The sequence below is a fragment of the Anopheles nili genome, chromosome 2, assembly GCF_943737925.1.
Source record: "Anopheles nili chromosome 2, idAnoNiliSN_F5_01, whole genome shotgun sequence".
NCBI lineage: Eukaryota > Metazoa > Arthropoda > Insecta > Diptera > Culicidae > Anopheles > Anopheles nili.
The window spans coordinates 44,880,791-45,118,007 of record NC_071291.1 but is presented as its reverse complement, the minus strand read 5'-3'; the positions used below and the strand labels follow the sequence as shown (position 1 = coordinate 45,118,007).

General features: G+C 47.6%; 2 protein-coding genes across 2 annotated transcripts; one reads left to right on the top strand and one right to left on the bottom strand.

The window, feature by feature from the left end:
- The first annotated feature begins 50,938 nt into the window (after positions 1-50,938).
- On the top strand, positions 50,939-222,764 carry LOC128722005 (cytoplasmic polyadenylation element-binding protein 4-like). The gene is made up of 10 exons (XM_053815815.1): positions 50,939-52,990; positions 85,292-85,397; positions 140,465-140,515; positions 156,137-156,166; positions 213,680-213,877; positions 219,267-219,379; positions 221,835-222,045; positions 222,149-222,234; positions 222,318-222,524; positions 222,648-222,764. The coding sequence occupies exons 1-10, from the start codon at positions 50,939-50,941 to the stop codon at positions 222,762-222,764; spliced, it is 3,171 nt and encodes a 1,056-aa protein (XP_053671790.1).
- An 11,372-nt stretch (positions 222,765-234,136) lies between these two features.
- LOC128720299 (protein asunder) lies at positions 234,137-236,428 on the bottom strand. Its single transcript, XM_053813961.1, has one exon. It carries the CDS (start codon positions 236,426-236,428, stop codon positions 234,260-234,262), a length of 2,169 nt encoding a protein of 722 aa, XP_053669936.1. The 3' UTR covers positions 234,137-234,259.
- Positions 236,429-237,217: the final 789 nt, after the last annotated feature.

Below are 237,217 nucleotides of genomic sequence, written 5' to 3'. Positions count from 1 at the left end.
TTCGGGTTGCGGCGTAAGCGTTCAGTGCGGCGTGTGCTTTTTTTTTTCTTCTCCTCCCGATTCCCGGCGGCAAAAGGATGCGTCCGAGAAGGGAAGGGCGCAGAAAATGGCGCCGGTCGTGGCGTAAGGGTAAGGGGTGATTTTTTTTTTCGCGCCAGAGTGCGAAGGGAAATCACGGCTTGGTTGCGTGAAAAATTTATTGCGATTTCAGAAGTAAATTGGAAAAGCAATCGTGCGAATAAATTACGCTATCAAAGGGAAAATAGACAACCAACCCGCCAGCCCGGCCTCAGCAGTAACTGGATGCGTCGTGCGTGTGCATCCAAATTCGGTGCTTTCCCATTGCTTTTGGTTTTGTTGTTGTTGTTGTTGGGGGTGGGAGGCGGACGAGCTAACGGGACGTTGGAGAAAGGAGGCGCACGAGTAAGCCGTATATGCTGCAGATGAACGGCGGTTATAACGGGTGTAATAAGCTTGTGGACCCGGTGGACAGGGCAATTGTTGCCGGAAACGTGAGTTTGATTTCGCGCTTTGGACCCACGGTGTGAAATACACGTGTTTGTTAGATTTATGCTTGTGATCGGAGCGCTGGGGGAAAATATCAACACCACGGAAGTTTGGAGCTGTTTATTTGTGTGCCGTAAAGAAAAAAGTGTTGTTCGGGTGTGTTTTGTTTTCATTTGTATCATGTTCGCTTGTTAGACGGGTGAGTTTTTTTTTCTAAGATTATGAGATTAACCTACCATTGCGAATGTGCCCACTGAAAGACTCACTGAAACCGGATAAACGGTGTTTGTGGGTCAACATTCAGAAAACAACGGACAGGTGGAAAACTAAAGCACCATTCTGAGAGCTTCCATTTACAGAAGCAACGTTTCCGCTTCTTCCCAAAAACCATGCGCCCAGCGTTCTGATTTCGATGTCTAATGACCAATGACTCCCCCCTACACCCGGGCCGGAAATCAATTCCACCACCCACTGATTGTTTTGCGCCTCATTTGTCGCTTTTGCAGAGGGTGGGGTGAATTTAATCTGCCAAAGCGACACTAAACGACGCAAAAGGTGGGCAGATATGTGGGCGAATGTGGCTCGAAGTCGAATCGCTGGCGTGCGTCCGAAAATAGCCCACCATTCCAACCGATCGGCGATCGATCCGGCCGGAACCGTAGCGGGAGACGGAACACATCCGGAACACTCGGCGAGAAGAGCCACGGGGAAATTTGTGCCTCCGATTGAAGATGTTTATGGTGCTTGCAGGCGGCGCAACGCTGGCTGCGCTGGTTGGTGCCTGGGAACCGCATTCGCATGCAGAACGGTATTGCATCATCATCCAGATGGCTCGTCCGTCCGCTCGGTGGATCCGGTGGGTAGCGTTGTTCTTTAATGATATTTTAATTGCCTTCATTTCACACGGGACTGCTGCTGCGCTGCCGAGAAATCCGATGGCAATCAGCGCGAGGGCGCTTCTTTTGCGCTAGTTCGTTCGCTTCGTTCCTGCTTTCTGCTTCTACCATCGGCCCTCTGAGCCTGGAGGTGGGAAATTTGCGTAGCAAAGAAAAGCCCCGCGAGAGTAAAGGGGCGCTCGTCGGCGCTGGGCAGATCGTTCCGACCCGACGGTGAATGATGAGCAACCGCCGAGCATTCGCGCCGGACGGCGGTACGAGGAGCTGATGAAGTCAGGGCGACGGTGCAGAGATGTTGAAGAAATTGGCAGGATAACTTATCGCTACCAATTGAATGGAAAACTGGGGCCAAGGGTATAGGACGGGTGTGGGAGCGATCAATCGGGCAGCGAAGAGAATAACGAATGGGTTGGCTAATTTTCATCCGAGCTAGAAGTTAATTGAGTTAATTGATTGAAATAAGAAATAGCGGTAAGAGAAACGTGATTGAGCGTGCTCGGTGTTGGTACGGTCGAATGGATACGGCGAGGAAAGTCGAAGAAAAAAAAAAGAAGCTACCAATAGGGGGTGAATGTTACGTGCACGAAATGAAATTTGAAAGAACTGAATCATTAAAAAATTTGCATACACTATGCGCATGGGGGGGGGGGGGGGAAATGGAAACTTATCGGGTGGGGGGTGGAAAAAAAAAGACACGCCACCAAAACGAACACGCTCAAATGTGGGCTTGTTTTTCGTACACTCAGAGCGAGCGCTTTCGGTAGAGAAATGCAGCAGGTTTTTTTGTTCTGCCCTCTGCTAGTAAGGCATTGATAAAAATACATTGGATTTGCACACTATCGCTATCTCTCTTTTTTTTTACCTCTCCGTTTTCATTCACGCCACACGAAACGCTCGGGTGCTCTGCATAATGCAGCGCTTGGTTAAATTAAATTATTTATTTCCCAAACATGCTACCGCTGTCAATGAGATAGTGAAACGGCGAATGTGTTTTAGTGCCCGATGGTGCACACGAAAAGCGAAGCGTGTGAAGATAAAAAAAATTCACTCACACACACCCACACACACACCTACACACGCACGCACACATGTACAGCAGCAACGAGTGAAGAGAGTTTTCCCCGCACGGTCAAACATTCGGGCTTGTTGGGTGGACAGGACGACGGCGAAGGTGGTTGGGCAAATTTATGTCAAATTTATGAACAAAACGCTGTTCATATTTGCTGTCCGCATTCGAGAAAGAAAAGCGCCACTCATTTGAAAATGAAGCGAACTCGTTTCGAAGCATTTGCAAACATTTGCATTCGGCAGTTGGGTGGAAAAGAAGAACGGAAGCTGCAAGCAGGATCCAGCCATTGCACGCGCGTTGGCGGTTGGAGTGCATTTGGAGCAGCTGGACCGTTCGTTATTATCCTACCTAGGGCCCAGAGCACGCCCGGGCTAGCAAAAACCGAAAATGGGCATTTTATCCGCGTTTGCGTTTTTCTCCCGTTTGCAGAAGTAGTTTTATGGGAAGGTTTTGCTTACCTTGTTTTTTGTTTCTTTCTTTTCTTTGGTGCGTCTCTTCCAGCTTTCCGATCTCTCGCTGGTTGCGATGGTGAAATTAATTTCGCCCATCTTAGTAGGCACTTTAAACGGTGCGCGCTTATCGGTGTTTGAACGAACGTGCGTTTAAAGCTTACGGTTGAGCGCTTGTGAGAAGACGTGGTGTAAAAAACCAAGAACTGGGAACTGTTCTAGCGGTTGGTGCGCTTTCGCTTATTGCCAATTCCGTCGAAAACTCCGTCGAACGTGCAGCTGCACACAAAAGCGGTGTGTAAGAACAAGAAAAGTGGTGCCCCCAAAACCAAACTCGCTACGTGCGTCCGGTTGGTGCTGGCGGACGAACGGGGGCACGGATAAACAGCAGCCACACCGAATGAGAATGAATTGGAATTGTTCAAATATTAACCGAACATTTGCCCGTCGCGTCCCTAACCGCGACCAAAGGATGCACTCGCACCCGCACCATCTACGGTGGTGCCATCTAACTGTTGCGCCCCTCGTGTTCGATCTTGCGAGTACGAAATGTTATTACGCCACCGCCTCATTTTTTTTTCTCTCTCTCCCACGTGCGGTACATTTGCATAAAGTGGTGCAACATTTCTTGTGCAGCAAGACACGAGACACGCAAGCTCGAGTTCGCGCCACAACACGGAGAGGGCTTGGCGTGGAAAACTCGCTTCAAGCACCTCGACCAGTGGAAGATCTATTTTGAATGTATTTGGTGTAGTGCAAACTCTGGTCCGACTGGGGCCGATTGTGTTGGAAAGAATGCAGTCCCGGGCTCGAGAAAAGGACGCTCCCATCGGTCGGCGAGGATAATGAAACCGAACGGAAAGTGGTGATAAAAATGGGGGCACTCGCTTGAGTTTTCTAGCTTCATTTAGCGTTTTCATTTCCAGATTTTATACGTTTTCCAGTCCCGCCCCCGCCCCCCCAGGTCGGGTCGTCCGTTTACTCCACCTGCTAACTGCGAGCGCTATTTATGGCGGAAGTGCCGGCATTGAAACGAAACGGTACTTCTGCCCTCCGTCGGTTCCGTCTTTCCTTCGCAGCGCCATGTTTATCATTTGTTTTTATTCGGCATTTTTCACGCGCCCGCCTGACGGAGAAAATACTCGCGGCGTAGTACTCTCGCCCCCAGAACCGTTGCCCGGGGTGGCTCTTTATCGTGCTGCCAGCGTGACTTGGGGTGGGTTTTTCACCGTTTTTCCGCCCAGCCGCAATGCCAATGGTGGAAATGACACCGACGTTTTTGCGACGCGTTCGCCCCGATCATCAACATCTATTCACCATTGTCATCATCGTTAGTTGGTGGTATCGAGTTTTCGACCTGACTATTGTCAGCCGGTTCGATGAAGGCGAGCAACGCTCCTTTGTAGAACGGTTTTTCCCGGCTTCTTGGGTGCTTTGTTTCGCCAAAATGTGCTTCCCGCAGGCACGTGGTGTAGCGCCAAGCGGACAGATAAGAAACTCACAGCGGTTCCTTGGTCAGCGACACCGAGCGACCCGCACCAAAGGCGGAATGGGTAAATTCACTTTTGAGTGGAAAATTATGACAACTGAGAAAGCAGCTCCAGCAGCACCAGCTCCAGCAGCTGCTCGAGACTAGCTGTTTGCTTCTCCTATCGCCTTGCAGCCAGCCACTCGAGGCGAGACTCAGTTGCTGTCCATTGCCACTGCTGGTGGTGGAGTTTTCGGTGGTAAACCGACAATATGATGACTGTGGCACATGCAAATATGTGCCTATTGGTGAGCGTTGGCGGAAAGCGTTGGCGAACAGGGCCAGGGGTTGTTCCAGCAAATTAATTTTCATAATTTCATTTTATGCGAACAGTCTGCCCGGTTGATTATGCCCCGGTTCCCGGGTTCAAACGGGGGTCCTCGTCGAGGTGCCATGAATGCAAAAATAACTGCCCGAGATACAAGAATGGATAATGCAAGTGGCAGCTTTCCTTTTAGGTTCGGAGTCTGTGGCAAGGGCGCATTCACGTCACCCGCATGCTGGGTGGGCATGGAGGGCGTGCCACATCATTTTTATGCTCTCTTGGTCAAAGTGCACTTGCCGTGCACGACTTTCGCACGGCCAAATGAAGGGTATTTTCGATCCACGGGTGCTCGATCTTCATACCTGCCAGGAGCGTTCGGACCCTTTGACCGGATTCACCGTGACCACCAGCTTGAACTGGCCATTTATCGTGGTCCTCGTGCTTTCTGCATCTTAGCGTGAAGTGATGCTGGTGCAAGGTGCGCAATGTAAAGGTCGTGATGGGGTCGTTGATTTGAGCTGGTGGTTTTTTGTGCACTGAAAAATGGTGCCTGTAGCTCATTACACGCTTATTGACCACGCTGGACCTGTACGGTTGGTTTATAGTTGGTGCTTAACGTAACAGATGACTGGGTGAATGTAAAAATATTGGTAATAGTTTTCTTTCTTTAAAAAAAAAACCTCACCTAATGTTGTGAAATGAAAATAATTCGTAAAAGAGGTCAACCCCTGAATCTTAGAAACTAAACGGCACTGAGCAATTTGCCCATATTTCAAAACTGTGTCACAGTGCTTAGATATTTTGAATACATGAGGCATGCTTTTCGGCAGCGATGACCATAAATAGCTCTGCTCAAGATGGGATGGCAGTGGAGATTACTCGCGTACGTGTAAGCCACGTGAAATTAATTAATTTTCAAACTCTCTTTCAATGGCTGAAAATGGAGCCGGTGCTTGAAAGAGGTGTCGATTTGCACACTTCGGCAAATGATCATTTACATCGTTCGAGTGGAACGGCCTGAAGTAACGATTTCAAAGCGACTCGCAATGCTTTCACGCGGGGCAAAAGCACGCGTGCTGGGAAGGCGCCGGGAGCGTTAAAATTAATTAATCAATGTAAATGCACGTTCGAAAAAGCACCCAAGTGCTTCGGTGCTTCGACCACCGTGTAAGACGATATCAGCTTTACATCGTGCTCGCCTGCGGGCAATCATGCTTGTTCGTGGCCACCGGAAGATAAAACGCTAGTCGTTGCGTCCCGGTTCGAACGGGACGTGTCCCGGATGGGAAAAAATGAGTCATCGTAAAGCGGTGAATTTGATTGATTATCGAAAATGAGAATCTATCTTCAGCGGGTGCCAGCGTACGGTCGGTAGAGAGCCACCGGAAGGGTAGGTCATTTTCCGAGTCCCTTCGTGGCCATTTCCGACCCTTTCCCGTGCAGGCCCTCCACCCGTTGGTATGGGGATAATTTTTCACTTAAACACTCATTTCGGTGTCATGAGAATTGGAAGCCTTAGGAAGCTGGCATCCCTCGAGAGCACCCTGTTGGATGCTGGGAAGCCTCGGTGATGAGCTGGAGCGATGGGAAAACACGCTCACACCGATTGGAATGGGTGGTTAGGCATCATCAGCGATTAAATCGCGCCGAAAGGCGGCATCAACCATCGATTAGTGATCGATGAGCCATCGTTTTGGCCACCCGGGGATCGCTGTCGTCTCGCATCAGGCAGCCTCCCGTCATTGTAGCTTCAGATGGGTCGCTTCTTCTGTCGCTTCCTGTGTGCGAGTGTAGTTGTGTGATGGTTAGTGTGTGTTTGTGTTTGTTTTTAATTTCCACTGTCGGGCGATATTTAGAGGCTATGCAGCGGTCGTCGGATGAGGTCAAGATTAATTGGTTTGCAGCAAGCGGAAGTATGATAAATTGATAGTTGTTTCAAACGCAGATTCCGAGTTCTTGTGGCATTTGTTAATTTGTCCTTAATCGAGCGTGGCACGGATCCGGCAGTGATTGAAGCAACACCACCCCACTGCTGATGGTACAGGGCCTACCAAATTCATCAATTTGCTCCGTCATTCGATTTGTTAGCGGGTGTAACATAACGATGCGTAGTGGTGTTGTACGCGATTTATTACCACAGCGGATGAAACACATTTGTCTTTTCGGGGACGGATTCAAGCGAATGATTTTTATGCACATTTCATTTTGTTTGCTGTCAAAATGAGCTTTGTTTTTATTTTGGGCACGTAATATGTAGAATTCGTTTTTTAACTTACTTAGCACTGGGGTGATACATTGATGTGTCCTAAATTAAAAAAAAGGATCTAGTTCTTTTAAATGGAGCATGCATTACATGAGCATACATACTTAAAATGAACTATGAATTTTTTCGCTGCGTGAAATCATCATCTATACCTTTGGGATAAAAAGGGGTATTAAAATAAAAAAAAGTTACTGTTGAAAATAATCAGTTTTCGAAACATGTTTTATCTCTGTTATGCTAGTGTTTAACGACACACCAACGAGAGTTACTTCGATAGAGCATACTTACCATGAAAAATTCAATGCCTTTAATGAAAATATAACATATAATCAAGAAAATAAAAAAAGATCAAATGTTTTAAAACAATTCAGTAGCTGTAGTTAATTTGAATGTTTTGGTAAAATTGTGATCGGTTTTGCTATATCGGCATAGTAAGAAATTGTAAAAGCGTTGAGACATTTAAAATGCTGACAGATAAGAAAAAAACTATTGAGGGTTTTCATTAGTTTGCTGTAGTTAAGGATTGGAATGTAATGGTTAGCATAATCATGTAGTCAAAAATTGTAATGTAAACGAATTAACTTCATGTCACGCTTTATTATCTGCATATATTTTATTGTATTTGAAAACTACCAGGCGTCTCCATTATAATGGAGTCGCCCAGTACTTTCATCATTGGTGCAATTTGACACGTATTTTATTTGAATTTTATTTGTGTTAGAAAACTACCAGGCGTCTCCATTACAATGGAGCCACCCGGTACTTTCATCAATGGTGCAATTTGACACGTTAATACAGAGTACAAACTGTTCACATTTGAAAAGAAACATCAGGAAATTAAAAAATTAAATCTCAGTTAAAATTTATAGCGATGTATAGTTATTATGAGATTATTCGATGGATGGCGTAAAAGATTGAAAAACCTTGTCGTTGGTCGATGGAAACCAACAAAACGCCAACAGGTACATCGTTTTCACCGAGTAAACCACAGAAGTGAGCATAAGAATCACCTCAATTTGCGCCTTACAATGCTCGTTCAGCAGCACCTTTTTTGATGAAAATGTCAACCGATTATCAACGTGTATTTAATAATGCAAAAGAAATAGAAGTATGGTAGAGCTCTGTGAGGAGTGGGGGGGTGGAAGCGTTAGTGTGCAACATAAACACACGATAGTATCTGGATAGAATCTCGACTGAGCCTCCCCGTACGCAGGAATGACTATCCAGGTGCGTGAAATTCAAAGTCATATGAAACGTTAGCTTAGCAAAGCAAGGTAGGCCTTGACCGTACACCGGTTGTCGAGCCATTTAAGAAGAAGAGGAAGAACAAGAATAGCTCTTTGGAACCTTGCATATTAGATTGATCATAAGTGCGAGTCTTTCGTATAAATACTTCATAGTTTCCGTTTGTTTAGGCATTCGAAAAGCATTGGATTAGTCGATCTTGTATACCTTTTCAAATCATCTAAAGCAGGGGTCTCCAAACTTTGTTTGATGTTTGGCCGCTTTGAGTGGAATAGCCGCAGCTGAGGGCCAATCATCTGCAAAAATAATATTGGATTGCATGTGGATGGGGGACGGAGAGGGTTGGGTTGGCGGCGCATGTTTGAGAAAAAAATTAAATTTTTAAACAATTAACGCGCAAACTATGTAGCTATTTCGTTTTGGCTAATAGAGCGTATATGTTTCACTACCTCAAAACAGGTGAGTGATGACAAAGACTTTAGTTGAAAACTTCTCTGAACTGAAATCACTCTTTATGCATTGTACAATGTATGAGTCAAGAGATTAGGAAGAGGTCCCAGAAACAATGTGTGTTTTGCTGAAAATTTTTACTGTTGTTAACAAAATCATGGTTAGAAATCAAAGCTTTGCGAGACCATTGATTTAAAGGATACTGAAAGTCATGGCCTCCTTATTGAAGAACACGATTTGAATTTTGCATTTTGAGCTCTTGGCTTTCTCAACAGCTATAAAACCAACCTTTTTTCTATAAGAAGAGCTCCACTTTAAAAAAATGTTTTCTCGCAATATTTATATTTATACTAATACATGGTAAATAAAGACACTAAATTAGTATTTTTAACGATGAAAATAAGCATAATAATTTTATTTTAGTGTGAAACAATGCATAATGTCTCTTAACAGAAAACGGAAAACACACAATCAAATAGTGGAGTCATTTCAGCTCCACCAAATTTTAATAGGATTGTGAACTAGAGCATGAAAACACCTGACCCAACAAAGTTTTTGTCAAAAAAGAAGTTATTTTTAAGTCCGCTGACATCATGCAATTCACTAACTGACCGTGTTTCCTCGAAGCTCTTGAACTTCATTGAGTGGTGGAGCATGCTTAAGGGAAAAAGAGAAAAGCTGGGAACAGATTTACATGGAATTTGTTCTTGGATGTGCATGCGAACGCCGGAGTGGGAGTAATCTTAACTTGCGTTAGTTGTCGCCCACGATGCACCTCTTGATTTATCGCTCAGCGAACTGGTCACCAACTGGTGGCATGCAAGTGAGGCAACAAACTTACAAAGTCACTGCAGTAAAGCGTGGAGGGAAATTTAATTTTCATAATGGAAAATGGTTGTATGGTGACTATTCTCTTTTTTTTATACTCCAGGTTTCAACCATTCAGCTTGCCCTCTCAGCAGAAGACAGTGCTCATTTTGCTCCCTCGTAATCACTGCTTTATTTTACGCCTTATCCTTGCAACGTAAGCGTTGTTCCTGGTTCTCGCAAGCACTTTAGCAGGATGGAGTGGCTGTTACGTGCATTAGAGGTGGATGTTAAAGTCTCACTGGTGAAATCAAGCAAATCTGGATTGTGAAGAGAAAACACGAGTACTTTCAAAATTTAAAAATCACAAATCACAAATATTTTGAAAACAAACACCTTAATTAGATCAATGTTTAATTATTGTAATTTTTTAATACAAAACCGGACTTAGTACGAGTAACGTATTAAAACAAATTTGAGCTAGCCTTTCTCAAACTGGTTTCTTGAATTTTTATCTGTTTGGGTTTAGTTCTTAAATTAGTATCATTATGCAATTTACTATTGTAATATGGTAGTAGAGGTATTTGTATTTCAGAATTTAATTTTTAAATATTTGGGTATTAAACAATTTGAGCTCAACTATTAAGATACTTTTTTATGTTTAGCAGTACATGTTATAACTAATTGAATAAAACCCATTGTTCTTTGAATTTCAATGATATCGTACATGGTTTAATAAAAACACATTCACAGAATTTCTTCTGAAAAGTAGATATTTTTGAAATATTTTCAACATTTTTAGATCGTTCCATTACAGATAAAGATAACTGATAACAAGAACGGAAGCCTATAATTCAAGAGTGCAGATTAATATTTGTAAAAGAGATGTGCTGTTCCGTAAACGGCTAGTGGCATTAAGGATTCTTCTGTTGGGTTACCCACAATTACCTCCACCTGGTTTTGCAGAGCCCAAAGGATCGGCGGCTGGAACGGTCCGGTTTGAATCGTTTTACTAGCAACCGTTTACCCTCGCCGGTTTTTATTTTCGGTGGGATATTTTGCAAGCCTTCCATTTTTGTTTTCCATCCGTGCTCGAATCCATTAGCTACTCTCAGAAGATAGTGGCGCGGATTGGAAGATTGAATTAAAATTCAAACGTCTTAAGCCTAACGATTATTGGATGTCTTTGACCGGAGGACGGTTCGTCCTGCCGGCAGTCGTTATAGGCTGGTGGGACGGAGCAAAAAAAAAAAAAACGAAGCGTGAAAGCATCGGTTCCGGCTATGGACGGCCGTTCAGTTTAGTGACCGTAAAAAAAACGAGTTAAGCGATTGGCCAGTTGTGCCGTCGTTTAGCGAACGCTTCCGGTTACAAGGCAAACCAGAATGACGTCTTATGGGTTTCGGTGCCGCATTTAACCCCAAAGGGTGTTTCACTTTCCCAATCGGAGCACCGTTACTGACAATCGCGGGTAAACCTTGAACCAAGCCCGGGACGTGTAAGATAACGCTGCAAGTAGAGGAGCGTTAAACGATGTCAAAAGCGTATCTCACTAAAATGGTATTGCGCGTTAAAACAAGTTTTATTGGGTTCGCGCCTTGTCGCAATATTAACCATGTCAAATTCGTAGAAATTGGCATTGATTGTTGTGGTGGGTTCCCATGAATTGCGCTGAAGGTTGGCACGGTCTACAAAAACCTTTCACATTAAATTGGTGTCTTATCGCGTAAAAGTCTTTAACGGTTATTAGCTCGAGAAAGTTACGATGTACACGTGCGGTGGTTTCGAATTCAGCTGATTGTGAGACAATAGAGAAGTGAAGGCGTCGAGGGCTGGCGATATGTAAAGTTTTAAACGGGATTACTCTTGATGGCAGAAGCATCGATCGATCGGTTTTGCATCGATGATTAAATCGGAATGAATAATAAATGTTATTATTTGTTGAAGTAATTTGAAAAAATGTTAATTGAATTTTAATGCTCTCAGGTGGATTTTGGATGGTGTTTATTATCAGAAATACGTTAGAGATGTGCAAAATTGGTGTAATCCATAAATCCATCACTATCGAATGCAGTATTAATGAGCATGATAACACTTTTTTACATCACACGTGAATGTATCACATTCGTTAGCGTTGACGTTGTTAATTATAACATAGTGTATTTTAAATTTTTATGAAAATTTTTATCAAAAGACTCTATCGATTATGTACTTTATGTGAACAGGTATAATAAATGTTGTAAAACAGTTTTTGAGTCTTTGCTTCTATGGTTTTCTGAAATATTGAACCGTTGCTTGAATTTGTGCGAAAAGATTCATATTAAGCTTCATATGTATCGGACAAAAAAAGAAGAAATTTGCGCTATTGTTGGCAACAATCCGATTAGAATCCTCCAAACTATCCCTCGGAAAAATCCATATTCGAAGATCTTGCTAAATACGCATGCCGAATAGCAGGAATTGTAGGATTTTGATTCTTTCTTTCGTAATATATTCTCAACCGGTCACGAGCGGTGGAAGCAAAGAAAACACGTATCGGCAATAAATATGCACCGAAGACCATAGTGGACATCATATTTTGGTAATGTGATCTTTTTCGGTTTCCACCCCATTTAAGGCTGGATTGGTTGGGATGTCCGGTAAGCAAAAAAAAAAAAGAATAAAGAAATGATCGTCTAGCTTGCGTGCGTTTCTAGGACAAACGATTCTGTGGATATTATGGTTTCTTTATGGTAAATAACGGATATAGAACCCTGCCTAGAGCACCTTGGAATCTGTCTATTGGGAGATGAGCGGTTTATGTTGGATTCGGAGTTCGTTCTACAAGGGGGGTTTTTGCTTGCTTTTTGCTTCGCCTGGAAATTGATGACAAAATAAGCTTAAGATCGGGTGGGGCGCATAGGAAAGAGCCTACCTTCGGAGGTAAATAAAGTGGGATTAATCATGGGGTTTGAGCGGCTTCTTTAAACGACTTCAACCGAGGGTAGTGGGATTATGGAAATTGATTTTGACTCGGAATATATGTGGTTCATGAGGATGAAGAATTTTGTGTGGGAGTCAGAATCATTGAAGCACGCATTCAATGGGGTTCGAAATGTGATAGGATTAATAACAAGTCTTTGATGCCTTGGTGTGAACAAAATCAACAATTGCGAAGGCTCTGATTTCAAGCGAATTTTTATCCATGACATTGCCATTTTACGTAGTTTGTCGCGAACGTCGTTCTTAAAGCAAAATGCTTTGGCAAAATCCTGTCCGTTAATGTTAAGTTTATATTCCTGGTTTATTTTTGAATAATTGGATGAAATTTAATGCTCAAAAAAATTAACAAGCACAATGCACTTCTATTGCGCGAGTCTTGCGAGTTGTTGTACATTAACAATTCATGATTGTAGCATAAATTGAAAGACTTTTCCTGCGGCTGTGCATGTTCGGTGCTGTACGATAATCCGTTATTAAGCTCAACGGACTTATGTCGATGTTTGCTGTCTTCAAAGCTACATATTTTTTTATAATCCTTCGGAGGTTCACAACAGCCGCGTGTAATTCACAGAAATTAATTTATTCGCTACAGTGCTAAAGCAGCTGATAGTGCTACCTGTTTTCCATAAAGATTAACAGGATTACATCTGAAAGTGTGGCAGATTGAGAACCTTTTCTGTACGACTCAACTCAGCGAAAGCTTCTGCGTGTGTGGGTGTGTGTGTGTGTGTGCCACGATATGATCATCGTCTTATGGCGGTTGGATACAACTAGCCAGGTTATGTTTAATTTTCCCACACACCCACACACAAGGTTGGCTCATTTCGAACGTGCCGATGAAATGGCATCGTCTGTCTGGTTACGGTGCTAACCGAGCCTGGGTGGTTGTTTTGAGAGATGGTTCTTGCCACAACAAAGGAGCGAGTCGAATTAGCGCTGGTTGTCGGTAGTTTTTGAGCTTAATTCTGTTATCCATGGTTAAGAGGAAGATTTAAAGACAGCCTTTCATTAGCATCTTGTGCGATCGAGCCGAGTTGCTTATGGAAGCCGGCAAGCCGTAAGGCGACCAGACAATGAGGTAGGTTATTAGTTGAGAGCAAACGCCAACAGTACACGCCTTATTATACTATTATCGTGTGAAAGAACATCAGAGTGACTGCGATCAAAAGAACAACGAAATTTTCGAGCGAGAGTGCGAACCATAATTGTTTTCCTAACAATCGTCGACGTTGTTATTCTGCCTTCCTTCGAATGCTACGCAAAAATGCATTCAAGACGGTTGTGCTTACGGTGTGCTTTTTGCAATGAACGTTACGCAGAAGTTCTCGAATCTGCTTACGCGAAAAAACACATTTAACTTTGATGTTGCATCGTGTAATGATGTGAAAGAATGAGGAATAAACGAGCGATAAGATCAACTGCGATGTCACTTTGATGAAGAACGTTCGCCGCATCCACTGAATGCATTATTGTTCCCCGGCACAGTGGGACAGTTTTCATGGCATCCTTTGCAGCTCGTTGAGAAGAATAATAATAAAATTTCATTTCATTGTGCTATTGAGTTAAGATGACAAAAGGCTCCCACAGCTGCTTAGCGTAGCTAAAAGCAGCATTTTAAAATGTTAAACCATTCAAAAGCCTCCAGAGAACAAACTATTATCAAACCAGCTTAGACCAGACGGCTAGCAGAGGTTACGAGTTTTGCGTTACGTTTTGTTTTCTCGAATGTTTCTAATTACCATTGAGCGACCAAATCGCGCTGTCATTGTTTTATTGGCATTTTTTGGAGTGTAAAATTACGACACTTTTCTCTCTCTCTCTCTCTCTCTCTCTCTCGCTTCAACAATGGTTTCCCATTCGCAGCGCGCGCAGCGTTAATGCTGCCCAAGAGATACGATTACCCTGGGGGCAGGCTGAAAGTTACGAGAAACACACGGAACAGAACGGCAAATGGCAATGGAAATTGAGCGAACGAGAGCAGCCGAGAGGCTGGCTGGCAGGACACTTGAGAACTAACAGCACGACCAGAAGTGGAGAATTAGAGGGCCAAAGGTCCGCTGTGGCAGATAAAGACACTCCGAGCGAGCATAAATCAGAGCATAAAAGCCAAAGCCCGGTAACGGCAGCATTCGAAGCTGCCCATTTGCAGCTGTAACGCTGCGAGCCGCTTGTTTTTCCTCGGGCCGAGCTTTTCCGACCAGCCCGTCCATTCCCGTACCGGGTTGGGCCAAAAGAGCTTGGGCTGATTAAAAATCTTCCTTCCGTCCGGAATGAGGATGTTTCACCCACCACCACCGGAAACTTAAGCCGGTTTTATGATCGAGCCCAGTGCCGCCAGAGTTCATCGTTGTGAGCCCAGTTTTAATGAATTCGTAATTGATATGAGACTTAACTCGTGCATGAATGATGATTAACAACTCTTTCACCTTTTGCAAGCGGTGGAAACCGCGTGGCAACATCATTCAGCAAATAGTGTGCGTCACCCGGGACCCGGGACTCGGGACCTGGGAAGACGTTCGGCTCGTTCTCGTCCGTTCGACTTCACATCTGCAAATGGATTTTGCTTAATTTCGTGCCACTACAGCCGGTTGAGCCGGCTCAAACGTCAGCCAACGGCAAGCACCGTCAGCTAGTGATTTAATATTTCATTAAACCGACACCGTAGCGTAAACCCGGTTTGGCACCGTTACACTGGCGAGAAGGTGGAAGAGCAACGCCCAACAATTACCTCCCCCCTGGTAAGGCGATAAGGAAATCGGCGCTAGCTGGAAGGTGCAAAAAGGTCACGGTGCGCTCCGTGTGCGGAAGGAAGTAAAATGTTTATTTTAATTAATCTGTATGCAAAGATAAAGCATACACGCTTCCTGCCGTCGAAACGGTGGTGGGTTTCGAGCTTTTGGCTCAACCATCATCGGACGGTCGGGCTTCGCCGGATTCCCACCAATGATCGGTGTTTGATGTTCCTGGCCACCGTGCCACCGTTGGTCCAGCATCACACTGCCAGTCTCGTTGCTCCTAGCTTTCCGGTGCTTGTAATGAAGGATCCACCGAAGGGGCTTGCTTTCGGGCACCGGGGTAACTATTGCCACTTACTCGAGGTTCGTTCTACGTCGCACGAGGCTTCGAGATCAGCAAGGGTTTCCGGTGCCGGCGGGCTGAAGATGTTTTGTTATGCAAATTATCAAGTGGTTTGAATTCAACTATACAAAACATATACCGCCAATTCCCATGCAAGAATGTAGCCTGCCTGCTCGCTGCCAAGAAGAGAGGCCATTTCCAGTGGCAGAACGATTGTCTTTTGGGTTCGTCCTTCCGGTGGTTTGGACGCTGCCCACCCAGGACACACCGATGGATCATGACGGCTTGCCTAAGCCGGCCTGGGTTTTGGGAAGTATAAGTTTTGAATTATTTAGCGACAGCGAAGCACTCCACAAGAGTCCCTCCAGGGGGACTGAAGGATGCGCTTTTTGATAGCAGCAGTCAAATTTGCATTCAAAACAGCCCGGGCTCGTAATGGCCCGCTGCCCTGCAATCTCGCAGCGTGATAGCAGATTAAAGGTCACGAGTGAGCGGGTTTGAATGGGTGATTTGACCGGTGGCGAGTATCTGTGCTGCTGATCCGGCCATTGAGCATCGCGTTTGAAAGCGTTTGAATTTGTTCGCTACCCGCGATCTGGCGGGTTAATTTCACATGCGACTAATGGTAATTATTATTGAATTGCGTTGACCAACAGATTATTGGTTAATGGGTTTGCTTATCGCGAACCGCGAACGCTAGCGCGAGTGGGAACAATAGTAAGTGTCGATTGGTGTAATGTTTATCACTTTTGTGAACTAATTTAATTACGCCAAGTCGCACTGTGGTGCGTTTTTCTATCGAGATGGCGCACGGCGACGCATAATAATGAGGTAAATGATATTTTAATTGTGTGAAAATAAAACGAGCCTAATTGAAATGGCACTTGCCATCAGGGGGCAGGTTTTGGCAGCGTGTTAGATAATGACCGATGTGTCATATTTATTAACTAATCGTATTTACTTCCAAAATGGGCCCATGTTAATTGCACTGCTTGCAGAGCTACTACACTTCGCTGTTTTTGGGTAAATGTTCCAACACACTTAGTGCTCGATTTAGTGCCCGTTTTTATATGGGCGTTTTATATATTACCTTACTCTTCTGAAAATCACTTTTTTTTAATTCTTTATTTAGGAACTATATTTTAATCTAATGTACAATTACCAACACAGTTTCTTAAGGATATTTTACATTAAATGACATACCATTTAAGTGTTTGCAAACTTATTCTTCCGTCAGTATTAGAGAAATATCATTTATGAAACATTTCATCAGTGGAATGGTACCTTAGAAAATAAAGCGATTATCTTTATTTACAAACCATCGGAAGCGGTGGGGTTGAAATGGAATAAAAACGCCCCATATGACGTTTGAAAAATAAAAAAGACAGTTTTCGCTTCAACCACCTGCTTGCTCGTTATTATAAATATATATGTATTTGATGCCAGCTGCCTCTCAGGCAACTGAATGTTCGCTTTTCTAACACTTTTTAGAGTTGTACAGCACACAAGGGTAGCCTAAATCCCGCACACCATCCACAATATTCTACCAATCATGTGCCCGCGTTGGTGAATGGGAAATTTGCCGCAAATAAATAGTGCGCCACTGTGGCACGCACCGAGAGCGATTTCTAATCGGCTTTCGGTACAGTTTTGCAGTAACTTTTCATCGGTGATACGATCGGTCGTTTACTGGCGGCTGTGAATGATGACAAAAAACGGTCATATCGAAATAACTCATGATCACCGATTATATATCACGCTTCCAATCATCGATAATCCTCGGGGCAGTAACAGCGCACGGTGCCTGCTTGAGGCAATTAATGTAAGCTTTATTTATGAAATGAAATGCCCCATCTCCGCCCCAAAAAAAAGAGGGAGGGAAATGGTACCACCCGGCGGCATACTCGAAACCTGGACACCGAGAGGTTATTGGTTGGTAATAAATTCGCGTGAGTTCGTGTGGTGAAATATAATTACTTTACTTTATCGTACCGAACGGCGTGCAGTACTGCCAAAACGATACAACATGCTTATTTTCCGTCGCTGCGCCGTAATTGCCACGGGGCAGAACCGAGCGGCAAAAGTCAACCGGCGCGCTGCGAGTGCCAGTTGCATCGTTTCTCATTACGATCGGAATGCGGCATTGCATTGCGAGATGCAATTCTGGGCGCGCAGCAGAAAGAAGCATAAATTTCTTCGCCGAAAGTATCCGAAAGTTCTCAAGAAGAATGTTAAACTAAATGAGGCGAACGCGCTGGCTCAGCATCCGGCAGGCTTCTTTTCACGTTTGTTTCGTCGCCCCTTTTCGCTAATGTGCTTGCGTCTTGGTGCTTGGTCAGTATCGCACCATGTGTTTCGCACAGGTTTGCTGATAGTTTTCCGGGCACGCAATTGGGGCGTAGTGTTTTCTTTTTGTGTGTGTCGTTTATTGCAAACTATCAATTTTACAAAAAAAAAACCAAAGCCGGGCGCCTGGTGGAGGTGGTGTTCGATGGAAACGGTGCTACAAAACCCCTATTGATCACGGAAGTCACGGTGCATCGACAACCGTTGCGTGCAGCTGCACTGGGTTGCATCGGAGAACGCAGGCGGCGTAGGCGAAAACAAAAAAAAAAAACAAATATCGGAATAATAACGGTCCGAATGTTTGGGCAGTGTGTAACGAGAGCAAAAGCACAGGAAAGAGAAAACATCCACGAAAAAGCCCATACAACAGATAATCGAACGGTGCTCCAATGCGCAAGATGGAGTGGGTGGGCAAAGGAGCAAAAAAAAAACAAGAAAAAAACGCTGCAAAATTCATCCGCGAAAATCCAATAACGTGGATTTGCGCGCGTCCCTAATCGAGGCGGTTTAGTTTTGATGCTAAGCCGCGTGGGGTTGCATATCGTGCGTTTTTATCGCTTTTCGATGAGAGGCGCGGGAAAAAATTCCCCTTCGAAAAATGATAGAAACCAGCGGCTTTTTTTTCGCTTTCGTGGCCGTTTTGGATGCGTGCGTTCCATGCGTATGCAACGTAACGGAGAGGATGGGCTGATAAAAACGGGCGGGTTCATAAAAATGTTTGATTCATTTTCAGATTGCATCAATCGCCATCATCGCGCCGTACCAGACCGGGCGTTGTTTTCCCCGGCCACGGCGTTCGAGTGCGTTTTATCCACTTCGCTCCCACAAAACGCATCGAAATGCAACTGTAACGAGATCGAAATAGTGGGAGGGAGGATGCGATATGGTCGGGCTAAATGGTGGGAAAATTGCCAACCGAAAAACGGGCGCCGAACTGTAAACGTCCGCCCGCCAGCTCTAGCGGTATCGTCAAAATCGCATTTAGAGCTAGTCAATTTTTTTACGCCCCACAATCATCATAAATTTGCCTTTAGTTGGCTGAGCACGCGGAGGTCCTTTTGCGTTTGTTTTTGCGGGTGCCGTGCGCAAGTTTCCATATTTTCGCGGGTGTGTGTGTGTCTTTTTGTTGTTGCGGTTGTTGCTGTTAGTCTTCCTGCGCATTCCGTTCGATATCGTTCGTCCTCGGGTCGGGGGAAGTTTCCCGGGAGAACCTCCAGGTCTTAGCGAAATGGGGCAGATTGTACGAGTCGCACCGCCGAGACGTCTAATCGAGCGTGAGTGTGTTGTGTGGAAAAAGATCTTTACGAGAAAAAGAAAACCCCAACCCCCAATGCAACATAGTTTCTGCTTGTTCTGGTTCTGATGTTTTTTTTTCCACCATTTTCCACGCATCGTACGAACGGCAACAGAGTGTTCAGATCAATACCAACGCAACCTTTCTTTTGCGAGCTGGGACGCGGGAATGGTTTTCTTTTCGTGCTAACTTCTCGCCAAGTTCCACTTTCGGTGACCATCCGGGTGCCATCGCTGCAGATCGCACAGCTTGGTGCATTTTAACCAGCACAAATACCACACCCACAGCTACCGAATGGCAAATAATTTGCACGAAAACCTCAGTAAGCGACCTCGCAACCCGGACCGAGATGCATTTGCAAACATTTATTTTACAATTTTTAGCATCCCCACCCCGTCACAGTGTGGGTGGGATGTTTGCTCATTCAGCCCGCTTGTTTCGGATGCAGCGCGTGGTCTCAGCGTCGTTTTTGAACGTATTTGCCGTTTGTCGAAGTTTTCAGCAAACACACACACACACACGGGTTTGCAGGATCGCTCGAAGGATCGTGGTGCCAGTTTTCCCATTTTCTAATGAAACTGAATGCGGTGCTCGAATGAGAGAGGAAGCACCAAACCCGGTTGGTTGGATTATTTTTGGCTTGAAGTGAGCAGCAGTGGGTGGGTTTTGGGTGGCAGAATCTTATCGCACTTCGAAGGCACATTCGGGGAGCGTTGGTGTTCAACGGGGACAGGAGAGTAGCGAGTTGGAACCTCAAAAGCCATAAAGTTGGAAAATGCTGCGCGTAGGATGTTGATGTTGCTCGGTTGAATTTGATGTATTCATTCGCAAGCGTTAGGTGTGTGGGATGTTTGGATTGAAATTTATGCCCTGGTAAGGTGCCCTAAGTACGTGGTTTTTTGTTCTTGGGTCATTTTAATTATCAAATATGTGTGAATAATGCATCTTTGAGCTTGAGATTTTATTTTTGGGGCGTGATTTAGATAATGATGTAATTTTTTTATATCCTGTGTATAGATGTGCCTTGAGCATAAGTCTGCGATAATTTCTTTCATAACACAGCTTTCCTTCATCGCTAGTAAAAAGCAATCGTTGAGGTCAATAATCAATACGCTGTAGTCTAGTTTTGCTCAGGTTTTATTCTTCTTTTTCGCATTTTTGCAAATTTATTCCAAATCCGTTTCTTCGTGGCTTTTGACATCTTCCATAGCACACGAACCATCAAGCGCAAGCATTTTTATGCACCCAAGCACCATTATGAATAGCCAAATACAGCTCACAAATCGCTTAAAAATCGCTTCAAAAACCTGCGAACCCGTGTGTGAGTGTGTGTTTTTTTTTGCCCCCGCTCAAGCGAGAGTAACGTTTCATAAATTTTCCATCGAGCATTTCAACCTCACGACCAGCTGCTGGCAACACTGGCTCCTGTCCAACGGCATGCCACTGCACATCCTTCCGCTCGGACCATACGGGACGCGGACCACTTTGGCGGCGGTTCGGTCAGGCATGAACGTTTTGCGGGCAGTAGCAGCTTTTTAGCAACCGAATCAATTTCGAATGAATCCGTGTTCGGTTGCTCCTCGCTCAAGGCTGTCGTCCTCGTCCCGGTCGGGTCGGTTCTCGTCGTCGTCGTCGTTACGGCTGCGTCTGAATGCGACATCATTTGGCGCCCGGTTGGGTTTACGTTGGCTCGGCGAGTTCGAGATGCATTTAACTTGGAAGTAAATGTAACGAAACGAACGTGCTATTTTTCGGTGCTTCATTTTGTGTTTTATTTTTTCTTTTCTTTTTTACTTGCTTGCTAAACAGGGGTGTCTGTTGCCCAGGATGCAACACGAAAACTGAAACCTGAAAACTGATGGTTGGCTGCTTAACAAGTGGTGTGGGGGAAAAGAAAAAATAAAACGAGTCCTTGCTGCTGGAAAAGCTCAACCACCGTCAGATCGTCCGCTCAGATTTCCGAGCAGTGCGATGTGGGTCCACGTGCTTATGCAAACAGCGTCTCATGCCACGCCAAACGCTCATGTGTTTCGCTGAAAACCACGCAACCAGATGTGACAGCGCCTGCTAGGATGAAAATGAATGAGATTTGTGAAGCTCGCGTCAGAATGACGACAACCATCCTCGCTTGTCTCACGCACGCACGAGAACATGCATGAGGTTATGTTGGCGTGTGACAAACTCGGAATTTCTACGGGTTTTCCACGCGGGCGCGGGCGCGCGCGATTTTCCCGCTACCGAGCGTGGGAAGAATTATGAGCTAATGTTACACACCGACCGTGAAGTGAAGCCGCATCATTACTATCACCCGGCGGTAGTTTCCGTGGCAACCCATTCGGGCGCTTTGGCGCTTAAATCCTTCCCCACCGGATTGGCCAATCTGTTCCCATCTGACGCGGCTAGTGTTTATCTTCGTAAAGTAAGTTGAACGTCTCGCGAACCTACCGCGGCCGTCTCACGGTACGCGCGGTTCCTTGTTTCCACCACGAGGTGCTGCTCGAACACAGCCAAAGAACGCGGCGTACCGAAAGATGAATGAGGAAAGATTGCTTAACTCCTTGCTGCCGGAGTCCTTTACAACAACGAGACCATCGCGCACCCGGAATGGTGTGGCGCTCTGGTGCGATGTACGGAATCCGTTCGTCTCTCGTTCGCCGATCGGGTCCAGGATAAAGTTTTTAATAGTCTAAATCGCACACCAATTTCCGAGAGTATGTTTGCCCGGTTCTTCGCCGCGACACGACGAGGTCGTCGATGGTGATATCTGCCCCTGGGATGTGACGCCAGGAATGGCGATGATGAGTGCCGGCCCGGTAAGTGAACATGGGACTGGTGGGTTTTGCCTTTCCTTCGGCACCACTACCACGGGTTATTTGCCATCCCAGGGCATGGAAAATTGTTGCTTCCCCGTCGCCTGCACCGGGTGCAGTCCTTAAACGTCGCGTTCGTGGGCAAAAGTTTTGCCACTTGTAATTAGCATGTTCTGCACGGTTCGCTGCAAGTGTACGGTCGCGTATGGCGAGGAAAATTAGTCCTTTTTCAACGCATTCGACAGGAACCGTTGAGGTGCAGGGGACGGTAAGATTGTTGCTAAGCCGTGGCCACTGGCAATCGAGGACTGGCAACGTGGATTTTCCGGCTCCAGCTGTGCCAGTGCGAAGCGCTTGGGTAAATGATACGGTGCATTGGGCCAAGAATATATGTGCCCTTTTTTTGTGCTTCACGTTCAAGTTCATCGTAGTTCTATGGTGAAATTTCGGCTTTTGTCGATTTTGCTGCAGATGGGGCAGCGTGAGCATTCGGGGTAACACAAATAAATGTTACTGAGTTAGATTCGTGCCAAGAAGTAGGTAACTCGAATGCATTTTTCAACATACATTTACTGCAATGTTTTTTTTTTCAGCATATAAAATCCATAGCATATCTTTTTTGAGATCTGTTCATTCCTTTCCGGAGCATAAAAAGTGGATATTTGTGGTTTTATAAAACCCAATCCTATCTGCGAACGATGGTTATCAATACAACATAAACAACGAATCCATAGCATAGGGAAAAATCAGTTTTTGTTTGTTTTCTAATCATTTGAATTGTAAGTTTTTGATTGATATTAGTTTAGTTTAGTTTTTTCGCCAACAGTAAGAAAGGTGTGTACTTGTCGATGGTTTGTTTGAGAGCGAATTGTACTACACTTATGTATAATGAGCGCAATTTGATAAACTAAGCTGAAATGCTTTGCATGTTGCATACTCGCAAGGCGCAATCGGTTGATCAAAGAATGAAAAACCCTTGTTGCGGTTTTTCATTTTGAACGTGAAACTTAAAATAGCCTTGAATAAGATGTATTGATCCTAAGTAATCAGCATGTAGCGTTTTGTTTGATTTTAAGTTTCGTTTCATGATAATATCGTAATTTGAAACAAATTTAAAACTTTTGTTATTGTTCATGTCAAATTTACTAATTTCTTGTTTTCCTTTTTTCGGGAATTGTTAAGGAAGATGTACTATATGTTAAATGCCAGCACACACAGCTAGTTACTTTACATCGATCGATCGAGTCTCATCACTATGCAGTTTGCAGTAAGTTAGCTCGCACAATGTAACAGCCCAGTGAGCGTGCGGTGACTGCGGGCCCAAATAAGCTCATGAATTTGTGCCTTCCCTCGAGCGTGGGAAGATCCAATTAGTTCTTCCGTAAATTCAAACATGAATCTATTTCCCTCCTCCCCGTTCGTTGGGTGAACGTTTTTGCGGTGAGTTCGGTTGGCGGAACGATGAGCCCACGGAGGCCTCGAATGGCGAAAGAGTGAAAAATCGGAACGTCCTTCCCGTACTTACGTACACTTCATTAGGCTATAAATTATTGGTTTTGTTTGTCGGTGGTTATAAAATGTGTATTTTACCGGTGCACACTGCCAACCGCAACCTCAACCAAGCTGTCCGTGGAGGGTGGCATGGACTCATTGCTTGCGGCTCGAATGCTAACGGATACGCGTCCCCGGTGAAACTGCTGGCGGCCGGGTGGTTTCCCGCTGGGAAGCCATGCAGGGGTGCAGGAAGCAGTGCAGATGTAAGCGAAAAAAGTACATTAATTCGAATACGGGTGTCTCAATGGTACACATGTAACGAAGCAAGAAAAAAAAACGATCATAAATTGTGGCATTTAATTAAATTTTGATTATTGCCGAGCTTTCACAGAGACAAACACAATAGCGGCTTCGTAAGTGTAAGAATCGAACGTGGCGAAAATAGAGCACCAAAAATATGGGAAATCGAATGTAATAGCTTCTCGAAAGCGTGTCGGGAATCACGAGCGTACGTTTTACTTAGCGTACATTGCAAGCACGCAAGCAAGCAAACAATCTGAATTTGAAAAAAAATAAAATACGACCGAAAAAGCGCGGCGAAAATTCCATTTCTGCCCGATAAATTAATATCGAGTATGATTTTTATTATTTTCATTCTCAATTATCGTCGAATAAAATTTCATTACCAGGGGTGCGAGCGCGAGCGCGCGCGTGGTTTTTCAGAATCGCGAACATGTTGCTGCTTTCGGGATCCGCATCAAAGCGCAAAAATTACAGCGCCATGACGGAGTGGCTAATGAAATCATGAGCAACCGAAACGGGGTAGAACGGGCGTCGGGCTAGGGCAGGAAGATTCCAGCCCAATGGGAAGCTTGTGGGCATGGGTTGAATTAAGCCAGCGTTTTGCTGTGCACGGGATGAAACGAACGAAAAAATGCTCCCAATGCCCATGTCAAACGGGCGCTCCGGCATGAAGGCCGCGGGAGCAACATTTAATTCTTTATTTGATGTGATTATTTGTGGGCGGTTTTGTGTGATGTATTTAATGAATATCCTTTCCCGTTGCATTCCACTGCCCACGTTCGAGCGGGGAATTAAAGCATTAGTATGAATGGCGAGGTATCACCATTCGGTTGGTTGATGAGTGTGTTGAAAGCAAACGTGATTAATCGCAAGACAGAAACATGGAAGCGGATCAGCGAGTTGTTGTCGATTAATGTTGGGTCATGTTAATCAAAATTGGTTTAAAATATGTTTGCTTTTTTTGCATTATACTACACGTACCGGAGCAGGCTGAAAAATAGGATAGCCAGCAAAGAAAAAAATAATGCGCTTATAGGGTTCAAAATGACAAAAAGACGATTTCAATGGAAAGCAGTAAAATAGTTTACTCCTCTAATGCGAAGGTGATACATCTATTCCAGATACCGGTTAAGATTCCGTTTTGATGGCTGAAAATTATGATTCAAATTTGCGGCAGACTGCGTGGTTTGATTTGTTACAGTGAAACAAATGCTGCGGTTTAAGTTGCTTTCGGTGGAGTGTTGAAGCATGCTCGAAACAGAGCAACTCGCCGTTCTCAAACGTGATTCCGTGAGGACGAATCTACAAACCAAACAAACGGTTATGTCATTGTGCAACTGGGCCATCGAGACCGGCTCACGCCACGCGCATTTGGCAGACCGAACAAAACAATAATTAATTAAATGGTTTATGGCTGCTGCAGTCGTTTCGAGCCAGCGGACGAATGGCCAGCGCGGGCGTTTGTGGAAAAGTGCCATTTTTTGCAGCATTTGGTTGCTTGGATCGGGTTTGCACCGTTTCGCGCCCACTCGAGACGCCAGGTATGCGGTGCGGTTGATGGCTGCAAATGGCCGCGGCCACTAGCGTGGCTATGATTTTCAATTGCCACCGGTCCTCGCAATCCACTTGAACGTCGTTGTCGGTGCACGGGGTAAAGGATGGTCCTCAGTGGGACAGGAGCGTCCTATTTCGGGGCAGCGAGCCGCGTGTTATGGATGCCCCAGACGAATTACGGTGCTGTTTGTCTATTTTCGTTTCAGCTCGATTTATTTTTAAGCCATCGTGCTAGCGGCGACTCCAAAAAGCTGCCGGGTTCCGGTGCGATGTTTAAAAACAGGCAGGAAAGAAAACAAAAAACAACAACCAAAAAGCATGATTGCTTCTGCTCATGAGCGGTGGTCACCTTGGGTGTAAGATCCTTGGGCGAATCCCTCGTGGGTTTATAGCATGAGATTCAAAGCGTGCCGCGGTTTGTTTCGCATACCGTAACGATGTCTGGGAATAAGCATCCGCCAGTGTGACCGCACGTTCGGTATTGATTTACGTTGCTCGAGCCGCACCAGCTCGTCAGGATGATGGTTTCATTTTTTGGTTGTATTTTTAGTTCCCGTTCGCTGGTAAGGATCATGATTGTTTTGTATGTATGTGTGTGTGGGCGCTATATTTGTCGTACGAGTTGTCCACATTTGCTATTTTGTTTACGCAAAAATAGAAGCTACGTAATTTTTGTTTGCGAGCTCGTGATCCATTCATACCGCGCACCGAATCGGTGGCTGTACCAGATGTTTATCGACGAGTGCGCGTGTGCTGGAGATTTATTTGTTTGGCCCGGAACGTAAGCACAGTTGGTAGAAGATGTTCTGGCCGGTTATGCAATGCATATTAGCAAACGGCAGCTCTGAATAAACATGTTTTGCATAACATCCTGAAGTGGAGTGGTGGTCGAAATGAAACATCTCATGGTACGCACGTGAATTGATGGGCACAATTGTTGAGCTTTACGTCGCATCGGGACGCATTTACGCGTCGTGAGTTTGAAGTTATCACTGCGTCTCTTCAGCATTCAGATTTAGTTCCGAAACAACATTTCTTATCCAAAGCAAAGGTGTGCTAGATAATTTTCAAAACCCAGTACAACTCCACACGTAGATAATCGTGCACCCAGCACACTAATAACGGCACCGTAAAGCGTCACCGGCGATTTTCCGGCGCTTTAGATTGGCCTCTAGTTGGTCTAATAGCGCACGATTTTCCGCACCCACAGGACGAAGGTGGCAAAAAATGTGCTGCACACCACAGAAACCCGAGGCCACCAAGCGCATCGTTAAACTGCGCCGTGTTCGTTAACGAAAAACCCCAGCATTAGACGCGGGCTGGGGCACGGTAACTTTCACCCTCGCCAAAAAAACCTACCGACCAGGTCACCTGGCCAACCTACTGGCCACTGGCTGTGTACTTCTGTCAATAGAAATATGATCGTGTGAAAAGCGCTTACACGTCTCCAGACTTAGTCACGAACTCTCGAGTCAGTCTTTCCGTTTTATGGCTCTCTCGTTGCCGCTTTTCCGTGAAAGCCAGGCTGGCCGACAGTTCCGGTAGTTTCGCGCCTGCCAGCACGTGCCCACCGAGCCTGCCGAGTAGAATGGCCGCTTCTCGCCCCATTTCGACCATTTCGGCAGCTAGATTGAGGTGTCCGGAGCGAGAAACACGTCCAAATTTAGGGCCTCCGCTCGCTTTTCCACAGGACCGCTCCCGAGGGTTCCGGAGGAAACGGGCGCAGCAATCGCGGCAATGGTGGCAAGTGTTTTACAATCTCGGTAGCATAAATTTTAATGACGGCAAACATTTGCCACTGCCGGCTCGACATTTTCCGCTCTCTGGCGAACTGTGGACATGCGTCTCTAGGGGTAGGTCCCGCGAGGTCCCACCGAAGGGTTGTTTCTGAATCGTGCCAGCGTTGCTTTCTGTCGTCACCGTCACACGGCGGAAGTGGAAAATCCGTGTATCGACAATCATGTTTTCTTTTAGCACGAGAAGCTGGAGGTCGCTTGGCGAGTCGTCGTCAGTACCGGGCTCCGAAATCCAGTGAAATCAAAGATTTTCACCACAGCAACGCAACGCTGCAGCAACACTTATGCTCGCTGTACCCGGTACCTTCCCGGGCAGAGGGTTGAGCAGCACTTTGGTTCAGATCCGCCCCGTCCTTGGGGGCCCTTCCACGACCCAGCAAAACGGCACTCCGCCTGTGGAAGGGACAAATTACGACGCGTGTAAATTACGAGCAAAACCGCCTTTATCCCGACCGTGATGTTGCATATGGCCGAATGGTGTACGAACGCTTCGTCTGTGTCGTTCGTTCGCCTTGTCGACGTCGTCCTTGTTGTGTCGTAGTTGGCGTTGCCTGGGAGATGCGTCTGCTGGGAGGAATTATGGGCCGGTTAGGAAAATGTCCTACCACCGCGTGGGTGTTATTGTTGCGGGGACAAACACGACAACAATGGTAGACAAGCTTCTTCCCGCATCGCAGCGCCACATCGACGTTTAAGCCGATAGTAGTTTTTAATCGCCACCCTAAGTGGATGAGCTGTGCACGAGCTCGAGTTGCTGGCAGTAGGCGTCCGGAGCTTGTTGGCTTGCTTGAGATCCCACTCTCACCGACGAGTAGGCGGTTAAGCGAGTAGGAAGAGATTTATGCAATGCATAAATTGCACGAACGATTGCGCCTCGGAATTTCTCCCAAAACAAAGAGCCGCGGATACGACGCGATGAGCTACTTAAAGGAACAATTATCTTCGAATAGGTGGCGCACAGTTACACGCCGTTTTGACGACAATATATGCGTCAATGTTTTGTTTTTTCCCCTCATGGATTGTGAAAATGAAAGCGTTGCTATGGACACGAGCGTGTGCTTGCAAATGACGTGCATAATTCGTGTGCCATGCTTCATTTTCGCCCCCATCATTAACGATCGAAACAATGTCACACATTTGCCGGGCGCCCGTAAATGGATTGTCAGCTTTTTGACGACGCAATTACAAACGCAATCAAATAAGTTTGCTCGCTGCGCTCCCGAAAAGTTGCGGTGAAACTCACGCTCCCAAGCCGTCGATCGAGCTTCGCGGCGATGGTGCGCCGAGAGTAACGGTCGTTAAAAAGTAAATTAGAAAACATTACTTTACTTTCCTCGTGAGGTGGCCCCTTTGTTTCGGGGCTCTGGGTGTTCGTCCTAGATCGCACTAGCACCGCTCAACCACGCTTGACCGGCAGAGCTTAGCCGGTGTGATGGTGTACGAAATTGAAAGCAAACTCACGCAACTGCACACACCCGGCCTCGGGGAGGGACTCGAGTGATGATAATCATGCTGGTGCGATTAGGTTCGCGTAAGCTCGCTGCTCTCGAAATTGCGTTCTCAAATCTAATTAATGGCGAATGGCTGCCAACCACTCTGGTGGCGGATCGATCGGCTCGTAGCTCAAGTGAGTGGTTAATCTTGATTGGTTTTATTGAATTTTTCAACAAATTCAGTTACGTCGAGCAATAAAACCAATTCGCAGCATGGTGCTTTGGTGGAGCATAAATTAACAATTGTTGCGCTCATAAATGCGCCCCACTGCACCAGAGCATGGGGTTGTAGATGTGTAGGCGTAGCCGCGATTCGGTGTGTCGACATTTAATGGCACCATATGGCTCAAAATGGGGTTGATTGAATTTTTCAGCCATCAAAAATGTACACTTTTCGTTGCCGCTAATATTCTTTGCCTGACAAGCGCTATGTTTTAATTGCATAGTGAAAATGATTTACTACCAAAACGATTGATTTGAAAAATGTTTGGCAATGTGATTTCACGGAAATTCTTTAAAAAAAAACTAGCAATGAAAAACAAGCACGATAGTATATTAGGAAAACTGGACATAGTGAACCCTTCCTAAAGGATTATATTTAATCGAGTGTCTTCAAATCATCGAGCCCTTGGAAATGTACTTTTAGTTTTCTGAATAGACCTTAGTACTCTGCTAGAAGTTAATTTTTGTTACCTCTGAGAAACGATAAGTTTATTGTTGTCAGAGTAACGTGAAGTATTAAAAGATTGTAAACGAAAATTATACAATTACAGGTTATACCTAGTAGCATTGATAAGAAAACTTTAGAAAGAATGTGAAGAGGGCAAGAAAGTTTACATTTTTTCTTTGAACGAGCCCTTGTATGTTGCTGGTTGGATATTCTTGATTTAAAAGCCAGCGTAGATTAAGTAGCGAGTGCAAGAAACCAAAACATGTTGAATGCACAATTACCATAATGTAACAAACGGGTGGCAATTACATTTATAGTCATGAGCCGTGTATTACTTGTTTCTCAGAACATGCTTTCATTAATCGGAGGCTGCGACCTGTGAGGCTGAAACAATATTTATCCTCAACGACGAGGGTTTTAAGCTTAAACCGGATACCAAAACCCCGACAAGTTTTCCAACAATGCCCATTTATACTACCACAATAATTCCAGTTCAATTCCACTGATTATTTCTGCACTCGCAGGCAGCTGTAGAGCGCCCAGTTGATCCTCACCGATCATTACCAACGCTCTTTGTTCTGACAGCCGGTGGAATCTCGCCGCCGTGCACGGTGGGCAGAGTAAGGGTGAATTGAAAAACAAAATCGGAAAATTCATCGATAATTAATAGTACAAGATTCAATTAAGTACATTCCATAGCTGCGTGACGGCAGGAATGCAGCGAGAAATGCAATCAAACGCAGTACAACACAAGCCATGCATAATACGGCACAATTTTGAGCACAACCATAGCGTCGTTGTCATCTGGTTGAACGTAAAAAAAAAAGGAAAGCTGCTGGTAGGTAATAAGCCCTTTTTAAAAAACCATACACGAGAATTGGCTTCAAGTTTGCTTGGAATTGGTACGCCACTGAGCGGTATAACGAGCGATTTGTGCCGTTCTGTTAACGCGTTCTATTGAAATTGTGCTTTCCATGGAATGTGTGCGTTTTTAAGCGCTAAAGGGACAAGAGATAAAAACGGTATGCTCTTTTGCCCCATGCCGATAACCGTGGCTATGAAATTACGGTTTTTAACCTTGCCACACGCAACCGAAGGTACTATTACGCCAATATTGCTCTCGCTTGACCTCCGCTGCTACCACAACGATGATAGTGAAGGACGAGTGCTGCAGTCGCCCGGAAAAGCATAATTTAAATACGCAAATTTCCCACTCCCCCTCCTCCATTCGACCATCGTGCGCGAACAATTGTGTCTGCAACTGGGACGCATGGGTTGTAAAATTGAAGCAACCGGTTGCGGATCACGGAGCTGCAGGACCTCACACCAGCTGAGATGGAGGTACAATTTTTCAGCCCCATTTCATCTGCCCAGGCGCGTGTTTGTTACGTTTCCCCGGGCTTTTTCGGTTCTCCCGCTGGCAGATCGGTTGACTGGCGAGGCAAGAAGTGCATCGACCGGAACCGGGAATGGAAGTAATTTACTTTACAGCCCCACCGCTCCGTGCGCTCGTGGGTGTCCTTCTCGAGCAGCGGGTGCGCTCTCGGATCGTATACCGTGCCATCGTTCCGGTACATCATTCAGTGGCAACGTTTACCGGTGGGTCTGGTGTTTTCCTTGCCTGGTGCCTGGTGCCCGGACCTGGCACGGAATGCTGCGCTTGGGAAGGAAGCATTTGCGAAAAGCGGAATATCGAAGCGATGGCACGCCGGTAGTATAAGATTGCGTTGCTCCTTTGAAAGTTGATTCCTTATCATTTTGTCAGGTACTCCATTTCCACCGTTCCGAACCGTGGAACTCCTGGTGCAGGCGAATGAAGTGAATGAATCAGTAACTTCAGCACCGCGGGGTTTCAGCGCACGGTGATCGGCGAAGTAATCGGAATCGAATGAATAACCACTTTTTCCGTGGTCGGTGCGCGGTCACCGATCGAGGAAAGGATGCGGAAGGATTCCCTCGGAAGGGAACCAAGTTGATGCAAAATTGATAGTTTTCTTTCGCGAGAAAGCGACCACGGTCGTGCGTCGTGGTAAAAGTCATTCCAGAGCAAGTCTCGGTGGTCCCGAAATTCAAATTAACTGCAGCACCACCTTGGGTGGCTCGAGGGTCGAGGCATTGGGCGGTGTAGTTGATTGGGCTTGGTTGGTTTTAATGAAGCATGCTGGTTAAGTGATCGATGGATGTTTGATTAGTTTTCTCGCTCGTGGCTTAAGAGATGCGCATGGAGATGCCGTGGCGTCAGAGCCGAGGAACGCCGCCGAAGAAGGACGAAACTATTTCAATTACATTCGGGTTGGGCCGGGAGTGCTGCGGATGCCGAACGTTGTTTTTGATTAATATGCATTCGGTGCAATTGTGGCTGGTTTTGAATCATTCCATCGAAACCCACGCCGGAAGCGCTCAACAAGTAAGCGTCGGTGGGAAAAGCGCACGTGATTGGCACCGTCTGTAAATTAAGACCGCTGTAAATTAAGACTCGGCTTTCGTTTTAGTCAGTAAATCTGGAATTTCTGTGGTTGATTTTTGCTAATAATCACTCTGCATCTTTTGGTTAATCTGATAGTGGGTACTTTTTTAATTGGTTACTAAATAGGTTTTGTGTAGTTTTTTGTTTTTAAACATCTCGATAATTCGAATTGTTGTAGTGTACTTTTATGAATGAATGTTTGCAAGTTTTCTGATTCGTCATATTGATCGCATGTAAATAATTTTAATACAGTCTACAACTTGATCTTAAACAGTTGATGATAAATTACAACAGGGACAGGTAGAAAAGAGGTTCAAATCAATTTTTCCACGCATTGCTCAACCTGCTCAAACTGCGGTATTATCCCACAAACCTAACTCTATTGTTAGTCTATTGGCGTGCCACCTCGTGCTACTCGTTCCCGTGCAGTTGGTATATATTTTTTTGTTCCGTGCTCTTTTCAAACGTTCTATTTTACCGCAAAAGTTATCGTGCTCGATCTCGATCCAAATTTAATCCACGCTACAATGTATCGCATTCCGGCACGTGATTTGTCCGCTCGGGACGTGGCGTCCGAAAATGATACGGTCTTTATGCGTTGCCCTTGCGCATCAAAAACCAACCAAACCGAACGAACCCGCTTCGCTTCCGTGCGGCTTTCCAGCATCGGCAATGTGCAAACCACAGAACTAATGATTCTATCGACACTTTACGCCTACACTCGCAGGCGATAGCCTGACCCCGATGTGGAATTCTGCAAACGCCTACGCGAACAGCGAAATAACGACGGCGGCCCCCAACGGGTGGGCATTTTCGGGACGCGAATGGCAAACCGTACTGCCTCATGATGATACTCATTTTCCCACCCGGGATACAAAAAGATCGCTTATGAAAGCACGAAATTGTGTGTGCATATTTCCGTAGCCTTTTCCCGCGGCCCAGCGCCTACTTCGTTCAGGAGCGTTTCCTTGGTAGCACCGGTTTTGGTGGGGATGGAGAGTCCTTTGTTGTCCGCCAGCTCGCACCGTATGATGGTGTTCCGGGCGTTCCGAGCGTTCCTGTCCGTTCGGGCGGATGTCTTTTTGAACGCGATGGTCGACGCGGACGGACGCACAAGCGAACCAAACGGGAGCCAATGGCTTGGGTTGGCGCGTAGCCGGATGTAGGAATAATGATGTATTATTTCGAATATGTTGATGGCAAATTTCATATAAATCATCGCACCCGCTCGCCCAGCTGCCGGACCGGTTCGTTCGTGTTCGGAATTGTGGCGGCTATTAAAGACGACCAAGGTGCGAATGGGATGCCGTTGGCCGGAGTGGATTTGACGCGCGTTGAGCAAAGGCGCATGTGAGACATTCTTCTTATTTGACAGGGGCGCGTTTTCGCGGGTCGTGATTCGGTGTGGAGAACAATGACCAACTGTGAGCTGGAAACTGTGTACACCTGCATGGTCCGAGTCGCGTTTATAGCTAAAGCTGCGAGTGAATCTTTCTATCAACAACATGCAACACAGCACACATATTGTTCTTTAATATGTGTGGTCGTTTTTTTCCGGAGATCGCATTACTCAAATCCTGTACGGTTCGAAGCGCTTCAGCGAAAGCGAAATGGCACTGGCAGATATATTTATAACCATCACTGTACCGCCTGGGGGTACCGATCGGGAAACAATGGTCGACGAGCGAACGCAGGCAACTGCTGCGTGTCAATCGCAGCGACGGCACCAACCGGATGTAGCCACCAGGAAGCTACGGTTCCGGTTTGTGACCGGTTACGCGGAAACAAAGCCGCGAACACGAGCTTACACGGGGCAGCATGCTGATCACGACAGCCGGTGGCTTTGCTCTGTGGCAGCGGGTGAAATATGATTAAATTTAGCTGTAAATTATTAACAATTTATTGATTCTTTCATCCACTAACCGCGCTGGTGGGCTCGTTGCGGGGTTAGAGCGTTCAGCCTGGCAGCCTGTTGCGAGATGTCGTCGACATTTGGTGTTGTTCAAATTACGTTAAAAAGGTTTCCAACACAGCTCGAAGAAAGCGGGTGAATAAAGTTTATTAATTTTGTGTTGTTAATACATCGTTTTTAGATTACAAGAAAAGTTTACATTTTACATCGGTAAGCAAAATAGCTCTTACATTATACGTTGTATTTAAATTGCTTTTTTTTTACCGTAAAAATATGTTAATGATGGGATATAAAGGAAAGCATGTTTTAAGCACTGCAAATTTTCAATGTAACATCAAGCGTGTATTGTGTGCACAATACTTTGCATTTTAATTTTGCGATTATAATAAATATTTATAGAGTTATTTAATTTAAAATGGAATGAATGGAGACAGTTCAGCCACACAAATAGAATAATATCAAATAAATATTATAGCTAATTTAATGAGATGTCGAACACTTTAAGTATAATGTTTAGATGAAATGAGATAATATTAGCTCGATAAAATGAGCTGTTTACATGAACTGCTTAATGAACATTAATTCTGATTTTCGTGTTATTAACCGCCATAAAAACTTTGTCATATACGCAATAAACTTGCTTTACGTGTCATCATGATAAAAGGCTACATGGTTATGAATAGCTTCTAATTCTCATGTGCCATACAGCATTCTGCGTACGCATTAACGATTCCTGCGTTTGAATTAATGTGCTATTTAATGACGTCATAAGAATGCTCGCTGGTTAACAAAACTTTGCCCAATGCAAAGACGATTCGCAGTATTTATTCGCGTACCACTACTCCAGTGACATATCAGAATTTATGGAAACGGGTTGTGCTGTGTCTCTTTTCCCACCGAACCCTATCGTGGGCTGGGCTTTCCGTTTCCAAGCCCATGGCCTTGTGTGTCGTCCGTCGTTTTTGCAAGGCAACCGCGTCTCGTTTGCGTCTAGACAATTTGATTACTTATGTAGATTAGAGCAACTGGATCAGTAGCGACTTTTCGCGGCTACATCCGAGTAGGAAGAACCGTTGGAAACCGTCTCAGGGAGCTTTTCTTCGCCGACATGCCGCGTAGACCAGTGAGAACATGATCGAATAGACACTTTGGCTTGGTGCATGCTCTGGTGCTTGTCGGTTCGCTGGTCATCGGATCTTGTGAACTTGACATCCGTTGGTGGCTGTTGGTGCATGCATGTGTATTCGTGTGCGGCGTTCTTTTCGTGGGTGTTTTTTTTTTGGAATTGGAACTCTATCCTTTGCTTGACAAGCGAAATCCAAACCAAGCTCCCTTCGTCACAGTTAACGATGCATGTTTCAATTGAAATTGAATAACAACGTTGACTGAGTCCATTTTTTCTATCTACGACGACCGGCTGGCGTTCAGTGGCGCCAGCATCGGAAAAAGTCGGTTGCTTTAAAGTTTCTGGTTTCCTTTTGATTTGTACAAACACGCGGAAAGTTTTAAACTTATCGGTTTGGTGATCGCTTTTATTAAGTTTAACTTTTGCTACTGTCTTGAGATTGCTGTAGCGCCAATTGTGGCTTTCCCAGAACTGTGATGCTTTACATTTAGCCTCCGCACAGTGGAAATAATTTATAGCAATTTAACCCATACGCTCGAGTGAAGTGTTGAAGATTTCGCGTTGCCGCTGGTGAGAGCAGCTCGTTGGCAAGGACGTGGTGAACAGGTTTTTTAAAACTGTCTACCACAGCTAGCAAAACGCTATGATAAGAAAGTGAAGTCTGTCGAGCTAAAGTAGCTAACGAAGCATTGCAGGGCCGGCCGCGAGAGCACCGAGGGCCAGCGAGACACGCAAACTTTCCTAACATTGGCGCTGGCATTCTGGTTTTTGCCCCGAACCGGGACAGGGTTTTATTAAATTACAATGTAGCAAACTATTTTAATCAATTTTGCTACCTGTTAGCAACGGGTTTGGAGGGGCGAAAAACTCCCACCGGAGATTTTCCTCGCGCGCTTCCCAGGTCGCCCGGACCAGCGGGACGCAACAGTGGTTCCCGCTCGGTGCGGTCTCCGACCGATTTGATGTTTCTTATCAACCGTGTAACGACGACGGCTGGCTTGCGCGAGCCGGTAGACCTGGTAGAGATGCGAAACTTGGGTGAGCCACCACGGGCTGCACGGTGGATGAGTCGGGAAATAGGGATTGCTCACATACACACAAACACACATGTTCACACTCACACATCCACTCGTGCCTGCTAGGCGACGGAATGGTGGCCCGACCTGGATTGAGCCGAGCTGTGGACCGAGAGGATCACGGAAATGGAGTGAAGATGGGATGATAGAAAAAGTGAAATTTATACACCTTCAGCGACCGGATCGGATGCCTATAGAGGAGCTAGATAATAGAAGCTCGCGATGATGCGGTTCGCCAGTTGGGATCTGTTCAGTTAGCTTGCGACGTTCGCGAACGGTGCAAGCTCTCCGCGCGAGACGGAAAAGTTTCGCTTCTCGCAGCTAATAACTCGTGGGATATTTCAATTAAAGCGGTGGAAATTCATCTCTCCCCGACATGTGGGGCGGTGGTTTGATGGCGGGCGCCGGTGATCGAAAAGTAATCCCCCCCCCCCCCCAACCGATCGAAAGAACTAGAACCGCCAGGAGGCAAGATTTTTGTTCAAACACGAACACCACACTGCACCACGTATGTGCATGCGCCTGCAGGGTATGCAATATTTGTGCACGAGTGCCAACCTGCTGCGGCGGGATATGCATCCCTCGACGCCGTGACACGATCGGGATGATTGCCTGCGGGAATCACGGGTCGGAAAGCGTAAGGATAAAAGCCAACCACGTCAACAGTCGGCAGCTTAGCATGTTTAAGCTAGGATTTTGACAGGGAGCGCAAAAGTGAATTTGTCACACTGATTACGAGGGAACGGGGTTACGATCTGGCCCGGTTGCAGCCACGGCACGGCAGGCACGGGCTAGCGAACTAATGGCATCGAGAAGTCCTTTCGGTGCCCTCGTCTGTCGGCAACCGACTGTCGGCTGGCAGCCGTTTTTCTTACTCGTGGGATTACATTTTATGTATAATAAATGTATGCAGATTAGATGCGAACAGTGCCACGAGATGCGAAGGCAAACGAGCCGGGATTGGGTGTGTTGCGCGATAACGAGGTAAGCGACTGGCGGCCGCTGCTACATGTCCTAGCGGACGGTCCCGAGATGGAACTGTCAGCTAAGGCTTTGTAATGGTGGCGCAATGAAATAAAACAAAATGCTGATTGTAACAAGGCGCCGGTCGGGCAATGGGGCCAATCAATACTAATACCGGAGCAGCTACTGTCGAACGCGCGTGTCGACTAATGCGCTACGGTTCAGCTCTGCGACCAGCAACGGGTATTTTATTTCACGTGGGGTGAATAAACGCGATTCTCGGAAGATACGCATCACTTTTGGCTCGTGAGTGGATGTACGGCCAATCAGACGGTAAAAATAAATTCCGAATCAATTCATTCAATCAATAAACGAGATAACGTTCAACTCAATCACCAATGCATTACATGCATTTAATGAGGAATCGAATGTAGATAAAATACATGTGAATTTACTATCATGTATGGGATGTGTGAATTTATCCAACTCGAACTACTAGAGGTGAAAAAGGTGGTTTTTCAAACACCGAATGAAAATATTATATCATATACGGGGTATTACACTTTACGGGGTATTACACATATACGGGGTAGCAACGTTGGAGATGGTTTGATAAATGGTCATCCGTAGGCGATATCCATTCAAGACTTAAAGCTAAATAAACCCTTTCAAACACATGATAAATAAGACATGGCCAATCGTCTGACTAATAATAACAAAAACGCTTAACATTACCGGAACAGACCAAAGCGATATTTTCGTGATTAGTTAAACGTAGTACAATACACTGGATATATCATACGAAGTTTTTGTAGAAGCAAATCATAGCTCAAACTTAAAGAAAAGCAGAATGTGTAAGACCCTCCTGCATTTAAAACCCACAGTTTTCTAATTTGTAAAACTTTAAATATCCCTCTATTTAGGGTGAGGCTTTAACAACTCTAAAGTTCTAAACGTTAAAGAATTCTAAAGGTCTTTGAACGATCAATATCCTGAGCCAAAGAAGTAATGTCAAAGTAACTGAACTTCACACTTGGATAATACACGTGAATTGTGTACTAATATTCAATTAGAGCGCGCGATCGTTTTACCTGGTGACATTAATTCAAATATATTTGAAAGATTCGTCATCTTGTTTATTTTTTGATAGAATTTTCTTTTCACCTTTAATGTATTGGATTTTTTAGTATTTTTGTCAGTATTGAAACAATACCTGGTATCATGGTTTACCAAAGTTTACATAATAATACAGCTTAATATTATCTCCTTATTGCAGCTTTTTCTTACGTTTTTCGATCTTCTCGATTTTATGGCTCCATTGCATTTTTTTGTGTTGTTCAAAGGATCAAGTGACACTGATGTCGATAATATTTAACTACTGTTACCATGATGACCAATCATCGTTCCTCACAAAACGCGACAATTAAAGACCAATTTAAATACGTTACCAATTTTCATGATCCAAGCAAATGTCACATATACAGGATGCAGAAAGCAGAAAGCTTAAGTGGCTTGCTTAATCCTTCTTGGCCTTATTGTATTAAAAACTTTTTCTATTCACAAGATGCACAGTTTTTATTCCAAGCAATCTAGCCGTGCTCCATTATCTGAGGCATGTTTTATTTTTCATCCAGTTAAAACAACCGTTTCAACATCTTTACGATCACCATCAGACTGGTGGCAGCAAAGAAAGTGATCAGCGCAAATCCTTTACGCTTGTCGTGGCCACCCTCCAAGGTTTTCACAAACTGCGGCATGCAGCTACATTTTCCTTCACCACTCGAACCCGTCGTCATCGTGTAGTTTATCAGACCCCGTAGCTTCGCCTGCACAATTCGATGCATCTGCGCGTCATCCTGAGCATCCCATAGGCCTCGGTTGAGAACAAGCACGCCATAGGTGTCCATCGTTATAGAGCAGCTGTACAGAAGCACCATCGTCTGTGTGAGCTGCAGTACGTGAACCACCCGAAAGTCTTTCACTTCCTGCTGGCCCTTCGAACCGGTTACGTACATCCCATTAGGGTGCGTGAAGATGTGAAACGAATTGTACGTGGCGTTGGCTTCGAGGCACACGAATTCCATCAGAATCACTCCAAGGCGCGTGCTGAGCGCATAACTGTAACAGTTTCGATGCGTCACGATGTCCCGCGGTAGATGATACGGTGTTCGGTAAGGTAGATTCGGTTGCTCGAACGCCACCACGTACCAGGTGCTGGCGTTGGTAACGGATTCATCGATCATATAATTGAGATCGGTGAAGTATCTGCCCCGAAAGCTGTCTAACCAGCACGATAAGCTGTACGCCTTAGCACAGAGTGCAACCGCTACCAGAGCTGTTACTTGGCAAACGGACATTCTACGGCAAAGGCTCAATATGAACTGCCGATATGAACAAGTATGTCCCGGCAAACGCTTCCATTGAGTTGTGATTAAACGTTTATGGAGAGTTCGGGTGCGTCCTAAATTATGCTGACCATGACGAGTTGCATAATCGTTGGTTAAACATTTCGTGAGACTCGATGTGCGGAGTTTTGTACGCGTGTGTAGTCGTTATCTAACACCATAACGAAGTAGAAATGTATTTTAATGGTGATGAAAGAGATTCGTTGCTCGTTCACGTACTTCAGGCTAATTTTGATCGGTATATAATACACATTTTTGTGAACTGTTTGTGTCTCTAGCTTTGTGCCAATAGCATTCATATTCTGTATGAAATTATTATACAGTTTCAAACGCCAAAACATCCCGATGCTTCTTGTCTGTGTGCGAGAAGTTGATTTCATGTTCAAATTTTCCCACTAGTTTTCGATAGATAAAAAGTATGTTTTATCGTTCTCCTTGCAAATTTTCATCGTCTGAACAATTCGCTAGAACTGAAACTGAAACTGAACCGAATATGAAAATATTGATCATCCCGACTGCCTTATTAGCGCGGTGCAAATTAAGCATGCATGCGAGTGCTTGTGGTGCGCAAACAAGCCATATATAAAGAAACCATTCCCGCTCGGCGCGACGTGCAGAATTCAATGCCAATTTTCGATAAGCTTTGGCAAATTTTAATCAATTCAATTCCGTGCGCCGTGCACTGCGACGAGCGCTCGGTCTTTGAGGGTGCTTCGTGCTCAAAATTCCATTAACATCATCTGTTTCTAATCGTTTGTCGTGCACGGCACGGTACGGCTAATACAGCGACAGTGCTCCTGCAGACACCGGTGGGTCGTTCGCTTCCGCATCGGGGGACACGTACCGATGGTGAAATTATTTTCCTATCAGCAAAACGGAAGTCATGTCACATAGCGCAATGAAATTAATGCTGATTAATCCACTTGTACCGAGTGATCGCTGATTGAATGCATATGTTGAGTGAAGGCGCCACCCAACGGTCCCAGGACATCCGATGCTGCATTCGTGTCCGGTTCGTTCGCGGTTGCCTTGCAAGATGGTGATTTAATTACCCAACATTAACGGTGTCCCGTGCCGTGACGGTGATGGTGTGGAAATGCGTGGACCAACCGCAGTGAGTTGAGCACCGCAACGTTCAATAATCACTCGATCTTGATACACCACCGACTTTGGTCCTTCCTGGACACGAGGGACACCGTTTCATCCCCATGTCCACCGGCAGCAGTGGGCTCTGGGAGATGTATTTGCATAATTGTCAAATAATGTATCTTCATAAATCCACGACACCCACACGGAACCGAGTCCAATTCCGAGTCCGAGAGCCCGGAAGGTGAACAACAGTTGTACAACGGTGCTGCGCAACCAAACCCGGCGCTGCCAAGTGCAAATGAGAAAAATAAATAGTTTTAATGGATTCCGCCCACCTCGGCGTCCACACGGGCTCGGTTGCCCGCTTCGCAATTGGCCGTACGCCGGTGGCATAATGATGCGAACCGGCATGCCGCTCCGACCGAATCCTTCCGGGCGAAACAACAGGAAACAAACGTAACAAACTGTGACGACAACTTTGTTTTATCTCACAACGAACAAACACCGATTTTCCGGTAGAACGGCCGGTGCGAGTGCGCGGTGGTTTCCACAAAAATGCACCCACCACCATTCCGGTGGACGGGCGGACCACTTCTAATATAGGAACTGGCCAAAAATTCACACTCGACAGCGGTCCGCTCCGTCCGGTCGGGGAGGTTTGTTAATAGGTATTTATTTACTGCTGCCGGCTGCCGGCTGCCTGGGGGCCGAAGTGCGCTTGTTGCCGCTGATAGAACGGCGTCGGCATGGTGGCACTCACCTTCCATTATCTCCGCTGGTGCAGTTTTGCGGTGGTTTTGCGTGCGGACTACCATGTGCGGGCTTCGCGGATACGTTTCGCACTTAGACAACGGGCACCGGGCGCCTCCATTACTGGCACCGTCGTCCGGATATTGTTATCGTGAAGCGATGCAGCGCGCCTGGAGTCGCTCGGAGCGACGGTGGCAATAAGTTTGGAACTTCATTTCACGCGCACCAAGACGCGCCTCGAGCGTGCCCGGGTAGCGAACAGGTGCGACGGTTGTAGATGCGAGATATATAAGTGCCTGTGCACAGTGCCGCGTTTCACCTATTCCTGCTGGCTTATCGATGGTTTGGATACGTTCGGTTGCGAGGTGGTGTGTGAGTGCGAATTACGACGATGGCACACAGGGTGGGTGGGACTGAAAAAAGTGGTTTGTGGAGAACTCCACTTGCTCAGCTCATACGGCACTCGGTGATCGTAAAGGGTGATATAACCATATTCTAGCTAACAGTTGCTTATTATCCGATGCATTGTTTCTCAGCAAATGGTATGCGCTGTGCTGAGATGAATTGGAATTCAAAATGAAATTTGTAATTAAAGCACAATTTGCCACTTGTTACATGTTGTCGATGTTTTACTACCTGTCTCGGATATGCGTTCCTTCTTGATCGCTCAGAGTTATTTTCAAATGCGGTTAGGACTAATTGAATCATCGAATCAAACGAACGTTATTTGATATGTTTGAGAAACCTTCATCATGCCTGAGGTTAATTAGTTGGCAGGAAGTGGGGAAACTTATGTTTCCTTATACTTTCCCATAAAGCTTTACAATATTGTTGTTATTACGCCTTGATTTTACTTACCTTATCAATCGATGCTTTAATTTTGAAACCATACATTTTATTGCACACTTTTTAAATGCAACGTTCTATGGAGTTTTATTTATTACCCTTGATTTTCAATCTTTAATTTAAATGCGTGAGCTCGACATAACGATTTATAAAAGAATGCATAGTAATACAATTTTATTGTTGATGCTATTTAAAACAGGGAATATGTTGAACGAAACATCGAAATTAAATTGATTATTAGCTTTGAAAAGGGTGTTCGATGTATAGACAATTTATCGGAATGAGCAATTTGGATGTAGCAAAATTAGTAACGTTACATTAAAAATGTACTGGGTTTTTGAAAGTTATCATCGATTATGATTAAAATACGATATGGTTACAGACACCCAAATCACTAATCACATTTATTTAGTCCATAACCAGGCGTCTCCATCGTGTTTACATTCCATGAAAGAATCGATATATGTTTGATTTCACCGTTAAGTATGTGGTTTTTTATTCTGTTTTAGCAAACAATTAATTTAAAATCGCTGTGTTACATTACAAGTTTTCCAATGCCTAAATCACTGATCAAATTTATTTGAATTTTGTCCATAACCAGGCGTGTCCACCGTTCTAACGTGTAATGAAAAAAAAACGACGTTTGTTTGGTTTCACCGTCAACTCTCATACTGTGTTTTGTTTTTTTTCTAAAGTAATAATTCAATTCATAATTACTACGCTACATTATTCATAATTTTTCCATGCATTGCAAAATGCACATGTTAATTTCAAAGTTTTCTATAACCAGGCGTCTCCACCGTTAGATCTTGTATCGGGTAACATATATTACAACGTTCTGCTAATCAAGGCAAAGCATTTATGGGGCACTGTGGAATATTTTAGATTTTACTATGAAGTTGTGTTTTGTTGTTGCTGATGCAACCGTTTCACTTATATTGAATAAGCTACATTAGTCACATGCCTTATAAATTGGTCAACTTTGATACAAGTTTTTCCGCAACCAGGCGCCTCCACCCTGCTTTAATCCAAAACAAATAATATTATTTTACCCAAAAAAACCATATCACTAATTAAAATACATCTATTAATATACCTTCATTAGAATTTGATTATGTTTAGAATTTATCATACAAAAACAAACAAAAATAAAATCAATGGAATTTGCTATTATGATGGGAAATTTTCAAAATTTCATGCACTGATTTCTGTAAGAATAAAATGTGAAGGAATAATTGTTGTGTGCGCTGCTGGCATGTTTTGTTTCCACGCTGTGCCTGTGTATAATATGTTTCCTATTTGTATCAAAAACTTTTGAAAAATCTTTAATAATGTAATATTGAATTTTAAATAAATTGCTTGTTCAATTAAATTATTCAAAAGCGACAATTCATCGTGGAGAAAGAATTTTCGGCTAATGTACGAATATCTTACAGTTGGATTGTTTGGTTGTGGTGAAAATAAATAGAATTTAGTGTTTCTTTTCCTGGTACGGACATTTTACCCGTCTTTTCACCTGTCATTTGTCCAGCAATGTTCGCCACCGAGAAAGGTGTCCTCTAAATGTTCGTTCGCGACAAATGCAAAGGGTAAAAAAGGCGGTTTTCACCTATTAATGGTCGTGTGTATGCTCGACCAGTTCGAGCAAAAGTGCTTGCCATGCTACTGAAACATTTTTCTGCACGTCGTTCGGTGTGCACGTGAAGTGGTTCGTTCTCAGCCGACCATTCCCTGGTACCGTGCAGCAAAGAGTGTGCCATCCAACAAACGAAGAAAGTGGTTGCGGTATGCTCTTATAAAATTATAAATGACTGATGGGGTCTTGTGTGGCGTGGCACTCGGGTGCATTCTCGTGCTTGTCGTGTGGGCGATGCACCGTAGATTTGTTGGGGTGAGTACCTGTTTTTTCTTTACCTTTTCGGCGTACGGTACGTGCAGTACGATGTTGCAGTGGTCACCGCTTCAACTCGTTTCAATTAAACCCAGCAGCAGTGAGACTCCTGGCCGGATGTAGTCCAACGGGAACACGGTTTGGTTTTCGTGGTGCGAGGAACTGTGCTGTTGCGCTGACGTTGGTTTTGGTCTTTAATGAGGGAGCATTATTGCGTGCCGTTGTTTTGCTCCATTTTCCGCACCGCGGTTTCACGTCGTGAACGTACAATGAATGGGCCCTGCATTTGAAAAGCTGACAACCACCGGGAGATGGATGATGAAGCTGGTGACAGTGGTGGCTTATCGAAACGACGTGAAAGAATAAAAAAACACGCAAAAGCTTGCGGAAAACGGCTACTGCGCCAAGGTACACTATTCATGTGGATACTTTTTCTCCTGACTTTAGGTGAGACATGGAGTATCAGCCGCAGCGATTGTGTTGCATTGGAAAAGTGACGAAAATAAGGTACAATTTTTACACAACTAGTGAAATGCAAACTATAAGCTAGGTACGATAATTGGAACAGCTTGGAATATTTGAGCTTTCGACACAAAAAATTTCTGCCTTACTGTTCTAAGCGAGGAAATATGATCAGTTTTCCACTGTTTTTTCACACAAATACACCCCGTCAAATCGCCGGTAGGCAATCAAATGGAATTTAATTATGAAACGATGGGGAACTCGAAACATGCGAAATGTCATCAGCGAAATATGTGTGAAATATGCTCCGCAGAGATAATGCAGTGGTGGTAATAAATAGTGGCAATATGGGATACCCCTTGATGTACGTTGTCACGCGCTGATTGTATTGATCGTATGATGTTAAATATTTTTAAAACGGTTAATGCATATTAATGAAAGTACGACTTCCTCTGGTATCATCAGGGTGTTAGGTTTCATATGCGTAGCAAATTAAAATACATTAATATTTCTTCAAATAATAAGTGCTTATTAATTTTTAAGTACGCCAATGTGATAAAAAATATTCAGCTTATCAATACTCACATTAAACTTTCAGTTGAAAGTTTGAGTATTTATAATTTTTTTTAACAAAAAAATAAATCAAATTGTAAACCAAATTGAAACAGAATTGGCAAAAAATGCATGCTGTCTCTTATGATCATAAAAATATCCAATAACGGGTTCCACAGCAGCGACATCGCGATCATCATCGGTGACCCTTTTCTTCCACCAGCCATCAGGTTCGTTTTGAATTGATCTATCTCAGGTGATTTAAGAACCCAACACTGCACACATATGGCGGCTCAAAAACGAAAACCGGCCGCCTCTCTCTCTCAGTACGTGTGATTATCTCTGCAGCGCGAGCATTTGTCGGTGAAAATTGGGGCTATTTTCGAACACAACCGTCTCGCTACCGCTGCTCCCGTTTCGATCTTCGAAACCATCCCCTGCGTGCCTGCGTTGCCGTGGAAAATCATCCCTCGATGGCTGAGTGACCCGAGTGATTGTTAGCTCCATCGCAGTCTATCGCTTCGTCCCCCGTATTAGCCGGTCCTTGCATTCACTCCCGATTGGGAGCTTTATCGTGGCAATGGTCGTCGGTTTTATCGCACTCGCATTTGGTGCTGCAAGGTTTCAGTAGCTGTCAGCGCGTATACACTAGCACGAGTTCTGAGTGCCAGCAAAAGGGGAGCAGAGACCGCGTCAGGCGAAAGAGAGCAAACCACTCAGATAACAGCTGTTGGCATGCGCACCTTGTCCACCGTGTTGAACCGACGCACCGAGTTTTCCGGAGCTCCCAGTGAGCGCCGGAAAATTGGACGCATACTGCACGCAGGTACAAAAAACGGGGCAGTGAAAGCGGGACAGGATGAGGTGAAATTTTCTCCTCCACGTAGGCGTGAGCGAGCCAGCTTGTGGAAAGCCAGTTTTCCACAGGCCAAGCGGCGAGATGACAGAAAAAGCCTCTCGCCAGGAGCCACGGTCTACCAGACGCGTTTCGAGTGTGAACTGAATCGCATGGGAGCAGTATTTTCACGCGAGTGGGGAGGTACGGTAAGCAGCAACGGGAAAAACGCAATTCGCGGCCGGATCGGAACGCCTGCAGTAGTTCCCAGCAGCCGGAAAACCGCCGTGAATTGTTTCGTGCATCGCCTTGCAAGCTGGTAAATCGTGACATTAAACCACCAACGATGGCAGCGGCTGACATTTCGATACACTTGTTCCGGCCGTACGTTAGTCGCACTGCCCACACACTGGCATATGGGAGAACGCAGTAGGCACCGACTTCGCTCGCATCTCAGTGTACGTGATGGATGTTTTTTGGGGGAAAAACTATGACGCCTTGCGAGTGTGTTGGTGTGTGATCTTGAATGAAGCCCCCGGAGTGCGATGTTCGATTGTTCCAAGGTTTCGCTCGGTTGCCGCAGGTGTTTGGGTATGTAGAGGACTGTGCGAAGAGATCTCCCCAGCAGTCCCCGGGTTGAAGCTGCTCGTTTTGGCGTTTGGCCACCGGAATGTGTGCTCGTCGTGTGACTCTCAGGTTGTTTGGTGCGGTGCAGTGTTTGTCCGTGGTGTAACGCATTGTTGCGCTGGCGAGCTCGAAAGCTGTGACGTGCTACGTGCGGGTATTATTTGGTGTACGAGAAATTTTAGCTGCCCACGTTGAACGTGTGTGCGTGTGGTGCTGGTAGCAAGTGGATGTTGCTTTCCCGGCTCAACCGTGCTAGTGCTGGATGTAGTAAACCTTATCGAAACAACCCCATCTGTCAAATCGGTCAATTATTTATGCCCTCCCGGTTGCGTTCAGGCTGTGGATGTAATCAACCAGGGGCAGATATCGCTACGGCCGCAACAATCGATTGTTGGGCGAGCCGTGCCTGCTGCTAGATGGCACTAGAAGGCTGGCGTCTGACTTTTCTATTAAGAGGCGCTAGCTTATCAGTAGCTGGTGACATTCGTACATGCCATGGTGTGCGTGAATCGTTGTGTACGCGTTCCATATCTTTTCTGAGCATGGCGCTGCCACTGACAGACGACGTTGATAGTACCGTGCTAGTTGACTGCGTGGAGCTGTACGGCTGAATGTATAGAGAGTGCGTTTGTGGAGTAGAGAATGGGCTGCGTTGTGCCCCAAAATTGCGCTCTCCTACTCCTCCAGCGCTCGCACGTCTGTTGCTGCCGTTTGATGACGACATCGTTATCTACTGATAACGTCAACTGCTGGGCTCCGCTGGTGCAACGATTGCATGCGTCAAATTGTAAACGTGGTTTGCATCACCAACCGCGTGGTACCAGACATTCTAACGAGCCCAACGAGACAGACATTCAATTTTTTCAGCCATAAATTAATGACTTGTTTGAGTTTAGATTAATTTGATATTCGATGTGTTCATGCACAAAAAAATATTACATTAAACAAGTGCTACGTGCAAATCTGGTACGAGTTGGTGTCGTGTTCGTTGACGTACGCAACATTCAGCTTACAAAAATAGCCTACTGTTTTGACAGATTCCCTTCCAACGTAAACGTTTGTAGTTTTTCTACTAAGGAAAAACAAGCTAGAGAGAGAGAGAGAGAAAGGAAAATGGTTCATTCACTGATTGCTTTAGCTACTGGGAGAGCACATGGTGCCGAGAAGAGCGAAGAGAAAAACGTTTGACAGTCTATTGATGAAGAAAGAAAAACGTGAAAAAGAGAAAGGTATAGAGTGAGAGAGAGAGAGAGAGAGAGAGAGAGAGAGAGAGAGAGAGAGAAGAAACATAGCCTGGTCTACTACATTTATGAGTAAGTGCGGGTGTGCGATAGAGCATGATGCGAAGTAGTGGGAAAATGATAAATAGTACCATTTAGAGTGACAGAGACGCCAAAAGAAAGGGAGAAAAAAATATCAATGAGGAAATCAAACTCTAGACATAACATTTTCAGCAATTGATTTTTCGATACAGGCATCGTCGTCGGCTAAAAGCTGCGCGTTGACTGTTTCATTCTTTTTATGATATTTTCCCACTACAAACAATGAATTGGAAGGATCGAGAGAAGAAAATCATTCTTCGCTTTCATTGCTCCACATTTAGTCGCTTGTGAGTTGTTTCCACGACCATTTTTGTTAGCGGTGAGTAGAGCTCGAGTGCCATTCTCTCACGTTCAGCTCACGTTGCTTGTGTCTCATTCAAACTTGCTCGCGAGATTTTCCCTCTCTCTGCACGTGCAGAATTTCCACGAGTGCGGTAGTGTGAGTGTGCAAACCAACACGGCGTGGCAGCCTACTCGGTCAGGTTGGCATGGGAAATCCTGGCGACGCCGCGTTCATAACGTTAGGTTTTGTGCTTTTCCGTGGTATTGGTAGTGCCTTGCGACGTGGAGATAAATGTGCGTGTGTAGTGTTTACAGGCTTTTTTGACATTTGAGGAAGCTAGCTAGAATGCTGCATCCTGTAGAACAAGCCGGTTTTTAGCATGATTTTTTTAGCCATGGTATTGAGTTGCACAGTCAATACAAAAATTGTTATTTGCGTTATAACATCAATCAGGATTATGCAATATCGCTGGGAAGAGAACTCTAAAAAGAATAATTTTTTTTAACAACTGCAATCATGTGCCCGAAAGTATATGCAGTTTCTGAAAGAGTGGATTATTTTAGTAGCACCCTCATGCTAGTAAAATGATTAGTATGAACATTGACACCATGTTAAATTTGATGAAAAGTTAAAAAAAATAAATACCTTGGATCAAGGACCTTTGCTACCTGCACAGTGGTCAGACAAAGCACTAAATGCGCTGTCTTAATCTGAACATGTTCAAACGCTCTGGAGAACGCTCTTAATGATGATATGACAAGCAACTTCCGCTAGGGTGAAACAGAAAAAATAAATTCACGGAAACGCGGGCCGATGTTCCGCATTTATCGAAACACAAAAATGATAATTATGAATGAACGCAAATCAATTCGGTTACACGCTACACCGCATCGGCCGGTGTAGTAATGTTTCATAATTTCATTATTCCGCTGATGAAATATGTAATCGTTTCGTTCGGTCAGAAGGTCGCCGGATGGTAGGACGAGGGCCGCGATATCCACCGGCTAATGGCTCATCGACGAATGTCCTGTTCGGCCCGGGGTTTTTGATGCTTTTCACTCTCCCCCTGGCCACCGGCACCCGTCCAATAGCTGTTTGATCGGTTTACCTCCACCCACAAAAACAAGCATTCCGGAACGCATCAATCATAGCGGAAAATTTCCCATCATTACGCCGGTGGCTCGGTGCCCAGCCAGCGCCGGAGCGTCATGTCGGCTATTCGAGGCCCACCCCGAAACGGTCCTGAAATGACTTCGTTTTTTAGCCCGCCGTCATTAGAGATGATGGCGATTGGAAAGTTTAGGTGGGCGGTGGGTGGTAGCACAGAAAGATGGAAGGGTGGGCACCATTTTCCGATGGCACATTTCGGTTCGGCTAGCATTTCACTGACGTCAGTGGGGCTCTCGGCGAAGAAGGCACAATTAGACCACCGTCTAGACGCATCCATACAGTCTGTCGCAACGGCGCACACAGACACACGCGCGTGTGTTCGTCCCTACGCAAAGGCTCCATCAGGACCGGATTTCGATGGAGCACACACACACACGCACGCAGGTTGGCTAGGAAAGAAAAAAAACATGCTCCAACGCGTCGTTCCCGGCTAAGCAGGCCGTGATGAAAACGGACTCCACGGCTGGAGTACTCACGCGTGGAAAACTCTCGCTCACCGAAAGCGCCCAAAGGGAGGTTGGCACTCGGAAAACCTGGGAAAGCGTCGGAAGCCTCGACGATTTTGTGGCGATACGCTGTCGGGCTGAAAAGCGAGTGCCCGATTCGGGTGCATGCGTGACCAAAAAGGCGCATGTCCCAATCTCGACCACTCACTCGTTCGTCGATTTGTTCGGTTTAGTTCGCTCGCATCCGGCACTTCGGTCACTAGGGTAGCGTGCCACTAGGATAAATGCGTGCGTGTTGTTGTACCCACTCCAACGACACCGACGACAGGACACACTACAGCTGAGTGACCCGAGTAGCGTTCGGCAAACAGGGGGCCACTCCATCGGCGATGGGACGGACGCCGACGATCGTGAGATGGCGAATAAAACTGAGCCAACGCCACCGTTCTGCGGTCAATTCGTGTCGCTTCGTTTCAGGACAAGTTGGTCGCAGCCCGCGCAACGGAAGCGTTTTTTTTGGTCCCCGGGAGTTGAAGTGGAAAAACAGGATTCCGGCCACGCTCTAGTGTCCGCGTGGGCGACCGCTACGGTTACTACGGTGTACGGTGGTGCACACAATACGCGACAATTGTTGACCAGCTGTTTATTTCGACTGTTGTTCGTTGAGTTTATGTGAAGCAATTCCGCAGAGTTTATCGGTGGCACGCTTAGCACCCCGTAGCGTGCCAGTTGTTAGGCAGAAGTTCCGTTTAAAGAGGTGAGTCTCGCGCAGACTAGCAACTGTTACGCATCGTTATCCTTTCGCTCGCGGACTCGTTTGAGGCGGGTGGGGGTGTTTTTTTTTTGTTGGCGTGTGTGTTTATTCCGGCATTTCGGTCCACTATTTTCGAGTGTTCGAGTTTTAAGTGGAGAGGGCTAGAACCCGCACACGTGCACGCGGTTTTGATCTTACCGTTTCCATCCTGTGACATCTTTCCCGTTCGCACAGATACACAAGCTGACAACGTGACAGGGTGACTGAGTGTGTAGTGTCTCTCGTCTTGGAAGTGAAGAAACGCTTGACCACGCGTCGAAGGTGAGCCACGGTGAATGCGGCCACGTTGTGAATGCGTATCGTGATAGTTTCCGCGTTGTGGTCCCACGTGGGTCCGAGTGTGTGAGCGCAAGGTCGGTGGCGGTCCAAATCCGTTCGGCGGTGGCATTAAAACCAAACAAAAAAAAAAAGCACCCACTTTTTAGCGGCGCGCGTGTGCTGTGTCCTGTGAGCACGCGGTATTCGTGCAAAGTGCGTACCACGCGAACAGACGAACAAGGCGCGGGAAAAACAGTGAAAAACACGCGCACAGTGCGACCGAGCCCGGTCCGAAGGATCAGTACCGATCGTTGGGCGGTGTGGGAGTTCCGGGACAGGCTAGCGATGGGTGACTTCCTGTACTCGGGCTCGGTGCTCGCGAATGAGTCGTGCGTCGCTAACCCGTCGCTGCTCGACACGCTCAGCATCAACAATCTGCTGAACATCAAGCATCTGGCTGGGGCAGGCGGATCCGATATCGGAGGTGCCGGTGTACCGGATGGGCTTGGTCCGATTGGGGAGACCTCGCCGGCGTCCTCCTCGGTGTCGAAAAGCAACGGAAACGGTAGTGCTGGGCCCAAAATGACCTCCGGAGGAGGTGGTCCAACGGGTGCACTATCGCTTGGAGTTGGCTCGGGTGGTGGAACTGGCGTACCCGGGGACGTCGATGGGCCTGGATTGCTGATGGCGTCGAGTGTGGCCGCATCTAGCTGTGGTGTCGGTGGACTTTCGGCGGTTTCGGGCATCATCACAACGGCCATGTCCTCGGATGGGTGCTCGCTAGCGTCCGTTTCGGCTGCACGAGAGCTTTCACTAGCACTGGGTTCAGCGGCCACTGCTGCTGGAGCAGTAGGACGAGCCGTGGACGATGCTACGGTGACATCGTCGCTGCTGAATGGAGGCAGCATTACATCGCCCTCGATTGTGAGCCTCGGTGGGCACGGTAGTGGTGCCAATGGCAATAATAACAGTGCCGGTCACAACCACAGCAACAACGGCAGTAGCAGCAACAGCAGCATAAGCAGCGGTAGTAATGGACCCAGTTGCGGCAATGGCAACGGTGGCTCGAATCCGAACAGCGCCAACAATAACCTGCTGCTGGACAGTGCAGCCGACCAGCTGCAGTTGCAATCGGTGGCCGAAGAGCTCAGCCTGAAGGGGACGGATTTGAGTTGCCTCGGTGTTGGAGCCAACCTGATGGTGAATGGTTCGTCGCACATGGGCTCGTGTTTGGCACCGAGTGGACTTGGTTTTGGGACGACTCCTGACCACTCCAGTCCGTGGTCGACGGGTCCGGATGAATCGACGGGTGGTCCAGGCAGCTCCAGCGGTGGCCATCTTTCGATAAACGGGCTGGGTGGGTTCCAGAATTTCTCAAGCAATCTCTACAGTGGCGCCGTCGTGGCGGCTGCTGCAGCCGCTGCAGCTGCAGCTGCACAGCAGCAGCAACAACAGCAACAGCAGCAGCAGCAACAACAGCAGCAGCAACAGCAACAGCAACAGCAGCAGCAACAGCAGCAGCAGCATCAGCAACAACGCCGTGCCATTACGGCTTCGCATGGTGGCTTCCCGAGCCATCATCATGGCATATCGCCGAACGGTTTGTCCGTCCATGGCAGCTCCATGTTGCAGCAACAACAGCAACAACAGCAACAGCAGCAACAGCAACAACATCAGCAACAGCAAAACCAGTACAAGAACTCGTACCCGTCTTGGTCCAACCCAGGACCATGGTCTCAGCCACAGACAAACCAGCAGCAGCAACAGCAGCAACAGCAGCAACAGCAGCACCATCAACAGCAGGTGCATCAGCATCAGCAGCAACAGCAGCAAAGCTCGCTGTCCTCCTGGAACCGAGGCCGATCTGTGTCGAGCCTAAACGCGTCCGGACTCGGACCAAACGGGTTGCATTCGCGCAAACCGCCACACCAATCCGGAAGTCAATCGCTCTCACCGTACGGCATCGGCACCAGCAGCCACCTGCAGCAATCCCACCATCATTCGCAGCAACATGCTCACCAACAGCAAAGCATGCAGCAGCAGCAGCAACAGCAGCAACACCACCAGCAACACCACCAGCAACAGCAGCAGCAGCAACATCACCACCATCAATCGCACCACCAGTCGAACGCACTGCAACCGTTGCAATCGAATCTGGCCAATTCACCGTCGCGCTATCGGCGTAGCGCTTCGGCCGTACAGTTTCCCAACAAATCGTCCCTTTCGCTGTCGGCGAGCGGTGGCGGTGTGGGTGGAGGTGGTGGGGTGATGAGCGGTGGTGGTGGTGGTGGTGGTGGTGGAGGCGTCGGTGGCATCGGTTCGGGTGGATTTCCGGGACCGCTGGATGTTGTATCCGGCATGGACGAGAACCGCGATCCGTTCCTGTCATCGTACCAGGTAAGCCTGATCATTTCCGTTGAACACGCGCTACTGTCGCGTATTACGCAAAACGAATACGCGATCGAACAGACACAGAGACGCGCTGACGTTGTGGCGTAACGAGTGGGATTGAGTAATGCATCGCTACGTCCGGTGGCCAATTTTAGCTGCACCCTCTCAGTCTTCCGCCAACCAGCTTGACCTTGAAACATTACACTACCCCCACGGGTGGAACTTGAGAGGAACTCCTTCACGGCAGCATCCGCTCACGCTTCAAACCACGTGCTGCCCCGGTCCCTTGCCCAGCTGTTTCGCTTGCGTTGGGGCGAATCGAAAGTGTGCGAAGAAACCAGAAGAAAGTAACAGTAGCGATATAAATTGTTTAGATTTATTTTTACCACCCGCCTACGGGGCGAGGCAAGAGAACAAAGAACTCAAAGCGACCATCTTTTGCCGGCGGCTAGATTCGGCTGCCAAGTGACGGCTGCACTGCATGTAGAAAGGCGTTTGCCATCGACCACCGACCGACCGTAGCAGCAAGGTTGCGGTGGTGTTTTATTTCGTTCCTGCTCGTTTTTGTTGGTTGTTTTTTTTTTGCTGCCTGTTCACACGACACCCTCAGTTGTCGTGGGGTGCGACACACCTAAAGCCGTGATTCTTTGTCACTTTATTAGTAGCTGTGCGAAGCCGCCGGCGAAATGGTACGTGGGGTTGTTTTTTTTTTGTTTTGTTTGGTGTCCAAAACCGAATCGGGGTTTGTCGATTTCTACGTTTCGGAGCACAGTAAAAATCTTGTGTTCGAATTGTGCTTCCGACAAGGGCAGTGGGTGGACATGGAGATGTTTTAAATCTTGTGCGCTCTTAATGCCACCTGAGGGTAGTTTGATGAACATGGCGAAACAGAGAGCGAGCGTGTTAGCAAGAGATGCATTTTAACTGCTATCGCGTCATGGAAATGTGCCAAATGGTGGGTAAAAACTTCAAACAGAGCCAAAGTGGTTTGGTTGGTTCTCGGTAAGAAACAATTGAAGTATAAATTTCAATTAATTTACATTGTTCTTTGTCGTGGAATTTAATTTGTCATGAACAATAGCTCTTGGAGTCTAATATCTCTTCAATATCATAATACAAATATGTGCATTCTTCAATATCATAATACAAATATGTGCATGATTTTAAAGCTAAAATGGGTTGGAAACAAACAAACGAGACGGATAATGTTTGTAAGGTTTATTCATTCGTGAATTCTTTCTCTTCCTCACACATAATCAGGATTTATGTAAGCAAAGCTGGCATACGTCCATATCATGATCCGGTCATAGTCAAGCTAGATTTAATATTTTACTCTTGGTTAATTTAATACTCTTGGTTGATAGATAATGGTTAGGTTTAAATACTCTTGGTTGATAGATATTATTAAACCCTTTCATATACTGTTTATATGGCCATTTAACATATGAACTCGTACAGGTTAGTTTAAAAGGGGAGAAGAATCCTAATAATTGATTAGAAAAATAGTCCTAATGAATACCACCAGCTTAAGATGGGCATTTTGATGGCTCATCCGATTATTTTTAACTCAAATATGCAAACTTCCTAATGCAAGCGACATTAGCACTCGCATTATGGCACTCAATCATCGCGAACAGTGTAACGATGCAACCGAACGAGCTTTCGAGGCAGACAATGTCAGTCGGTTGCCACCATTGAGCTAATACCACCGACGTTAAGTTTTATTTCGATCTGCCCTGGGGCACTCACACCGGCAGCGAAGAACCCCTGTCAGGTGTGCAGCGGAGGGTTGCTTAATTTAAATCGCCTGCACTTAAGCACATTAAATCCAGTAAATGTAGCCAACTGCCATGGTGCTTCACCGACGGTAACGGCAACACGCACCAGCGCGCCCGTGGACGGTTTCCGGCGTAGTGAGCGAACTTTTCCTGTCATCGAAGCGAGCCGGGTGCTGGTGCTGCGCATTTCGCACGGTGGCGTTAATGAAATGCACCACCCATTAATCGCAACCAGCGAAGGGTGCATTCATCCTGAAAGTGCACCGATAACGCCTCCGGTAATGGCACCGCTTCCTGCCAGTGCTGCAAGTAAAGTGCACATTTCGCTTCCGTGACCACGAGTGTTGCAAAATTTACGGGGGCTCCGTTTGCGTGTTTTATTTTTTTGCTGCTTTCTTTCTTTAGCGCAAGATTCCTTCGAGAGCGAAGCAAAATGTAAAGCAAATTATTCCGAACAAGGCTAGCGAGGCGTCCTCATTATTCGTAAGCCTATTAATTGATCGAAGCGGGATCGTCAAGGCGACGACTACGGCTTCGGTGAAACGCAAAGTGACTGGACACATTTCACTCGACAAAACCCACCCATGATGATGGAGATGATGATGATGCCGATGATGGTGAAGATATCAGTGACCATCGGTGGCATAGTAGGCGTTGTAGAATGTTTTCTTGCTCGTGGATCTTAATAATCCGCTCAGAAGACGCCGTGTGCGTCCTCCCAAAACGTCCTCGAGGGAGTTGGAGCGCGCAATAGGGCGAACGCATTTGAAGGTTTGTCGTTTCATCGTTGTATCGTGAAAGTGTGACGAAAACTGTGAGCTGCCGGTACCGGGAACTGGATCAGCTTCGACATAAAGGGCGGTACTCCTGAGCCTAGCGAACGAAGCTTGCTTTGGTGGAAAGTGATTGTGCAGAATCTTCAAAGCCCACGGCTCAAAGAAGCGAACCGCGTGCCACTCGTTGACGAAACAATCCACCACGCTCGCCCGTGAAGTCGATGTCTTGTGACGAATGTACCATTTGCGAGAAACGACGGTCGTCTCTCGTCGTTGGTTGCTGCGATGTACGGTGGTTGAATACAGAAATGCCGGGGAAAACAACAACCAACGAGGCACGTGTGCAACCCGTGCTGCTGCTGCTGCTGGGAGCGTGCGCGCGTTCAGGATAATGTGGGTCCAGGTCCAGGATAATGACGTCATTAAAAGCATCATTTTGACCTACTTTTCATTTGCATCATTTCGACTGCTTTGCGCGCTGTCACGCCACGAACCTGGGCTGGGTTTATTGTGTCGGCTCGAAGTGTTTCGTGGCAATGGCGTGGCTTGCGATCGCCCACAAAACCAACCCGTCGCTGCTGGATAGTTGTGTATGTGTGTGTGTATGTGTGTGTATCTCCATCCTGAAAATATCCCCGGCTAGCCCGTGAAAGTCGCGTGGGTGTTTATGCCGTATGGCGTAGGCGTGGGAATGTGCTCGATCCTAAGCGTACGGGCGAAGTTCTGGTGCCTTGGCCTTTTTTTTTTGTGTGTGTACCGTTTGTGATGGTATTTTTTTTCGCTCTTCGTTCGCTCCCTCGAAAAGAGGCCCTTTCTTTTTGCGTTGTTCATTGACTTTGCACTGCTGGAACGGTGGGTTCAACGTGTGATGCTCTTGAAGGGACAATTTGTCGCAAGGCAGCTGCGCGTGGAAAGGACTCATTGGCGAAAGCGAGTCTCGGTTTCGGTGCGAAGCCCAGCCACGCTGGGTGGTGTGAATTGATGAAATGGATTGTCATGGTGGAGCAATCGATGGTGGGATTTATGTAACAGAAATTGAGCAACCCCCCCATTCGGGGTGTTTCTTTTTGGCTTCGGCAAAGGTTTCCAATCGTGTGTCATCGTTCAAAAGTCGCTGTTTGATCAATTGATCGGAGCTAGGTAGCTAAAAGGCTGCCGGTAGGGAAAATGTCGCCTGAAAGTTTGGTACGATTGAGTTGAAACTACATCCATGCTGAGATTGTAAAAGTTTTCTAAACGTTCACAGGCTAAACAATCAGAAGCACAATCCACCGTTACGATGGTGCTTGAAATGAGTAAGCAGTTTAGCTTCCTGCAAAAGAAATGCGTGAGAAAAACAGCAGACAAGTGGCAACGGAGAAAAGAATACTAAATTTAGCTGAAAAAATGGCACTGAACGGCCTGAATGAAAAATATGTCCTACGTGGGATGGATATGGAAATATCCTCGCACTGGTCCGTGCCTTTTGCGTGAGCAATTTTTTGTGTGTGTCTGAGTTTTTATCTCTCTTTGTCTACTTCGTGCCCTACTGCAGTGGGGGCTTTTTGTTGCGAAATCTTCCACCACTATCGAGCGGTTTGCGTTCAATTGAATTCTATTTACGTGCTTTTATTTCTTCTGCACACATTTTTCCCTTCTGACCTTCGGAGGGGAAACCTTATTTTTTTCAATTAAACCCTGCTTGAATGCACGCCAATTAGTTTCAGCAGGGTAAAACACGTCGTCCAACGATGAGAAGACATTGAGTAATGATACCTATGGAGCGTTAAGAGTCATACTTTACCGTACCAGACGCGCTGGTAAACCATATTAACACATTCACGTCCTTTCGAATCTGCGCCTTCCACCCGTAAATGGCAATCCTTTCGAACGAAAGTGAAACCCCTAAGTTAGTTACGAAATGATTCGGTGCCATTTTTATGTAAATTTGCTTGTTTGTTTTTTCGTGCGGTTTTGGGTGTTCTTTTCTGAAGACGCGCTCTGCCGCACCCAACCCACAAGAAAGGTTGGCTTTTGGTTTTTTGTTTGGTGGCAGATAAAAGGATGCAAAAAGAAAAGAAAAGAAAAAAAATCTCGAAAACCTTCGCACAATAGTCCGGCTGGTGGCGCTGATCGCAAGACGAGCAAGTTTCTCGATGCTGTCCCGATTGCCGGCAAAACGGGGCCGGACAAGAAGGCATTCCATTTGGCGTGTTATTCTTGTTTTTCATTCGAGCTTTTTCGCCACGGAACGGCCAACTGAAGGCTTTTTCTCCGGCAAGTGGCGACCAGAATTCAGGCGACCAATCTTGTCACCGATCGGGGCGGACACCCTAATGGAGGCAGCGGCAGCGCCGATGGAAAAGATTTAAAATGTTAACTGGCAGGGTTTGTTCTTATGTTTTAGCCATTACAGCACACGATACCCCTTTTGTCGAGGTGGAATTTCGGGTCGGATTGGCGGCGCGACAGTGTGTGTGTGTGCGTGTGTGTGTGTACGTGTCTTTGCCATGGCATGGACTTGGCGTCAGTGTCCTGGCCGTGTCCTCGTAATCGTTGGTCTCGCTTCTACCGGGCTTTGCGTCGCCAAAGCTTTCGGCCTGGAGCTCCCGGTCGGTGACGGTTGCCGGTGGTAATTTATTCACTACGTTTTCTGTCGAGTGTATGTTATTCTGGTCGATTTGGTTGGTTCCGCCGTCCCGTCGGGTCCCGCGTTTGATGGTCCTCGCATCGACATTGGTTACTTTGGCCGGCCTGGGAAACCGTTGGGACGGTGGTCGGTGGAATATTGGGAAAATCGATGATGGGCCGATGTTACCAGTCCCGGACGGTTGCAGCGCGTTCTGTTTGCTCGATGACAGAGAAAACGCCTCCGACGTAATCGAGTCGTTGGAGGATAACAAAAAAAATGGCAGCAAAAATACAGCCACTGGGTGGTTCGTTACAATAACGGGGGTGGTTGAAAAAAAGAGCGAACTTACGTTAAAGATCTAGCTGTGATGGGTTTGCTGATGTGAATATGAGCTAATGCACGCATGTGCGATATGACAGAGTGAGTAAATGAGGAATAGCCAGCCTTTTAATGTTTATTAAACGTAGTCGTTGGTATAAAAACATAGAATTTGCATATTACAACCGTCACGACGCGATCAGCAACGAGAACGAACGTTCTCTAACACCTTGAGTGCAAAGCGTTTTTTTAAAAGAAATTTCACAGAACGCTCAAGCGTTTCTTGCTCATATGTGGTAGCAACGATTGCACCGGCTCTAATTCTTTACATTCTACGTCGGTGATGCATTTTTGGCTTTCTAAACGTTCATTCGTATTTATGTTTGTTCATTAGCTTGATATTTGGGAATAATAGCTGTTCTAAATATTCGAATATTGCATTTCGAAGTCAAGCGTTTTTACCGTCACCCACAAAGTGGGTGACATGGCATCCTGGAACACTTGCCGTCACCCACGTTTTGGGTGTCGCAGCACCTAAGCTACTAAAGGGGACAATTTATCGCTCTTGTCTCCCAGTTGGCAGAAGTATGGCAAAGACACTAAAGTAAACTTTCGCACGATACCACCGACGGCAACATCGAATCGCAACCCGGTTTGAATCTCGTCAAACAGAGCTATCGGACAATATCTGCTTGCCTGTCCGCACAAAATTGATCGATCACTTCCTTGCGGGTTCGAGTTTGGAAATGCACACTTAAATTGGTTTGTTTATGTTCCCGTTCCGGCTTCGATCCGTGGGGGCGGTTCGAGCAAAACTATTGTTCGGTGTTGTGTTTCTGCAATCGAAGTTGATGATTTAACGGTGAGTTTATTGTATCGTTTTGTGCCGAATGTTGACGCACGCCGAACGAAGGAAACTGTTTTATTTATGTTCCGGTGCATGGCAAACGGGGTGGTGGGAGGAAGGGGTGGGGAGGAGAGGGAGGGTAAAATTTCTTCCATCGAATTAGCCACCGCTCGATCCGGGACCGGGAAACGTGCGATGGAGCGCGATTCCTTTGTATCATTTGCTAACGGCTGCTTGCTTCTCTTGGCCGTGGGAAAACTCGCGCCATTGCTTCAGCCTGTATCTGTGTGTGGGTGTGTGTGTGTTTGCGTGGGTGCGCTCGAGCACCCATTCATTCGTGCAGGTTCCTTCTGGGCAGGTTTAATAGATGTGGCTTCTGTTCCGACGGCAGGCAGGCGTGATTGATTATCACTAGCAATCGGCCTTAGCAACACACCGACGGTCGTTGGGTCGAGGAAAAGCACAAAGTTTTCTTCCTTTTTTTGTTGCTTAGCTCAAAAGGTCCTAAACCCAGACCCTTTCACATTGCCCGGGCAGAAATTCCTACCGAACAGAGCGAGGTGTACCAGCACCGAGAGGTGGCATGGAAGCGAATCGATCAGTTCAGATGATCCTTATCATGGCCCTATTGGCTTGCCGGCCTTGCCCGTTCATTTGACGTAAGGCGCAGGCTAAGGATCGTTTGTTCCTCTCGGCCGGAGTTTTCCCCGAGAAAATGGGCGCCCTGCCACCGTGGCTGGACGACGTGGAAATGACGGGGCGATATTTGGTTATGTAAATTTTTTTTTCCGTCCCATATAAACCCTCCCATTTTTGCCAACGCAAGTCGCAACCCGGACACGATGCAGCGGGTTTTTCCTGCGAACCGTGCACAGTTGGTCGTTCAAACGCTCGGGCAAATACGCCCTTTTTCGCCTGATGCTTTCGCCTGATCCTGTTTCTCACCACTTGCGCCTGGCCATTTCGGTGTCGGTGCGTTTGCTTCACCGAGCTCATGGGTGAGGATGTCCTCGCTCTCTTTCTTTCGTCATGTCAGTTGACTTGGTGACGTCGTCACACTCTTGACATAATGGTGATGGCTTAGCATTTCTCTTTTTTTTTTCTCTCTCTCTCGCTCCCCCCCCATTCCGCATTAGTAGTCCTCCGGCGCCGGCTCGTGCTCGTGAGGCAAGGAAAATTATGCCTTTGTTTCCCCCCGGGGGGTGGGTGAGTTTTTCCTAAGCTCACCACGTCACATCATGGCTAAAGGCTTCTGCGCTTCGGAAACAGTTATTGATTACAATGGGATGCTTTCTTCGGTGGTCGAGATAAGGAGCAACCGCTTCGGTTACGCAACCCGGCAGCAGAGGTTCGCCATCGCACGGCTCTTTAATTTTGTTGTCACTGTGCAAATGTCTCTTTTAATTGCGGCTAATGGGGCTGGTGAGGGTTTTTTTTTCGGTTATGCTCGCATTTGTATGGTGATCTTTTCGAAGTGGCCTTTCTCTCTCTCTGTCTCTCTCTCTCTCTCGCGCGCTTGCTCACGCGATCCAATCGATCTGCTTGCGCCAGTGATTGGTGTTCGTTGGCTTCGTGGCGTGCGTGCGTGCGTTTTGTCGTGCACGTCCCGTTCAAGCGATATATCCTTAAAGCTGCACAAGCGCGCCAATCCCAATCGGTATTGATTCGCTCCATCACATCGGCATCGGCACCGGCTGGTTTGGTTGGTTTTATTTCGGTTTCATTTCTTGCCACTGCCACCAAGCCGAGAAAGTGCCAAATGAGTCACGTTTTCGTAATTTAATGAGAGACGCATTTTATGATGGCTGCCTCCATTTCTTGCTCCCGGGGGCTCGGCTGGTCCAATGACCGAGTCCATCGCGAGGTCCCCTTTCATCCTATTTTCCTTTCGCTTTTCGATCCCGGTGTTCTTGCGGTGTCCTGCAATCTCGAGACATTTCCCTTTCTTCGGGCATCCATTAATCGGGCCAAGACTCGAACGGGTCTGGGTGTTCGTGACTTCGTATAGTGTTTCTGATTGCCCGTTCACCCGGTCCCGGTTGGTAGCCGACTTGCCCGTCCCATACGTCTGCCTAATTTATACTTTACTTTTGGCACCGTTTCAAATGTGCCCCCGTGCTTGGACGGGGCTTGCTTTCCTCGCGGGTAGCTCAATGGCAGAAGCAGAATGAGATTTCCCAAGCTACCAAATTGCCGTGTTCGGGACGTTTCGGGACGCTTAATATTCCAGCGGGATATGTTGGAAGGCTGTTGTTGTTGTTTTTTTTTACGAGCTTTAGTCTAGCGATTGTTTATTGGCGGTTTATTAGCGGGCTCACGGCGGGTTACGCGACCCACCAACCCACTTTTCCCGCTTCCCAGCACGGCAGCCTATTAGGCAAGTTTTTCTTTTGCCCTGCGGCTGCGTCTTCAAGCGCACGAGCGCAGGAGATGTCCCTGTCTGTTGGTGCGTGTACGCTGGCTCGAGTTTCTTTTAGCTTTGTTCGTGTTAGCTTTTCGGACCCGGTTTTGCGCCAAACTTTGACCAAGCTGTCGTGGCCGTCCACATGAAAAAGGGGCAACATTCTGCCAGAAAAAAAAATCGTCCACCACAAAACTTTACCCGCCTGTTTGCGGGGATAACGTTGACAAATGGCTGACTGGAATGCTAATTGGGCTTTGGCTGGGATATGGGATCGTTATTTTTCTTCTTCTTCTTGTTTTTCATCTGTTTCGTGCCGTATTATGTTTACCCTGAACTTGTACTCCTCGCTGGAATAGTTTGCGCGCGAGCAAACGTTGAAAATAATCCATACCAGCGGTGCAAAACTTTCGTCCATGTGATTGGAATTATTGCGTTTGTGTCGTTACAATAGCACGGTATCCATCATTTATGCGATGGCATAATTTTCAATCAGCATGAGCATAATTTGCAAACACCCGCTACAATGCGACCGAGCATCCGAAACAATGCCATCGTGTGTTTGTTGCGTTGGAAAATTGTTTTTCCCTGCGTTTGTTTTTCGATTGTTTGTGCTTTGCTTTGCTATCGGCGAAAAGCACACCCATGGACGAACAATGCGCATTTTTTGTTACAATTTGTGAGCTTTGAAAAACCCTTTCAAACACATGTGTTGGATGGAATGGCGGGTTTTTATTCGCTGACCGCTTAAACCCATTCTGCCATCGGCGTTTTCCATCGAACGGGTCGTACAACCGAAGCGTTCCGCTTTAATTTTCCGTTCCGTACGGTACGGAAGCGAAAACGTGGAAACCTGTGTCCCGATTGTACGAGCGCGCAGTGTACCGTCTCCGAGTTGGTGGTTCATTTGCGGTTCATTGCTAAAACTAGCCAATAAGCGTTCTTCCTGGCTGCTATCCGTTGCCTCCAGATCTTCCCATTTCCGGTCGTTGCAGGTGTGGGTTACAGCTTCACACCACAGGTTGTTAGGACGCGGTTTCGAATTGCAGGTCCGTACTTTCGCAGTGTATTCTCGGGCGTAATCGAATAGTGTCTGCTACCTTAACTCGATCCCTCTCTATCTCTCTCTGTTCTATTTGGTTTCGAGCACCCAAGGGTTGTGTTTTTCGGAAACGGACCCATCCCCAGTCCCAGAAAAAGGTGGCTAGAAAAAAAAACCAATGTTTGTCTCACCTGCAAGCGGGATCCAATCGAGTGGATGTTCTGGCCGGCCCGTTTTACTGCTACTACGTCATAAGTTTTTCAATTGCAAGGCACATAAAAAAAAAGAACTTCTCCGGCTCGTTGTTGCCCGAGAAGGTGCCAATCGTGAAAACCTAATCTTCTCCTTCTGACTCCTTTGCGCGGCTCTCGAGCGCAAGCACTCCGGGTTCGTCTCTCGAGCCGAGACCGAGGGTTCGATAATGTGGGTTTCGAATATCGTACGCCACCCGTCCACGGGGCGCTATAAATTGTGCTAGATATGAGTGAAGGCAATCGATTGGAAAAAGAGTCGAGGTCAAGTTATGTGATCATGATTTTCCAGGTAGCTGCGCCGGGAAGTGTTCCGAAAGGTGCCACATAAAAGCCACGAAACCTTTTTTCTTCTTATTCTCTCGTTTTCGGAGAAGATCAGGCGGATGTGTTTCCGGTTGATTGTATCAAATTGAGTGGACATCCGTAGCGCTGCGATCGGCTGGAAACAGGTTGCTAGCCCCCTTGACCGGGTTTTTGTTTCCACCTTCTGAATGGCTTTACACGGAGTCTTTTGTGGACGCAAGTGACTACAAATCAATTACGCGGGGCTTGTATGTTTATTACACTTCGCAGCACAACGTTCTTTGTCACACGTTCTTTTTTGTTGCAGAAGATTCAGAGTTTCTCGAGATGATCATGGCACTAAGCCGTGCTAATCAATTTGTTTGGTACACACAGATCTAAAGGCTTCACTGCTAAAAGTGCTACAGCGCCGCAAGCACGTTGCCCCAAAGGAAGACGCAGCAAATTTAATTAAAACTTTTCTCACCATCAACCGGTGAGGTGAAATGTGTTTATAAGTGTCGTTACAGAACTACTAAGCTGGTGTGCGTTGCTCGGTTTCGAACCAAAGCAGAATGACCAAAGAATCGCACCGAATGCGCTCGAGGCGCTGGTTGCATTCAACCAAGGAAGGAAGCAAATCGGTTATGCAAAAGAATGTTGCTACAAGTTTGGTTGTGGCGCACAAAAAACAAAAAAAAAAACACCGCACAAGAAGCGCACATTAGAAACGAACTCGAAGCGTGAACATTTTCTCCGCTGGTAAGTGCTGCAAGTGCATCTTTGACCACGATTCCGGAGGCGTTCGGCGGTTCGGCGGAAACAACAAGCTTTTTCCGCCGGTCCCACGGAAAGTAATCACGGATTGAATGCTTATGCCAGCGCAAATAATTGAAATGCCTCTCTAGGTCCCTTGGTTGGGCCCTTAAATCATACCAACGCCGGTGCACGAGTGCAGTGCAGTGCTGCTTGCACTTTCAGGCGACCGCAAAAGGGCTGAGGGCTTTTGCTTCTGTTATCACCTCGCGGGGTGGTTACGCCAACCAAATTTCGGTGCCACGGTACAGTCGTAGCACAGATTTCCCGCCCGAGGTGAAGCATGGAAAACACACCCAAAAAAAAATAAAGGAAGCTGTGCCCTGCCGAAGAGCAGATCGAGGCTAGACTGTTTCAAATTGCCAACGGCAGAAGGCTTGTGCCACCAGCAGGGTAGAAGCTCTCGATACGGAACAGGACCCATCCACCGGGAGAATGGTTGCACACCAACGCTATCATTTATTCACAATACTTTCTACCATGCTTCGCTTCAACGGTGAATATCTGGGCTTTCAGGTTGGGAGGTGTGTCGGTTTGTCTTAAAATGTGTGTTTTGTTTGAGCTCTCTTAAGCCGTCGGGAAAGCCGATGCCGTTCTTTCTTTCTCTCTCTCTCACGCACAAAAAACTATGCTATTTCACACCGGTTTCGTGCTGCAGATTTTACGCGCGCCTTCGCTGTGTCGTTGTGCATCTCTTCTCGGCGCTCGGCTTATTTGAATCCAATGTCTGCTCAGGACGAGAATTCATACCGTCGATATTTTGCACGGTAAAGTTGCTGAGTTTTGCTTCATTTCGCTTCCCACCAACGACTGGGTTGGTGACTGTTTGTTGAAAACATTTTGAACGCGTCTGCTCGTCACACGTCACCAAAAAGCTACTTCAGATGCATCGGGCCAAAGGGATTGGTAACCACACGAATCTCTCGAACCAGCAAGGAAGGACTGGAAGCACTTTTTGGCTGCTAGTAATGAGCCACACGAAAAAGGCCACATGAAATCCGCGTATTTGCCAGCAATAAACTGTGCCAAACAAGCCATTACGACGATTTTCACCATCGAGCAGCTCGTCATTTCGTGTGCTGGCTCATAATTTCGCAGGGGTTTGTGCTGGAGTTTGTCCGCTCATCATTTTGTTTTCTTTTCGAACTCAGCGCTGTGCTTGAGTTTGAATTCATACAAAGGAGCCATCTTCTGGCAGAGCATCATCGCAAAAGTCTTAGGAAGCATTGACGGTTGCTGGAATAATTAAGTCATAGCCTCCTTTGTCGCGCTATGATGTTGGAGTGTTTTTTTTCACTCAATTTGAAAACCGTAAGCTTTTAAGCTACTTCAATTTCGATAATTGTTCCACCGCCGTTTAACTGTTGAAAATCAATTCCGACAATCATTCGCTATTAATCGCGCCCGTATGAAGTCAAAGCATGTTTCGGTTATTGATTGGTAAATATTTCCACGTTCGTTGAACTGTTACGCATCTTCACAAGCAAGCTATCTATTTTATCTTTTCACAAATATATGTGTGTGAAATGTATACAGCATCGTATGTTAGCGAATTTGGAGATTGAGTGGAATATTCGGTAACAAGCGTAGCATCTCGGACGTAAGAAATCATTATTTCCGCTGCGAGTGCTGCTGTGGCTTTTGTGAATAAACACACAACCACCAGAGAAGCTCCACAGAAGCCATCTTTTATTTTTGGCCCTCATCCCTCATCACGCCAGTTAAACAAAGTGATGTGGTATTACTTAATTCTCGTAATGGAACCGATAAGCTGCGCCTGTCGGTCGCCCCCCATTCCCGAGAAGGTTGCCCCATCCGTCAAGCAAGCAACGCCGCCTCCAGAAGGTTGACCACCGTTCGCGTTCGTCCTTTTGTCGGTGTCGGTCCTTTCACCAGCCAAACTCGCCTGGGAGTCGCATTTCACTTGCCATCGGCAGCATCTGTGTGCACCGCGGTCCGGTTTTTTTTTGCTTTCGTTTTCATTTCGAAGCGTTTCAATGGAGCGAATGTTGCTCGGCCGGGGATAACGAAGCTGTTTAAACTTTACTTTGACGTAGGGAAGTAAATTGATTGGCTCCTTCGCGCGTCCACGTCGCCACCGCCGTGCCTCGAGAAAATGGCTGCATCATCAAGGATAACGAATCGAACTATACGAGGCGACAGTGTGGCCCCTGCCATGTGTGTGTGTGAGAGGACACGGAACGGCGGAAAGGGCCAAAGATTTGCTGCGGCCGCTTGGATCGTGTGGAAGCGGAAGGATAAAGCAGCGAAAAGAAAAACGGAAACAGCACGTCCTTGGGCTGGAATGTACGTGTGGTTTGGCGCTGGGTACCGCCACTGACTGACTGGCTTTTTGGGGTGTAATTTTTGCGATCGTGTGTGTGTGTGTGCTTTTTTTCTTTCTTTCTCTCAGCACCCGTGCACCACGGAGCATTGCAGTGCCGGACGGGCAGACTGGCGACAAAATTTGCGACTACCATTTTGTGAGCAGAAGCCGCGCGCGGAATGTGGCTAAATATATAATTTACTGCTTATGAACTGTCGCCACAAAGCGATTTGCCACTTTTGGGTGAGGTTACAGCGTGAGGTGCCCTTTTCGTTTTTTTTTCTTGAGCCAGCAAACCCCGTTAAGCCGTTGCCGATACGACCTAGACCAGAAGCGATGCCCATTCGGCTCACGATAAAGGCGTAAGGAATGGAGAAACTGAAAGCAAAAAGCACGAAAAAGGATATCGGTCGTAATGTTAAAGCTCCGTTTGCATAGTTTGTCATCGGGCACTGCATCGTTCCATGCGAGGGAAGTAGTAAACTGGTCATTGCTCTCGGGCACACGGCAAACGGCTCAATTTCGCTCGAGAAAAGGAGGAAGTTTTTTTTTCTTTTTTTTTCCCCGGAAGTTGTGGGAGAGGGTTCGCATCTCATATTCATAATCTCGCTAAAATATTTGTATACCATCAGTGGTCGGGCGCTTTAGCCGTCGTACTATTTTCAGTCCAATTTAGTCCGCTGCATTTCCCATCGCCTGGCGGCTTGGGAGTTGCTTCAATCAAGAGTTGGCAAAGCTCGCGCACAGCTGGTTGAATAATTCAGCGCACTTTCGTGCACCACGCTGAGCAGCAACAATACCAGTTATTAGAGACAAAATAAGTTTAACTCGCTTGTTGGTTGTGGCGGTGGGGTGGATTTTTAAAAACCATTCGACAATACGCGGTGCAAAGGGAGCCACGAATGTCACGGCAAATACCGGGGGTTTTGTTGCAAAATGTACAACCCTGTAGTAGAGAAAGCAAAAAGGAAAAAAAATCGATGGTTCTTTTTGCGCTTTTTATGCGCTGTTATGTGTTTTCTTTTTCTTCCTCTTATGTTCCCGTCGTTTTACAACGAGAGTTTGTTCAACCGCCAGCTGGAGAGAGAAAAGCTGGTGATGGTGGTGGTGGAACAGAAATCTCGTCTCGGTTCAATTCCCGGGGACGCTCCTCGACAATGTAAATCAGCGAAAGGAGCGCAAAGAAGCCTTTCTTTCTGCAAAGTTGTTCCTTTTACATTATTATTTTTTTTCTCTCCAAAAAGACGCCCATTGTCCACGACGGCGACTTGACGAAAAGACGAGCAGCCTCCTGTGTTTTTTTGTTGTTACTCTCGTCGTGGAAAACGGGAGCAAAGGGGGCGAACTTGAGCGAAAATATTGTGCAGTTAAAGTTTTGTGCTACACTGACCGCAAGGGAGGGAGTTTGGTTTCAAGAGCACACAAGCAAAACAATCGACGGGGAGAAGCGTGTTTTTTTTTTCGTGGGTTGTAATATTTGTTTCTGCAAGTTGGCTGCATTACAACGCAGGGGAATTAAAATGCAGCTAATTAAATTTTGGCTTGTTTTCCCCACAAGTTGGGATGTTCTGTTTTGATGAAATCATTTTCCTATGAAATTTTCTTTTGATGAAACTCACAAAATCATAAAACAATTGCCTTTCAACGGGTGTACATCTTTCTCACGTAGTTTCCTTTGAGCTTAAGTTATGAGGTGCTTTTTCACTCATGTTAGAAAAAAATATCGAACGCTGATTGCCTTTACTGATTGCTTGCACAGTGAATGATTAAAGTAATGCTTCTTCTAGTGCTGCACGTGCATTTTGTCCCAATTCCCCGATTTATTACAACCACAATCTCTCACTGCACTGTCACCGAGCTCCCAGCGGTGTGTTGCGTTCGCCTAGCTCTTTAATGCGATGACCATAATAATACTAATGACGATCATATGACGATAATGATGATTCCCACAATGACGCGGAAGACAATCACGTCCACGTCTGTCGTCCCGTCGGTGAAGTGAAAACAGAATGCACCCGGACCGACGGTGGCCATCATCGTGATCGACCTGACAGCACCGGGAGTCAGGTCCTGAGATGGAGGTTCCTTTTTTTTATTTCTTCCATCCACCGGAAAATTAGAGACAAAAAAATAAGCTGCAGCCCGAGCCGAGTGTCCGCTTGAGTCGCGCTGTTCAGGGTGGCTTTTTGGACACGTAAGCAAACGAAGCAAGGGTAGCGTAAATCGCTAGCCCCGGCAAGTGTCGTTTTGGTGCGACCAGAACCTGTTTGGCAACCCAACAGGAGTGCAGCTTTTATGTATGCACATGTGTGATGTTGGATGAAACTAAAGGACAAGAAGAGAAAAAAAAAACACCCAGCCAGTATGAATGGAATGAGCTGAGCGAGTTGGTGGCAGCAGCGAGACTGTTATAAAGCGATTCATTTGAGTGTAGAACGAGAAGGAACGAAAAAAAAAATCCACCGGCCGTCCGGGCTAAGATGACATGACGCATGGTGGCAAAGCGTGTGTCGGCCTGCAGGGTTCTGGGAACTCGGGTGCGGCTTGGAGATAAAGTAAAGAGCAACGGTCGGTCGTGCGTTCCGTGAAATCAGAGCCAAGTCCTTTGGGGTGGAAATGGCTCAAAAGTGGATTGCTTACGTTGGAGCGGTACGAAGATTGTGCCGCTAACCGAGGAAGCGTTAAAGAGACAAAAGCTGGCGGGGGATGTGAATTGGAAAGGGGCGTCGGATGTGGGTGAAATGATCGAGTGAAAAACAGCAACTAGACCAGGACACACGTGGTTACGCGGAAGGTGCCAGAATGCACCGGCAGGGAAACTTTGTCGACAACTCTACGCGCACACACACATGCACGGTGAATAGCAGGAAAAGCTGTAAGAAGAGAGAGAGAGAGAACGAGAGTGAGAGAGAGAGAGAAAGCGCCTCTAACACTTATCCGCTCCGTTCGGAACAGGAACAGGCAGAAGCGTGCGAGCTTTGTTGGTGACAAGATAGCGATTGTTTGAGCAAAAGTAACAAGAATCTGCGTTGGTGTGGGGAAGGGATGCCGGAAGCACTCTAGGGAATCCTGCCGGTGAATGGAGTGGACCGTATCGGAAATGTTTCTTCGGCGTCGTGGTGTGCCATGTCTTGTCTTGTGGGAAACCGGTGCTGGCAAACTCTGGCCTGCTTGGATGCTTCGCATGTGCGAGAGTGAGAGAGAGAGAGAGATGGAGGCGAAAAAATAAAGCGAGAAAGAAAATGGAACGATTGCTTTGGGTGAAAATCGAAATTTTATGAAACATCACCGAACCGTTTGCAAACTGCGCACGGTTATTGCAATCTGTGCGATGGTTAGAATTACACTTTCTTCGTTGCACTTTCAACCGGTGCATCGAAGCTGGGCGCTTTGCAGAAGGGGGCACATTCGCAGAATGGTTTTAATGAACTGCTTGATCATCAGCTGAAAGACGTGTAAGACAATATCAAAAGATTGCATCCAACCGGCACCGATCGGGTGCACTGACTGACGTAGTAGGCGGCGACTATTTCTTGGATGTGGAGTATTGCGCTTCAGCGATGCATGATGATTTCAAGTAATAGTGCATTGATTGTCCGCATACTTTGCCAGAGGGAACAAAGACTGCTTTGAAGTTACTGCTTCGAGCAGTGCACACGCAGTACACCCACATGGGGTGCCTTCGTGGAGCAGCCAACTGCAATGGATTGGCGCAATGCATTTCCAATAACGGAGCAATGTGGTGCATTGTTTGAATGTACAGTGCTTCATGCTAATTGCACACAGGAATATTTGTTAGTACGATAATTGGACGCGCGTCGGATTGGATCTAATTAATGTGTTTTACCTTTTTTTTCTACTTCCAGGTATGTTTCCTCTCGAATAAGTGAGTTAAAGCGCAGTATCGATCATCGAAACATTCAGCATGGTTCTAAAGGTAGAGTGTGCCAAACAGTATGTGCTTCAAACAACGCGTCTGCTGTACTCGTGTGCGGTGAATATTACCCCATTTAGTGAAGGAATTTTTGGATGAATGTATTCTAGTCACAGCGAGTTTGATTTACACGTAAATTATTTAGCTCCATAAGGGTTTAGTAGAATCTGTTCCATTCCGCTCTGCTTTAATTTCGCGCACACTCGGTTGGTGGGAATTTCGCTTATCTAAAATTGTTGAGCACATTGAGCCGACCAATTGGGCTTCAATGCAGCTGCTTAAGGTGTATTTCTACAGCTTCAAAGTATCCCATTTCCATTCTCCATCGTTCAATTATGTCGTGTACGACGGCGATGGCCGGATGGTGTGGAAAATATTAGCACAACCTTGATAACGGCTCAAATGTGGTCGCAAAACGTGACGCCCTGCTCGACACATGGAAATCAATTAGGCATTGGCGTTTATCGCCGGTCCCATCGACACCCCCCGTAAAACACACAGCGCACAGGAAATGTGTTTTCCTGTGATCGACTCGAATCACCTCGCGTGCGTGCTGCATGTCAATGAGCTGATTTGCTAAGCCACAATAAATATTATTCCAATACCCTGTTTGATTGCTTCGGCTCGCGTTGCCAACCGTTTCGCATGCCACCTCGCAAAGTGGCAAATAAAAAGCCAAAAGCAAAAGAAATTCAAATCACCACCTGTTACAGGCGCGCGATGCCTCGGGTTAGCCAATTTCCATCCATCGGATTCCATCGGCAACCGGTGGTGGGACTTATCCTCTGGTCTGGAAGGGTCCTGCGAAAACACACACACACACACCCAGACACACACACACACACACACACACACATGAAGGCTGGCTTGGAAAGGTCTAGGCGAATGGTAAGGCGGTTTCAAGATTCATTGCTCCTTGCACATCCTGCAGCCATCGCGCTCCGCAAACCATCTGCATGTTCATGCATATTAATATCATTTACCATATCGTACCTTTGACACCTGGCACCACGGTTTCCACCTTCACCATCATCATCACCGTCATCATCATCATCATCGGTGTCGGTGATGCGATCGGTGGTATCGTCATTGGCACCCTTCTCGAGGTAAACCGTCCATTTCCGTCGCCGTGTGAGGGCCACCATTTTTTCCGCCCACCACGTTCGCGATTTTCCGGCGGGTTTCTTTTTTGCTGTTGTTGTTGTTGTTGCTTTGTTTGGTTTCGCTCACCACCCCCCGGGGCCATCAAGAAGCGAAGCCCATCAGTGAACTGGCCCGGGGCCGTCCTCGAGGGAGCTGGCTGGTGGCTGGCGAGGGCCAAAAATCGAGCGAGTGATATTAATGTTGATGTGATTTGTTCCTGCGGGTGCCACTTCGCGCCATTGCCAATTTGGTTGGCGGTGTAGTGTGTTGCCCATTCCGCGCACTCTCCCACCTTTCCACGTGTACCCGCCCACAAGCTACTTGAGTGACTTTGAGCGAGAGCCCACCAGGGATCGCGGGACGACGCGCGTTGTTCGCGCGTTTGTTGGCGGTTCTGTTGGGGCTCTAGAGCCATTGAGTTAACATGGCACGTCAGCTGTGGAGGCCCTTCGGGATCCTTTTACGGTGGGCACGGGTACTGTGGGCGATTTCCAGGCGCTGGCAGGACGTCCCCGAGCGTCCATTTCCCGACCGAGCGTGGGGTTGGAATAATTTGAGTTGATTTGATTTATGTTTTCCGTGTCAGTGTCATATTTAGCATTTTCAGTTGTCGTGATCTCTCTCTCTCACTCTCTCTTTTTCACACACACACACGCACTCGTGGGGGTCGACGAGAGCTCGCGTTGGACACTTGTGGGAAAATTTTGACCGACCTGGAAAACCCGACGGTCCTGAACCCGGAACCCGGTCCTGAATGTAATTAGGTGGTTTACCGACGCGAGTGTGGCAGTACAAACAGTGGGGAGTTCGAGGGTTGAACAAAAAAAAAAGCGAACCATCCTCACGAGAGAGAGAGAGAGAGATAATGGTTTTTTTCTTTTTCATCTCATTAGCCGTCACCAAAACGAGTGGCTCGCTATCGCTATCGCGCAGTGAGAGAAGGTCCACCCTGGGTTGGGCTCGGGTGATGGCTATCGGACGTGGTGCTGGTATGTTCCGCGGGCAGAAGTGTGACAAGTAGTTAGGCGTCGGATAACACTAATTTCACCCTCCATTTCCACGGCCTGTGACCTGTGCACACCCACCATCTAGCCCTCACCAAGACCGCTAATGTTCGGTTCGGCACAGTTCAAGCGCTAAGTGTTTGCGCTCTGGTGATGATGTATAATATGATTTACTCGCTACGTCTGGTTCGCTTGGTTCGTCCTGTGTGTGCGGGGGCGGGCGCGGTTCGTAGTTATGGCGAGTGAGTGCATATGTCGTAGGGTGGACGATGGCTTACATAATCGCTGTGGCCCAAAACACCCGGGCACCATTCGTGATGGCCAATTAGGGGGCCGTTTTGCTACTTGAATTGCTGTTGCTACGTTGCTTTTTCGACTTTTGTTTTTTTTTGTCGATGTTGTGAGTGTGGGTGGGATTTTTTTTCGTGTGTGTAGCTCCTTTTGCCCCAACACACGGAATGAGTGAGTTTAATTGAATTTGGTAAAGAAGGCGCATGTTGATGCATTTTGGATGTAGCTTTAAATGGTAGAACTTGCCTTGTGTTGAACTTTTGTTCTGCCATATTTTCCCAAAACCCTCAAGATGTACCCAGAAGCGTATGCTTTTACACAGTTTTCTTCAACGATTTCCTTGAGATAAACACAGCTATTGATCAGTTTTCGCCCCTTTGAAAGCCAGCCGTATTACGATCCCAGCTTGATGGTGGAAAATTGAGTGTAGCAACTATTAGAGCAACAAATCATGCCCCCAGCAGAAAAAAAAAACAAGCTTGACAAGGCAATAACGAAATGAAATATTATTCGTAGCAAAGTCGTGATTCCCGCTTGGTATTTTTTTTGTATTGCGCCCACCTGTACCTGAGCGGATAAGCGAGGGGATACACCTCCTAGCAGACTGTTGAATTCGGTGTTCGACCCGCGAACCGTGTTAGAACCGAACAAGCTAAACTCTACCGGTAGGAACGGGAAATCGATTCGCAATATTCGCAAATGCTGCCGTTAAACGAATGAGCAATTTCTCGGGATGGCATTAACTGTCTTCAGCCAATTCGATCGATTCATAAACATCGCTAACCGATGGCATTACTGTGCAAATAATGGTAACGCCGTGCGAGCCGCCGAAATGGGAGGCCAACACATAGAAGAAACCAAAAAAAAACACCACATCGAATGGAAAGTCGAAAAACTTCCCGCAGGCACGGGCCGTTCAATATGCCTAAAATAAGTTTTGCTTGTGGCGGAGGGTGGATGGTTTCGTTTTTCTTTCTCCTCGAGCGCTCGTGTTGCCGTTTGCGGGTTTTCTCGAAGCCGTCGCGTGATGGGCAACCGACGTGAATGCGTGTAGGTGTCTGTCACTCGTCGTTCGCCCTTCGGCCCGCCATCCTTCGACAAGGGCATTCGACAAAGTTCGCCCATCTAATGACACCGACTACACTTGCTAAACAACCAAAAAACCCTCCTCGTTTGCGGTATTACGAGTTTTATTTCGGGGTGGCGGTTTTGGGCTGGATTTTTTTTTCTATTTGTTTGTTTCACTTCGTTCAGCAGCGGCGTTACGTGGAAATTTTGGTGAGCGTTACCGGGCGCTGGTTTTGTGGTAGGATTGTTAAAAGCACCACCGTCCGGGCTGACGCGAGCCGTCTGGGAACGAAGTCTCGTGTCTCAGAAAAGTTGGGCTCCAAATCAAGCAACTCAAGAGTCGAAACGACGGCACACGATTGTCATCACCAACCAAACCGACCGGTAACGACGGTGACCGGTGTGGATCGTTTTTGGGCCACGGTTTTATGTGTGTGTGTGTGTGTCTGTGCTGTGAAGAAAATAATCCACCATTCCACGGGAAGTTGCATCACGAGCTCACGAGGGAAATCGATAGCTAGCGTTTGCTTTATGCTGCCACCTGGTTGCTTCAGCTTGGGGTTTTTGTGCTTCTGTGCTGTTGGAATCGAGACACCCAGCTGCTGGACCCCGTTTGGCACTGATTGATGACGAACGGGACCGGGTCTTAGCGAACCATTGCTGTGGTATCGCTATTCCGGTTGAAAGTAACGCTGCTTCGTACCCACGGCTGATACGTTGTGGTTTTGCGACGATATTTCTACCCAGCAAGACTTGAGGCTGTCGCTTTGTCAACCAACCGATGGAAGGACCTTAACTACAGACGCTTATTCCATTGCAAGGTAATACTCCCTTGAAATGAATAAGCTTGCATACGAGCATGAAAGCTTTCCAATGCTCGTGCTCGTGCGAAGAAATTAGCAGCCCATGTTGCGTGTATCCAAAGCTATTCCATAGGCTGTTGTTGAGGAAATCAATAGGCATTTTTGCAGTAAAAATTTGACATTCTTTTAGAGCAGGATCACCGGATGTGCAAACCGTTCCGTTTGGAAGCGCCCGACTGCAAACCGTGTCTCGGGTGATGAGTGAAAACGTCGTGCAAAGCTCATATCCGACCATGATTGCATGATGAATGTTCTGCGCTCGATACCCACCGGTAGCTATTCTATTTGCAGTTCGTCCGAGAATGTGAAATCAACCTGTAGGGAAAGTTTATTTCCGTGTCCATCAAAAAAAAAAAACCCAACCCCCAACAGTCGAACGAAACACCAGGCGCCTCCACTGGGGTGGCGAATAATATGGCACCACACAGTTGGGGCGGTTCTGCCGGCACAATCGAAACCACTGTTTAGTTGTGTGAGCCTCGCCGCAACAGGAACGCATGGACACCCGGGTTTGTGTTTCGCACAGCTATTTGCTTGACAAGCTTTCGCAGGAAAACGGAAGAAACTTTGGCGTGACGCTCCGGCTTGCTCGTCCGGTTGTACGAATAAAATCGAATGATAACGAGCAGACCGTTTGCTTGCGTTCTACCTACCATTCAACGTAATCCTTCGTTGGGGCTCCATGGATGCAATGGATACGGTTTTCCTACCGTCCGGAATGGGGGGAAATCACAGCATGTGAGCACACACACACACACAGTCACTGACTCAAGTCGATGGTTCTCTAAACGAAGTACGGTACATGTGGTGGCGCAAGAAAAAAAAAGCTGCTAAATAAAGCATGCACAATACGAGCGGTGAGGATGCATTAAATTATCTATGGATTTTTGCTTACTTCCTTTCCCGCCCTGGGTGTATGAAGCGCCACAGTGCAAGCGTATGTGTGGGTGGGTTTTACGAGTCTGTTTATGTGTGCATAAATGTGCTTCGACATAAGGCGGGTTTTCCTCGGTATCTTCGCTCTTGCTGATAGAGGTGTGATATTTCCATACAGAGATGGGACTCTTCATAATGATAATTTAAAGCAAGCTGACTCAGGGTTTTTCGTGGTTGCTTGTGGTCGTTAGGGATGAGTTTTTTTCTTCTATGCTTGGGCCACAAACGCATACATGCCGTGCTACTGTAAACTACTAAAAATACTTGCTATTTTTACTATTTTCCGACTAAGCTAGTGTCAAATGAAGGTACTGGTTATCCCAAAATTGTAGCCATTTAAGCGAAAATTGTATGCTCTTACGTATTAGCGGAAATGAGTCTTCTTAAATGGCTCAACAACCGAGGTACGGTGTTAGGGCTTTCGATGATTTAATATTATCTCGTAGCTGAATAGTCAGTCCTGCGTAAGGAGGAACCTCAGTCGAGATTCGAAAATGAGTACATAAGGATACAACATAACTGATTGATAAAAGAATGTGTATATGAGGATTATAGGGATATGAGATAAAAGTATTTCTCTTTCATGTTAAACTCGTTAAGCTTTATAAATGCCGTTGTTTAAAAAAAAAACAATCAGCTGCAGTAGACCAGGAGTAGTACAATCGTTAATGATTTTAATGGTATTACAGAATAATCAATCCTTTATTCAATTGGTAACAGCTAACCAGTAAAACGAAACTATTCTGTTGATGATGCACTAACAGGAACTAATTTTTTTAACAAGGTTCATACCTTCCTCTGCTAATTTCAATTGAATAATGTCGATAATGACAACAGCTACTCATATGATTCCCTATAAAAAAATCCCAGTACACCTCATCATACTCAGCATTTCTGCATAAGTATCACCAGAATGCATCAATCCTGTCTGCGCACACATCGCCCAGATTAGGCGCAAACGATGCAAAGCTGCTTTGTTTTATGGATCCACCGTACGCACGCAGCTGGTGGGCATAAATCGTTTTCCGGCGTGACCCTGGCTGAATGATTCGTCAAGACGGCTGACGTCACGAAACACCCGAACGTTGGCGCAGAGAAGACGTGCTAAATGGAAGCGATTCCTTCTGCAAACGCTTCGCCGACAGGCATCCGGGAGGGCGCCCATTCGGGCGGAGATAACAATCTATTTGATTAGGCTTTTAATTATTTTCAACATGCCAGTTTATGGCGGGCAAAATGGTTCCAGCCCGGACATCGACAACGGCCGGGGTCCCGCACGGAGATGAGCACGTCGTACGATTTCAGCGCGTCCAAGGCTACATTGTCGTCGCTGACGATGGACGAACTTTATGTGTTTTTCTACGAGGTGCGCCCTTTTCTTGCTGTTTTCTTTGGCCTTCGGAGACAAACTCATGTTCGACACGATAGTGGCCGAGCGGCGACAAGCACTTGTTCACGAGTCGCCCATAACTCGGCAGCGCCCTCGGTTCGGCCATTTGCCTTTGTTTTCAGCAAAATGCGCCGAGCGAAAGATTTTGGCAAGTTTATGCGTTCATAAAAAATGTGTAAAAAAACCCCTTTCGCTTTAATAACGACCGAGGGTTAGATAAATTCCGGGAGCTCGTTACCCGCACGCTCCGCAGATGAACGATGGGTTTTAACCCGCTGCAGCTCTCTGTTTCTCTCGGCGAAAGAAAAAAATCAAACACTTTCTCTCTCTCTCTCTCTCGTTGTCCCCGGGGGGGCGCTAAATACAACCCGAACCCGTTCTGTGGAGTCTCGTAAACGCAGCGAAACCATTTGTGGTGAGGATAATTGTGGAAAGATAAATTTCACTTCATCGTACCTATTAGCTGCAAATATTGTTACCTTTCGCCACTTCGCGTGAAGATAGTGATAGCGAATGGGTTCGAAGCGCCTGCCCCTTCGGATAAGCTTCGGCCCAATAAAAGTTAGCGCACCACCCAGCGTCCTGGTGGGTGGGTGGGTAGTGAAAAACTTCATAATACAGTTATTATTAATAAATGTTTCATTATGCACTAGATTTTGCGTCGGCAAGTTCCCTTCACTAGCCCCCTTTTTGGTTTCCATACACTCGCAAACGTTTGTGGGTTTTCCCAAGCGTGGCCATACACCGCAGCAGGGGGTTGGAAAAAGGCACGAAACAACCACCACCGACCACCATCGCACCATCGCACGCGGAAGCCGCGGAATGGCGCCATAACCACGTTTCGTGGGTTTCAATAAATTTTGCAATTAAACTTACCCCACGGTCGGCAATAAACTTCAATCGTCCCGTTCGGGTTTTGCGAGTTGCAACGCTTCGGTTCTGCTGGGTGGGCGGTGTTTTTCGCACCCACGGGCTGGGTGCGCTGGGTTCAAGCTAGCACCACACGAGTGTTGCTTTTGGGTAAGGCCATAGTTATGGCACACAGCGAGAGAATCCATCATCCGATACCGTTGCGTGTGCGCGTGCAACTCAACGCGTGGCATGAAAATCAGATCAATTTTCGCGGGCATAGTTCTCGCAAACTATCACGCAAGCAGCGTTGATGGAATATGCAGGGAAATCCGATTGAAAGAAGATACCATTTTATCTCGTGAGTATCACACCTCCAAGATCATGGTATACTTACCTTGGTCACTGTTCGCCCCTTAGTGCTGTGTGTGTGTTACTCCAAGGCTATCCCTAGTGCGGGAGTGCAATATTGCTTTTTTTTTAAACTGCGAAACCGCCTCCAGCATAAACCACCTACAACGGTGGCGTACGAGAGCAACGGTGGTATTTAAAGAAAATGTTCCTTATGGCAAACTTTCACACCTGCCTCTTTGCGAGCTCCCGGCACGGCAACCTGGTTCAACGTAAACTACTATTGCACTTTTCTGCGCTCTGCTTGCCCCCGTTAGCTCAGAAAAGATCGCACTATAAAGGTTTCGCCTCTCGAGCACCACCCACCCGGCACGTGCAAGTGGGAAGTGAGGGCGTTTTTTTCTGCTTTTTCTTCTTCTTTTACGGAAAAGGCTCTTCCGTAAGCCTCGTTCCGTGCAATGCCGGCGAAAGATGATGTTGAACACAAACCTGGACCGTCTCGGGTTGGGCAGGTGGATGAAGTAGACAAAAAAAAAACCCCCGCTTCAGCTCCGAAACCGGCACCAGTAATAGGCTGCAAACAACGGTCGGCTTACAATGGCATGCACATGCACAATGCTCGTGCAAACGAGCGTACATCAAACCTGTGCACCTTCGTTTGGTTGGCTTTTGCGAGGACGCGGGATGCACTCGTCTCGAGAGAGAGAGAGAGAGAGAAAGAAAGAAAAAAAGAAGAAAAATCAGAAGCTATAACAGTTAGCGAGCGAGTTTGCAGCGATGCGAACATAAATTCAACCATAAAACCGGCAAAGAGCCACTAGCTGGCCGAGGTATTACATCCCGTGGCGTGGTAAAATCGGCTCGGCAGCAAACGATTCCTCTCGGCTGGCACAGAACAAATCCCAAGAGCCGAGACTTGCGTAAAGATCCTCATCATCGATCCATCCCCACTCGCGTGGGGTATTGTCAAACATTTTTGCCACCGAACAAAAGGACGGATGGTCGGATGGACGGATCCTGCAACGGGACCCATTTCCGATGATGATTGCGCCGTAAAGTATGCACTACGCAGTACGTAACTCTGCTACCCAGCGGCCCTGGGAGCTGGTGGTGTTCTGGTAGCATGGGTAAAAGGAGATGCTTAACCTGGCCTTCTAAGGGGCCTTGGATGGGCCGTAGTTTGTTCACGACCGCCGGGCTTCACAAGAGACACGTACAGCAGCCCGCCCGTAGACAAGCTCGTGGTGGTGAATGCAAACTTTAAACTCGTTCACGGTAAACTCTTCCTCAATTCGTTGATGTTCATCGGAGTGGTTTTATGGTTATGCGCCAGTTTGGTGCTACACCGGCTGTGCGAAGGTATTTCCTTTTGGTGCACGCTACACCTGCATAGAAAGATACTTCAATAGGGTGAGCAGCAAAAATACGCTCTTAAAGTGCTTTAAAAATAACCCTGGTTCCAGACGGGTGCACGTGCCATTGAGCTGAAATCCTGATTATGTTGAAATTATTACGCTCCATATTAACCATTTACAGGCTCTTTCTTTTTGTTATATACGACATGCACGCTGCAATTGGTATGGTAAGCTCTAGCAACACTTTATGAAGCCCTATTTTCAGTGATTTCCAGCACACTTTTCAGAGCTCGAGATGCGTATAAATCGTGTATTAAAGAGCTATTGAAAGGTGCTTTGGGAATGTAAGGACCATTGTCGATGAGGATGCATGGTGTGCTGCAAAAATAAAGCATCTAAACTACCCTCACAATGTACAGAACGCTTCTCAAAGGACTGTAAATGATGCACAGGTTCAACTATTTGTTTTGTTGTGCGTTTAGTTGCGGGTTCCCAATTTCCTTTGTTTCACGACTCGGTTCTCGGGCTTTGACCCACTCATGGTGAGCAGCTGGGATAGCCCATTGCACAGGTACAGGCTTTTCCTAACCACCCAAACAAGAGAAAAACCCGGCTGTGCACCCTGTGAAAAGCGGCACCGGTGTTCGGGCACGTTTCGCAAACAGTAATCCTGCTAACCTGCTGGAAACCCTCGGCTGGAACCGGAACGTCACGCATTCCGGGCCACCACTGGCCCGCCGAATACCGGCTGAGTTCTAATTATGATTTCGTTCTCGTTCCACAACCCCGAGTGGGTGGGTTTCTGAATGCTAGAGGGTGCGTGAGCCAAATAGCTACAATAACATTGCCAATAATCCAGCAGCCAGTCCAGCGACACGTCCGAGAAGCTGTGAGCTGTGTCACCGGAAAGGGGCTTTCGCTATCCACAGAGCATGGCCAAACCGAGCCATGGTGCGTGTGTTTGTGTGTGTGTGGCGTGTGATAGTGGGCTCGAATGTTTGATTGTCGTTTAGGCCGTGCTAAACGGTTTCCTGGCAAGCATGGGGTAGAATCTGCAAAATGAGACCAACGAGCTGTTGGATCATTGGTCCGATTGGTTTGGTCTGCTTTCTCTGAGCTATGCTGCCAGACGGACCGCAACCCAGCCAGTGGCCGTTCGCCGGAATCGAATGAAAATATCAACTGTCCAATTTTCGGTGCATCTTGCAGCGTAGCGTGGCTGATTGAGTGCGTTATAGAATTTTAATGGTTTTATGAATTTTTCCTGAGCTTGGTTCGCTTCCGGATCGGCCCAGTTCCCGTGTGTGGAACGATGTGTGCGAGACCGATGGTAAAAATCGGTCGGGAAAAACCCACCATGACAGTTTGGGAGTGCCGTTTGCCAACGTAGGCAACGAAAATCGGACGGTTCGTCTATTTTTGGTTCGCGACCATTTTCTTTCATCAGCATTCCAAGAGACACCGTTGGGTTTTCGTGCCTCGACACTATCACCCCAGCGGGAGTCTGTCTGTGTGGGTGTGTGTGTGTTTGTGATTCGTGCGCCAAATTCCAGCCCAGCATTCCCATTTCCCCGTTGCGTTCGAAACCAGCGCTTGAAGATGCTGTAGCCCAAAATTCCGATGGCAAGGGTGAAAAAGCGAATTGAATCGTTCATAATTGATCAGCCCCCAGGTCACCCGACGGTGTTCAGGGGTTCAGTTTTGGCGCTGTCATTTTCGGTGCCCGGTCGACGAGCAACGACCGCGTTCATTCGTCATTCGGCCCCAAAATTCCACACCACGGAGCTCCGATGGTGCGGCCTTTTGCGAGCGATTTTGGCAAACTAAATACACGCTTCGCTGATGCCTGCACGGTGTCCAGCAGGGTTTTTGGGAAAACGTGTTGATTTCAGATTGACGTCGGTTCGGCTGGCAGTGTCGTGAATTTTCCGCTCAATGTCTAAAAAACGCGCCCTGTCACGGTGTGATGAAAGCCAGCCGATCGTTTGGTGTGGGCGCGAAATTCGCACGATACCGGAATTGATTGGGTTCAGATATTTGCAACGCTGCTTTGCCGGGTCAGCTGGCTGACCGGTTGCAGATGCATTCCGGTGACGGTGACTGCGTCAGAAAGTCAGAATTTTGAACGAAGGAATTCTGGATCTACGCCGCGTTAGATAACTAAAGCATGTTGCTGCTGATGCTTCAAACGCTATTGGCTTTATTAACAAAAAACATACCTACACATTTTGTTTTTTTTTTCATAATTTCTCCCCCAAAAAGGCTTCTTGTAGGTTTCCGACGCATGAAATATCGTTAAATGTAGCATGTGTGTATGGAGTTCACCCAACACACCAAACCGCTGGCAAAAGGAGTTCGTTTTTCCGTTGCCACGTGGAGTTCATTGATTTTAATCAATTGCAAGTAAACCCGTCACATGCCAATCGGCATGCTGCCTAGCAACCGACACCACTTTGATCTCGCTCCGTACGTCATCCATGGCATACTTTACCTGTGTCAGTTCCAGCCCACTGCTCAGGCACCCAAGGTTCGGCCCGGTTATTATAACCCAAGCAACCTGCCCTGTGAGGGAGCATATCGACGTGGCAGTCTTTTGGCAGGAATTTTGAGATCCGCATACCGCGACTGGAAGGCCGAGTAGACGGAGCTCGAATCGAACGCTGCGAGACACACAAACATTGCCCAGGCTGCAGGCGTCCGTTTGACATTCGATCTTTGGTTGGTTAGGTGGGTTGATATTATATATTTTTTTTTGTGCCATTTTTGTTTGACATGTAACCTTCGCCACCGGGTTCACCGGGTTCGTGCAATCGTATGAAGCAGTGGCGTTTCGATCTGTTTGTGTTACCGACGCGGATCGAAACAGCCACCTGATAAACATATTGAATGTTTTCATTTTTATCCACGTATCGGTAGCACAAAGCTGACTTCTCAAAACGCACGCCCATCGCGTGGTGCACGGGCTAGAACTAACAAATGGATCGGAGCGGGTTTTCGGAAAATTGTGACATAATGAACATTTGCGTGGGCTTTTCGGGAGAAATAAAATTGAAACCGTTCTAGGGCTCTCTTTTCGTATTTATTATGTAACATTGCTACTTGCGAGAAAAACTGATCGTAGGAGCTTCTAAAGAAATTCTTTACTCAATATATTTAGAGTTACAGCTAAATGCGGTTTATTTCCATCCTACCTCGAAATATGCAATAAGTTGTACTGCATTGATGATGACCAACTGCACCTGAGGAGATATTTTTGGGGAAACATGAAACAAGAAAGTTTTGAAAGGTTTTTAGTTTCAAAAATCTGCCATGAAAAGAACATCCCTTCGCGTAAAGTTTTTTTTTTATTCCTACGGCATATTATTCGCTGAGCAGCATCTCTTCGCTCGAGTCCTCGCCAAACATTCTATTTTGCTCGATGGCCACGTTTCGTCTTCGACTTTTCCATTCACGATGGATCAATCTTGCGGCAACTCACCTGCTGGCAAAAAGGAGAAAGAATGAAAAAAATAAATAGCTGTTTGCCGCGTTCCAGCTGACTGGTGAGCCATTTTCAATGAATCCTTTCGCCCGGCCACGCTCACTCTCCCAGAGTTTCTTGTGCCGATTCACCGACACACCAGCACACACACACACACGGGCGGCAGGGATTTATGTTCGACTGAGCACCACGCGTGCTGATCCTTCGCCCTAAGCATGCATGCTTTTTTTAAAGGTCATTGCAAGATTGCATTCTGTGCTGCAGCAAAAGCGCCCGGTGAAGCTTTCGCACGTGGAGAATTTCCGTTTGCCGAATCGAATTCCGTTCGCTTCGCGTTTTCGCCAGAACCCACGGCAGCGAGATCCACCCGATGCAACAGATGGGGGTAATGCGCGGCAAAAGTAGAAGAAAAAAAAAATATCTCCCTTCGCCCCACACCAAAGATTATGCAGAAAATGTGGAGAAGAAATGCTCATCTCGTCGCATCCGTGCGGTTTTTTGGCTTCGATTGCCACGGAAGACGAACAAACATGCCGACTTGGCACTGCGCTAAGGGCACGAGGGCTCGAACACACATGGGCACACATGCAAAAACATTCACTTTTCCCAGCGCTAGCGGACGACTTATTCCTGCGACCAGGGCCAGGGCCTTTTTTTGTCGTTGACTATGATCTTTCGCTCCAAACAGAGCTCATGAGTGTGGGTGTGAGTGCGTGCGTGTGTGTGTGTGTGTGGCAAGGGAAGGCTCAACGAAGCGCTGAACTAAGCACGGTTTACACAGCTGCCCCGGACGCGGACGGCCACGTTACGTTCTTCGCAAAACGGCCACAGCCTGCAGGCGTTTGCAGCCGTCCGCTGGGAAAGGCCGGGGCGTTTGGCGGAAATATTTCATTCAAAATCCAATAAGAAAATATTTATACGACCCAGTTTCGATCCATTCCGGGGAATGGCTGAGTAGCGATGGTGTATTATAGCTGGATGCTGATGCCACTTGTGTGCAGCCCTTTTAGTTAGCCGCCGGCTGTCATGCATGGAGACGAACGTCGTCCACCATTGGGGGAGGCGTTTTTTTCGCCTCCCCCACAGGCCGCAAAAACGAAGGGAAAGGGCGAAAAGTTTTCCCATCTCCCGGCGGCAGGAATGTCGCGCAGAACAGCGATATCGTTCGATCCAATTTAGAGATTTGACGAGTTTTTTGGAACGGCATCCGGTGTGCATCCGTTTTGTCAGACGTAACAGAATTTTATGAGCTGTGCGAGACAGAGAGAGAGAGAGAAAGAAAGAAAGAGTGAGAGAGATCGAATGTAAGACGATGTTGTTTGGCCGGACATTGATTTTGTGTCTCGTTTTTATTCGAAACTCCGTTTCTCAGAAGGATATTGGGCACATTTGAGGGCTAATTATAAGCGTGATAGATGTAACACTTTGTGGAGTATCATTGAACGTAACAAAAACGAGTAAATGTGTTTACCATAACGGTTCAGAGGGGTTCTCATAAGCTAATTAGTTGAGTAAAGCCCACCGTTCGAAAGCTTTCAGAGGGTCGTTTTTCCGTTTCCATAGATACCACATTTCGAGCGAACATGAGTATGCTAGGTTAGAAAAACACCACCATACACTGCAACAGAAAATATTGAGTGAAAGAAATTCCATCCTAGCAGGCGGGTAGCAAAGATTTCCATCTAGAACGAAGGCGACCTTCGACCGTCTTGGGACCGCCCTTCGGGGTCGCACTCGCTCGAGTGTGAATGTTACCTGAAAGTGAAACTTATCGTGGCTAACCTTTTGCGAAATTAGTTTCTCCACCCGACAGTGCCTTCTACCCTCGTCGTCATCCACGTGACCATTCCAGGGTGAGCGCAGGGTGGGCCACACCAATTTGCCATTCGGGACCAAATTAACATACACGAGCAACTTATGAATGGGTTTCTTTTTCCAATGGCTAACCTTAAAGAAAGACACTTTGTTAGGGAGCATCCTGCCAGCGGAAGGATACACGCTACGCTGGGTCGTTCGCACCCTCGACGACGCCTCGACGCTGCTACGAAATAGCTGGCCGGTACAAAAACGGTGCCACGGCGCAAAAACTTACCCCTCCAGAATCCATTAATTACCGCTGCAATCTTAACTTCACAATTTGCGGACCGGATTTTCTAACAACTTTATTTCTTCTCTCCTACCTGTGGGCCAGGACCGCACCGGACTGAGCAACGGTTTGGACATGCGCTCGCTCGAGCACTGCCTGAGCGACATCATGCGAAACGTGGGTGAAGCATCGCAACCGGATCATCTCAAAGGTAAGTCCGCTCGACCGTGCGACCACAATCGAATCAGCCGCATCAGAGCCGTCGTTGCGGCAGTCGAAAACTTTCCCGTGCGAGGCGCAATAGTAGTAATAGTGCTGTCATGGAAAACTTGCGCACTTTTCACACTCTGATTCACAATCAGCCCGAGGGCGCCAGTCTTGGGGTTGGAAAAACGGACCCATCCGTTTGCCACGATGGGCCGGTGGTGGAAATGGGCTCCAGCAAAGACAGAAGAGAGAGAGAGAGAGATAGAGAGAGAGAAAAAAAAAAGATAGAACGAGCAATCTTCAATCGTTTCGCCATTGGAAGGTCCACTTTTGGAGGGAATGGAAATTAGCGTACGGTGCGGTTCGTGTAACCCAGCTCAAAGCCTCTGTCGGCGAGCGATGGTTAGGATCTGGAAGGAATTCCATCGCAAGCGAGTGTGTGGGAGAGAGATCGAGGAATTTAATTAACATTGGATAGATTACCTTCTTTATGAAGGACCGCCATGGGGTAGCAGGGAATGCAAATTTTTCGGCCATATCGATCGTGCGTCATACGCTCGAGGACCGTTATGACCTTTTTATGGACCCTTTTTGCTCCCCGAACCGATGATAAGCCCAAGATGCGAAGGCATTTCTTGTCCGTCGCTGGTTCTTTTTCTTTTTTTTCTTTTTCCTTTTTTTTTCTTGCTTCTCATCTGCTTCTCTGGTTCTCCTCATCCAAATCCAGATACAATCACATTGCCTACCCTTTAGGCGAAAACTGAACGCTGGCGAGCAGATTGGGTTGTTTGGTTTGCTGGCGTGATGTAATTCCAGCACGATGGGTGGTGGGTGGTGGGTGTGTAGGAGGGCAAAACCCATCCGCCATCCATCGTTCGATTAACCGGAGGGCAAACGTGGGCTACTTTTTTGGAAAAGTTTTCTTTTTTTTCCGTCTTCCAGCAAATTGTTTTGTGGCAATTCATTGGGAGAGAGAGAAAAAAATCCCACTTCGGTTATGAGCATTAATTGGAAAACCATGTTTGGAATTTTCATCAATCGCTAGATTATTGCCATTTGTGATGCGTTACATGAAGGAACGGAGAAGGGTACGAGCAAATGAATGGAATTTTTATGCTTATTGATGTGGTTCGTCGTGGGTTGATCGAAACCGCACAGTAATTTTTGGCATGAGTTTGGAAATTCCTGCCAATTTTCGACGTGGAAATACTTCTTGCATGTGATCAACATAAAAGAAGGCAGCATTTCAATGGAACAATCGTGGAATGGTTGCAGTTCCACAAACTATCCACCAAAACGCAGCCTTAAAAGCAGCTAAGGATGATAACTTTTCGATGTGCGAGAAGTTAAGCTTGCTCGAAACAAGCTCGTTGTCGTGCTGCTGTGGCATCGGTGTGCATAAATCCGCTTTTACAAATGCCGCTTGGAGCGCGAGTTCCGTAAAAGACTCGGTGCCAACTGGCGAGTACGGTAGCGTCAGCCTACTTGGCAGGTGGTTGCGACTCATAGACTACCAGATGATGAGGGATCCAGTGAATGCACATCCGCAGACAACCGGAGCACCGGAGGAGGATGGCTTGTTTTACCGATGCCAAAACAAGCACTTCCGGCTGGCGAACGATGGCAACATTTCCCGCTACACGCATTGTCTTAGGCTGCCGCAGTCTCCCAGGCTCGGGCTTGAAGGAAGGCTTGCTCAACGGCAGTGGCAGAGCTATTAGTGTGGCTGTGTGAACTTCATGACGTCGAGTGTACGTCGCCAATTCTGCATTGCGGTGACAACGATAACGACGACGACGACGACGACGATGAAGACGATGGGTTTGGGGACGAATGCGACGAACGACAATGACCGAAATGATGAAGATATGCACAATGTGCATCTGACGAGAAATTGCAACCCAAATTTACAGCGCATTGTTATATGCGGACGATGGAGGAAAAAAAAAAACGAAAGGACTCCACCGCGAAGCTGGCTTCGTGCATGGAGCACGGTTACATGAGCTTGATGGCTGAAAGTAGGTTTTTGGTGATGGTTTCCCTCTTTTTTTTTTTTGTTGCTTACTTACATTTTCATCACAAACGTTGACCCAAATTGGTTTCTGCCCGAGCTTTTGAGGAGCGTCCAACAAAACTCAGAAAAAAAAACACACACACGGTCTCATTTGATGCTCATTAATTCCACGAAGAGTATTACATCGACCGGCTCGACTTGTGTGTATTTAGAGATCCTGTTTTTGTGGGAGGTAAAAAAAAACAACACGAAACAACGTCGCCCTTTTTGCAGCTGGATTTCGCTCGCCAACGAATGCTGCTTCTTTGCATTAATTTCTTTAAAGCAAACCCACATGATGCGCCCATTCGGTGCTTGAATTTAACGCACAGCATCTCTTATCCCAGCATCAGCACACGGTGCCCATTTTTGGCACGCGAAAGGCCCCGGCGAAGGCGATTCGTAATCCATGTCGCACGGCGCAAGCGAAGCGCAAATAAAAGGTTTAAAATCAAAGAACATCTTATTAATATGCATGGGAAAATTTTTCACTCAACCTCGGTGGAGTGAAAAGGAAACCCCGGGCGGGGGGGATGGAATCGTTACAGCAGCGAAAACCCATCATGGCTTTGCGCTTCTTCTCCTGCGCCTCCTCGTGTGGTTCTGGTCGGTGTCGATGTCGTGGGGTGGTTTTTTTTCTTCTTTTTTTCACCATCCGGTTCTCGGGGAAATCGGTGAGATTGGATTCTGCTCATGTGCCTCCGTGCATCGCGCGACTGTCTTTAGGAATGCGGTGCCTTCTTCCGTTTTCCTTGACAGCTTTGGTCGTGGGTTTTTTTTCGTCCTTTTCGATTCCTTTTTTTTTTCTTTTCCGTACTCACCCACCGTGTTGTTGTTTATATTCCGATGCTGAAATCTCATGCCATTGCTGCCCGTTTTCTTGTGCGTGCGTGAGCAAAATCTATCAGCATACCGATTTCCATCTGCTTAGTGTCTCCTCTGCCTCGGCTAGGTGAACACGGAAGCAGAAGTCGCAGTCGCAACAGTAATCACCTTCGCCTATGAATCTGTGATTGAGTGTGAGTTGATCGAATTTCGAGGCACCCATCATCATCGCCATCGCCGCGAGCAGCAGTCAGACGCGTTCCCGGGAGAGATCGCCACGTCACGGCGGCCGCGAATGGGAAAACGCTTTCCATAAATTTCCCAGCACTCCCGGGGGGGCGGTGGACGGGAAATTATATTTTCGCTTTTTTTGGAAATCCGCGCCGATTCGACGGTGAGTCTTTTTAGCGTGCCACGGCGAACACGTGTGGCATACGTGCGCGGTGTGATTGAGATAAATTATCAGCCAGCCCGACCCGACCCGACCCGACCCGACGGCAGCGGAGTGGTTCCATAAATTTTCACTCAAACTAATCGAAACATTCACTTTCGGTGCCACGTGGCGTTGCACGAGCGCGTGTAACAAATAGCCACGGCACTGAAATAGCGATACTCGCAATTGCCGAGCACAAAATGAAGCTTTGCCGGGCGAGTGCATTGTGGTTCACCTTCCGTGGGCTGTTGAGGTTGCATGCCTTTTATTTTCTACTTTTTATTCTTCAAATTTTTCCCACCCACAACCCATCGCACCCTGTTGCGGGAAGTTGCGCGCGTTGGTGAATCGAACTCAACCCGGCTTTCCACGGGAAAATATGCACCCTCCTCGACCGGGCGGTTCTGCACACGCACTCAACGGCTGCCATTATTGCCGGTGCAGCGCTGGGAACCATTAATCATCTTTTCCGCTAGCGACAGACCGAACCGCACGCCCGCACCAAAAAACGAGGTGGAAATGCATTGCTTCGTGGTAAAACTTTCGCCAACCCAAATGGGAGGTGTTTTTTTTTTATTCGTTTTGCTTTTGCCAACCCAAAACGCCAACTAAACGCGAACGGCAAACAAGGCGAAGGAGCAAAAGCACCGAGGGAGAGTGTGGAAAAAAAACAGGAAACCCAACAACCCGGGAAGGCAATTCGTGGAGCTGGTGGGATGGGTTCTCCGGACAACAGAGAAAAAAAAGCAACCCCCGGGCTTTCGGATTGGCTGCGCGTGGGGAAAAGCTCGACGTGCGACTTGGTGCGCTGGAAAAGGGATGCAACGAGGGAAAAAAAAACGGAACCGTTCCCCACTATTGCCACCTCAAAACGATCTCGCCGAGTGGCTTCCGGTTTTTGGGGTCTTCCGTGGAAAAGTTGCTTCCTTAAGGATTTGGTTGCAACTGCACACGGCAACGGCGTCGCACGCCATCGTGAATGGAAAATGCGCATCGTGCGCTCGGTGGCATTGTGTTTAGCTTGGCGGCGTTCGCTAAGCGTGTGGTCCGCGACCTGAATGCCACCGACGGAGGGGTCCTTGAGTCACGTGACAATGGTTGGGGTACGCATTTGGTAAAGTTTCCTGCACCAAAAGTTTGCTACGGGTGTGTGGTGAGCGGTTTTGTGTGCGCGTGCACTTTTCCACCACCGACGCGTGGGGTGACGCTGCTAAACTTATCCCATTGATGGCGCCAAGCGTCGGAGGGAGTTTGGGAGAAGCATCAGCTTAAATGGAAATCGGAAGGAAAGCCCACGGGAGCGCGCGGAAGTTGTATTAAAATTTCCATCGCCAAACCCGCTCCCAGGATGGGAAGTTATTTTTATCTGTCAGGATTCCGATCGTATTTGTACCTGTCACAAAAGCGCTGCGAGTTATTTTCCACCCACTTTTGACGGGCGGGAGTGGGAAAAGTTTTGTTGCCGAAAGCTGTTTGATTTCTTCATGCGTTATGGCACGTTTTGCACGGAATCAAAATCAAGTGAAATCAAGTGCTTTCATGTGTGCGCTATCGATGCGCACTGCACCCAGGCATGAATGCGCTGTCAGGATGCAAGGTTCCGTATTTATTAGCTGTAGACAAACTTCCCGGAAAGCGAACAAAGCAAGTGTCCCTCATCAGTACGTTCTCTGAACATCCTGTAAGCCATCAACGGCGGGCGAGTTACGACAACTCGTTCCCTGAATTTGTGGATCTCTCCGGCAAGCGCGTCCTGTGACTGTTGCAATGGCAAAAGAACATGCGCCTCGTGCGCCAAAAGATCAATGTCAATCACAACGAAGTGTTGCCATGTTTAATGAAAGCAAACACAACGTTACACGCTTGTGCAAAACGTTCGTTCCATGCCATTCATATGCAGCGTGATGCGTAAAGACAATGAAGCCCGTTGTAGTACGTGTCTCAAAACCCGTACGAATGCTGATGATTTCCTTGGCCAGCAGACCCGGCACCGGCATCCGATTCCAGCACACACACACACACACACACACACACACACACACACACACACACACACACACACACACACACACACACACACACACACACACACAAGTGTTCCGGATACACGCCCCGGTGGGAAAGAAGCGTGGCTTCCGTAGGCACAGCTCGTCGTGCGCCTTACCGATCGAAATCCGTTCCGATGGTCGGTTGTGGTGTGCATTTTCGTCCCGATTCCCGGGACAACCCATCGCCGTAATGGAGGCGCCCGGTTGAAAGTGATGAATAAAATAAACAGCGTCGAAAGGAGCGGAGCACGAATATCCTGCAAACGATAACAGCTTTTCATCATCAAACGGGACAACGGACGCTCGCGTCGCAGCTCGCCCGATCAAATCCTGGGGCCAACTCTCCCCCACCCGGTAAGACGCCAGCAGCTGTGCGTGGCGGGAAAGTGAGAGAAAAACTTGAAATAATGAAAAACGATGTTCACTCGCCTTGGGCGGTTGTCGAAGCCCGTCGTACCCGTCGGTACGTAACGCCGAAGAGCTTTTGAAAAACACTGCGTGGCAACAGAGAAATGGGGCAGTGCCAAAAAAAGCAACAACAAAAAAAAAAAGAGGAAAGCAAAGCAAACACGAGCGAGAGGATGAAAAAAAGAAGAAGATCAAAATCACGAAAAGACCAAACACTTTCACCGAAATATGGTAGATATTGTGTACCGCTCTTTAGGGGGTTTGTTGGGGATTTTGAGAACGAGCAAGTGAGAGATGATAGAAAGAGAGAGATGTATAAATGCTTCTTCTTTTCTTTTGCTTTCTTTCTTATAACTTCCCCACCCCCAACGGAGGTATTCACTCGGGGCAGCTTTGATAGTTTCGTTTTCTGCTGGGCGAACACAGTTTTAAGCTCTTCTCGATTTTCTCCGACGTAGCTCGGCAGGAATGGCGAATGGAGCTGGGAGAATATAACAAAAAAAAACCAGAACTGCTTCCATGAAGCAACCGTGGTGGAGCTGAATGAATGGGAACGAGATTTTATTGTTTTCCGGCCCGTCTCGGGGATAGCATCAGTCATTGTTTGCCCGAAGCTTTATGCTGCAAATGGCGTAGCGAAAGCTTGCCCCATTCAGTTGCTGCCGAGTGGTGGCGTTTTTTTTTTGTTGCGTTCATACCGCTTGCCTATAATCAGCATGTCTGGTGCACAAAAATTCACCTTCTCCAGAACGAGCGTGTTTGTGCTGCATCATCTTTTCCCGGGCGGTGGCAATTTGGTTGCTCATATTTGCTAGCAGCACTTCACTTCTCAAGATGCGTACTACACGGTGACGCATGAGCACTTGATTTGGTTGATTTTTTAATTAAATCGAATAAAAAACACTTCAGGCAGGTCCTTGTAATTGTTCGCTCGAAACTGCACCAAGCCGTAGTGCTTATGCCCTTGTAAGTTAGCTGTACGGGGTCTTATTTATTTTGGAAGCTGTTCCGGCTTGCACGAAACTCAAGTTGCGCTCCTCGCTAATTTGAATAAACTTTTGCTGCCATCCCACCCTACCTGTTGGCGCGTGGAAGTAAACGGGTCTTATTTGCGAATGCATAATATGATTGAGATTTCACGGCAAACCGTGGGCACTTCTCTTCTCGCGATGGTTCTCTTTGCTTCGTTTTTTTCGTCTTCTTTCCGATTTGTACGATTATGTAAATTCATTACTTTTGCTCTCTCTCGCGCGCGCGCCAGAGCGATGGCCACCCGAAATCCAGCAGCTGTTGAACTGCCGCCAGCCGTAAAGATGTTGACCAAAGCAAACGGATCAATAAGGGACGGTTGCTTGCTCGGACACTAAGTGAACTTCCGATTGCTGGCTTCCGATAGATTGTAATTAATTAGTGGCCAGCTTGCGCAGGCGGAAAAAAGGTCACCTGTCCAAATTGTGATTCCAGCCGGCCCAACGGCGTTGCCGATGCCGATTTCCCGGCACAGAGCCGCGTGCAATGCAAATGAGTTTTGCACACCCCCAACTCGGATGTGTTAGCGAGCATGCGAAAAGCAAAACCACCCGCGGCAATGGACACGGTAAAACGGACAAGGTTCGCTTTCGAGTCCTTTCGCGCAAGGGGATTCTCGGCCGTGGGTTTTGGTTAGTGTTTTCTTATTTCGTTTTTCGCCTGTGGTCGCCAGATTTCCAACCGTTCGTTGGCGCCCCTGAGCGGTGTGACCGAGATTGCGTTCACCGAGGCAGGAAATTACAATAATTCCTATTTAAAATGTGCCGCTTTCTTGGCGAATGTGTGTACTTTCGCTTAGCCGCCGGTGTAAATGCGCATCCGATTGCCATCGAAAGGGAGAACGGTTTTATGGCTGGCTGGAAATAAAAAAGGAAAACACCCGTGAAGCTGTAGGAAAGTACCGCCGTACCGACACATTTACCAAATGGCCAGCATCGGCGTGTGTGTGTGTGTGCAGGTGTACTTTAAAGATGATCTTCAATTGACAAACATTTGGCCTTTCGAGAAGCGAATGGTTAAATTTGTATATCAAAACAATCAGCAGACAACTGGTGCATTTAAGGTTTACTTTCAATCGGTTTTTTTTCCTATTTATTTCAACTCTCGTAGGAAAAAGACAGAAGCTTTGAAAGGGAGGTATGCAAACAGCAGTACAAGGATCCTTCAGCCTAGCCATTTAGCTCAAAAAACCAAATCAAGGCTTGCTTTGTTAAGATAGTCGAGTTTTGAATCCAATGCCAACGTATGTTCGCACTGCACGCTAACACTTTCGACTAGCGAATTTCCTCCACTCCAACTGTATTATAATCGCAAAATTCCGCCTCTTCACAAATAATTATCGAGTGTTTACCGCGCACATGTGCTCTTGGGAGAAAATTTGAAACTCGGGCACTTGGAAACACCCATGTTGGGTGATTTTTGGCAAACTGGCATATTTTCGCAATAAAAGTCGCAGATTTTTGTACCAAACACCGAGGTTATGAGCCACCGTGTGTAGTTGCTGAAGGTGGGTTTGTTGGTTTTTTTTCTTTCATCATCCTCAACTGCACAACCACCGATGCGCACGTTGCGTGCGCCTCCATCGCTATACACCAATTGACATGTTCGTGTAAATATGTGCGGAATTTCGAAATTGATTCAATAAAGTTGCGCAGCGCCATTGCCGGTGGAGTTGGGCATTTGCATGAAAGCTCAATAAAAATTCCACATTCCTCCCGGTGTTGGTGCTCGTGCGCCCATGGGGTGGATGAAGAGCCTTCTGTGTGCTTAGACTCTGGGGCGAATTTTCGGGGCGTTAAAACTCGGCAATCCGAGAGGCTCGCTCGAAGCTCGAGCGCTTTATTTTTCAAGGTTAGAAAGTTGCGCCCAAGGGCAAGCGGTGGAAATATTCCGACTACTTGCGTATGAATCTATGTAAATGAGCACGTTGTTAAATGAGATGAAACAGATTGTCGAGGGCTGAGCGTTACAGTTGTGTGCTCGGCAATGCGTACAGCCGATCGCAGCGTGTAAAGTGTGGTGGTTTACGCATTCACCCAATCACAAAAATCGAAACGGTGTTCCATTCGTTTGGCAAGTGGGCAGCATAAAAGCGTGTTTTGGGTTGAAGTTTAACTTTGAAACCACTTGAAAATGCGTAACAAACGGAACGGATTGGGCTGTAGAGAAAGTTGGTTTATGCTCGCTTAGGTGCACGTGAGGAAAAGTGAAAAAAAAGCTGCTTCAAACATTTGCAGATCAAGCATTCAACCGTAAGCCAGAAGCTAGGCAATGCTGCGTATGATTTTTTCTCTCCGTCCAACAGTTCATTTTTATTGGTTGCGACAAAAGGGTTTCCGATTCTGATGTTTTGACGCCAACCCGTAAGGCTAAATTGTTTTTAGTCAGCAATTTTCTTTTGATTCTATTTGATACTTCTTGTGATTAAAAATAAAAATACTAGTAGTTTTATAAAAAAAACATAATCGCTTACACTTACGCTTGTCTACAATAATCATTAAGGGTTGTAAAAAATTTATCCATTGATGGGAATTGTAGCAAAAATCCGTTCTTTTCATTCAATCATTAAGTATGAATAGTAAGCATATATCTTAAACTCGTGGAAGGTTGAAGATATTTACCAAAATTACATGTATATTTAGCCAAATGTTACAGTCGTATTATTACAGTAAGTCCCTAAAAATGTATCGTAGTATTACAGTAAGTCTCGTAAAATGTATCGTGCTACATACTCGATACGTTTACGCTTTTGTTTTTTCTTCCCAAAATGAAATAACTTAGCACAAAGTGGCCTAGAACACATGTTTCTCTTTTACAAAAACTGTCTCAACAATGCAACGCGTTGTTTGTCCGACAAACCTGCTGGTGAGCAACTGACGCTGACGGTGTTCGTACCGACTATGGCTACAAAACAGCTCGAAACTTTTCACATTATAAGAGGGAGGTGTTATGACAATGTTTCTGGAAGAAAAATGTCTTCTCCAGCTTGCGAAGATGAATTGACAACGCGCATTTGTACCGCTCGCTTTGAGTTGAGTTTTGTGACAATATAATTAAAGCACTCGCATTTCTGACTTTACGCTATACTTTAACCACGCATAGTTTATTTATTGAGTATTTTTAAACACCAGAGATGCGATTCAATGTATGACAAGCACCTTGAATATAAATCATCTCCTATTTACAATCATCTTTTTTATTTTATTTTCAGGTAAGAAAAAAAACTTTTTAAATGGATCGTCTCTCCGCTATAATCAAACGTACAGCCGCGTGCCGTAAGTGTATAAATATATTCAATCTATTCTTGCTCTTTTACGTTGCGTTTCCTCGTTCGTGTATGAACGTCAAAACCAATAAGTTGAGTCAGATGGGACCATAGAACGATAAATCAATATTTCAATTTAACGAAACGATGCAATGCTTAAAATTATGCTTTAATAAAACACATAGCAGAATAGCAGTAGCAGCACTACTGTCGGTTGCGGTTCCAAGCCAAATGATTACCGCTTCGGAGAGCATTCAAATTTGTTTCATCAACAATTAGCAGCCCGCAACGATGATTTGGATAAAAAGTGGCCATAATCCTTCACTCGTTCGCAAGCTCACTAGCACGAGAGACTTTGTGCCGGGGCTGAGGGCTCGGGCATAAAACTAATTACCGTCTAATTAGTTGTTTTGCCTTTTCCAACTATCGCCTCCATTTGGCTTGGCGCTTGCCGCCCCTTGGTCGGGTATGTTTTCCACCCCGGAAAATGCTCGGCCCCTTGCCACAAACACCGAGCACACGGAGACGCATCTTCATGCCCGGGCCCGATTCTGATGATAAATGGAAAGCAATCCACTTGAGCATCCATCTGTGTTGCTCCCCAGCATCCCCACTGGACGGTGTCTCAGCTCAGCGCCGGAACAAAAGGTGTGAGTAGAACACATTTTTGCTGAACGAAGCCCGCACCTGAGTGTCGCTGTTTTCCTTGAGCTGCCATGGCGGCAGCGGAGTTTCTACTTTATCAGCTTTTGCTTCTGACGCCGGCTTAAGAATGGCTATTCATCGTTGGCGTTTTGGGGCATGTTCGGGGGAATCTTACCTACACGTTGGCGGACCGGGCGCCAGTGAAGTGCGCCGGTGTTTAATTTTCTGAAGTGCCTCGTGACCTTGTTTTTTGGAGTGTGGAACACCTCATTTCATGGGGGTTCTAGCAGCACTACGGTAGAGCTAGATTTTACCTACGAAAACGCTGGCCGTTATCGGTGGCTGCTAGCAGATATATCCCATTATTTGAATTTCGGACTCTCGGCGCAATCGTCGACGCGCGATTAGGACGCTGTAGAAGAAACACCTCATCATCTGCAGGCGGTGTACAGGCGGTTGGCAGGCAGGAGCCTTTTTGTTTCCGTGCCGAATGCCAGATGTTTCAATTGAGGTGAGAGATGACCACTCCTGTATGATTAATAATCAGTCCCTGCGCTGGTCACTCTCAGGCATTGCGTCGATCTGTGTTTTTTTTGCGGGTGGAAGTAAGAGACAGTTTTTCCTCCGGTCACATTGTCGTTTATCTTACCTGTATTTTTTTTCGTTTTGGTGTGATACTCAGAGCATCTCGCACAAACGATGTCAGAAGAATTCGTTTCTTAATGCTTTTCTGCGAAAAAAAGGATAAATTGTTACTGTGTCACAGCCACTCTGTATGCCCAAATGGTGCACTTACTGCGCTATGATAAGGGGGAAAACAGTCAAAAGTAAAGTTCAATTTGAGAACGCTTTGAGCAGCTGTAAATATAGCTAGAAGTTGTTGACAGTTGATGTGTTCACTTGAAGCATTCAAAACCTTTCTCGGGAACACTTCGCAGGTTTACTTCATGCTAATGGCAATTCAGAGCAATGTTAAACGATTTGGTTCCATGTATCTCAAATCGTGTTTTCACATGAAAATTTAACCAACCGAAACTCTGCTGAGATCATTTCACTATAAATAGACCAGAAAGCAAGCCTTTTAATGAGTTGCTTATTCATTTTTTCTACTACTTTTGTATTGACTATAAATTTGATTGATAATTTAATTATAACTTAAATTGACTATGAATTTCACTATAAATAGGCCAGAATACAAGTCTAATAATGGGTTGCTTATTTATTTTCTCTACTACTTTTGCATTGAACTCGGCGAGTTGAATATTATATGTGCTGTAGAGTAAAAATTCATATGAGATTCATAAATCTGTAACAAACACATTGCTGCATCAACATACATTAGTTTGTTCGCTATAAATTCCCTTTAGAACCGTCAATTTATGATATTTATCCCACTGATTATTCGAGTTCCTGTGCTTCTGCACTGATAAGATCATTGCGTAGTGATTAAATTCATGCTGTACAAATTACAACCATATATATGCAATCCATTATGGTACACCCCGAACGATGCTACCCTGGTGCTACTACAAATGACGCAATCACGTTCTGGGAACGCGAAAAAAAAAACGCAGATAAGGGTTTGATTCGCAAAGTTAAATCATCAGCTTCATCCCAGCAGGGACGTGCACCGAAAAATACCAGCTCCGACTCGGTTTCGGCACCGAAGCACTGACATTGATATACTTACGTAATGAACGAGACAAGGATTAATTGGTTTCCCATCGATACTGGAAGCTCGCTCCCGTTCAGTGAAGCTCTAAGCCACCGATCCATCCATGGGTTCGCCGAACCACATCCGATAAATGCCGGTACAGGCGCTCTGTGATCTCACATGCCTGTAATCTTCACGGGATTGGTTCCAGTAAATCACAATTATCCTGTTTATTGAGGCCAATTTACATTTGGCGTGATCGGTTTGTGCCTTGCTGTGGTTTGGTCAATATTCTCCGTACTCGGTGTAATGGCATATTTTTTTGTGCTTATTCCTTTGCTTATTCTTTCACTTGATTCGCGCGTATCTAGCTGTGGTGATCTGTTGTGGATCTTTTTTTTTGCGATTGCACGGGTTTTCCCGCCGTAGCTTTGCGATGGAAACGAATGCATATTTGCATGTTTGGTGCTGCAATCGTGCCCGCTTTTTAAGCTCCAACTCCCGACGGGGGTTTTGGGGAATTTATGCGCAATCTCGTGACCGTTTATCGGTGGAACAAATTTCCATTTGCTGCTGGAATGAAGCTTTCCCGGTATCCACTATCAAAGAGTGGTTTATCATCATGCTTTTTGGAATGGTTTTCCTGTGGAAAAACACGCTGAATGCTTTCGCAAATGCACGACAATCTGCGCTTTATTTGCATGAATATGTTTTTATACTGCACGCGCGTGAACCGTGCGTTCGTTCGAAGCATTTGCGTTGACCAATCCAACCTCGAAGGGTGCGGCTTTATGTCATACATAAGCCAGGAATCCGGGACGAGCGTATTACTTCTATCATTTCCAACCCATCAAGCAACTTTATCGAACCGAACCGACCGAATGCGACCCCACGTTCGGCACCAATGCTACGACCGTTCGCTGAAAATGGACGAAACAAATCGATTGATTAAGTGCGAATATCTTCCGGCTCAAATCAAACGTACGTCCGAAAGTTTTTCTTTTTCCTCTCCACTCCGCAGATCCTCTGGCCGGGTGTTTGGGGTCGTTTATCTTGCCGAAAAGAACGCGCGATTTTGTACCCACCCGGCAAGCCGTTCACGAAACACGAAACTTGTGCCTCCGGTAGCCGGTAGCATCGGTCCGTGGGATCCCGGAAATCGAAACACTAATCCCATTGCCAAAGCCTATTTACTCGCATGGGTTGCTGATGTTCCGATTTGTCTCGCACAGGGACATGCAGCAACAGCTGGATAAGAGCCAGCTAAGGGCCGCTTCGTTCCGAGCTGACTTCATGTCGGCTCTTTTCCGTCGTGGAATTATTCTTTTTGCGGGATTTTTCTTTTGCAACTCCCTCGTCGTTTTTTTTTTTTGCAAGAATACCGCTGGCACTAGCATTAGCTTCAATTCCTTCTCGATGATGTTGAGCTTTGCCTCGGAAGCACATCGACCATCGACGGTGCGATTCTGCGCGAGTTTTGAAGTGAAAAAAAAACGCACCTAAAAAGAGCTTTCACCTCGTATGCTGGTGCCCCGTAAGGATGTGCGTAACGCGTGTCGTGGCCGTTTTCCCGTGAGTTCCAACGAACGGACGCCAATGGCGCGCAAACTCGCGCCACATTTCCAACCCCGGCGGGGTTTTATTGAGATTTATTGGAAATTGAATTGCAAACACACATCACCATCACCCACGGTTATTGCTGCGGCGGGAAAGTAATCTTCATGCGCGCGTATCACCAACACGGCCACTCGGTACTCGGTACTGGGTGGATAATGGTGGTAAATGGGACGGTGGCTCACAGAAAAATCGTAGGCAACGAGGTGAGGTTCAGAAAGCGAGAAGTTTCCCATCCAGCCGCAACTACGGACGGAGTAAACGTTCACGGAACCGTACGTCAACAAGTGCTCACTCAGGCAAGTGGCGTTAAAACTGGCATCAAACTTCAACAGACAGCGCAAAAAGGGAGCCACACCGCTTGCTTTGACCATTTTTCGTTCGGTTCGCTTTCCTTCGCTTTTCGGCTGGTTCTGCGTTTTCCTTTCATCCCTCGCAAAAAGGTGGCGCTTTTCTTCCTCTACTTGCCGCAGCGGAAACACGATGATACGCTTCGTTTGGTTAAGATGTAAGCGAACACATTTGAAGATATTCTTTTCTTTTTCTTTTTTTTTGTATGTATATTTTTGGCCCACACCTTAACGATGTCGTTAGGTCGCAGTAATCCAGCAGTACATACAGCGAAATTCGCTCTGACAAGGAAGGATTTGTGGTTGTTGCCTTCCGTGGGGTGTGTTTGTGGCGGCTTCCGGTGTTTTGCTTTGGCGCTTGGGTGTATTCCGACCCTGATGTGAGCTTCTCTGGCACATCTGTTGCCTAGATCTCTGGACGGTTTATTGTACGATTCAGTGAAACCGGCATATGATTACGTTAAAACACGGCATGTGGTGGAAAATCATTTGCAATCATTTATGCACCAAAAAAAAGCTCTGTGAAACACGCACAAAGATCGGTGGAAATGTGGAAATGAAGACGAGCACCTTTGCCCAACGCATCACGTTCACATTAAGCTGGGCAAATGGTTGATTTACAACAAGCATATGCAAGCATGCCAGCAGAAGATTGCATTATATCGTAGAAATATTTTGCATAGCACGACTTCTTATCGGTGAAAAGCTAACTTTTCTTAAAAGCAACAAACACGGCTATCACGTTTGTCAGATGTGAAATTGTTTGTCAGTTGACAATAATTGGAAAAATATACCCAAAAAACAAACCTTTATTTATCGTCAGCATCTGCAGACACGGCATCACATCGTGAGGTGTCAATACAATTTCACATATTTTTAATGACCAATCAACCGGTGCCAATAAGCCAATGCACCAGCACTAAGCCCCTTAATATACTTCGCCTCAATCAAGATCTAACGTACTAATGCACAATTTGCCCCCTGAAACACGTTTAACATTTTCCAAAACACGTTTAGCCACTCGCTTTCGCAAAGAAGGTTAAAGCTTCTCTCTAAGCTGGCCAAACTGTAAATGGCCGAAAATTTTCTATTAAGCCCGATGCCACTTGCATGTGCATGACAAAGTTTCGGTTGCCTTCCATCATCACCCACCGGCAGTGGTTCGCAAATGATGTACACACATCACGTGGACTCGTTTGTGGAGTTGGTTTGGCCCTTGCCGTGTGGTCCGATGTCGGCAGGCGATGAAGTGCAAAGTTGCCAAAGTGCTAATAGAATGAGAATTAGTTAAAAACTTTGTAATTTGCTGGCTGTGATGCGATTAATGGAGATATTTTCTGGACCATATTCACGCACCCGTCGACGTGTTGTCTCTGACGTGGTGGCTGCCAGCACCAAACAACGATGCTACTGCTGCTGCTGCTGCTGCTGTGATGCAGATTAATGAGTATTGGTGTGTTCGTCCGAGTGCGTACGTGTGACCATTAGTCAGCAGAAGCACCCGCTGGCATTGTGACGAAGGCAGACCAGTTTTGCTGTTTATTGTTATTGCTGCTAGTTCACGGGATATTTCGTACTCAACGCGCGTACGAAAGCCGCCGACTGCAAAGCGTCATTGTTGGACAAAAGTTTTTCCAAATTCCCGAAAAACACTTCCACATGACCGACCAACTGCAGTGTACAGTGGGACAGGCTTACGCGAATAATGGTCAATCCATTCGTCTACCGAGCATCCTCGCTTACTGGTGAGTGAAAACGATGACGCGAAAGGCCATTTTCCGAGAAACGCTAGCGAAAAGTCATTCCCGATGAATCGTCTTTGTGCGAAACCAGGCGCCTCCATCGAAAGCTGCGAATGTGCAAGGGACGGTAACTGTGGTGGTGAATAAAATGCGAGATTGTTTAGAAGCCCCTCAGTTTAAGGTACTTTCGTTATCATCGCATAGGCAAGCTGTTCTGCCCCTTGGCCCGTCCGTTCGTCCACAAGAGTGCTCGATTTCCGCTACGAGAAGGAGCTTTTCGCGTTATTTATATTTCGCTTCCTTTTAGCTCGACACCAGCACTTGCGCCTGCACGAACCACAACCGCTACCGAACGTGATTTTACTGCTAATGAAGTCACAGGAAATTCGGTAATGGTAATGAAATACGAAAATGCAACAGGATTACTTCCGACGAGGCGGAAAGATGCCACGATGCCGGCGATTTGCCGTACCGCAAACACGAGCGAGAAGACGAAGAAGGAAAAAAAAAACAGTCCCGCACACTAGTTCCATTTTTCACGCTCTTTGACCGATCGCTCCCGCGCGTTCGGGTGCGTGTGTATTGTTTATCTTTCCCGGGTTTGTTGCTTTTCTTGGTTCTTTTGTTGCGTCTCCGTTTCCGGTGGTTCCACTGCACGCAAACCCACGTTCGCAAACCATCACCACCACCGGTGGCTCATTTGGGCGGTTGATGATGGTAATTTTATTATGGATTAGCAAAGATTTTCCTCACCACACCACACTGGTGGCTGGTGGTGAGTATTTTTGTGGCACCTTTTACGATCGCATCGCTCGCGCGCTTGAGCTTAAAACTCGATAAGCCCGCAACTCAAACGAAACCGCACCGAAGATAATGATAACGCACCTCGAAAGTGCACCGCTGGATGGTTTTAAAAATTCATTACTGAAGTGCGATAAGCGAGTAAGGCGATTTGATGGGAAAGTTTAAGATTAATCCCGTCAGCGGGGTTGGAGAAAGCATATTTTGATGCTGTTGTCTTTTTTTTTTTCGTTCGTTCGTTCGTTCTGTTGCCATGAGCTTTGCTGCCATCGATGGTGGCAAAACGAGCGCAATATAATTTTCTGTGCCAACACGCAGTGGCAAATGGAAGAGCATGTTTGCATCCTGCATTATGCATGTGATTCGTCAAGTTTTAAGCTACGAGTGACGGGGCACTCTTTTTGCAAGGTTTTCTCATACGTTTATGCCAAAGTCTGAGGCATTATTTCGTTGCCATTAAGATAATTACTTATTCACCGTGCTTAAGTGTCGTTAATGCAACTTCATTCATTATTGCTGGACTAGCACATACTAGCAGCTAGATAGTTGTTCATTTATAACGTTGATGACCTGATAATTGAACCTTTTCAACGTAACAGAGCTACCGATAGTGTGATTTAAAACCTTAATGTATGAACTACAATCGTTGGAAAGCGTTAAATAAATTCAATCTTGAGTAAACATGCTTTTAGAAACAAAAAAACACTTTATGCGTCGTTAAATGAATTAACCTGACGTCACTTTCAATTCCTGTTGAGTTACGTTAAGCTCTACAGCAATGAAAACAAATGCTATCAATGGTTTTTATCCACATTGAAGAACGTTCTTGAAAGATACCCATTTTATTTGGCGCCTCAAAGCCATAGCACATCCGTCGCAAATAAAACACTCAACCCTGAAAATCCTCCTCCACCGAGGAAGCCGAAAGGTGTTTAATTTTGCGCGTAGTGCACTATTCCTTGTGCTGAGCCGATATTTTTCTCATCGTAGGTCAATAAATTTCTACTAATCAAATCTACCCAAAGGCATTTGCAAGCGGAACGGCGAAAAAGCATCTCCAACAGCGTCTCAAAACCGGCGCAAGCACGCACTTCATTCACGTTCCAAGTAAGTGCCGGCTCGCAATTCACAACGCGCCCCCGAAGGCGGTTTATCAACTTTTGCTCCCTTTCCCGGTATCACGCGCCGCGGTTATGCAAAAGCGAGCTTCTCCAGCTCGAGTCCCGAGGAAGATGAATGTAAACCGGGGGGGCAAAATTAACTGTTCCCCCTGACCGAAATCCTTCCCGGACGAGTGGTTAATTCCGCCGTGGTGCTACAACAAGTGACTTCTGAGCACTGGCAGGCGGTGGCGGTGATTTGTTTCTGACGCGGGTCCGGATTGCACGTGCCACCGGACGAAGGACCCAACTTGCAGCCAGACAAGATTTGCCCTGCCCCTTCGAGCCGAAGACCCACGCGCGCGCTCAAACAACAAGCAGTAGAACATTGATTTACGGTCACCGCAAGACGTATTTCATGCTTTAATTTATTTATGAGCCTTTGGCCATCGGTTTTGACCTCGTCTTCCCTTGCGCCAGTGACTTTCAAGCGCCTGTGCTGCCGGTGGTCACGACCACCACCAGCAGCAGCAGCAGGGTATACGAGGAAAATTTATCAACCATAGCCCGCCCGAAGCGGAGAACCCTCGAAAAAATGATGAAAATGGCCAGTATTTGTGCACGAGCGAGGTGGAACGGATACGCCGCTGCGTTGGCGCGTGCTGGCGTCTTTCATCTTCATGTGTGTTACGTCGTCCCATTACGCCTTAACAGCGTCATCATCACCATCACCATCGCCATGCGGGACCAATCGGTGGCCCTCGATCGTGCGCGGGACGAACGCTGTCGTCAGCAAAACGGGCTGGCCTGGCCCTTTGTGGCTGCCCGGGCGCTGATAATCGGGCCATGATGTATATCGGACCGGGCCCCGGTTCCGGCTCGCGGCAGGATCGTGCGCTCACGGCTATAAAGAAAATCAATTCACCCATTAACACCCCATTATTGCCACAAGTGTCCTAGCCAGGCTGAGGTGTATTCCCGTTGCTATGCTCGGAATCGGATCGCACCATCCGATGAAGCTGTGTGTGATTATGCCGACCATTTTTCTGCCAGCCCGGGATTATAGCGCACCAGGATTTCGCCCATCGGCAGCAAAGCAAAGGGAGAGATGGCTGCCATCCACACGCAGCATCCTAGCGAGCAGTATGTGAGCCAAGGGCGATGGAAATCTTCATCGATCGGCTGGCCACGGGATATAAGAGCTCTGGCGACATCGAGTCAATGTTTGCCCGACCGTCGAAGGGGGCGAAAAAAAATAAACGGCCACCGGGATTCACCTCGCACGGGTGCGCACGGCCGCAATGGCCGCAGGCAGCGTGAAAAGTGAGCTAGAAATTATTTGATTTGATATATTTACCGATAAAATAAACCTCTCGAAGCTACCTCGATGGGTGTGTGGTAGTTGAGTTGGTTCTTTCTTCCCTGCCTGGGTGGCAGAAAGGACTTCGTGCTTCGTTTTTTTGTGTTGTTTTCTTTTTCTTTCTTGTGTATACTATCATCATTTTGTGCCTACGTTTACATTTCCCAGCCCACATCGCAATCGAGTGCCGGCGTGGGAGGGAAATCAAGAGAACCAAGGAAAACACAATATTTATATCGATATCCACGGCACAGACCAGTCCATACACACACACACACCCACACACACAGTGCCGTCTATTTATTGTCCCCGTTTGGGTGCTTCAGTGGGTCGGTTCGATTGGATTGATCGGTGAAAGACCGCAGCACCGAGGGCAAACGCGGCAAAAAGGGTGCTTGACGTGGTGCTTTTATTCTGTCACTCCCTCCGCAGCACAACCGAACCGGTGGGGTGGATTTATGGTCACACCCCGTAGCCACAGGGAAATCGATGGCCGCATTACACACGCATCCGGGAATGTCGGAGCTCTCTCGGGGAGGAAGGTTAAAACGATCCCAAGTGCTTGTCGGAAGCCACGCGAGCTGAAAGAGAACCCCAGCTTTATTGTACACCCCAGCAGAGGGTCCCTGAGTTGGTGTGGAAAGTAGCTTAAATTCTTTCCTACAAGCGAAAGTAAACTACCAGCGAGCATCTCATTCCGGCGCCGGTGCTGTGAAGGATAAACGCAAAAAAAAAACGCGCCCATTCCGCGCGATGACTGTGAACAAACATTTTTACCTTCATGCACTGCTCGGCGCACGCGTTTAATATTTAATCACGCCAACCAACGGGTGGAATAGAAAAAATGTCATGCTTCTATTTTCGATCCAAGCTGACCTTCGTGCCCGCCGGCGGCCAGTCACAACGCGCAAGTAATAGCAAACCAAAAAAAAAAAAAGAAAAAAAAGAAATGGCTTCGTCAGCCATCGCTCACACACAGGCCTACTCGGGCTCCGATGGTTTCATCCGCTTTGATGCTATCGACAAGGAATGCCCTCCCGCATGGAAATGAGTGCCACCGAAAGGTGCTTGCGTCAGCAGGCACGTGGAAAAGTGGAACGACAAAGAGAGAGAGAGAGAGAGAGAGAGAGCGAGAGAAAGTGAGCAAAAAAAAATCATACACACCGTACCGGGGGAAAACTCATCGTTCGAAAAAGCCCAAACTAAAACTCATCACGCTGATACCTTCGATAAGCGAGACCTCACCGATGACAAAGCGGTCCCGGGACCTACCGAACAGAAGACAGATTGTGTGCTGTGCAAGAACACGTTAATACGGACGATCGCAGCTCAGTTCGATTCGAGCCGAAAGAAGGTGTATTTTGTGCTTGCAAACCCTATCTAAAGCTTCAGCTAAAGCGACCACTTGGCGAGTTCGAGTAAACGATCGAACGATGCGTCACAAACCGGCTTGAGCCAGTGTCGTTAGTGCCTCGCAATGGCATCACGAATTGCGCGTCTGCAGGTTGATTTCCCAGCCGGAACATAAATTTTCCACCACCTTTTTCCAGCCCACACCCACTCGGCTGCTGAATAGACACGAGCGGGAAGTTTCGCCATAAGCTTCCCGGGGTTGCGTTTTATCTCGGAGTTCTATCATAATTCGAACCTTCTTCGAGTAAAACTTTCACCCAGCAAATACACTGCCTTTGCCTGGTCGATCCACCCCCACCCACCCCCTCGGGTATCCCGAAAACAAACCTGACATTTATCAGCACCATCTGTTATCATCCCGTTCGTGTCAATTCAACTTTCTGCTAAATAAAACTTTATCCCGCCAATCCCGCTCACTTTTCCCGCAAGAGAGAGAGAGAGAGAGCGAGAAAGAGAGAAAAAATAGGCTGGCCCGGGAGCCGTTTTGCCGAAAACCGTAATCTTCATTCCGAATGGGCATCTCGAGAGTTTGTGTGTGCGTTTTTTTGCCTTCGTCATTCGCCGGTTATTGCAATCTGCCCTCAGGTAGTGCAAACCCTCGGTACGATCCAACGAGCAAGACGAATGCGGAGTCCGTGCGGTGGAATTGATCTATGAGCACGTGGCAAGTTATTATCCTTCGCACCGGTAACCCTTCCGATGGCCAACCAACCCGAACGGACGCTTATTACTTTTTCCGACGAAATCTGAAACCCCGGCGCCTTTCAGCACGCTGATGGAATCGGTCCTCGGCCCGTTCGCTTCATTTCGCAGGTTTGTTTCGTTCAGGCGCCGTTTTTCCGTTTCACGATGGCACAGGGATGTCTGTATCGTGCTTCGCTGCGTGCAGTAATTTATCTTCCAAACCAGAGCCACTCGCTGCTGCTGCTGCTGCTGCTGCTGGAACGAATATGATCCCTGTGATGTGTTGGAGCGAAGGAAGAAAGGATGGCAACAACAAAAAAATATCCCCTTCGACGATGTACGCCCGAAAGTCACCAAAGTGTGCAGAAAGACGTGTGCTTTGGTTGGGAGGCAGACCATCGACGATGATTAGTAAATATGAGCTAGTTTTATTCGCCTTTGTCCAACCGAGGGAAGGGAAAAAGCATGCTCGACCGGTCGATCAAGCGAAGCAGATTAACTGCAGGCACCACCGACATCCGAGCAAAAGAGGGTCACACACTACCCGGGTGAAGCTAGAGCATGCCACAAGCTCCCATTACTATCTCCGGAGCCGAAGATGCCCAGATCTAAATGGGGCACAAATGTAGTGCGAGCCATAGTTGCTGGTAAATTTCGGAAGTTGGCACTGACCGGGGCTGTCTTTTGCTATCGATAAGGAACCACCACCCGGTCCCAACTGGGCCACATTGGCTGGGAGAAAACCATCTCCGCACGGTGTCTTATCACCTTTAATCATCTCCAGAAGGACGGTAGGGCATGATCACCATTTAATGCCGGCCGGGATCAACGTGTCGGACCTTTTTCATGCCAGTTTACAGAGCCCAGAGGAAGTGCCGCTTCCCGGTGGTCATTTCGAGTTATGCTCGAAACAGTGCTCATCATTATCCACCAGCTGCGCTATCCGGCACGATACACCCGGCCGTCGAGAATGAAGGGCGAATGAGAGCGAATGAGGAAAAATCATGCCCAAGTACGACGGCAGCGAAAACTGCGAAATTATCATAATAAAAAAAAAAGTACGAAACTAACAAAATCGTCCCTCCACAGCTGACGAAGGGATTTCGTGCTCGAAAATACGCTCGACAGCTGGGCAAAAATGCCAACGGAGGGTGTTTTTTTTTTCATTCAGGTCCTCGGCCCAGTAGGTGAAGGGTTGTCGAACCTCCTGTCCGGGGGGGGATTTAAGCAAGCTGGCAAGTGATCGAGTTTTCCGAGGCGGGAAAGCGGACAAGTCGCTCGAAAGATGGTTTAGATCGTTATTTTTTTTTTGGGGTGTGCTTCTTCGACCCCTTCCTACTCGAAGCGTAACATTAAAAGTATGGGATTTAATCAACCGCAAACACAGGGCGTACGTGACGGTGAAGCCTGATGATGAAGCTGTGCGAAATTTAATCCATCCAGCCAGACGTCCACGCGGGCCACAGGAAATAAAACCCGCTCGCCTTCGCCGCACTACGCGGAAGAAATAATAACCTCTTTTGCGGGGTTGCCGTTTGGAAATAGGGCGAAAAAGTAGCGCTTTCAGCGATGGTTCGGTTTTTGAAGGGATAAAGTTTAATAAATATAAAGTTTTTCCTTCCTTTCGAGCGGTTGGCGTTAAACTTTTCTAACACAGACGGTTTCGGTAACGTGATCCTAATGACGATAGTCGGCAGTGAGCGCTGTCAAAAAGCCAGCCCGTCCCGTTTAGTACCTACGATACACGGATTCAACACCGGTGTTCGAAGGTGTTCGAAAATGCCTGCAGCAAGAACACGGCTATCGATCGTTAGCACCAGATTTCATCCGAGCTGTGGCCCATCTCGAAGCGATTTTGGTGCGAGATTTTATATGTATCCCAGCAAAAAACCCGGTTTCGGTGATAATTTGCTAAAAAACCCAAACTAGCCGGGTGAGAAGTGGGCCCTCTCCCCTTTAATTGGAATCCTTCCCCTCCTTTATAGTTTGCTTAAAAATTTTATTACCCTGCCAATCTATGCCCCCCAAAAAAGAAGGGAAAAAAAGCGACCATCTGCCGGATCAGCCGGGCCCAACGCGTCGTTGCGATAAACGCTTACGGATTTTGCTGCAGAAACACGTAACGCGTGACAACAGTCCCGTGTGGGGGCGGTCTCGGAAACGAGCGAACGGAAAAATCGTGCGAAAAGGGCTCGTGTTTGGTAGAAATTGATAAGGGCACGGTGCTCTCCACCCCGGCGGATTGCTTTCGAAATAAGGGTCAACGGGGTTTCGAAAGGTTTACAGCTTTAGCGAATTGTTACGAAATTGGGATTTTTTTTTCCTCTCCTTCGAGCTCTCCCTGTCCGTTTTTCTTCCTTATCCTGCGATTCATGCTTTGCAAACACGAAAACTTGAAAGGTAGCGCAACGGCCAAGCGACCGGTGGTTATAGTTTAGTGCCTTCTTCTTTTCGTGCTTCTTTTTTTTTATTACCGCCACGAGTCGTTCTTTCCGATCCGCACTCTCTAAAGCATTCAACAAACCAACACGAACCACCGTTGGTTTGATGGGAGAAAACGCACCAACAGGCGTGAGGAAAACAAAAAGAAAAGCTCGGCCCTTAAAGCAGCACCCCAAGGGCGAAGGAAAAAAAACCCCCCTTTGGGGCGATACGATTTATGATCGCACGCTGAGAGTGCGGAGTGCGAAACGAAAACAAATTTAAACCACCCGACCCCCAGCGAAAGCAAACCAAACCGCCAAAAGCAAAGCATTGTTTCGTTCGTTTCTGGTGGGAATGTTTGTTCTCTCCGGGGCTTGGGTTTTAAAGACGCGGGCCAAAAAAAAGCGAACGAAATCTTGGTGTTTTATGTCACCCTCGCTTCCCGTGGGACTGATCCTCGCCTCGGTCGTAGGCAAAATGCGTAAATCAATCTCGCCTGGTGTCAAGCGCGTTCGTTTCGAATCTCGACCGGGCGCTGGTCACGCCACTGCACACGATACATGATTTACATTCGTGCTTTGCATACAGGGCTTTGTCCCTTTTGCTTTTTGGGCTGCTCGGTGACCAAAGCAAACTAACACAATCGCTCCGGATGGTAACGATGGCAACGATGGCAACGATGATGATGATCATGGGCCAAAGCCAAAGTCAACTCGGATGCCCTTCAAAAGTTTGAGCGAGTTGAATTTTCACAACAAGACCAAAAATATCAGCCACGGTTCCAATCGGGCTTTGAGCGATATTTCATGCACGATACAATTAATGTTGCCATTTAATATTTGCCATTTCCTTCTCGCCACCCCCGAACACGGTGGCTCATTTATATTAATACTGTGCAATGCGTACTGCGCGCTTAATCATGCGAAAACTTATTGATTCTGCATCCCTGCCCGCACTGCCTATTCGTGGGTGGTTGCTTTTGCACCACCAGATGCTTAAATATTTCACCATTGACGCTGATTGTCCCACCGGAGCACTCGAAAAAGTTGGCCAGTGCATATTTATGCTACTGCTTCGAGCGGCAGTCTCCGGAATAACTCACCGCCCGGCGTATTAATCACATGCATCACCCTCGGCTAAGGTTCCCTGGCAAGTTCCGAGCCGCGTTACCACCTTTATAATTGAAATGTTTGCATTAACAGCGCACTACTAATGGCAAACGGAGATCAAACGGCGGTGTGGGTTGGTTTTCGCTTTGTTGCTTGCTATTATGAACGCTCAGCCTGGTAAAGGCCGGCCGGTGAGACTCATTTATGCAACACAAATGCGCGGGTGGATTGCATCGGTACGTGCTGCGGTGCGAAAGCTTATCGAACGTATCGAGCGTATTTTAATTCCATCAACCCTCCCTGTTGGCTCTACCCCAAAAGAAAAAAGCACGTTCGATATGAGCACGACCGAAATACTCGCAACCAAATCGGATTTCGGCATTCTTTCGTTGTTGCAGCAGCTGCAACTTGAGGCCCGCCCGGGCTCAAATGCAGCTATTTATTGCATGGAAATGAGCTCATTTATCGCGCGAGATTATTTCGGTGAAGCGCCCACCTACGGCCAAAGGAAAATAAGGCAAGAAAAGGTGCTCCACGTGCGCATGTTCGGTTTTTCTCCCCCGTTGGGGGTAAGCGAGAGAAAGCAGAAAAAAAACACACATACAGAAGAGAGAGAGAGAGAGAGAGAGAGAAAGAGAGAGAGAGAGAGAGAGTGGCAGATCACATCCACCCATTCCCGGTGTGATTACGCATCCAGGCCGGAAATGGTGACGTGGCGTGGCAAACGGAAACAGAGGGCAGAACCCATTTTGGCTCTACGGTACCGACTGCTGCGACAAATTTGATGAATAAATTAAAATCAGCAATCGTTGATTGATTCTCCGGTGCAAGCGGCTGGCAAGCGCGCACCGGAGCGCACGATTTCGATTATGGCACCCCGCAAAGGTGCCCTCGGTGGGGAAAGGGATATTTTTATGTTTCAGCAGTCGGCCAAATAAGCGCAGCATCCCAATGCCGTTGCACGTTTGCTTCACATATCTGCATCCGCACAACAACGGGAACATCCGAGGAAATGTTCCGGAAAACGGTACACAACGCGGTGATGGGGCAAGATGTCACATATGTATATATTTGGATGGGTTTTTTTTTTTGCAAGTTTATTATTATCGATTGTTGGAGCATTTTCTTGCTCGGGTGGCCTCCCACAATCACTGAACGTGGTTGAAAGCTGAGTGAGTTGAACGACGAATAAGCTTTAATTTATTCATACCTTGCAGGTATTGCTGCTAAGTAATGCTTCCGAAGTAGCTTCGATCACAACTTTATCCATCTTGTCGTAGCTCGATTTATCGATTGACCAATGGAAATACGTCTAAAGTTTTGCGTCTATCGGTATGCGGAACACCTGAAGTGTGCTATTTCGTTTCGGTAGCACCAGCAAGCGTTTTGCTGTTCGTTTGACAAAAAGATAAACCATGATGATTCACTCGGGAAAGCGAGCATTCATTCATTGGTCATTGGTATGATGAAGAGCTCTGTCTTTTTAGTTTGACGACTGTTTTTTCCTAGCAATCATTAGAGAATCCTTTAACTGTGGTGTTGAAAGGGCATTTCGCTCTCGTTTAAATCGTAGAAAAAAGGGAAATTCCAAACGCAAATGCAAACATTTTACAATTGCCTATAGCCCTTAGACTTTTGCACAGATTTCCCAACCTCTGCGTGGTTCTACGCGCGCTAAGCAAGCAAATATCGCCGTGTCCGTCTTTCAGCAGAATGCTGCGAAATAATATAAAAAAAAAATCACCGTCCCCGACGAAATTGATTTTCAAAAGTCCGTTAAATTAAGCTTCCTCCAAGATGTCTGCACCAGAAACGGCGTTCCGCAGAACCGTCCCATTTTTGCCACGAAAACCCGAATCAACTGGACGGGTGGACGGCGACTCACTCTCCCCAGACCAGCCCCAGCCGGGTTCGGGTCAAAAAGAAGCCAGATAAATTGAAAATATTAAAACCTGTCACTCGCTGACAAATGGGATCATGTCGAAGGGTTTGTCGCGTCGGTCGTGTGCCGTTTTCCGGCTTTATTCGCGAGCAATAATCCAACCCATCCTTGCAACCCATCTGTCATCCCCAATTCAACGGGCTGTTCCGGTTCTCGTTCCGTGCCTTGCGCCAGGACGAACGCGTTGGGCACGTTCGCCCAGCCCAGCCCCAGGTTGATGGATCATTAATGCTTTATTTCCACCCAGCCTCCTTTGGTGGCTATAAATTATATGGTGGCCAAGGTGATCTAGCGAGTGAAATGCCCCGAAGCTGGTGCCAAATTCCACGGTACCGCACACACACACAAAAAAGACACAAATCTCCACGAAACGGACCTAATCGATTGCCCGAACCTGCCCGCGGGGGGCCGAAATTGAACGAAAACAATGCAAAAACCAACAGTGGGCGCTCAGTTTTGCTAAATTAAAAAATAACATTCGATCGTCCCACGCGTCACGCGCCAAGATAACGGGTGAAGTAAAAGCAACGAACGAAGCAAAAAACAAACAAAAAAAGCTCCTCTCCGAGCACCTTTCGAGGCGAAGCTTTCTTTCGTTTGGGTTGAGGAAAAAGCGCTCGAAAAGAAATTGGAGAACCGCACCGGAGAAAAGCGCACATTGGCCTCGAAATTCATGCAGCAAAAGGAGAAGAAAAAAAGAGAGAGCACCCATCTAGTGCTAGTCAGTGAAAGTGTGCATATATTTGTGCTGCTAATGATAGCATAATACGCTGCTCCCACCGGATTCGTGGTACTCTTGTGGTAAGGAGTCTCGCGTTCAGAATACCATCTCTATCATTTGAGTACCATGAACCCGGTGGTGCCAGGTTCGACGTGTGGTGTTACAGCAGACAGTGAGAGAGAGAACATCGTCCCCATCGTCCTTTTTCGTCCTTTTTCGTCCTTCGAATCCCGCCCGTTTCGTGCCAGTTCGCTTTCCCTCATTATCACGCGCCGTTCGTTGCTTTGAGCGCGCTCTTCAAAACGTTGCGCAAAGTCCTGTGGTCGAAAAAACCCAACGGCATAATAATGCGCCCCTTTTTTTGCCCAGCGTTGCGGAAAAGTTTTCAATTAGTCCCGGGGCAGGCTTTATCCGTGCCCCCTTCTGGTGGTGGTGATGAGGCACTTCAAGCGCACGGTGGACGCAAATCGAATCAATTAAGTTAATATTTGAGGCGCCCATCGCCGGCGGCGGACGAATATCGATGAACAAATCGACGAATCTCGTCGGGCGGATGAATGGGATTCGAGGATTTCAATTAAGTTTACACGCGGATTTGATTATTTTTAGCTTTTCCCGCGCACCAGCGACGACGTCACGCTCATCTTTTCATTATTGCCATTATCCCGCGCGCGCGGTTCGGAAGGCACCGAGCCATTTCATGCCCTCCGGCAAATCCGTTTGGATTAATTCGCTCGAAAAAGGGGACGCCCGAGATCACGAGGCAGGTAACGATTTGATGAGCCGACGATCGATGGGAGGAGCTTTTTTTTTGCCGGAGGAATCACCTAACTTTTTTTCTTCCCGGGCTTTGAAATTTACGCCCAAAACCACAACCACAAACCACGGTTCGATGTGGTCAGCTTTTGTTTGTTTGTTTTCGTTTTTTTTTCAGTTTTTGCCCATCCCACGCACACCCCGATCGACAGGATGTGGAGGCAAATGTTTCGGTAAATATAATTCGCCCGGCCGCGACTAATCGCTTTCGGAAGGTGGCTTGTAGGCTTGGTGTCGAGCAAAAAAAAAAGCAAAAAAAAACCTCCCATCCTCGCAAGCTTGCAAACTTTTGCCTTTTTGCTCCCTCCGCTTTCCATGTTTTGGGTGGTGGTGGGTGTTGAGATGCCCCCCACCAAACAGCTCCTAAACCACCACCCCCTTCCATGAGGAAAAACTCCAGAAACTGCGACGTTCTGGAAAAGCGCGGGAAAAGCTATAAGCTGTGGGAAGAAAATTTACTTGACGGGCGTAATTAGCGAGTGTAATTAATGTTGCAGGAAGGTAGAAAAACATAATTGATGTTATCATCAGCTGCCTCCGTTCGCTTTGCGTGTGTTTCACCGCGTCTGGCTTCAATTTAACAGGACCACTACCAACAGGCAGTTGGGATGCCTTGGGGTGGCGCTTAATTTTCCTGCAGCAAAGCTCCCGCCCAGCTTGAAGGTAAATTGATATTTTCCACCACCGGCCAGCCGGACAGAGGAACCCGCGTGCTTGGTGTGTGTGTGTGTGTGTGTGTGTATGTGTGTGTTTCCCTGCAGCTCCGAACCCGCAGCAGTAGCAGCAGCTGCTGGAAATGGGAAGTTGCTTGCGGTTGCTTTGAAGCAGAACCAGACATGTTCGCATGTGGGATGCATCCGACCGGAAAAGCCTCCGTATTGTAGTGCGATTTAGGCGCGGTCTGCATCCTAGCCATGCCTAGAGCTCAGTGCTTTGAGGGCTTGAAAGCCGTACTCGAGAAGAGTCCGTAGATAAAGGACGATGCACGACGTATCGGATGAAAATATCGACAGTACTGCTTCAAGCGCGGTAGCGATCCTCATCCTGTTCACAAGCATCTCAGCCCGGTGCAAGCAAAGACGGGATGATTAATGTCGTAACGTCGTGCGCCGCAACCGATATTGTTGACGTCTTCTGCCCGACGACAGTACAACCTGACAATTAGCGTTCCAAAGGGCGCTTCGCGGCCACAGGGTGCCCCATCTTTTATGGCCCCTTTTTCGCTGGCTCGGGACGCTGACAATGAGCAAATGCATGCGCGTGCTCGTTGTATGGTTGACCCAGTTTTCCCGTTGGCGGTGGTGATGATTTATCTTCGCTTGTGATTACGGAAGGCGAAAGAAAGGCTTCAACCCGGAACCGCACGGAAGTGGTGACAATGTGGGATTGGTCGCTTTGGTCAGGCAATGATTACTAAACCACGTTGTCCTGAGGCTCCAGCGCTCGTTCTCTCGCAGGTCACACACAGAGTCGCACATTCGAGCCGAGTTTACTTAGCAGCAGGATACCCATCCAACCGGCCACAACACTTTATTCTGCAATCGACCAGCTTAGAGCACGAAAGTACGCCTTCCCGGATGTGCAGCCCGATTGAAGCCACCGAGCCACCGGCCGCAAGCTGCCATAAACTGGGGCGTTATTTGCAGCTGCAGCTGCTTTTCAATTTCCTGCCTCGATTGGGGCCTGTGTTTGGTGTTGGGGAATAAGCCCACACATCTGGCTCGCCCTGTTTGCTGGGAATCACTCGGAAACAAATTCGAGCAAACATTTGCAAACGCTGCATCCATCCATCGGACGGCAAGGTCCATTGGTGAGAGCATTTTTATCAATACGCACGATGCAATATTTGCTCTCTCGCCCTCCAACCCAGCAGCAGTTGCAATTGTGATTGATGGTTCATTAATTGGATATGTCTTGAGCGGTGAATGTTCGACGCATAGACGCCTCTTTGCGGAGGTAGGTCTCATTACGTGTACTAGCGATCGTTATTTAGCTGCAAATGATGATCAATGTGGTTGATCAATTAAACCGACGTTCGGATTACTGGAACATTGACAGAGAAACCAGAAAAAAAATCCACCAATCCGATTGTAAACCGATTTTATTTGTTCTCGCAACTGAGCTGTGCTGTTGAAGTTGTACACTAAGCAATGTTTTCCTTTTTTTCTGCTCCATTTCATTACAGGTACAATCATCAAGAGTTGCTGCTCAGCATGTATGCCGTGGGGTCCAATTAACGGTTCAACTCTGCTCACGCGGTACAATTTTCCTCTGGTATCGTAATGCACTCGCTGACTCGGTGCACATGTCTCATAGACGGGTGATTTTCCGATTTTCCGGCCCATGATTGCCGAGAATCAACGCTACGGGGGCGATTCGTCGAAAGGAAACGCATGTTGCTGCGCCCTGTGTGCTTTCCAGCAGTCGAGCAACAATGTTGCATATATTATGTGCACCCTGGCACGATAATGGCGCGTTTGTTTGCCGAAGGCAGCGTGCTGCAGTTTACGAATTATGTTTTGTTTCTAGATCCATCGCTCCAGGATGCATCTTGCAACTGAAACTCACTCGACGCTGATCACAAAGCTCGCCCGCGCGTGAGTGATGGTGGATGTTTCGTGTCGTTCGAAACTGCAACTGCAACTGCTACAATGAATGAATGTGCCGAGCACGGGTAAAAACAAAAAATAAAACACCCAACCCATAAAACTCGCAATGGCTGCGATGCGATGTTTCGTTGCTCTCGATCAGGATCCAACTGCTCCTGGCTGTGTCGGTTGCAGCAGCTCATTTACATCGTTAAACGCATCGTGCGAGAAGTTTTCGCACGAACGAAAGCGATTGCGCAGTGGCAGACAAAAAGTGGCATACAATCTAACGAAACAATATGCGTTCGCGTGGCAAAGTTGAGCGGAAATTAAATTCCCTTTCTTTAGCGCTGCCTCGAAGATGAATGGCCCGAATTTGGAGGGTTTTTCGCCCGTATGTCGAAGCGTTTATTGATGGCTTGTTTAGCACCTTTAGCGCACCTTCGCTAGACGCTGCTTTTGCTGCTTCATAAAACAAAAGCAATGTAGAAATAATCCTGCTCAATTGCCTGCGATCATGGAAAGGACGCCGCAGGGCCAGTGCTGCTGGCGTAGGTCTCCCGTCGGTGCTGATTGTGACCCAAACTGTAATCACTTCCATCGAGGGGGCAATATTTACCCTAATAACCGCTCGTCGTCGTCGTCGTCGGTCGAAGCACGTAGCCACCTCAAAGCACAATGTTTGCTGTTTCTTTCCCGCTCAAGTTAACTTTTTTTTGTGTTTTTTTTCGGCGCTGCTGCGCTTTCACCCACTCGAATGCGCGCGAGTTCGTGTCACCGTTTGGGACTCGTTTTGAACGAGTCAAAGCCGGCCCTTGGGAGAGCTGCTGCCGCTGCAGAAAAAAAAGGTTTGTTTTTCACTTCCACGATGCCACGAGCGTGTGGGAGGCGTTTCCACCCGAGCCACAGTGAGCGCTTTTCCACCCAAACGGTCACGTTTCGAAGCGACCACATGCGAGCGAACGGACAGCACCGTTCACCGGTGGAAAATGGGATCGGTTCGGGCCTGTTGATAAATCGAAATGGCAGTGGCGCGCCGGAACGTGAAAAATTAGAAGTTGAAAGTACCTCCGGATCGTGTGTCCCACCGGATGAGGTGATTACGAGCGAAGGCGATGGCGAAGGCGGTCGCGTTTCAATTGACGCCCGGCATCGATTCACACCCCCTGACTCGGGCACTGGAATGTGCGTGAAGGGTGGCACGCCTCCTGGTGTCGACTCGCAAGATAGCGATCCTCTTGACACGTGGTGGCGGTGGTGGCCGGAAGTCGCTGTAATTGAATTTCTTTCTATCGCGGGTCGGAGCCGTTGCCATCCGCCAGACGCTGAGCCGTTTGTCACTTCGGTTTAAGGGCTCGCGAGCGGGCGAGTACGGTACGGTGTCGAGTTTATAAAGTTGTCTTCCGCTGGCAAAGATAATGAGCGAGATGTTTGGCATATTTGCCAATTCGCTCCCACCGAGCGGGTAATCGGAATGTGAAACAATGCCAGGAATTTGGACTGCCGCAGCGTAAATTGCTCGATAAACTTCACCGTGCGCCGGCTTGCGTGTTCGCGATGGATATTGTTACGTGAGGTTTATGCGTTCTGTTTACTTAGAGCAAGCGAAAGAGAGCGACAGAGAGAGAGAGAGAGAAAGTTTAAATAGATCTTTCACACCTGCTGTCGTTAAGCGAAAGCTAAACGGGAGCTTACTGGGAGAATGTTTCGGGCAACTGCCCTTTTGAAAATGTGACACGAGTTGGACACATGAAGAACGATCAATGGAGGCTTTGGTTGCCATGGAAACGTCAATTTCGCTGCTTCACTGTTTGAAATGCAAGTGCACCGTTTCCAGACGATTGCATGTCATGTTTCTGAATGGAAATAATTTTTTGCTGTATCGCAGCACCAGCACCAGTGCCATTAATTATGCGCTAGCGTATGGATTTTTATTTTCCATCATCGTTAAACGAGTTTTCGAACATCGACGGGATTGCACCTTCCAACAGAACCGTTCGTAACTTGCGATACCACCGGTGTTGATTATGCTGCAAGCTGCAGCTACGACTCCTCGTCATCGACAAGGTCTTTCTCTCGCTCTCTCTCTCTCACTCACTCACTCTCCACCCCCGGTATATTTAGACGCCCTCGACCTGGTCCCAGTGGCCGGTACGTGTGTTTGTCGCATATAGCACGTAACCCCTTGCATAACCCCTGTCTGTCTGCTGATCAGAGCCATCTTCATTGCCACATATCAACTCGAGGTGGTTTTTCTCTCGCTCTCTCGCTCTCTCGCTCTTTCTCTCACACAGTCTTTTTGCTTCACCGTCGTCAGATAACGAGTCGCGCGCGTCTTCCGGTGTGATGCACCGATGCAACGGCATGGCAAATTACTTTCAATTCATTTCATTCGCAAGCTCCACTGATCCGATCATCCGTCCACCGAACGGTGTCGCGAGAACGGCCTGCACCATGTGGATGCACCTCGTTTGCATACGTTCGTTATCGCCACCACTACCACCATCGGTTGCAGCGATACTTGTGTCCGCTCAGCAGTCACCCTTTGCACCTCGGTTGTGAGACTTAGCGAGACTTCCCGCGCAACGGCAGGAACGTAATTTAGAATTGGAAAGGCAGAGAAAATAAATTCCCTTCTGACACCGTTTTGGCGCTCGGTGCAAGTGCACTACCAACACAGGGGCGTGCGCTCGTTCGCAAAACCAGCCCGCGGGTGATAGCAGCCGCCATATTACATTGCGCCCGAGTTGCGTCATCGCACGACATCGCACCTGTCCATTGGGTGGCTCCATATTGGCCCTGCCAGCGTGTGTGCCCTTCACACCACGCGGTGACGACCGTTACACGTGACACGGGACGTAAACAGAGGCCTCATCAGGCCAGTGTGCGTGAGGAGGCGATGGTTTGGGGGGGGGGGCAGATTGGTCCGGGGGAAACTTGTCACGAACGAAAACACCACCTTCGCTCGATGGGGGAAAATGGGCCACCCTTCCCACGTGGGTGGACACCCTGGGGCCAGATCGAGGGAAATTGAAACCATTCAAAGCGCTTTACCTGCTGTTTTTTTTTGTTCAGTTCCCCCTTGTTGCCCACCCACGGTATCCGGATTTTCCCCCAAGCGCCCCCGGACTCATCGGGAACTCGTTACATTGACCTACTTGGTGACCTACATGGCTGGGAAGGTGGTGGCCAAAAAAAGAAGAAAAAAAAAAGGTCCAACCACTGGACCATCACTTAGTGCGATTACCATTGGTAATTTGTAATCCCAGCGCTCGTGGAGAGGGTGGCCCAAAAGGGCCAACGAAACGGTCCTTTTCGTGCATCCATAAAGTACCCAGTTTACGGGTGGGACACTTTTCGTTCGGAATCGCTCCGGGGCCCGTTTTGTGGAAAGGCGCGGGTTTGTAGAACACTTACGGATCTTGCTTAGAGTCACCAAACTCGCCTGACACACGAAGATCGTATTTTGCTGGCGCTTTGAATAAATCCAGCACGTCGAACGTCGGTGACATCGTCGGGTGGCAGAGTAATCCGAAATGCCCCTGGCGCTGCCACCACACATGCTAATGTACCCCTTTTTCGAAGTAACGCACCCCTAAACGGGCTCCTCGGGGGAGCAAAAGTCGAGTGAAACTGGCATCCTGCCGCCGTGAGATGCCGTTGCAGATGATCCACCAAGCGGAAGGAGGATGGCAAACATAAACCCAACCACCACCGCAAACTGTCAGCAACAGGCATGGCCGGGCAGCAAGAACAACTTCCGCATGCCCTTGACAGAGTGTGTGTGTGTGCGGGCAAACTTGACTGGTTCGAGACAACTTCGCTAACCGGGAGGCGATGGGCGTTATCGTGATTTTGGGATGAAAATTAAGTTGTGAACGACACTTGCAGTTTCGAGATATTTACAGTTCACGCTCCGGACGCTTCGCCTGTTTGAGGATCCTCTGCTCCCATCTGTCTAGTATCAACACATACACACCCACACACACACGCACACAAATGCGGAAAATGTTGCATCTGCGACGCTGCGGTACACTATGCGCCGAGCAAAGGTATGTCAATGTCAGCCATTCTGGATGGCGTTTTCTGCGAAAATTTCCACCCACGACCGGGAAAGCTGTGTGCCCCACCGGGAAACGGGGGTGAGCTTTTGCAGTGTGCCACTTACTCGCAAGAACGGAAGTCATAAATTTGACATCCACTATGAACTCGTAGGTGACAGCTGTCAGACGGACGCGCGCGTCATGGCGTACTGAGTTTTCGCTACTTTGTGTCGCTTCCCATCATCGACTCGGTTGCGGGTTTTATAACCTCGCTTTTTTGTGTCCTATTCTTTCCAAGCGCCACCAGAGGTTCACCTGGTCTTGCTGGTGGTAAAACTGCGCCGTTTGCTAGTCGCTAATCAGCAAATCGATAGCTCAACTCCACCAAGCTGCGACAAACTAGAGCACCAGCGTACGAGCGAGCGCGCGTACGGGGTCAAATTAGCGCCCGGTCGCGAATCGTGCCTCAGAAGAGGACATCTTCACGGGTGGAGAAGGTTTTACTCGAACCTCAGACAACCTCAGACGAGAGTCGCCAACAACGGTGGCTTTAAATTGGACACGGGAAATAGATTTTCCACCCGTCAACGCCCGGCACCGTTCTCAACGATGACAAGGGGTTTTTGCGCTCCGTCCGTGGGTTTCCGTCCTAAAAGCTGAAAACAAACCCCCCCCGATTCGATTCAATCGCCCTCTCACGTTGGGGCTACGAAATTAATTGGCCAACGTCGGCACCGCCCCGTGGCAGCCATGCGTGAAATCGGACTTCCGAAAATGGCGTCCGGACCCGGGACTAATGACGTTTTGATCGCACTTGATCGATACCAACTAGACGCCTGAACCACCTGATCTTGACCCATTTGACTGATGGGGGGGAGGGGGGGGAGGAGGGTGACCTTGTGTGTGTGTGTGTGTGTGTGTGTGTGTGTGGTAGTATGCGTACTCACGTACGCGTGGATTCACCGACGCGCGTCGTCACCGTCATGCGCATTTTTTCGTGCCCACGAGTTGGCGTGCGTTTCCGCACCAGTAACCCGCCCTTTCACAGGGTCGCATCACCCACCGTTATCTTGTCAACAACCAGCCACACACACACACCCGCTCGCTCGCGTTCACACCATGCAACCAAATGTGGGGAAAGATAAACGCAACGGAAATACTCGCCACTTGGGCTTGGGCTGGAACAACCGAAACATTGGCGCTGCAATGGCACACACACGCACACACAAATGGCGTCAGGTGTCACCGTGCCGGCGTTATCGTGGTGTTGGTCGCGGTGTATGATTAGCGGTGTCGGGCACGTCTTCGCTTACGCGGTTTTCCCACTCCAAACGCGAACCGCGAGGCCGCGCACCATTGTGGTTTTGCGCCGGGTCGCATCTTTGGTGTTGTCACCGCGTGTTTGCCGGTGGCTCGCGATAGTCGCACGGGAACTATTCACCCATCAGCAGCGAGCTCGTGGAAAACCATTTCCTACTCTGTGTGTGTGCGCCCGCGCGTGCGTGTGTGTGCTTCACCGACCATTGTGACCAGTGCGTTCTAGTTGTGCGTTGTGTCCGCGGGTTTGTTCAAAATATTAAGCACGGAATCGAACTAATCCGCGTTGTAGGAATTCCGGGAAAAAGGGCCACATACAAAGAAACATCAAACAAAAAAAAAAAAACTCACGACGGTTTCGAAATTCGTAGTTTACCCACGGTGTGGTAATATTTCCCCGTGTTATCTGCTCGCCCGATTCCGATAGTGGGCTCGCGAGTTCGAGCCCACTTTTGCTGGGTTTCATTTCATTTCAGCAATCGGAAATCACGTTGAGAAAAGCGTACACACACTCACACTCACTCACTCATCCTCCGTACGGCAGATTACAATGTTCCGGGCGTACGGTTCGTTACCGCCGAGTGAATGCACCTCGCAACCGTTGGTTCCAGTGGAACCAGTGCTTGGCCCATTCGATATGCCGAGTTGGCCATCGAGTTCGGTGGATTCGGGTGGGTTGGTCACGGATCCGGGTGCTATCGGTTCGAAACCCACCGCTGGCCTGTTCGATCGGGCGAGCTATCAACGTCAGCTTCACGGTTCACTTGCCAGTTCGGATGCCGGCCAGCAACAGGAGCAACCGGGCGCCCGGGAGTACCATCGGCAGGATAACGAACAGCTACGGAGTGGTCAAACGCTTGCCAGCTTTCTGCTGGCGAACGAGCGGCTGTTTCAACCCAACGAAGATCCTCTGGAAGGTAGGAAGCAACGGAAAAAATTGCAGAAATACGAAGCTACAGTTTTTACAAACTAACAAAAACGCACACAAGTTCTGGGTTCTCGGTTTCAAGCTTGGGAAAAATCAGAACCCTGAGCTTCTTTTCCCGGCTGTCAGGGTTTTTTTCCGGACATGATTTATACATGAGCTGACGCGTGTGTGCGAATCCACGCGAAATGTAAAGCTCTTGGCACGTTGTCATTCGGGATTCGTTCGTTGCCACCACAGCCGTCCAGGGGATGTCATTATGCGCCGATATTTCTTCTTTTTTCTAAACCTCCCTGTTCAGCTTCAAGATGGAACTGAAACGAATTAGCACATCTTCGCCGCCTTTCGAGCCAGCTACGTCAATAGTAGAGACCGATCGCACAACACCGTTTCGAGGACGGGCGTTTTACCACATGCCTCAAATACCTTATCACCGGCGCTGGTGGAAAATGCCACCCCCAAAATGGGTTACATACATCGAACGAAGTGTCGAGTTGTCCCCTGTGTTTGGTTGATGAAGCGAAATTCGCCATCAGTTTCCATCGGATGGCGCGCAAAAATTGCCCGCGAAACGTTTTTCGAACAAACGTGCACTTGCGCAATCTCTCTCTCTCTCTCTCTCTCTCTCTCTCACGCGCGCGTTCTCTGTTTGCTCAATTATACAAACCGTCACATCCCCCCGCAAAGCACACGCAAACGGGTTGCTCAAGGTTTTCTGCCTCGCGCGCGCTCGACTATTTCCCCTTTCACGTCACGTTTCATCTCGTTACGGTTTGTTATCAAAATTAGCACTCCAGCGATTACGCTTACGGTGACGGCAAACCGAGGACCGAGCCTCACACACACGGCGTGACAATCGCCCGAAGGGCGCTCGAGCCCCAAAAGTCGAGCATTCAGTATTTTTTTCCCTCTTCTCGCTGGGGCGCTGAGCTTTTCATTTGCAGCCCCAGCTGGCGACGTGGATGCGCTTGGGGTTTTCTTTTTTTTCGGCTTTGTGTGTGACTTTAAAACCATGCCCACTGATTATCTCCCGGAGCTTCACGCGGAAGAGGCATTATCGTGTGGGGTCAGCAGCAGAAGCGGGACCATCACGAATCGATGTACGACGGCAAACCCATGAACGCCAGCAAACACCCGCCTAGCAATCACTTGAGCAAACAAGCAAAACCCCAAGCTGGTTGCATCGGTCACACAGCCATCCTGGGGGAAAATGGGAGCACCGTCGTTGGTGTTGGGTTTGTAGGTTTTTGCTAACGATTGCTTCAGCTGCACAACTACTTCCTGGCGATTTGTTTTCGGTTAAAGCAAACCGGGCCCCTTTTGCAATTTCAATTTTTGATTAACGCCACCCCGGTGAAAAGTTCTCCCGATTTCGCGTGACATCTTGGCGCCTTCACTCACGCTTCAGAGATTCAGCAGGTTGGAAATTGTGGAGATAAACACCTCCTGCCCCGTTAGAGGTCGCATAACGGTGCGATGGCAACAGACCGCACCGGACGGGTCGGATTTGTCCTTGGCGCGTGACTCATGCGTTACGTATTGGATTACGGACCCGGCATTTGACGCCGTGCACGTTGCAGGGATTATCGTGTTGCAACCGATAGTGCACACACACACACACACACACACACACATACGCCCGCGTGAGGACGGTTGCTGAGGCTACTTGGATCAGGCTTCACTTGGTGATGGCCTGGGAAGCTGCAAGGCTTGAGAGATCGGCTTTCGAGCATAGTAGGCATTTTGTAGCTCGATAGTGCATTTTGCTAAGCGAACTCGCACGAAAACAAAAAGTGCGATAGTTAAATCATCTGTCGAGAGAAAAACCGTAGGGACGGGGAATTATCGATCGAAAAAGTGCCTTTTGCGGGAATGCTGATCATCAGGCAGCAGTTCACTTTCCTACCAGTGTTTGCGGTTTAAATGAGAAAATGAATCGCCCGTCGATACAACGAACAATCGATTACACGCGGATCGAATTTCCACGTGCAGCGGCAAAACCGAACTTGTCATGCCGCTCAGGATTTCGCTCTCGTACGTGCTTATACAATCAATATTTCTTCCTGACCCGGGCCCTGCGAAGCCCATTGGTCACTTGTTTCTTTTGCCTCGAAACCACACAAACAAACAATCCCTGCGATAGGATGGAAACGATCGTGAAGGAATCGACGCGTGCCGGTTGAGGATGTGAGGGAAGACTGCCAAAATGAAGAAATACACTGATAGAAACAACGTAAAAGAAACAAGCACTGTACCCGGGAAAGCAAAACCAGAGCAACATGGCAGCGGATGCCGAATCTGGTGCCGATGGAAACGTCTAACCGATACGATGGAGCATCTTCATCAAAATTCCGATCAACATTCCGTGCGTTCGAGCCGTCCATCCGATGTCCGTGATCGTGACGGTGATGATGATGATGATGATGATCATGATGATGATGATGACGAGAACGACGAAAACATCCCGCTGGCTATCACGGGCCCGGAGAAGCACATTTTTCTAGCGCCAAAACTCCAGCCTCTCTTGAAGGGCTGGAAAAACGAGCACGGCACTTACGAGGTGACCCGCGGCGGGAAGAACTTTTCGCCTTTTTGGGTGGTTCTTACCAAAAAGGCATATAAAGTTATGATAAACTAGCTGATTTACCCGATTTCATTCGGGTTGATGTTGCTCAAGTGAACTTTTAGAGACATTTTTACGAATGCAGTTTGAAATACAGAAACTGATGTGTCTATAGGCCTCCTTTTGCCTTCTATTTTAAACTTCGAAATTTTCTAAATTATTCTTTCTCTCCTTATCTTCAAATAATCTTCACAATTTGCTATATCTCACATTTTCAAGCTACCCTACGCTCTTTCTGTAATGAATCTTTTCAATCTCAAAAGCTATCAAACTTCTATTCCTTAACCACAAAATGGCATAGTTCATATCAACAGAGATATCCTTGGTGTTTCTTTACCCCAATTTGTCTACTCCTCCTGTTATGCGATCAATCTGTTCTTACCAACATCTTTCTACAAAATCATAATCACTTTTTTTCATGTTATTTAAAACGTTATAACAACTTTCGCTTCGAACAGAACTGCAACGTCGCGAGAAAAAGCTTTTAGATTCATTCATGTTTTTGAACAATTTCTTCGCTTTTCTGATAAGGAAACGTTGTAAAAGAGTGCCCAGCAGTGAGTATGTAATTTCACTGCTATTTTTTCGAAGACCCCTGATTTGCGATCTTCAAGATCCTGTATGACAAGTTTCTCCTGAATGACAAGTGGTTTCTCTGTGTTTTTCGACCATTGTCACTAAAAAATATAAAATTATACAAACATGTGTAAATACAAACTTTCAACAATACATACAAACTTTCATTTTTGTTTGAAAAACGTTCAAACACTTAGATTTATGAGCGCGTATGCATCGGAATACCAGGAAACCGCGAGAATGATCGGTTTTCCCTGCCCGGAAGTGGCAAGATGCCCGGTTTTGCCCCACGGGATTTTGCCCCAGAATTGGAACAACTGGAATTTCTGATCGCAGTTTGGGTACCCGCCAAACCAATGGGTGGGCGTGGGTGGGAAATGGAAAATGAAATAAAATGGCTGAATGGTGGAACCAGGCACCGGGGTTTTCGCCCTGCCGGACTTAATTTCATTTCGTGTCGTTACCGTCCTGGAGCCGCTTTTATTCCACTTTCATCTTGTATTCACAGCGATAATCAATTTCCAGCGTTTGGGATCTATGAATGGGCTGCTTTTCTTTTCCTTTTTTTCGCTTCTTCTTTTGGTGCACCCACGATCCGTCCCACGGTAATGGGCCAGAAAGGTGCTAAATTTGACTTGCAAGTCAAAGCACCAACGAGGCCGAGAGGTTTTTGGTAAACCACGGTGCGAGGGTCAAACAATGAAAAAAAAACGATAAGAAACCGATAGGTTTATTCTAAAATTCCACGCCCCGTATGGAGCCGCGGAAAGTTGGCAAAAAGTTGTGCATCATTTCGGTGAGCTTCCATGTTTTTTTTTTGCTTCTTCTTCTTCAAGCGAGTTTCTTTGGGAGGACCAACCGGAGACGTGCCGCTGATTGCGAATGATGTGAAATTCATATCGCAACCCATGCAGCTTGCCAACAATTTTTATGAGCAAACGGGTACGTGTTGCACCGTGGCTTACAGCGCCAGAAAAGGCAGTACGTGACAGTGCCGTGCGAAAGAGTGCCCAAAACTGCGAGATAGTTTTTCGTGTGCACCAAACAGCTCGTGGGCATCATTTTTCGACAGCACGGTCGCGCAGAGATTCGCGTTTCGATTTGTGTTTGTCAACGAAACAGGCAGGTGTTATCTGCGTGCATTTGCAACTGCACGTCCCGTGACCGATGCACCGAGCTTCGAACGTCTCAAATCAAGCCCATTTACAATGCAGTTTACAGCGCGCAGTCTCCCATCACAACGACGACGACGACGACGAAGAGGGAACTATAAATGGATTGAGCTCGGATCGATTTCAATCGCCTGAAATGCAACTTACACTCAGTTAATTCGAGTTCCGACGAAGCAATTCAATCAACGGACGGGATTCCATCTTGGCTGCCTCTTTAGCGCTCTGCCCGCGTTTGCTTGCTTATCTATGCAAATCGAGGCAGGAGGTTCCCTTTTTTCCAGCTTTTCTTCATGGCTGCTCGGTAGCGCTAAGGGCACGTATCATGGAAACCCGCTCGCGAACAAACAAAAAGGAAAAAAAAAAGCAAGAAGGATTCCGGAAGCGATGTCGGAGATCACCGTAATGGATTCAAAGTAAGCCCAAATCAAGTAACTGCATTAGACGTGGCGCGCGCGATTCTCGACGAAGGCGCCTGTTTAACAACAGTTTGATGACTTTCCGTGTGGTGTATGTGCACATGATGTTTTATGTCACGAGATGATAAATGATCGCCGCACAAGTCTCAAGGCACAAGTAAGCGAAGTAAAACAATATTCCCTTGTGACGCGCAAGGCTCGTAAGCCTCGCCGCCTTCGCCTACACGGCTTTACGGCTCACCGGTTCCATTAGGGCGTGTGTGGTTTTTGGCAAAAACGAGTCAATTGTGAGCACACCCCCGCGCGTGCGTGTGTGTAGTTCACCACCGAACACCGGCTCTAAAACCGTCATCATTCTTCCGCCACGTTGACGAGCCACCGATTTGCGCGCTTGGAAAAGGGAAACCGAACAAGCATAATCATACTCTGCTCTCGCAGCGCCATTATCATCAACACCCAACATCCTCCTGCGCGAGGGCTCTTAAATCTGCATTCACCTAGCGTACGGGCGTAGGATTATCTTGGTCCTTTGCCGCCACACCACGACTTTCCATCGTCTTTGCCGTCACAAAACCCACCAAAACCCCGTGGCATCTGCGTGGCATCTCCATGGGGAACATTAGCGCAAACCGGCGCTCATGCGTCGAAGGACATAATTCACGCATTAAGGTTATAAATAAACGAACAGCCCCGAACCGGAAACCGGAAGCCGCGAAACGCGAAACGCGCGACCATCTTCCGGGCGATGGCGTATTGTTGTGGCGATCGCAGCTTTCAAGCCGCATCCCGCGAGAATGTCTTCCATTTCGTCGTCGTCTGGAGAGCCTCTGTAGGGCCGGAACAATCATCACGAGACAAACCAACATCGAGTGTCTCACGGTGGCATTCAATTTTAATGATGATTGATCTAACGGCCACACTCCTCTACCTTTCACGGGCGAGAATGCACATTCGGTTGCAGCGGTGCGTTCTTCCTTCCATCGAGTGGTTAATAAATCGAATTGTGTTAAAGTGCGAACACAAACCAAAACCCCTGTGGGAGTGGGAGTTTATAATCGGCTAATCAGCGCAGCCACCCAAACTTCGCTGTAAGTTGCGATATTGTGTACGGGGCTTTTCTGCTCAGTCACGCCACGGTAGGGTTTCATTTTGTGTGTGTGTGTGTGTGGCTTGAATGAGAATCGGCTGCCCAAAATGGCTGTTAATACCTTTTCCGCTTTCGAGAAACCACGGCCTGAGGCCTTTTAGCGTTTGAAGCATTGTTCTCACCGTGTCGCCAGTCGTTTCGCGGCTCGAAACAGACCGTTACAGACCGTGGGTGGGTCGGGGTGTCTTCTCAGAGAATGGGAGTAATTTAATCTGATGGATTAAGCCCTACCGAAGCTCGTGTGCGTCCTTTGAGCCATCGTCCTGTGTACCTGCCCCGTGGTAGGGGCGTGAGTCTCAGTTTCTCGGGGTCGTTTTTTTTTTTGCTCCGTCGCAGCATCATCATCCTCTGGGTACGAAGGTGGGGACTTTCGCAAACACAATTAAATTCAACCTCAACTAATCGATCAGCCACGCCGAGTGGTGAGATTAACTCGATTGAAAAAGCGCCACCACCGAAGATTGATGAGCGCACGAGCGGGAAACGATTCCTCGGAACGCTAGTGACCTTGGGGTGGAGTGAATTTTTTTTTTGTTTGGTTGGGTGGAAGCCGTAAGAATGTAATCCCTTCTTCACGCCAAATAACACTTTACCCAACCGAACCAACGGTGGAGACCCGTCATTAAACGGTAAATATCTGAGGGCACTTCCGGTCACTAGATGGAGGCACAATCCACAAAACGGTGGAATCAATCGTGCAAATAACAAAATGACCATCGGAAACGGATCGGTGTCATATCCGTGTGAGGTTTTGCAATAACAAAAGCCCCATTGGCCCTTCCATTCGGACACGCACAACAACTGTGAGGCAAATTAAAAGCGTGTGAAAACCGCACAAACACCACAACCTGATTATCGCCCACGGTGTGGCTTTGTTTCTCTTTTCCTTTTTCCATTTTTTTTATATGCGTGCATGCGTGTGTCCATTTGTCCATCCATTCAATCCCCGGTTTGGGGTGGGTGTAGGTGTGAAAATGATTCGACCCGAAAGTAGCCATCCTCCCGCGTGCACGTTTCCTTATCCTTCCCTCGCACCGTGGTGGTGATTTGCGACGCCATACGCACGTGAAGCTAAAGATAGGATTCGGTCACGCGATTGCGATAACACGAACCGCCCTTCGGATCGTGGCCAGTTCCTCTTCCGGTGCGACCTGAATGGGGCTGTAATGGCTGTCATGGTCGCGTCCAGAGCGGGCGGCGAGTCCCAAGGGCCCCAACCCCGTCGATCGTTATCGTAATCGCGGCACTCAATTTGATTACGAAACAGAACTTCTACCCTCAATGACTTTACAGCCACTCGCAACCGGTACCGTGGGCGGGGTGGTAGTTCTGGGAATGCGGGGGAAAAATCACGCCGCTTCCACCCCACACGGAGATGGTGGACACGTCACGACACGAAATCACTTGGCTCACAACGACGAAACGATGACAATCAGACCGGGCACACACCGGGTTGGAATCGCACCCACACACGAACGAACGTCTCACCGGGACCGGAATCGGAAGCGAGTAATTATTTGGGCATCGTGCCGTTTCGCATCTCCGTCGTCACGGGCGGAAAAGAACCATCACTAACGACCGCTGATGGACCGCTTTCCATCGCGATTTCGAGTGGCAGTGTGCAAAAATGTGTTCACTGCGAGGGTGCTTGAGAAAAATGTTGAATAACCGCCGACGTTGACGTCGACGCCACCTCGTCATTCGTCCACATGTTGTTCGTGTCTTTTGCATATGTGTGTCTTCTGCTTGTGCCATTGGTCGCTTCCAAACAGTCGCCATTTTTTTTCTGGCGTGTGTATGTTTGTTGCCTTGCAACACGTGCTGCTGCAATCAGCGCATCTGTCAGATTGCGTTCGATTGATAATTGAATGTACGTTTTTGGCCGGCCAAAAGCGCAGTCAGCGGTGGTGTGCTTTTTGGTGTAAGCGGGCATTGCATGCACATCGATTATGTCGTAATTCGTAATGTGTTTCGGTTGTGTAGTTTCGGAAAATCTTTATGTTTACTGCACAGTACGCTTTTCCGGAGTTTGCATAATAAAAACACTAAAGCTGAGCTACCCGTATTGACAGCATAAATGTCAGTGTACGCTCCACATCCTGAGCTTTTGTTGTGACAGCGCGCATGGAGCGAAACGTTTTAGGGGTCGCAGCTGTCAAAAAAAAGGAACGAAGTAATTTTCAAATGAATTTCATATACGCCTTATTTACGAGCGTGTATTTTCCCGTAACAAACCACCCGGTGTTGTTGAATTTAGTTTCCCCGAACTGTTTACCCACCGGGTGCTAGTTAGCTGTAGCAAACGAAACGTTCGAATGGCGCGCCGAAATTAGTGCTCTTGAGCGTGAAGCTTTCCACGAATCGATTACGCCACCGCGCTTCCGCCCTCGCTTTCGGATGCTCCTCAAACACGTGGGGTGTTGGAGGCGTTTCACCTATCGGTTCCGGTGTCGGAGTGGCGAGGATCTGTCGAACGAGTGCGCACCGGGCTAATTAATATTCATACGTCATCGATCCTTCGTGCTAGAATGGTCACGCCGGGCCGGGCCCTGCCGTTCAGTTGATAATTAGTTGAGCGTGTAACTGCGAACAGTTAGCGCTGTTTTGCAAATAAATAATTAGGAATTAATTAATAATAAATTATCCGCGTGCAACTCGGGCGAAATGTGCGCATTTTTTTTTCACGCTCATCCGGCTGAATCCCGCGCTGGTTTATCACACACCACCCGGGTTGATCCCACCCGCGAGTGAACTGGATTCTGGGTCGGTGGCGTTGCCGGTTGAGCGCAGCAAAATCATTTTGCTTAATCTTCCTTTATCGCGGGCACCATTTATACGCTTCCGAGCGGGCGAAGTCGGCGCGAATTTGTTGGACGTTTACGTGTGATAAAATCACGACCCAACAACGCCGGTCACACGCCAGACCACGAGCCGGGGCGTCCAAGCGCTGGCGCGACGGTAATTATTGTTCAATTATTTCTGTCCTAAATGGTAGCGAATCCCGGGCTCGGTGGGCTGTAAAATGCGCCCGGAAAAACCCGGCAAGAGATTAAACTGACACAAATAAGTTTTGTCCCCGCGGATCCTTTTCCCGGCATCACCACGCGGACCCCAGGCGGACTCGGTTACGTTTCGGGCGCAAACGCGATGGCGGCCCCAACCGGACAGGACCCATGCCGCCGGGGTTGATTTATTTCGTTCGCCATTACTGCGAAGAGTTACAGGCCCGGCGGCCAGGTTCGCTTATCGGTTCCTCGGGGTTCCGGAAGCTCCAGTTTTCCCATGGGGCTATTACGAAGGGTGTCTCACACACACACACACACACAAACAAACAAAAAATATACCCATCGGAACCAGCGAATGGAAGTCGTTGTGGGGGAGGAGTAGCCTATCGGCACGGGGACATTGGGGGCGACCAAAAAAAAAAGGTAAATAAAATACATAAATGTACACTGTCCCACGCGCAAACACAAACACACACACCCACACAGTGACCCACGCAGGGGGGAAGTTTCACCTGATCATTAGTTTATTGGGGTCGGCTCGCGATAGTATCACTCGTGGTTGTAAATTGTAATTAACTATCGCTGTTACACCATTTTATGGGCAATCATCATTGACTAACGTTTTGTTTTCCTTTTGCATACTGATATATTTTGGTTTCCTCTGTTTTTTTTTTTCGTGGGTCGATCGTGGGTGGTACGCTATCGCGCAAAGGCCGCGTCTAACGCGAGAGCGGCCGGGCAAATAAAACACCCGTAGCAAAATTCCCGTTCTTCGCCATGCGCGGGTTTTTTTATGGCGCTTTGTTTTTTTTTTTTTGGGGGAGGATGGGAAAGCGCTGTAATTAGCGCACGATTCGCTGCCCCCGTGGCGGCTAATTTGAATTCAGTAAAGTGCCTCACTTCCAATCAAGATTTGCCGATGATGATGTTACGGTGAGAAATGGCATTTTAAAAATGGCTCAATTATTGCGTTCGTGCAGGGCATGCGTGAGGGTGGTTTGGCAAAAAGGACGAGCATGTTGGACGCAAAAAAAAAACCAACACTCTCGTCTCATATTTTGTCTCTGCGCTGATAGATTCGATGGAACGTTCGTTCGTTATCGGGCATTTGGGTTAGCTTGGGTTAAAACTTTCAAACCGTGGAAAGCATTCCGCACGCATTCCGCTGTATGAGCTTAACAAGCTTTTCTTTTCTGCGTTTTTTTTTGTCGTCTATCACCCCGCGTTTGGGCGCGCGTTTTGCGCCCAAAAGTAAAACAGAAACTTTTTCACTGATTACAGTGCGAGCAGACCGGCGTAGGCTGCACATAAATTGCGCGAGCATTTCCATAATCCTTATCGCTCGCTATCGGAAGCTGCGCCCAATGCCCGGTTGTGTGGAGCGAGGTGACACAAATTCTACTTCATTAGTGGATCGAACCACCCCCGGTCCAGGAATAAATTAACTCGCAGCCCGCTACACACTTCTTTTGATCCCAGTTTCGCCAGTTTCGATTTACGCCTCGGGGAAAAACTGGCGAGCGCATTTCCCCGCACGAAAAGAACGGCGATGGGATGGGATCCCTTCGCAAGTCCTCGTGGCTTTTTCTTCGAGCGTGGAACTGGAAACTAACCTCGATTCGAGCCGAGGCGTCTCGAGAGTGTTGGCGCGCTTGGCGCGACGGTACTCGACCGACTCGGGCGCAAAAGCATTCCCAATCGGATTCCGGAAACGCTCGATTGCGAAATTAAATTATGGTGAACGACCGAACCAACACCACCCAAGTTGAGCCCACTTCGGTTGGTTTTGTAGAGGCCTGAGCCGCACGAGACCGGATGGAGATTGTTTTCGTTCATCTTGTTTTAAATTTTCTTCTGCGCCGCTCGGTGAAAACCGGGAGCGAATTATGACGGAATTCAATAACCAACTGCCGCACGAAAGACAAACGAAACAGACGGCGGTCATTAAAAGGAACCAAACGCCCCTCTTGTTTCCTACACCCACACCGGCCTGGTAGATTTATTTGCCTGCCTGAACGGTAACTATTCCCGGGAAAGCCCGCCCGGAAAGAGGGGGGCCAAGAAAACCGCTTGAAAGGCGCATGGAGAAAGCGGCCCCTTTTTACTACTGTTATAAGGGAAAGTTTGTTCGTTCGTTCGTTTCGTTCATTCGAACGCTCAATTATCATGCCGTGGCGGACACTTTCGTCGTGAAGTACCGAGTGAGAGCGATTTTTGTGTCCGGTAGGCTCGCTCGTCATAGAACTCATCATGCCGGGTTCGTGCGAGTGGGACAAGAAAGTTCACCCCCCCCCCTGATCGTCCGATAATGAGGGCACACAATTTATTTCTCTTCGAAAACCAACCTTCCTGTCCCGAACAACAGAACGCGGATATCTGCTGCTGGTTTGCACGGGACTGGTGCTGCTTTATCAAATATGGATAAATCAATTAACATAATGGTGGCCCGGTGCGACGCTTTTCAATTAACGCTATGAATTTTCAAACCCACCCACCCACCCACCCACGCAAGGATAACGTCCGAGCGATTAGTGACAGGTTTTACGATGGCCACCCGGGAAATGAATACGAACCGATTTGGGTGACCACGCGCGCGCGCCCGCTCATGTATTAAGCATTCATGCACCAACACTCGGCGTGAATGATTTAGAGTGGCCCGCTTCACGTCTTGAGCGTTTAATGAATCGATCCGATTGCATGCGGGCGGTGGAATGTTTAATGCGTTAAAATATCGTCCCCTTGGGCTTGGGACGGGCAGAACGATGCAGGATTCCCTCGGTTTTCGGATTGGCATTCGTCATAATAATTAAACTTTATCGTGTGCGTCGTTACGCCGGTGATAAAGTTATTACACTCACCAGCGCCCCAATGTGTACGACGTGGTGAATTCTATCACACGAACGGCAGATAACCGAGATCATCCACCGTGTGCCGTGTGTCCTAGTAGCTGTTCGGGCAATTATCCTTACGCACACCACCCGTCGAGGTCGTGCTAATTTGTGACACGCACCACCATCACCGCCAACGAGCAAAGCGAACGATAAGAACGTCGGGTTAAAAGTTGTCCACGGGGGAATTTGAAATTTAAATTCCTACCGTTATTTACTGCGCTTCCGTCTCACTCTCTCTCTCTCTCTCTCTCGGTTTCTCACGTGATTCGTGGCCACCATTAAACATGCCCACCGCGTAAATTCGTGCTCCCCAGGCGCGGCTTAAGCTAAACGCTAGTCCTTGCAAGTGCGCTAGTGTGCGAAGCGCTGGATGAGCGCTTTGTCAGTGCGGTGCCGATTAAAAATTTAATTAAACTCATAAATTAAACATCACATAAATATGGCATATGTACGCGCGTACACTATTAATGCACAAAACTTTGCGCCGATGCCCAGAAGGAGGGCACGCACACTCACACACCCGCACACAAGGAATGCATGGAAACTGCACACAGCTCTAGCGTGGCTCAGCGCCAATGTTTGCCGCATGCATTGTGAGCTTTATTATGTTTTCTTTTGTTTAAAAGCTGCACAAATGGCACAAGAATCGTTCGCCCCTGGTGATATTCTTGCCGCTCGTGTGCTTTTTTCTGTCCGATGTGCGGAAAATAAAAGCGAAAAGGAAAAGCCCAACGACGGGCGGTGCAGTTGTCGCGCGTGGTTTTGTCACTGTCACTCGATTAACTGCAATTTCGCCAATCAGCCAGGTGCATCTCGGGGCACCGTCCCAAGGTATGCGCTCTTCAAACGGGGGTTCCATTTTTCATTCCCCATCCTCGGGTTGCGAGGTGTTCGCAAAATGGATGTTTATTTGCGCTGATTTACGCTGAAACGGTGATGGGTGGTGTTCAGGGGGAGGGTTGGGAGGTATTTCCCCCCATCCCACTCCCCATTTGTACGGTATGAAACAAATGAAACAAACCTTTTCGCTGGTACCCTTCGATGGGGAGGCCCCAATTTCGAAGGCCAATGCTGACGTCAATGCTCCCTGCTCCGATACGCCGGAAGTTCCGGAAGTTCGCAACCCCTTTCCCGTCGGTCAGGAAGCAAAGCGTGTTACACAATAGAAATCGGCTCCGGTGAGCGTACAACAAAAGCGGCGTTCGTTTACGTTTTCGGTGGCCACATGATGGCCAAGAACCAGCGGAGAACAACAGAAGTCCTGGCGTTTCCTTTTTGGCATTGGCTTCGAGGCACGCTGACCCAAGTCCCAGCGTCTTGAGTGTAATTAATCACATCGGTTACCTTTTTACACCGAGGGTTTGGTTCCCGGTTGGAGCAGGAGCCGTCTTTTTTTTGTCCTTCTTTCGAGCGCGGGCTCCTGAGCGCTGATAAGAGCAAAAGCACAAAAAGAATCCACACGAGTGGCACGAGATTTTGTACCAGATTTCTCGGAACGCTGGCAGCCCTCAGAGGTGGTGACCCCTTTCGATGCGGGTAGAAAGGGACAACGAATGGAACGCAAAAAAAAGGGACCCCTCAAAATTGAATACTCACGTAAGCAGAAATTAATGAATTCCATTTCTCGTCGCCCTGTGGACCTACACAAACTCCTGCTACCGCTCGGTGCCGTGCTTCATCAAAGGTATGACAAGTTAACGACTTCCGGGTGCGCGGGGCACCTTTTGGCCCATTGTGGGTGGTAAAAGTGGAAAGAGAGTGCGAAAAAATAAACCTCCCCAAATCGCAAGCAGTTCAGTTTGTCGTGTGACCACCGCGATACTTGAAAACGATCGGTGAAGGAGTTGAAAGTCCTTCGAACACGACGCTGAACAGAACCGGTTCTGTGAATGTTTGAACCGGTTCTGTGAGTGTTTTTAACCGGTGGGAAATACTCGAACCCTCTGGTGGTGGTGGTGGTCGCGGGAATAAATTTGCCGCAATTTTTGTTGTGCATCCCGTCGTTCGTAGCTTTAGATTTTGTTGCTGTTCAGTTACGCAAATAATGGGTGAGTTAGTCAAGAGAAAATGGTGGGCACTCGTAAAGCATTTTGTTCGACTTTAGTTTGCAAAACTGCTCGCTAAAGCAACAAGCAAGTTCACGGCAAGTTAAAGGCACCATTATTATGCCGTGCCTTTAAAAAAAAACCCCGTTTTTCTTCCCGCGAGTAGCAAATTCAATAGATTACGCTCGCGCTAGATTACGCTTGCAATTTATCTCCAGTAGAGTGCTGGCTTATTGAAGTTTATCGAAATAACTAGTGACAACGCTGGCAGTGACCGGCTCAACAGCACGGGTGGATCGTACGCCTTAACACAAAACACACCCGAGTGAGTCGCACGAGTGGCAAAAGGACCTCCACCTACGCCTCGGTTGTTGGGAAAAAGAAAAAAGGAACCCCACCCCACCGGTGAATGAAAATTGAGCTAAAACCAGACCAGGAATATCCAACGCTAAAACGGAAAGTAGAAACTTTTGTAGTATGATCCACGGCCCAGAGCAAGCAGACTGTTGGTGGGGGGGGGGGGAGGATGGGGAGGTGTGTGGGAGAGTGAGGCGATAAGAATTTCGCAGCTGTCACCTGTCAACGACAGGGTGGACAACTGAAGCGATACTTATCGTTTCGTCGCAAGTATGCAATTATTCGCAACGAGTCACCGGAGATAACCCGAAGAAAATTGTCACCATTTTCTCGTGACCCACCTCCCATTTGGGGGGGGGGGGGGGAGATAGAGGAAAAGCGTGTGCTCTCTGTCTCTCTCTCTCTCCCTGGTGGTGCCATCCTTGCAAACTCGTTTTATCAGCACGCTAATATTCTTGTTTAAGGCCAGCTCGAACCTCTCCCCGAGGTTGAGTAAAAACAAAAAACGCCCGGCTTTGAACATCTCCCTTGGGTGGGTTTTGGTAGGAGAAGAAAAAAAAACCACCCCCATCGGAGTGAAATCGCAAACCGAAAGCGTTGCTCTGTTATCTGTGAAGGCCAACGGAACGGGACGGAACTCGAGCCGGCGGCTAGGCGAGCAGGTTGAAGGAAAGTTGGGCGATTAGAATACAAACTCGATTGCAGTCGTCCACTTCTCGAGGACGATCGGTGCGTCGGTGCGATTGCATCTGAATCGAAAAGTTTTCGATAAACAACGAAAAAAACAAAGGAAAGGAGAAAAAAGGATATAATCCCCACCCGGCGGGAGTTGCGTTGCAGTGGAGCATCTTTGAAACTTTTGCAACGCCTGGCGAGTGGCGTTTTGGACGCGTTTTGGCGCTTAGTTTCCACAAAACCCCTTTTCAATCGCCAGTCGAATCACACTCCAGTGGGTTGGCGCTGTTTTTTTTCAGGACTCTCTTTCCTCTAAAACAGCACACCATTATCCTTCCGGCACGAGATAGCGATGCAAACCCTAGAGTAAGTCCTTCTGCGAGCCTCTGTTCGATTGTTTCGTGCCTGCCGTTTGGGGACGCGCACATTAATTACTGCTTTGGGGGGGAACGATTTTTCGGCTTGCAGGCGCGAGATTTCAAACAGCACAGTACATTAAAGTAAGCCCGTTCCGTTCCGTGCTATTCGCTTTGTTCATTCCAATGACCCAAACTCCATCGCACCACGGAACCGAGGGGGGGCCGTTTTTTTTTGCTAATTGTCGAGCAAAAAGTTTCCCTTTTGGCCGGCCGGTTTTTTTTGCTTTCATCTCGCCGTTGACGTCCGGCCAGCCAGGCGGCCTTTTCTTCAGCACCGAGTTTTTCGCATTGTCCCCTGGTGGCGGGAAAGTCTTACGCCCTCGCCCTGTCACTACCGGAAGCGGGCCTGATTGGCGCGTCCCCGGCCGGGGGCTTATGCCTTCTGGGGCGCGTTTATTTTTCGTGTTATCCCCCGGGGCCGCCGGTGAAAGGACATTTTTCAAAATAAGCCGCCCGGCGCTGGGAACGGAAGCAACTTTCGGTAATTAGCTATACTCGAGTATCAATCAGTTCGCTTTCTCCACTCGCCGTCTGCCGCTGCCTATTCTCTCAAGAACTTGCGCAGGGGAGGCGAACAGTGCGAAAGAAAGCAAAAGAAATCAACCAAGCAAACGGAAAGAAGACAAAAAAAAAACTCCAACGGTGTGAGTTTGGAGCAAAATGAAACGAGATTCGGCGTGCTGGGCGGGTAATAACAGAAACCCGGTTTCACAATGGCCCAAGCTGGGTGGTGGTGAAATTCTCAACAATCAATCAATTGACAAAAGACGAAGCTTCGGTCAGACCAAGGGAAACGTTTGCTTCCGAGAACTCCTTGTGCGTGGGTGGTTGGGTGGTTTTCTTTTATGCTACCAGAATCCGTCATGCTGTCACAGCCAGTAGTGGTGCGGGATGTTTTTGCTCATTTTTCGTGCCGGATTCGGCCACGGATCAGATCGGATCGAATCAAGTGGACGCCGTTTGTCGATTGATGGTTCCGATAACACTTGATTTTTTTTTCTTGTTCCTGTGTGTGTGTGTGTATTGTTCATCGAACGACAACGCCGATAATCGATTGACGGTGCCTTCGCGCCTATTGTTCCCAGCGGTCTCATTCGCAGGGGAGGACTTCCGAAATGGTTTTCCGAATGAAAGGTGAATTAGACGTTTTTCTTCGAATTGTTTTGCCACCGGAACATCCACCGTGGGTGGGTTGGAATGAATTCGATTTACCTGCATTACCATCCTTTTTGGGTTATGTAGAAAAATGGTGCGTGATTTGCGGCAACACCGCGACGCAGATTCACTTCCGGCAGGGACGCTGGGTATACCAACGGGAATAGCATTAAACTAACGCCCAACACACCCCCATGAAAAGTGGAAAACCCGCTTCACCGTGAGGCGCTGCCTTATCGTAAAAGCAATCCCCTGGCGGATTAATGGTCAATAGCCGCGCCGCGAAAGTGAAAAGCGGAATTGAGTAAATAAACGAGCGAAACGTGTCCCGGCGGCAGCACCCGAACTCGGTAGTATAAATCGTCACACTTTTGAGTGTTTTTTTTTGTTGCGTGAAAATCGTGATTTGACCAGGCACAAGGTGACGGTTGGAGAGAAAGAGAGAGCGAGAGAGAGTGAAAAAGAGCAAAAAAAAAACCCAGAACCAACGTAAAGGCACAAGCACGAAATCAACACACACACACAATAAGAACCACACGCCATTTTTTCGGACGGGGTTGGATGATTTTCCGTTGGCGTAAAACCCGCCCGCGATTAGATGCTATTTCCGATGAAGGCAAAAAAAAAACATGCCGACAAAGCGCAGCTAGGTACGGAGTTCTTTTTTTTTCTTTTGTTGGGTTCTCTCCTCCACTCCATCAGCACCCCCAACGACTCCTGCCCGACGATTCAAAACTTCACGAAGCGGTCCCATTTTCCCGTGGAAAATTATAAAGATGCTGAGCGATGAACATTTTTGACAGTCTTTTGCACTTCGATCAGCCACGACGATCGCGATGGCGGCAGCGTCGTAAAAGGTTCTTTTATTTTTTTTCCTCACACCGCCCCAGAAAATCCCCCGCTCACCCACGCAACCATCCCCTCTGTCCACTTGTTTACATATCTTCTACCGCCCATCCTGCGGTTACACCCATTGCGCTAATCCCGGAGAGCGAGAGAGAGAGAGAGAGCGCGCGCGAGAGAGAGAGAGAGAGAGATAAGATGTTAATAATTACATTTTCATGTTCCATTCAACCTGTTTTGACCATTAGGGAATCTTAAGTAGGGTCGATCCACGACCGCGTCGGAACGCGTTTACAGTCCCGGGTGCGAGGGCATCTTCTGCAATCTGTGAAAGGGTTCCGAATTTTTGCGTAAAGGTTTCTTTTTAATGACGCCCCTCACTCCCCCCACGGGTCGTTCGTTTACTCATTTCTGTTTTCCTTCTCGGTGTCGTTACAGGATTTTTAAACTGCAACACCAACACGCTTCAATCGCTGGCGCAGCTTCACGGTGAGTAGCCGCTCTCTTTTAAAAGTCGTTGCAAGGTTCGCAACATGTTCAATCCCGTCAGATTGAAGCCAAAAACAAAACGCCAATACCCCACACACACACGTTCAGCCGTGTTTTCCGCGCAAAACACCGTGTTCCGCGTCGCAATAAGCACATGCGCGAGTTCGAGTTATCTGGCTGGCACATTCGCCCGCGATTGATTTTACGTACGCCCGCGGCATTAAATTGTTTATTAGCCACGCCACGATTGCCAAAAGCACATCGAGCGCTAATCGAGCGAGTGGAACTTTCTTTATGGCGAACGTTTGTGTAAACACACGCCACCGAGAATCGTACCGCATCAAACGAACGAAACAAGCCAAAAAGAAAATAAAACACAAACCCCCCAGCACAGAGCCTCACATAATTACGCCACCGTGGCCACGGTGCGCATATGCAAACGAGCTTCGCAAACGCAAAAGGGCCTCACCCTCACGTGTGCACCACCGAAAAAGAAGAAGACGGCGAAGGTGGAATGGGACACCTCCCACCGGCCACCCACACCCTGCTTCTAATGCTGTTTGCAACTGTTGACACCGATGAAGTCTTGCCCACCGTGCGCCCGTTCTGACTTGTTCGCCCACCCGGTGGAACCCGTCCATCCGGCGTGGAAATGGCACGCGATGAGAAGGACTTTACCCGAGGTTTTGGGGGTGGGTGGGTGGCGGTGGGTCACCCAGCCATCATGTTTGAAAGTATGCAAATTAGTCCATTAACACACCTTTTGCCGTGTGTGTGTTCGTGTGTGAGCGAGTGCCGTGTCGCAATGCACGGAGAGGGGGTTTTTCCCATGCGTGCCGCAACCCCTCGCCACCTCCATGCGTGGATGGGTGGTAAATGGAAAACCGAATGTTTGAAGGCATCATCCCCCATGTCGTAAAGGGCAATCAGGCCGCTCGGTTCCCCCTTTGCACTGCCCTGCCGATGCACAATCGACCGATAAACTTAATTAAAAGTCATCCAACGTTCGGTTGAGGTGGCACCGAAACCACCCGTTTTCCTCCCACGCGCGAGAAGAAGTCGCATAAAAATGGTGGGGGGGGGGATACTGCAAAATAAACACTTTTTGACGACTGCGGCTGTTTAGCTAACGATGCAGTGTCGAAATGCTCACGGAACCGTAACGACGGGGGAAGAGGGTGGTGGGTGGGGTTGGAAAAATTAAAAATCTGCCCCACCGTCTCCCCCCCCTCCTCCAAAACCCTTCCCAACCGGGCGTGCGGTCGGAAAAGTTGCTCCTTAGCTAACCCCGTTCGTGGTAGCATTTTCAATTCCGCAAATTGCCCATCACGTTCAGGGCAAGTGAGCTTTTCCACCCGGCACCACCCCCGCCAGGGAAAACGGCCCAACAGCAACAGCGAAAAAACAAAAACCCACGACCCAGAAGCCCCCCGGAAAACATGCCCACCCGCGCTCTTGGCCACGGAATCCACCACCCACGGTTGGGTTCCGGTGGAAATGAATATGCTTAACGGTGGCGGAGGCGGTGGATGGCGAGTTGTGGGGGGGGGGGGAAGGCAAAATAATGAAGGAAAAATGTGTCTAAAAAGGTACGAAATAAACCGAACCCCCCCATCTGACACGGCATGGGGCGCGGAGCATGGTTCAGGGGGGGGGGGGGGGGAGGGAAAAGAAAACAGCGGAATGTCACCGGTTTGATGGGCAAAATGGCGGACGCCGAAGGTGAAGCGTTAAGCGCGCGAATGGCAGCCCGAACCCGACTCCAAAGGGAACCATTTACATGTTCATAATTTTTATTGTTATTATTACTGTTATGGTGCACCTGTCTGTCCTTCCCCCTCAACCGAATCGGAAGCGGAAGTGCAAAGCCGGAACCGTAGCGCTGTGTCCGCCCGTGGTTCGGTGGCAATAAAAGAAAAGTACATTTAAATTATGATGCTACACGAACACGTGTACGCCGAACCCTTCCGTGGTGGCGTTGGGTCGAAGTGTCATCTCATCTCGTGCGTTGGTTTGTTTCGGCGTTGTTCTGTGGCCGTGGCTTGGAAGGGGAAGGCAGATCGGAATCGAATAATTGCTTACCAGCACTTTGGGCGAGTTTTCGCAGCCCTTCAAGCTGTCATTACACCGTCGTTGGACGGGGTGGTCCTGGTTTATGTCGCCCTGTTTTACTACCGCCGTCACACTGTCAACAACCGTTTGGAGTGTGTTTGGTGTAAATGTCACACGTTTTTTGTGCTCCCTTTCTTTTTTTTGACAGCACTGTCCACTTATGAGTCCACGAGCTGCAGAATCGAACGTTTTGACTAGCGCGTGTAACCGCACGACGAATGAAATTAGGCCTGCTGGGATCGGGTCGCCTCGCAAAAATGAGGCTATCAAATTATTGCAGGAATGCGCATGCAACGGTCGGCTTTGGGCTAAATGAACCGTAAATTTCCACGCCGGAAAAGGGGCCGGCGATTAGGAAATTGCTCATTGATGAAAATTCCTTTCGCCGATCGGAATCCCAACGACGCACAGCCGCTGGCGGTTGCGTTTATTTGCTAAATCACGATTTTTTCTTCCTCCTCCTCCTGATGGGCTCGTTTCGTTTTTGACTCGATATTTGGGATTGTCGGTGGCATGGAGGCGAAAAAAAAATACCCCCTAAAATGTAGGAAAGAAGCAGTCGATTTTAATATACGATGAGTAAGCGCTATTTGGTGATTGCTGTGGGCTATTTTTTCAACGGATTTGAAAACAAAAGGCGCCGCCTTTTTGGTGCGTCGTAAATAAACATGAAGAAATTGGGTAGCAAACTGATTCAAAATATTTTTCGCACAAAAGCAGAAGAAGAAAGACGCTTTTAAAACTAAATAAATGCATAAAACGGACGATAAGAATGCGCTTATAAAGGGGCAGCGCTAATAAAGCCTCCATAAGTAAATGAAAAGCATTGTGAACATGTCATTTGAAGCTTCCAAGTGCCCGTTATATCTTTAAAAAGTTAACATCAACTTCATTTGCTTTGGAATGTTTTCAAAAACTCTTCTTTGTAACGATATTTGTTGCGCGAAAAAGCAACAAAGAAACGTACCGTTTCCGTCGCGGAAAAAGAGCCACTTATTTTGTATTCAACAGCGGCAATAACTCAGTGTCGAGTCACTTCAAAAATACTGCAAACACAACGCCATTCAGCAACAGCGCCCCACAACAACCGTCTTCTTTTGCTACTTCTTAAGACAACTGTGTGTTCCTCCACGTAACGTAGTTAGTTTCCCAAGCGGACTCGTTTCGCCTTAACGACAATCCAATAGCGACCGGTGGCCATTCCGGAACCATCCCGGTGGAGTTCCCGATTCCCAGGACATGCTGGAGACGCCCGGTACAAGAACAACCTCCCGTTTGGCGTGATTCTGGTTGACGTAAGGACACCGGGAGCCATAAAATCAGCGATTCAAAAGCTGTTTGCCGAAACAGGTAGCCAACGTGTGGCCCATCGGTCGAAGCATGGAACCACTACCTCTCAATCACACAACTCGCCCGAACGCCCCCCGGGAAAGGGCCATCAAAAGGACCACCACCAACGGCACCAAAGAAACCCCTTTCGCCGGCAGCCAGGCAGGAAAGGCTTGCGTCATCCGGTTTTCCTGCCCGGTAGGCCGACGTCAACGTGCGCCAATTGTTATTGGCCGCACGTGTTCGGAATTTTACGCAAAAGATGTAAATCTTGATGTACCACAGCCTGCGTCCTCCCGTTCGGATCGGGGGCCACCACTTCCGTTTGCCCGGAGCGTGGCATTATGCTCGGAACGACCACGACCACCATTGCCACAGGGTGGTTAGGCGGCTGGCGTAATAAAATTTTAGTTTGACCGCAAACGGTTTCCACCTCCCACAGAAGGTTGCGTGCGTGCGTGCGTGCGTGTGTGAGACGAGCTCCGACGGTCTGACGTCCGGGAAACGCGTGCGTTCTATTTGTTGTATTATTTCCGCATCCGACAGCAGAATGCGTACGGTCGAACCCTTTGGCCTTTGTTTCGAACAATGCGGAACTCGGTCGGTGGCCATTTCGATTTCGGGCTGCTTGGTCGAGGCGCAAACATCGCAGCTCTGCGCGCCAGCTAACGACTTAAATGGTTTCGAATGATTCGATCCGCACGAAATGCGACAACAAAGATTTCACAAGTAATTAAACGTAAGACAAGATAATCCGAACCGTCGTCGTTTTATGTATGTGGTTCGTGTGGCGCAAAATGCCCTCTCGATCCACCCGAAAGGTGACTCGTTTTGCGCGCAAGACACTGCTAAGGAAGCTCATAAAGGTATCGACCGTTGATTGATCTTCTTCCGACCAACCGGGTGGTTCGCAACAGGATGTGCGATAAAGCTCACCAACCACGGCCATTTGGTACGGCTCATTTCCCGGCCAGGGCACTTAGCAGTTGTGATGTGTCAGGACGCAGCCACATCGAACCAACCGGCAGTATTTACCGAGCAGCTTTATACCGAGCTCTGGTCGAGACATGTCGCGCTGTTCGCTTTACAGCCAGTGTCCGGGTGGAAAGCGAAACGGCAAACGGAACTCGGTGGAAGGCAACGTGTTGGGGATTATAAAACCGGACCACACCGATTGGTTTCCGGTTCGGGTGAAGATGGTTGCGCTGGTGCGGTACCATCTTTTAAAAAGAAGGAAAACACATCGACAGTGTTTCCGATTTCGGAGGATTATGATCCTCCTTGTGATTGCTGCCGCCGGGGTTGGAGATTTGGAAGGACGAAAGAACGGACCCGCTGGACGGTCGGGAGTGACAAAATTCGCCGGGCAGCGAGAAAATCGATCCAACCCCACCCGGAGTTCGGTGGATTTAATAACACGAAATAAAGTACGAACCGAGGGGTAAATCCTGACGAGGACTCGGAAACCACCCCCCTGTTGTGGGTGGACGAGGCGGATTCGGAAAACGGCCAAACATCTGATATTTTATTGCATTGCTGATTGTGCCGGGTTGAGTTTCGTGGACGGAAGTGTTCATAAGGTAAATGTTATTGGTCGCAATCAGTCAACCGTGTTGGATCGATTACCGGCGCTCTGCCGTTCGTGTTATTCACGAGCCAGATCAAAGCCGTGTAGCAGCAAATCAGGTTTCCATTCCATGCTGCTGGGCGATGTTTGGAGCATTCGCTAGAAATGTATCGAGTTTGCCGTAATTTATAGCCGCTTAATATGGCCATATCGTTGTTGGGATGTGTTGGGTTTTTCCCTAAAAGCGTCCCTATTTTCTCATGCAACACTAAAGTGACAGCCTGACAGCGTCGCCATTTTGTAGTGACATTTCTATAACAGAATCTGACAGCAGCACGTCAATCTTTGTTTTTTTTTTTGAAGTCTGGTGCAATCAAATGCGCAATTTGCAAATGGATGATACAAATCAGCGTAAACTGTAGGTGTCGTTTTTTGTTCCTGCTAGTTGGATTCTAATTCCCTTAACTCTCCTATCGGATGCGGTATTTTTGTTTTTGCGCTCCTCCCATTACACCTAATTGTGCAAATGTTTGTGCTAAGTGGCAATAAACTCATGGTAAAGTCAACACGTTCAGCCAACATTTGACTCCGCCGCGGTGGTGGAGATGTTTGCATTCACAGGAGCGCTCCTCACACAAGATGTATGATTTCACTCTTGTGAGTTTGCGCCGGTAACGTGCTGGAGACCGTTTCGTAAAGGATTCCCCCCGGAGCGGTAGCAAATGTTGGATAATCTACCCAAACGAGCGCAACCCACACACACATACACAGAAAAAATGATATCCCCGCGGGTGTTCGCTTGTTCCCACGGACTACGAGCAGAACACGGGCCCAGGACGGCTGCCAAATCGTTACTAACCCGACGCGCCACCCTGTCCATCACGCTAATTTCCATCGCCAACGGTTCAAGTCCCTTAGGACCGGGAGCTTTCCGAGTTCCTGCCCTGCGGACGATCAGAGACAAACAGAGGTCACCATGTGAGGCGGCATTTCCCATGTGCCAGCGAAATGAATGGTTCATGAATCACGATCGCTCACAAGCAGCGAGAATAAATCCATCACATTTGCTAACTGCCATTAATCATTCCTCATTTGTAGGGCCATGTGTCCGCACGGAGTTGGCCCCAGGCCACGCATCCCAAACTAGGCCGGCACGGTACAGGGACAACGCAGATATCCCCAATGTACACCAGAGGCTACGTCCGGAGTGACACATGTAAAACAGTGCTCTCACTCCTGCCAGCTGGTCTCTCGGTTGTTTTTTTCTCTTCTTTCTTTTGCTTGCAGCTTCCACATCTGGCCTACCGCTATCAATCCGCTTCGATTAGCATTCTGGGGTGTCATTTTTGCCCTCGTTTTTTTGCTGTTGTTATTCAGGTTGTACATTGGCCACCCAACTCAGCAAATGAAATTCAAACGAGTCCCACCCACGGAACGATCCACTGCCTGAATCATGTAAATCAGTTAAATGAACCAAACGCGAACAATCGTCTCGGTGGGAAGAAAAACACGAAGCTTTCCAATTACGCCCAGCTTTAGGCTTATCCCCGCCCGCGCTTTTGAAGCCAATGTTTGCTCCCAATACCGATCCGTTTACCCGACGACGCTTCGTTCCAATCGATCGCCTCCGAGGCTTTAACGCACCGTGTTCATTATTTATTTGCCACCGGGCGACGGCGGGGGAGGGACGGGATTCTACCCCGGGGGTGGAATCCGGAATTTAAAGGGCTGCATCCGCCCGACGGCTGCTTAAATATTCATGATCTAAAGTTATTCAATTACTTCACCACGCGGATGAAAGAGTTCCCCAAGAAGGGCTCGCTCGCCCTGTGCTTTTGCCACTAACTGCCGCGCTACAGTGGCAGTGTGGCTTTGGAAGAGTGGCCGGCGGGCCGTCAGTGTGAGTAAGGGCAAACAATGGGACCGGACAAAAGGGGAAAACAAATAAAAAAAAACACCAGCGTCCCTGCGGAAGCGCACGGAAGAAGCAAACCAACAACAACAACAACAACAACAACAGGGAGAAGAGAGAAAAAAAAAACACAAAAAGAAACGAATCCCGCCTTGTCTTCCCTCGGGGCCAACCCCGGCCACCATTTACGGGACGGTATGTTGTAGCAAAACTTGTTCCTAATTAATGCGATAATAAAATTGAATGGAATTAAATTCGTAAGCATTAGCCGTGCTCCCTTGACTCCTGCCGGGATCGCATTCGCGGTGCAAAAGTTTCGGTGCCTTCTTCCCGTGGCGGGGGCGGTGGGTTTCGATTCTGTTTTCTCTACGTTCAACTACTGCCCTGCTGCGCTGGATATGAAGGACCACGTTTCCCAACTACCGTGGCCGGTGCTCAGAGATCTGCTCGAGTGCCAGCGAAATAAAGTGGTCAAAACTGTGGACAAAAGCACACGAGAAGAGAGAGAGCTACATTAAAGGGAGAAAGAGAGAGAGAGAGAGATAGCAAAAAAAACAGAAAGATTGCTTGCGCTCACCGGTCAGCGTGGGTGTGTTTGGTAAGGGCGAGAAGAAGTGGCTAAAAAGAAATAGAAGAAGAAGAAGAAGAAAAAGAAGCTTGCCCCTTGAAGGGCTCGCAACTTACGAGCATATCTAGGCGCTCGATTTGCAGTCGGAATGGCGCGCGGCGCTTCCTGAAGCTATTCAAATGAGTTGAGTGTTCGTGGGTATTTTGGTTCAGCAGAAGTATTTTTTTTGTGGTGCCTTGTCTTGCTTCACCTCCTTCGCTCTCCCGCTGATCTCTATCGTCGCGCGCTTTTGACCTTTTTAAAATTCACTTTTTGCCCGCGAATGGAAACGCCCTCACGGAGCGGACACCGTCCCACCGGAACGGTTCACTCGATGACCACTCTTTGAAGTGGAAGGAAAACAAAGCATAAAGGCCGCGTGGAAATTTCAATCCCCCCCCCCGTCCACCCATGTCCGGAGAGGTCCTGGGAACAGTTCGAAACAAAACTGAACGCGCAAATGTGGCCATTCGAGTGGCCCGCGGGAAAGCAGAAAGCTTTAACCGGTAATCCTCGAGCGGTAATAACCATTAACGCGAATCTTCTCACCCGAGCCGGAGAAAGTCCACCGCAAACTTGGAGCGCGTTTCCCGAGGCGCTCGGGAATTTTTCGCCGCCCCTCTTTTATGAACTGGAAGCGTGGTGAACAATTTTGGAGTGTGTTTGCTTTCGGACGTGGAAATGGACTCGCGCGGGCTGTTTTTGGTCCACAAAACTGTCACACCAACGTGGAAGACGTTCGGCCTCACCCAAAAAAAAAAAAAAACATCTCTCACAAAAAAACAAACATGTTTACTATCGTAACTTTGGGTGGATAAGAGATGGGGGCGCAAGAATTGGAATCCACGAGGCGGGAAGTTAAAAGAGCAATCATCGCGTACCATCGGGCTGGTGATTGTTTAGCGTTAACCAAATGAAGACGCCACTTGGATGATGCTTGTGATAAATGGTTTTTAATGGGGCAGATGCGCCCGAGCGTAAGCTTGCTGATAACCCAAACAAACATCAAAAACCGATCGCATTGGCATTGGGTGATCGAATGCAAATCCGCCTTCTGATCGATAAACAGCTCAATGTCCGGCGCATAAGCTCTGCCCGGACGTGAGCTTTGTGATTGTTTGGTAGATAAACATGGGGGGCGTATTATTGTTTGCAGAATGCTCGAGTGGATTTCGTGCGAGCGCACGTGGCCAACGGAGAAAACAGACGATAGTTTTTCACCAGATCGAATGGCGAGGTTTTCCCATTCGCCAATGTGTTTTTGAACGCTGCATTGGATAAATACCCGTTCGATGGAGTTGCTCTTGTGTTTACCGAGACGTTTACGGACTCTTTAAATTAAATTAAAAGCTTCGAGAACGTTCGACACTCACATTTCGACGAATCAATCAGCTTCCCTTACTGCACCTGCTGCAGCGATCTCCGGAATGGAGAGGACTCAAACGCAAGGCTTTCAGAATGTGTCAATATTCGAAGCACCTCGTAAGATAAATCGTTATATCAGCCTACATCATACCGTAGCCGTAACACTGTCCCCATGCTCGTTTGTCGAACGACATCGTCCCATACTCACGCTGGCTGCTCGAGCTCTAAGTTAATGGAGGCGCCTGGTGCTCGAGCTCGAAGTTAATGGAGACGCCTGGTGCTAATGGCACCGCCTGTTTTACATGCTTTCCCGGCATCATCACGAGACCTGCCGACCATGCTTGGCCAATTAGGAGCGATATTTTTCGTCCCAGATTTATGATGTACACCCTCCGAAAAGGGACCCCAAGCCCGGTTGAAACATGGGACAGATTTTCGCTTACAAACCGTTAAGCCTGCGGGCTTTGGCCGATGGACGCATGGTCTCCGGAAATCTAGCTTGATGAGCGAACCGTCACATTGGAAGATGGTATTCTGTCCAACGGATGCTGCAAGCCGTGTCTTAATCCTTCCAACACACAGCGATGAACGATGTGCCAATGTCAAAGGCGAACGGGGTTGCGAGATTCCGCCGGAAGGTATGCAAATTGTTACTTTCTGTCATTATTCGGTCCGGCAGCCCTCTAGCCCGGAAAACAAGCTGAAAACGGCATAATGACAACCGCCCGATAACGACATCGAGCGAATGCGGACGGGACCTGGCCGTACGAGTGAACCTACCACTGGCTGCTGATGGCTGTGTTGAGAAGCACGTTGATAGCCGACACGCGATGAAGAGGGCCACCCTGACGGTACTCGTGGTGGCCGATGGTGGCCGATGGTGCCACCTGATAACAAGCAAATCAGACGCCCGAGAAGTCAAACAAATCCCAATGGGTGCAAATTTTCCCAACCGGAATGCCACCATTTCATGGGTTCAAAAGGTTAAAGAAGACATCCGGGCGAATGGTCCCGCGCGGTGCTCGGGCGCATTTGTGCTCGGGCGGTTCGGTTTCCCCTTTTCGCACCACTAAAGCGAGAATCTTGCCTTCCAATTGCTCGGTGACATTTCGCATCCAAGATCAATTTGTTGAGGGAGCCAAAAGCGTTCGTGGGAAGGAACAAGAACAAGAAAGAACCAAAAAAACCCACCCGCACGAGTGTCCCTGGGGACGGGTCGTGGGAGAAAGTAGAAGAGTTAAGCAAGCATAAAATTGGACTGTCACTTTTCAATTCCAACCACTCCAGCCATTCCCGGGCGTTTTGAGAAGACGCCACCACTCCCCTTGATTTTTGTATAATCAAATGCCATCGGCCGAAGCGACGAATCCAGCACTATAAATGAGTCACCCAGCACGCGGTTGGGTGGGGTATTTTTTTCCCCTACATTGCTGCCTGAGAAGGGCACCACATTCTTGGCAGTTTCGTTTGGTTCTGATTCAATTGAATTGTGTCAGTTGTTTCCATCAAACATGACATTCCGCCGCGTGCTCGTGCTCGTGCCAGGGACACTTTTTCCCTTTCCATTCCAGCGAAAGTGACTGGCAGCCGGGCGGATCGCATCGTTCGAACGATCGATTTTCTCCCAGGACGGCTAGTTATCGGGCTGTGCTATCGAACTCAAAATCAGTCTTGTCATCAACCGCAGCAGGGCGCCGTGGCTCAGCTGACCCGTTTTTTACAACACCATCCGCCACAACCACACGCAAACCGGATGATGTGGATGTGATGGCTTCGCGAGCTGCCTGTCGATTGTGGTGATTTTTCGGTTCATTAACCTCTCCGGTGGTCGGTCGGTTTATCGGTCGGGCATATGTATCTGCATCTGCAGCACCACAGCGGAACAAGAAGAAGCTGTTCGATTGTGCTTCGGCAAACAATGGCGAATCGAATGGTCGTCCTTGTGAAAATGCACCAGCAGAACTACGGCGGACGGCGGAAAGGGATGGAATCGCATTGGATCCGCATTTTTTTCCCTCCCCCATTGATTTGATTGATAAAATCCAATATGACTGGCATCTTTGCTTTTTACGGCTTCATTTCGCGCACCGTTCGCGTCAGCTAAATCCGATTCAGCTGGCGTTTGTGGTTGGCATTCGGGTGGATGAGCTTTTTCCCTGGGCCTGTGTGTGGTCATTGCATTTGGGGCTGCCCAAGTTCAGCAACGATGCGCGTTCCCGGTGTGAGGAGGGCAATCAATTCCAAACAATTCCAAAGCCCACTACGATTAAGCTCCAGCTTGGCTGCTACCAATTGTGTTTTGATATCGCACAAACGGTTTCATAGCGTTTTTGTTTTTATCTACGCGATGGATTGAAAATTAATCATGGACTCTGTTGTTATAACACTTTGAATACCAAGCCTTTTTTTTTTGTAATATTTTCCACCAGTCCAAGCGTTTTATAGCAAGCCTAGCATTTCCGTTTTTTCTAGTGTTTATTTTCTTGAAAAACTGTTTCAAATACAACCGATTTATTTATTTGCATATTTTTTTTAAATCCTTATGTGCACAGGATTTAGACGTTACAAACAAGTTTATTTAAAATCTCATTTTGTTGGTTAAGCTCTCAGCAACGGCTGCCACTTTTTCTCTCTCACTGCTACTATATCTATCTCACTCACTCAACAGTAGTTTGAAACCTCAAGTGAAAGAGAAACATCCATTCCTATTTGATACACTAAATAAGAACATACATTCTACAAATACGCTTAGTAAATCCATTTAAGCTCAAACAATTGAATATCAACTACAAGTTCGGCTTCACAAAGGAGTAATCTGCATAATTCCCAAAGGATTTGTGCGTAAGATTTATCATTTTCCAGAACTTGCACTTAAAAATAGGTACAAAAAATGATTGCCATGGGCTCCCAGGAAACATTACTGGCTATCAAATATGATAACCATGGCAGGCATGGTGTTCAAGCATTTTTGGGAATAAAATTTACTACACGACACTGGGCAGTCAATTGGTGAAAAACAATTCACATGAAAGCTGCGTTAGAATAAGGAAAGAAAAAAGCTGTCGTATTAAAGTAACTAATTCCGGGGTTGCTTTTGATGATTTTATCAGTTCGAAATTAGGAGTTTTTGTTTTATTCTATTTTTTGTTTTGTCAACGTTGTATGAAAGTATTCGAGTTCAGCTCACCGTCAGCACCAGAAGATTTCCCTCCAATCAAGCGTTTTCCTCGACATCCGCGACTCATGCGGCATTTCACCCGGAATGCGCGACCAATACGCCTGCATAACAATTCGAGCATGCTGCTTAGCCCCCTCGGAAAACATTACGGCTTCGGCCAAACAGAACACGTCGAGGACATTTTCGGGCGTGTTCCATTGGCCTACATTTTTCGGTCTCCGATCTCCGCCACCGAAATTGCCTCTGGATATCCATTTCCGTTTCGAATTCGCCTTTCGGACTCCGTACTTTCACCGGCTCCCCTTGTTCGTCAGTGAACGGCACGAGTGGCTTAGAAAATTAGAATATGCAAACGGAAATAAATTAAAAACGACAAGCCGTCCCGGGAGTGGGCAAGTGGATTGACTGCTTTCTTGGCTGTTGTCGGGCTTTCGCCGAGCCGACCGATCCACCGGGTTCGATGTTTAACATTTCATTTTCACTCCGTATTCGATTCGGCAATCGCCACCCCCATAATGCCGATGATGCAGTTTAATTCTCCGACCCCCGGTGAATGGATCCGAAAGCTCCAATGGCTTCTGGAGTAGCGAAAAAAAAATTATGGGAATATCCAGCAGAAAGTGGGAAATTCAATTCCAAACTCATCCACCAGCCTCATGCGCATTTGCCCTCGGGTATGCCCAGCCACAAACACACATTTGCGCTTTCCACCAAGCCACCTAGCCTGCCGGGCTTGAAAATGGCAATGCCCTGCACGAATCGTTGAGTTCGTGCAGGCACTGCATCGATTGATGCACACTGGCCCGGTTTGGCTGAGGCTCGTTCGGCTAATAAATAACATGAATAATGAAGCCACCGGCACTCAGTGACAGCACGGGGTTGGGCTGGACTGAGAGCTCGAGGATGCTGATGGAGTGCATTTTGGTTTGGAAATTCCCGGTGCCCAAAATTCGAGATTCTTATCTACTCTGCCGCTGCTGGCAACACGAATCGTGGTCGAATGAAAGCAGCAACTAAATGCCAACTGCTCGCTGGCCAATGTGTCGACGCTCGCTCTTCGATTCGTGTGTGTCTGTGTGGCTGTGTGTGGTATACGGTGAAAGGGTTTTCCCCGATAGTGAAACTATAATTGAGCCCAACTGCCCTTCCGGCCATCGCACCGAATGCCACCGATGCCACCCGCCTAGCTGGTCGAATCGATCGAGCGCACTATAAAAATGGATCCTGCAGGAATGTAGCAATTTCCTGCAGGCGCTCTCTCTCCCTGAACCAGGCGCCGTTATTGATTGGAAATCATCAGGTTACACGGCCCTTTCGGGAGAACATCGGGAGTGCTGCATCGCCCGGAGGTGGGAAAAAATTGAATTATCGACCATACCACCCAACGGGAGCGCCATTTTGGCGGTTCAGGCTGGCTGTTCTGACCGTCGAGATAAGCACGCCGTCGCGGTTCAGGGAAAAATAAGAATTCCCGATTCCGAAAGCACCCTTGGCACCCTCCCACAATGGGGTGGGTGTGAGTTGATCTAGTTATTAACGTCATAAAAATTATCATACAAATGGCCCGTACCTGCGTAGATTGTGATTCGCTTTCGGTCTTTACGAGCCTGCGTGCACCGAAATCTAGCGACCAGCGACCGAAAGGCCGGTGAAAAACTCGATTTAGGTTCCCGGATTCGTGCTTTCTTTTCGCTTGCCTGTCTTTTTGCCGTCATTTCATTATCGCACGGCAACTGTTGCGTGATTTAAAACCCCACCACAGAGCCCTCGGCCCATTCAGGCAGATAATTACTATTAGCCAGCTTAATAATAAACGTCCGAACCATGCCGTTCATCGGCACGATAGAAATCTTAATTAAAATCCAATCCACCCGCCCGGTGTGTGTGGGTGTGTGGGTGGATTTGTGTGGGTACACCTGCCCCCCAAATGGAGGAGGACTGGGGGTGGGGGCTTTTCCGGTAGCTCCATGCCATGGTTGGACCTTTTATTCCGGCTCGCGAGGCGGCTTACAAAAGGCCCGAACCCGTCCACCACCCACTCGGGACGAAAGGTCGAAACATTCGCAACAAAACGGAAGTTCATTCGCTAAAACCTCGAATTCGGCGTACGCCCGGGTGGAGGAGAGAGAGAGAGAGGGAGTGGGTGGTTCTGGCATGATATGGCAGGCTGCGCATATCGCGGAAAGTTTTAACGACCCCGCTTGCGCTCTCCAAAAAGCACCATAAATTAAACATTCAAAAACCGGAAGACAACACAACAAAAAGGGCCCATCGCCGGCTTTGGCGGAGGCTTCGGCTTCAGCTTCGGCTTCGTTTTGGTTTATCTTTTTACCCCTTTTTCACCGGCTCTCGGCAGCATAACCGGGCGGCCATGATATGCCTCCTGGAACCGGGTGAAATGGAACTTTCGGTTTTTCCGTTCCTCGTGGGGAGGACGAACGCGACGAGTCGTGGAGGAGTCTGCCAGATGAAGATAAATATTTTTTTATTGTTTCTCCACCCACGACCGGAGCCCCCTATCCCCTGGCCGTGATGATGATTGCTGGTGCTGCTTGCTTTATGAAATCTATCAAACGATTCTTCCGGCTTTTCCGACTCCAGCAACAGTGCGGCCGTTTCGTGGACAAGACACGAAAAACTCTTAATAGCGCTCGCGCTTTTCCGCATTGAGAAAACAAAGGCCACCCGACCGCCAAAGTTCTGGCCATCGGAGGTCATTGTAAAGGTGCCGCCAAAACCCGTGGACCTTTTGTGTGTGTGTGTGTGTGTGTGTGTGTGTGTGTGTGTGTGTTTTCCTCCACGTGTCGTCACAGGGTTTTCCTCCCACCGCGAGGTATGGGTGCATTTGACAAACTTTCACAAACGGCAAAATGAAACTTTCAGTCAACTGCACTCAATTCGAGCTCGGCGTGCACTGTTCGGATGGCTTTGGGCAGTGAAATGGTCGCTGGGAAATGGAGCATGGCACACGGATCGATGGATCACGGTTTGGATTGTAGCAAATAGCATCTGCATAAATACGAGCCGTTGTTCGTTTGTTGTTCCCCACAATGTTCGATGTTTTGTGGGGAGTTTGTCATAAAACGAGATTGGGCAAAAAAAGCTGATGAAACCCCGCCTTGCAATAGGCGATATATATATTTGACAGTGCTTTAGCGCATGAAAGAAAAAAAAAACATATCAAAACAGAGCCTATTTCGATCAAAGAGAAATTGTTCAAAATAAATAAACAAACCGTGCCCGATAGGACATTCATCGTAGCAAGCCATGAAAGAGAAAAACACATCGCACATCGTTCAAATGTTCGTGCGTACAAATCGACGATTTGAAATATATGTAGGTCAAGTACATTTGATCGCCAACAGCGAAATAACTTGCTCTATTGCTTGTCACAAAAAAACAGCGAAAAACCACGCTATTTAATTACAACAGTTTTATGAACTCCCCAACAAAACCACCACCTACCTCAAAAAACGCGTTTCGTTTCTCACATCCACCAACCAAACCTAGTGCTAACGGTACGTTTTTATTTTCCTTCCGATTTCTTGCAGGAAAACTCGATTTCCACGAATTCATCCCAGGTAAGTGGTGACCGGCGGACGAAGGCAGCTCCCCCTTTTTTCTCCCCCGTCTCGCGTTTCATTCGGCGTGGGGTGGGCGGAAAAATAAAGAAAAGAAAACTTCCCCAACACGGTTAAACCTCTGGAATATGAATGCTCGCGAGCGTTCGCGAAGGACGGTGGTGCGTTTTCTTCAATCAACGAGCATGTCATTCGCTCGAAACGCACCTGAGCTCGGTAAATGGCACTTGTGGAGAAAAGTTTTCCCCGGCGAGGGTGGGCCTTTCGGAGTGGGGTGGAATTTGAAGTGCGAACCGATTCCACCAAAACGGCAACAGTGACAAAACGGCAATGGCATCCGGCAGGAGACACACCGAAGCCGTCACCGATATTGGAGAGACTTGATGCTTCTCAACGATCTCGCGATCACGAAACGCAGGCTACAGATGCCGGAAAGAATGCCGGCGAAACGCAGAACGATGTCAACAATTTCCACTTTCGCGTTCACTCTAGCTCCAGTTACACGCCCGGTCGGTGCGTATCGACTTTCGCTTTTTCTCGATCATTCGTTGGTGAAAGAGAGAGAGAGAGCGAGAGAGAGCGTGCTTGGGTGCGTGCGTGGGTGGGTTGGTTTTGTTGCGCACAAATCGCCCCCTTGCGGACGGAACGCCGACGGAAAACGGCAGCAGTAGGAAAAACAGAACCGGGTGGGCGCGTTTTTCTCTCTCTCTCTTTTCACTTGCGCTGGTGGTTGTGTTTTTCTTCGTGAGCAAACTTCCCACACAAAGACCGTTGGAAAAGCTGGCCGCCTCTTAGCGTAAGCTCCGGCGCGGCTGACAATGACGCGGAAGAAAAGAAGTAAATTCTTTTCCAAATATTTGTTTATGAATAAAACATGTACCTGTAGCAAAACGAAACGCGGGCCGAAATTTCGTGACGAGCAGCGCTGGTTGCCGGTCGAACGAAAAAAGGCGTGTTTAATAATCCTGCAAACAGCAAACGGCCGATATTGTTGCGCCCGGCAATTCCTGCTGCACGGTGTTGTTGCGTACCTGGGACGAGCTGTTCGCCTTGAAATTGTGCCAATTCCGTGTACTTTGACTTTGAAGTCGGCACTTTAGTCGGCGTTAGTTACGCCTTCCCTCCCCCGAGAAGCGCTCTTTATTAGCTTCAACCCCTTTTTTGCAGCAGGTAGGATGCGAGTTTCGGTGAAATTCAATTCGCGGCAGCATTTGCGATGGAAAGCAGTCAGCTGTTCTGGCCATACATTTCCAGAACCGCCTACAGCCGGATTTCTTGCTGAGCAGTTGCTGCTGAGTTGTTCCATTTGTTTGGCTGGGAAAGCGGCGTTGCGAATTTGGCGTAACGATATTAGATTTAAGAACTTAAAATCCCGCCAGCCAACCAGCCAGCCTTGAGGCACGCTCACGAGGGCGTCTCATAAAACGACACGAAATATGGTGAAACTTTTACGAAACGCTTGGATGCGGGGGAAAAGCAAATGTGCGTAAGAAAACAAAAGCCTGGGAGAATGAGTCGCACGTGTTGGGGGCGGGACGCCGAAACGCAACCCCAATGACAAAGGAACGAGAATAAAAAAAACGGGAACTCACTCGTTTGGTTTGGGGTTTTCAAACCCAACCCCAACGCCAGCAATTCCGCGGAAAGATTTCGTGACTTTCGCCATGCACCGTGCCACCGCGTGGAGTGAAAAATGGCACACTAACTAACGCTCCCACCGCGCCGGAACCGGAAACGAGGGCCAGATTTTATCGGAAGTGGAAATTTATGGCTCCCGGAGCAATCGAAAAGACGTACGCAGAATTTGCCGACCGTGGTGGGGATTTATGCTTTGGCTAACACCCGCGCAACAATCCCCCCTTTCTCGCCCAACGCGACAACGCGCGTAACCGTGAGCTTGCGTGAATTTTAAATAAACACCACCCTTCGATGGGTGGCGGCTTGGGTGGAGTGCCTTCGCAATTCGCCTTCACATACGCTCGAGAAGCAAATAAAAGCCTCCTCGTGTCGTCGTCGTGGCGAGGAAAAATCTGTCGAGTGTTTGGCCAAAAATGCTTCAGGGTGGGCTTGACGGTGAATTTCCGCGGGTTTTTCCAACGCCAGTGGCGCTTGCGGTAATCACATTTTCCACCGTCACCGGTCGCCCAGTGGGTTTACGGTTCACATACTCGCAAAAACACCACCGTGACGTCCGCGTTGTTGGCATTTTTTGCATGTGTGTGTGTGTTTCTTTTTCTTCTACCATCGCGTACGCCCGTTTTGCTTTCTTTTGTTCTCGGCATTTCCTTATCGACCTCATCGCAGCCCAAGTGCGCTCACAAAAAGCCTGCCTCTTCGCGAGCTGTGCAAACGCCCATAAACTCAACCCATTCGCGTAACGCTGCTTGGGCGAGTGCATCAAAGCCGGTTGGCTTTTGCTTTGCTTTGCTTTTCCTTAAACCCACTCTCGCCCACGCTTAACAAAACGCGCTTTATGCAAAGTTTCTGAGAGGGCAGAAATAATTTCCACACTTTGAAAAATTAAGTTCGCACCTACCGTGTGCTGGTTCCGAAGGTATCGGGGTTTCCAAACACCGGAGCCGTGCTGGAGGTCACTGAGGAAGCGCCCAAAGAAAAGCGATTAATTTCGTAGAGATTTATCGCGATCCTTTGCACTGCTTGCGAAAAGCATCCACCAGATGGCGCGGCGAAGAGCAGCAAATCAAACAAAACAAATCTAGCGGGCATTTGCGGCACAGCAAGCCATGAGCCTGAAGGGAAAATGGAATCGTGTTCGCATTTCAATGTGACCTTGGTGAGGCTTTCTTCCGCATCATCAACTGCGAAGGAAAAACAAATTTTCCAAGCCAGCACGAAGCGAATTTTTGCTTCGTCAGTGGGCGCGATTCCATCTGCATTAATGTGCTGCCGGCGTGGTATGTGTGGCTTTCGAATTTTCACGTGGAAAAATACCGCGAAACAAAAAGATCTTGCGGGTGAAAATGGGCTCTATTCGTGAATGAATGAATCACTCATTAATCTGCTGTTCATGTGTGTGTGCAAAAAACCCACGGGCACATTTTAACACGCTTTAAAAACCCCGTACAGTGCCTGCCAATTGCACCGGTACGACCAAACCTGGTACGCCAACGCATCGACAGAAAGAGACAGAACATAACAACAGGCGCAAACGTTCCATCTCGCTTCATCCACGCCTGGTCGCGTGGACGACACGCGGAATGACGTACGCGAAAGTGCACTCCTTTCGACACTCCTTTTGGTGCTAAAAATAGGATGACCACTTGGAATTATTGATGAGCGCTTCGAGTGCGCTCGGTATCGATCGCTCGCAACCGGAAATCCGTACGAACCGTGTACGACGACCCGGTGTGGACACTTATGCTTGGGTCAATTTCACAGCTGGTTGAGCGCACTGGCCAGTTACTGCCACCGACACCGGTACCGGGAAGTGCTGCATCAAATCTTTCGACGATGCACTCGAAAACGGCAAGCACTAATCAACAAATGAGCCCTTGCCTCGGCGACATTCGGGACGGAAGCACGCGTCCGGAGGGAATTCAATGCGAGATGAGAATTCCCGGATCCTTTTCTACCGAAGGAGCGTTGGGAATTCCGGGCGACTCGTCGGTGGATTCGTCCCGTCGGTTAGTGCTCATTTTAACGGATGAACTGACCTGACTGGCTGTGAATGGCTTTGTGGTGGGGATTAAAGCAGAGCTCCAAGCGGTACAGAGAGAGTCCCAGTTTTTGTCGATTAGAAATTAAAGTGTTTTTCAATTAAATGGTCGTTGGGCTTGAAATGCTCTAACGTAAAATTTCTCCTTAAATGCGAGCCTTCATGCGAGAAAAGCACCTCTTAAAGCACGTTTTTGCATTACCAACCAAAGGGCCTTGAGGATGGTTTGCAAATCGTGCGCTTTAAAAGGAGCGTTTTATTCCGCGCACCGAATGTTCTTAATTTTGTTTTCCCCCCATAAATGCATTTACCCACCCGCGCTTGGCTCCTTACGCTACGCTTACCCTACAAAAGAATGCTACAATCAAGCCAAATTATGCAGCCTCGTCGACTGGCGATGTTTTGCTTTCCCAGCCGCGATACCACAATAATCCAATTTCGAGCGCTTCCTCGAACAGGAGCCGACCAAGAACTAGCTTAAATCTACAGTCTTGGCCTACATTTGGGCCTCTACCCACGCCCATCGACCGCAGCACCGCGGTCACCTCGCCTCGGCTTTTCCGAAGTACTCGTAGTGCTTCGAAGAAGGCGCACCGTTGTCTTCGACCGACGTGGCTTCATCCGGTCAAACCGTCAACCGGAAGTAAGTTATACTTCGGTGGAGTAATTTATGGGTGCGTTTTAAATTTCCTCATTAAAATTCCGAAACGAAATTTTTGCCACTCGCCAATCAGCGCCCCACTCGCGTCGATGGAGGGAAAAAAGCGAGCCTGGTTCGTTCTGGTTCACTTTTCTGTTCTTTTCTTTTCTGGTGTTCCCCTTCGGCCAGTGTCGGTAGTGGTGAGTAAGTGAAGAGAACGTTAAACCACTCTGTAAATCCTGCTGGGTTCCGTAAAACGCTGCCCAACGTCGAGTTGGGTTCCCCCTACCTGAACGGCTCTGTCTTGCGTGCGGATTATTGAGCACATCCGGCGCTTCGAGCCATTGATCTGGAACGTGTCGTCTTTGCGACCGTCCATTCGTCAAAAGCTTCACCCTTGGGAGTGGTGAATAATATTCTTCCCTTTGGTCGTGGCGTTCGATTGAAGCTAACAGAATTGAAAAGTTGAATATAACTTCACTCGAAACACTCCTAAACAGCGCCTAAGCTAAGCCTTCTTTGGCAACATCAGCAACTAAGCCCCGGGTGGCTTCCAGAAGGCTTGCTACATGTAAATATATCCTTTTTTCGGGCCCCGTTTCGAAAGTCACTGTGAGCCCGCGTGTCACATACATCATCGCATGCTGAATGTAGGTCACACGGTGGAGAGACAGCGAAAAACTTTGAATTACCAACAAGTTTCCCACTCGCTTCCGGGACCGGGTTCGGTTGAGCCTTTCCTTTTTTTTCATCCAAACCCGAGCAATAAAAAAGCAACTCCAGGGCGTTCTTCAGCCTGAGTGTGACACTTTTCCGCAAAAGAAATGGAAAATTAACGTGCTCTCGCGTGGGTCACATAGCTAATCATATGCACGGTTGGGAGTACGGGAAAAGCGTGAAAAGTTTATTACACGGGATGGCCAACGCCAAGCGCCACCCGGGGACAGCTGCGTAAATCTTCGCCATCCGGGTTGCCTGCGTGTGATGACGCACTCGAAGGATCTCTTTTAACCCCTCGCAGTAATCTACGCTCAATAAACTTTATTTTACCTCGCCGTCACTGTGGCGTGGTGTCTCGTTGGGAAAGTTTTAAGCCCAACCTTTTGCTATTTTATTATCGCAACGGCGGCGCAAAAGTTTTTGTACACACACAGGTGAATATTTTAAACGGTCCTTTTTTCGAGCAAGAAGGAGCAAGAGGTTTTTCACAAAAAGGACGCGAATAAAGAATTGGGTATATCGATACCAAACGCACTGAGTGACGAACCAGCCTGCTTTGTTTTGGGCTCACGACAAAAGCTTAAACGTGCTGGGTTGCACTGTCTACGCGCTGTATAACACTGTTTTGTAGAACAATTTTCTACCAATTTATGTTAAACCTAGATTAAATACTTCTTCGACATACCGAATGACAAAGTTTTTTACTATTTCTACTCGATTCCTAGTATGCAAACGTTTGAGCATGTACAATTCTACAGTAGTATTACAGAACTAAATCAGTAGTACAGTAAGAACAGCGGATTTGTCATCTGCCCTTTGAAAGGCGATCGTTTGAACGATTAAACAAAAGGGCAATGTACCAAATAAATCGGTCTTTCTGTTGCGATACGAATTTGGATACTGATGCAGATTTTGTCCACACAACGCATGCTTGTTTGTCATTTGTTTCTTTTACTTACTACATCTTTTCGTAGGTCTCGGTCCACTGAATATATGTTTGCGCCCATAACAGTTTATTTTTATATGTTTACTATCGCGAAATCGATTATTAAACATATATCTTGTCCTCTTTGGGAGCCCTACCATCTACGATTTCCATGCAGTCACTCTTAAGTCACTGAAGAAATACGATTGGAGAATTATTTTCCACTCACCACATTGTAGTGCGCAATTTATGCATTTTATTGTACTGTTTTGGATTAGTACCACTAGCTGCTCAACAAATTGATTGCAATTGTCATGCCTATCGCCTGCCGACTGTATTTGTTGTGCGAATGGGTGGCGAAAGCGATACACAAAGCCAATTTACATAAGGCTCATAGAATGGAAACCCATTTCAATTTATTCCTTTCTGCGATCCGTGTTGTGTGTGTTAGTACGCGCCGTGGGTTCATTGAAATCTACCAAAAATCAAAAGGCTCACAATGGCATAATAATCCCGCGCTTAAGCCTCACACAAAGATCACATCAAGCGACGATGTAGCTGATGTTTTAGTGCACAGTGCTCTAGCGTGATAAAATGAACCCTCCACTGGCCACTTCCCGAGCCACTCCGATTCCCTTGGCTATCGGGTATCATTTGCCCTACGACCATGGTTACACCGGGCCCAAATTCCGTAACAATGAACTGCGATACAAACTCTCACAGACCTGCCAACCCATCGCTTCAATCACACTCGAAAGACGACAGCATTGCATCTGCCGCATCACAATTTCACATCCCGAAAGCTTCAACGTAACCCGAGCCTTTGTTTTCACCCATCGTGGTGGGCCAATCCCTTTCGTCCTTGTCTGTGCCACCGATGCACCAAGGTACATCGAAATGTTGCGCCGAATTATGCAGCGAGCGCTCGCTGCCTTCGTCTCACGTTTACAACGGTTGATTCAGTTCGCTGGGCTTGTTTACGCCTCGCGGTTCATATTCGCGCATCGCATCGTTGCGGGCTTCACCGTGGCGGTGTAATTTGCGCATCGGGTGCGTATTGTTTCCAATTTTCCCGCTCGAATCCACGAACCACGAGCGCGCTCATTAGCGTGCGTAGTTTGCCCGTTTCCGACAGCTTTTTGCCAAATTTAACATATTTTCCCGGACAAATTAAAACCAGCGAACCGCTGCTGTACCTTTAGGGCTGCAAGCCGTGGAACGAACGAAAAACGTTACTTTGCTGAAGCCCCGGATGGATGCTCCGTGTGTGCCCTGAAGGGCCCGTTCCAGCTGGCAGCTTCGGCAGGTTCGCTTGGAAAACAATCAACCAGCGTTCATTAGGAAAACAATTCGAAACGAAAGCTACCCGTACCCTCTCACCGAAACAAGCTATTGAAAGCGTTTCGCGCTCATCATCACCACCATCGTCTGCTGACGGGCGTTTTTGGCTTCAATTTCACCGAACGATGCAACCGGCTCGAGCCTTGCGGCAGAAAGCGGGCGTTTCGCAACAAAACACGGCCACAATGTCGCCTGATTGCTGCAGGTATGTTCGCGATCGTGATTGAAATGGAGCCCGCGAAATCCCCAATTGATTTTTGCGCTTATCCGCTTTGCTGAAGGCAGACCCGGGATTTCCTGTATCGATAGCAGTTTTGCGTAGTTGTCTTGCTCGCGCAAAACCGCCGCCGGCAACATGGGATTGGATTAACTAGGCTGATTTACGTACAGCCGGGCGGGTGTATTCGGGCATTAACTCGGCGGTTTGGTACACGCGAGAGATTTGCGGAGGTTTTAATGTCTTTACTCAACCTCTCGGTGGGATTTACAACATCTCTCCATCCGGGAAGGACATCTTTCCCAATTTCGTGCGTCAGCTTCCAAGCGTGACTGTAAGCAGCTTTTATCCGATTGTTTCTCCTCGGCCTACTCAGTTCGATTTGAGAGCGGTATGGTTATATCGATTGATTGACTTCTTCCACCATGCTATCCGCTCGGGAGCTCCTGTTTAACGGCAGTTGGCCCAGCACTGGGGCACTAACAGTGGGTCCCCGATTAACGTGGTCCGCCACTCCAGCCGGGATCGTTTACGAATCACATCAACCCGTTCCCGTTCGCTTTATTAGATTTTCATATCGTCCCGGAACGTCTCGAGACGGCGCCAATATATGTGCGCCCGATGGTTGCTCGTAAAAACGATGAAGATTATATTACGCCGAGTAGCGGCTGGACCACTCTAACCCTCCGAGGGTGGACGTGGAATTCAACCCACCGTCTCGAGCTTGTTGTTAGGGTGTTAGAGAGGGTTGTTTTTTATCCCTCCTTTTTTTCGTTTTGTTTGCTCCTTCATCCATCCTCCACGCATCAGCATAATGCATCAAGCAGGGGTGGGTTTCGGGGCGCACAATATGTGCATAACCCGATTTTCATATGCACCCAGGGAAAAGGCAAGCCAGCCAACGAGCTTCGGAACCCACCGCGGCCACTTCATCACACTCATCAGTCAAGCTTTCACGTGGCTCCGTGTGCTCAAGATGACACGACGCTTCGTTCCCAACGGTCCCGTGATTCGTTTCATCTCGCTCGTTGGCCTGATGCACCGGAATGGCGAGCGAACTGGCAAGCGGAAAAACTGTGCTGCGTGTGTGTGTGTGTGTGTGTGTGTGTGTGTGTGTCCCATGCCCGGATGCAGATGGAGCAGCAAAAGCAGCAGCAGGAAGGAAACAATTTTCTTTCGTCCTTCCGTTCCGTTCCGTACGCCGAGGCGAAGGTTTCCTTCGGGATCTCGCATTACCATTTCCACCCGACACGGCCGGCCAGTGTAGCGAGCACGAAATGATGACTCCCCCGTGAAAACCCACCATCCCCGGTGCCGTCTCCGGGGTGCTGTAAACGGAGTAACCTGCAACACGGCCCAGACGAGGGTGAACCTGAAACGAAAACATCCAGCACGTGGTGTCGCAGGGGTGGTGGGCGAAAAGGTGGAATGAAGAAAAAAAAAGAGAGAGAAAAAGACGACCCAACACCTACGACCGAGTGCAATGCTGTGTTGGCGTAATTGCCTCAAAAATCAACCCTGGGTGTGTTTGGCGCGCAACGGTTACATCACGCCACAAGCTCCTGGAAAAACATGTTTCCCTTACGTAGTACTGCCGGAAAATGAGCATCTTTCATTGACCCTCTCCGCTATGGGTGGGTGGGCGGTCGATTACTTCACACCCCGTAACGGGCCCGTAAGCGCTTTTTACGACTGATTGGAAAAGTTTTCGTCAGTTAAATTAATAAATTTCCCTCCAACGCAGCTTCCCTGCTGGTTGGAAAAATGCTACCAGGCCCTCTCGGGCCGAGAGTGCCTGCAATCCGCTCCCGATTGATCACCGTTTTGCAGAAAAGGATGACGTTCGATTGGGAAAGTTTTGCCTGGGAGGAAATGTTTTGCCTTTTCGGAAGCGAGGTGACACACAGCTGAGCGTACGATAGCGTCGGGGCGGCTTTCGGGAACACTTTCACGGAAAAGGCCAGTACCAACCCTTTTCACAGAATAGAAAGTTCGACCCACACAAGCCAGCTGGTGCTGCTATGGTCAGGCAAACAGTAATTGGGTGTCGAACTGAAACAAGCACCGGCCAACGGAGATTGTGGTGGCACCGAAGTTGGAAAGTGGCATATTATCCCGAGAGAACGGTGACATTTAAAAAACGAGCTGGTGTATTTATTAAACTCGAGCACTTTCCAATCGTACCGGGTTTTTCCGTTCTGGCACTGGCAACGCAATAAACACGTTCGCTTGATGAAACGGCACGCCGAAAGCTTACAACGGTTTATCGCAGTGGCGTCGCATGTAAATTTTATGGCGATGTAAATTTGACTCCCAAACATGCGCTTTGACGAAGCTTAAATTGTTACCCTGGCAACGAGCGCTATGTGCTGCTGTCTCTTTCCCTCACCCACTCCGCGGTCCAATCGTAGGAGGCATTGGGTCGGGAAAATTCCTTCATTTTTTGCCACGCGCTTATTCAACGTTTTCCCTCAGCCGCTTTTCCCATCGAGGAGGATTAAAAGCTCACCAGTGTTTTTAGCGTGGGATGTACAGAAATCCGTTCCGTAGGCAAAAATGAAAACCCGAACAAGGAAACCGGGGGCTCAATCTCGTGCCGTTTGCGCCGGTTTGCGTAGAAATAAAATATAACAAGCTGTTTATTTCGTGACGAGCGGCAAATTGTAAATTGTTTTACACCATCGTAAAGGTCACCGGAAGGGGGCTGGTCGATGCGCAAAGGTCAAAGCGTTAGCGTTGCGAAGCCCGACATCGAAATGGCCCCCAAATAGGTCATGCAACATAAAAACCCGCTCGTGCCGTATGCCGTTACATGGCGAGTGCGCGGATATGAATGCCCCCGTATGGTATGGTACCGGGGCTTTTCTTTGTCCCTTTTCAATGCAAACGAAAGGACTCACCCCTCGTAAAGCCCGTCCTGGCCATGTCGATGAGCGTCGATTGATGACTGGTCAGAATGTATGCATGATTTTTTTTTACTGTCATATTTACTGCCTTCCTTTTTTGTACGTTCAAATTCGTTCACAAACGTTCTGTGTATTGCAGTTCGGATATTCGCTTGAAAATATTTATTTTAAAAAGCATCGTCCTTTTAGAATGAGCACCCGTTTGTGGCCGAAGATGTATTAATCCCTTCTTTTGGCCTAGCTGCTTTTGCTTGCTAAACGTAACGATAATTTACCTTTTTTCCCATTTCCACCATCAGAAGCAATTATATATCCTGTGACGAGAAGCTGAGCAGAAAATTTCCCACATTTTCCCGGCACCACCTTATTTCGGCACCAACGACACAAAACCAAAAGTCTCCGTCGGTGTGCACAAAACCGTAAATGAAACCATTAAAACCGTTCCACGAATCCTCGCGAACCAACGCATCGCGCGTCTGAAATCTTCCAACGCAAAAGCGCCATCTAACCGGTGCATGGCATGGTGAGAGTTATTGGACAAGTTGTGTACTTTAGCCGTGTTTGCCGGTCATTCCGTGATAAACGGAGGCACCCGACTTCCCAAACCCAACCAACCGGCACAATAAGGACAAATTTAACGAACCTCTCCCACCCCTCATCATTTGCATTCCAAACTCCGCACACTCGTTCTCTCCGCGACGCCGAGGGGTTGGTTTTAAGCAAATTTTATTAATGCACTTGCAAATGTGTCCCATGCACAAGCGGCTCATCCGGTCGCGGTCGAGGATGCGGACGGATAGAAAACCCCGCTGCAATGTCGAAGTGATGAAGTGTAGCCGGCTGGATTTAGCAAACAAACGAACGATACAACATTACACAACGGCGAACATGGCAGTGCAGCAGGGCTGCCAGCGTTGGTTCGAGCGTTGCCCAGGCAACGGCAGGGCTTGCCATTTTAAATCGCTCATAAATCTTACCCATTCCGGCAACGAGCGTGACAGTTTTGCACTTGGGCAGCATCATTCACCACCCAACGCCCTACGCCACAACCGCAAGTTCAGCTTTGATATTATTATATTTTTTGTTTGCACGCCATCTCTCTCGCTCTCGCTCGTTCTTTTGAGGCCGCGCTCGTGTGGAAAAGGGCTTAACTGGTGTGGCTTAAGCCCTCGCACCGCGAACGGAAGCTCGGGTCGTTAGAGGAAGCGATCCGAGAGCCACATTTCGCATCACCGCCCAGATTACGCTCCTTTCTCTGAACCGCGCCGGAAACGCAAATTTTCCTCCGAATCACACACACACACACACACGCGCGCGCACGGGGGCTGATGATGTGCGACAGAGAGTGGCTTACGTCGGGGTTTGGACCTTCTGCGAAACCAGTGTGGCCCCTCTCTACACACACACCCACACACATACGTCCGGAGGGTTCCACACCGGCCGGCGGACCAACCGGAAGTCGGTCCATAATTTTACGATGTAATTGAGAAACTGATTTCGGTAGCTTCCGGCCCTTCACGCTGGCCGCCGGGTCCTTAAAAACTTTGGAGTAACTTTCCGCCCCACGAACTTCTCGAGGCTGAGCTCGCCCGAACCCCATCCAAACCCACCCCCTAATGAGGCTTTTGGGGTTTAGACGATAAATTAAGGTCGTTCCGGTGTGGAGCGTGGAGGCGGTTTTTACGGGCAAGACGCAGCTAAAATATCTAAACTCCATCGGCCGTTCGGTGCGGCCCAATGCCAAATACCCGAGCCCCCGCAAACCGATACAAAGTGTGTGCGAAATGTGTGTGTGTTCGGGAAGAAATTGCAAAACTTAATTTAATTCATACCACCGGCGTCGGACCACCTGGCTTTTGCTCACTCTTTCTCTCTTTCTCTCGGTCTCTCGTTACAGGTAATTGCATTTGTCTGCTCGGAATACCGACCGTGGGTTGCGTAAATTGCTGCTGAGTGAGTACGGAATGTTTATTGTGGTATCGCGCATCATGCACTTTGTCGACACGGTTTTTTTGGAGAAGGTTTTTGTGGCCAAACCCCCACACCGAAGAAGCCAATCCACGGCGCTCGTAATAAGTATTATGCGATGCGGCTTTACGACCTTTACCGCCTACTGACTGCTATCGTTGGCTGCTGGGCCACCATATCGCGCCACCATAAATCTCAAACCTTGGCGGGGGCCAAAATTGTGACCCATTTGGGAGCTATCCGTCATAAAGTGGCCGCTCCCGGGTGGAGCGAAGGGCCGCACGATACGGTCGACGTCACCGTCGATAAGGAAACCTTCCGATTTGGCTTCTTCCTTTCTCGGTATCTTGACACAACACCGCTTGCTAAGCACCCGCTTAACAAACGCCAGTTCGCGAGGGAAGTTAAACTGAAAACGAAAAACAAGGCCCCAACCGCCCGTGCAAGCCCTGAGTCCTGCGAAAAGCTGCTCAAGCTCGTTACAGCCGTCCAGGATGCACAATCCTCGGGGCCTTAAGCCGCGTGCAATTTCGTCTCGCGAGATCGGCTTTCGCAACCGATCGAAGCCCTCGACGCGAAGGATAAACGACCAGCACACGGCTAACGAACCGTCAGGGACATTATTTTAGATACCGGTTTAAACCTCCGGGTTGGGGTGCTTACGCACGCATCCGACGGCTCGTTGCGGAAATTACGTCAAAGATTGCGTTGGCTGCTGACGAGCTTAGCGTTGGTGGCACTACCAGGTTCATTATTTTCGCTTCCATCCAGTCCTAGAAGACACGCAGGCTTTTTGTGAGGTCCTCGCTTGGCGGAGTTTTGAAGAAAATCCCTCTCAAACCCGCTAGGTACATGTGTGTATTATTGGCACCTTTAGCGACTCGACTCCAACGGCTGCAGTCACCCAATGCTGATAGCTAATTTTAGGGGGATATCGCTCAGACACTTCCTGATTGGCACTGGGTTTGACCCTGTAATTGGCTCACCAGCCCGATACGCGTTTAAGGCAGGCTTAACTCGCGCTCGATAACGCGCAAACACGCTGGCTAATAAATAGCGCAATGTTCTCTCGGTTGTCGGCATTTTGCGATAGTACAACACGCCACATTGGTCATTTGATTCTCTGACTCTGAATCCGATTCACTTCTCAGTATACGAAGAACCACCATGAAGGGTACACTAGTGTTTCTAGCGTTGTTAGCGTTGAGCCATCTCGGGATCACCGAGACATCCAGCGTGTCGGAGCTGCAGCAGGCACTGAACGAGTTGAGCAACGAGATTGAGCGAGCTGTGCAGCAGAAACGTGCAGAAAACAGTGATGCCATCTTGGCCACCAACAACAACGTGCTCACGATCATGGGCAACAACACGGCTGATCTGCGCCAGATCGTCGCCAACAAACGCGAGGAGCTCGAGGTCGAACGTTGGCTGCGTGAGGAAGATGCCGACGCGTGCTTCGATGAAGCTTTCCAACTGTGGGACACCTACGCGTATCTGACCGGATGGGACATCAGTTGGTGTGCCGTTGTCGCTTACGAGGAGACAAACGCTGACGCACAGTATACGTTCTATTCGCACGCACAAACCATCGTCCGTGAGGCGGCTCGTGCGCTGAGCCTTGCGAACGAGATGCAAGGTATGCACTCGGACGTCTCTCAACAGCTGGAACATCTTGAGGATGAACTGGAGTACTTGAGCTTCCTGTGGGGCAACTACCAGACGGTGCTGCAGGCCGAGATCGATGGACACGCGGTCGTAGCTGAGCAGATCGCAACTACCACGCGTGTCTGCTTCGAGGGTGTGTTTGATGATGTGGACTACTGGTTCGGGTACCTTGACAATGCCCTCGACACGTGTCTCGATGCGTTGGCTTAGGCTGCGATCGGGACTTGGGACGGGGTGAATAAAGGAAGAATAACCCGCGCTCGAACGAATGGCTCGTGTTTTTTAATGCTTTATTCAGGCTTTGATCTCACTCATCCAGACAGAAAAACTCGGCGTAACGCACCGTATACTCAACATCCTCACGACTAGCCTCGATCGTGCGATCGATACACTCGCCCATGTACTGCAGGATCGCATCTCGCCGATCGTTGTGACGCGCGAGTTCTTCTCCAAGATCCTGCACACCCTCGATCGTGATCTCGTTGAAGTGATCGAGCATAGCGTCTAAACGTCCCTCGACTTCTGGTGCGTTCGAAACCGCATTATCCTCCGACAGGACGTTAACGATCGCACTGATCACCTCACTGCTCGCTCGATGCAGCTCGTGTGCGACTGGGTAGAATCGCTCCCGTCCATCATCTCGCAGCCACTGGGAATAGCCACCGTATGCGCAATCCTGCAGATCCCACTGTGCGAACTGCGTGTAGAGATAGACCAGGGCGTCCACGGCGTCCCAACACTCGCTATCTTCGGTGGAGTCGTCTTCCAGCCGTAGGTTCTCGATCTGTTCACGCAAGTTATCGTTAGCTTCGCGAATCGCTACCGTACCTTCGGCTAACACCGGAAGCAAATCCAACCGAGTGAGATTCGCGGTCAAACCACTGTTCCGGCCAAACCGTTCACCAATCTCCACCGTCAGGTACTGGTGCAGTTCGGTCAGCTGCGTTTGGTACGTCTCCAGGAACGTTCCTTGTGCGGTTGGCGTCCCAGCCAGCAGCGCCAGCACGCAGACGAGCGGTGCTAGTTTCCACGGACCCGTGTTCATGATGGCTTGCGTTGATAGCTCCTTAACGGCTCACTGAAGGCGTATCAATGCGTTGCGATTATTAAATATCCGCCTTCGACCGGGGGCGGAGGAACACGACCACGATAAGACGCCGGTCCTTATCGGTGCTTTAGCAGCGGAGTTTTTTTTATGACGCATTGGGTGGTGCACGGTGGCAAAATGGCTTCCGCTGTCGCTTTAAAACTCGCCCTCCAACGACCCGAGGTGGCTATAAAAACTCCCTTTGCCAGGAGCGCGAGCGTGCGAAACGGCCGTAAAACAATTCCGCCCGAGGAACGGAAAGCTCGTGCTCGATTATCATCTACCTGATTGCGCGCTGTGATGGGCGCTTTTTCTTCCAGAAAATTTAACATACGAAAACAACGGCCTAATACGAAACGCTCAACGCTCCCTTGGCCCCCGCAGCATGGCCTAGTTTATCGAAGCGGAAGTGAATTCGAGCCATAAAACCGCCCGCGGATGATTCGTCAAGATTCACGTATCAGGTCGGATCGGATGGGGTGTTTCTGGGTAACCATGAAACACATCCCGATAAGTCCCTCCCCAGGGATGCGGTTTTCGGGGGTCATCTTTGATAACCGCCCAAGGGTGGCCACGCTGGAACCGTTGACGTTCGCGGATGGCACAATTTGTTGCAATTCTTCGCACGGTGTGCGGCCTATCGCTGCTGCTCGCGTAATGCCCACAACCGTATCGATTTTAATCACGTCCATCTCGCAACTGTTCGAGGTTCTGTGCGTGCGTGAGTTAAGGCGTGCTACTGAAGCCCTGGAGTTAGGGTCATCTATTGGCGATGATAAACCGTTCGGAATCTGAGCGAGTCAAAATCATCCCCAAGGTGGGCTTTTTGTTCCAGCAAGCACCGGCCCTTGATTAATTACCTGCTGGGGTGGGTGATGAAACTCTAAGCCTCTTATCGGACGCGGCTTCTTGCAAACAAAACACAAACACCATCGGGGCGATTCTTTTGTCACTCACCAGCCGTGGAAAGCTGCAGCTTTCGTCGGTACCGCGTGATGACGTGGCCCGTGGAAAGCGCGCACGTGTCACTCGAGGGCACTTTGCATTCCTTTTGGTGATGGAGAGAAGAAGAAGATAGAGAGAAAGAGAGAGAGTGAGGGAGGAAATTTTCATTCAATTGCCTTTTTTCCGACCGGGAAAACCCGGGTCGTGGCCTAGTTTCGCGCGACAACCGAGCGAAACCATCAATGCGGTGAAAATGGTACATCATTTCCACCCAGTAACGATCGAAGAAGAAATCACCGACCGGGGGGGGGAGTGGGCGTTGATGAGTTCGGGCCAGGAGCCTGCCAAACTGTCACCCGAGCGCGCGGATGTATTATGATTAATGGAGTGGAAATATCGCCAAACTCGTTCGGGGTAATATTTGTTTTTTTTTGCTGTTGTTGTTGTTGCTGTTGTGCCTATCTCGCCGTGTATCATCGAACGCGTCCTTGCGCTCGAGATCGAAGGCGGCGCCGGTACCATAGTAACGGAAAGTTTGAAGTGTTCTTCGGTACCTCGTTAACCTCGGGATGGGGTGATTGGGTGCTTTCTTTGAATTTTTCAATCACCCGATGGTTGTTTTCCGCGGAAAACACTCTTAATGGGTGAAGGCATTCACTGAGCCGCCCGTAATTGATTTTGTTGAATTGAATTTTAAAACACCGCCGAATTGATGGAAATCGCTTAAAATATGCTCCTCGGTTAGGTGGTGAATACGGTTTCCATTTGCTGGAAAACGGCACATCGGAAAAAGGGCTCCGGTTTGTGTTTTATTTTTTACGCGTGTGGAATTTGCCTACAAATGAGCCGGAATTATCATTTTAATCAGCAACTCCGCCAAAACGCATTGGCAGATTTATTCCATCCACCATCGAGTGCGCTGCTTAATGAAGTTTAGCGCATAGTTTATGCGCATTTTTACACGCACCCCATACACCCCATAAACATAACTCACCGCGGATGCATCGTTTGTGGGCATCGTCGTGCGGAAACAGTTTCAAACCCGACGCCAAACAAAGAACACATGTTCAATTGGTTGACTAAATGTACGGAGGCACTTTAATTCACTCTCTGTCCGCGTCCTCTTTCGCCCACCCACCCACACGGAATAAATGACCGAAACCGACCCGAAACTCGAGTACCGCACAATATGCTCATGACGCTTACAAAATCCGCTATTTGGCAGTGTCCCCATCGGGCGCTCTTAGGGTGGTGTGTGGGTGGCATAGCAACTCCCACTTGCACGAAGGGGTTGGCTGAATCATGAAATGCACACAACTGAGACAGGCCTGATCGGATTTGCTTCGGGCGTTTCCATTTCACGCCCGTTATTGTGCCACTCAATTTTATCACCAGAATCCGAATCCAAGTTCTAAAGCTTTTGCGCACCAAAACGGGGGTTTATTTGGCCAGTGGCCCACATTTTCCACCAACCAAGTGCGGTTAGTGCGTGAGAAATATTTTCCACATTTACAGCACCGACCAGAACCGTGCCATTCTCCATTCGGTCCATGCCCTCGGTCCATACTGTCCCGCCTTTCACCAAAGCTGCTTCACGCCCGGAGTGCTGTGCAAATAAAATATTAAATTTAATTAAATTAGGAAGCAAATAAAATGAAACTCAAATATGTTTTCGACCGGGTGCCGTTTTATCCACGGCACAGCTCGTCACCTGTCCCGGCTTCCAGTTCGTTTCCCACCATTCCTCACAGATCCGTGCACCACAGATAACTCCCGCGAATTGAAACACATGTCCCAACTGTGGTGCGGGTGGCAAGGAGCGCTTAAAACCACCGCAGTCCTTTTTTCCCGCGCAAAAGAGCTTTGAGTGTCTCCGTGCGTGCGCGCCCGAGCACCAGGGAAAAAGAGAAATTGAATAAACAATAACGGTTACAGATCCACCCGCTGGCCCACGCTGGCCGGGGTGGAAGCAATAAAGCGTTTGCCATATTTTTTATCGACTTCATATTCGGTCTCCACAAAACACATGCCCCCTGCATCGTCCCAACACGGGCATTCGCCTGCTTGCTAACCCCAAACACCGGAACATCCAGACACATCGAACACGTGCACCGAGCTGCCAGACACACCTACACATGCACACACACACACACACGAACACAAACGATCCTCACCTGCCACTGTGTGTGTGTGTGTGTGTGTGTGTGTGTGTGTTTAAACAAGAATGGTGTGAGTTTTTTTTCTCTCTACCTTCTTTTACACCGAGCTGACTTGTTTTATTGGCGGTGTTTGCGAACTCTTGCTTTCTTTCATTTCCCGGCTCACGGTTACACGTGATAATCCCGTGCATTGGCAATAGGATGCTTTCTCACCCCCACCCCTCGCACCACTCACCCCCCCCCCCCCACCACCCTTCTCCTTGTGCATCATGGTGGAAATTATTGCGCGTAATTTTATTATTCATCCCTTCCGACCGACGCGTAAAACGAGCCGGTTCAAGTTCCGTGTGTGTTTTTTTTTTGAATGCGTGTGTGTGTGTATTTTTGCCGGCCGGAACACGGACAAGGGCGAAGGGTTAATTGTTACCGTACGACCGAACGCTGGCCCTCGCGCCCGGGCCGGGCCGGTTATGGCGAAGGTTTGAATTTATAGTCACGCTTGATTAATCTTCCACCCATACGTTATCGCTTCGTCATGGCCGCGCTGTACGTTCCGTGGAGGGGAGCTGGGGAGCGTTTGTTGGTGAAAATATGTTTTCTTTATGTTCCACGCATGCAACCGCTCGTTTTCTTCCTTTTTGGCCACCGAATCCGGATACTTTTGTGAGCATTTTTTTCCCCCGTCAAACCGTGCCTTCACATCCTCGTTTGCGTTGCTGTTGTTATTTGGTTTCCATTTCCCGCCCGTTAAAAAACAGGGACGAGAAAGAAAGCATATAAAACAAACCGAATGGGTGCTCGTTTTCCCCGCGCAATAAAATCATTCAAAATCTAAATGGTTAAGCCCGCGCGACCAGCGCCCATAAAACACATGCGCTGTCAAGTGTGCGGCCGGATGGTGGCCTCGGCTGGCCAGATTATGGTGGCGATAGAGCGATAGGCAGTTTGTTAAAGCCACTAATTTCGGTGACAATTACTCTTGTCTCGTTGTTCGGCGCGCGTGACGCTCACCCATGGAGGCGCCTGGTGGCTGATGTGGTGACCACGCGGCACCAGGCGTCTCCATTGCGATGGTTGAATTGTAGCGAATAAATCATGCCCCGTTCAAATTACCGCACCGAAATTAAACTCGTTTCACATGTTTCTGTACGAGTTGGGTTTGTTTGATGCTTGTTTCTTTGCTGCTTTCCACGCCGGAGCTTCCATTAATTGTTGTTCGGAGGCGAAATTCTGCTCCATTTATCACCTTCGCAAGACTGCTTTTTGGCGTGTTTCTTATCTTGTTTTCTGTGAATCAAAGGGCTCAACTTTCGGTGCACATTGCATACGAGTTCACTTTGATCGAATGTCAGAAAAGATACACTTTAGAGCTAAGTATTACACAATTTAACTGGATGACTTTTCGGATGCTCCACGAAGCGCTGCAATGCTCGAAACACATCACGACGGCTTTAAACCATGCTGCTTCCAGTGCCAAAAAGCCAAACACCAATCGCCTTCTAGCCAACATCCTGAGCATCGAAAGTGCAAGAAAATCATGCACCCCGTCATAACCGAGTCGCCAATAAAAACAAATCTTTCAATGTCAGATGTAATGTTTCCTTTAATCAATCACATCGCTATCGTGCCGCAGCTGACAGTGGCAAAGTGGCACGGAAAATAAAAAACAACCCTCTGCGCGTGTCGTCGATCGTTTCGCGGCGCTTCTTTCGACTCTCGACGACAGCACGCTGTACTCTCTCACCGTCCTCATCGACAACGGTGACAATTTCGCCTAACGCGCGAATCCAACAGAAATACAATACCACCCACGAACGTGGCGTCGCTACTCGGCTCGTCCTGTTTGTGGGAACTTTCCTCCTCCTCCCCTGTTTGGAAGTGGTCCGGAGCGTTGCTTTACGCTTCAATGCAAAGTTGCACGCGCGGTGGCGAAGATGAATCGCTATCGGAAATTGACTGATAAGTGGCACTCCCACCGACGGCCTTTGGGGCGAACCACTTTCCCGGCAACACCGGTTGGGTAAGAAAATGTAAATTTAAATTATTCACTCACTTCCACTTCCTTCCGGAGCGAGTGGGTGGAAACCCGGTGCCTGTGGCAACGTTACTCCACGGGGAAATCGAACCTCCTCCTGCCTTCAAATGAAACGACGTTGCCCTGGGAATTGAGCTTCTCGTGCCAGGTAACTGTCGATTTTTCGCTTCCAATCGATCAAAATTCGGCCCTACGAGTGCGATTCGCAAGCCACAAACTCCCATCCACCCACGCACACCTCGCAGGCGCAGGCCAATCGAGTTGTGCCGCCACCACATTGTGCCATCTGCCACGGTACCATCGTGTTCTTTTTTCCGCTTTCATGCCCTTTATGCTGGAGCAAAGAGCGCCATAATGATACGGCCACTGGAACATCGGCCGTCCTGCTCGGTCCTGCACTGAAATCGAACCATGGATGCATCACACTCCCACCATCCACCCACCACCACCCACAACCACGTTAATAAGCCACCAGTGCCACCCCCCGCTGGGTGGAAGGAAATCGTTTTTGACAGCCGACGATTGACAGTAGCTATTAGCGCTCCCAGCAGACACGGCGCTATTGGCGAATGAAATTGGCGTGATGGTCCGGAAACCGTACCGTGCGGGTGTGGGACGGAAATGGTGCGGCATAAACAATTAAACGCACGGTACCACGTGTGAGGATGTATACACGCGTTCGGGAGCTGGCCGTGACAGTTGATCATTAGTTGGCGCAAAGATATCGCCCGCATTCGAGACGTTTTCTCGGCGAGCGTCTTCCCAAGTGTGGTTGCTATGGAGATGGGATCTCTCTTTTTTTCTCCTTCCATCATAACCTGCCGTCGCAGCATGGATTGCTAGGATTGCTGAAGCTTTTTGGAGGCATGAAAAACTCGGTCACGTTCATCTCGATCGCCTTCCCAAACGTACGCCTCGGTCGCTATCATCAATGCGCTGATAAGCGGAGAGTAATGAATACTATTCATTACTGGCCACGGAAGCGTTATTCTCTTGTTTTTTGCTGCTGCTGCTGCTGTTCCCCCCTCACGCACATCTCTTAAAGCGGAACTTCTGGAGCCATTTCAGCATGCAAGAGCAGTGGGCATGAAAGGAGAGAGAAAAAAAATCCACCCGACCCACAGTTCGCGCAAAACACAAAAGTTAAGCAAAAATGGCAATGGAAATAAAACAACCGAACCTGCGAACAATCAACAATTCATCGGTCTGATAGCGATCGCGGCATTTTTCGCTGACTGCAGCTCAACAAATGAAAAACGGCAGCAGAAAGCTCTGCTCGTGTCAGTTTTAATTTCACGTCTCTCTCGCAGCCAACCGCCCGACCGGATGCAATCTTGTTTTTTATTTTTCGCTTTATCCCTCCACTTTCTCGACGGCCTGCTCGACCTTTGTATGCACTTTTTCAGCTGTAGATGAAGGTCGGCCCCGGTGAAGACCTCCCGGTTCATGCAACTAATTTTAGTGATCGTCCGTTTACTCGCTCTCGCTTTCTCTCACCCCGTAATGGGATTGGGAAAGTTTGCTTTCTTTTTCAATACCCGAACATCGCTTTTTGCCGGATGGATGCCAACGCAAAGCTGCTGATGCTGGCTTTCGGAAGGCCAGGCGCCGAGCGTATAAATGTCAATTATGAAAACTTGTTCCTTTCCAGTGGCGCTTCCGGGTTTTCCATGGCCCTCGACGAACACGTCGCTCGGGGTAGAACGTATCACTTGAGCTGCCTTGCTGCGTGTGCTTCAATTCGCCGTTGGTGTAATTGAACATGTAAGGCGAAAGCACGGACCAGCGCATCTGTGTTTCACAGCTTAACGCCACATTCATTTGCTGTTGATGCTCGATTGTTGCACGAAGCTGTTGATCGAAGCGGCACTCGGTGGCACAGAAACTTTAGCTTACCCGGTAGCCACAAACCGGGAAGCCTTAAACTGGCCACTGCACGGTTATTAAAAATGGGTTCTTTTTGTTCACCTTCTCACAACGGCTCATTACCAGCCACGTCTTCTGGTTTGTCCGCGAATCGTAAATCTGTTCACACAGGCAGCAAATAAAAGCGACCACCGACGTCACGTAAAAACACCCTCGTGACCCGAGGCATGACCGTGGCAAACCGACGAATCGTCGGTTTGATTGAGGCCACCCCGCAAAGCATTAGCAAACTGCCAAGCACGCGCCCGTGGCGGATCGTCACGACAGCCGATCCCAAGGGAAATGCTCAAAATGAAACGGCACGTCGGCACGCGGTCCCATTGTACGATGGGGACATCCCGCTAACATCCCGCAGGGACTATGGAGTGGGAAAAATTAGAAGATTTATGTATGTGTCATAATTTGTCCGTCCTGTGTGTGTGTGTTTTTTTTTATTCCTTTCGTTTGCAACACCATTAAACAGGGTTAACTCAGGTCCGTCCCTTTCACGAAACGGCAACCCAACGGTCCCGCTCGCCGGATGGAAGGATAATAAATTTGTGTCCGTGTGGCGGTAGAACCGGATGGATTATCAACTGGCCAGCGGGTTGGCGATTTTCGCGCCCACTTGTGTGCCTTTCTGTGGAGCGGGATGTAGCAAAAAAAAAAGCCATCAAAACCGGACATATGTGGTTGCAGCACACCCGTGGAAGCGTCTTTAAACCCATCGGATAAAAGTTACTTAATTTTTTTCTAATGACGAAAATTAAAGCCCAAACTTCCCGGGGTGTAAATCAATAAGCAGCTGCTCAAATGTTGCGCTCGTTCCCCTGAAAAAGAGCAAAACCCCTATTCTGTTGAGAACATACCACCCACTAAATCGCACCCAACCTTAACGACCTAATTCTATTACGCTCGTAACCAAAAAAACTACCAAATAATAAATCATCAAACTATGTTGATTGCGTATTACTACGCCACACACGGCGCAAGAGGGAAACGCGTAACGCAGCAACCTCTGAACCCATTTCGGGGGGCAAAAGTTTGGCTGGGCCCCCTGTTTTGCGTCGATGTGTCGATTTATCCCGGGGCCGTCGAGCGAAAGCGAGCGAACTTTGGTTAAAGTTCTCCTCGAAGGGTTGGCCCTTCCCTTGGCCGTGGAAGGATTAGACGGTACGCGAGGTTTCCGGTTCGGCCAAGGGCACCCGAACCTAAACACATATCTCATAATTTATTTTCATTTCATTTCGATTCACTTAGGAGATTTGGGATTTCGTGTACCTTGCGTTTGTGTACCAGCGAGTACCAGCGCTTCCGGCCAACAGTTCTCGGATCCACCAAGATCCGGTGGCACGCAGTCCGGTTGGAGATGGTCCTTTTCTCTCTCTCTCTCTCGCTCTCTCTCTCTCTCTCTCTCTCTCTCTCTCTCTCACTTGCTGCTGGCTCCATTCGTGACTATTTGGCCAAAACGATCGCACAATGGCTGGCCTGTGGCCGGCTTGACCGTAACCGTTCCCAGTGCGCAGTAGATTGTGGCCGCGGTTTTCCCGCACCGTGCTTGGGTTGTGCTCGCGGAAAATTCGGCACATCGAACTCACTAACTTTCTCCCTCTCTCGCACACACGTAGGTAAACAATTCCATCGGTGCTTTTCCGCCATCGAGGAAAACTCACGGCACGGTATGGCAGCAGTGTGGAGCAGATTGGATACATTTATCGCTACTCAGCATCATCAGCGGCATGGCATCAGGGGCATGTTCGCGTTTTGTGGGTTTTCCTGCCCCCTGGTGTGTGTGTGTGTGTGTGGCTCTTCCACACCGGAAGGTTTTTAATCTATCTGCTGGCAAAAAGAAGAAAAAAAAAATAGAAAGTTGGATCGTTTTCCCGCTCGCTCGCCACACATTCGAAGCCGGGCTCTACTGGCACCGCAACGGAGAACGCACCTGCTACCGACCTTTTTGGGGCTATTTTTGGACGCAGCCCATGCGTTCGTGTGCCTCGGGTGGACCGGCGAGACCGTCCAAATCGGGGCATCGGTTGATTTGAATACCGAAACCGACCGGGACTGTGCGCTCCGGTTTTCGGTGGACAAAATCGGCGTGGATCATGTCACTGGTGTTTCGCACCGGGGTTTTCCGGACGTTGGAGAATGTGTAAGCTCGCCAGACCGGGCTTCGTTTTGGGGTGCGGCTCTAATGGGGTGGGAAAATCGTCCACCAGTGGGAGACCAAACCGAAGACCAGTCTATTAGCGCGTCGGCTTGTGAGCGAACGTTGCGTTTACTTTGGATGCGCACGCGATTGCCCGTCGTTGCCTGTCGAGGAAAAACGCTCCCGCTAGCGCAAGCAAAATCAATATGCGCCCGCCCGCCCGTGGCAGTGTGCAAGATAAAACACGCCAAACGGGGCTCACGGGTTCGTTCGGTTCAAGTCCGTTGAGCGTCCGCTCGAATCGAAACCGGTGCCGGGGGGAAAGTTTTACCCGAAAATCGTTTGATTGATGGTGTTATCTTTCCGTGACGATCTGTGCCAGTGACGATCTGCTGCTGCGAGGTGGCAAAGTTTTCTCTTCTCGTTTTTTTTTTTTTCGTTGGCCAAAGACCCCCTTCGAGTCCACTCGCAATCAACTCACCGAAAGTGTCAAGTGACGTCAAGGTGGCACGAAACAAAGGGAAGTCGGTGAGTGAGCGGTCGGGAGTGTTGAAAGAAGGAGGAAAAAATATACAAGCTCCAAACAAAAAAACCCCCCAAACCAAACAGGCATTATATCTGCGATCGGCTGGTTGCTCTCGAAACTCGCGTGAAAGCGGTTTAGCAACGGGGCCAGCCTGTTTGCCTAACATCTCACCAAAGAGGATTTGCTCACGCCCAGTCCAAGTCCTCCCCCTGGGTGGGAGGGGAGGGGGGGGGGATTTCCACCCAACAGCCGGACTTAGGGGGGTGGGTGAAATTGAAACCACACTGTTTTGTTCGCTTCCGAACGCCCACCGTCTCGTTTCCGGTGGGTGAAGTTTGTCCGCTCAAAACCGAAACGGCAAAGCATACATAATAAACACCCTTGCGTTTCCGTCCTCTTTCCCCCCTTCCACCCTCTGACTCCCACCCCCGGGGGGCTGTTTACATTCACGATTTTTATGCTCACACTCGAGACACACACACAAACACCCGTGCGGGTCCAGCCAGGCTTTGTTTCCCGGGGTGCTGACAAACGGTGACGAATGCCGTCCCACACTGCCCTCGCAAACACGCGGCCAATGTCCTTTTCGAGCGAACAAAATGGCGACGGATGCGCACCGTGCGGGCCCGTGAGTGAAAAACAATCAAAGACAAATCCTGCTAGCCCCGTCATAAACCTTTCCTGGCACGGTTTATTTGCCCTTCCCTTTTTTTTTTTTTTGAGCGCTCGCGATCCTCTCTCTCTTTATCCTTTTTTTTTCTTCTTTTTGCTTGCCAAACCCTGGGCCATTTTTGGTTTGCCATTGTTTCTTGCCTTTCTCGATCTGAATAATGAATGTTCACATCCATGAATATTTGATGGTACGCCTTTTAATGCTATGATTCGCATTTGCAGTCCATTTTTCCGCTCGCTCATCAGTCCCCGAAAAGCTCGCGCGACCTTTCGCTTCATTCCGTCGTGACGTTCGAGCAGAGCTCCCCGGGACACGGACAAAACTGTTCGCCATTGTTCGCATTTCATCCTGCCACAACGTGCACATAGGGAAGGGTGGGATTTTTATTTATCGACCCTCCTCCCCCCCCCCACACACACACACTCATGCACACATACACAAGCTCATCTACAGCCCGTCGCAGGTCCACCGATCATTTACTATCAAATTATTAAAGCCATCGCTTCGGAATCGTTCACCATGGCTCACAAGCGACCATCCCCGAAAAGTCCACCCGTCGCATTCAAACTACGCGACCTTCACCGGGCCGGAGCGCTTTTCCAACCCCACTGAGTGAAAAACCGCAGGGTGGAGAGAAGAAAGAAAGCAAAAAAAAGAAAAATCGGGCAGAAAAACTGCCATCGCAAACAAACCGCCCAACGACCGGGCGCGCCTTAAGCCCTCGGGTGTGGGTGGGAAAAAGTTGTCTAAACAATCCTTTCCACAGAACAAAAGCCAGCGAAGCCAGGGCTCGTACGTGCGGGGGCTGGGAATAAAAATATGCCCGAAGCCGGCCCGACGGCGGCAGCAAACAAACCAATTGAATCAACAACGGTGCCGGCGCTTGGAACCAGATTAAAACTAACTATTAGCCAGGTTCCGCATACAGCCGTGCGCCGCGTGCCTGTCGGGGAGCATTCAGGGGTTTCTCTTTTTTTTTTCGCGGCAAGGTGTATGTGTGTGTGTGCGCGCTTTTTGTGGGGGACAGGAACCGGTAGTTGGTTGGCGCGAATAGAGTCGTCCCTGGAATGGCCCGGACCGATGGTAAACTAGGCAATAGGCTTATAAACTACCGGCCGGATGGAAAGCTCCCACGTTCACATTCGTTGGTGCCTCTTTTTGTGTGTGCTTTCTCACGCCCGCCAAAGAAACCCAAGAGAAATACGGCGTATAGCGCCACCGGTTGGGGTTTTGAATTCCTGGAAACCGGGACACCGTTGTTTAGAAATGTGCGATTTTTTCGCTCATTCGCTCGGGTACCAAAAAATATCACGCGTTTGCAAGGGGAAATTCCGGAGAAAAATCACAAAACGTTGGGTATGTGTCTTTTTCAATTGTTGTAGGCCGAAATGAACTGGCAAAACGAACCGAAAAAGTAGGCCATGAAAGCATCACACTGCTCGCCGGCAGTGCAGTGCATTTTGACAGTAGAAGCAGGCATTCAAAACTGACTATTTATGCACAACACAACTGACGTTTGTCAAATCATTCCCATTGCGAGCTAGGAGAATGCAAATCTGCTTAGCATTTTAAATCGATATCGTTTTATCATACTTATTTGCTCTCACAAAACAATCTGCCATCATGGCTGCTGCTGAATTAATACAAGCAAACCCAATATCCAGTTGAGTTTGTCCTGCAGTTGTGTTCGGTGAGTAGCTGTGAGTTCTCTCACACAGTCTGAAGCTGATGCGAGCAGCTGTCACTTAAGTTAGAAGCTTTTATTTTACACGCCCGGCAACCGGGAAAGCCACCACACACGCGCTTTATGTTTGCTTTTCCGTTCTTCTACTTGCAGGTAAGTGAACCACGGACATCTGGCACGGCCCATCGCCCACGGAGATGGAAAAGGATTTACTTGACCGACGTCGAGCTAAGCCATTTGTCCCGCTTATCCGCTTCGCACGAGCCGGCCCCTAAGTGAAATATGATACCGAGCAAACATCCTGCGGTCGTATTTTGATTAGAAAGACGGTGCCCAAGCGCGACACGCAAGAAAATTGGTCCCCCGGTGGCCCCCCTAACCCCAAACCCAGCTCGGCCCTTGTAATGCTCACACTAACGCACAGAAGGGCCCACACGCTTGCCCGTAGCGGCCAGACCGGCGGTCAGATTAACACCGACTCGTCGCTCCCAATAATGATGTCCCCGAGTAATGGTCGTAATCATGGGACATTATTATCCTCGCATCGTTACGCCCGAAGTTAAGCCAGCGCTGATCCTTGATGACACACGCTTCAGTGGCTCCGATCCCGCCCATGGATTTCGCATTTTTACCTCGATCCCGCCTCACCCTTGGGTGGGAATGGAAATCAGCTTTGTAATCGCCTTTGAATGCGTGACCTCAATGTCGGCACTCGCCCGGCAGGGACACGTACGCCGAGCGCGCGCGGGTTCGCCGGAAGCACCCGGACGCGACCAATAAAGGGAAAAAGAAAGTTGAGCAGATTTTGTTTGCGGAACTTTCCCACCACCCACCAGCTGCGTGTAACGTTTTGCAATTCAAACTTTGCCCGTGCTCGTGCTCAAAGGGAAGACCGAAGACCCATGAGAGATCCGCTCCCGTTTCGACGAACTGCGCTGTGGATGCGAGTCGTTAGCCTACCTTCCGGGCGCGTAACGAAAATAAAAAACACGCCCGACCCACGACCCACTGCCAGCGCATGATGCGCGTGGGGGAGAGAGAGAGAAAGAGAGCAAAAAAAAAGAAACGAAGCGAGTGCCTGCGCATATCCGCTGACCGTACGGTTGATAAACCGAACGCTGTCACGTCCAGCCGGCTAAGCGGTGCAATGGGCCGATGTCCCGAGCCAGCCGAGGTTGGATGCGATATCTTTTATTATCTTTTAGCTGCCCATCTCGCTCGGTATCTGGTACCGGTGAGCTCCGGTTTGATTTTCCGTAGCTGGACCCCGTGGGCGAACGTGAGTGGGACGTGATTTTGCTTCACCACCGCAACACCGGAGCTGGCCATTTCAAATGTCAAAGGTAATTCCCACCATCACCACCCAGACGGGCAGGCGCTTTTGTGGCATGCCCTGGCTGGGATGTAAGCAACAGTTTCACCAGCTCGTTAAATTGCGCACCATGCAGACAGGGCTTCCGATTCCAGCTGGTTGCGTTTGCAAAGGTTAATGACGAGCAAATCGAAGGCACAAGCCTGGAAACCGAACTAACTCCAGCTACTGTCGATCTGGGCCGCGCGTTGCTTTCAACTGCAAGCAGCGAAGCTTCATGGGGTGGTGTCAGGGGATGGAAAGGGGGGAGGGAGAGTGAAGGAACGCACCCATCCACCCACCCACCGTTGACTACCGCACATTGTTGCATGTGCCGTGAGGTGAAATGGTACGATGACTGCCCGGGCATTCGTTCGTCTTACTCCCGGTCTCGTTCGCTCGAGGGTTTCGTTTGCCGCACAAGTTGTGTGGTGCTTTTGAATGGCACCACAATTACGCCCATCGCGCAGGGACACTGGAAAGCTGGTTCGATTTTCTACCAACCACGCCAAAGGTCACCACCAGCAATAGGAAAATCTGGACCAGGTAGGCTTCAGCAGCGCATCGGCCGGATGCTTGCGATTGTTTGCGCACCACCCGAACGGGCGGTTGCTTAGCAGGCCATGAGTGAGACTAAACACACACACACGCACACACACGTGCACACGCATACAGAGACAGAGAGCGAGCGCATGGAAGAGGGAAAAAGAAACGTCGGGCTTTAATCAGCTTCACCTTCAATTACGACTCGACTAAACGCCTGCCGGTGTCGGTGGACCGATGTTCGGATGCAGGATTTATGCAAGATTCAGCCTACTAATTCAATGCTGCTTTGTTAATGATGCTTGATTTCCCACCCACACCACAACGGTGCGCATTCGCAGTCGAGAGGCATTAGGAAGCCATATTTAATTCCATCAATTATGCTCAAGTACCCAAACGTATTACCCTAGCGGTGCCATTATCACGTTCACCGTCTTTTCGACGGCACTCCGTAGACCGCGTGGTGCTTCATTGCCGTTCAGCGAGCCACCAGCCTGTACCTTTGGCCGGATGGCTCCATTCATGGGCGGCAAGTGGGCGACCAGGCGCCTCCATTACGACGGTGCTCCCGCTCACGACGGGGGCCCGCTAAACCGCACTCCGTTTATCGATTTACCAGCCATCATTATCTTTAATGGTACACATTTCATCGGAACGAAAGTGAAAAGCCCCACACAGCCCCGGGAAATGCCCCAAAACCTTCACCCTGCGGACGGAAAAAAGGGACGCCCTCTACACCAACGCGCTCTAGACATGATACGAAAATTGATACTCCTTTCAATCCTCATTATCATACCGAACACTGGCGAAGAGCGAAGAGCACCGTGTAGCAGCGGAATAGCGAATCCACTCGGGCTCTAGCACCCGTCAGTCTCGATAAATCGCGCCACATGCAAAGGGAGTCGGTCCGCCCAAGAGTCGGGTGGTTTTTTTCCGCGCGGCCACCGAACGGCACTCCGAAGGGTTGAGAGGTGTTTCGTGACCCTTCGGTTAGGGTTTCTTGTAAAGGCGGCCCGTAATCTGCTACCTGGCGCGAGTGACGGTGGTGACCTTCTGTCAAACGGGCACTCGAATTATGCCGTGATTTAGTCTTGGGGACTTGGGTCTTCTTTTCTCACTCACTCTCTAGCTCTCTCTCGAGGGTCTCTCTCACTCGATGCTTATCACACGTACCACCGCGAGGACTTGCGCGATCATCGATCTGGTGTCCACGGTGCGCGGCGTTGAAAAGGGACGCACTTTAGCCCCCAGTGAAGTGGTTCGTCTACTCGAGCTAAAGTTAGCGAGGAAAAGAAAAAGAAACGGCAACAAAAAATCATAATCGAAAAAGGTCGATGGCGGCCCGGGAACGCCGTCCAACGCTTCAACCCGTGCACGTTTCGGGTTCGAACCCGAACGCGCGGCTCGTCAGGTACACGGTGCTCAGTAAATAAGTTATGCTTTCGTTCAGACTGATAAACATAAAAATAAATTATAATGCAAGGCGAAACAAGACCCCCCGAACCCGGAGGTGTGCTGTAATACGATGCGCGATACCCAGGTGGAAAGCATCGGACCACTTTTCTCGGCAACACGTTACCACAACGAGCGAGCTTATCGAGCAAGGTGGACCTTATGATGATCGTTTCATCTCCACTCGAGCGGGAATTGTCGGTAAATCCCGCGATTTAAGACACGATCTGGTGCTGCTGGTGGTTCAGAAGCAAACCAGCACCACCAGGAATCGACCATCGATAAATGCACTTTCATTAAGCCTAATTGTGCTCGGTGTCATTGCGCCGTAAAGGTGCACCGCATATTCATGTTCCCCAGGGGCCCATTGGTGGAGCTCGTGGATCAAGCCTCTCTATCTCTCTCTCTCTCTTTCTCTCCACCCACGGGCTGGGGATTGAATTATTCATGGATTGCCGGAAGAAGAGCAGCACGCAATCGTCGTTCCCCGTTATCGCCGACATTCTCGGGCGACATTTGAATAACTGTCTGCGATATGAAAACTTTCTGCTCATCCGACCCGGAATAGGCACTCCATCGCAATGGCTGCTGCTGCTTGCCGGCTTCCAGGCAGGCCGTTTCCACATGGGGAGCCGTTTCGGGTTATCCTTCCGGAAGGCAAAATCCGCTTTGCGCGGTTCCACACCGGGAAACTCAGCCGTCTTTGGTGACGTCTTGCCAGCTCGCAGGCGCCGGAGGCACTTGAAATGACAACCACTTTCATTTGAATAAAAATTTGCTACTCTTGCCTCGTTTTGCGTGTGCAACCTCCACCACCAGGGCAGGGCGCAGCATCCGGAACTCATCATCATTGGTTTGAATGCGCCACCCCCCCGGCCGTTTTGCCATCGATGTGGCTGGTTGGTTGGTTGGCACGACGATGGAAACGACGGCGGCATAACTCCGAAATTTCGCCCTTCCCGCGAGGGTAATTGAATTAATTTATCGGTCCCCATTTTTGGGCCTCGTTTCGTTGGCGCCCTGTCCCCGAAACCGTGCGTAATCCCGCAGGATTCACGGCTCGCGGTTGACAAGGATTCACTACGCCCGTTGAAAAATCCACCTCGCGGATCGTAGGGTGGCCATGTCGGCTCTAACGTGGGCACAATTACGGGCACTCCGCGGCAAGAAAGAAGTGCACACATCTGCGAAAGCTGAGCAGAGCTGTGGGGAAAGAAATACAAAAACCCAACCCACCCACCGATGCCATCAAAAGAAAAGGCAAAATCCGGCGCCGGATACCGGAAGTCGTCTGACAACTGTGACACGTTTGCATCGAGAAGCCGCGATTTGTCGATGGAGGGGGCACAAGATGGTGGAGATGGTGGCACGAAGTAGAGAAAAAAAAACGCGGCAAGAAAGAAAGATTACATTATCTGATAACAGCGAAATGATCGGCGGGTCGGGCGACCGGAGGCAGGAGAAAAAAAATGGGAACACCCGCTGGAATGCGATCCCTTCGGTGGCGACCCGGGACCGATAAAAAGGCATTCGCCAGCCGGTCCGGACGGATCAAAAGTTAATAGGATGACATTTACATATTATGCTCCGGCAGCCGGTACCGCGTCACGGGATCGCTCACGTCATCGAGCGGCGGGCGTGTACTTTACTTTGCTGGAGAATTTAAAAAAATTGTCATTCGTTCCCTGGCTGCGTTCCCGGTCTCTACCCAGCAGCCGAGGTGTTAGAGACCGACCTAACGAACGAACGAAATGACAACACGCGAAAAGTGCACAAAAAAAACGCTCCCTTCTGCGTGAATTCCAAGCTGCCACGAATTGTGCTTGTTGGTGGGTGGTAGCACACCATGCCAAAAAAGAACAGCCACCATACAGACACACGGCCACTCGTCGCCGCGGCCAAATGTCACCGTGTTTCACGCATCCGGGCCTCTTCCGGAAAGGCTCGTGTGCCCTGTTTGCGTGGCTTTGAAGTGAGATAAATTTTTGTTTGCCTTCCCGTCCACCCACCTCAGGCTCAGGCTGGTCTTTTTTTTTGTTGCTATTTTTGTTGTACCCACGACACGGCCGGTAAACAACGAAAACGGGACACGAAATCGGAGCGCAGTGGCGGGCGTAAAAAGGAATTTCTTGCCACCTGGTCCGCGGGTCCGTCCGTGTGTCACGCCGGCTGATATCTCTTTCGCTTACGCGTGCGATTTTTGTTTTCCTTCTTATTTTTGTTTGTCGCACCTTCTCTGCACGGTGGCCATTATTGTGCTGATTCGAGCAAGCATCGGGAAGAGATCGGGCTTTGGGTCGGAAAAATGTGCTGATTTGGGTGCGTTTAATTTCGTTCCAGTTGTACTTCGGCTCTCTTGATGGAAGAGAGGCCGTAGTTTAGGGCGCGAGTCGCATTCAAACACTCGCACACAGCGTGGGCGATTAATATATTTCACGCCACGCCACAAGCGCAATCGCAATGGGATGCTCCTAAAACACATGCGGTGTCGTTATATGTCAGACTCGAGGAAAACAAGGCGTATCAATCTTTTGCCTGGCAACCTACCATCCTAACGGTGGAATAAAAAAAATGTGTGTCCCATCAGTCAGCGGGCCTCGGCTTGCAGACAGTGCGCAGAAAGGCTGAATCGGGATGGCCATGAATCAAACCCAAAAGGTACGGCAAATCTAATGGCAATCCGGTGTACGAACATCAATTACACACGGTTTGCGCGCACGCAGGCACCCATCGCACGAGGTGGCGTGTAATATTCCCCCGTCCTTCCCATCCGTTTTGATGGGGCTGGAATGTCCTCGCGAAGGCCACCAGATCCTTCCCACCGTTCGATTCCGCAACGGGAGAGGCAAATAAATTTCCGTGAAAATTTCGAAACCAACCACCAGCACCATTCCAAGACGGTTGCTTCCGGATGCTCGCTAGAAGCCACGGTGCCTCCATTCACGGCGCATAACCCGAGTAAAGGCAATTTCCCGCCACGGCCACCATATGGTAGGGCGTCGTAACACGGGGAATGTATCCATTTGCCGGTTTCATCGCCACCACCGCGACGGATACCGGTGCGGATCGTATTTTTATGTTGCCAATCAATTTCCGGAAACAGCGCTTGCGATGACGCTATTTCGGCAGCGCGATAAAAGAGTCATTGCTTTCAATCAGATGTCGTTTTTGGGGAAGGAATTTACATCGGGCTTTTTCTGGCCACTGTGCTGCCGGAAGCCAAGCGACGCAGAATCGTTCACTCCGTGATGCTGGCTGGTTGCGTGCTGATTGCTGAGGTGATGGTGGCTGCGTGCTGGCTTAGAATAATCGCGCCAGCTTGAGTTCGCTCGATTTCCGCACCACGTGGCGTGCCGGGGTGGATGAAAACCGGTCTTTTTGTGCATGGGACGCTAATGCGCGGGTTTTTTGGTTGCACAATTTGTGCACCTCACCGCAAATCTTTTCACCCACACACACACACACAGTGTGTGAGTTTATGCCACCGGTCTCCTTTCGACTGCGTAAAACAATTACCGTAAACGGCGAAGGAAAGTTTTGCAGGGTTTTGTTTTTATTTTCTCTGCCCTCTCTTTCCTATTTTGCTTTCTTTTACTGCAAAATAAAACATTCGCACTCGTAAAACAAGCTTCTCAATAAAGCCGAGAAACGCTCCCAAGACGTGCCCCCTAACGAATTACGTCCGGAATGCGAGATTTGCCCGACCCTTAGTCGTAGCCGGATATCCGATCCGAACGGGCTTTGGGCGCGCAGGACATTTAAAAAAAAAAGACGGAAAATAAAACGGCATCAGCTAAACTGCGCAAACGATTGGCACAAAGCAAAAAGGGATGCTAGTACTAACTTTTATGTACCATTTTTTGTCGGCCCCGTGGGTGGAAAATAAAAAGATTTTTGCCTGCGAAAATATTATCATTACCATATTTCAACCGAAGCGCGCACCCACGCCAAGTCACACATTCCACCGCGGATCCGCGTGAATGTGCCGCCCGAAACGCTACGGATACGGTGGATGGTGAAAATGTTTGACATTCTGGCGTCGTAGCGGTGAAAAAGCACACACCCAGGCAAGCGAACGAACGAGCGAGCGAGCGATCGGTGCCTTTGAGCCACGGGCCTGAAAGTCGTGCGGATTGCATAACTCGCAGGCGGCGCCCAGGATTGCCGGCTTTCCGAAGCGGCTGCAGCGAAGAACGCGCGCAACCGGCAGGGAAAGCGATTATATCCGACGGCTTCCGCCGCTCGCAAGGAGCGAGGAAAACCCGGCGAAGGTAATATGTTTTCCAATACATCTTTTTCTCAGTCCATTTGGCTCCAGCCGCGACGATTGCTCGCATGCCATTTGCCACCGGGAACGGTGAAACGGTGGCTTGCATCTTTCCAGCGATATGCTAATAAGTTAACTTCCTTCCGCCCGGCAACGAGGTCTCGCGCACACTCGGCCCCATTGTTGGGAACGGGCGCATGTATGCACCACCTCCAAACGAGCGCATGAATGAAGGCGACCGGAACCGGAACTAGCAGGAGCGCAGCGCTGCACGAGGCTAAAGAAAAGCGGGTGTAAAATATCGTCCCTATAATCATATTTTCATTCCTGGTTCTTAAACACCGGGTGCCGTCCCGGGATGCCAAAGGTGGTCTCAGCATGCTGCTAGGGGTGCCACCCAGCCCTTCGGAGCCCATCACACGCCGACCCACCAAACGTCGAGAATCATTAACAGTGTCATCCCGTGTTCGTGTGCGCGACCAGCCGTTCCCACTGGCTTTCCCGGACCCGAGACTCACGTCCTGCTCGACGGGAGACAAACATGAGACCGGCTCCCGGGGTTACCATCTCTCCGTCGTCTCGCAGCGCTGGAAATGAAAAGTTATGGAAAATTTGCTCTAAAAGATGCCATAATTTCAGTAATAAAATTTGGCCCACCATTTTTCTTCACCCTCATTCGCGTCGTCATGCGAGCGTGCGGGCGGGCGTGCACTCGTTAAAGCGAGCGGCCAGATTCAGTGCGAGGAAGGCAAGCGCCATGGGGCGTGGAAAAGTTTGTTACCAAATTCTGCTCCGATTTCGCCTTCCATGGGTTGGCAGGGCTCGATGGGTTTTCCTCAGTTTCCACGCAGTGTCAGAAAGGCGCAAACGTGCACACACACACACACACACATGGTCTTTTGCCGTCAATAAAGAGGCGGGGGGACAGTGGGACAGCAATCGTGGGTCGCCCCCGAACGGCGTCTCGAGTTTCTATCCCATTTTGATTATGCTATTTCGGTAATCTTTCACCGCATCGGGACGAGGGCGCGAGACCAAGCGTCCTTGAAGGGCGGAAAAACTGCCAACCAAGCCACCCTCCCACCCACCCGACGGGTAGGGGCACTTTAATGATCACAATTCAATTTAATCGTGCTCGAGGATTTTTCCTATCCTTCAGGCTCTGCCAGCGAATGAAACGCTCGCGCGCGCGCGCGCCCGCGCACACGGTAAAGCTGCTGATGTTGATTAAAAATTTGCTGCTCCGCTGAATTTGGAACAGCCGCCGGTTGTTTTGCCACTTGCACACGGGCTTCTTTTCGAGAGAGGGAATGGGTTTTTCACCATTAAACCAGCCCTCGAGCAGTGAGGTGGAAAATGGTGCTCTCGCGATTGGCGCTTGGAACAAAACGCGAACACACATTTGAGTCCCCGGCTGGTAGTGGTGGTGGTGTCCCGAGACGGTTTGCCAACAGTCGATTTCAATCAATGTAAGATGATCCGCGTGGGAGCGATGAAAATGTTTATTGCCGACTCGCGTAACCGGCCGCGAAAGATGGAAGGCTTCCGAGGTGCGCGAGGACGCGGCAAAATGCTTCATTTAACGCTCGTTAGGGTTGCTCGGAGCTACTTCAAAGCGACCGTGACGTCGCGAACCAACCGGTAACACTTTTCCCTGCTCCCTGGCTGGCAAAGGTGAACTACACAACAACGCGAAACCCTGAGAAACCTATCAATAACGCTCTATTTTCAACGCACTGCCACAACCAATCATCGCCATCGATCGGTGCAACTCGATGGGTGTGGAATGGGCCGTAAAGGGTACGATAAATTAGCGATATTCACGGCCTATTTGCATGCGCCCTTAAGAATGCCGTTTCTTTAACGGTTTCCTGGCTCGTGATTAGTTCGTGCAGGGGAAGTTCATCAACACGGCAGCAATTTAGACGATGCATGTACTGGGAATGTTAACACAACATCCACCAGTGGGACGGATATCGATCGTGGGAAAGGACATCATCATCCAAGAGTGCCTAGCGGGACGATGAATTTAAACGGGGCTCAAGGCCTACCTTGTTACGGTTTTTTTTTCTTTTCAAACTTGATTTTCTTTTTCTCGTAACCGGAAAGTTAGCCGAGAAATGAACCGGAACCCATTCGTGTGTTTGTGCCACATGCTTCGGCTATCAAGCGCAAGCATTTAAGAGCTTAAGCATTTTTATATTCCAACACTGCTAGCAAGCTTCCTCGCAGTAAGGCAATACGTAACGACGTCACGAACACTAACACGTCCGGACAGATGGATTGGTGTTTTTTTTTTTGCGCCACTTCCGAATGGCTCGAAAGATGAATGGTAGCTGCGCTTTTGCACCCGTGCCAAATGGCTTCACATTCCGGCAACATTGTGCTTAAAACTCGCCCCATGAAATGCTGTGAGTCGCATTCTTGGACGCGGATGGCATCTCAACGGACGCACGGATAGCGAGCTTACACTCAATCCACGTTCGGTCAACCGTACGGAATGAACTGCACATAATCGAACCAACACCACAACCACCATCACCACCACCAAGTGGGTCATCAGCTGCGTGTAGCAGCTCGTGATGCAAAAAAAATGCTGCAGAGCTGACATGAAAATAATTGAATTTCATAATCATAGCTCGCACGCAACCAAGCACCCAATACGCGCCGACGGTTCGACGTGATCGAGCGTGGCTGGGCGCAAAATACGGCGATGCAAAATATGTATTTATTTAAATTGAATGTACATGAATAAATTGGTGATAAAAATGAAAATAACAAATAATAACGATATGCTTCGTTCGCGAATATGATGTTTTTCCTGTTTGCTGCATCTTTCCGTTCTCGTTCTCGGCTGTACGCTGCCATTAGTGTGCGCTCCGAGAGGGTGCCCAGAGCATTGATCTCCAATCCGCGCCAATCCAGACGCCAAGCCATCGATTTTTATCTCCCACACCGTGGGCCCCATGCCGAACCTCGTCAGCCGTCGTCGTGCGCGCGGTTATCGCATGAAATTCAATACACTCATTTCAATGCGCCTGGAAGGTAGGCAATCGAAGCACCCGTTCACCGAACGCGCTCGACCCCAAAACGGAAAGCCCTGTTCGCACCACTCCGGGCAGAGGTTCGATTTGCGATCTCCATTTCATATTTTACACCCCGAAGCGCTTGCCCCCGTTGACACGTGTGCTGCCCCAGGGGCAGAGACGTGAGCCCGTTACCGTATAATATCCACCGTAACGAGCTGGCGGGAAAACGGCATAATATAAAATTATTTCGTCCCAGCACGCCACACGCGAATCGGTAAATCGGTGGCACGGTTGCAGAGCTTTCCGGTGGTACAAAATCGAAACGACATCGGGTCCACTCTCCCGTGGGGGTGGCGTCGAATGTCTAGGGAGCGCTTAATAAGCACACGCTGGGCGTGTTGATGGCGCGAAACAAACACATAGCCTCCAATAATTAGCGAACGGAGCGTGGGCTAACGAAAAGCGCTCGAAACGTCCCGTCAGTTGGGGGAAAGCCGCGATGTACGATTAAGAGATAACCTACCGAGCCCACCGTTGCGTTGTAGATTACGTACTTACGGACGGGCTTGAACGAGTTGTTCTACACAGGCTGGCAAGCGAAACTGAAACCAACTGACACCGGTGTTGGTATTGAAACAATAGCTACTGTAACTCTATCATTAGCCAATTGTACAAGCTCTTTGGTGAAGATTAAACCCCGTTTTGTACTCCCACACCAAACCACCAAAGCACATGTTGTGTTAGTGTTCGATTATGATTAAAATCGCAACCCACCCGGTTTGCCGAACATTTATTAATAATATTATTTAATCTACCATGAAACTACTCCGCCATGGGAGGGGGCAAAATTTACCCTCTCAAAACTCACCTCCCTTCGAGTGGGAACCGGAAAGGGAGAATATCGTAAATTTTACTATCCCACCACCCCCAATTCCTGGTGGGAAATTTTCCCCATCCCAAACCCGTTTCCCGACACGCGCACGCAGAGGGTTCCGTGCGATTTCGATAGTGGAATTTTGCGGTAAATGAAACTAATTACCGCTGATGGATGGGTTCGATTGATATCGGTGTGCTATCCGATGGGAAAACTTTTGTGTTGCCTTTGTGCCGTCTTAATTAGCGCTGTGTGGTTTTTTGGGGCATGATCGTACTCGCCCGGGGAAAGCGAACCACTAGCGTAGCGAGCCGAGTGGCCGACCTTTGATGATTTAGGCACAGCTCGCCCAGGAGTAGCTCCCAATCAGTACCAGCCCGCCACCAAACCGCGATCCGAAAACCCCTTTCGATAAAGCTGGAAATTTGCCGGCGTTGTGCGTTGATTTATTGGAGTTGAAGATATTAGTTTTGGGATTGGGTTTTGATGCGCCCCAGCGTAACGCTTTGGGATCGTAGTTTCGCAACAGGGCTGGGTGTTTGGGCTGGGAGCATAGTTTCCATTTTGCGATGTAAATTAGACTGTTTTCGGTTTGTGATTGGCGTGCTGGTGAATTGTGCACCGTACGCACAGCCACCGACAAGGACCGATTATTTCAAACGTTTATTATATGCGGTCGGTGAGTTCGCCCTTCATTGGGCTTCGTGACGTCGCATGGTGTAAATAATGAAACAACGTTTAAATAGCGCTCAAAGAGAACACTATTTATTTATAGATTACTAACTATTCCTTCAGCTAGTTAAGGCTATCAGATGTGCTTTCGGAGCCGTCATAAATTGTACCAACAAATGTATTTTTTTAAACGAGACTTCTACGAACCTTTTCGAATCTACGGAAGTGGAACATAGCAAAAAAAGGCACACAAACATGCCACTAAAAGTTCAGTTTAAATTCAACTCCACAATCGGTCCCCACCTTCTTGCACCTTCTTTTCACCACTTTCTTCATAAAAAAAAACCACGCACTTTCCATCAACCCTAACTCATATGCGAACCGAAACCGTGTTGTTGTTGCTCTTCGTTGCCGCTCCACGGGCAACTCCAATCGCTGCTGTTTACAAAACAGCACAAACCGGACTTTGATTCGGTTAACAACACTGTAAACAGTGCCGCAAGGCGCGAAGGCGTTCTCTCGCCGCCGGAACCGCCGTTCGGAAAAGCGAAACGCACGCAACGCAGCTCGGGAGGATCGATACCCTGGTATAATTGCAAATTTGCGTGTTGAACTCCCCAGATCGCAACCGTGCCGGAGCCCAGAACCCTCATTCGCAGGGTTCATCCCCCCAGGGGGAGATGGACGAAGGATCGATGTGAGGGAGCCCATGTTTACCACCACACACAAACGGCCTTTCTGCCAAGGTCGGTTGAGGGTTTTCCTCGGGACTTTGCTGCTGTTGATTATATTTTTTTTTTTTTGTTTTAGTTCAGTTCGACTCGTCCGCTGTTTCTTTTACGCTGCGCTCGATATTTACCTTCCGGCGGGTGAGATCCCATGCAAACACCGGCTCGCCCTTCGGTCAGCTGAGTTGGGTGGTGTGGTGAATACAAAAAAGAAGACTACGAGCAACGAAAAGAAGAAAACACACACACACAGAGACAGAAAGATATATCGTACAACATGCCCCACGGTGGGACGAGTTCGCGTGGCGCTGCGGCGTACGAGAATACGCTCCGGAGATAACTACCGCTTCCATAAACACGCCGTTTATTTACGTGTCAAATCCAATACGCTACGCCGGAAGTTGCTCTTCCCTGCTCGTGGAACACTGGGGAGGAGAGGGTATGGCAATAAATTCCGTACCGGTTCGATTCCGGTTTCCCCGACACGTGTCTCCCTATCTGACGGGGGGGGGGAAAAAAGGGATTTTTCGTGCCGTGTTCTGGCTCTCGTGCGCCCTTTTTACTTCGTTTCCGATTTCCGCTCACCGATCATGATTAAGTATGGAGCTTTTTCCCCTAATGCCAGGCCGCCGGATACCAGCAGTAACCCGAGTTGAATGGCGCACCCGTAGCTTGAGTTCCGGGGCCGTCCACGACCAACTAACCATGGGCAGGGAGTTTTGCGCTCTCGCTTTTAGTGTGAGGTTAGGTTTAACGGGGGTTTCGCTGACTTGCTGGCAAATGCACACACCTCGATGGATCTTCAAAACGCGCGATCGATGCGAATTTAGCATAGCGTTCACGCTGTTTTATCCCTTTTTTCATTGCGCTTTCTCGCCACTGCACAGCCTAATACATCATTAACGAGGTTCCTTGTTTTTCTTTTCCCACCTTTTTTCCAGGTAAGTCCACGACAGCGACATACACAACCGAACCGGTAATTGAATTACACGTGTCACGGAGAAGCACTCGCTTCGATAAAGAACCCGACAACCAATCTCTAGGGGGGAGTCTGCGGTCGAAGATTCACGATAACGGCACCCATCGGTAGCCACGAGGACGAGAAGAAATTTTAATTAAAGTTCACAAATCTTCAAAGCGTTTGTCGTTTCGGTTAACCACAGACGGTGAACGGGGGCTGGGCCGTGTTGCTGAGTGTCTGAGTGAAAAACAAAAAAAAAGGACACAATACTAACGGGGAAAAAGTCCTGCAAGAGAAAGAGAGAGAGAGAGAAAAAAGAGGATTGGCAAAGCAAATCCAACTCGTGACCGCAATCGCCGTCGCGCTAACGAATGCAAAAACAAAAAGCTCACATGGAAGAATCTCGACCGGAAGCTTTCCTTTATTATATGCCGTGACCGCTCGAACGGGAGCTCCACGGAATGCAAAAAACAAAAACAAAACCACGCATATGGATAGCCCCGGCGAATGCGGGTTCCCTTTTTCGTTCACGGCTAAGATGGTCCAACCGTTAGAGCATTAAATAACGGGTGCACATGCACATGCACATGCACCACGGGCGTTGCGGCGATGAAATGCGCGCACACACACAAAAAAAAAAACAGCGAAAGCACAGCGATGCTATCCGATTTGTTCGACCGACTTCCGGTTCCTATTTTGCCGGTCCATTCTACCGGTCCAGGAAGCCAATCCCAACCACCGGTTCCGCTCGTTCGGTGGAAATCGAACGCCTCGGAACCACTGTTTAAGGCTAATTTGTGTTGTTTGTTCGGATGGCACCGCGCATCGGGTGATAGCGCTTTGTCGATAGTTGCATTTAGTTTCGTGTACATTTGACTGTGTGTGTGTGTGTGTGTGCGGACACACAACAAAAAAAAAGCATGCAGTGGACATTTATCAGCGGACGGTAATTAACTACCCGTTTAATTGCCCGTATTGTCTTGCGTCATGTGGCTTTATGGGAGACAAGCGAATAGACGACTCGTTACTGACGCCAAGCAGCCAAATTTTGTGCGCTGTTTGTGCAATCGAATGAGCAAAATGGTTCTCCGAGGCGTGGACGAAAATTACTTTCTAACCTCGTATTGTGAACGAAATTCAAGCTGTCGGGTGGGAAACAAATCAGCAACAATCACGCGTTCCCGGTGAAACGTGGCATTTGGGAAATGTTTCTCAACAACGCAGCGAACTTTGCCAACATGAAAACCAGCCGGGCTAGATTTTCTCTCCTTTAATTCCCCCAAAATCTGTCATCATGAGCCATGAGAGGAGTGAGAAAAAAAATACGCGCACGTGCGGCATACTTTCGATCAACTCTCGAAAGTAGCTCCCGCTTTCGTGAGCTTTCCTTGGCTGCCTCGAGAGCCCCCGAAGTTTAACTACCCCCTTCGGCTTGGCAATTTTCATCACTCAATCCCTGCGCCCCGCGCAGCTGATTTTCCACTCCGGATGTGGCCATCCTTCGCGCCGGAAAGGGCTAAAAATTTGCCTCATTATACGAGATAACGTCGGCATACGACGGATTTTTGGGGTTAAGTGTCTAATTAACGCCGTCAGACGAGGCGCTCGAGCGGGGGGTGGGGGGGCGCTGTCAGAGCCACCCACGTTGAAGCGAAAAGGGCTCCCCAAAGGCCCCCTTGGGCGGCCATCGTGCGCATGTCTTGCGTGTTGCATAACTTCCGTGCTTGCTCGCGGGTCCTTAGATTCATCTTTCGGCAAAAAGGGGCAAGGTGCAACGCTGGCGTTATCATTTTAATTACACTCTTGCGAACTAGCATTGAATTTAATTTCCTCCCTGAGTTTTACCAACGACGGGACCGCGTGGAAAGTTTGGCGCTGGTTGCAATTAGTTTTGAATTCCATTTCGGCAATTTCGGCAACGGCGTCTTTGGTCCGTTGTTGCACCGCTTGGGAGAAAGAGCTTCGTGTAAATCGTGTTTCTTTGCTTCCCCGTGCTATGACCCCACCCCATTGTGCACCTGTGCACGGTTGTTGTTGTTGTTGTTATTTGTTCGCCCAAAAACCCCCAGCCGGAGGCGGAAAATCCTCGTAACGTAAGCTGGCGGGCTGGCGTGTAAGTCTTGTAAAGCAATTCGTAGTTTCCGGCAAACGAGCGATGTTCGGCATTAAATAGTCTCCCACATGCCCGGGCATTGATTCATATGAACCACCACCACCTACAAGTGCAAAAACCCATCCATCCATCAGCCCCTGGTTCCGGGCCGACAAAACAGTGGATTTGTATGTTTTCATAAATCGCTCCAAGCCACCACCGGAAAGCGAGTGCCTTCCGCGTACGATGTGCATCATAAATACAGGTTGAGAAGTACTTTCGGTTTTCCATAAAGAACACTCACACAAACCCAACGTCGCTTGAGCACAGAGGCTTAGACTGTGTCATCGCCGCCACCGTCGAGTGGGTGGGATGGTGATGACAAGATGGCGCTTGGATGAAAGCTTTTCCCCCGAAACCGACGACGGACACGAAGATCCCTGGCAGCCGTCATTCATCGGGCACAATAAATCACGACGTCAGGCGTCGTTTGATGTGCTGAGCTGGAATGTAAACACTGGCCACCTGCCACCTTCAAACGGGTGCTGTTCTGCTGTAGCATGCTCGTTTTGCATCGAAACCCAGCATCTCGTGCTGGCTGGCGAGCTGAAGGATTCAGCACCGCCCAAACAAATGATGTGTTTGCAGGAGGACATTCACGGCCGGCAATCTATTGCACTTTCCAGGCGGTGTCTTACCAGCAATCTCCGGTAGCAACACCGGCACGACGACACCGAGATTCCGATGGCTCAGTGCTTAATGCATCTAACAAATCACCCATTGAAACGGGACGTTTCGTTCCGGACAAGGCGAGCAGGCAGAGAACGGGATCTAGCACCTGGCCGCATCGATCGATGCTTCTCGCAGCGATCGCACGATAAGGATGCGAGCCACCACCGTTATCGAAAAGCGCTTCCCGTGTGGGTGGCTAAATGCCCGAAAATGAATCGACATCTAGCAGCGGTAACGATAATTACTAATTCCACGCGCTGCTGTTTGTGCTGCATAATTTCGCTGTGATTGATGATAAATATCTAATTAACCGATGTGTCCGGGGATTGGGGGTGGGAAAACGCGGGAAACTCGGCTGGGTTAGCGAAGAAACAACCGCAAAGTGCACACGAGCGAGCGATGCGAGGTGGCGTACAAGTGAAAGCTTAATTTAAGCTATGAATTATAGCCACTCTAATTACATTAGAGATCGCTCGCGGGGTTCGAGGAAAACCCGGCCACGCACGCTGGGTTAAATTTACTGGACCTGCGACGCGCCACGGATTGAAAGGTGCAACCACTCGTCCCGTCCCGGTCCGGCCCGGCGATTCATTATCGTAATTCTGTGGCGTGTTTTCGGGTTGCGTAATTTACGGTGCAAATAAGTGCCACACTTCTTTAAAACACCGAACCGTTGAAACCATTTTCCACCAAATGCCAGGTACAAATACGCGCGCCGGAATCAAACAGTACGGGATGTGGCGAGCGAGAGAGTAGGCTCTTCATATTCATGGGAGCTTCGGTGCTGGATTGTTGTACCTTGTCATGTTTTGCATGCGTAGTAATTACGCAGCTACGTCCTGGGGGCTTCCCATCGCACCACATGCACGACCAGCCGACACTCTTTAATGGCGTGGAATCGAAGAGATCTGACTTTTTTTTTTGTCCCCCTCATCACTGGTTGAATTGCCGGTGGGATGAAATTCTGGAGCTCTTTTGTTTTCGCCACACACACACCCATATATGGGTGTATTTGCAAATGCAGTAGTGCCTTCAAAGGCAGGCATCATCAGGCAGCAAGATTAATTATTCCTTACACAAACGAACACACAACCTAAGACGTGAGTATGTAGCCATTCGGCCGGATAATTCAATTATCCGTGTAAATCAAAAGCAGAGGTTTATCTCTAAACGATGATGAAAAACCTCAAAAGCACGCATCAAGCAAAACAGCTTATCGAGCAAACACCCGTTTGTGCCAAATTTCGAATACTTTTTAAAAGCTTTCAACCATCCTCATTCGTGTTCGATTGAAGATACGCAACTGTTCAACTTTTTAAATCACTGAGTTTGCTTAGCTTGATGCGACAATTTTAAACAACGCAGTCGATGCGCTACGTTTCAATATCAACATCATCTGCTTAATTTTTTATGAGACATTACAGGTCCGATGCATCCGTCCTAGCATGCACAAAATCATCACTAGAAGCATCCTCGTTGTATTCATGTAAGCAAACAGGTGTAGGGTACATATCTTCCGATTCGAGATGTGTTGTTCGTGGTTTTATTTGCAAAGCGAAATCTTCTCTAAACTACTTTTCTGATGAAAAGTTTTTTCGGACACGTTTTGACTAATACCATTAACTTGATCGTTTAATGGATTTTGTACACTCATTTTGGAGAGCTTACTCTTGTGATACGCCATTGCGGTCTCATTGTAACCCAGAAAAAATGTGGTAAATAAATGGTCAAAGAACATTCGAGGAATCAGCAGAATTAGTTTCGATGGTAGTTGGAGTTTTTAACACTGAATGCTGATGATAAACTTGCATTGCAAATTGTGAAAACCAGTACGAGCTGGTTATTTCATACGAACAATATGTGTTTTTCGTAGAAAATGAGAGACAAATTCACCATTTTGAGAACTCTCTCTCTCGACTACGAATTGGGAATTTCAATTATGAAGTCTACGAAAGCCCACTAACAGATGGCAATTAGCTAAAGTTATTCGGTGGACAAACGCTACTATACGACGCCAATCATTTCGCAGAAGTAAGGCGCAGATTCCTCATCATTCGACATCACCATGGTGTAATATGATTAGAGATTTAATCGTTGGCTAATTAAAATCACGCCCAGTTGTTCTGGCGCCTTCGATTCGGTATCGTACAAGCGTTCGATGATGATACGAACACCTTTGGGATGATTTATATTCCTGGAATAATAATTCAAGTCATAGCACACCATAGACGAGAATTCATTAGCTAGTTCTGCTGTATTGGCCATCCAGGAAGAAATTATGTATGCATTCTGTATGAAATCATTCCGGTTCAATGTTCAAGAGCTGTAAAATCATAAAACAACAGTCTCAAATTGGCACGAAACGAATAGAAGTTCTGTTAAAAGCGAATTATATTTCCCTCTTTTTAAACCCCATTTAATCGATCTGTTGCCCCAAAGGCGATCGCTTAAAAATCGTTCTTCCTGAAATAGCTAAACGTAGCACACCAAATCGTATTCCCTTACAGCGCGTAAGAAAGCAAGCAAAGTTTTGCCACCCGGCCCTGTGGAACTAGAACACGGGCTTGTAGAGAAAAAGGCTTCAAACAGGTGAGAAGAAAACCCCGTTTTCGCGCAGAATGCAGCACGTAAGTGCTCGAACGTCCCATTGCTACCCAAGCTGGCCGAAGTAGCTCGCTTGGGTGAACGAGTGCCCTACGGTACGGTGTGTTCCAAACACAGGGCACCTAGCACGAGCAAGTTACATAATCAACTTATTAAACCAATGGCCACAACATCCACAAAACGATGATGTCGGTCAGCACGCAAGGCGTTCCTTCCGTCCGACCTTCGCGCCCAACACGTGTTTGCTTTGCTTCGGCCGCTAACGGTGGAGTCCTTGGCCTTGGTTTGCCCGGGCCATGCCCCGGTAGTAAGTTCGAAGAATAAATGACGATGCGCACGTACCTGGTACACTGGTTCCAGCGAAGCAAAGAAATAAAAGATCGGGAACAAATCTAAACGCTATAGCTACAGCACGATACACGCTATCGAATGGAAATGTCTAGCGGTACATCCCTCGGGGGATTTTAGGCTTTTTTGCAAGAGATTTTGTTTTTTGCAGAATTTCTCGATTTTCCACATGATCCCAAACGAAAGAGTGTAAATTTACAAAAATGAAAAAAAATACCGCCAAGTAAACAAACGCCTGGACGCATTTTTCGGTGCATTTTTAGTCAAACCAAAGGCTACTGTGATGTCCTTGCGATGACACACACAACGCCAGACGAGCTTTTGGTTAGTACGCTCCCCCCGATCAAAGCAACCCAACTCCCAGGGAACATCCCACCGAACCCAGCGAACGAATGTGGATTTTCCTGGTTTCGAAATGATGCCATTCCAACGGCGCTCCACTCAATCGAAGCAGGAATTCATCTAAAAAAAAGTTTCTCATCCGTAACAGGAACGCGCTGGTAGGAGAAAAAGCATTCCAACGTCACGAATGTGTGGTCCCCTTCAACGTGTCGAAACGTTTTGCATACGTCGCTTCACTCGTACCGGGTTTGTTGGGACGCTTGCGAACGTTTGGTAGCCCTTCCGTAAGGCTGGAGGTGACTTGCTCGCGAATGCCATCGGAAAGAATTCGTCCATCCGCACCGTACACCCTCTTTGCTCGATTCGCTCTCGTTCCGTCGCCATTATTACCTTTGTTTAACGTCGAACTCGGATTCTTATATTTTTTTTTCGTCACTCCTCATCTCCATCGCTTTCCCGCCAAACAAATCCAAAACCATGCCCAAACCCAGCCCACCCCACGTACCGTGTCACGTGGCTGCCGTCTCACGAGGCCGTTCGCGAGGCCAAGTTCGCGAATTTTTCGACGTTCACTTCACCCAAACCGAAACCCGCATGTTACAACGTTCGCTCCGTGAGTCATGTGAAGCCTGGCTGGCTGCCGTTCCAACGCAAAGAGCAGCACCGTTGCCAACCATGTGGCCGACCTCGATGCCGGTTTTCGGTTCGGTTCGGTTTTATGGGCCGGAAATAAGCGGAAACTGTTCTCAATTTTGGTTTCTGTCAGCAAACGAAAACACGGCACACGGGGAAAGTTTAAATTAAAATTTCGTTGACACAGAACGAAGAAGAAAAAAACAACACTACCCACCCCAGCGGCAGCCCAAAAACACAACACTGCGTGTAACGGCGAAGGCAAAATCGCTCGGCTACACGCTGGCGGAATTAATAGCCCGGGCGCAGGAACCGAAAGGCTTGCTCACGAAACTGAAGGAGGGTTTTTTTTTATTTGGGCGCACGGATCCTTGCGCCACGGCAGGACGCTTTTCGGGATACGTTTTTTAGTTTTTTACCTAACGTTTCACACATGTTCAGCATCTGTTCACATGACACCAGGCACGGGCCAGCAGCACTGGCGTATCGAAAAGAACATTTCTCATCAAACCAAACTCAAGTTCGAAACCGGGTCAGCGAGAAATTAAAGCCCCACCAAAGGACACAAGGCCATCCGTTGTATGTGGGGCGTTTCGCGAGACTATTTCTTCCCGGCTCCATTTCGAATCGAACAGTGATTAATGTTTTCGTTCCAGGACGATCGAAAGCATCGGAATTCAAACTAATGCACAATGCGTTTGCGTTGCCCGAGATGAGATTGTTCGTTTGCGTGCTTTGCGTTGCAGGACATGAACGACAACATCCAGCACTACTCGACACAGTTTTTGTTTTTTCTCTCCCTCCCCCAAGTGTTGGTAATTTATTATCGGTAAACACATGCACGGGAGCAGGGTTTTACCTTCCACAACCGTGCACAATGGCATTCCGCGAGAGGTGTCTTTCAATCGCTTCACGAGGCAGGTATTAACATGCGTCATAAATCATTCGAAAATTGATAGCCCCCACCGAGCCGCGTATAAATTACGTCAATTCATCCCTCCGCGCCCATCCAATGGGCGGTAACAATCGAGTGAGAAAACAATGTTCCCGCTTCCAAAAGGATTCCAATTAGCAGTGCCTCCCACCCAATTGAATGGGATCTCTCGGTGGCACGTAATGGTGTGCAAATTGGATTTCTACCGAGCGAAGCATTAAGAATGTAACCAACGGCAATGGCAATTACAATTTTCTACAAACATGAGCACAATCGCATTCTCGCCAATTGGGAACGGCCAGCCCAGGCACATGGCTCGCGCTTCATTCAACATTTCCACTCGCTTCAAACACAACACGCCATAATTAAAACAAGTGGTGAAAAATCGCCACCTTTTTTGCCCTTCCTAACCACCATCACTGCATCAATGCATCATTTTCCATCAGCTGCCATCCATCATGCAAAGTTTTCCCCACGATCCACGTTTGTCCAGCGCGGCCAGGGCGTGCTCGTGTAGGAGAAGATGAACCTTCCCGGATGGGGATCATCGTAAATGTGGGCCACATTACACGATTTTGTACTTTGCGAACGGAGCTCAACGAAGCAACCACAGCACACGCTTGCTGCCCTGCCCATTTCATCCTTCGGGAGCCTTTCCTGTGCCTACTGCGTGATGATCTCTTAATGGTACCCATCGTTCGTTCCGCATGCTGCTACGCAACCGAAACTTTACACGTCGATGCCCGCGGGACAATATTTTCCAACTTTCCACGTGCTCGGAGAGCTTTTTCTGCTTCGTTTTGGTTTCTTTTTTTCTGTTTTGCTTGCTTGTTCTCGTTTTCTTCGTCCTTCGTCCTTCGTCCTGAATCTTTCTTTTACGCGCGTTTGCATGTGGTTTGCATTGCATAACACGCGGCAACACATGCGATATGGGGGTTTTCCCGGTACAATTTTTGCCCATTTTGTTTCGGTGCCACTACTCTGGAGACACTTTTTCATGGAGTTGTTGTGCAATTTCGTCGTACTTCGGAAAGAAATTTCAGCCCACTCCAGTGCTGTCGCTTTCCTAACACATGCAGCGGATGGACTCTCGCGCCAAGGCGCCTCCATTTCCACCAGTGAGAGGTTTGCGCACTACAAAACTGGAAAACTTTGTTTCCCACCGATTCCGTCCCACATGCCGGGTGCGTTTGAGGTGGCGAGTGATTTTCCTCACATTGTTGCTGGATCTCTGTTTGGTGTACAAAAGGTGGCAGCGAAAAACTGCGTGGGTGAGGACGTTTTATCGTTCTTATTTCACTCGCCTGGCCACACGACGGATGGGTAAGCTAGCGATGCGAAACACCCACAGGCGCCGCACGAAGAAAACGAAACAAACACAAAGCTTTCACAAGCGCGCAAACTACGTTCGTTACAGCAGCCGAAAGCAAGGGAGAGAAAATAAATCAAGCCCATCAGGAACGAAAGGAGCAGAAGTATTGAACCGCAAAACGAAACACTGTCCGGGCTGCTAGTGTATTGTAGCACGAACTTTCTTATTAGTTTCGAGTGTGCAGCGCTCTATGTGTGTGGCTGGGAAATGTTGTATTGTCTGGCCGTTAAACTTAAACATCCACGTCTCGGTTTTTTGTTTTGCCCTCCCGTGCACGTTAACGGGACTATTATTCTTTGCCGACTGGAGCCGACCGGACCGGAGGCTGCTGAAGCTACAAAGTGCAACACTGGTGTGCGCTGGCCCCGACTGTGTGGGTTGTCCGAGCAATAATGCATTGTATGTGAAATTGATTATCTCAATTACATTTCGGTCTCAGTTCGGTTCACAACAGCTGGTTACGTATGCACCGAGGAGCGCCATTAATGCCATTTTGTGCATCTTTGTCCAATTGTCTGTCAATTGTCGAGCCGCGCATCCTCGTAGTTCATTTGCAGTCCATTTTCGAGCACTCACCCGACCGTTGGCGTGCTTGTGAGCGTCATTATTTAGCGCGATGCCAACGCCGACCGACGCGCTACAGGACGAGTGGTCATTAAACAAAAGTGTAATTAAATTGTTGAAAAATAAATGGCAATTAATCTCTTCCCTTTTTTTTCGAAACCGTGCTCGCCTTTCGTGCACATAAAGCGTGGGCCACCGATGGGGCGAGTTGTCAACCAAAGCGCTAAAAGATTGACAAACGCAAGCGGATTCCGCGCGTTGATGGTTCGTTCGCTGGCGTCCGAGCAAACGGGTCGCACGGTTCTGCAAACGGATGGCGAAATGGAAACGGTGTAGGAGGCCGCGAAGAAGGGGGAAAAAAGCCAATATAATTTGATATTAAATTTATTAAAGTTATTTAATTACGACCCCAACCGATTGCCGTTCCGCGATCGCGTCCGTCGCGACGTTTTACGCCCGAGTCGCCGTTTGCTCATTTTGTGGCGCGAAATGAGGATCTGCGGTTCGTGTCTTTGCTCCGTGTCATTCCGTGACGCTCCTTTTTCGATCCTCTGCAGGACCATTTTAATCTCACACTTTTTATCGCATTGCACTGCAAGCAGATCTGGGGGCGCTATTTTCCAGCACGCTTTTGTGAGAGCGCTACACCGACAACAGCCGTTATGTCGCCGTTTCCATAGTTACGGCTGCCTTCGCAACGAAACTAACGACGGTGTCGCGCTTCGCCATTTTGTCCATTTTCGAAACGGGCGAAGCGAAAAATACACAACTTTTATTACTGGCCACCACACACGATCGGGGTTTTGTTTCTTCTTCTGCTTCGTTTTTTTTCTTCTTTTTGTAGGAAAAAAAGTCCCCTCCGGAACCGGAAGCAACCGGAAAACAGGACGCTAACGCTGGTGGCGTGGTAGGATGATGCTGGCTGAGTTTGGGTTGGGTGAAATATACCGTCCAAAGGGCGAACGAAAAACCCAAGACAAACCGGACCGAGGGTCATCCATCCGCCCACATCAACGAAACGCAAACCACACTTTGGTCGTTACATATCAACCGCAGCATAGGCAACCGCTCCCAGGCTCCTGTAGCGTGTAGACTGTCTGTTTTCTCCACCGGTTTGCGTTTTCCAGCCACCCTCTGTTAGCAGAGCAGGGTGCTTGGTGCGCGCTTCACACATGGCCTCATTCGCGTCCCGTTCGGTGGGGTGTGTTTCCGCGTGGGGAAAAGTTTTCAGTTCAAAATTAATTTAACGTAAAACACTACACACCCACACCGTTCTCGACACTCCGACGCTCGCTTCCGGAGGTGAGGAAAAGAGTTGTAATTTATCACTGTGGAAAGTTGAAACCACGGACGCTTTCCGCCCGGGTTTCGGTTGCGCTTTTCGGCGAACGCGTATATGAGATCGCAGGGGGATGATACGAACGGGTACACGAGCCGCTCTAAGCTGGACATTTTTCCGTTTCGCTGCTGTTCGCTGGGCCCACTGTCCACACGTTTATATTTATTGGATTTCTTTTTGGGCTTCAGTGAAACAAACAAACAAAAAAACAAGCAAACTAGCACGCACTCATCCGACCGGATACGATTAGGTCGACACATACGCGGAACGGGGTGTAACAAACAAAAAAAAAGTATGCCACGAGTGGTCATATATTTTCCAAAAAACCCGCGCCGGAAATCGGAACCACGATACGCGCCCAATCCACACCACGGGAAAAATATTTTTAGGTACGTGACCTGGACCGATGGCACAGTCCCGCTCATCGATGTCACCGAAAGCTGCCGGCTGGTGAGCTTCCGTTTCGTGGTTGGTCGTGCCGCGGTCAGGGTGTCAGATTAGACAGCGGTTAGTTTAGTTTATTGTCAGTTCGCCTGTGTCCGTGGAAGTTCACAACTCGGTATCGCTTTCGGTGCGATTCGCGAGGGAATAATCCTTCGATGGACGACGGACAGAGCCACTTCATCAAACCCGTTGCCGGTTGGCTAGTAATTCATTTGCAGTGCTCACGGCCACCAGGCGTCGACTAATTCTTCTTTTGCTACAGAAATTGTATTCGCATTCGGATAGAGAAAAAGTACCACAAATCACTTCTTTTTGCAATGGACTCGCTTTAAAATCGGGCACAGTGCTGAAATATTTCACAGTCGGTTTTATGGACGTTTTGTCTGCAACAATCCAGTGAGTTTTAACCCTGTGATGGGAATAACATTTGTCTGTCGCAAACTAAGCCTCACTTGGGGGAAATATGTTAGTTCTAAACGTATGTGCCTTTTACCGTCGCAAAGATGTTTAGCATTGACAAGGGTGAACAACTCAAATTGTGTTCGATTGTTGTTCTAAGATTTATTTTTCTATTGCTTCTCCCAAACCACCCCAATATCTGCTCCAGCTGTAAGGAAACTACTTTCCACGCTTAATCGTGTTCGAGCGCAGGTCTGTCGCATCCTGTTTGCAGCGACCATAGCCATATTTTAAAATTGCGAAGCGATTCTTCGCTTCCCAATTTATGGCACTCGTACGAACGATTACTTTCGAGCGGATGGACCGAAGAATCAGGCGGCGTGATATTCACGTTTTCCCTCTCGCAATCTGCATCCCGTTGTCTACGGTTTGCCTGCATAGCGGCCCGTTGTGATTGCAATAAAGATTTATGCCGTGAGCACGTTTTCCGTTTTCTGCGCCGTGACTTTGAACGCGTTACGAGTGCCCGGCCCCCGGGGCGAGAGAGAGATCGTAAAGTGTTGATTTAATTTCGTCCGCTTGTTTTAACACCCACCCAGCCTCAGGCCCGGGAAGCTTACCTTCCGCGTGTCAAACACCTTCTGGGCGGGCTGGATGCTGGATGTTTCCACTGTTTTCCACTAACGGAAAAGTGCCATCCGCACGCCCGATAGTTCCGGGTTTTCGCTACGACGTCTCGCGCACGCTGGCTTATCGCACCCATTTGGCGGCCTCGAAAGTACGCCAAGGTTCCGCCTTTTGTTCACCCAGCCGGCCGGCCTTTAAGGGTCACGAAGCCGGCAGAACAGTCTACCAGACTCTGCTTGGCCACGTACCAATCGTTTGCTACTCGGTCAAAAGCGCGCGCGAGAGATCATAAAAAAAACGCCCGACTGCCCGATGGGAAAACCCACGGGACATTGCCTTCGTCCTCGAGTCATGGCCACGTTTCGGCGGTACGTTTAATAAAAGCTCTCTCACACGTACGGCGAAGGAATTTTTCATAAATTTGCCTACGCTTTAATTAAAACCTCCCATCCGCGGAAGAATCATATTTCGGAATTTGCGCTTTTCCACTCAATTGCCGATCATGTGCATGCGATTGCGAAGCTATGAAAAGCAGCCCTATGGGCCCCTGACGCGAATCGTAGCTCAACAAACGAAAAAAAAAAAATAGAACAATAACAACGAGCTAACAGGCAGCAGCATTGCGGGAGCATCCCGTAAGGAAATTAATTCGAGCTGATCCTCCCGACGGTGACAATCACACAGGGCCATGTCGCATCCGCAAGATTACCTGCCGACTGCTGGAGTTCCACCGCTATTTCCACTGGTCACTGCCAGTTTTCCGCCGGTTTTGCCCGTTTCGAATGGCCGCTCACGCGGTGCCATTCTCGCGTTATCGTCGTAGTAAACGTTTGTCGTTATTGCTTGCTCGCCGGGTAAGCCTCGACCTCCCGAAGCCCTACGCCCACCGCCCACAAACCGAACCGATGTCATAATGCTGACATCTAAGCGCTTTCAGGGATGAATGTGGATCCCTCCCACGACTCGCTGCACGACGAGGATGGTTGTAAATATAAATATTAATTAAAACGGGATGCCACTGCGTGTGCGGTTGTTTTGAATGTAAATTACATTTTCCATACAGATTATGACAACGAACCCAACCGTCGTGGGTGGGTGGTCTGACGAGCGCCACACGTCCTTTCGTCCGGCCACGTACGAGGCTCTGGACTTTGGGAAAAGCGCACGCAATGTGTGACAAGCAGCCGGCCGGCACCGCTCGGCACGATTGACTTAATCGATTATGCGAAATGGGGGAAACCTGCACCAATTTGCCCCGGTCGGAGGTCTAATCGGGTAATGGTGTTTCCCCGAGGCGCTTTTTGGGCATTGTGCCACCCTCGTGTGTAGGTGTGTGTATGTGTATGTGTGTGTTACAAAACCCTCACAAAGTCGCTTCTCATATCGGTTTTACGGTACCAATTATGGTCTCGCGCAATACTACTCCACGACACAGCCGAACCGTGCGGTGTCACAAAATGAGACGTGGAAATTGATTGTTTAAGAACAGCTCCAGCAAATTTCTCGCCAACAACACTCCCATCGAAACATCCTTCGCTCGGGGCTCCTGGTGGTATGCAATACGCGCTACAATTTCCTGCCAACCGATTCTGCTCCTGCAAATTCAGCAATCTCAAGTTTCCATAATCATCATTCGGCCCTAATGGGCTCAGCCAAACATCAATGGTACAACGCCCGTTCGGTTCGGTCTCCTGGGTCCCCCGTTCGTTCGCCCACTGATCATGGCTGATCATTATTCTTCCGCCTTCACCGATGCCCAGGTGGGTTTTCCTTTTTCCCATCGGAAGCGGGCTAACGGTGACCGAACTTGTCAACAAGCACGGCACGTAAAGGCCCTAACCAAACTAAAGCCCAAAGACCGTTCGGCATTCGTGCAACGATCGTAAAATCCACGGGACCGCGGGCACCGGGGAAAGGCCAGATTAAATTAAATCATGCAATCTTTGCCGTCCACGTGGGGCACCTCTTTCGGCGCCAATACCGCCCACGGTCGGTGCGTTCCGTGAACTAATCGTCATAATTCCCGCGGTCTTCTGTGGCTAGAGTGCTAGAGTAGGCGTTTCCAGTAAATACAAATTACAAGCGATAATTACGATTATTTTGATGAGATTTTTTTGTTGTTGTTGGCTCGCAACCCACGAATTGCACTGCCCGATAGCAAACGCGACCCATAATTGAAGCTGTAACGGTCGCTCGAACGTTGAATGCAGCTCGTGCGACACGCAATGGTTCTAGCAGAAAGGAGCCTAATGCCGGAAGCACATTAAGTGCAGGCAAAAAAATCCCCGGGTAAGGTAGTACCCACGTCACACAGGCGGCTAGTTTCTTCATCAGTAAACTTTGCTTAAGCCGTGTTGGAGGGATTTTTGACGCCATTGCAGTATCAGCCATAGCCGAAGGTGACAGCGGTGTGTGGAAGTCGCAAAACATGTGAAAATCGTTTGATTATAGCTTCCGGAATCGGAGCGTTCCACAACGGCAGCTTTCCATCGTATTTTCCACCGAGGAACAGCTCGGCATTTGGCGGCAAGACGAAACCGCTGCTGGTTGGTTTGTTCATAAATATTGAACTCAACCCACGCCAAGAGAACCACGATTCAGGTCTTAATCGGGTTTACCGATGATGGTTTCAAACAGGCAATTTGGGGGGCCGACCGGCAAACAGTCGTTTGTTGGCTGGAAGCTAAACGAAATTTGATTTCAATTAAAACCCACCTCAGACACTCGCGGGCTTTCTAGTGCTCACGCTAGGGCCGCCACCCACGCACAGCCAGGTAGGCTAGTTCGAAGGTCTCCGCAGGTTCCCGCTAAATCATATTTTCCAATCAGTTAATCAAACATCGAGAGCACACGGCTCCCAACACCTGGCCCGACGCGTATTTTCCGACTAATGGTTTAACCACCGGAAGGAAGGTCGCTTTTGTACAAACATAATCGAGCGTATCCTTCCGATTGGATTGATTAGCGTCAGCAAATAGTAAAAATCAACTATTGCAACTGTGTTGTTTGTGAAGGGTTTGGCTCCATTGGGGTTAGTGTAATAAAGTGTTTGCAGAAGCAGTTTACCGTCACGAACGCGTCGGTCACTGCGCGAAATTTATACATGGTTACAACAGCTTTTGACAAAAGCAATACACTATATTCTACCTAGAATTACCGTTCAAACGCAGCTTTACACAGCTGTAGGAGTGTAAGCACGATGAACCAACGACGATGGTGTAGTGAATTTTTAAAATCCATTGTCATAATACGTTTAGATGCGCACAATGAACATCTAATAGCTAAAAGAATTTGAAAGCTGAATTAGCGAGACAGAGAGTAGAAGGACCACAAAATACGCGCAAAATTGCTTTACTTAGGCAAATTATTCAAAAATAGTACTTTTTCTTTTTAAAAAATCAACTTTTGTATACCAAAAATTTAAAATGAATCGCTAAAACTAGCTAATTGCTGCACAGTTGTTGATGAGTAGTTGCTTATTTACTTTGATGAATTGCTACGAATTTTATATTCGCCACGATTTCCACCCTTGTGAGTAATTTTGTATAACAGTTTATGTGGCTATAGCACTTGACAGAACTTGACGCCCAACTGACATGCGGGTGTTGACCAATTGACATGTCAAAGTTGGCGCCGATTTTCCTTTCTCTCAAAAGTTCTCTACGTTTCCACTAAATGAACAGTGTCTATCGAGATTTACGGCATTGTAGCAAAAAAGTCCTGCTATATTTCTGAATCGCGAAAACATGTATCCTACCTACATGGAAGCCAGAACGAAACTGTTCTTGCAAAGCTATATTCGTGGACATTCAAGTGCTAGCTTATGTGCAATACTACTACCGTACTTGAGAGTACTGAAAATACGTGACCTTCGCGGTTTGTTCCAATCGTGTTTGATCATTGCTGTGCTTCGTTCGCAGCAAAGACAATCCAAAATTTCGTTGTAATAATGATTCAATTTCATGTCTTTTTCGCATGGTTGCAGGCAAACCATTCTTCACGGGACTCGATGAGCACCTGAACGACGATGATGGCAGCGGTGGAGGCGGTGGCTTCATCGGAGGCAATCAACTGCAGCTCAACTCACCGGCCAGGTCTTCACCCCACTCGAACGGATCCGAGACGACGGAACGTTTCTCACGGAAAGTGTTCGTTGGTGGTCTGCCTCCAGATATCGACGAAGGTAAGTAGTGTGTTGAAATGAATGCAAATTTTCCGTAGCTGATAGTTAAATTAAACGCAACTGCGTTCTTCTTCGTGACCAAAATCTAAAGTAAGCAAAGCATTTTATTGGTTTTTTGGCCATTAAATGCCTAACGACTACGTCGCACTTGTAATGGTTTTTATTAAAATTTTACACCATACTCACCCTTATGCTGGGCGATGGTTGCTTCGTTTGTGTAGCAATTTCACTTTGGACTCCGTCGTAGTTCGTTCCTCGTTATGCAATTTTCCAACAGTTGGTCGCAGCTGGCGATGACGCACAAACCTTCGGGTTTTCTGAGTTCTCTGACAGCGTCCGCATATTGTGGCAGTAACTGTTAGCTAAATATCGTATAGTGCTACATTTGTGCCCAGCCACTTTTGTTTCCAAAATGAAATACCCCAAAGTCCCCTCGAGTGCCACTGGTTCCAAGATAATTGCAAACGTTTGATTTCCTGCTTCTTGACCAATATCTGCAGAAATGTGCGTGATAGAAACTGCATTTCGAAATACGGTAGAGCTACACAATATTATCCTGTGGCACGTGTGTCTGGTGATATTCTTTACTAGATAACATCTGGCACATAGACTGAATTGCATTTAAAACTGATGTTCATTTGACATAGATAGTCATCCCTGAGGTGGCCGTTTATGGCAAACGTGCGTTGAGCACCTTTCAGATTATTGCTTCGGTGCAACGATTACGAAAGATGGTCCACTTCCTATTTCACCGCTCTCTGGCATACTACATAAACTTGTTTCTTTCCAAGCACAAATAAGAAGTGACCTGGGACTGTTTTTTATAGTATTGTTTAGCCTTTGTTCTTTGTTGTCTTCATCATTCTTTGTTGTACCCTACCATAGGCAAGCTCGTTTGCTACGGAAAAATAATGTCTGCTCCTCGTTGCGTTTATTCTGCTTCTCCGATTCCATTACACCTCGCTTTGAATGGTAATCTCAAATGTCCTTCAGAGCACAACAATAAACATACCGTATCCATTACGTACTCCTCGAGCAAGGAATGCTACCAATTGCAGGGCTACTGTTATTTATCGCTGCACTTCTGCATCCCGTTCACCTCGAATCATTTACCGTACTTTCCTAGTAACAGTAGGCCAGCATGTAGAGATTGTGTTTTTCCCATAACATCTCGGCAACGTGCCCAGGAACACTGCAAAGCAAGAACCGGTTGCCTTTTGCTTACTCAAAGGCTCCCACGTGTGTCCTAGCTAAACGTTGCTTGTACGTAAGTTGACTAGTTTGAGTTTGGGCCATACAAATGAATTACTGCACCATCTGGAAACGACTTTCGGCTTGTCTATGATGTTCCTCGTGAATGGCTAACGGTTGCCACGGTTACAATTGTCCGTGTTCGTAGAGTTACTCACTTACATCTGCAAATATTTTTATTTGCGACAGACGATGAATATTTCATTCTAAACTTATCATACCGTTACTGATGCTCTTTCTATGTGAATCTCTCTTCTATATCCACAATTGTTTAGCCTCTGGCAGCATATCTTCGCAGACGTGTGAGTTACGAGAACTAACAATTTCATATGAAGTCTATCTTTATGTATGATTCCCAAAGTATTCCATGTTCACCAACGCTCCTATTTCAATTATCCCAACGGTGCACTGGCTTACTTTGCAAAAAAAAATTAGCCATTATCTTGCAAATGAAAAATTTGGTTGAAAATACTCAAATTGAAAAATCACCATTCAGAGAAGCATAAAATGCATCCCGAAAACATCTTTAAACTCCAAGTCCAAAACGATTCCTATTTCTAAGTTGCTTTTCGGGTTGGTTACTGGATGATTTACACCATGGTCACGATTGGATGCGCTGCGGACCACTCCCAAATTCCCAAAATTCATCAACAAAACTCCACAGTGTTGTTGCCATGACTGCGTTAGTATTCTCCGTACGGCACCGCCCAAAGTTATTCCTTCAAATTTATCTTATTTTTTATATTCCAAAGTAGATGCACTAACGATCTGCAGGTGCTAGATCTTCGTGAAGGTTCTTTATTTGCGTGGTGAACCACGGGCAAATTATACCATCCAAATTATCTACAATAAAAATTGAGCTCAACTTGCTCGCATAGCTGAGTGTGCTTTTGGAGTTCCATGAATTACGGCGGTCGGTAAATTTGTACGTTTTTATCGCTAAGAGTAGAAGCGCTTTTACTACCCGTCATCGACGGAACGCGTTTGGGCAGTCTCCGTTTTACTAGTTTAAATTATCCACGCATTTTTATGAGTTGGGGTCCTAAAGATTGTTTGTATATAAAAGTGATACTTATTTACTTATCACTAATTCCTTCTCAAAAGGTAGGACGAAAAGATCGGTTAATGTTCCACGAGTATACAAAACAACAATCACTGCAAATGACTCCATATATTATATTTATATTTATAGTATATTTGGACTATATTTGGAATGAAGAATACATTTCATGAAATGTACATTTCATGTTCCATTTGCTTTCTCTGCCAGTATTATTCTTTAACCACAGAGCCCGAGGAGTAAATAAAATTATCCTTTACAATCGACGAATTCCTGTTGGCCATTGCATGCATTCTAACTGACGCACATTCAAAACCTAGGTGTAGAACTAGTACAGCAAAAGTGTTGAACATGTATTGCGGTCTTACAGCTCTGTTGGCAGTCAAAACATTCCTCTTTTAGTCCGTTAGTAGCTAAAAGACGTCGAAAAATATCGCTCTGTTCCACCTGGCGTTGTTCATTTTATGAAGACGTCAAATTTGCACTGTCGGTGCTTTGCGGGAGGCTCAGATTTTACTGCTCTTCTTTAGTGGGTAAACGTCTCGATGAAAAGATGCCGTTTTATTCCTTCCTTTCGAATGTGCTTACTGTTGTAGAGCGTCCGCAGGAAGAACGAAGAACCTCGTTGTGTAGTAAGATTTTTCTCAGCAAAGCGTAGAAAAATATGGTACGCTTCGGCTCCTGCGAGTTGAATATTAAAGCTTTGCGAACTTAAAAGAAGAAAACAGGCATTATTTGCAATCAAAGACTTTTCCATGCCGTTCTGCAATATTTGCAGAAAAACTGTTTGTCAGTTCTAGTTGAAAGAACTGTTCTCTTTCTGCGGGCAATTGCAAATGGTCATGTTGAAGTATAATATTCACAACTTGAGCAAGAAGTATGACATGGGGTCCGTTTTGTATAATTTTAAGCCTTTTCATTTAGCCAAAGTGGTCATTTTTCATTGGTTCTGCTCGCCATGCTAGCCGCTGCGTTTATGTTTGTTGAATGTATGTTGTCGAAAGAGGGCTGAAGTGATTGCAATGACGATGACAAGTACGATGGTGTGGTCGCCTTTTAATTAAATACCAGCCATCAAATAAAAGACCATAAAAACTATCATTCAATGAAAAGCCCCAATAAACGGAAAGGACAGCTAAGAAGAAAGCAGCGATGGACGGCGTGCTAACGCTGGTCTGCTTTTTCCGGAACTCTTTGAACATCAGTGAAAGCTTCGGCAATTTGTCAGTCTTCATCATCGTACAGCTGGCTCGTTCATCAGAATGTTGACCCAGTGTCGCCGTACGATGCTAGCGGGAGCATCTATTAAATACCGCTCAATGTCTAATTCAAACAACATTTACATTTTGTCGCCAGTTGTCTATCGTAGTACGGAGAGTCTACAGCATCCGCACTTTTTGCGTATGGTTGAGATGGGCAGCGCGTCGCAGTCTTAAAGCACAAAAAACCACTTCAATATCGTGGTTTGTGGAAATAATTGCTCTTTCAGTCATTCGCGTGTTAAAATGATAATATTGCAATTTTTGTAGTAATATAAAATTCGTCATTAAAACGAACTCCTAATCGTTGCAATTTGTTCCGCAAGTTGAATTCGGCTTTTTCATTACTATTATTGTCGTATTCTATCTATTATGAATAAATTAAAATTAAATAACGATAAATAAATCAAAGTTTAAAACAATATTAAATGCGTACTAATATTATTGCATGAACAACAAAACAAATGCATCTTTGTTTGTTCTTTTCGAACGAAAGTGTTATGGATTCCTATATAATGTTGAAACACGACACTATAATCGGAAGCATAATCTCCGTATTTACGACTTTCAACAAAATACTTTTAAAAAAATAATATTAAAAATAATACCCTATAATTACTTCTTATAAGGATCTTAATGTACAATTGTCTCTTAGACAATTTTGCAAGACATATGAAAATCGCAACATCGAAAGATTTTTTTGGCAGCATTAGAACTCGCCATATCAAGTTGTATAATTTGTAACAGGAATCAGTTGCTGAAAACCGTACAGGAGTGTTCAGAGTCATCCAACTCCATAACTGAAATGCATAGGAATACATATAGATGCATTTAAATTCAACTGTCAGAGTTTAACGGTACTAATCGATTTGTTATACAGTTGTCCTCTTGGCGACAAATAAGATAATTACATATTATATCTCCAATTATAAACTACAAACTTAAAAAATATATATATATTTATCTATATATATATATATATATATATATATATATATATATATATATATATATATATATATATATATATATATATATATATATATATATATATATATATATATATATATATATATATATATATATATATATATATTTATTTATGTATATATAATATTGTTTGAATGTCTTCTACATCATTATAGAATTCCCATTTTTATTACTGAAATAAAAATCTTTATATTTATTCATGTTACGTACGTTGATACGAATGGATGGAAATATCGCTAAAATCAAATGATCACATTGTCACATATGCTCTTCAGCTTTGTTAGACTCCATCATCATATACGTATACGCTCAATGGTAAAGAAGCACAATCGCTTTCACGAGGAGCTATTTTCTAGGCAAGGATAGCGCAAAGAAATCCGCCCGTGTACGGGATTATGCTGTTATTACATAAACAGATTTATTACTTTCAGCCTGTTATACCTGTTACGGGTATACCGAGAGTGCCCTGCCCGACTGTCTTCTCTTGTTTAAACAGGGTCAACATTGTACGCCATAGGGTCTTCTTGGAGAGCTGCCACCGTTTTACTAAGCGGAAAATATTCCGTGCTTCATTGTTTCACGTCGGAAGTTTTACTCTTCCCTCGCAGTTATTGCACCACGAAAGTTGTACGTTAGAGCCATAGGCGATACTGAATCATTTTAATTTAACACGGTACCATCATTATCCATTGTGTGAACAAGGGGTGAAAGGTTAAAAAATCACTGTTAAATACATTTTTTCTTCCGTCGGCTTCTTATTTACGCTGTTTCTACACAAGTAAGGTTGATGATTAATTGTAACGTTTTTTATTGTCTTCCTTTTTTTCAGAGGAAATAACCACTTCCTTCAACCAATACGGAGATCTAATCGTTGATTGGCCTCATAAAGCAGAATCGAAATCATACTTTCCTCCTAAAGGATACGCGTTTCTTCTCTTTCAGGTAAGCTGTAAAAGATTGTAATTCCCTTACTCTTGCATTATATACTATATCTATTTGCGATGGTTACTGGTGAAAGCGATACGAATGGCGATTACCTTAAATTGAAATCTTCGTGCTGGTATAATAAAATTACAACATGGCAATTCGTATGTTTGGCTTTATCAGTAAATAGAGATTGTGTGGTTCGAATTAGTGTACATGCTTTATCTTTGGTATCACGGTTGTATGATTGAGTTAGTCATTTAGACCAAAAGAGATCAGTACATTAAACTGAATCAGTAATAATTGATCCCGAAAAGAAAGACTTATGTAGTACCCAAGAATAGTGATTTGACGGAATGACACGACAACCATAAGTATATCGGTCGTACTTTATGACCTAGCACCATCCGATATGTGCCTGTACACTTTTGGTTAACATCAACGTTGAAAAAGAAAACAAGATTAAATAGACCGGATAGCCACCTATTTGTCTATGCCGGAAAAGTATTGGTCTCGGTAGCATTGTCTTTTATGTAATTGTTGGTGTTTTTTTTCTTTTGCGTCAGGATTCTTTCTTTGTATCCCGTTACGGTGTGTTCTGATTTTCCTAAACCTTTTTCTATTCGTATGCACTTATTTTCTCTCATACTGACGGTAACAACTTCCCGATGCTCTGATTTCGTATTGTAGGCGTGCAGATTTTTTTTATATAAACTTTGAAACAAAGCAATGAATAGAGAATAGTTTTTGTGGATTGTATGCATTGTTATTTCGCTATTTTTAAATAATTGTGTATTGTTTGTGGTCGACCCTGATTCAGCAGTTTATTTTAAATTTAAGGATATTTCTATCTTTGGCGTTTCTTGTGCTGTTATTGTAACGATTGCTGAATGTATTTTATTTTTGGCTTTGCTCACTATTGAAAATGGCTTTTGCCATTAGCATCAGATCTGTGTTATAAGCTTTACAACATATGCTGATGTATTAACATATACACGCTTTTGTTTCGACAATATGGCTAAAAATGTTAGACAAACTTTGTCATATTCTGCATCTTATTAAGCGAACTTCGTAGCTTTCCGTGCATAACTGCTCTCGAAGAAATGGTGCATAGACAATGGTTTGAAAAGGGAAAAGAACGCATAAGAAGGCTCTCATGCGACAACAACGGGCAAGGCTCTTATGGCTACTTTTTGTCGCCTGCCTTAAGACATATGCTCTTGCAAAACTTAATGCCTAGCAAAACATAGTAATCACTTTTCCAACACGTACCATACCAGAAAATGTTTGAGCTTTTACACCCCGTACCGAGGAGCAACGCGCCTCCTGGATCCTCCTGAGAAAAACTTTGTGTTTTGAAATTTCCCGTGAAGCGCTTGCATTATAAATGATTCCTTCTCCAACGGCTCGGCAACCGCATGGAGCTGGTCGCTCTGCAGGTTTGCCCAAGGCAATGTTTCTTAGTGAAATATTCCCTAGCAACTTTCATGCGAGACTAGACTGATGTGTTTGTCAAGTAGGAAACAGGTGGCCAAAAATCGTTTTTGAGTCGGTGCACGCGTCATTTGGTGCAACATTGTTAAGTTGATTCCCGGCCCAATTTTACCGACAGAGCTGTGCATAGTAGAGCATAGCCATTTCTATGCTTTGTTTGAAAATCGCTCTCTTTACGGTTGGAGTTTATGGAAATGTATCTTCTCGATCATGTTTCTTAGTCGCAATAAGCGCGAAACAGCACATAGAGGTACTAGAATTCAATACAACAGGAGACAGAGATGACGCCAAAAATGTCTTACTTTAAAGCGAAACGAATGTTGGTACGCGACTTCGAGAGACATTTTAATTAAATTAATTTGACGGCTAACCATCGTCAAACATCCGTATCGTAAAGCGACGCGCAGTAATGGTCCGTTCAGAGTCATTCTGCGAGCGAAAATGGCGAGGGACATCCAATCGCGCTTTGTCCACCTGCCTGCCTGCCTTTAAACTGGATCCACAAAAACATTCAATGTAACAAGAGACAACATGAAAAGGAGAAGATTAATTGGAGGAAAAAATCTCATTATTTAAATGATCTTTCCCGCGCAAAGAATGGCTGACGGTGGTGGTGGTGGTGGTGGAGCTGAATAAAAAAAAGAAGTAAAAAACGGTCTATGGTCTACTTTTGAGGTAAGGAGAAAATGAAGCGAGCGAGTGCACGGTTCGTTGCGAGCGAACGACTAACCTACGACTGATGCGATGATAATTGAAGCAAAGTCCACTGGCAGCAACAACAGGGCAAGATTGATGACAAGTATTTTTCGGGGTGATTTGATTCCTACTCTGTGTCTCAGAGCCCCAACGTGCTGAAGTATGGAATAATATTCCGTTTGCAACGGACCCGCGTAAATGGGAACCCGTCGTCATTAAAGGAGATGAAGCGATTTTTCAAACGATTAATCCTGGCAAATTGGTTTCTTTTTTCTATCCACAGGAGGAGCGCGGTGTACAGAAGTTGATCGAAACGTGCGTTCCTGATGACGATAAGCTCTACATCACCGTCTCCTCGCCAACGATCAAGAACAAAGCGGTACAAATACGCCCGTGGCGACTGGCCGATGCCGATTTTGTACTGGATGCGTCAATGCCGCTCGATCCAAGAAAAACCGTGTTTGTCGGAGGCGTTCCGAGACCGTTGAAAGCATGTAAGTGTGCAAAACTCTTCCAAACAACCTCAAAAAGGACGGCATGTTACGGTGGCTTTGTAGTACACGACTATTTATTTCCCCTTTCTTTGTTTTGTAATAGATGAACTAGCGATGATAATGGATCGCTTATATGGAGGAGTATGCTATGCAGGCATTGACACCGATCCGGAACTCAAATATCCAAAGGTAGTGTTGGCTTATATCATCATATGCTCAACAGAAATTCACGCTGTAAAATGTGTGCTTTTTTTTTCAATCGCATGTTTTAGGGAGCCGGTCGTGTAGCGTTTTCGAATCAACAGAGCTATATTGCAGCCATCTCAGCTCGTTTCGTCCAGCTGCAGCATGGCGATATCGATAAACGTGTCGAGGTGAAACCGTACGTTTTGGACGATCAAATGTGCGACGAGTGTCACGGTCAGCGTTGTGGAGGCAAATTCGCTCCTTTCTTCTGTGCCAACGTCACCTGTCTTCAGGTAAGAGTGTGGTGAAAATTGTCAGTAAAAATTAATATCATCCGCTGCTTACGTGTGCTGCTGCTTGCGATATACAAAAACTAATGGTCTTATACGCCCGCATTTTCCCTTTCTATTACATAGTATTATTGTGAACAGTGCTGGGGCTTAATTCATTCGCGCGAAGGCCGCGAGTACCATAAGCCCCTCGTCAAGGAAGGAGCGGACCGGCCTCGGGCTGTGCCCTTTCGTTGGTGTTAACGCCAACAGCCCCGATCAATATCAACTGCAACTGCTAGGACGTCGGCGTCGGCGCGGACGGGTGGTGGAACTAGCGGCTCTTCCGCCAATTCCCTCGGCTGTACAGCACCCAGCGATAGCATCGGGTCGCTGTCCGCAAGCACTAGTACCCTACCCGCCGGACTCTACTACAGTGGTAACGGCTCTAATACCGGATTCTCCGGATCTACCAGCTACGTTCCGCCGCCGCCTTCGTTTCCCTGGACTACCGGCACTGGAGCCGGCAGCAGCGGAACCATTGGCTTTTCTGGCGGACTGTCATCGAGAGTGCGACACCACCAGCTAAGCCGTCCGCCACCACTGCCGTCCTCAGCGTCATCTCCGTCGTCCTTAGCAAATTCGGGACACGGTGCGTCTGGCGGCTACCATCACATCCAGTCGCGCTATGGATCGTCAGCCAGTGGAAACAGCGTGGTCGGTGGTGCACTCGTTCCGCCGACGTCTTCGTCCTCATTAAACCGTTGCAGTTCCATTGATCAGTATCAACATTCAGCGGGTGCAGTAGGTGGCAGTAACAGCAGTGGCAGTAACAGTGCCGGGGGCCTCAATAATCTTGTGCCCGGCAGCAGTGTCGTTGGCATGCTTAACGTTAGGAAAGAAGACCTTCTTAAACAACGCCTTGCTAAGCTGCAATCGATTACTCCGACATCCAATGGGAGCCCGTAAGACAAGAGGTAGGAATGAATGATGTTTGTCTACACTTGCGGCTCGCAAAACTAAAAATAGGCAATATAGGTTTGTTATCATATTTTATTTCTCAATTTATTTAGCAATATCTGGAAAATCCAGGTATACACATGCGTTCTTGTGTCATGTACTTGAAATAACTATAAATCATTCTAGAACTCCGATGCGAAATATATTTTATTTGTATTAGAACAGGCTTCGATTGATTCAGGATGATGTTTCCTGCTGTTCGCTCTGTTGTTGTAATTGTATTGTTTTTCGTCGTAGCTTTCAACTACACATTTCTTCATTGCCATACATAACCACGATAAAGCAAGATAACGATTTTAAATTTAAATTTTTATAACCGTTTGCAATTCATAGAATAAATGATTAGCGATCGAAGGTTGATTCGCGTTCAGTTGCGCTCTTGTAAATAATTGCAATGAAAGTTAAATAGTAGAAACAGCGGACGTTCGTCTGGTTTCTCTTATAATAAAACGGTTCTTTCGACCACGAGAACATCATCGCTGGTATGCAGTGGAGAAGTGCAAGATGTCTCAATAAGATCGATGAAATAATAATCCCATGTTCATGTCAACATGGGACAATTTTTGTGATATAACACTACACGGAAACTACAAAGCAGTAATATTTTTATATAGTTATCCTTTTGCAATACAAACGTAATGTAATCCAAGATGTAGAACAAAAGTAACGAATGGAAACCGTATCGATCAAGACAGCGTGTTACAGTTTCGCCAATTTTTCTAAAGTTTTGCATGGAAACACACCATAATCCATTCCTCGAACGGTTAACTACTGTCCATCAATAATTCAAAATTACTAAAACACTTTACAAGTTGTGAAGCAAAGGCAAAGAAATCAGAGTATACACCAGCTGATTGTTTCAACTTTCGCAGCCAGTTTGTACCAATGAAAACACTTTTTTACTCCATTGGTCGCAGCATGAATGCATTGCGGAGATGGTAATAGATTAGTTATTATATAATGTATTGGTTAATATTCGTAGAAGCTAACTAATTGGCCAGGTCACGTGAAAATAAGACAGTGTATTTAACCGATTCGTATCAAATCGGACGCAAGTTATCATATCTACTTTGCCTCACGTGTAAGAGATAAACACACATAGCTTTTTATAGCTGTTGTCGTACTTCATTTTTTAGTAACTTCACGTTTGAAGCCTGCTTGGTAATCTTTACATAATTTGCAAATTATTATTGATGCAACTGGTGGAAAAATGGTGTGCAATACTGTGCAAAAACTCCTATCAATCCGTAAACAAAGAAAAAACCTGACGTTGCTGGGTATACTAACATGTACTCGATAAAAGGTTTTGTAAACGTTGGTCGATTGCCATTTTATCAAGCCCAAGTGAATATCTTTGGATGTTACTGATATGTTTTCTATTAATTATCTATACCGTGCTTTCAACATAGTCAAATCTTGGTTAGTTAAAAAAGAGATAGTAATAATTAACGCGAAGCAGAATGGAAACCAATTGATCTGAACTAGATAAAGCATATAAATTATACATATAAACGATATACATCAACATATAAAAAGTATATATCGTGCGCTTATAGCAGCAGCATTCAATTAGACTGGTCTAATGATACAAGAGTGCAATGATGGTGATATAGCCATTTTAAAATCTTCGTTTCCAAAGTTAGTCACAACCGGACCCTCGTTAGCGTAGATAGAAAAATCTTTTAGTCAAATGCAACCTCTTAACATACAAATTCTGGTTAAGGTAGAAAAAAGACATTGTTTTGTACTAAAACATTAGTTCGCGTTTCTGGCGTATAGAGAATATTTTTTTCAGTTGTTAACAAACAAGTTAGATCATATCAAAATGTTTTGTAAACCAAATTAGTAAAATTTACGTTTTTTAGAATTTTTTCTCTACATATACAACACTACAGTTTAGGTGCGCTAGTTTTAATGTTGGGTTAATTATCGTTGCCGCAGTTGAGCTTTCCGGTTGATCAATGTATATTGGTAAGAGTAGTCTGGGTCAGTCATAATAGGATTACGAACAAGTCATAGGCATACATGAAACTAAACCGGATCGGTTAATTGTATCATAGAATCACATTATTGCAAATCAGACGATCGCACCGTGTACTATATAACTACTTTTACAGCAGCGATATTTGCGCAAAAAGTAGTACCAACAAAATAGAAACAATTTTGCTCCGCCGGCTTTTGAATATCACTATAATATCGAACGCGTTTTTATAAAACCATAGAGATAAACACGCTAACCAAAGGCATATAATAACAAAACACGGCGTTCAATCTGTTGATCGGACCAGCATTATGGTTGTGGTTAGGCTGATTTGACTGTGTCAGGTCGCTCGCTACTGGTCATCTTCCGTGCAACCAAGGGCGCTGCAAAGATAAACGTGAAAAGTATATGCTCTTTCCGACAGAATGAAATATGAACAAGAGGAACGTGAAAACGAATGTTAAGCCAAACAAACAAAGTGTAAATGTTGCTGCTTCTTCTAATTTATCGACTGCGTCATTCAACGTGTTGGATGCTCGAAATAAATCTTCATAGTATAGATATAAGCAAAACCTACATGAAGAACACTTGAATCAACTTGTTGGGAATCCCGCAAATTTAATGTATTAAATCCATTTTATATCCCACGTAATGAAGTAAACGCAAAACGTATGCTATTTGCAAAAACCACACACATGAACAAAGGACAAATATAAATAAATAAATTTAGACGACTTTAAAAGGGCTATTAGCTAGAGAATGACTTGATCAGAATGCAGATATGAAATGTAACCAAGGTTTGTGATGGAACACAAATCACATGCCATCGTTTTAGGTTTTTTATTCTTCTTCTATATTGTTGAACATTTTTAAGTAGTACAAAAAAAACAATCGCAAAGGCATGTCTATAAGACATCTGCCATATATTTTAGTAGAAAGAATCGGTTCATATGTTTTGCATTGCAATTAAGTAATAAGTTAGTATACACTCAATGTTTGTATAAATCGTTCAAACTTGTTCGTGCTTGTGCGGGATCTATTCGAACATCAGATATTAGATCAGATCAGGAATAACGAATTTGTTACAAATCATCGACACACGACAAATAATGTCGAAAGGAGGCTTGTAAAAAGTGAACTTTTCAGCCGTTAACTAAGGCACCGTTTTGTTCGATGCATCGGAAAATAAAAAAGGCGAACTTCATTTTTTGTTTCTTTTGATTGTCACAATCAAATTTAACACACCTGCCGAGCATTGGATTGAAATGCAAATGGACGCTTCATTTGTTGTCAACTTTGGTTCACTATAATTTTGATACGTGCACTTCTTTTATGGTTTGAATATTTCTCCTTCGAGAAATAAACCGTAGATGATCATAAGCAGCAGTAAATCAAGGCATATGGCGTGTGCCGTAACGTAGATTTTGTCAAAGTTATTTACCAACGTTCCCCCTTTAAACAATGCAAAATGGTAGAATAATAACAAGCGAAGATTACTGGTAAAGCAACAATGATTACTGTCCGAGCATGCCTCATCTAGCAGTGGAACAGTTTGTATATTTTTCTATCCGATAGAAGGTAAATGGTAGTTTACATTTTTAACCTTAACGCAACACACGGCGCAGCGTGCATACTACTTTGGATAAAATAGAGAAACGTTATATTTTTGTGCACTTTTCAATACAGGCTTTCTAATCCTGGTACGGTATTGCAAACGACACAAAGTTCAACGAGGTTTCTAGTAAATTCTTCTTAGTGAAATTAGACAACCCAATCATGAAAAATCGATTTAGTTCCGTAATGTAGCTTTCTAACATGAACCAATCGTCGTGATATTGACGATGAAACACATTTCAAGATAATCTTTCCACGTCGGAGAGTGTGACGTTCTGTCCCGCGTGTTAATGGGGAACAGGCGGGACAATTAGTGCTTCTAGGTTGACAATGATTTCCACCGTAAGAGTATAGCTCGAATTTATCATCCAAGGGTCAGAGTTCGTTTGAGGGCGAAAAATTGTCGCACGACACGAATCTGCTCACCATTCTCGCGAAATACTGTGCACGCGAAGAATACGATGTTTGATTCTCGCGAACGTAGCTCGAATGTCAAGTAAATAATCAACACAAATCAGTACTCCTAGTACAAAGTAGTTCAAAACGCTGTGGTTATTTTTCGACAAGGCTTCAAAGGTAGCGGTATGATGTCCCACTGGATAATAATTCACACTCTAGGTAAAGCGTATGTAAATTCTTCGTTAAACGTCCTGAAAAACTGAGACGAGCAAACGTGTTCCGAGCATGGAGTTCTAGTCCCTGTGCAGCAAAGCAAGAAGCTATTTGTTCCGCTCAATATACGACAGATGCAGGAAACAATGCGAGCATATGTTGGTTAATTGAATTTTAATCACCAGAATGTAAAGTAACACACGAATATGAACGAATACAGTTATGTTTAGCCATCGCTCATAGGATACAACCGATTTGTCACTTTGGCTTATCCCTCATGCAGGTGAGCTTTTTGTACGATAGTATTCACTGATGCAGTATTGATTTGAACTAAGTGTTTACGTTACGATACGTTGTACGATCTTTGTTATTTGCATATTTTATTCCACTCGGGAGCATAAGTACATCGGTTAGTCGTTGTTTTTTGTTTTGTTACGTTTTACTTTTTGTTTATTTCTACAGTAGTTTAGACAGATCTAGTCATGATGTGTTCGCTTGCAACCAAAACCCCCTAATGAAGAGAGAAAGAAAAGAGGAAAATTCGAATACCACTCACAAACGCAAACAACCACACGACGACGAGAACAAAAGGAAACGAATGCCTACCTATATCTTAAATGTCACAGTTAGTAAATTGCATCCAAAGTGAATTAAGAACCAAATTTTGCGGCATGACGTGTTTGTACCTGAAGTCTCGACTCAAGAAAAATAAACGAAGCATCATTCAACTGAACAAACAGATGCTTGGTTGGGTCCCAGTAATATTGAAGCATGAGATTCACGTTATTTCGCGTATTCATCGGCGAAACAAAATATAAACGAACTAGAGAAGAAATTAAAAAGCTGCAAACGAAAGATCTCGGCCGCCCGCCGCACTGAGATGCATAATATATTTTTGTACTACTTCAACTACGTCGTATAAATTACACTTCTTGTACCTTTTTCTTGCCGGTTACGATAGCATAAATGATTATCCAACTACTGAGGGGCCCATTAGCTAACGTTTGTTTGAGTGAACCCATATCGGCGATGCATCATTAACGGGAGTTGATGCTGCGAGATGCGTAGTGATAGGAATTTAACAAAGCTTATACAGATGCTTGCCAACAGGCAGTTGAGGAGATTTCAAATCGCCAATGGTTCTTCACGGCAAATTCGGGTAAATATTGAACACTTTCCTCACAACGAACTAGTGAATTTGGACGAATTGCGCTTGAATGGATTGAAAACGTTTACTTTCTGTTGTAATCGAACGGAGCTAATCGCTCAGCATATGTTGCAAACTCGTCACGAAACATTATGTGAAGCTAATAGGATTTAATTTGTCCGAAAGAGAACGAGATGAAAATGTTACAGATTACGTGCTCCTGTTTTAACGCGATTGCATATAGAGCATTTTGTTTTGTACTCAATACAGATTGTTTTGTTATCTCTTTCCGTCCATTCAATGCAGTTAGTTCCACTTCAGGTTAGACTGGTAAGACGTGCAGCACCGCTAGTGCAGGCGACGTGTGTCTACGTTCAAAACCGGTCTCAGTAAACAATGTGTTATCCTTCACATCCAGTGATGGCTACTGCATCCATCCTCTACGTTGACCAAGAATCGCCGATCATTGTATCTCCTAGCGAATGCAAAGGCAAAGATAGGCTTGCAACTGGACAGAATCGTATGATAAGCGACGGGTTAATGGGCATTGTTTTAGTGTTGCTATCGTTTCTCTATTTTTTGTACTAATCGTAACCAACACGTTATCTAGTTAAAAGAAAAAAAGAAAGCTCGAAAACCTACGAACCCCCTTTCCGAAGGGTGGCGCGCTAAATCGATTGGTATTGCTGCGAGAGCGGTTGCAAATGAGAGTAAGATCAACTCAAAGTCATGGAAAACGTCGCCCGCCTTGTGCCGCGGTTGGGCAGAGAACGGTGGGGGATGATGTGTGAACTCTTACTCTTCCACTAATGTTATCGCAGCATCGATGTAGTGCTCTCATGTTATGCATATAGAAAACGAAAATATAAAAATAATAAATAAAATAAATCAAACGATCGTTCGCAGCAAACAAACCGCGCAGAGCAGATACGCATATCTTCGATATTGGCAGCTAACCCCAAAAAATTCATCAAACCAGGAAGGCAGAATCCCAATAACGCATACAGTCCACAGTGACGAAACTATGCGGCAACATTTCGTATCTCATGTTTAAAGTGAAGCTCAGCTATCAGTAAGCTGGATTATTTCTCAGTGTAATGCGTGGCGCCCAAAAAAAATGCAAGGAACGTAACAAATACTAACGTACTATTATAGTTAACTGTTAAAATTACACCTAAAACCGCTACGGACGCTTACGCGGAAGCAAGCATGAATGATAACGATAAAGAACTAATACTAATATTACACACTTAAAGCAGCCCACACACCGTGAGTGCAGGATCTTGGTCAGACTTACAGGCACACTGCAACGTACACCGGATGGCAGGATCGTTTCTCCGTCAACCGTGGAACGCGCGGATTGAAACAAAAGCGTGTCCTCCGGTCGTCAGCAGGAGCATCCTGTCCTGACTGTCCTGTCGTTGATCATTCATTTCATTCGGTAGCGGTTACGAGGAAGCGAAATAAAACAAACCAATTCAATGTCTCAAAAATCCAAGCAAACCCAGGGAAATAAGCAATTACAAATGCAAACAAAAAAAACCTCTAGTAATAATTGCCATCGTAAATTGATGTTTCGAACACAGACGCGTGTGGCGTTCGCCACCCCGTTTTGGTTCCATTTTAGACGAATAGGGCCTGGGTTTGGGCAAATGCATTCAGATTCATTATACTAGCGCGTACCACGTGTTATCTAACGTCTTCAAACGCTCAAGCACATAGCGAGATCGTAGGGAATGGGGAAGGTATTTATTATCAGAATTTTCTAACCCATGTTCTCTTGGATGTCCGCGGTTGCGATAGACACACATACACACACTCACTCACTCACACACAAACAAACGCCCAGATTAGTATCCGTAATGAGACGCGGAAACACAACCGGTGTTTGCTCTGACAAAACCCAACGCGATAAAAATATTGCAGCTATGCGAGTAAATAAGTCACATTCTGAGTAATAAATTGCATGATCTATACTGTTAATAGGGGGCATACTAAATGAATAGCGTCGACTAAGCAAATAACGAAGATGAAACCGATAAAGAATAGAAATCTTTTGAGTAGATTTTGGATTCTAATTTTAGAGCAATTTTTTCATGAAATATTATATTATGATAAATAAAATAAAAACAGCAACGTGGCAACGCGCGCGAGCAAGCAAGGACGTGCATGCTCCCGTGCACCGATGATTCTTTGTAACCACACACATACATACATACACAGACACGACTCTCGATCGGGTGTACGGTTTGAGTAGAAACAAAAAAGAAACTGCAAACGAATCGAAAACAATATATATACATACATGCGTTAACCGAGAAGAGAACACTGATAACACGGTTGAGTTACCGGCAAACCGGACCGGTGGCGTTTCGAGCGGTGGGGCACTTCTTCGGGCGAAAGGAAAAAAAAACAACTGCACCGGAAACGATCACGGAAAAGCCCCCGAACACGACAGCAGCCGCACACCTGCAGCAAACAACTTACACACTGATATGTATGTAAATTGCCGCAATCATGCAGCGCGACTTCCGCCAATGGCGCCGATCGCCACGGGAGCGCGATCGGTGCGAGAATTGTGTAAAACTTTAGATCAAGATGAAATGTTTTTATACTTGTAGCTGACATTTTTTAACAAAAACTAAATCATTCAAAAAATACAAACTTAAACCTGGTGGATCAAAGTGAGAGGTGGAATAAAAGGACGAGATCAAAAAAAGGGGAGCAGAGCGAGAGAGAGAGAGAGAGAGAGAGAAAATTCGGAGAGAGATAACGCATACAAAAACTACACAAATTGACGAAACACGCCCCACACCGAAACGGCAGCGAGATGAGAATAAAAAGAGAAAAAAAAACAAGCACCCCAAAACGGAGCAATAAAGAAAGTCCTTCGACCCACGGAAAACAAGTACACGAAAGCGATACGGCGGAGGCAAACCAATTCGGATAACATTTTAAAAGGCAAGGAAGCCGGCTCCCCATTTTTCTCGCGGGTGAATAAAATTTGTATTGATTTTTCCGTTACTTTGGAGAAGTTTAAAAAAACGGAACAAAAATCGGCCATTTGCAGTTACGTTGTTTTGTACGAAGTGTTTGTAATAGAATGCGCGGTATGGGGCAATGTTTTTGGAGGGGGCGGGAACGATTGATAAAACCCCCCCGTCCTGAGCTGCAGCAGCTGAGAAAGGATACCGTTTTGTACACACACATACACACACACACAACCCAAAACTACACGAACGTCGTTCACACACTTTTGACGAAGCGATGGGCATGAACCTAAGAAAAGCCGGCTGCTCAAAAGCTGCGGTGGAAAATGCGTTTTAGTTGCTAATGCGTTCTGTTAACTACTGCTAAGCGCGCATAAAGCATAACCAACCCTAAAGGCGCGGTTTGCTTTCATCGTAAGGATAGGAAGGAGAAGGAAAAAAAAAGACATTTTACGTTAGAACCGGAAGTGCCCTGCACTTCCGCTTGTTGCGACTGTTTTCGTCACGCTCACGAATCGTTTTCCCCGCTAGCGTGGACAAGCACCCGAAGCGTTACGAGTGCACTTAGCTTTTGCTTAGCGTTACGTGCGTTAGCGTTAGCCGTTTGCTTTCGATCGCGCCCTTCGGCTTTAGCTAAGCGAAAACGGAAGAAACTAACAGTGTTACTATATTTTTGATTTTAATTTATCACACGTTGTTTTATGCAACGCACGTGTGCGCGCAGTTTTTGCAGCATTCGGTTCCGTTGCGCTTACGCACCTGCATTACGATTAGGCTGGTTTTTTTTTATTTCAAACACGGACAGGACGGACACCATGCCATTCTGGGAGGGGGGGCGTGAGCTAGATTCAGTTGTCGGAAAAGGAATGCTAATTTAGGGCATAGTGCGGAAATATCGTGAACAAAACCAACACACATTGGACTAAAAAGGTGAAGCAAAATTTATTAGCAAATAATAGTAATTAATTAAAAATGACTATGAAATAATAATAAATAATTATGGGAAGTAACACTTGAATGAATGAAAAAAAAACCGCAACCGTTACAAATAAAATAAACAAACAAACAAACAACACACTCGTACACAACAGACGACTCACACACGCACACACATACAGTTACACAATACGCATACACAAGTAGGGAGGAAACAAGAAAAACAAAAAATATTTAGAGGTTTATTACTGTTCTAGCTGTTTTTTATTACATCCGTCTATATAGACCAAAATGTAGACGCCATAGTTTGATGACCCTTTTTTTACAGTTTAGAGTGTAGGTTCTAGTGAAGATAAATTAAAATAAAGAAGAAAAAAAACAAAACAAAGTAATGTAACAATACGAAAAAAGAGACAGAGAGCGAGAGAGAGAAAGAGAAAGCAATGGTGGAATGAAAACTGCAAGTAAAAGCGACCATGAAACGAACCGGAAAAATATGTGCGAGAAAAACCAACCGACATTGCAAAGTGCGCGGAAGCAAGCAAACGATCACGCCTAAAAGAGGGGAAAAAACAACGCCACCTACAGGAGAAAAGCGCAGTTAACAACCACACCGAAAGAAGAACGTAACGCGTGTGGGTGTGTATGGATTCTGTTAGGGTTAGGCCCGCGAGCGTTTACACACGGCAGAGTGGTTAGCAATATGTTCAATAACGCTAGTCACCACTCAAAAGCTGCACAAACCGTGCGCATGCGAGTGGCAAAAAATGCATGTTTGAGTGCGCGAGCTCGAAACACCGATCGAGGAAGCGGTTGAGCAACGGTTTTTTGGAGCAAATGCAGTCATTGAGAGGATGAACATACATAAAACAAATATAATCATGGATTTTGATGTGGCAGGCTTGCGAAAGCGACCCAGAGGGATGGTACTTAGAGGGACTCCCATCTCGAGACAGAAGCAGAAGAAGAAGCAGAAAGAAGATAATGGAGGAAAAAAATGGTAGAGCAAATTTTTGTATTCCTATCAAGGTAGTTTAATTTTTTAACTATTTTTTACTGATCAAAGAAAAAGGTAAGAAAAACTGAAAAATAAAAAGTACTATTTTTTATGCTTCAAAACAAAAGCCTTTTTTGTCGTGTTTTTTGTACCCCGGCGTCTGGGGGTGTGCTTCCGTGTATATATATATATATATATATATATATATATATATATATATATATATATATATATATATATATATATATATATATATATATATATATATATATATATCACTAACTGGAACGTGATCCTTCTGGGAGCATCAATTCACCTAGAGGATATCTTCCAGCCGCCTGTCTCTGAGGGTGCGATTTTCCCGAAAGAATCAAGCCGTTTCCATCATTTCAAGCATCTCTCCAGCAAAGTACGCCGATTTATTACGATATTTGTACAAAAAGAAAGCTTGGTGGCAAAGCTTTACTTCACATCCGCCGATCGTCCCGGCGCAGTTTCAGCATCCTTCGAACCAAGGTGCGAGTACAGCTTCGCGACGTGCCCGGAAGGCGTACAGAGCCGTCCACTAAAGTCGATCCGTTTCTGGCTGATGGCGCGTTCCGTTGATGCCAGCACATCCAGCAGCGACCGAGCGCCAGCATTGAAAGCCTTCTTACCACCACCGGCGGCAGTCCGCGAGCCAAGCAACGACACGATGTTAGTGCCTGTACCCGTGCCACTACCGGCACTCAGCGAAGTAGCCCCGGAAGCGATGGTAGAATCTCCACCGGCAGCAGCACCGGGAGTTCCGACAGCACCGCTCGACCCACTGGCTCCACTGCCAGCACTGCTGGTGCCGAGCGAGTGCGGCGGAGACATCGGTGAATCGGTCGTGGCACGGATAACACTGGCACGATGCGCCTCGGATGTGGTGCCATCGGTACCGTGCGATTTATCGTACGCATCACCACCGCTACCGTCCGCGTTCGGGTTCATCCGGCGGCAGTCGCGAATGCAGCTGACGATGGACTTGTGCGCCGCGGACGACCCATTGCAGTTTACGATCGTTTCCAGCTCGGACCAGAGCAACCGGTACTGTTCCTCCTTCTTGTTGCCCTTCAACCGATGACCCATGTTGGGCAGGGCGAGCGTTTCCTGGCGTTCCTCGAGCTGCGACAGGTTGTAGATCGACTTCAGACACAGCATCTTCTCGTCCTCGGAGAGATCCTGCTTCTGCGTGAGCACCAGCACCGGTTCCACGAACTGGCGCACGTTGTACAGCACCGTGCGGCCCAACGTTAGTGGCCAGTAGCGCGAGTTCCGTACCAACTTCGTGCGCATCTTTTGCAGGTGCTCGTCCGGGTGTCGTTCCGGCAGTGGCTTCAACGGCACCAACCGATGCTGGTGCATCAGCACACCAAAGTCCTTGATGCGGTAGTCCGTTACACGGCCACCGCCACCCTCCGATATCGAGGGTGGATCCTCCAGACAGCTGCGGGCGGTGTTAAGCGAGTGAATGAAGATTTCACCGCCGTGCGCTGACAGCAGGTGGCTGGTAATTTTTCCACCCGATTTCTTCGGCATTTCCAGCAACACCGATCGGCCACTCAGCAGGAAGTTGATCAGACAGGAGCTGGGCCGCGAAGTGACATCGACCGGTGTCACTCGGCACTGTGCCACGCACGGTTGCATCTCGGAAGAACCGCAGCTTCGCGGGGTGCACCACTTCAGCGTGACCGTCTCGTAATCCGCACCTTCCTTCAGACTGTGCGGTAGCACCAGCTCCGTGCCAAGGAACACCGAGTGAGCCGTGCGACCGTGAAAAATCTCCACATCGTAGTTGGCGCTGGAGCTCGCATTTTGTTCCTCCTTCATCGGTATGCCGGTGACGGTGGTACTCGCGAGGTCAAAGTGCGGCAGAATGAGATGCGTCAGTTTGTTGGAGATTGTGTTCGCCTTGCTCGAGTGTATCTCCGACATCACCACGTTCGAGATGTCCAGCCGGGGCCGGTTCGACACCATCGAGTCCATGTTCGCCGGGTACAGGTTGATAATGATCAGGTGGCACTGCTCGATGTGGATGTACTCCTTGTTTCCGATCGATATCGCGTTCTGTTGCACCAGCACGGTCTTGAAAATGTCCTCCAGACTCTTCATGCTGGCGTCGTCCCGGGCGGATGTGATGCAGATGACGCGCCCCCGATTCACTAGCTTGAAGCTGTCGTTCTTCACGTGTGCGGTTAGCTGGTCCCGCTGCACTTCGGTCGGTTCGGCCAGTGCCTCGATGGCCGCTCGCAGTCCATGGATTACCGAGAAGTCGGAGGATTGCGTCAGAAGCGGCGGTACGCCAACCAGCGACATCGCGTTCATGATGTGCATCAGGCTCTGCGTGTTCGTGTTCCACGTGTTGACAATGTGTGCGGCCGTATCGCTGACGATGAACCGGATCAGCTTGCCGGTCGGGAAGAGATCGTACGCGATCCGACAGTACTCGATCGATGCCTCGATCGCGCACGTCCACAGGCTTTTGCTGATCGGTGGCACCGGTATTTTGCTCTTGATGAAATCGCACTCCATCGGGCTTTCGCACGATATGCCGAAGTACGGCGTGTGGTCCAGCACGAACACCGTTTTGTGGTTGATTTCGTTCATCGTCACAACTCCCGCTCAACTGGGTGTGGGGTGAAATTGGTTCCCGTTTTCGTCGATTGAAGCGGTTTTTTTGTTGCTGTTTTGATTCCACCAAACGATTGTGTACGGTTCGATTGTTTACCTTCTGTGAGAGTTTGACGTTTGAACGAGTTGTCATAAAAGTTTCGCTCTCAGACTATGCAGCAGCCCTGACGTATTTCTCTCTCCCTCTCTCTCTCTCTCTCTCTCTCTCTCTCGAAATTATAGCTCTGTTTTGAGGTCATTCATCGAAGTGCCAAAAATGTATGCAAGCCGCATAGCACACTGCGGACAACGTGTCGAAATGAAGGAATTGAAGTACATGATGGGAAAGGATTTAATGCTTAAATCTTCATAAAAACGTATTATTCCTAGTGGTTGCTCACTGTTGTCATTCTATTTGCATGATTACGCATGGAATACCATTTCAAAAAATGCTCGACACAATTTGATGCTTCTTTTAAACTCTTTCATGAACTATACGCGTTGCTATCAGGCACCTCTCATGCTCTAGATTCAGTAGCATATGTTGATTACTAGTGTTAAGAATTCGCAAAGATCTTCATTACGAGAATCCTTTAAAAAATCCAATCACGTACTATGAGATAGATAGTCGCGTGAAAATAGTCCTTGTAAACCTATTCTAGGATCTGGTTTCTATCAGTTGTACTGTTTATACCTTGAAATGAAACTATAATCCATTTGTAATCACTCTTAACAAAATTTTTCGAGTTTCGCATACATTCCTTTTCTTTCGCAGAGCTCAAAGCC

Excerpts from the sequence above, each read along its gene's own strand:
- LOC128722005 (XM_053815815.1), top strand. The coding sequence starts at position 50,939 with ATGGGTGACTTCCTGTACTCGGGCTCGGTGCTCGCGAATGAGTCGTGC. Across the intron at positions 156,167-213,679 it reads TTTCCACGAATTCATCCCAG|GCAAACCATTCTTCACGGGA; the intron begins GTAAGTGGTGAC and ends GCATGGTTGCAG. Across the intron at positions 213,878-219,266 it reads GCCTCCAGATATCGACGAAG|AGGAAATAACCACTTCCTTC; the intron begins GTAAGTAGTGTG and ends CCTTTTTTTCAG.
- LOC128720299 (XM_053813961.1), bottom strand. The coding sequence starts at position 236,428 with ATGAACGAAATCAACCACAAAACGGTGTTCGTGCTGGACCACACGCCG.